At 43.2% G+C, this 288,358-nt stretch overlaps 6 protein-coding genes and 1 non-coding gene across 7 annotated transcripts; 4 read left to right on the top strand and 3 right to left on the bottom strand.

The window, feature by feature from the left end:
* The first annotated feature begins 816 nt into the window (after positions 1-816).
* Positions 817-31,507, top strand: PRPF39 (pre-mRNA processing factor 39). Its single transcript, XM_065403056.1, has 13 exons — positions 817-1,155; positions 2,725-2,850; positions 3,499-3,617; positions 4,123-4,290; positions 10,906-11,071; positions 11,780-11,887; positions 14,241-14,405; positions 14,724-14,850; positions 14,988-15,256; positions 15,904-16,088; positions 17,614-17,688; positions 25,040-25,160; positions 30,673-31,507. The coding sequence occupies exons 1-13, from the start codon at positions 832-834 to the stop codon at positions 30,727-30,729; spliced, it is 2,010 nt and encodes a 669-aa protein (XP_065259128.1). The 5' UTR covers positions 817-831; the 3' UTR covers positions 30,730-31,507.
* LOC135878817 (small nucleolar RNA SNORD127) lies at positions 15,335-15,421 on the top strand. The gene has a single exon (XR_010561423.1). It is a non-coding gene; the product is annotated as a small nucleolar RNA SNORD127 (small nucleolar RNA).
* Positions 31,508-35,619: 4,112 nt separating the features above from the next.
* On the bottom strand, positions 35,620-50,957 carry FKBP3 (FKBP prolyl isomerase 3). The gene is made up of 7 exons (XM_065403514.1): positions 50,834-50,957; positions 48,446-48,547; positions 46,230-46,337; positions 44,821-44,956; positions 43,568-43,635; positions 40,885-40,982; positions 35,620-35,853 (listed from the first exon to the last, which is right to left on the bottom strand). Exons 1-7 carry the CDS (start codon positions 50,936-50,938, stop codon positions 35,799-35,801), a joined length of 672 nt encoding a protein of 223 aa, XP_065259586.1. The 5' UTR covers positions 50,939-50,957; the 3' UTR covers positions 35,620-35,798.
* A 2,494-nt stretch (positions 50,958-53,451) lies between these two features.
* FANCM (FA complementation group M) lies at positions 53,452-207,984 on the top strand. Its single transcript, XM_065402508.1, has 23 exons — positions 53,452-53,995; positions 59,357-59,529; positions 61,742-61,819; positions 63,691-63,849; positions 121,648-121,779; positions 122,746-122,878; positions 130,283-130,414; positions 131,216-131,314; positions 141,832-142,016; positions 144,420-144,626; positions 147,265-147,499; positions 162,471-162,628; positions 163,781-163,933; positions 185,256-187,260; positions 193,563-193,645; positions 193,746-193,814; positions 195,523-195,657; positions 196,501-196,654; positions 201,281-201,387; positions 202,865-203,437; positions 204,296-204,680; positions 206,065-206,356; positions 207,849-207,984. Exons 1-23 carry the CDS (start codon positions 53,452-53,454, stop codon positions 207,982-207,984), a joined length of 6,327 nt encoding a protein of 2,108 aa, XP_065258580.1.
* Positions 74,056-102,024, bottom strand: LOC135878315 (heme-binding protein 2-like). Its single transcript, XM_065403944.1, has 5 exons — positions 101,802-102,024; positions 84,453-84,544; positions 76,550-76,691; positions 74,741-74,924; positions 74,056-74,227 (listed from the first exon to the last, which is right to left on the bottom strand). Exons 1-5 carry the CDS (start codon positions 102,022-102,024, stop codon positions 74,056-74,058), a joined length of 813 nt encoding a protein of 270 aa, XP_065260016.1.
* A 6,181-nt stretch (positions 207,985-214,165) lies between the features above and the next one.
* Positions 214,166-252,716, bottom strand: MIS18BP1 (MIS18 binding protein 1). Its single transcript, XM_065404400.1, has 16 exons — positions 252,050-252,716; positions 250,514-250,639; positions 248,516-249,030; positions 246,513-246,589; positions 243,116-243,246; positions 239,078-239,168; positions 238,384-238,532; positions 235,589-235,755; positions 232,806-232,917; positions 228,852-229,767; positions 227,389-227,558; positions 225,126-225,271; positions 219,433-219,578; positions 216,399-216,483; positions 214,488-214,548; positions 214,166-214,263 (listed from the first exon to the last, which is right to left on the bottom strand). The coding sequence occupies exons 1-16, from the start codon at positions 252,714-252,716 to the stop codon at positions 214,166-214,168; spliced, it is 3,657 nt and encodes a 1,218-aa protein (XP_065260472.1).
* A 5,886-nt stretch (positions 252,717-258,602) lies between these two features.
* On the top strand, positions 258,603-264,595 carry LOC135877157 (uncharacterized). The gene is made up of 4 exons (XM_065402509.1): positions 258,603-259,323; positions 260,508-260,642; positions 262,399-262,615; positions 264,400-264,595. The coding sequence occupies exons 1-4, from the start codon at positions 258,603-258,605 to the stop codon at positions 264,593-264,595; spliced, it is 1,269 nt and encodes a 422-aa protein (XP_065258581.1).
* The last annotated feature ends 23,763 nt before the right edge of the window (positions 264,596-288,358 follow it).

Raw genomic sequence — 288,358 nt, forward strand, 5'->3', positions numbered from 1 at the left:
AATGGTGCTAGTGAGTGTGGAAAGTCTAAGATTGTGACAAAGCAGATGAATGTGTGAGGCACTTAGGATGCTTTCTCAGATGGTTGAAAGTAAACTGTTCAAGTATAACTAGAGAGATAAGGTGGGTAAGGTAATATCTTTTATTGGACTAACTTCTGTTGGTGAGAAAAGTCTTTCGAGCTTACACAGAGCTCTTCTTCAGGTTAGCTCTGTGTAAGCTTGAAAACTTGTCTCTCTCACTAACAGAAGTTTGTCCAATAAAAGATAGGTGAGGTAGTACTGTGACCAACATCGCTACGACACTTCCTTCATTCAAGTATAATTATTTATCTAACTTGGATTAATCCATGGCCAGTCATGTTGCACAGCTAGAGATTATTTGATTGTTGGTTAAAATCCTTTTTGTCTCTGGCAGGCTTCTGTGAACTTTCTTCTTTGGTTTTACATAGCAGTACAGAAGATTCATATTAAATCCAGTTAATTTAAAAAATACTGGATGCACCTGAGAACACAGTTACCAGCTCTTTTACTTGCAGGGAGCTGCCGAGCAATCCTTTTCATTTCATCAGAGGCAACATGCCAGTTTATTGGTTATTTAATAATGTTTTACTTTTAAACGAGGATATGTTTTTACAATCAAATGGAATGGATTATACATCTTTTAAAATTACGTTCTTCCTGTAGTTCAGTTGAATTACCTGAAATGTTTTGCTACACCAAGTAGGACAATTTAAAAATTGACAGCTAAATTGTACTGGCATCTGGAAGATAGTAACCTTTAATCTGTATTTCCACAGGATATCATTCAACAGAACAACATTAACAGCAGCTATGCAGAACTCAGATCATACAGAGGATGACTGCAACCTAAGTAATGATAACACAGTCAACAGCACTGACGCAGCAGGAGAGCAGCTTACGGACTTTAGTACAGAGATTATGAGTGTCACAGAGATGGAGCAGTCCCCTGATAGCTCTCCTGATGTAAATGAGGAGACCACACAAGAGAGTGGAATACCAGATATTCAAAGTTTACACACGACTGATGTTGAGGCTCATTTCCCTCCTGAATATGAGAAGTTCTGGAAAGTAGTAGAGGAGAATTCCCAGGATTTCACAGGTTGGGTATATCTGCTGCAGTACGTAGAGCAGGAGGTGAGTACATCTTTTTCCCCAAAATGCATAGAAGGATGAATTAACGCATTGTCCTCTGATTCCAGTCTTGAATTTAAAGTTGTATCTCAGTCCCTAGCAGGTATTGTTTCAAGACAGTGCTTCTGGATTTCTACTGGGCCATGTTCGTTCTTAAGGGTACAAGCTCTGACTTCAGTTCTCAAATCTCTGTGCTTTATGCATGTAGAATTCTAGTCACTTAAAAAGGGGACATAAGAATGGCCATATTGGGTTAGACCAGTGGTCCATCTAGCACATCTCTTGACAGTGGGTAGGGCCAGATGCTTCAGAAGGAATGAACAGAACAGGGCAATTATTGAGTGATCCAGCCCTGACTTCTGCAGTCACAGGTTAGGGACAATCAGAGCATGGGGACACTGCAGCTCTGGCCAATTTTTGTGGCCAGTTGTGATTGTGCCATGTCATCAACTAGTTGAGAGGAAAAAATAAAGATGAGTAAGTCTTGAGAGCACTAATATTGTGAAACTTTCTAATTAGATTTTTAAAATAGTGTTGTTATATCTTGTAAAATCCTTTTAAAGAGCAGCGCTACCTAGCTACAAAGACACACTCCTCTTACTTGCATTACAATCAAGCTAGTAGATGAATATTGCTTGTCCAGCACTTAGCACTCAAATAATGATTTACACCTTCTAAGTGTTACTACTGACACAGCTTGTAATGCAGACATCAGATGCTAACAGATCATGGCTTTTTCTCAAAGTCTGTTTTTAAAAGTTCAAATGATAGCCTAGTTTTGTGTGAAATTTTTGTTTCCATGGCTTGCTGAGTTACATTGATGTCTATAGAATCACTGAAAACTCAGAGCCCTGCTGACAGCTAGTTGAGGTTTGGATAGGTTGATCAGACAGCAAATGTGAAAAATCGGGGTGGGGGGTAATAGGAACTTATATAAGAAAAAAGACCCAAAAATCAGGACTGTCTCTATAAAATGGGGACATCTGGTCACCCTAGGTTTGGAACATCTGTCTAAAGCAGGGGTTCTCAAACTGGGGGTCGGGACTCCTCAGGGGGTCGCAAGGTAATTACATGGGGGGTTGCAAGCTGTCAACCTCCACCCCAAACCCTGCTTGCTTCCAGCATTTATAATAGTGTTAAATATATTAAAAGGGTGTTTAATTTGTTAGGGGGGGGGGTCGCACTTAGAGGCTTGTGATGTGAAAGGGGTCACCAGTAAAAAAGTTTGAGACCCACTGGTCTAAAGAATCAAGTGCAGTGGCTGAGGTGGAAAGAAGCAGGTTCTGACTGAAGATGCTAGCAGAGTAGTGTGGGAATACTTAAGCTGTGTCTGCTTGCAACTTTGTAGACCTGTAACTTAAGTTAGCTTAGGTCTTAGTGTTGTAATTATTTGTGCTCACATATATTCAAAGTTATTTATAAAACTATGGAAAAGCACCTGATATTACGACGTGGCTTTCTGTGTTTGAATTGGAATGGTGCCCTCCATGTAAGAATTCATGCTCTTCTCTAGTTATTTGAAACTTTCTCTTAAGAACTGTAAGTTACAGTTCTGTTGTATGTTTCTTACAGAACCACTTGCTGGCTGCCAGGAAAGCATTTGACAGATTTTTCACACATTATCCATATTGCTATGGATATTGGAAAAAGTATGCAGACCTTGAAAAGCGACATGACAACATTAAACAGTCTGATGAGGTACGTTGGTAGCTGGATATAGCTATCGCCATTTGGTCCTGTAAGCCAAATGATGACTAAACCACTGCAAGTCATTTTGGCTGCCAGTACCTACCATATATGGTCAGATTTATAGGGATTTTGTTTGCATTTGTCACTTTTTTTGTGGCATTTGTAGCTAATATTTTCTCTCTTTGTTGGCAGGTGCGTTAAACCTCTACAGTTTGTCAAGCTTTGCAGTGCAAGCCTCTGTATTACACTGCAGCTTAACAAGTAGGGCAGGGCTTTTCTGTCACTTACATTTATTTCTCATTTTCAAAACAATATAGTTGGTTTGCTGGTCACAATTGCTACATCTTATTGCATTTTTGGTCAGACGCTGTCAATGATGCTCTAATGGGTCTGTGCCCTATGGTCTGTACCCCAAAGCCTGCCCACACAACCTGGTCAGAATGCAGGGACCGCTGCGCTTTGAAGATCAAGACTCTGCACGTGGAGATCAGAACATTGCCATGTTCTATCCAACCTCCACCCAAATGGTAATGGTAGATTATTTAAACAAAATTCCAGTAATTAGTATTTCTAAGGTTCACCGGATAACACAGTGTTGCCTCTCTCTTAGGACGCTATTAAATATTTGAAGTACAGTTTATGTTGTTCTCTTCATAGGTGTATCGGAGAGGGCTACAGGCAATACCTCTTAGTGTTGATCTTTGGATACATTATATAAACTTCTTAAAAGAGACACTGGATCCTGTTGACCCTGAAACTAATAATACCGTAAGAGGGTAAGTTGTTTGTGTTTTAAAAAAAAAAAGGGAAGAAACACATGAACACAGTTGTAAATGATATGTAGCTACATGAAAAAGTAAAATCTTTAGCCATGAGAGCAAAGCTGAAGTAGCATCTAGCTGTATTGATGTCTCTTTATTTTTGTCTGATAAATAGTTCCATTCACTCCTCAGAGCCTTGGGAATAGGCTCTTAGAGAGAAACTCCTCGTGGGTTTTAGTGGTTTGATTTCTTGTTTATGGCTTATTTTTATGTTCTTATTCCTTTTATTGTGAAAATATTAGGAAAAATCACTGTAGAGCTGCTTATTAAAAAGGTCTTGTATTTATCATATATCTAGAGAACATATTTGGTAACATGCATTGTTTGAATCCCCAAAAGAATGCAGTAAAAGCTAAATAGAACATTCAGAGGCTCTTACAAAAAAAATCCACCTCATTCTTCTTGCTCCTTGAATAGTTGAGGTACTACATTCAGAAATGGCTGTTAAACATTTTTTCAGAGCCTATGAACATGCAGTCTTAGCTGCAGGGACAGATTTCCGCTCTGACAGACTATGGGAAATGTATATAAATTGGGAAAATGAACAGGGCAACCTACGAGAAGTTACAGCTATATATGATCGTATCCTGGGGATTCCAACGCAGCTCTATAGCCATCACTTCCAGAGGTAAGGACAACTTAAAGCCTTAGTTAACTTCATGCTATTAACTGTGTTAAATAGGCATAAATATAATTAAATTTTTAATATTTTTGTAAAACTCAAAATTGTTCAATCCAAACAGGAACTTGGAAAGTTATTACACTTAAGCCAGTAATAAAAGTGATTGTCTCTCCAAAAAAACAAAGCTTCTGGGTAAACTTCACTTCTTAATTATAAGCAGATACATTTGTATAGTGTCTTACTCTACCATCTATATTTTAGTTCTTATGTTGATACTGTGAGTGCACTGTTTCACACGCTAGCATTTCTTTAAATAAATAAAACGAGGGCTAATAGAAAATTGGAGACTGAAAATGTTTTCACCTTCATTAAGAACGGGCACAGACTTCTCTTTAGGGAGCCATGGAAGTGATCTTTGGAGCAGCAAGACCTCAAACTGATGCAAAATGTACAACACAATAAAATGTATTTAAATCAGTATTGCCTGGAGCTGTGAACCAGCTGAGTGTTGTACAGACTTAGATCTTTTTATTCTTTTGAGCGCTGAAGCAAAGTTTAGGAACTGGTGTCCAGAGAAAAACTAAAAACATCAAAATTCACAAATTCGCCTATGACCAACTTCTTTGTAAAAAGGAAGTTGTGGGAATTGTTAGCAGGAAGAAAAATGGGGTGAACCCAGAAAAGGGTGCATCTTACCAGAAAGTTATGTTGTTCAGCTTCTAATTCCATATCCTGCTACAAGTCTCAGCTGAACTGTTTTTTACCATAAACTAATTTAAGAAAAATACTTTATTCAGTTTTAAATAATAAATATCTGTGTTAATTTGGATAGGGTAAACATTAAAAACCAGAAACTGTAGTTAAGAGGTACAGCAGTCTTCCTAGTAGTTTCTAAAGAAGGTTTTTGTTAGGAATTCCCAAGCAAGTGGTCATTCTCTGAGAATTAACATCCCATGCCATCCTATTCACTGAGTAGGTAGCCTTTTCCCACCAGTTTGCAAAGGTATTCACCGTTACAAGCCACTCCTTAATGTTTGCCCTTCATGGTACTTGAATCCTTTGAAACAGAAAGCTTTGCACACCTAGTAGATATTACCTATGTATTATGCGCACTGTGCGAAGTTGCATCTCCAGCAGAGTTCTAGGTTCTTAAACCATCCACTTGTGCTAATAATCAGTTCTTCGAGTGGTGTCCCCATGGGTGCTCCACTTTAGGTGTCGTTGCGCCCCTGTGCTCGTAGCCGGAGATTTATGGTAGCAGTGCCCCGGTTGGGCCGCACGTGCACAGTCCCCATCTCGCGCTGCTTCAGGCGGTTAACTGGCACTGTACGACCAACCCCCCCTTTCTCCCCCCAGTTCCTTCTCTCCCGACGTCGGAGCACTCAGAAGCGCCTCACAGCTAGAAATAATTCTTTTTCCTGTCCCTTTAGCAATAGTTCATAGTTCTTAGTTAGAATACAATAGACTTTTTTCCCCCTTCCTATCTTATCTCCGTCCTTTTAAAAAATAAAAAAAATAAAAAAAAAATTTTTTTCCTCTTAGGACCATAAATTTTCCAGTCTTCCTGATCACAGGGGCACTATACTTTTATATCTCTCTGCATCACTGAGAGAATAAGCTTCCTCAGGGTATGCCTGGCTCCCCAGGGTTTAAACGCTGCACTACCTGCCAGCTTTCAATACACCTCTCGGATGGACACTCTCAATGCATCTGCTGTCTCGGTGAGGGACGTACACCGTGAAAGTGCTCGCACTGTCTAAACTTGAAAGCCTGCACGAGAGAGGCAAGGGATTTACAGCTAAAGCTTTCTCCTTATGGAGAAATCTCTTCGCCCGGCGACTGAGCCTGAGGTACGAACTCCTCCCAGACAGAAATCGCCGACTGCCGCCTCGGACAAAGACCCTTCTTTCAGGGGAAAAGATCCTGAACAACCTGCCAAGAAGGCAGCAAAGAAACGGGGCACCATGTCCCCGACTCCGGAGTCGGCCAAGAAAAGGTGCTCCAATAGCGGCCAGATGCTCCCAGTACCGACCGCACCGGCCATATCAACTGCAGATAGACCACGTCCCAATGGTACTAAGAAACCCAGAGCTCCAAAGCAGTCACGCTCTGCCACAGGCGTTAAGGGGAAAGTGAAACCCCATGCCACCGCACCAACAACAGCAAGCAAGCCATCAGTACTGAGCATTCCTGCGCTAATGCTGCCACCTACTGCTGGTACTATGCACACCAGCCACACACCAGCACAGATAAGCTCATTCCAGCATACGGTACCGAGCTCCACCATCCCACCGAGATCAGACACGTCACAGCAGTTCCTGTGTCCCACAGACTTATCTGTCTCATTGGTACCATAGTCTCCTTGGCACCAAAGGTACCACGGTACACATGGTACTAAGCCAACCCAGTTCTCCAGAGTTTTCAATGCAATTCTCTAGTGGGGAGGACGATGGAGAGGAGGATATCGGGCACTTGCCAGAGGTTTCCTCTCCTGTGGCTACTCCTGCCACACAGACCCCACCAAGCATAGGCTTCCCTGTACACTTTACAAACCAACCCTGGTTGGGCCAACCATAATGCCCACCATGCCCTTCCAACCACAATGGCCATTCTGGCAGCCATGGACTCCATACCCACAGCAGCAGCAACAGGGAGTACCCAACACTCTGCCCTCAACCACCCATATTGGCATCAAAGGCACCTTCTACCGTCTCCGAACAAGGGGCCCAAGAAAAGGAGCAATTCTCGGACCCAGATGAACCAACTGACATTACGTTTTCATCTTCGTCACCGGATGACACAATTACGCCCCACCACAGCAGACGATTTCAAGCAGTTCCAGGATCTCTACAAGAGAGTGGCCACTTCCCTAGATATCTCCCTGGAAGAGGTCCAGGAATCTCGCCACAATCTAGTGAACATACTTCACATATCCACTTCATCCAGAGTTGCCCTCACCATGAATGATGCGATTATGGACCCAGTGAAGTTGCTCAGGCAAACCCCAGCATTGATTCTACCTACCTGTAAAAGGTCTGATAAGAAGTATTACATGCCAGCCAAGGGCACTGAATTCCTTTTCTCACATCCAACGCCAAATGCATTCGTTATCTACGCGGTGAATGAACAGGGTAAACAACAATACTATAGAAACACTCCGTATGATAAAGACTGGAAATGGCTCGACCTATTCGGTCGTAAAGCGTACTCTGCTGCGACATTACAATTGAGAATTGCCAACTATGAAGCCCTACTGACAGAATATAATCACAATAATTATGCAAGTCTCTCAGAATTTATAAACTTTATACCAGAAGACAAAAAGAATCAATACAAAGCACTCGTCACAGAGGGCCAACTTACCACCAGAACAGCGCTCCAACCTGCCCTTGACTCCGCTGATTCCGCAGCAAGATCTATAGCAACAGCAGTCACTATGAGGAGAGCCTCCTGGCTTCATCTGTCCGGTTTCCCAAAGCCAGCGTAGTCCACCATAGAAGACTTATCCTTTGAAGGCGCCAAACTCTTCGTGTACAAAACGGACAAGTGATTGCATACCCTGAAAGACTCGAGGCCCACCTTGCGGTCTCTGGGCATCCACACACCTAGGAACGAGAGACGGCAGACCACTAACTAAACTCCTCAACGGTTCCAACCCCCTCAGTATACTTAACGGAATAGGTATTACGACCAACAGGGGCGGAAACAGAAAACTTCGAGGAGAAGACAATCCATTTCCTGGACTACTACCTCTCAGCCATCAACCTCTAGGCAACAGATTTGAAGCCTTTGTCGAGGGCTCAAGAATCCCATCTACTGCGGAAAGAGGTGAACCATCTCATATCCCTGGGATCAGTAGAACCCGTATCGACCGAGTACAGAGGGAAGGGGTTCTATTCCCACTACTTTCTCAGACAGAAAAAAACAGGAGGTTGGGAACTTATGGAGATTTACAGCGACTAAACAAGTTTGTAAAAACACAAAGATTCAAAATGATCATACTAGGCACCATAATCCCAGCATTAGAGGGGGGGACTTGTTCTCAGCCTTCGACCTACAGGACGCATATTTTCATATATCGATCCATCCCTCACATCAGAAATTCCTGCGGTTCACAATAGCACAGGATCACTTTCAGTAGAAAGTTCTACCCTTCGGCCTTTCCACTGCACGGTGAGTATTTTCCAAAGTACTCGCCGTAGTAGCGGCCTATGTACACAGACAGGGAATAATGATATTCCCGTACTTGAATGACTGCCTGCTGAAAGCACCAGTACTGCAGACAGCCATATGTTCCGCCCACGTACAATACACCTCTTTATCTCCTTAGGATTTCAAATAAACTTACAAAAGTCCACCCTAACACCTGTCCAACGCCTGGAATTCATTGGAGCGGACCTCAACTCCCTCAAAGCAACTGCCTCTCTTCCAACAAAACACTTTCTGACTCTAACCGCCTTAAACTTAACAGCATGGAACAACCCGCAGGTGTCTGCCAGAACTTGCCTGCACTCCTAGGCTACACGCCACGACCTTCGTCGTCCAACATGCAAGGCTACACATGCGGTGCCTTCAAGCCTGGTTATGGACAAATTATGCTCCCCGCAAGCACAGCAAAAACAAACTCCTCTCTATGACGAATGCAGTCAAGGACTCCTATGGTGGACCAATCTGGTCAGTGTCTGCAGGGGCGTGCAGTTTCTGCAGAATCTGCCAGCGCTCACCATCACCACTGATGCATCCCTCCTAGGCTGGGGGGGGTGGAGGGGGACACATCTCCAGGCACATTCTATACAGTCCCACTGGTCTCCAGCGGAGTCCCAGGTTCATATCAACCTGCTGTAACTCCCAAGCGGTTCAAAATGCCTGTTCTCATTTCCTACCACTAATCCAAAACAAAACGGTACAGATCCTCACCGACAATGTAGCCACCATGTTCTACATAAACAGACAAGGAGGAGCACAGTCACACTCCCTATGTACGGAAGCCATGCGTCTTTGGCATGGTGCATCAAACACAATGTCCATGTTATAGCTTCTTACCTACCTGGTTTCCAGAACAACGCATCAGATACCCTGAGCAGGAAGTTTTATTAAGACGACGAATGGGAGCTGAACACATGGGTCATCCAAGATATTTTCTAGATGTGGGGGTTCCCAAAGATAGACCTCTTCACAACTGCACACAATTCCAAATGCCCCCAGTTCTCTTCCAGAGCAGAACTTGGTCAACACTCTCTGGGCAGTGCCTTCCTCATCAAGTGGAACGCCCCTCTCCTGTTCGCCTTTCCCTCCCATCCCTCTCCTAGCCCGTGTACTCACAAGATAAAGCAAGATAGATCCAGATTGATCCTATTAGCCCCCACGCACGCTCCTGCTTCTGCCTCGACTTCTGTCACAGGTTGCAGGGCGCATCCTCCATCCGGATCCCCAAAAACTTCATCTCAAAGCCTGGTTACTACATGGCTCCTGGGATCTGAAATGACACGTTCCACAGAAGTTCAGAAGATATTGTTAAACAGCCATAGGGAAACTAACCAACACACCTACGGACATAAGTGGAAACTATTCAAATCATGGTGCCAAGGCAAACAAGACGGCACCTGTGTCATCCTCCTTACCTCTTATTTTAGGCTATCTACTGGAACTTAAACGGGACTTTCCATGAGTTCCATCCATGTAAACCTTCTGGCCATCATGACATTTCATCATAAAGTCGACGGATTCTCTATTTTCACGCATCCCATCACTAAACTCTTCTTGAATGATCTTTCCAACTGCTATCTGGAAGTGAGAAAACCCACCCCTCCATGGGACCTCAACCTAGTCCTCCATGCCCTCACCGAGCCCCCTTTCGAGCCCATAGCTACAAGCTCCTTACTACACCTCTCTATGAAGGTTGCGTTTCTAGTGGTCATTACATCGGCCAGGTAGTCAGGAGAACTAGCTGCTCTCATGAGGGATCCACCCTGTATGATCTTTTTTAAAGATGAAGTATCTTCAGACCCCATCCTAAGCTTTTGCCTAAGGTGGATTCATCGTTTCACCTTAACCAGCCTATATACTTACCTACATTTTTTCCGAAACCACATACAGACACCGGAGGGCACTGCTCTGAAGTCACCTAAAGTAAAGCACCCACAGGGACACCACTTGAAGAAGGAGGAGAAGGAGAAGGAGAAGAAAGTTGTTACTCACCTTGTGCAGTAACAGGGGTTCTTCGAGATGTGTATCCCTGTGGGTGCTCCACTACCCTCCCTCCTCCCCTCTGCTTTGGAGTTCTTTGATATACACACTCTGCAGTAGAGAAGGAATGGGGGGGAAGGAAGGGGGTTGGTCGCACAGCACCAGTTAACTGCCTGAAGCAATGTGAGACAGGAACTGTACATGTGCGGCCCAACCAGGGCACTGCTATTCTAAATCTCTGGCTACGAGCGCAGGGGCGCAACGACACCTAAAGTGGAGCACCCACAGGGACACACATCTCGAAGAACCTCTGTTACTGCACAAGGTGAGTAACTTCCTCGCTTTTGTCATATAACTTAGAATAAGTGAGTATTTTTTAAAATATAACGTAAAAATTGTGCATTTGTTAGGTGAACAAATCCTGTTTCTTTGCAGGTTTAAAGAACACGTACAAAATAATTTGCCTCGAGACCTTCTAACTCCTGAGCAGTTTATTCAGCTACGCCGGGAATTGGCGTCTGTCAGTGGCCATAGTGGGGATGATGCACCACCAGGAGATGACCTTCCTTCTGGAATTGAGGACATAACTGACCCTGCAAAGGTAAATGTGCAGGCGAGGTTGCGGAACACCTTTGCATGTTTGTTCAATCTGCTGCTGCTGAGAGGAGAGTTTTCTTTTATTTGCAGGGACTGTACTATGTTTTTGGCTGAGCTGATCCCATAGTGTAGAGTGTCAACTCCTACATGTGAGCCAAAGAGCAGCAGTTAGTGTGTGATTGGCTGTATAGACAAGAAGAGATCTCACTTACACTACATAGGTTTGAAAGAAATGTAATTAACATTTTAATCTTAAAAGTGATCTACAAAATTTTAGCAGAATGTTGACTCTTTCAAATAAATGGGGTAAGTGTTATGGCGTGTTTTTTGAGTTTTTATTTATTTAGTACTGGCCTGTGCAGATATGTGCTCCTTGAAGGGCATGCAAAAGCATGAAACCAGCAAGAAAGAAGTGCCCATTTGGGGTTGTACCAAACTAAAGATGGAATCCTATTTGGATATGATGCATCTCAGATTTATATCACTTCAGAAATTAAGAGGCCGACCATTGGATCCAAGACCTCCTCAGGTCCATTACACTAAGAGCTAAGACAATGTGCACTTTTATCCCACTTGTTCAGGACAGCACCTGAAGTAGCGGTGTACCTTTCATATTTTAATTTATGCAGATCACGTCAATAATACAGTGCAGTTGTAAACTTGATATTTTACAGACCAGTATTAATCACTTGCTTTTATCATGTATCTTTAGCTAATCACTGAAATAGAAAACATGAGACACAGAATCCAAGAGATTCATCAAGAAATGTTCAATCACAATGAACATGAAGTCAGCAAGAGGTGGACCTTTGAAGAAGGAGTAAGTTTTCTTGTGTTAGCTTTTTTTGTATGAAAGGCAGCGTGGTCTAAAGGCATGAACATGGGACTGGGAACCAGAAACTCCTGGTGTTTCTAATTCTGATTAAACTACTGTAAAGCTTTTTGCAAATAAATGTTTTACCCTCTTTTCTATCTTCAAAAAGAGTACTTTAAAAAAATATACCAACATTAATAACTAATTCTCACAGCAGCTCTGTGAGGTAGGTACTAAGTTTTATTTTGAGAGAGGCAACGTGGGGAAAATACATTTTACTAAGTGTAAACTTTACATATAGTGTCTTTCATACCATGTATAAGAAAGGAGGGTACTACTTCATAAATGTGGTATTTTACAGAATTAAAACTAGTCAATAGAAAGAAAAGCTTCTTATAATATCTTAAAAATTAAGTTGTCACCAAGATAGAAACTGTAAAGAGTACAACTAGGTGCAAAAATCTGATACTGCTGTGTTAGAATTTCACAACTAAAATTCCAGTTGAGAATGGCAAAAACTAACTATTCATCCAATAACACCACGTTGTGCTGCACATGCTTTATAACAAACAGTATTAAACTAAGCAAGCATATGAAATTGTATATATTCAGTGAAGCCAAGTTACTTTTGCAACTTCAACTTCTGAATTCTCCATACATTTACCATGTAAACATAATAGGACATTATTCTTGCCTTCAATTTTCTTTGTTTTTAAAGAGGAAAAACTTGCTTATGTCTAGTGTTTATTGGGCTGTGACATTCATGTTTCATTGAAGGGAATGGGAGACATGGGGAGTTCCTGGTCTTGCTGCTGTTTGTCTGGCAGTAATTTTCTGTTGGTTTTAAACTAGCAGTTGTATTATTTCACATGGACATTGTGACATGGGCAGGGATGGTGTCCCTAGCCTCTATTTGCCAGAAGCTGGGAGTGGGCGACGGGATGGATCACTTGATGATTACCTGTTCTGTACATTCCCCCTGGGGCACACCTGCATTGGCCACTGTCAGAAGACAGCATACTGGGCTAGATGGACCTTTGGTCTAAACCAGTCTGGCTGCTCTTATGTTGTTATAGTCTTATGGGGAAAAAATTATTTTAAATGCAAGTTTATCATGAACAAAACAGTGGAGATGGTACTCCAGAGCAAGTAAGTGTAGGTCAGGCAGTGTGTAAAACTGCATTAAAGCTCTTACTTGCATTGCATGGATTCTAGTCCATGTTTTCGAGTTCTCTGTTCTGTGTTTGAGCAGTGCAAGGTCTGTACAACCTTACAGTGGTCTGTAGTAGCCATAAAGGCTCAAAAAACAGAGGGGAGGCCTGACCATGGGTCCCCCCCTTTCCTTGCCATGCCAGCAGCTTAGAGGGTGTATGGTATACAGGGCTCGCTATATACCAGTGCAGGATCACCCTTGCACCAGAGTGAATGCTTCCTTTTCGGACCATAATATGCTGGCAATACCATGCAAAGTGGCCATGCCTGATCTGAGGATCCTGATCAACATTTTTACATAAGAATGGCCATACAGGGTCAGATCAATGGTCCATTCTAGCCCAGTATCCTGTCTAGAGACAGGGGCTAATGCCAGGTCTTTGGAGGGAATGAACAGATCAGCAATCGTCAAGTGATCCATTCCCTGTCGTCCACTTCCAGCTTTTGGCATTCAAAGGCTAGGAACAGCCAGCGCATGGGGTTAATTCCCTGATCATGTTGGCTAATACATATTGATGGACCTATCCTCCATGAATGTATCTAGTTCTTTTTTGAACCCCGCTATAGTTTTGGCCTTCACAACATACCCTGGCAATGAGTCCCACAGGTTGACTGTGTTGTGTGAAGAAGTACTTGCTTTTGTTTGTTTTAAACCTGCTGCCTATTAATTTCATTGGGTGTTCCCTGGTTCTTGTGTTATGTGAAGGTGTAAATAACATTCCTTATTCGCTTTCTCCACACCAGTCTTGATTTTTATAGACCTCTGTCATATCCCCCCTTAGTCTCTTACAGGTTCTCAGTGCTGCTATGTTTGGTTTGCAGACAAGGCAGAGGATTGAGTAATTACTAACCGCATTACTGTTGTGGGTAATTTGTTTAAAAAAGATTATTTTGGGAAAGCTGTTTTTACAAGACCTAGATTTTGGCCCAAACTTGAATTGGCAATTATAGTATCCCTTTAAAATTAGTCATACCCTGAAGTCCATTCAGACCTGGATATTTGAATAGCCTACATAAGATGATTATTCTGAAAAGTCAAAGGGTGTGGTATAAATTCCAATATAAAGTAACATCCAAACAGTTTATCTTGCTCTGTATTTTTGACTAAGTTGTTGAATTTGACTCCAGTGTTACTCATCTGTTGCAGATAAAACGACCTTACTTCCATGTAAAACCTTTGGAGAAAGCCCAGTTGAAAAACTGGAAAGAATACTTAGAGTTTGAGATAGAAAATGGGACTCATGAGCGAGTTGTGGTCCTCTTTGAAAGATGTGTTATTTCATGTGCCCTCTATGAGGACTTCTGGATTAAGGTAAGGGAAGTGATTTACTAATGAATTCTTACTGATTGCAAACATTGATCTAGTGACTAACCTTTTGTACTCTTGTTGAATGTTGTTCATATATAACTATATCTGTTGCATTAGGAGATGGTCTGCTTGCAACCAGATTTGACTGCTGCATATGCCAACTTCGTTGCCTCTCTACGTCCTTCCTTACAGAAACTAGTCTAGTGGTTCAATAAAGGTGCTGAATGGGTTTAAACAAAAGAATTTTATCGTTCTGTCATGTATTTAAAGACCAAAAATAAGCTTTAAATTATTCAATCTATACTCTGTTTTCAAATGTAGTATGCCAAGTATATGGAGAATCACAGTATTGAAGGAGTGAGACATGTCTACAGCAGGGCCTGTACAATACACCTTCCTAAGAAACCAATGGTTCATATGCTATGGGCTGCCTTTGAAGAACAGCAGGGTAAGAGCCAAGTTAGTGAGGCTTTTCTAGTTAAATTAGCCTTTGGATTGTTGCTGGCAGTGATTTTTTTTTTTTTTTTTTTCCAAGAGTTGATGGATGCATGGTGTCTGCATTAAATACTTACCCAACATTTTTAGGGAACATCAATGAAGCAAGAAGAATTTTGAAAACATTTGAAGAGTGTGTTCTGGGACTTGCAATGGTTCGCTTGCGAAGAGTTAGCTTAGAACGCCGACATGGAAACATGGAAGAAGCTGAACACCTGCTTCAGGAAGCTGTTAAGAATGCTAAATCAAGCGGTGAATCATCATTTTATGCCATCAAACTAGCTCGACATCTTTTCAAAGTTCAGAAGAACCTTCCAAAAGCAAGAAAAGTGCTGTTGGAAGCCATTGAGAAAGACAAAGTATGTGTTTCCTAAAAGCTTTATAAATAGTCCTGTGATATTTAATTTCCTCCTCCTTTTAGTCAGTGCATTAAAACATGGCAACAATGATGACAGGTTTCCAGACTGTATGTAAAGCATTTTATTGCACATGGAGACACCAGTCCCTCTAAGCTGATGTTGCCAGATTTGCAGGTTATGAATCTTGCCTTTTTCACCCTTCAGATAGCATCCATGATTCCCCTAGTGTTCTGAGACATCGTTGTTTTTCTCTGTCCTGCTCCCTTTCATAAATCCCAAACAATGCAGGGATGCTGATATTGCATGGAAGTAATTTATTAAATACCATTGGTTGTGTTAGTGCGGGGATCACTTTATTTGGGCGCCAGAACTGCTTGGTCTTCGAGCCCTCATGCTAATCACAAGGATACACATACCCTCAGATGTACTGTAGACCATGTGCGTCTATTTATAAAATGACACAGGTCAAAGAGCACCTATGTTTACACTTTCGGACAGGAAACCTTTGTACTGACTACACTATAACATCTATTTACAATGTAGGACACTCTGGTGCGCATAGCTGTTGAACTTATTAGAAAGAAATGCTGGATATGTACTTGGGCAAACACTATTTTACAACAATCGCTGTAACTTTTTTTGCACAGGAGAACACTAAATTGTATCTCAACTTACTTGAAATGGAGTATAGTGGGGATCTTAAGCAAAATGAAGAAAACATCCTCACATGTTTTGACACAGCTGTCAATGGTGCATTGTCTATAAAAATGAGGATTACATTTTCTCAACGAAAAGTGGAATTTCTGGAAGATTTTGGTTCTGACGTCAACAAGTAAGATTTAACCTACACTATGGCTGTAATTGGGTCACCAAATGAGGTGCTGTTTATAACTTTGGGGGAAGAGTTTCATTTAGACATGCTCCTTAAACTATTATTTTAGCACTGCAATTATGACACTGTTAGAGTTGAAGACAGACAAATTCATACCAAGTTCCTATTTTCAAGTATTATCAACTTTCTGGAAAAGCTGCCATTTTGTCTCATGCTTGTTCTCAGCTCAAAAGAGTGTTGTCTTTTTGTTCGAAAGCTGTGTCTTGGCTTTATAGTGGGGGATATTCTTGAAAGAGGACACGAAGAAAAGTGTTTGTTTGTTTTTTTGTACTCTAACTTCACCCACAACCACACATCTTAAATTTTCAAACTTGCCCTAACGGCTTATCCTTGAGGACTAGTATCATTAATGTGTTCAGAAATCACAGGCTTTCTAATTGTGTGCTCTGCATTGAGCCTTCTCTGGGCATCGGACATTTACACAAATGCAACTTTTAATTAAATATTTTTTATTATCTTCATTCTCAATATTACCATAAAGTGTAATTTTCCTGTTTTTTGGCTTGGATTTTCCAAGCCATAAGTTAGCTTTTCTGCATTGCACGTTGCTAATAATAGCCTATGGTAAAATTCTGCCTTCTGATATGCACTGACTTTCATGGGAACTATGCATGTAACTTCCAGGAAGGAAATTGGCTAAGAGAAAGCAAGCTTTTAGGTTCTGATATGGTGCTGCAGGACAAAATATCTGAGATGTGCAGAACGAAAAGAACGGGGATGGAACTCCAGACCAACTTGTGTCAAAGGATATGGCTGATGGAAGAAGCAGTTTTGGTCTGTCACCTTTTGAACTGCAGTAGTAAGAGGAATCTGAACCAGCAGCTGCGCCTATATTAAATGAAATATCTAGGAAACATACAAATTGTTATTGCATCTATTGAAAGATGGGCTGCTTTATACACTGTTACTTGATAGCTATATGGCTCTTCATGTAGCACTGAATTCCTCTATTTTTCATACTACTTGTGAAAGGTCTTTAGATATTTATATGAATTATAGCAACACATGTAAAACACCATGTACATTTATGGTGCAGTATAAATGCTTAATATAAACACAACTGTAAGTAATGGTAGGTTGGTATTTTTGTGGGGGGAAAATGTCTTCACATGCCACTGAAAATGTTGTTCTTCACTGTATTAACACACACTTTTGAAAATCATTCAAACTAGCAAGCTTTTTGGTCTTCCTCACGTCATAGTGGATAGCTTTAATCTTTTGGTCTTAATTCAATTTAAAAAATTAGTTTACCTTTGCCTAGTTTCATAGTAATACAGAATTTTTACAGTCTGAAATAGACATACTTAATAATTGTCACTATACAACATCCTTTGACAATGGATGGAAGATGTACAGGTTGGTAGCCTAATTATTTACAGGCTGTACTGACTGTTTTGAAAATGTAACATGCATGCTAAACAAAGTTTGTGGGATGTTTGATTTTTTTTTTTTTTTTTTCACCCAGGCTTTTGGATGCCTATGATGAACATCAAACACTTCTAAAAGAGCAGGATTCTTTAAAAAGGAAAGCAGAAAATGGGTATGAACTGTATTCACCTCATGCTCCTAAGTCAATTAATAGTTCATGCAATAGTGGTATTGCTTTGAATTCCAGAGTAGCAAAGACAGGATCCTGGGGTATTGTAGAAGTCAGTGTATAGACTTCTACAACTGGAACAAAACATTTTGAAATGTTTCTAAAACATTTAGAGAACGTCACTGACTGCCCCATACTCATCATTAAGTACTTGGGGTTTTTCAAGTTCAGTTGTTTTTTAAAGCCCTTAAAACTATTTTGGGCTTTGTACTGTCTTCCCAGGAGACCTAAAAGAAAAGGGAGTGGTGCTAAATATCAACTAGAGTGTAGTGTATCTAGTTATAGCTCTAACTTGACTGTAATGTTTTTTGCCTTAATTTACAGCATTTGCATCCCAAAAGTACTTAAACTCAAATGCTTATGCTGAAAGCTGCTAGAATTCCTGGAGATGTGGCTTTTTTTTTTTTAAAACCTCCCCATAGAATCATAGAAACGTAGGGCTGGAAGGGACCTCAAGAAGTATCAAGTCCAGCCTCCTGCACTGAGGCAGGACCAAGTAAACCTAAGCCATCCCTTACAGGTGTTTGTCCGACCGGCTCTTAAAATCCTCCAATGATGGCTATTCCACAACCTCCTTTGGAAGCCTAGCCCAGAGCTTAACTACTCTTATAGTTAAGTTTTTCCTGCTACCCAACCTAAATCTCTCTTGCTGCAGATTAAACCCATTACTACTTGTCCTGCCCTCAGTGGACATGGAGAACAATTGATCACTGTCGTCTTCATAACATTCCTTAACATATTTGAAGATTGGTGTGAGAGGGTTGATAACAATCTTCTTTTCTCAGTTTTTTTAACCTGTCTTCTTAAGTCAGGTTTTCTAAACCTTTTATCATTTTTGTTGCTCTCCTCTGGACACTCTGTAATTTGTCCAGATCTTTCCTAAAGTGTGGCCCCAGAATTGGACACAGTACCTCACCCGTGCCTAGTAGAGCAGGACAGTTACTTCTTGTCTTACATATGACATTCCTGTTAATACATCCCAGAATATTAGCCTTTTTTGCAACTGCGCACATTGTTGATTCATATTCTATTTGTGATCCACTATAACCCCAGGTTCTTTTCAGTGGTACTAGCACCTAAGCCAGTTATTCACCATTTTGTAGTTGAGCATTTGATTTTTTTCCTTCCTAAGTGAAATATTTTGCATTTGTCTATATTGAATTTCATCTTGTTTCAGATCAATTCTCCAGTTTGTCAAGGTCATTTTTAATTCTAATCCTATCCTCCAAAGTGCTTGCAACATATTGTCGATTGGTATCATCTGCAAATTTTAAGTCAATAATGGGGTCTCACAGGGGTCCGGTGCTATTCAATATTTTCATTAGATACACCAGATAGCGAACCATTGATAACTCTTTGAGTACTGTCTTTCAACCAGTTGTGCACCCACCTTACAATAATTTCATCTAGACCACATCTCCCTAGTTTGTTTGAGAATGATATGTGGGACTGTCTCAGAAGGCTTATTTAAAATCAAGATATACCATGTCTAATGCTCCCTTCCCCACCCCCATCCACTACACCAGCAACCCTGTCAAAGAAGGTAATTAGGTTGGTTTGGCATAGTTTGTTCTTGACAAGTCCATGCTAACTATTCCTTATAACCCTATCATCCTCTAGGTACTTACAAATTGATTGTGTAATAATTTTGTTCCAGTATCTTTCCAGGTATCAAAGGTAGGCTGACTAGTCTGTAATTCCTTGGGTTCTTTTTGTTCCTCTTTGTACGTTTGCCCTTCTCCAGTTGTCTGGGACCTCTCCTCTCCTTCAGAAGTTCTCAAAGATAATTGCTAACCGTTCCGAGAGTGTTTGTTAGTTCCTTAAATACCCTAGGCTCTGCCCATTTGAATACACCCACTTCATCAATATATTCTTTAACTTGTATTTTCCCTACTTTGGCATGCATTCCTTCCCCCTTTTTGTTAATACTGTGTTGAATATCTGGTCACCATTAACCTTTTTAGTGAAGACTGAAGCAAAAAGGGGAGAGGGATAGCTCAGTGGTTTGAGCATTGGCCTGCTAAACCCAGGGTTGTGAGTTCGATTCTTGAGGGGGCCACTTAGGGATCTAGGGCAAAATCAGTACTTGGTCCTGCTAGTGAAGGCAGGGGGCTGGATTCAACCTTTCGGGGTCCCTTCCAGTTCTATGAGATAGGTTTATCTCCATCTATATCTATATATATAAAAAATAGGTACCTCAAAATAAAACACCCCAGCCTTCGGGATGTCATCAATTATTAGCTTTCCTTCCCCACTAAGGAGAGGACTTATACTTTTCTTCATCTTTCTCTTACTCCTGAATGTATTTAAATAATTTCTTCTTATTGCCTTTTGTGTTCCTTGCTAAGTGCAACTCATTTTGTGCCTAGCCTTTCTGATTTTGTCCCCACATGCTTGTGCTATTCTTTTGTTCTCCTGCTTAGCAATTGTCCATGCCTCCCCTTTTGTAGGGTTTCTTTTTGATGTTCATGTCCTTAAAAAGCACCTGATGGAGCCATATTGGTCTCTTACAAGTCTTCTATCTTTCCTTCATGTGGGGATAGTTTGCTGTTATGCCTTTAATATTGTCACTTGTAGAAACTGTCAGCTCTTCTAAACTCCTTTTTCCCTTAGATTTTCTTTGCATGGGAGCTTACCTACAAGCTCTCGGGAGTTTGTGAAAGTTTGCTTTTTTTGAAGTACATTGTCCTTATTGTGTTGCTCTCCCTCCTTCCTTTTTTTCACAATAATGAAATCTGTCATTTCATGATCACTTTCACCCAAATTGCCTTCCACCTTCAGGTTTGCAATCAATTCTTCCATGTGAGTCAGAATCAAATCTAAAATGGCTGCCCCCCCCCGGTTACTTCCTCTACTTTCTGAAGCAAAAAGTTGTCTCCAATACATTCCAAAAACTTACTGGAAATTTTGTTTTGCCATATTACTTTTCCAACAGATATCTGGGTAGGCAAAGTCCCCAGTTACTACTAGGTCTTATGTTCTGGATATGTATTGTTTTAGAAATGTCTCATCCACCTCCTCTTCCTGATTTGGTGGTCTGTAGGAGACCCCACCCTGATGTCACCCCTATTTTTTTTTATCCTTTTTATCTTCTCCCAGAGATTTTCAACTGGTCTGCCTCTGCTGTGCTTCTGGACCACAGAACATGTGTATATATTCTTGATGTATAATGCAACATTTGTATCCTGCCTATCCTTGAACAAGCTATATCCCTCTATACCCGTATTCCAGTCGTGGGACTTATCCCACCAGGTCTCTGTGATGCCGATTAAGTCATAATTTAGCTTATGGATTAATGCTTCCAGTTCTTCTGGCTTATTCCCAATATTCTTTGTATTTGTGTGTAGACATCTAAGATGTTGAACAGCTTCCCCCACTGGTTTGCCTCTTGTGGGTCCTGTGATCTTATTGTAAATTTCCATGTCTCCCCTTCCCAACATCTAGCGCTCTGTTAGGGTTGCCTTTTTTATGCTTACCTGGTGGGGTTTTATCACCTGCCCTCTTTGAACCTAGTTTAAAGCCCTCCTCCCTAGGTTGGGAAGTCAGTGTGCAAAGATGCTTTTCCTCTTGGTCAGGTGGGTCCCATCTCTTCCCAGAACAGCATCTCATGGTCAAGGAAGCCAAAGCCCTCCCGGTTACAAAAGAATGGCCATACTGGGTCAGACCAAAGGTCCATCTAGCCCAGTATCCTGTCTTCCGACAGTGGCCAATACCAAGTGCCCCAGAGGGAATGAACAGAACAGGTAATCAAGTGATCCATTCCCTGTTGCCCATTCCCAGCTCCTGGCAGACAGAGGCTAGGGACACTTCAGAGCATGGTTTTGCATCCCTGCACAATAGCCATTGATGAACCTATCCTCCATGAACTTACCTAGTTCTTTTTGAACCCTGTTTTAGTCTTGGCCTTCACAACGTCCCCTGGCAAGGAGTTCCACAGGTTGACTGTGCGTTGTGTGAAGAAACACTTCCTTTTGTTTGTTTTAAACCTTCTGCTGACACTAGCTGCGCAGCCATGCATTCATCTCCAGGATGCACATGTGCCTGCCCGGGCCCTTACCCTCAACCAGAAGGATGGACAAGAATATAACCTGAGCTCCTGACTCTCACCCTCGTTCCCAGAGCCTGGTAGTCGCTGCTGATCTGCTAGTGCACAAGTGGATGAGCGGCATGGGGTAGCGGTCAGATAAGCCTCGACGACCTTCGCGTAATATCTTGGATGCAGGCTTCAGGCAGGCAGCCCACCTCCCGGAACATTATATCAGGTTGGCAGATGAATGCCTTTGTTCCCCTCAGCAGTCCCTGACCACCAGTACCCTATACTGCCTCTTCTTGGGTGCCATGGCTGTGAGCCTCCCAGCCTTGGGGGCTTGTGGCTCCTTGTCCTTGGCTATTGAGATGTGCTGCTTGTCTCTCATTGCCAGTACAGTGTACCGTTTCTTCACCTTGATGGACGGGGGACTTGGGTGGAAGGTGGAAAACTGCTTACTGGCTGAGGTGGCCAGCAACCAGTCTCCTTCCCATACAGCAACTGGTTCTCCATCCTCCTCTGGTGCCACTGTAGTCAACTAGCATCCTCCATCCCAGATGTTTCCACGGGCATCCTATTGATGAAGCCCTTCTGCTTCGGGAGCCACCGCCTCCTGTGCATCTCTCACCTGCTTCCTGAGGGACGCCATCGACAGATTCCACTCACAAGGGGTGGTTCTCGCGGCCTGGCTTTCATCAGTGGGGAGATGCAGGCATCATTTCCAGCAAGTCAAGACCAGGAAGCCGCCAGGGTCAGGATGACTGTCTGAAGGCAGAGGAAGAGCTAGCAATGGTGTTGATGACACATTTCCCTCCCATTGCAAGTTCTTCCTTGTTGAGTACCAGCTGGCTGATTCCCTTAGTCCCCCAGCTGCTTCATCTCACCAGCCATGACACTTTCCAAGCGAGAACTTTCACAGTCAGACGGCTTTCATCCATAGATCTCAAAGGTGCTTTACAAAAGAGGTCAGTTTTGATTAAGGAAAATGTTGGCCCTAGTTAACAAGAATCTAAAGGAAGACTAAGTACAATTAAAAATGATTACATCTCCAAAGTGTCTCTCATTATTCCGAATGTTGGTTTTAGATATTCTGGCTGCATAGATCAAATAGCCAAAAACTTCAGTCTCAGGATTCCTTTGGAGTAATGAAAAGTCTAGGATGAAAACCTCTAACAGTTCACATGTCTAGAAAAACGGGGTGAAAATTATCAGCTAGAAGTGGCTTCCAAACATCATTTGATCTAGAACAGATTTGTGGGATGTGGTGAATGGATGAAGCTTCTGGATCCTTTCCAGTTTCGTTACATCCTTTCTCTACATTGGGAACCAAAATTGGACATAGTGCTCCAGCTGAGGCCTAACCTGTGCGGAACAGAGCAGTCCATGCCAATGAACAGGAACGTTACAAGCTGGCACTTAACTTGCATAAATTAAACCCCACTAATATGACATGCTTAAAATCTAGAATAAACTTCACATAATATTGAAAAGTCAATGAGTACAAAACGTGTATTCATTTTTGGAATCATTTGAAAGTTAATAGAAGTTCTTGAACTCTTGGGAGTAGAAAGGGGTTAATGTACCTGTCTTTAATCCTGCAAACAAAATTTATATCCGAATTCAGGACCAAAGTCTTGAGTATAACTAGTTGAAAAGCTGTAGGCTGGATTCAGTTGGCCTTGTCACAAATAACCAAAAGAATAATTAAAATGGTCTTAAATAATCTTCCAGAAGCTGCATCAAGCATCTTGTGCCAGTATCTGTGGCTGGTTAGATCATGAGGTTAAAGTGCCTCATACAAAATCATTTTTTGGAGCAAGAATTAAATAGAGTACGAGGAAAAATTGTGGAATAACCTGATACTTAAAACTCTAAGGTGAGGGATGCCAATCTTAAATTAACATGCCTCAAAGCAATTTTTACTTCTTTATAAGCCTTTTTAGATTGGAGCTCAGGGATTTTAATCTTTGCTGATGATGATGCCTGACAGCTATAGGAATCTCGGTAGTTGGTTTGGTACTGTTTGTAGGTGAAAGGATACCAGGAGAAAATATCCTTTCAACAAACTAGAGCATTTTAAAGTACGTCCTGTATTACCTCTGTGTATAATGGGAGCGACAATATCCATGACCTTACAAAAGAGATGTGTGTTCAGGATAAGATTAGATGCCAGGAAGGTATTAAACACTGCACAGACTGATTTCCACATTCAGTGTGTGAATGGACTCTGGCCCATGAGGCTGTTTCTTATGAGAGAACCAGAGGCAAAACCTGGACCCAGACTGCAAGGAGTAAGCCTAGACCTTGCAAAGGTGTGAATCTCATTTCAGTCCAATATGACTACAGCCAGGCCTGACTATCTGCAGAAATAGGCCTAGGAGGCAGGAAAATCCATTGATCAAGCACATGTATTCCCTTTGCTTTCAGACATGGGAGTACTGGGGACAGAGTGCTCCATAACTACTCCCTGGGCCCCTCCACCTCCCTTCTGCAGTGACTTTCTGACCTTGAAAGACACATCACAGCATTGCACACAAGTCTACTCCTGTGAGAGTTTCAGAGATTGCCCTTACAAGACTGGAACTGTTTCCAACAAAGGAAAGTGACAGTCCACTCCTCACCCTACAGTCCTAATCATGATTGCCAGGCATGGAGGGTTATTACGTGTAGTTAAAATAACATGGAGTGTGGCATCTCAGGAAGAATTCCTGGAACTTTGGCCTGGGCCACATTTAAACCTAAAAATGCATCCTATTTTGAAAGGTGGTGTTCAGTTTAGAACTGTACTTAGTTACCATCACCCATTATTCTTGTATTGGTGAAGAGTGTGCCCCAAATGTTTAGGAACGTTAGAATATTCCCTTCTTTAACATAAAGGACTTGTTGGCAGAGTCAGGAACTTACAAGTTACAGGGCAGAGACAGGCTAAAGAGCACTGCTGCCAAAAATAACTAAATCTTGGGGTCAAAACTTGATTACCTAAAAACTGAGTAGCTCCATCCTTATTTAGGCATCTGGATGAGTAGCCTCTAAGAATTAGGTGCTGCCATCTGCAACTCCTGTTGACTTCAGCGAAAGCAGCATGTGCCTGATCTCTCAAAATTGGATTCCATCTTTGGGTTCCCACCTCAGAAACCCGGGCTTGAAAACGTCACCTTGATTCTTATAAAGTATACAAATACGCATTCGTGTAGGAAGTAAAGCTTTTCTAGTGTTTTAAAGTGTTTTAAAGTTTGTTAAACAAAATAAGTTTGTTTCATTTTGCAGCTCGGAGGAACCAGATGAGAAGAAAGCACATACAGATGATGCGACGTTGGCATCTACCCAAATGATGGATGGAGACATGCAAGCTAATCAGGTTGCATATAATTATAATGCATGGTATCAGGTGGGTATGAGGTGATCACTTTCTGTGACTGTACGTTCTTAATGTATGTTTTACCTCCAAGGACCTTATTTATCTGCAGCTAGATACTTAATGTCTCAGATAAAACTGTAGTTCTGCTTCCTTTCCTTTTGCATCCGCACTGCCCCTTTACGTGAATTTGTTCCTCTGTAGTGGGCCAAGAGTGGCAAAGACTGGCTCTTCTGCGACTTGACTCTTTTTATACGGGCCTGCTTGCATAAAAAAGACCCCAAAAATACACAAACACTTGAGGGAAATCAGCCTCTCTTCATGCTGGAACCTTCTGCCCTGCAGTTGGAGGACTACACATTTCTGCAGAAAGGCCATCTCAGGGTTGCCATGTTAGTGAGTTTTTCTTAAAATGCCTCAACCTGAGGTCTGACTTGCTTTTTTTACAGTTATTCATCTGAGAGAAACACATTCCGTCATTGAGTGTGTCTGTGTGGATGCCAGTCTCGGTGTGTGTGTGCCTCCTGTGCTGTCTCATGCTCCTGTAGGGGCAGGGCAGCTGTGACCCTCCCTTAATTTCCTCTCTCCGCCCATGGTAGCAAGACAGAACCTAGCGAATGTCCAATCTGTTAGGCTTTAGCTCCCACTAAACTCTTCAGAACTTTCCAAAATACGCTCTACTTGCTGTAGAAACAACAGATAAACTACGACCCACATAGACTGATTCCTGACAGTTCGACATGCTCCCATATGGCATGGTTCAACCGCCTACCTAATGGTGAACTCTTAAATCTTCGGGCTTCAAGCCTTGCTCTTTCTGCAATGGGCTAATTCTGCTAATGGGTGGGCACAGCATATGCCTCTTCTGCTTGGGAGTGAATCATGCACTAGATCTATGTTTGGCGTATTCCGATCATTTTCTTTGAGGAGTTGCAGGATACTGAACTGAAGCTCCATTCACTGGAGCAGTCGATGAAGGGCCTCTCTGGATCCAGGAGTCAGGTATTGGATCCCAACAGGTACTGGATAAAACATCTACAAGCAACCCCTCCAGTAGACATAGGATGCCCAGTTTGGTGGCAAAGCAAATGCAGACATCAATGGTAGCAAAGTCTGGCGGCGAGAGGCCACTCCAAACATCAGGACAGAGACTCTAGGGCTTGGGGTCTTCCAGGGGAAAAACTGCATAAAGCCTTGAGGGGAGGCAGGGAGATCACTGAGCCCCACACTAAATCTAGAGCTAGAGATGGCTCCTTGTTAACCATCATGGCATCGCACACTTTGCAACCATCAGCATTGACCCCAGCAACAGTCACCGACGGCACTGATGCTTATATTTTTGGAGGATTCTGGTCCCATGTTGAAAAGGACCCTGGTTCAGAGACAACCACTGTCCTGGACCCTGATACAAAGAACGTCATATGCCTTGGCACCACTGCTAGAAGAAATCTATTCCTCCCCACTATCACAGGGACATGTCTTCTCACCTCCCTCAAACAGGGAATCTTCTTCCCTGAGGCTGACTTGTGAGACCATGGATAGAGCAGGTGGCTCTCCCTAAAGGGCCTGCAGCCACATGGGGATTATTATTGGACTGCCATCATCAGGCAAGCCAGCCATAGCCATATGGAATGCTACCATTGACTTCCTGGGTTTACTGGGGTCCTCCTTTGCATAATTTCAGGAGCAGAGCCCCATCCCATTCTAGGAAGAGGTTAAGATTGCACTCCTCAATGGCGTGGCTTGCTAGACCACAGACAGTGGGCCAGGAACAAAGCCAGGAATTCCTGAACATAGGATCAGAGGAGCAACACAATCTTACCTTGCCTTGTAAGGATGTTCCAGCTTAGTCACAAGACGAAGCAATGACCCCAGCACTGGCTGACGTTAGGACATTCCGCAGTCTGTTTAAGAGACTAGCAGAGACTCCTGAAATAGATGTCAGTTAACCAAGAGAAATCTCGTAAATTTGATATGCTGATGACACCAAGCCCATCCAGGATTGCCATTCAATAACTGAAGGGTGGTTTGACATCATGCCTTAGTGAGGTCAAACCTCTCTTCACCTGGCCAGGCTCGGTGTCAGCATACAGAGTTTGTATGACTGACATCTGTTTCAAGAGTGTCCGTCTGCTGTTCACTGCGTCAACCTGCCACTATCCTGGCCACAGCAAAAGGAGTGGAGAAGTGATACCAAGTTGTGCACAAGGCTATGAATATTTTTATGCCCACCCCATCCTGGGCTTGTTGGCAGTCTCAGTGGTGTGAGAAAAGTCTAACGAGCACCCTGAGTGATAAAGACCCAAAGAAACTGTTGGGTTGAGAGGAAAGCCTACTCTTCTGCCTTCCTCCATGTGTGAGTGGCAAACTACGAAGCCCTTGTGGCCAAATATAATTTTCTCACTTGGGACATAGTAACAGCCTTTGTTGTCCAACCTTCCATCAGAGAACAGGAGTGAGCTCAAGGAAGTCATCAAAGAGGTCCAGTTAAGAGCTAAGATGGCCCTACAAGCAGCCATGGATGCTTCGGACACGGCAGCCAGGTTCATGGCTGCAGTGGTGGTTATATGAAATGCCTCATGGCTCCAGATGTCAGTGATTCCCAACGAGGTACAGGCCATGATATAGGATCTACTCTTCGAGGGGATAGAATTGTGCAGCCAACACATAGACAATGCCCTGCATTCCTAAAAGGACCTGAAGGCCTGGTCTACACTGGGGGGGAGGGATCGATCTAAGTTACGCAACTTCAACTATGTGAATAACGTAGCCGAACTCGACGTACTTAGATCGACTTACCGCGGTGTCTTCACTGTGGTGAGTCGACTGCTGCCGCTCCCCCGTCGACTCCGCCTGCGCCTCTCGCTGAGCTGGAGTACAGGAGTCGACAGGAGAGCGCTCGGGGATCAATCGCTGCCCACCAATCCAGCCGGTAGTGAAGACCTACCCGAAGACTACCTTGTGCTGCTTGGGAATGTGTACTATAGCCCCTTAACACAAACTGTACCATTGCCAACCTCAGATGAGATAGAGGAACCAGTCATATCCCACCAAGCAGCCCGATCATACTCTGAAGATAAAGGCTAGATATGCCAGGAGACACGTCTTCCTCCTCTTCAGTGACACACTCGGCACTAGTGGCACATTAGTAAATTTGACAGGACTGTCAGGAGTTGGCTTAGGGCCTGTTCAGAACATGTAACCTTTGTAAGTTGCCTTACCCCATTCCACCAGGTGTGGTGTGCCATAATATCTGACTGGTGGGTGTTAGAGATCAGTGTCCATGGCTGCTCCATCCAATTTCATTCACTGGCTCTTTCTCACAAGAGCCTGCTGCAAACAGAAGTAGCTTTGTAGCTTCATCTAGGAGCCAAAGAGAAAGTACCGTCCAAGGCAAATGGCTGTCCAGCCTCCTTTTGAAAACCTCCAGTAAAGGAGCTTCAACAAACTTCCTAGGCTTCTGTTCCATTGTCCTACTGTTCTTACAGCTAGGAAGTTTTTCTTGAGATTTAATCTAAATCTGCTGTGCTGTAGTTTGAACCCACTGCCTCTTGTCCTACCCTGTGTGGCAAGAAAGAACCACTTTTCTCCCATCTTTTTGATGGCAGCCTTTCAAGTATTTGAAGACCGTATCTTGTCTTTCCCCTTAATCTCTTCTTTTCCAAACTAAACATACCTTCAGCCTTTGCTCATACGGTTTGCATTCTGTCCTTTTGATCATCTTTGTCACTTGCCTCTGGATCCTTTCCAGTTTCGCTACATCCTTTCTATATATTGGTGACCAAAATTGGACACAGTACTCCAGCTGAGGCCTAACCAAACTGAGAAGAGTGGTACTAGCACCTCCTGTGACTTGCATGTTATGCCTCTGTTAATGCAACTTAAAATTGCATTTGCTTTTTTTGCAAGAGCATTGCATTGCTGACTCATGTTGAGGTTGTGATCTACCACAACTCCCAGATAATTCTCAGCAGTGCTGCTTGCAAGGCAGTTATCCCCCATTCCGTATTCATACATTGTTTTTTTTCCCCCTAGGCGTAGCACCTCATGTTTGTCTTCGTTGAATTTCATTTTGTTGTCTATACCCAGGTCTCCAATTTATCAAGATCCCTCTGGATTTTAGCTCTATCCTCCAAAGTGTTGGCAACTCACCCCAGCTTTGTGTCACCTGCAAATTTGATCTCTATTACTACATGCAGGTTATTAATAAAGATGTTGTTAACACCAGACCCAGAACAGATCTCTGGGAATCCCACTTGAGACCTCTCTCCAATCTGACATCATTCCATTAATAGTTACGCTTTGTGTGCAGTTAACCAATTATATATCCACTTAATGGTAGTTCCAGGGAGCTCGCATTTCTCCAGCTTGCTTATTAGAATGTCACATGGGACTTTGTCAAAAGCCTTGCTGAAATCCAAGTATATTACATCCACCACATTCCTCCTATCCACCAAACCAGTTATTCTGTCAAAGAAGGAAATCAAGCTGGTTTGGCATGTTTTGTTCTTGGTAAATCCATTCTGGCTGCTAATGATCACCCCTTCATCCTCCATTTATTCACAAATTGAATGTTTTATACATAGCTCTAGTAGCTTCTCGGGTACCAAGGTCAGGCTGCCTGGTCTGTAGTTCCCTGGCGCCTCCTTTTTCCCCTTTTTAAAGATGAGCACTATGTTAGCCCTTCTCCAGTCTTCCAGGACTTCTCCGGTCATCCATGAGTTTGCAAATATTATTGTCAGTAGTTCCGAGGTTTCTTCAGCTAATTCCTTCAGCACCCTGTACAAAGAAGAAAGAGGGTCTTTGCTGAAGATGTTGATATGAGTTTCCTTAGGTCTAGGACAGGACAATGTGCCAATATCTGAGATCTGCCAGGCAGGAACCCACCAACCAAATGGTCAAACATTATGCCCATGACGGAACGATGCTTCAGTTTTTGACTAAAATAGTTTACAATTTCTCATTCCCGTTATCCAGTGAGGGGACTGCTTGCCAGTCACCTACGTTGGGATCCACACTGACACATACTCTGAGAGAATGGTACGTACTGTACAGTAACTGTGGGTCTTTGAGATATTGCAGTCTTTACAGATCCCATGATCTGCCTTCTAACCCCGCTTTCCAGAGTCCATACCAACCACAGGCTTTGATTTGCGAGGGAGCTGCTGGAAGGTTGTGGCCTCCCTGCCCTTAATGCTCTCGCATGAGGGCACAGGGTGCACATGCAGCTCTGATGACCACAGCAGTTCAAAAGATTCCAATCTTGTGGCGCATGTTTACCTACAATGAGATCCACACTGACCATACCACCTTGAAGAACCAGTCATAGAATCATAGAATATCAGGGTTGGAAGGGACCTCAGGAGGTATCTAGTCCAACCCCCTGCTCAAAGCAGGACCAACCCCAAGTAAATCATCCCAGTCAGTGCAGGGTAAGTGTTCTTTTCTATCGTGATGTGTGGAGGTAGTCTGTTGAAACTGCAAATTATCAAATATATTTGAAAAACGATTTCTGCTCATTTTCCCCATGATGTCTCTTTTCTAGTACAACTACCAGAATGCATGGAATTATGGACAGTATTATGCCCCCCCTCCAACCTGATCAGAAGAGAGACTGGAGTTCATTGTGGTGGTTCAGCAAAGATGGACGATGAAAATATATTTTTTTAAATTAGGGATGTGAACAAATGAACTATTGTAATATCTGCCGGTTTTTTCTTTTTGCATGTTTAACGAGCCCATATTCACAGGGTACGTGAAGCAAGATTTGTGTGTTGGTAGATGCATTGAGCTCTGTACACTGCTAGTTACCATAAATGCAACTTTATTTCCCACACTAACTTATGGAAAAATTATCTGGAGGCTTTTTTTGTTTTGTTGTTTTGAGTCAGCATTGCTTCAGTAGGTATTTTTAAATCCTTCAAGCTACAATCTTCTTTTAAGCAATGAGGAAATTCTGATGTCCAGTGTTTGTCACAGTAGCCAATACAGGAGATGAACAGTATGGAAAGGTCTATGAACATGAGCAGCCCCCTTTAATTTTTTTTCATCTTTACCTGCTCTCCTCTTCACCATCAAAAAACCTCATTTCCTACCCGACGACGCCTGTGAAGTTTTTCATGGTCCCAGTGAGCAGTGCCCTAATGAGTCTGTTTATTGCCATGATCATAATGCATACAGTAATGTCAACATTTGAAAGTTATAATGTGTATTTTTTGTTTTACATGGGGTCACAAATTACATGCAGTGCAAAATGGTTGCATCCCTTTTTTAAAAAGGCACTGAAACGATGGTGTTTGGGGTGGATGTTTGTAATTTAGAATTCTCATGTACAAGTTGTGAGTAAACTTTTTCATTTTGATCAAAGTGATCATTCTCTTTTGTAATAAAACCAAGGAATTATTCAGTAATTCTCTGAGCTTTGTTGGATTTTCTCTTTGCTATCCCATTAAAACTTTGTGACTGTCAAAACTCAGTGTTATGCAGTTGAAAAACTTGTGTGTATGTCTACACTGCAATTAAACACCCTCAGCTGACCTTTGTCAGCTGCCTCAGGCTCATCAGGCTATAAAATTGCTGTGTTGACAGTTGAGCTCAGGCCCAAGTCAGCTGACATGACAGCCATTTAATTGCAGTGTAGATGAACCTATGTCCTTAACGATGCAACTACTCGGACCACATTTTCTGTGGTTTAAAATCAACTAACTCTGGGCTAAAACCTCTTTTAAAAAATTGAAGTACTATTAACTGAGGTTCTACTTCGGGGTCGGCAACCTACGGCACGCGTGCCGATTTTGAGTGGCACGCAGCTCCCCTGACGCAGTCCCGGCCCTCAGCCTCCCCCGCCCCCCGCTCTCCCTTGCGGGGGCAGGAGGCAGAACCTTGGTTCTGCGGCAGCCAAGCTTCTCCCCTCTCCCCTTCTTCCCCCAACGTGGTGCTTTCCGGCCCTGCCTCCTCTCCGTCCCTGGCCAATCAGCTGATGGCCCTAGCGAGGGGGAAGAGCGGCAGCGTGCACACAGCTCCGTAGAGGAGGCAGAGAGAGGTAGGGACGGAGCCTGGGGGAAGGGGGTGGAACAGGGCATATCCCTTCCAGCCCCCTGCCCTGAACTCCCCACACCCCAACACACACCCAGCCTTCTGCCCTACACCCCCCCCAGCCCTCTGCCCTGACCCCTGAAACACCCACCCCCAGGTCTGGGGTCCCAGCCGCAGGCCCTACTCAGCCCGCTGCCGGCCTAGGTGAACAGAACCCCAGGCTGGCAGCGAACTGAGCAGGCTGGTGGTGTAAGATCAGCATTTTAATTTAATTTTAAATGACGCTTCTTAAACATTTTGAAAACCTTGTTTACTTTACATACAGTAGTTTAGTTATATAATATAGACTTATAGAAAGAGACCTTCTAAAAACATTAAAATGTATTACCGGCACATGAAACCTTAAATTAGAGTGAATAAATGAAGACTTGGCACACCACTTCTGAAAGGTTGCCGACCCCTGTTCTACTTTGACCTTTGCTCTCCTATAATGCAGATGGGTTTGAACACTAAAATTAAGCTAGCAAGTCACTGGTATTTTGAAGTTGAAGTGCACACGGAACTTCTGCAGCACAGAGGTTCTCCATTTGGTCTCGTCTACAGAGGCCACCTCCAGGGTTAAGCCTTGTAACACACTTTTGAGTATCATTCTTATAGCACCTATTGTGCTGAATTAAAAGTGGGGGGGGGGGAGAGGTGTCATCTAGATAGGTGAAGATATTTGAACTAAACCCCTATACAGTGGAGGTGCAAATGTACCTTTTAGGTTCCATCTACAGCTTAGGGGGGAGGAAGCATGGGAGGAGAGTGCTTTGGGCTTATCTAGCTTTTGATTTATGATTTGCCATGTGGGGCTGAACCACATTCAGGAAACTATTTACGTCTGTCCACATACGGCACCTAAACCTTCAAATTAGAAAAAGCTTTTCTAGGCTGAACTGGAAGGGACTTGTGTGCCTAAGCATGCTTTAAATTATGTACCAGTAATTACTGATGGCTCCTAATGAGTAAGTGTCTTTTATTCTGGTCTTTACTACTGTTGAAAAATTGTGTTTAGCCCCTGCAGCTAGGTATCAAATCATAAATTAATGTTTAGATATACTAGAAAAGGATTTGACCCACAAGCTAACAATTCCTTTGAAGTGTATGCCAGTGGTTGAAAGCTGGTGCTGTGTCACAACTCATGTGTGGCTGTTTTTATATATATATATATATAAAAAAAAAAAAGCCAAAACTGGCTGAGAACTTAAGTTGGATGATAACACACTGCAAGCCCCAGTGATGTTCTGAACAAGAGCCCTCAACTACAGTTGTAGCTGTTTCCATCACTTCATGCGGACAGCTATAGCCATCTACCATGGACTCCCATAAAGACACTGGATTTAAGGCTTACGAGAACCATCTGTGCCCACTAACTCTCCTTTGTCCTCTGATGGGGAGCTGTTAACTGCCTATTTCACCTTGAATGGTTTCTTGTAATGTGTTAATTCCTTTGCTTAACAATTTGTCTTACCTTGTATTTAGCTGTGACACTAAGTGCTTGTCTGCACTTACAGGGCTGCAGTTGTGCCCCTGGAGCACTTAGTGAAGGTGCTCCCTGTGCTGACAGGAGAGCATCTCCAGGGTAGGTACTCCACCTTATGGAGAGGCAGGAGCTATGTTGATGGGAGAAGCCCTCCTCTCACCATTGTGCTGTCTACACCAGGGCTTATGGTGGTATAACTGTTGCTCAAGGGTGTGTATTTCCCTGTGTGACTTCGGCTACATCTACATTGTACACCTTACAACAGGCAGTGTAGCCACTCTTTGTCGCCGTGAGAGCTCTCTCTCAAGGACAAAATAAAACCACCCCCGACAAGGGGCAGTAGCTTCGTTGCCAAGAGAGTGGCTCCTGACGATGAAGCTTTGTCCACACCAGCGCTTTGCATCATTAAAACTTGTTGTTCAGAGGGTTGTTTTTTTTCCACACCCGAGTGACAAAAGCTTTAACAAGGAAAGTGCTCGTGTAGACAAAGCCTGTTATGCTGACAAATCGGTATTTGTAGACCAGGGCTAAGTACCTTTCCTAAACCTAAAGAAGAGCTCTGTATAAGCTTGACTTTCACCAACAGACATTGCTCCAATATTACCTCACCCACCATGTCTTTCTGCCGATATAAGGTTCAGAGTGACACGCATAGTTAACAATCCTGGAATCTTATGGTGGAGATCTCCAGGAACTTGCCCATCCTCACCCAGACAACTTATATTAAACCTCCATGAGAGACTAGTATGGCAGTATTGAGTATGTAAAACTTGTATGGAATTGTCCACTGCTGGATCTGCCTCACATCCCCAGATGCCAGACAGTTCAGTTAGTTGAGAAGACCTAGGCCTAAATTCTGAAGCAGAGATGCAAGAGTCCTACAATGGAAGTCAAGGCTACAAAACATAGTTGGTGTTCTGCAGTGCTCAACCTACAGCAGCCAGAGCCATGAGATGGGACTGTGGGGCTTGCCTGACAACCACGTTGCAAACCTGCTCCCTGACTTCATTCACTGTAAACTCTGTATGTATAATACCACCTCCTGGACCTCTTACTCTTTCAATACTGCAACTCTTGGGATGCCACACTTCCGATGTATAAAAAACAAATGTAAATCAACTCTAGATGCCACCTTATATTGTGTATCTGAAAGTCTTAAAAATGAGGAGGTAAGCACATAATGCACTTCATAAATGGGAAACTTAGGCACAGAAAAGTTACGTACATACCTTACCCCAACTCACAAAACATCCGTTCTGGATTTTAAAATTGTCAGATGGAGAATTGTCAGCACCCCTTGGTCAATTGTTCCATTGGTTAATTAAAAAGGTCAAGAGGAACCAGATGCCATCACCTCCAGAGGGTTCTGCTAAATCTTGAGCAATGCCTGGAAGGTTACTATGAGGTTCTTACTCATTTCTTTCCTAGCGCTGTCTGTTTCTTTCCACCCTCCATCCTTTCCAAATAGAGTCCAGTTTAGCTGACCACTAAAAAAAAATCCACTCTTGTCACTGCTGTGATCAGAAAGCTAAACTAAAGACAACTTAGCCAACTGCAGTAAGAGGTTGGTAAGGCTGAAGAGTCTAATACATTGCTTGCTGAGCCTACAGTGTTTTCCATGAGCCAAACTACAAAAGTGGAAAGACAGACACAGCTTACATGGATCTGAACCAGGCACGGATATGGGGCTTAAAGGAAGGCAGAAGTACAACAGAATAGAAGGGAGCATTTAGCACCCAGGCCAACGTGGAAGGGAAAATGCTGACAATGTAAGTGTGTTTCCCTTCCCCCTCGTTGCAACAGATTGTATAAATCACACTTACAAATAAACCCAGTGTCTGCTTCCACTGCAGAAGAACAGATTTTCCAGATAAGTTTACTGAAGTATGGAAGCACAAGGGGAAAAAAAGTCAGTTAAACTACCTGCATGTATAATCTATTTTTTTTAATGATGTTTTACTGTACAGCGATTGGGGAAAAAACAATGATTTTCAATACAGAAAGGCCACGGTTGTAACTATTTCCTGAAGCTGTAAGAACAGAATTGCAGTTGGCAGATGTCTTCTCACTTATCGATGAATTCACAGCACTAAAGAAACAAGTTCTTCATATCAATCAATATCCACTAATTCAACTTCAAAAAAGAGCTTTGCATTTGGAGGAATCCTGTTTGCACAAGAGTTAAAGACATTTTAACACAATCCAGTTGGATGTATAAACTGGCTAGACATAACTTGTGATTTACCCCCCGCTGTTCAACCTGACACTTCAGTTTGACATTTCAGTAACCTCTGGCAAGAAAGTTTTCACCTCCACTAGTTTACATACTAAACCCAAGCTATTAAATCACTCACTATATCTGTAACATGGCAGTGATCGTATGAAACACTCAGTGTCAACTGTTTGGCAGGCAGGTTTCACAAGGTCTTAATGAAATGCTTGTGGCATGAGACTTTCCCCCTTGGAAAGCCCAGCTAGGGTAGTGAGGGAAGCAGGTCAGGTGGATAAAGCCATAAATCTTCCCCATTTTAGGGTACTATTAATGGTGCTGATTCAGCTTCTAGGAGGAAGAGGGGGGAAAGTAGCACAAGATTCTGGACAGAGCATCGACATGTCTCATTGGCAGGTCCAAAAAGAGCCAAAAAGCAGGAGCAAGGGGAGAACTGTAGCCTCCAAACAGTCATGTCAACCAGAGGGTGAGCACTGCTGGGAGTCTGGCCAAGCAGTTTTGCAGTGGGGTTCCTGTTTACTTTCCATTAGTTCTGGGAAAGGGGGACAAGGTGAGAGGCTGGAGACAAAGAGGGGGCATTTTCCCTTTCTCCCCCCCCTACCAGCAGCACAAAAATCTAGCAAGGAACAGAGCCAAGTAGGATGTAGGGAATGTTCAGCAGGTCAGCCCACTCCCATTTGCTCCTTGTGTCCTCTGTCCAGAAGCATTCTGGAACATAAGCACAGCTGAATCTCAATACTTCCTCTTCTCGTAACTGCTACTGAAACAATGGCAGCAGACTTCTCTCTTTCTCCCACCTCCTGACTGGTAAGAACATGAGAACGACCAGACTGGGTCAGACCAGTGGTCCATGTAGCCCAGTCTTCTGACGGTGGTCAGTGCCAGAGAGAATGAACAGAACAGGTAATTGAGTGATCCAGCCCGTCATCCACTCCCAACTTCTGGCAGTCAGAGGTTTAGGGACACCCAGAGCATGGGGTTGCATCTCTGACCATCTTTTAACTAGGGTGACCAGGTGTCCCATTTTTAAAGGGACAGTCCCATATTTAAGCACCCCCTGCAGGTGTCCCAACTTCTTAAAAACAGGCAAATTGTCCGGTATTTTCTGTCTCCCATCCCCATCAGTACTGGCGAGTCCTGCTACTGGCCAGTTCACTACTCACCAGCTGCCCACCCACCCGTGGCGAGTGGGGGGGTCCAGTGGCCAGCCATGAGGGTGGCTGTGCAAGGCTGGTGGTGGGGCAAAGATGCAGTGCACGGGGCCGGCCGCTCCCCCTGCTGCATGCTGGCTCTCGGCCAGCAGGGACCCACCCCCCATCCTGTTCCGGATGGCACGTGCTGCGGTAACTGGTGAGTGGGGGCAGATGCCAGGTAGCAGCCAGTTACATTACCTCTGCTGCCCACCCATTGGCCCTTTACATGCTCCCCCTCTCGCTGTCCTCTCCCTGCTTCCCCCATATCCTCCCCAGTGGGGCACATGCCGCTCCCAGAGCTGTGCGGAGAACCAACCCCTGGTCGGAGCACTCAGCTCACCAACAGCCTGGCCAGCAGGCGCCTTCCTTCCCCCACTGCCTCTGGCTGGGCCGGTGCCCGGGAAAGCCCAAGACCCTCTAGCCTAGGGCACTGGCCAGGAGCCGAGCCCTGCATGTGCCAAAGCCCCACACAGCACTGGCACAGGGCAGCCTCTCCACTCCTCAGCAAAGCCCTGGAGTGGGGGGACAAGCGATTTCCAGCCTGTTTGCAGCCTGAACTTGGCGGGGCTCCGCAGTAGCCCCGCCAAGCAGGGACTTCGCACCCTCTTCACCCACCCACCCCTGCCCTGGGTCCTGCCCCCAGGCAGCGCGGGGCTACTCCATCCCCTAGGCACCCTCCCCTGCTGAGCCAACTCTCTGGCTGGGTTCGCTGAAGCCCCTGCAGTCAGGTTCCCTGGGCCCTGGTGCACAATGCAGCCTTAGGGCTTAACCCCTTCCTGCCCGTGCTGTAGCCAGGGGATAGAGTGTGGCTGGGTTATGTTGGTGGCCAGCAGCAGCCTGGAAGTGTCAGGTGCCTTTCAACACTGTGCAGGCAGGAGAAGAGATGAGCTCTGTAAAGACTCAGGCCAGGTCATCCCTCGCCCACAGCCGGACGCAGATCCCATCCCTTCCCTCCCGCACAGTGCTGAAAGGCTGCTGCTGGCTACATTCTGGTGTCAACCTTGGCAGAAATGTGGGGGGAGGGGGAGGCATGTGACCCTGCGTGCCCCCCCAGTGTTCCAAGTACCCGGAGAGGCGGGTCTGTCCCGAGGGCCCAGCCAGGCATTGAGGGCGGAGAGGGCTGGGCAGGGAGGGTCAGGTCGGTTGGTCACCCCCCTCCCCGCCCCATGTGAGAGGGGGTGTACGGGAATGTGTGTGTGTGTCACCTCTCCCCATGTGAACCCTAAAGCTTTAAAGATAAGAAAGTAAATAAAAAGAATCCAACTCCGCAGTATTTCTTTTTAACAGGGGCTCAGTCAACTGGATGTTAATCTGAATGTTTGTACTGCATAATTCTGACTGATTGCCATTTAACTCGCTTGAATACGAGTTATTTTACCAGGTGTCCTGTATTCAGCATAGGGAAATATGGTCACCCTACTTAAACCAGTTACTGATCCATGAGAGAACCTTCCCTCTTGTACCATGACAGCTTATGAACCCGTGATGAGGAATCTTGTCAAAGGCTTTCTGAAAATCCAAGTACACTATGTCCACTGGATCCCCCTTGTCCACATTTGTTGACCCCTTCAAAGAACTCTAATAGATTAGTAAGATGTGATTTCCCTTTACAGAAACCAGGTTGACTTTTGTCCAACAATTTATGTTCTTCTATGTGTTTGACAATTTTATTCTTTATGATTGTTTCAACTAATTTGCCCAGTACTGACGTTAGACTTACCAGTCTGTAATTGCTGGGATCACCTCTAGAGCCCTTTTAAAATATTGGCGTTACATTAGCTATCTTCCAGTCATTGGGTACAGAAGCCGATTTAAAGAACAAGTTACAAACCACAGTTAACACTTCCGCAATTTCACATTTGAGTTCTTTCAAAACTCTTGGGTGAATGCCATCTGGTCCCGGTGACTTGTTACTGTTAAGTTTATCAATTAGTTCCAAAACCTCCTCTAGTGACACTTTAATCTGTGACAATTCCTCAGATTTGTCACTTACAAAAGACAGCTCAGGTTTGGGAATCTCCCTAACATCCTCAGCCATGAAGACTGAAGCAAAGAATTCATTTAGTTTCTCCGCAATGACTTTATCGTCTTTAAGCGCTCCTTTTGTATCTCAATCGTCCAGGGGCCCCACTGGTTGTTTAGCAGGCTTCCTGCTTCTGATATACTTAAAAAACATTTTGTTATTACCTTTGGAGTTTTTGGCTAGCTGTTCTTCAAACTCCTCTTTGGCTTTTCTTATTACATTTTTACACTTAATTTGGCAGGGTTTATGCTCCTTTCTATTTACCTCACTAGGATTTGACTTCTACATTTTAAAAGATACCTTTTTATCTCTCACTGCTTCTTTTACGTGGTTGTTAAGCCACGGTGGCTTTTTTAGTTCTTTTACTGTGTTTTTTAATTTGGGGTATACATTTAAATTGGGCCTCTATTATGGTGTCTTTGAAAAGCATCCATGCAGCTTGCAGGGATTTCTCTCTAGTCACTGTACCTTTTAATTTCTGTTTAACCTCCTCATTTTTGCATAGTTCCCCTTTCTGAAATTAAATGCCACACTGTTGGGCTGTTGAGATGTTCCTCCCACCACAGGAATGTTAAATGTTATTATATTATGGTTACTATTTCCAAGCGGTCCTGTTATAGTTACCTCTTGGACCAGATCCTGTGCTCCACTCAGGACTAAATCGAAAATTGCCTCTCCCCTTGTGGGTTCCTGTACCAGCTACTCTAAGAAGCAGTCATTTGAAGTATTGAGAAATTTTGTGTCTGCATTTCGTCCTGAGGTGACATGTACCCAGTCAATATGGGGATAATTGAAATCCCCCACTATTATTGAGTTCTTTATTTTGATAGCCTCTCTAATCTCCCTTAGCATTTCATCGTCACTATCACTGTCCTGGTCAGGTGGTTGATAATAGATCCCTACTGTTATATTCTTATTAGAGCATGGAATTACTATCCATAGAGATTCTATGGAACATATGGATGCATTTAAGATTTGTACTTCATTTGAGTCTACATTTTCTTTCACATATAGTACCACCCCCCACCCCCCCCAAATGACCTGTTCTGTCCTTCCGATATATTTTGTACCCCAGAATGATTGTGTCCCATTGATGGTCCTCAGTCTACCAGGTTTCTGTGATGCCTATTCTATCAATATCCTCCTTTAACACAAGGCACTCTAATTCACCCATCTTATTAGTTAGACTTCTAGCATTTGTGTACAAGCACTTTAAAAACTCGTCTCTGTTTATTTGTCTGCCCTTTTCTGATGTATCAGATTATTTTTTATGTGAATGTTTCTCGTCTGATCTGGCCCATACTTTATCCTCCTCCATCCTCACCTCCTGACTAAAACCTGGAGAATCTCTATCCGTAGACTCTCCTCTAAGAAGTCTCTGTCCGATCCACGTGTTCCTCTGCAGAAAATTGGCTTTCCCCCAGCTCTTAGTTTAAAAACTGCTCTACAGTCTTTTTAATGGTAAGTGCCAGCAGTCTGGATCCATTTTGGTTTAGGTGGAGCCCATCCTTCCTGTATAGACTCCCCCTATTCCAAAAGTTTCTCCAGTTCCTAATAAATCTAAACCCCCTCCTCTCTACACCATCATCTCAAGCACCATGTTGCCAATGTACACCCCGCCAGAAATCCATCTTGGCCTTGGTTATATGTTTCCAGAGGGAAAGATCCTACTGCAAAGAGACTTTAAGAATAACAAATATGTTCCCAAAAGGTACATTCAATCCTGTTCATATTTTCAAGTAAAAGGATACTTGGCATCAGGCTGCCCTTTCTTCCCATAAGCCCATTCAGGTTCAATTTCCAGATGAGCCTTCTCCCCTTTAGTCATCGTCAACAGAGCTTCATCCCACTAAAAAAAAAAAAGGATGTTGTAACATGAACTTCCAAAAAACGATATAATTTCCACATTTCCAACTCTATCCTTTTAAGTACCTGGGCTCTGAGCCAGAACACACACCAGTAAACGCTTCCCAGCTTGCAGCTTAACTAACTGCAGATGGCCTTCCAAGCAGTTGTGTTTGACAACTGGATTTTTCCTTTTAAAAAATGAAAATGTTCCCACAGTAACACCTGCTCAAGAGCTGTTCTAGGATTTACTGCCACTGATTTGCATTTATAGCCCAGGCACATACAGAACAGTGGAAACTAGTCTCTGAAGTGTATTATCCCCTGATGTGAAGATACTAGTCAGCCGAATCTTTCTTATTTCAATAAGAGTATGAAACTCAGTTTGTTTTCAGAGATTCCACTTATTTTGGGATGTACAGATAAGCTGTTATCCAGCCGGGCTTTATAAAGTTTGATAACTAATTTTATCTCAGTGCTTGTCCCGCCCCATGCCAAACCTCTTAGCTAGAGTTCAGAGTTTAGCACCGTATCAGCTTATCACAATGAACAGGTGGTGTTCAGATCTCAGCTGTTTGAGGTGTATGGCAGCAATCCAAGCATGGAAGTGTTACAGCAAGAGACTAAAGCTTATCACAAAAAACTGAAGCAAGTGTTTCCTTGCAGCAGTGGGCACAAGACCAATGACATTTTGGGGTCCGTCCCCCCCCCCATGAGTAGCTGTCACGGTACATCCACGCAGAGCCACAGCGGTCGTACACAGCACTGGTGAGGAACCTGATCCTGCACTGAGAAGCCACCAAGTTACTGCTGCCCAGGAGCAGATGGGAGGCAAAGAGTATGGCTGTAGCTAAGCACTTCATTGTAAGAGGATACACCCACATCTCCTCAGACACACCCACACTGCATCCACACCTGCCCCTATTCTCTAGGCTCTCCAGGATAAGTAGGCAGGCAGTCGTGTAAAAGGCTTGACACATCTGCTTTGCCCAGAGGACTATACCTAGTGCTTTACTTAGCTACCCATCGTTTTAAAAGCAGCCTTCACGTGCACTAGTGACCATCTGGAGCTCCATGCTGTGCCCTGTGCAAGGATCAAGCTTAAGTACAAAGAAGCATGATCAGCTCTTCAGAGTTCTGAAGTGAAATCCAGACACACAACTGTTCTTCTCACAACATGACACGCACCAGAGCGTGGGGACTTTCAGGATACTGTTTAGCTTGTCTGTTTAGCTTTGGCGTGAGGGGTGACTGAGTGGGTAGAAGAGGAGCTCTGGTGGGAGACAAGGATATGTCGACTGACTTGTCAGGTTACTGGAACCAGCACATACTGCATTGTGGTAGGGCTAGATGCACAAGGGACTTGGATGCCTAGATGCCTCTTTAGGCACAATTGACATTCACAAAACCACCACTCAGCTGCCACCAAATCCTCTAGGCGCCTAAATCACCACTACGTGCATAGGTTTCCACTGGTGGGCAAGCTGGTCGGAGCCCTGGCTCAGGCAAGCCTTATCGGATTCCTCCGCATCTCTCGCCTGCAGGGCGACTGGTATGTATGCTCTCAGCAGACCTAACCTGCATACGACAACCCAGGGCAAAGCTGGGAATTCTGGGGGCTGCCTATCTGTATCAGAATACCCAACAGCTCCGTGGTTAGGGCCCTGACCTGGCTAGTGTGACGGCCACTCAGCCTGATCTGGAGCAGGGATTTGGGCCCAGGGCCCCCACATCCCAGGAGAGTGCCCTAACCACTGAGCGCCTGACTAGTCTGTGGCAGGTCTATCTCTTCTGTTGGTGCTGGTCCACTATGTAAAAAAACCTGACTATTCACCGGAGCAGGGACCTGAACCTGACTCCCTAACCATTTGGGTATTGAGATACTCACTAACTCTCTCACTGGCCTAATGAATATTAATTATTTATAGAGATAAACCCCTCCCCCCCGGGCACTCAATTGGAACATGGGAGACCTGCTCCAAATCAGAGAGTGCAGGGATCTGAAAACAGGACCCTTGCATCCCACGTGAGTGCCCTGACCACTGGGCTATTGGCTATAGTGGGGTGGTGGCCTGTCTCTCTCCATATCACAAGGAAAGGCTGATCTCGCTTGGCCCTGACTCCAGGAGAGGTATCACAGTGGAGAATTCCAAGCAGAGAGAGGTGCCTCCCTTCAGCCTGTCAATCAGGTGCCTAAGGTCTGGACCCATGGGGATTAGGCACCTGCATACCACTGTGGATCTGGGCCCTAAGCCCCGGCCCAGATCGCAGCCTGTCGTACGCAGGGGCTCCAATCAAGGCTCACTGTGCTACGTGCAGTACAAATATCTAAAACACTGTCTCTGACCCAAAGATCATACACTCTAATACTGCTGTCCACAGGTTTAGTTATGGGGAGGGCCTAGACTGAGAAGTTAGATGAGGGCATTTATATAAAAACTGAAATATAACCTATTACTGGCATAAACTCACTCGCTTCCCCAGACAATCCAGAGAAGCACCCAACAGATGCACACCAAGGGGTAAGCCTACAGACTGAGGACTTCATCAGACTTTGACACACTGACAGACTTTATATGGTTTACTTACGCCTCTGATAACTTTTCCTACACCAACTTTGAAGCTTAAAGGTTTGGCTCCTTTTTTCTTCTTTGAACCTGAAAGACACTTGTATATACATTTATCTGGCCAGAGTTAAATCATTAACTAGCTCACACTAACATTTCTGATTAGAATTACCACTACAGTTATGCACCACAAATATCTACTGCACCAAGATATACATTATAGATGAGCTATAAATGGATTTCCCCATGTTTCATATAATGTAATCATTCAAAATAGCAGTTAAATAGAAAACAATGGGGCAAATTCAGTCTTGATGCAAGTGCCCATAGTTTCTTTAAACCAGTGAAGTTGCACCAGAGCTGATATTGATGTAACAAACAGGGAAGATCTATTTCTATGGAATGTCTGGAGCAGAAAAACAGATTGTAAAACAATGACCTGAACCTTGCATAGTATTGCACTATTGGGGGGGAGGGATAGCTCAGTGGTTTGAGCATTGGCCTGCTAAACCCAGGGTTGTGAGTTCAATCCTTGAGGGGGCCACTTGGGGATCTGGGGCAAAATCAGTACTTGGTCCTGCTAGTGAAGGCAGGGGGCTGGACTTGATGACCTTTCAAGGTCCCTTCCAGTTCTAGGAGATGGGATATCTCCATTAATTATTATTATAATTATTTATTATTACAACCTATTACTTTTAACAGTGCTATAAAACTGCTGCCAAATGTACATTTCTAGCACTTGTCTCCCGCATAAGCTGTGTGTTTTACACAATTATCCCCAAAGCACCTCTGCATTAAACTGATAAATATTATACAAGCTGTCTGCTTGGGCAGCTAAATAAGCTACCACCACTCAGGTTCTATAGCTAAACAGAGTTTTCTGAATTAAAAGTATTTATCTCTGCCCTTCTGCAGAGCCACAGGCCTGACTAAATCAGTCTCTCTCACATTATCCATGGCCTGGAAATACCACACTTAACCTATGGCAAGATGCAGGGATCATGTTATAAAAGTGAGTCCTCAGAGAATACCCTGTTTTCTCGCTTGGAAAGATTCACCCCAAGAACTGACAGCAAGAAGACCCTGATCTCAACAGGACACAGGGGCAGAAGCAGTTTCTGAGGACCCAGGCCATTCAAGCCTTTAAGAAGCATAAACATTGTCCAACAAGACAACGTGGTGACTAGCATTCCAGCTAATTTCTTCCACTCATATGTAGTGTAAACCATCTGAACTCTTTAAACCTGCAAGACCTTGTTATCCGTGTGACCTTACTTGTTTGAATATTGGTATCGAAGACAGTCCCATCCTGTAACTTTCCCGTATACCAGCAATGAACGACATCTCCTTTTTTGGGGAAGTTAGTTTTATCCCCCTTTTTCAGAATTGACTTTGTATATTTTGGTGGACCCTGAATTAAGATAGAAATAGAGAATTACCACAACCTTAATGACTCGTCCCAAGTTACCAACAAAGCACAAGATGCACCAACTGAAGTTAATTGAGTTTAAGCCACTGAATGAACCACATCCAGATACTAAGGTGAACAGCACCCATATATGCTTTTAAATTAATATAGTCTGTACCATACTTGAGCACCCTTTGGGAAGGAAAGGGTTATATACATGTAGTCTCTGCCAAACCAAGGTTGGTCCTGATGTCAAAGTTATTTAAAACTTTGGAGAGAAATCTGCATGAGAATGACTACTGGCTCAAAATATGCTGGGTAAGTGAGAAGTTGAATCAAGGTCCCGTTTTTTAATCAGATGAGGGTCTTCCAGAAAACTACCAATACAGACTTATGAAGAACAACAACTTATAAATAGACACTTCACAGCAGTCACTTCTGGTGAGAAAGCAAACCAAGAGCACTCAATTTCTCTTTACCAGTTTGTTAAGTTGATCAGCTCTCTTAACATCACTGAAAGTTTCTTCATTGGGGCTTTGGCCCTCAAATATACCCCAGTCCAGTTAGTGACTATTCCAACAAGAGAGAAAATGCTGAGGGGATACATTGTACCCATAAAAGAAACATTTTGCAGTAATATTAACACTTTCTGCTTGGATACTGCCATCCAACCAAAGTTACAACTAGTGAATGTTTGTCCGCCATATCACTTCACTTCCAAGAGCTGTTCTGTTCAGCTTAAACAATTTCAGAATCAATTTCTGGATCCATTCCAGGCTGCACACTCTATTAGCAATCCCCCTCAACCCAGCCCACTCAAATTCTCTACCTTGTATCATTCAAGGTTTCAAAAGCATTTGTTCTACTACATAGGCCAGTGGTTCTTAACCTTTACTGCAGCCTGCAGCCCTTTCGTTCTCAAAATATGTTCTCGCACCCCTTATCAAAAATCAAAATATGTTCTCGCACCCCTAAAACCTAGATATATTTTTGTTTGTATATTACAGTAATCGTTAAAAAATGTATAATGTTAATAAATACACAGGTTTGATGAAACAAAGTAGTTGTACTTACGTGCCTGTTCTTAATTGTAGTTGTACTTATGTGCCTGTGCTTAATTTGTGTTTTTGATGATTTACCATCTAAAAAAATCTGGCATGTCTTGCACCCCCAGAAAGGGCATCTCACACCCCCAGCAGGTGTGTGCACCCCAGGTTAAGAACCACTGACATAGGCAGTAGTCCTAATCTAAGAAAGAGTAGTTTTCTATACAAACCTCATCAACAGTCTCTTCAGGCTTAGTTTCTTTTGCCTTGTCTTCATCAATCTTGATATTCTTTACCTGTTCCGTCACTTTAGCTGCACTCTCTATGCCTTTAAAGCGCTGTAAGGAAAGCATTTATCATTACCTGCTACATAATAGGATAGGAAATCCTTCAGAAGGTTGTCAAAAATCTACTTTACAACTTTTATACACTAAAGGACCAATTCTGGAGGGGAAACAACCATGGATTCCAATAGTCAGCAGTATTAAGGCTCTACAATGTAATTGAAACACAAGAGAGACATGGGGAGTGAGGTAATATCTTTTATTGGACCAACTTCTGTTGGTGAAAAAGAAGCTTTCAAGTACACAGAGTTGTTCTTCTGATCTGGGAAAGGTACTTAGAGTGTCACAGCTAAATACAAGGTGGAACAGATTGTTTAGCATAAGTAGTTAACATACTCTAAAAGACCTTTCAAAGTGAAGTGGCCAGATAACACTGCTCCAGTCATAAGACAAAGAAGGGGGATTAGTGGGTTACAGAATGTTGTAATAAGCCTGGAATCCAGTGTCTTTATTAGGACCATGATTTTTTTAATGTCTAGCAAAATTATGAATTTAAGCTCCCAGGCTCGTCTTTTGAAGGTGTTGTACAGGTTTCCTTTGAGGATGAGGACTGAGGTCAGATATGGGGTGATCATGTCATGAAAAGTGTTTGCCCACAGGTGATCTTTTATCATTTTTCTGTGAGAGTTCATTCAAGAGAATAGCGACTGTCTGGTTTCACCCACATAGTTGTTATTGGGGCATTTAGTGTGCTGGATGAGGTACGCCGCCTGTTGTGATAGGCATGTGTAGGATTCAGGGATCTTGAGAGGTGTGTTGTGGGAGGTACTAAAGGGCCACTTCACCTTGAATGGTCTCTTAGATTAGAATATGTAACTACTTATGCTAAACAATCTGTTCTACTTTGTATTTAGTTGCAATGCTCTGAGTACCTTTCCCAAACCTGAAGAAGAGCCTATGTAGCTTGAAAGCTGGCCTCTTTCACCACTAGAAGTTGGTCCAATAAAAGATATTACCTCACCCACCCTATCTCTCTAATAACCTGGGATCAATGTGGCTAAAACACTGCAAACTGAAAGTTATTTAAATATGTATAATGATGCAGGATATTTATAAAGGATAAAAGATGTCACACTGTTTCTGACAACTGAAGATGCACAGGACATATTTGTATGACTGGTTATCTTAATTTGCTTCGAAGGGCATGCACAATCAAAATATGTTCCTCTAGATCAGGGGTTCTCAAACTGGGGGTCGGGACCCCTCAGGGGGTCGCGAGGTTATTACGTGGGGAGTCGCAAGCTGTCAACCTCCACCACAAACCCTGCTTTGCTTCCAGCATTTATAATGGTGTTAAATATATTAAAATGGGTTTTTAATTTATAAGGGGGACCGCACTCAGAGGCTTGCTATGTGAAAGGGGTCACCAGTACAAACGTTTGAGAACCACTGCTCTAGATTAAAAAAAATATATACCAAGTGTCAGCTATCAAACTTCATCCGTGTTTGTGTTATTCTGTGAATTGTGGTAATACCCTTTTAAAAAGTTCTATCAACTTGATTTTTTTTCAACTAAAGCGAGCAAGTAGTGTTTCTGATAGCACACCCTATAAATAACATGCACATAATTTTTAAGTTATTTTTATCAAATATCTGGGTGTTTCTGTTCCCTTAATGATGTTCAGAAGGCCCTTTGTTGAGATCTGAAAGCAGTATCAGACTCTTTCCCCTCTAGCCCCTTCCTCTGTGAGCACACACTATCTGTCTCTTCAGTTCCAATTTTGTGGCTGCTGTTATTAGCAAAAGTGTGCATGAGAGAGGAAGAACAAATGATCAACAAAAGATGGAATCTTTCAGTTACAAATGACTGCCTTAGGAATCACAACAGGCACACACTATTCCAATGCAAGTGTGATTGTGAAGTTGACAGCATCCCTTTAAATAGATGAATACTATTTTCCCACACAAATGAAAAGTAGCAAAAATTTTGCTCAAACTTTCAAAAACAAAAATATGCTTCAGCTACAGAACAATTCAGCCAAATGGTTTGGAGAACATGGAAATGAGGCTAGAGCGAAAACCATCTGTGTTCTCAGTCACAAGCAAGCACTATAAGGAGGGGCTCTTTGTCCCACACAGGCCCAGGAGAGGCAGGTACCCACCTGAGTTTCAAAGAGCTGGTTATAGGCCGTAACTAACTGGTCCTTGGTCGCAGTCTTGGCCACGTTTTTTATTTGCCCCAGTAACTTGTGTTCTGCAAGAAACTAGAGACAAGAGGGGGAAATTTAGCTGAGTTGCCAGGGCTTTCCGTGTCAAGCACGGCGCCTACAGTCTGCCCCGAAAGGGCCCTGGGGTGCTGGCATCGCTGGGAGTGGCAGGTTGCACTCGGGGAGTTGGGGGCTCTCACGGGATGGACCTGTCACACCCTTGGGGTGCCCGGGGGGGGTGTGCCCGGCCAGGGTGGAGTCAGAGGTGGGGGTGTCATGGGGTGGAGTGGAGAGACGGGGCAGCCTGGGGAGTGAGGGTGGATCATGGAATCTAGCCAAGGTAGAGATGGAGGTGGTCATGGGGTCCTGCTGGGGTGAGTTGGGGGGTGTGGGCTGGGGAGGATCATGGGGTCCAGGTGGGGTGAGGCGGGGGGGACGGGCTGGGGAGGATCGTAGGGTCCAACCGGGGTGAGGCAGCGGGGGGGGGGGGGGGGGACGGGCTGGGGAGGATCGTGGGGTCCTGCCCGGGTGAGGCGGGGGGGGGGGGGGGGGCGCGTTGGGGCAGACCATGGGGTCCGGCCGGGATGAGGCGGGCGCTGGGGCGGATCGTGGGGTCCGGCCAGGGTGAGGAAGCTGGGGTGGATCGTGGGGTCCTGCCGGGTGAGGCAGGGGGAGGGGGGACTGGGGCGGACCGTGGGGTCCGGCCGGGATGAGGCGGGGGGAGGGGGGACTGGGGCGGACCGTGGGGTCCGGCCGGGATGAGGCGGGGGGAGGGGGGACTGGGGCGGACCGTGGGGTCCGGCCGGGATGAGGCGGGGGGAGGGCGGGCGCTGGGGCGGATCGTGGGGTCCGGCCGGGATGAGGCGGGGGGAGGGCGGGCGCTGGGGCGGATCGTGGGGTCCGGCCGGGATGAGGCGGGGGGAGGGGGGAACTGGGGCGGATCGTGGGGTCCGGCCGGGGTGAAGCGGGGGGGGGGCGGGCTGGGGCGGATCGTGGGGTCCGGCCGGGGTGAGGCGGGGGGGGGGGGGGCGGGGCTGGGGCGGATCGTGGGGTCCGGCCGGGGTGAGGCGGGGGGGAAGCTGGGGGGGATCGTGGGGTCCGGCCGGGGTGAGGCGGGCTGGGGCGGATCGTGGGGTCCGGCCGGGGTGAGGCGGGGGGGAAGCTGGGGCGGATCGTGGGGTCCGGCCGGGGTGAGGCGGGGGGGAAGCTGGGGCGGATCGTGGGGTCCGGCCGGGGTGAGGCGGGGGGAGGGGGGGACTGGGGCGGATCGTGGGGTCCGGCCGGGGTGAGGCGGGGGAAGGGGGGGACTGGGGCGGATCGTGGGGTCCGGCCGGGGTGAGGCGGGGGGAGGGGGGAACTGGGGCGGATCGTGGGGTCTGGCCGGGGTGAGGCGGGGGGAGGGGGGGACTGGGGCGGATCGTGGGGTCCGGCCGGGGGGGGGCGGGCTGGGGCGGATCGTGGGGTCCGGCCGGGGTGAGGCGGGGGGAGGGGGGGACTGGGGCGGATCGTGGGGTCTGGCCGGGGTGAGGCGGGGGGAGGGGGGGACTGGGGCGGATTGTGGGGTCCGGCCGGGGTGAGGCGGGGGGAGGGGGGAACTGGGGCGGATCGTGGGGTCTGGCCGGGGTGAGGCGGGGGGAGGGGGGGACTGGGGCGGATCGTGGGGTCCGGCCGGGGGGGGGCGGGCTGGGGCGGATCGTGGGGTCCGGCCGGGGTGAGGCGGGGGGGAAGCTGGGGCGGATCGTGGGGTCCGGCCGGGGTGAGGCGGGGGGAGGGGGGGACTGGGGCGGATCGTGGGGTCTGGCCGGGGTGAGGCGGGGGAAGGGGGGGACTGGGGCGGATCGTGGGGTCCGGCCGGGGTGAGGCGGGGGGAGGGGGGAACTGGGGCGGATCGTGGGGTCTGGCCGGGGTGAGGCGGGGGGAGGGGGGGACTGGGGCGGATCGTGGGGTCCGGCCGGGGTGAGGCGGGGGGAGGGGGGAACTGGGGCGGATCGTGGGGTCTGGCCGGGGTGAGGCGGGGGGAGGGGGGAACTGGGGCGGATCGTGGGGTCTGGCCGGGGTGAGGCGGGGGGAGGGGGGGACTGGGGCGGATCGTGGGGTCCGGCCGGGGTGAGGCGGGGGGAGGGGGGAACTGGGGCGGATCGTGGGGTCTGGCCGGGGTGAGGCGGGGGGAGGGGGGGACTGGGGCGGATCGTGGGGTCCGGCCGGGGGGGGGCGGGCTGGGGCGGATCGTGGGGTCCGGCCAAGCTTTGCACAGCTGCCCTCTGGCGCGCGGGAGCGGCCCGCCGCGTGCCCCGCGCCCCTCCCCCCGTACCCCTGCGCCGCGAGCCCCTCCCCCTCCCGTACCGCCTGCGCCGCGTGCTCCTGCAGGAACTTGATCAGGTCCTTCTTGGGCAGCGCCTCGCTGCGCAGCTCTTCGGCGCTCCACTGCCGCGGCGGGGCCACCGCCATCTTGCTGCGCCGCGCCCCCCACTCCGCCGCAGGGGCTCCCGCGCAGCGCGTGGCCGGGTGCGTGAGGGGCGGGCAGGGGGCGCGGCTGCGCTTCGCTGACACAGCCTGGGCTTGGTGGGCGGGGCCGAAGGGTAAGGGAGGTGCCCGGGGTTTGTGGGAGGGACGGAAGGATGGGGGTGGGGCCTGGGGTTGGTGGGCGGGGCCTAAGGGGTAAGGGAGGTGCCTGGGCTTGGTGGGAGGGGCCAGTGGGATGGTCGGTAGAGTAAGCCCTTATCCATTTTGACTCTCTGGGTATAATTAAGGCAATACAACCCCCATTGTGTGGGTGAGGTTGTACCAGTCATGACAAAGGACTGTTTGAATATTATGAGACAAGGTGGGTGAGGTAATATATTTATTGGACCAACTTCTGTTCGTGAAAGAGACAAGCTTTCAAGCCACACAGAGCTCTTGAAGGTTGGCCGTTGGCTCCTCCTGGCTGAAGGGAAGAGCTGCTCTCAAGGCATCCACCTACAGGAATGAAGAAGCTATTAAATATGCAGGTACAATGAAAGAGAAGCAACATCTTGTGGTGACTTGCACTCTGCCGTGGAAACTTTATTGTGCTTCACTTTATTACTGTGACACTGTTCAAAGTGGTAGAAAGATAACAGGGCAAGTAAAGTAAGTAAATCATAGAATCACAGGCAGGGCGGTCCTTACCCATATGCAAAGTATACAGCCGCGTAGGGCACCAAATTTCCTCGTGCCCTGCGCAACTGTGTACTGCTCCAGCTCCTGCTCCGCCTCTTCCCCAGGCTTCCTGCCCCTGCTCTGATCCGCCCCCGCCTCTTCCGATCCCTGCTCCGCCCCAGGGTTAGAAGGGACTGAAAGGGTCATTTAGTTCAGTGTTTTTCAACCACTGTTCCGCGGCACACTAGTGTGCCGCGAGATGTTGCCTGGTGTGCCGTGGGAAAAAAATATTAAACCATGCTTGAATGTCGGAACTGGTTACTAAAATTTTTGAATCCCACCACTGATGTTAAGGACTATAAATAGCTCAGAATATCAGCTTTGTGTTCAGCCAAACAGGCCCAGGTTGCGCACTGAATAAAGTATTTTATAATTTTTCATATTTCTGTTTACTTACTATTTCATAATAAAGTAATTATAAAATACTTTCTTTGTGTTTATTTGATTCCTATTCAAGAGAATTACTTTATATATAGTCAATATAGGCACAGAGTTAAAATTTTTAACATTTTCTAATGGTGGTGTGCCTCGTGATTTTTTTCATGAAACAAGTGTGCCTTTGCCCAAAAAAAGGTTGAAAAACACTGATTTAGTTTAACCGCCTGCCAACATGCAGGATTTCTTGTCTACAATCTGCTTGTTTGTGAAGCACGGGTGGGTAACAGGAAGAATTTGTTGTCAGTGGGACTAGGAGGCAGGTCCCCACTGCAATTCTACTTTTCAAACTTCTCCAGAGTACCCAGTGCAGCATTAGTAATTATTTTCTAGACAGCCACATCTGCAGCAGTCCAGCTTCCAGGTGGGCTGTTCCCTAACTCTGAAGAGGATAAGGAAACGGATTTTAACTGTAAATAATGGAATTACATGAAAACACAACTATCCTAGAGCTGTCATTAGAAGACTTTATAACCTAAATATTGACAAAAAGTATGTAATGGTGCTTGTCATTGTGTACTGGTAGTCAATCTATTTTCTTATAATGTACTGAACCCTTGTACCTGACCAGCTGTTGGTCAGGGTGTGCGGTGTTTAAATTCCTTTACCGTGTTATTATCAGTGAAATTGGTTTAACAGACAGTCTGATAAAATGTCTGATTAAGGTTTAGCCATCGTTATAAGTTTCAGAGTAGCAGCCGTGTTAGTCTGTATCCGCAAAAATAACAGGAGTACTTGTGGCACCTTAGAGACTAACAAATTTATTAGAGCATAAGCTTTCGTGGGCTACAACCCACTTCTTCGGATGCATATAGCATCCCATCGTTATAAATGGGAGCATGACTGGTGCATTACAGGTCAGTGAAATAGGTGAATAACTTCTGCACAGTCCTGTTCCCAGTGGCCTAGTTAGTAAAGCGATGGCAATACTGTGGGCAGTCTTCCAGCACAGCCTCCCTGAACAAAATCCACAGAGACCGGAGCACGTGGGAAGGCGGGACGGGGTCCTGGTGGCTTTAGCAAGCGCTTGGGTTGCACTTGCCATCCCTTTAGGGGAGTTGGTCAGGCCCTTAGACCACGGCCTACATTTCCCAGCATGCCGCAGCGCCTGCTAGCAGTAAGCCCCCCCCCATGACTACATTTCCCAGCATACCGCTGCGCCTCTCGCCGCACAGAGCGGCCCTAAATGACTACATTTCCCAGGGTGCTGCGGGGGCTGGTGCTCTCGCGGCAGCCCTCGGAACGTGGCGGGGTTTTCAAGCGTTCCCGGAGAGCCGCCGGCCCCAAGATGGCGGCGGGGGCTCTGGTTGGCGCTGAGTGAGGGGCCCGGGCGTTCCGCACAGAGCATGAGCGGTGGCGGCGGCGGGCAGAGGACGCTGTTCCAGAGCTGGGGGTCCCGCGTTAGCCGCGCCCCGGGGCCACCCTCAGGACCTCGGCGGGAGGCGGCTCCCCGTCCCGCGCCTTGCCCCGGCGGAGGGGCGCGGCGCCAGCGACCCCGGCCCGGCCCTGAGGCGGAGGCGGCGGACGATGACTTGCTGCTGGCGGCGGCGGACGAGGCCGAGCGGGGCCCGGGCGAGGGCGCGGCGCCCCCCGCGGGCGGCGGGTTCTGCGCGGCGGCGGGCTCGCTGTGGATCTACCCCACCAACTGGCCGGAGCGCGGCTACCAGGTGCGCATGGCGCGGGCGGCGCTGCTGGCCAACACGCTGGTGTGCCTCCCCACCGGGCTGGGCAAGACTTTCATCGCCGCCGTGGTCATGTACAACTTCTACCGCTGGTTCCCCTCCGCCAAGGTGCTCTTCCTGGCGCCCACCAAGCCGCTGGTGGCGCAGCAGATGGAGGCCTGCGCCCGCGTCATGGGCATCCCTCAGCACCACATGGCCGAGATGACAGGTACGGAGGGTCCCCGGGCCCCCCACACCCACCCAGTGCCTCGCAGCTCGGGCACGGAAGCCAGGCGGCCCCACGCAGAGCCCGGGCCCCGTGCGCTGTGACAGCCCCGGCCCAGCGCTGCCCCTCATGTAGTTACTGGCAGAGGCAAGCCAGTTGTGAAGCGCTGTGGAGATAGTCCTTAGCGCAGCTGTGGCTGTGCTCTGGCTTTCTCCAGGTGCCATCCATTCAGGGATCTCATTCTCCCGCCTATTCCTTGAATAGTTTAAAAACATAACATAAGTACAGCCATACTGGGTCAGACCAAAGGTCCATCTAGCCCAGGATCCTGTCGACCGACAGTGGTCAATGCCAGGTGCCCCCGAGGGAAGGAACAGAACAGGTAACCATCAAATGATTATCCCATCGCCCATTCCAAGGTCCAGGGATGCCCCACAGAAGCTAGGGACTCCATCCCTATCCATCCTGGCTAATAGCCATTGATGGACCTATTTTCCGTGAACTTATCTAGTGCTTTTTTGACCCCTGTTATAGTCTTGGTGTTCAGAACATCCTCTGGCAAAGAGTTCCACAGGTTGACTGTGTGTTGTGTGAAAAAATACTTCCTTTTGTTTGATTTAAATCTGCTGCCTATTAATTTCATTTGGTGACCCCTAGTTCTTGCGTTTTGAGAAGGAGTAAATAACACTTTCTTATTTACTTTCTCCACGCCAATCATGATTTTATAGATCTCTATCATATTCCTCCTTAGTCGTCTCTTTTCCAAGCTGAAATGTCCCAGTCTTATTAATCTCTCCTCATATGGCAGCTGTTCCATACTCCTAATAATTTTTGTTGCTCTTTTCTGAACCTTTTCAAATTCCAGCATATCTTTTTTTGAGATGGGGCAACCACATCTGCATGCAGTATTCAAGATGTGGGCGTACCATGGATTTATATAGAGGCAATATGATATTTTCTGTCTTGTATATCCCTTTCTTAATGATTCCCAACATTCTGTTAGCCTTTTTTGACTGCTGCCTCATATTGAGTGAGAACTATTCACAATGACTCTGAGATCTTTCTTTAGCTAATTTAGACCCCATCATTTTATATGTATAGTTGGGATTATGTTTTCCGATGTGCATTACTTTGCATTTATCAACATTGAATTTCATCTGACATTTTGTTGCCCAGTCACTCAGTTTTGAGAGATCTTTTTGTAGCTCTTCGCAGTCTGCCTGGGACTTAACTATCTTGAGTAGTTTTGTATCATCTTCAAATTTTGCCACCTCACTGTTTACCCTTTTTTCCAGATCATTTATGAATATGTTGAATAGGACTTGCCGAGTACAGGCCCCTGGAGGACACCACTATTTACCTCTCTCCATTCTGAAAACTGACCATTTATTCTTACCCTCTGTTTCCTATCTTTTAACTAGTTACCAATCCATGAGAGGACTTTCCCTCTTAATCCATGACCGCTTACTTTGCTTAAGAGCCTTTGGTGAGGGACCTTGTTAAAGGCTTTCTGAAAATCTAAGTACACTATATCCACTGGATCCCCCTTGTCCACATGCTTGTTGACCCCCTCAAAGAATTCTAGTTGATTAGTGAGGCATGATTTCCCTTTACAAAAACCATGTTGACTCTTCCCCAACAAATTATGTTCATGTAGGTGTCTGACAATTTTGTTCTTTACTATAGTTTCAACCAGTTTGCCCGGTACTGAAGTCAGGCCGGGGTCACCTCTGGAGCCCTTTTTAAAAATTGGCGTCACGTTAGCTATATTCCAGTCATTTGGTACAGAAGCTGATTTAAATGATAGGTTACAGACTACAGTTAGTAGTCCTGCAATTTCACATTTGAGTTTCTTCAGAACTCTTGAGTGAATACCATCTGGCCCTGGTGACTTATTACTGTTTAGTTTATCAATTTGTTTCAAAACCTCCTCTAATGACACCTCAATCTGGGACAGTTCCTCAGATTTGTCACCTAAAAAGAATGCTCAGGTTTGGGAATCTCCCTCACATCCTCAACCGTGAAGACTGATGCAAAGAATTCATTTAGTTTCTCCGCAATGGCCTTATCGTCCTTGAGTGCTCCTTTAGCATCTCAATTGTCCAGTAGCCCCACTGGTTGTTCAGCAGGCTTCCTGCTTCTGATGTACTTACATTTTTTTTGCTATTACTTTTGGAGTCTTTGGCTAGCTGTTCTTCAAATTCTTTTTTGGCCTTCCTAATTATATTTTTATACTTCATTTGCCAGAGTTTATGCTCCTTTCTATTTTCCTCACTAGGATTTAACTTCCGCTTTTTAAAGGATGCCTTTTTGCCCCTCTCTGCTTCCTTTACTTTGTTGTTTAGACACGGTGGAACTTTTTTGGTTCTCTTATTATGTTTTTTAATTTGGGGTATACATTTAAGTTGAGCCTCTATTATGGTGTCTTTAAAAAGTTTCCATGCAGCTTGATCGTGATAGCCTTCTTAAAGTCAACTGTTCATTTATGCTGTTCTGGTAGTTTAGTATAGTAATATCAAACTCATTCAGAGGAGAGGGCTGAATTCTATTTATTATGTCCTATGGACTGAGATATAAATTCAGGACTGGTTACTCCTCACAATGGGATGCATACTGGTCTTGAGGCTTGTGCTCAAGGCCCAGGGGGTAATGTGGTCTCTATGTAGTAACTAAATATTTCAGTAGTTTTATTTGTTCAGTGCCTTATCACATTTGTCATCATGCAGTGAGGAAAATATGCTTTAGGCTTACCATTATTTTTTTTCTTTTCCTTTCCCATTCTCATCTTTCTCTCCTCCCTTCCCTGTGTTTGAGTCTTTTGTTCTTTTCTCTGCAGTTCCTTCTGTGCAGCAACTTCCATTTTCCAGATTTCATTACTACTCTGTACCCTCATTGCATCCGTTAAAGTGAATGCTTATCAGTAGTTAATATTGACACTAAAATGTCATCACAAAGATACTTTAATCAGATTAAGAGGAGACAGTGCAGTTCATACCTCCGAATCCCTGTATCAGGCTGCCTACACACTCAGACATTACTGCAACAATTAACCTTCCAAATGTGACTTGAGTGTATCTTTGTTGCCACATGGACTAAAAACTTAATTTAGAAAAAAATCAATTCTGAAGAAACTGAATGACATGGGCCTGGATCCAACTCTCAGGCTATATTTAGAACACCTCTGAAGGTAGCTGACAGAGGTATGGGTGATGAATAAGGCTAAGATTTAGTCACGGGTATTTTTAATAAAACTCATGAACGGGTCACGGGTAATAAGCAAAAAATCACAGCCTATTACCTGTTCATGACTTTTACTATAAATACCCCTGACTAAAATTTAGCTCCTGGGGCACTGGCAGCTGATGGCTGGCCCCTGCTCTTATCACGGGGGCTGACTGCCCCCCACCGCCTGTGGATTCGAGGCCCCTAGGGACCACTGCTCTGACAGCCTCCAGAGCGGCCTCTTGGACTGCTGCTGCTCCAGGACCGCTGCTGCTCCAGCGGCCCCCGGGGCCAGTGGCACTAGCCGCTGCTCAGGCAACCCAGGGGCCGCCAGAGTGGCCGGCCACCAGGGTCAGCAGCACCGGCAGCTGTGGAAGTCACGGAGGTCCCGGAAAGTCACGGAATCTGTGACTTCCGTGACCTCCATGACCGACTCGCAGCCTTAGTGATGAACTACTCTCAATTATAGTGTAGCAGTAGGGAGACCATAATTCAGGTTGTATCAGTTTTCAGCTCCGCAGGATGCTCACACCTCTTATCTAAACTGTAAGCCTGTGATGTTTACTGGCTTAATCAATACACAAAGTAATCTCTTCTCAACCGTATTATCCAAAAGGTGGACTAGATATTTCTAGAAAACTCTATTACCCATGTTTAAAAGTTTTCCTTCTTTCCTAAAGCTGAGAGTGGGCATGAAATTCAACTTGTAATACCTGTTTGTGTAGCTTGCCACTGATGAGGGGATCTTCAGGGTATATCTTCATGTCAACTTAGGGGTGTGATTCCCAGCTCATGTACGCACGCTCATGATAGATCAGTGAGCGCTATGGTAAGTATAAATAATAGTGTAGCCGTGGTAACCTGGGCATCGGTGACACAGCATGGGCGGTGGCAAGCTGTGCCAAGGAAGTACCCACCGGTTTCAGGCAGGTTTATGCTCAGGGTGGCTAGCCTGTGCCACTGCCCATGCTACCACAGCTACATTACTATTTATACCTGTGCTAGCTCGATGAGAGTGAGCATGAGTATGTGTATGTGACCTGGGAATCGCACCCCTAGCATGGAGTGTAGATGTAACCTTAGAGTAATGGTGTCTGTTCCCTATTCTCAAACTAATTTTCACTTTCTTCATTTCAAGCTGCCACTGACATAAACTTGAGCTTGATCTATGGCACCTGTATCATAGCAGATTGTACTCTCCATGGAACCTTTGGGGCATCCTATTGTTTTAAGTGAAGCATTTCATACTGATTACAATAAATTTAGGCCTTGAGTCACTCAGCAGGTGAAATGCCAGTAAAACTGTTCAGACTTAAAAAGGCACGTTCCCCTGTTGAACATAAGAATGGCCATACTGGGTTGGACCAAAGGTCCATCTAGCCCAGTATCCTGCCTTCCGACAGTGGCCAATGCCAGGTGCCCCAGAGGGAGTGAACCTAACAGGGAATCCCTGTCGCCCATTCCCAGCTTCTGGCAAACAGAGGTAGGGACACCATCCCTGTTCATCCTGGCTAATAGCCATTGATGGACCTATCCTCCATGAACTTATCTAGTTCTCTTTTGACCCCTGTTATAATCTTGGCCTTCACAACATCCTCTTGTAAGGAATTCCACAGGTTGACTGTGTGTTGTGTGAGAAAATACTTCCTTTTGTTTGTTTTAAATCTGCTGCCTATTAATTTTCATTTGGTGACCCCTAGTTCTTGTGTTATGAGAAGGAGTAAATAACACTTCCTTATTTACTTTCTCCACGCCAGTCATGATTTTATAGACCTCTGTCATATCCCCCCTTAGTCGTCTCTTTTCCAAGCTGAAATGTCCCAGTCTTATTAATCTCTTCTCATATGGCAGCCATTCCATACCCCTAATCATTTTTCTTGCCCTTTTCTGAACCTTTTCCAATTCTAATATATCTTTTTTGAGATGGGGCAACCATGGATTTATATAGAGGCAATATGATATTTTCTGTCTTATCTATCCCTTTCTTAATGATTCCCAACATTCTGTTCACTTTTTTGACTGCAGCTGCACATTGAGTGGATGTTTTCAGACAACTATCCACAATGACTCCAAGATTTCTCTCTTGAGTGGTAACAACTAATTGAAATCTGTAATAGTGCTTTTTTTCTTTTTTCTTTTCAGGGGGTACCCAGGTTCACAATCGGAAGGAAATCTGGCACAATAAGAGGGTCTTTTTTCTTACACCTCAAGTAATGGTAAATGATCTTTCTCGTGGAACCTGTCCTGCTACAGAAATAAAATGTCTGGTTATTGATGAAGCCCACAAAGCTCTTGGAAACTACGCCTACTGCCAGGTAATAATGGTGGACTAATGTGAACTGCACAATCTTATGAGCCATTCTTTGTGCAATCATGGATAATTTAAGCACAAATGTATTACTGTAGGCAGATTGCTCTGCAGTTTTTTAAACTGAGGTATTTGGTAAGAAATTAACAAAGACAAAACATTATTTTATGGCTTATAATACCTTGATACAAGTAATGGATAAATTGCATGCAACAAGAATGTACACAAGATGCTGAACATTCTAACTGTATTATGAAATCTTAAGTAGATGGGGTGATAAAAATTTTGTATAGTTGGGTATAGAACTGCATTTTCTGTTCAGAAATTAATTTTTAAACCCTAGATTGTAAGAAATTAAAAGTGCATTTGTAGGGTGGGGCTGTTTCTACAGGGCATGGGCATGTTTATGAGCACAATCTACTGCAGTCTGTGTGGCATGTATTGGCAAGGAATTAAAAATGTAAACAGGAGACCCCAGTGGCAGCAATCTTAGAGATTGCAAATTAAACCTCATTTCTGAAAAAAACGTTATTTAAATTGAACTAAATTCTGAGCCCAGTATGACCCACTGTTGTCTGTTCAGTTGTGGTCTTGTCTCATGCAGTGAAAAATGCATTGAAGTATCTTGGTTAAATCCCTCTCTATCAATACTTAGTTTTAAAGTTATGAAGCAAGTCATGTATTGAGACATTTGCAGTGAACTGATGTGGCACTAAGATGGTTTCCTATTAGACCTTTGCATAGGAAAACGGACAAGCAGCAGACTTGTATAATATGGCACATAAAGGAAAATGTTGAGGCTTCTATTTTTATTAGAATTAAAGCAGAGAACAGGCTTGTTCACCATAGCTGCACCTCCTCCTTCCTGCAGCCCTCCCCAATTTCAAACCCTTTAGTAACTTGTTTTCATTTTGTAATAATGTAAATGTACAGGTTGTGTTGCTTTCTGAGCATCTGACAAAGGATGAAATACTTTTTTATTCTATTAAAGTCCAAAGTAGCATTCTTTTCTTTTTTTTTTTTTTTAACCATTGTGGTGATCGTTTACCTGTGTTGTGCGGAAACGAGACTCACATTTCATTGAGAATTTTGTGAGCTTACTTAATGCAGAGTAGTGGTTCCCAGCTTCCTTTGTTAGTCACCTTTGCTGTGGAATTGGCATATAAAATGCTTCTCTAATGCATTTTTCCTTGTCCTGTCTTGCTATACTTGGGCATGGCTACCATCACTTTTTAATATGTATATTTAATTCCCTTGTCCTCTTCTATCTGTTGACTTTTATTTTCTGTATTTTTTTTAAATTTCTATTTGATATTTTTAGCACTTTTCTGTGGCCTTCCAGTGGTTCACATACTTTTCCCCACTCAGCAGAAGACTGCCTGTTGGTCACAGTATATCTAAGTGCTATAGGAGAATAGATGCTTGTGCTGCCAGGCTGCTGCTTGATCCTGCAGCCCTGTACATTAATTGTGTATTTGACGTTATGAGCTGATCTGGGTGAAGAACGGGAATATAGATGGCTTCAAAGGAACAGCCTGCCACTTTCCCAGTTGCCATAAAAACAAGTTTGCAATGAGAGACAGATGGGTGCATGTGGTTTTATGCAGCTCTTGCCCCCTAGTCCAGCTCCTTTGTCGTGCCATTTTCTTCATCATTTCAGACTAGTTTTGCACTCAGGTTGCAAATGCTGGCTTTCAGAGTGCCCCTCCAGATTTCCTTTTTGGCAGCTCATTTGGCTAATATGCTGTAAATCCACTTGCTGAATCCAGTAATAATCCTTTCAATGCTCATCCAAGTAGTTCTAGTACAGGGGTGGTCAATAGGCAAACAGCGGACCAAATCCAGACTGCCAGATGCTTTTCAATGGACCCAGCAATCTTTTTATTTACTTATTATCATTTTTTTATTATTTTCTCTTGAGTCTGGACATTGACTATACCTTGACTAATAAATTTGACCTTGACAAAAAAAAGACTATGCCTATTCTAGTATGCAGAGTTGGCTCTTAAAGCTAGTTCACATAATCTCAGTCTTTTTGGGGTGGGGTGGGAGGAGATTGACAATCATTTATTGTTGGGTTCTGTTTCTAGGCTAGATACTAACTTTGTGGAGAATACTTTTCGGAACATTTAAATTTTAATTTTTCACATATGTAAACCATTGAGAGTAAGAGCTTTTCCTCTTTAAGGGTATTAATGTAACTCTTGTTTTTTTGTCAGGTTGTGAAGGAACTGAGCAAATACACAAACCAATTTAGAATCTTGGCTCTAAGTGCCACACCAGGCAGTGACACAAAGGTGAGTCAAGTACTGCATTAGTGGACTGAGAATTAGAGTGGCTTCAATAGAAGCTATTTTTAGTACCAGTTTGCATACCATGGAAGGCAGTGAAATCTATTAAAATGCACCAAATAAAGATTATTCCACTATGCTATGCAGAAGCCTTTGAGTAATTGCATTCTTATTGTTATAACCTCTGCCTTTTCCTACATTTATCCCTTCATTATATCTTGTCTGAAATTTGATTGTAAACTCTCCAGAGCAAAGACCCTGTCTTCTTTGTACAGTGAAGTGCCTAGCATACTTTTGTGTGCTAAAAAATAATACATGATGATAAACTTGCAGTTGCTTGTACTGATTGAAAAGAATGTGCGTTCAAAGTAAAATAGATTTTACTCTATCCAGCACAATGTGTCTGGACAATTAAGGCTGGAATTTTCAGAGTTTAAGGTAATTGGGCACCTTACTCTTTAAAATAAAAGTAACGTGCTTTCCTTGTATGAAGTTTCCCAAATTATTTCTACTTAAAAATTAAGTACTGGACATGAAAGAAATGTATTTAGGAAATAAGTTGGTAGTATTCAATTTTTCTTTTTTCTATCCTGTATACGCTGTATCTGGAAATGGAAGAAAGTTCTGTGTTTCCATGCTGTCTCCTGATAGTTAGTTCATTTTGGGATTTAATAGAAACAAAGCAATCTGGCTTAGGTTGACAGTGCTTCACTAACCCCGTTGCAAGTAGGCATAGCATCCCACAGTTAATAACACTTACTGTCTTGATGCACTATCCTGTACATGGGGGCATTATATAAAAATGCCATAGTAGAAGGAGAAATTTCCACATGCAGTATACGATGCTTCCTACTTTGATTGTGTTAGCCTTCCCATTTTATGAATTATATTAGCTTTCTGATAGAAATCTTTGATTAAAATACTTCAGAGAAATTGCTTATTTGATCCAAGAAAAAAATTAACTGAGACTCATGGCAGTGCTTACCTAAGGCTTGGTATCGTAATGGCAGCTTTCATCTGTAGTGCAGCTCATTTGAGCAAAATGCTATTATCCTTTTGCTTACACCTTTTCCTCTGGATCTCCTTTCCACATTAGCATGCTTTCTATAGTGACCTCTTTGCATCCATAGTGTTTCATCCTCTTTTTTTTTTTTTTCCCCTCACCCATCTTCTTACAAAGAGCCCCCCAGAAGAGTGATTATCACTTGAGTGTTGCTCTCTTGGCAGCAGCAGTTTGCTGATTAGAACTGCATGATCCTAGTCAGGTACAAGTGGCTTCTGCGGCACTGTTAATGTTGCTGTACAGTACTAGTCTGAATATGTTATGCCACCTTCTCCCAAATAATATCAGAGGAAACAAGGAATTCCCAAACTCAGTGATCTAAACTCTTACCACATTTATAATGAATGTCACAAATTATCCCTCTCATATTAATGCACTTGTATGTGCTGCACTACTGGCCTGATGAGGTGGAGCAAGGGAGGGTTATGACAGCTGATAGACATAGTTTTTATAGCAAAACTTGACAAATGGTGCTAGAATAGTTCTAACTCAAGTATTTTTTCTTATTACTATTTTAATGATTGTTTTACTTGCTATGTATATGACGTGGTAGGGCATTTTCCTGACTACATTGTTTTGTCTTATGTTTAAAATGGCTGAAATGATAAGTCAGGGCCCCTAGTTGTAGTGGAGACTGCTGAAAAATGAATTGCTGTCTGCAGATCCCTCAATACAGGTAATGTTTCTTTGCTATTTCAAATAGTTTTACAGGCCCTGTGTTGATAACTTTCACATATCTTTGATTTACAGCAGTGAGATGACATTAAGAAAAATACACTATGTAAAACACTCTTTTCCTGTGACTTTTTCATAGGCTGTCCAGGAAGTTATTTCCAACCTATTGATAGCACAGATAGAGCTGTGTTCTGAAGATTCCCCAGATATTCAGCCTTACTCTCATGAGCGACAAGTTGAAAAATTTGTTGTTCCACTTGGTAAAGAACTAGCAGAAATTCAGAATGCTTACATCAGGGTGAGTTACTACTTTTTTTACTATTAAAGAGCTCATGTCACTATAAAAATAGTAATAAAATCCTTATCTGTATAGTTAATACCTCTTAAGTACTAAGACAAGTAGTCTGTTAAGCTAACTTACATTATTTATGCTGTTGGCTTTTTGCTTATATTTAGCTCAGATAGTAAAACAGAATGGCCAGTTTCACTTTTGTTACTACTGTATCACTTAATACTTCTGATACACTTGCTTTAAGTTTTTGTTTGGCTTCAGAACAGCATGAGGTAATGTTTAAAATTAAACTTTGATTAAAATAAAAAAAAAATCTAGTTATATGGTGTCTTACTCCATTAAGAAACTTGCAAAACCTACATTTGAGCCTAAACTAAATTGACAGCTTATTTTAAGTGGGTTGGTGTAAGAGTATTAATATGATGGGTACAATTCTCAAGCTATCCATTTCATTGCTATACGTACACAAAAGTTATTCCTATACTATGAGTACTGAATCAAATGCTTGTCTTCCTTCCTGTAAAAATGTAACTTTTGATTCTTAGCTGCTTTGTAAGTGTACTGCTAAATAGATTTTTCTTCTTTAAAAAGTATTGCCTAGCAAAAAAAAATATTGTAAACTGTGGTTGAGGAGCTGACTGAGAGGTGGTATTCTTCACCTATAAGTAATCTGTTCAAATACAGTCCAGGTTAGCAATGAACAGAAGTGGCTGCTAACTGATGGCTGTTCAGTGGCCTGTCTGTTCTCAGTCAGGTTCTATTAGACAGATGTCTGCATCACGGAAGTAATAATTTATAATTGGCATCTTGTTGGACTTCTTTAATAAGAAAAACAAAAGTAGTAGTATTGTTGTGTTTTATACAGAAGTTTTATCTTTGTGAAGAAAAGTTATACAGAGAATAATAGTTCTTATAGAATGAGTAAATAAGCAATCTGCTAGCTATGAATTTCAGATTCCTTAACTTAAAAATGGGGGTTCTTTCTAGAAAGCATCAGGAATTTATTAATGGATGAGGCTTATACATGTTCACAGTTGCTAGATTTAGGAACATGTTTTCTCCAAATGTTGTGTATTTTTAAGTTGGTCATCCGCCATGTTGTTGAAGGGGTAGTTTGCTTTCCATGTTAATGATCAGTTTTGTTAGGGTCTATGTGAAGAGTCCTATTAAGTGTCTGAAGAACACTTTCTTATTTGTACGTCTTTAGATTTAGGAGAGAGGTTTTTTTTTTAACCTGGAGCTATTTTCAGATCTTTAATCTTAGAGATTATCTCCATGAGACAGTCAAACTGGTTTAATTAAATTAAGTTTTAAACCTGTGCAAACCCTTAACTCATTTTGGCTTAAACATAGCTTATTTTGGTTTAATTTAAATCCATTTAGAGCAGATTTAAGCTAAACTGAAACAAGTGTCCACCATAAATTTGTATCAGTTTAATTAAATCAGTGTAGTTTCTATGTGTAGACCAAACTGTATTTTCTGTAATGGGTGCCAGTATGCATTCAGTCATGTGTTAATTTACTTTTTGGATTTGGCACTGAGAACTTGAGGTTTTGATTTGGAATGTAAGATGTCTTTTGTGCCTACACTAAGCATAGCTGCAGTGAAGGAGGTAGGAGAGTGAAAGAGTACTGCACCAGTTTCCTTTAGCATTCTACTTGTAGAATACACAGGCAGGCTAAAATGCCTCAGATGTCACAGGGCACTGGCTCAGGTAACTCCAACATGTCTTCAGGGATACAGTATGCACTCTCCTTGCATTTGTGCATCACCTGTTTCAAAAGAGAATGGAGCCATGACCCTGCTGGCTCTCAAGGTGTCTCATGCACTGGCACTTAGCCTTCCTGGGCCCTTGCACTCCCTGAGGACAGGTTTGTGGTTTCCCTGATAGGTGTACAGCTCCTTCTGACCTCCTCCAGGGCCAGTCACCATCGCAGCATTTTCAAGTGTACATGGTGATGGGGCAAGGGAGGGAAAACATTTTAATGTGCACACATGACAGTCTTTATTAAATGCCTCTTGTGGTGTGTGTTTTTTTCCGTTTTGTTTGGTTGGGGTTTTTTTTTTTACAATTTATTTCCAAAACATCCTACATTGTTTATTCTCACTCTTGGATCTTTGGCCTCCAATGGGAATCATGGGAAACTCACTCTTAAGATTTTGTGACCCTCTGCAGCTATTGTTATTAAAGACGACTATTGTAATAGTACTGAGATGCCCAACTAACATCAGGGCACCTCTGTGCTAGGCACTTTTCAGACCCCTAGTAGGAGACCTTCCCCACCCTGAAGAGCGTACTGCAGTCGGAGGTGTAATTCCATCTTGGATAGACGTTCGCACGCTAGCTTGGACTGTGCGAACATGCTAAAAATAGCAGCATAGCTGCAGTGGTGCAAGCGGCGGCATGGGCTAGCTGCCAGTGTGTGTGCCTAGGGGACTGGATGGGATTGTACTGAGGTGGCCGGGCTGTGCTGCCTCCCACGCCACTGCAACTATGTTTAGCAAGTTAGCTTAGTCAAAGCTAGCATGTCCACAGCTCCCGTAGCTGGGGATTACACCTCTAACTGCATGGTAAATAGAAGTTCCAGGCTGACCGCTTCTAGATAGCAAAGTCATGATAAGACTACTTGTACCTACTAGTTCCATATTTTCAAGCTGGGCAAGAAGTGTGTGGCTTGTTATTAGACAGCTAGTTTAAAAAGCCTTTTGGTTTTTAATATCTTTACCAGCTTGCCTTTTAGACTAACTAGTCCTTGTAGATGTAGAATTATACCTTTTCCTGATTTTGCTGTTTCATTGCTAGCTATGCTTTGGATTCAAGGTGATCTGCAAAGGTGCACAACTAGATTCTGAAGTAGAACAGAAAGTTCTGAAAAGCTTTTTTTGAAAAGTCAGCTTGTTTTATGTCATTTTCTGACTGTCATTAAGAAACTAGTAGTATTATGACATCACAGCAACAAGGAAATAACATCTGATTGACACTGTTTAATGCTTTTTAACAATTCTTGTCCTTCAAATAGTTTGGAGAAAAGTCTGAACTCCACCTTTCAATTAAGAGCTCCCAACAAGTTCTCAGCAAAACCTCACAAGGCCAGAGTAGACATATATGGGTTAAATAAGCTTTCTCAGCATCTGTAAGCATAGGTTAGATGTCTAGGTTTTTAAAAAAAATACTGGTATATGTGTGCTAAGCACATAATGTGCTTGAAAAGTTAGACCCATGTGCACTATGCACAATAAAATCTGAAGCTTTATTTATGACAATCTGTAACATTAAACAAGACACAAGTTTCAGAGAAAGTGAAGGACAGCGTAAAACAAGCTATAGCAGTAATGCAACAAAGCTGGAAAAATCCCACTGTAGTTCTGTAGTTAAACAGTTATTTTGTAAAAGTAAATAAGCAAGGCCCTGAGTTTCACAATAACTGGATTAAACTTTTTAGGCACTAACACTGGTTTGAAAAGTACAAAGTAGGCAGGGCAACAATGTTTCAGTATTAAGGCGGAAATATTTAAACTGCCAGGATGTGATCCGAGGAATGCAGTTTTGTTAGCTGCTTTTAACAATGTATTGTGTCCAAACTATTTAAACATATCTCATTAAAATTATGAATTACTTTAGTAATGGTTTGAGGAAGTACAGTAGAACCGCAGAGTTACGAACTGACCAGTCAACTACACACTTCATTTGGAACTGGAAGTATACAATCAGGCAGCAGCAGAGATGGGGGGGAGGGGGAAGCAACTACAGTACAGTTCTGTGTTAAACAAACTACTTTAAAAAAAGGGAAAGCAGCATTTTTTTTCTTCATAGTAAAGTTTCAAAGCTGTATTAAGTCAATGTTCAGTTGTAAACTTTTCATAGAACAACAGTAATGTTTGGTTCAGAGTTATGAACATTTCAGAGTAACAAACAACCTCCATTCCCAAGGTGTTCGTAACTCTGAGATTCTACTGTATAGCAATAGGAGCATAATAAAAAGGATAATGGGAAGCCACGGATAATGGGGTACCACAGCATGACAAATGTGAATGTTATGACTTGTTAAAAATTTATTCCCCAGCCTCCTCAAATGTTAGTATGTAAGAATAGCAAGATTTCAATAAGCTTAATCAATGTTCCTATAAAATGCTTTTTTATAGATTTGTTTATAAATGAGGAAACCATGTCTCCTAGCACCCACTAGTGTATTGGCCGTCTATAGAAATAATACACTGTATGGCTATGGAAAACTGTATCTTCAAACTTGAAATGTAATCGGTGCTTCTAGCAGCTTAAGCAATCTAACACAACTCATAATAAATACTAATGTTCTACATTAATCCATAGTTTTACATAAAATGCCACTGTACATTTTACTGCAGTTTTCAGGGTGCTGAAGAACACACATTCAGATACTGTGTGAAGATTTTTCTGTAGCTTATACATTAACAAGAATGTTTCTATGTGACCTTGCTTGACACTCACAAAAGTAGTTAAATAGTTCTGTAACTGAACTGAAAACTGCATAACTGAGACTTGTTTGAGGTTTTATTTGCTCTGTAGATTAAATACAAACTGATGCTTTCAGACTATAGGCATTAATTGTTTCCCATAGATTTTTTGAAGTTTGAATTGCCAAAAACATGTTTTGATAATATTACTATTGAGTAATCAAAATGCAAAAGTTTTCAGTGTCTGTCAGAAAATCTTGGTAAATTATTGTGAAACCACCTATTTTTCCCCTTTCCTGTATTTGCCATGTATGTGAATTGGTTGGACAGAAACTGAAATCTAACTAAAAAGAACAGGAGTACTTGTGGCACCTTAGAGATTAACAATTCTAAGTGAATCTCTGTATCCTGTATTGAAACTCATAGGTCTGTATAAGCTATATATTTACACTTAATATAACTTAAGATATCTTTGAGACACTGGGGAAAAGCTTATAATATATAGCTGTTTAAAGCAAAGCTGGTGTGAAATATTTTAATCAGTAAATAACTGTAAATCACTAAATGGGGAAACTGCCAGTTTTACAACTGGATGCAAAGTAAGACTAAATCTCTCTAAAAGCCACTAGCAGTACCCAGGACAAATTCAGGAAGTTATAGGACTTGAGACAGGCAGCTTCCCCATTCCCTTTTCTTTACTATTCATCCTCTTTCCTCACCTCTGCTCCCACTTCTTTCTTTTTCTCCTTTCTCTCCCTGTGTTCCCTAGGTATCTCTTGTAGGCAGCCGCCACAAGAGGGCAATTTGATCATACACTTGAGCAGATCTGCCATTAACATTTCATTGAGTCAGGGCAATTTTTGTGAGGACAAATTCAGGCAAACCAGTACACTTGTAATTTTCATGGTATTCTTTAAATATTTGGGTGAGAGGAGGGGTTAGCTTTTACAGTTGTGATATCAATCAAAATGTTTTAATATAATAAAACATATTTTGGAAAAACAGTTAGAAGATATTGAAAAGCAAAGTTTCAAAGTATATTGTTTCAACCCTAGTCTGTCAAATTAAGCTGTTCCTGGAAAGTACAATTCTGTAACATTCAGATACGTCCCACTGAGATGTAAACTGTGTTCACTGTGATTGGAGGTACTGAAACAATTATCAACAGAGTCCTGTGGCACCTTTAAGACTAACAGATGTATTGGAGCATAAGCTTTCGTGGGTGAATACCCACTTCATCAGACGCATGGGTATTCACCCACAAAAGCTTATGCTCCAATACATTTGTTAGTCTTAAAGGTGCCACAGGACTCTCTGTTGCTTTTTACAGATCCAGACTAACACGGCTACCCCTCTGATACTTGAAACAAATATGTCATCTAAAAACTACTTCGAAAAATTTTAATGTATCTAATAAATATTGTATACAGTTAACCACTGGACTTTTCCCGTGAATATACTTTTTCAGTTGTAATGTGATTAACTTCTTACTGGGTTTCAGAATAAGTCTGTATGCTAGCTATCATAGCAATGTAGAACTGGAAGGGCCTTTTGGAGGTCATCAAGTCCAATGCCCTGCGGTCAGGCAGGCCCAAATAAACCTAGACAATCTCTGACAGGTGGTTGTCCAACTTGTTGTTAAAAACCTCCAGTGATGGGGATTCTACAACCTCCCTTGGAAGCCTGTTCCAGAGCTTAACTACCATTATAGTTTTCCGAATATCTAACTTAAATCTCCCTTTCTGCAGATTAATACCATTACTATTTGACCTGCCTTCAGTGGTAATGGAGAACAATTTATCACCTTCCTCTATAATAGCCGTTAACCTATTTGATGACTGTTATCAGATCCCCCTTTAGTAGTCTTTTCTCAAGACTAACCATGCCCAGTTTTTGTTTTCCTCATAGATTAGGTTTTCTAAACCTTATATCATTTTTGTTGCTCTGTTCTGGATTTTCCAGTTTGTCCATACCTTTCCTGAAGGTATAGTACCCAGAATTGGACACACTACTCCAGCTGAGGCCTCACTAGTGCCTAGTACAGTGGGACAGTTACCTCCCATGTCTTAAATATGACAACCCTGTTAATGCATTCCAGAATATTAGCATTTTTTGCAACCGTATCCCATTGTTTACTTGTATTCAATTTGTGATCCACTATAACTCCCAGATCCTTCTCAACAGTAGTGCCACTTAGCCAGGTATTTTCCACGTTGTAGTTGTGCATTTGATTTTTCTTTCCTAAGTGAAGTATGTTGCACTTGTCTTCATTGAATTTCATTTTGTTGAATTCAGACCAGGTCTCCAATTTGTCAAGGTCATTTTGAATTTTAATCCTGTCCTCCAAAATGTTTGCAGCTCCTCCCAGCCAAGTGTCATCTGAAAATTTTATAAGCATTCTCTCCACTTCATCATTCAAGTCATTACTGAAAATATTAAATAGCACCAGACCCAGAACTGTAGCCTTTAGGACCCCACTAGATACCTTGCACCATCTGACAATGAACCATTGATAACTAAGGCTACGTTTTAGTCACTGGTATTTTTAGTAAAAGTCATGGACAGGTCATGGGCAGTAAACAAAAATTCATGGCCTGTGACCTGTCCATGACTTATACTATATAACCCCAACTCGTGGGGGGCGGCTTGGGGGTGCTGCACATGCTCGATGGGGTGAGGGGCACCACGGGTGCTCAGAGGGGCAGCCTGAGGGGCACTGCGGGTGCTCGGGGTGGGGGGTGGCCTGAGGGGGTGGGCTGGGGGGGGTGTGTGTGTGGGCAGCCTGGGACCCCCGCTGGTGCAGCGGGGAGGGGTTGGCGGGGCTGGCAGACTCCCTACCTGGTTCCACACTTCCCCGGAAGTGGCAACATCCCCCTCCCTCAGCTCCTAGGCAGAGGCATGGCCAGGCAGCTCTGTGCGCTGCCTCTTCCCCGAGCGCCGGCTCCACGGCTCCCATTGGCCGGGAACCGCGACCAATGGGAGCTGCAGGGACGATGCCTGCAGGCGGAGGCAGTGCGCAGAGCCCCCTGGCTGCGCTTCCCCCTAGAAGCCGAGGGAGGGGGATGTCACCGCTTCCGGGGAGCCCCTCCAAGGTAAACGCCACCCAGAGCCCTCATCCCCTTCTGCCCCCCACCCAAACTCCTGCTGCTGCTGGGAGAGGGGGGCGATGGCCCAAGACTGCCCCAGCAGCAGCTGGTGTGTCTGGCCACTGCAGAAGTCACCGAGGTCATGGAATCCATGATCTCTGTGACAAATTCGCAGCCTTATTGATGATTACTATGAGTATGGTCTTTCAACCAGTTGTGCACTCACCTTATAGTAGTTTAATTTAGACCACATTTTCTTAGTTTGCTTATGAGAATGTCATATGGAACTGTGTCAAAAGCCTTACTAAAATCAAGATATATCACATCTTTCCTCCTATAACCCTCCAATAACCCTGTCAAATAATGAAATTTGGTTGATTTGGCATGACAAATCTATGCTGGCTATTCTTTATAACCCTGATTGATTGATTGATAATTTGTTCCAGCATCTTTCACGTATCAATGTTAGGCTGAGTGGTCTAGAATTCCTCAGGTCCTCTTTGTTCCCTTTTTAAAGTTAGGTACTACATTGGCCCTTCTCCAGTCCTATGGGACCTCACCCATCCTCCAGAAGATCTCAAAGATAATTGCAAATTGCGCAAAGATTGCATCAGCTAGTTTAAGTACCCCAGGATGAATTTCATCAGCCTTGCCAACTTGAATACATCTAATTAGATAAATATTCTTTAACCTGTTCTTTTCTTGTTTTGGCTTGTGTTCCTTTCCTCTTGTCAATATTAATTGTGTTGAGTATTTAATGAATACTAAAGCAAAACAGGAATTAAACACATCAGTCTTGGTGATGTCATCAGTTATTAGCTTTCCTTCCCTGCTAAGTACAGAACCTATGCTTTCCTTCATCTTTCTCTTGCTTCTAATATATTTAACGAACATCTTCTTATTGCCTTTTTATATCCCTGGCTCAGTGTAACGGACTTTGTACTTTAGCCTTTCTGATTCTGTCCTTACATACTTGTGCTGTTCTTTTTGTACTGCTCCCTAGCAGTTTGTCCATGTTTCCACTTTTTGTAGGATTCCGTTTTGATGTTCATGTCCTTGAAGAGCTCCTGATGGAGCCATATTTGCCCCTCACTCTTCTTCCTATCTTTCCTTCACTTGGGGATAGATTGCTGTTCTGCCTATAATATTGTCTCCTTGAGAAACTGCTAGATTTCCTGAACTCCTTTATCACTTAGGTTTTTCTTCCCATGGAACTTTACCTACCAGTTCTGAGTTTGTTAAAGTCTGCTTTGAAGTGCAGTGTCCTTATTCTGCTGCTCTCCCTCCTTTTTTCCCTTAGAATCTATCATTTCTTGATCAGTTTATCCCAAATTGCCTTCGACCATCAGATTCCCTACCAATTCCTCCCAGTTGGTTGGAATCAGATCTAAAATGACTGTCCCCCAGTTACTTGCTCCACTTTCTGAAACACCAAGTTGTTCCCAGTACATTCTAAGAACTTGTGCTTTGCCATATTACTTTTCCAACAGATGTCTACGTAGTTATTCCCCTGTTACTATCCGGTCTTGTGTTTGATATTTCTGATGTCTGTTCTAGAGATTCCTCATCCGCTTCCTCTTCCTGGTGGTCTATATTTGACTCCTACCATGATGTCACACACATTTTCTCCCCCTTTTATCTTTACCCAGAGATTTTCAGCGGGTCTGCCTCCCATCTCCTTCTGGACCTCCTCAGTTTTTGCCCTTCCTGTCCTTACTGAACAAGCTGTACCCCTATATACCAATATTTCAGTCAGGAGATTTATCCCTTCAAGTTTCTGTGATGCCAATTAATCTGTCTTGATTACTATATTCTGAATATCTAGGCAAAGCTCTAGTTTTTAAAGTTCATGTCACTCAGTAAGTTGAACAGCTGAGCAGGAATGATGCCTATCCTCTGTCTCCTGAGTACCGTATTCAGTCATCTATGGGTGTGTGGTAGTGAGTTTTAAAAAAGGAAAAACTGAACTATTTACTAACAAAACTTGAATGAGCAATGCAACTGACTCTTCACATCCTGGACTCTGTATTTCGAAGGTGACAAATAATTTGGTTAAATATCTTTTTGAGAAGAGTGGGGAAAACCTGTACTCAAGGGTGGGATTTTTCAAAAGTGTTGACCAAACTCTGCTCCCAACTTTTATTATGGTCTTCCATTTGAGCAGAGTTGGGCCAACACTGAGCACTTTTGAAAATCTCATGCTAAATGTTTAGGGCACCCTAGAGATGCTGTAGTGGAAAAATATTTAATATGTTAATATTTAAAAAATCTAAAAACAGTTTAGTTTTTTAACATTAGAATTTATTAACTATACCTTTGTGACTTGAATTTACCTTGTTGACAAAGATTACATGAATCAATTTGAAAAGTACTATAAATCTCAAAGAAATATTATGGATAAACTGTAAAACTGAAGTATCTAGTAAAAAATTGTGTACAAGACTTTTTCAAAATTGGCAGTAAAATTTCAGATATTAACCCTGATGGCTCAATAACTAAATTGGATTGATTGTCATGCTAATTTGATTGACTGTAATATGTAGTTTAGGAAAATAGGATTAAAAATTGTGTATAGTTTATCACAAAGACTTATAAAGCTGTTGACTAGCCTGACATGATTCACTTGCAAATTTAAGTGTGCCATTGTGTACAAACTGAATTTGGATAATACTAGGCATCAGAAGTGGGAGGCTACGGTCTTTGCAGGAACCATATTTCATTGTGTCGATTTGCAGCAGCTGGATTGGTGTATCCTGCAACAATGAATATATTCTGCAAACATAGCTCAGGGCTCTCCAGAAGTTCTGCCAAGAAGTTTATTTCTCTCATTATAGAGTCTTCATTGGTGACCCCTCTGAAGCTCCTGCAACAACCAATTGTTAATTATATTCTATTCTTTTATTGTATTTCCTGGAGTCCCCTCTAAACCTGGAAGATTTTTTTTTTCTCTTCCCAGTGGTTCTATGGTGATTCTCAATGATACTGCTTAATGTATGCACCATATACGGTGATAACTGCTACAATGTTTCTTAACCCAAAATTTACAATTGTCAGGTGTAATGTTCCCTGTTGCACTCATCATTCAATTTTTTTAATAAAAAGGCCCCATACAAGTATCACCGTAACTAATTTACTTCAAAAAATTAAATACTTCTGTAATGTCAGTAAGGTCGGCGACAGTCTACAGAATGTAATAGTTACCTCCTGAGTTGACTTTGACTTTGGTCTCTGAAACAAGCGGTATTTAATAAAGATATAACACAAGCTTTGATTTTCAATGTTAGCTTTTAGTATTTGTCATATCCTATTTTAAATATATAGAAAGAGACCTATACTACTTAAGGCTTTACTATAATAGGATTAATATGTTTCTTACCTAGTATAAACAACAGTAGGAGGCCACTCTTCAATAATTATGTCAGAATCATAAGGCTGAGGTGGCTGCTCCTGCAGTAGTTCAGGCAGGTAGTATGCGACTGTCACTGAACGTGTTATCTCTGAGTGAGTTTCGTTAGTATGCACTAGAGTCACAATGGGTATAGTCATCCCCAAGTACAATCCTGAAGAAAAATACATGACCATCACTCTAGAGAATACAAAAGAGAACTTTTGCACTCAATATGTATGAAGTTTTAAAACTAATATTGAACATTCTTAAGCTAAGCATAGATAAAGTACTGTAGAGTGGAAAAGTTTTTTTCATAGCAGAATGGAATTCAGTAGTTTTAGAAATTGGTGGCTTTAGGTGCTGTTGGCTGGAGGCAACTGTTGATATTAACATTCCACTGTGCCTTGGAATTGCAGCACGTACAATATATTAAAATGAAGTGTTATGAGAGCTCTTCCCTGTCTAGATGTAGTTAGGTTTAGCAAAGACAGGGCTTGTCTACACAAGAAAGTTAATCGCGGAGTAATGTAGTTTGTGAATTTAAAGCAGATTAATTATTCCTGATTAACTCCACAAGTGGATGCTGCTGTTCTGGAATAAGAGTACCTTTATCTGAATTAACTTAATCCACTTGGATTTGGAATAGGAGCATTCTTATTGTAGAATAGGGGCCTCCAGACATGGAGTTACACAGGAATAACTCCCTGTGTAGAGAAGACCACACAAACTGCCTTAACTCTGACACTTGTCTTTCTAGGTTTATTAATCTAATGGGTTTGTATGTATATTTTACCCACACACACACCCACACACACCCACACACACACACCCAAATGCAGGGTTACACATCTAGTAGTGCAGGCCATATCTACAGAATGAGGGACTGTATCTTGGAAAGCACTGACTCTGAAAAAGGTTTAGGGCTCATGGTGGACAAGCAACTCAATGTGAGCTCCTAATATGATAACTGTGGCAAAAAGGACTAATGCAATCCTTGGATGGATAAAGAGGGGAATAGGAGTAGGGAGGTGATTTTTACCTCTGTATATGGGTATTGATGAGACTGATACTGGGATGCTTTGTCCATTTCTGGTGTCCACATTTTAGAAAGGAAGTTGAAAAACTGGAGGTGACTTGATTAGTGTATGTGTACTTCTGGGGGGAGAAGAGCCCTTTAGTACACAGGGTTTGTAACGTAGCAGAAAAGGGCACAAAAATTAATATATGGAAGCTGAAGCCAGACAAATTTATGTTAGAAATTAGGCACAAATTTTTAACAGAGAGGGTGATAATAATTGGAACAAATTTCCAAATCAAGACTGGATGCCTTTCAATACAAGGAAGATAGCTTGTGTTGGCTAAAGCATGTTTGCCTCAATACAGAGGTACTTGTGTGAAATTTAATGGCCTGTATTATACAAGGGATCAGATTAGAAGTAGATGATCTAATGGTCTTTTCTGGCCTTTAGCTGTGCAAACTGACTCTTAGTATTTTTCAGTAGTATTCTAACAGTTTAGAAATATTTGAACTACCAATATCCAGACAGCCTTTCAGGAAAAACTCATTTGTCTAGTGCTGATCGTGTACTCAGTGTGCAAGGAGGCACTTCCGTTTGGGTTTTTTTTGTTTGGTTTGTTTTCATTTCCAATACAAAGAAGCTGTCACAGGGAGCTGTTTGTACTCTAAAGGATTGTGTATTTGGAACTGGTTGGTGCAAATCAAACTAGAATTGATGAGAGGTGCTGGAGCATAAATAGCAGAAGATGTTCTAATTCAAAACTAGCATCTGTAGTTACCTGAAGAGTTCTGCTCACAAATATATTTCATAAGCTTCATGAATCCCAGACATATGCTCTGTTCATACTGTTCTTCTTGCATTTTAATACAAGCCCATTTAGCTTTTCCATACTGACGTTTTTCGTAAAGCACTTCCCCAAACTGCAAACAAAAAATCAGACGAGTTAGTATCTTAATTTGACGTTAAGCTTTGGTATGAGTAATTTAAAGAACTCCTCTGTGTTTTAAGATGACTAAGTCAGATCCTTTGCCTACTTTGAAAGGAAATAAGCTAACTGGTAGACGGGCAGGAGAATGAAAAGAATGACTAGTGATTTATACTAAAGTCTAGATGTTTCAATTAAAAAAAAATGGAAAGAATATTGCTTTTCAAGTCTTAAATATTTAGTTCACTTTTTTGTAGCTAGCTCAAATACTAAGGTTATCTAATGGGCATTGTCTTCTGAGATATAGCTGTGTGCTAGCTACTTGCCTCAAAAGACTATTACACTGGTAAGTAGCAGGATTTTTTAAGACTTAAAACTCTGGTAGTGGGACCATCTGCAGATTTTGATATATTCATTTTTTCCAAGTTTTCCATTAACTCTAATCAATATAAATGATTACCTTGACAAGGGCCATAATCAATGGTGCTGTAACTTGATCATAAAACAGATTTATGTGGAGGTTAGTGACAAGGTAATGTAACTTGCACTGATTTAGCATTCAATGAGTTTGCAGTACTACTGTAAATTACCAACTGTGTTCAAAGAACATTCAGGTTTCAAAGTGAAGCACTCAAAGATAAAGAAATACCAGGAATTAAAGTTGCTCATGCAACCTTAATTCAGCCCCCTTACACCTATGCATTATGGTACAGTCTCTAATTACATGATGACCTACTGTTTTTCCCTCCAGAACCGCTGCCTCATTCAGTGCACAGATGGACAGTGCTCACTTAATGAGCAGCTATTCAGTATTTTGTTTTATCCTCATTGTTGAATGTGTGGCTTTACATTTTATTAGCTCCACACTATTCAAACCCAGCTCTAAGGACCGTATTAATTTCCTCCTGGGCTTTTCTATAGAACTCACCATGCAGTGTCTGAGTGCTTCATGAACCTTAATTAATTAATCTTTGCAGCACTCATGTGTGATGAAGGGATATTACTATCCCCATTATACCAAAGGGGAGCTGAAGGCAGAGATACAGGTCAAAAGTATACACTGATTTTGGGTGCTTAATTTGAGAGGCCAATAACATGATTTTTTCCGTATACAGACGCTCCCCGCGTTATACAAACCCAACTTATGCAAATCCGCACTTACGGAAAAAATTCCGTAAGTTCTGTAAGCTTTTTTTTTTTTTTTGGTGCGTGTAATTGTCAGGTATACGTTCCCGACTTACGCAAAGCGTTATGGAACGGAATGCTTGCGTAAGTCAGGGAGTGTCTGTAATTAGCATTATGTAACACTTCATATGTTCAAAGCACAGCTCCGACTAACATAAGTTGCAGCTGTGAGTGCTCAGCATTTATTCAAATCATACCCTAGTGCAGGGGTCGGCAACCTATGGCACGCGAGTCGATTTTTAATGGCACGCTGCTGCCTGCCGGGGTCCCGGCAGGCGGCAGAGTGCCATTAAAAATCCTGCACAGCCTGGCCCGGCCTGCTCTTCTCTGCCCCCTCCTGCGGGGGCAGGGGGCAAGGGGCAGAAGCTTGGTCCTGCCGGCTCCCCTGCCTCTTCCTGCAGTGTGCTGGGTTCCTGCCCCTCCTCCTCCATCCCTTCCTCCCTGCCGGCCGATCAGCTGATGGCCCTTGCGAGGGAGGGGGTGGGGGAGGAGCGGAGTCAGCGTGCTCACTGCTCCCGGCGGAGGCAGAGAAGAAGCGGGGGCAGGGCCTTGGGGAAGGTGGGGGTGGAATCCGAGCATATCCCCTCCAGCCCCCTGCCGTGAGCATCCCACGACCCCAACCCACACGCCCAGCCCTCTGCCCTGAGCTCTGCTGCCCCGCACACCCCCAGGCCCCTGCCCTGAGCCCTGTACCCCCCTCACACACACCCAGCCCTCTGCTTGGCTCCTTAACCCCCCCCACGCCCCATGCCCTGACACCTGCACCCCCCTCATATGCCCCCAGCCCTCTGCCCTGACTCTTGCACCCCCCCACATACCCAGCCCCCCCCACCCCATGCACCCCCCACATCCTGACTCTTGCACCCCCCACATCCCCACCCCCACCCTGAGCACCAAACGGGAGCTCCTGCACCCCCCACACACACATTCCCACCTGCACCCCTCGCACCAAATGGGAGCTGCCCAGGTAAGCGCTCCACATCCAAACCTCCTGCCCCAACCCTGAGCCCCCTCCCTCATTCTAGCTCCTGGCCAGACCCTACACCCCAACCCCCAGCCTGCTCCTTCACCCCCAGCCCTGTGCTCAGTGCACTTCCACCCTCAGCTCAGTGCAGAGAGAGAGGAAGAGAATGGGCCAGAACCAAGGAGAAGGTAAGTACCCACTGTATGTGGGCAGGGCCGGGACCCCAGACCAGCAGCGGGCTGAGCGGGTCCGGCAGCCGGGATCCCGGCTGGCAGGCGCCGGCGGACGGAGCCCCTAAGCGGCAGCGGGCTGAGCCGCACAGCCCGCTGTCGGTCTGGGGTTCTGGCTGCCGGCCCCTTGCCAGCTGGGGTCCCAGCCGCAGGCCCCGCTCAACCCGCTGCCGGCCTAGGTGAACAGAACCCCAGACCAGCAGCGGGCTGAGCGGGCCGGCGGCGTAAGACCAACATTTTAATTTAATTTTAAATGAAGCTTCTTAAACATTTTGAAAACCTTGTTTATTTTACAATACAACAATAGTTTAGTTATATAATATATAGACTAATAGAGAGAGACCTTCTAAAAAACATTAAAATGTATTACCGGCACATGAAACATTAAATTAAAGTGAGTAAATGAAGACTCGGCACACCACTTCTGAAAGGTTGCCGACCCCTGCCCTAGTGTCTCAAGTTGGGCACCCAGAAAATGAGGAACACAATTAGTGAACACCCCTGAAAATTTTGGTTTTAAGTGACTTGCCCAGCATTACATAAGAACGTGGGGGCAGAGGCAGGGATAGAATCTGATTCTCCAGGGCAGCATTCAGCTGTGTTAACTGAGACGATCTTTCTCTTCTTGCAATCCCCTGCCTCATTCCTACACACCTTCTAAATTTCTGCAACAAATGAGACAGGGGTCTTATAGACAACAGCCTCCTGTACTACACAGCCTTGATTCATACCCAGAGCACCTTCCATCACATCCATTGAATGAGGCACAGATCCTGTAGAGGAAAATAGTATGTAATTGTCACAGTTTCAGGATAACTGCACCTGTAGTCCCCCTCTATGATCCCTTCAGGAACCTGCTTAAAGATTTCCAGGTTCCAGCCATCACCTCTCCTGGGTGGAAACTGTCTCACTCCCTCCTGCAGAGGTTTTAAGGCTGCAGCACTACCTGATCTACACTGTGGTATCCCCAGCAAGCCAGTCTGCTTAAAAGACCACTGTCTGCTCTTTATTTTTTTTCTGAGCACTATGACTAATGTATTGCCAGCAGTTAGAAGTTAGCACACAGCTCTTGAACAGTGCTTTTTGTTCATAAGGTTAAAAGCATTATAGAGACAACTTACAAAATAAAAAAAAGTACTTTCCTATATGCATACCAAAAGTTCACTAGAGGTTACCCATTAGTCTCAGCCCCTCCCCCCCTTAGAGAAAAAGTTCTGTTTGTTGGAACAGGAAAAAGAGCCTCAAGTCAGTTAAAACTCAGGTGGTTTATTCTAAAGTACTTTCCCTGTTTCTTGGTCTCTGGAGAATCCAGTCTGAATTAGTATATGTGAGCCTTTTCAGGAAGTTGTACTTGGGGGTGGGGAGAGGGAGGGAACAATCTGGGTGACTTGATGGGCAGGATCCCCTGGGAAGCTAATATGAGGGGGCAAGGAGTCCAGGAGAGCTGGCTGTATTTTAAAGAAGCCTTATTGATGGCGCAGGAACAAACCATCCCGAAGTGCAGAAAGAATAGCAAATATGGCAGGTGACCAGCTTGGCTTAACAGTGAAAACTTGGGTGAGCTTAAACTCAAAAAGGAATCTTACAAGAAGTGGAAATTTGGACAGATGACTGGGGGGGAGTATAAAAATATTGCTAGAGCATGCAGGGGTGTAATCAGGAAGGCCAAGGCATAATTGGAGTTGCAGCTAGCAAGGGATGTGAAGGGTAACAAGAAGGGTTTCTACAGGTACGTAAGCAACAAGAAGGTGGTCAGGGAAAGTGTGGGACCCTTACTGAATAAGGGAGGCAACATAGTGACAGATGATGTGGAAAAAGCTGAAGTACTCAATGGTTTTTTTGCCTCGGTCTTCACAGACACGGTCAGCTCCCAGACTGCGGCACTGGGCAACACAGTATGGGGAGGAGGTAAGAAGCCCTCAGTGGTGAAAGAACAGGTTAAGGACTATTTAGAAAAGCTGGACGTGCACAAGTCCATGGGTCCAGATCTAATGCATCCAAGGTGCAGAGGGAGTTGGCTAATGTGATTGCAGAGCCATTGGCCATTATCTTTGAAAATTTGTGGCGATCGGGGGAGGTCCCGGACAATTGCAAAAAGGCAACTATAATGCCCATATTTAATAAAGGGAAGAAAGAGAACCCGGGGAACTACAGATCGGTCAGCCTCACTTCAGTCCCCGGCAAAATCATTGAACAGATTCTCAAGGAATCCATTTTGAAGCACTTGGAGGAGAGGAAGGTGATCAGGAACAGTCAGCATGGATTCACCAAGGGCAAGTCATGCCTCACCAACCTGATTGCCTTCTATGATGAGATAACTGGCTCTGTGGATATGGGGAAAGCGGTGGATGTGCTATATCTTGACTTTAGCAAAGCTTTTGATATGGTCTCCCACGGCATTCTTTCCAGCAAGTTAAAAAAGTATGGATTGGATGAATGGACTATAAGGTGGATAGAAAGCTGGTTAGATTGTCAGACTCAACGGGTAGTGATCAACGGCTCGATGTCTAGTTGGCAGCCCTTATCAAGCAGAGTGCCCCAGGGGTCGGTCCTGGGGCCGGTTTTGTTCAACATCTTTCTTAATGATATGGATGATGGGATGAATTGCACCCTCAGCAAGTTCGCAGATGACACTAAGCTGCGGGGAGAGGTAGATACGCTGGAGAGTAGGGATAGGATACAGAGGGACCTAGACAAATTAGAGGATTGGGCCAAAAGAAATCTGATGAGGTTCAACAAGGACAAATGCAGAGTCCTGCACTTAGGAAGAAAGAATCCCATGTACTGCTACAGGCTAAGCAACAGTTCTGCAGAAAAGGACCTGGGGATTACAGTGGACGAGAAGCTGGATATGAGTCAGCAGTGTGCCCTCGTTACCAAGAAGGGGAACGCCATATTGGGCTGTATTAGTAGGAGCATTGCCAGCAGATTGAGGGAAGTGATTATTCCCCTCTATTTAACACTTGTGAGGCAACACCTGGAGTATTGCGTCCAGTTTTGGTTCCCCCACTACAGAAGGGATGACTTACGAGGAGAGGCTGAGGGAACTGGGGCTATTTAGTCTGCAGAAGAGAAGTTGAGGGGGGATTTGATAGCAGTCTTCAACTACCTGAAGGGGGGTTCAAAAGAGGATGGAGCTCGGCTGTTCTCAGTGGTGGCAGATGCCAGAACAAGAAGCAATGGTCTCAAGTTGCAGTGGGGGAGGTCTAGGTTGGATATTAGGAAACACTATTTCACTAGGAGGGTGGTGAAGCACTGGAATGGGTTACATAGGGAGGTGGTGGAATCTCCATCCTTAGAGGTTTTTAAGGTCAGGCTTGACAAAGCCTTGGCTGGGATGATTTAGTTGGTGTTGGTCCTGCTTTGAGCAGGGGATTGGACTAGATGACCTCCTGAGGTCTCTTCCAACCCTAATATTCTATGATCCTATGATTTGCCTTATCAACACCCACTGTTTTTGGTTCCTGGCAGAGGAGCTGTAGTAGCCTTCCCCCATGTAGGAGGTTATTAAATCACACCTTCTCTCTCTAATACCCTGGAACCAACACAGCTACAACACCACTATAATTTCCTAGGCTTTTAAAAAAGCAACTGAGAAAATTCCCTCATGTGGCATCATGGTGACACCAACATGGTTTATTAGTAGTTGTGGAAACTTTAGATCCTCTGCTACTTGAAGTAAAGGAGTAACTGATAGAGCAGGGGTCGGCAACCTTTCAGAAGTGGTGTGCCGAGTCTTCATTTATTCACTCTCATTTAAGGTTTCACGTGCCAGTAATACATTTTAACATTTTTAGAAGGTCTCTTTCTATAAGTCTATAATATATTTCTAAACTATTGTTGTATGTAAAGTAAATAAAGTTTTTAAAATGTTTAAGAAGCTTCATTTAAAATTAAATTAAAATGCAGAGCCCCCCGGACCGGTGGCCAGGACCCAGGCAGTGAGAGTGCCCCTGAAAATCAACTCGCATGTTGCCTTTGGCACGCGTGCCATACGTTGCCTACCCCTGTGACAGAGGATGATAATGTACTACTTCTGTGTGGACTTTCACTAGAGGGGGGTGAGATGCATACTTTGCTGGTGGGTTTCACAGTTGCTGGTAGCAGAGGAATGGCCAGGCTTAGGAATCGGGTTAGATTCCAGCTTCTGGGTGGGAGTATGCTCTACAGATTTCAGATTCTTCCGCCCATTTTCCTCCAACCCTGACCCCTTCTGCCTGACCATGCTGCTATTTGTAATGACTAGTGAACAGTGCATACAACTGGTGAAAAATCCCTGGTCTGAAATCTGTTTGCATTGAATGTTTGTTGTAGTTCCAATAACAACTAGTACTGTCTATTTTTAAACAGGGTGAAATTAATTGAATTAGCCATAGATAGATAATTCAACTCTGCTGGCTTCACCTTTTTGCTTTTAAATATCTGTCGAGAATTTTTTTTTTTACTCGCACTTTTGGTAACAGCCTTTGTGTTCTGATAAAATAATGGTTCTGATAAACAGAGAAGTTAACCCCACCACTTGATTAGCCAGCTTAGTGATATATTTTGAGAGTGGAAGTAGAAAACTAGAAATTAATTTCAAATAGTCTTAAGGAGAGGAAATGTTATCTTGGAGGCATTTTAAAGATAATATCTACATATGTATTCCTGAAATCTGCAAAGCAGAACTAGAGTGTAACTGACCCAGGCTCTGAGTAGAGAGAAGGTATTCTGTTCTCTGGATCAGAGCAAGCATGGATTGTACAAAATGGCAAATTCACAAATCAAAAGCACACTCGAGGGCAGTCTTTTTTTTTTTTTTGGACTCTTACTTTTGAAGTTAAAATATCTAAGTATTTAGCTTGCATTAAGCTTTCAGTAGCTATTATGCAGTGTTCATACAAATCTCATACTCTTTCTCACCTTAACTTTTTCTGTTTAATTTGGACTTAATCTAATTGCTTGGGAAAACATTGACTTTATTTTTTAAAATTACATTTGAAAATAGCATCTCTTGCATACCTGTCAAGACACACATTCTGGATTTTCATTTGGAAAGGAAATGTATTCAAAATTTTGAACTTTCCTTTTACAAGGTAAATAAAGGGAAAATATCCTTTAAACTCTTTTAAGTACACATTCAGATACTGATTTAGGATGTTCACATACTGAAGTGGTTTTGGGTCACCTAACTTTCATTCTAGGCATACTGATTTCAATCACTCGTGTGCACTGTTCTCCCCTTCTTCAATTATGGACTGTTAGACATTGGGGCCAGGTTTGTTTCCTCATGTTTTCAGTTACATCATCAGTCTTGCAACACTTAGAAAATTAAATTGCTTATCAAAGTGTATTCATTTCAAATACCAGAATAAATACTTTGCAGGAAAATAATTACCTTTTCTTTGCGGTGTATCAGTGTAAATGGGATACTTTCCCTCTCCTGATGTTGATTATTTCTGGTCAGTTGCTGGATTGGCTCTGCCATGTCTGCAATGACATCATATGTTTTTAATTCTAGAATTGAAACTACAGAAATAAGGAGTAAGCACATCTGGTTTTATTTTGGACCGCTTTGCTTTTGTTTTTTGTTAAAAATGAGCCTGACTTACCTCAGTGTAGAAAGGCATAGTCAGTTGACTTTCTTACCTTTGAACCTCTAAAATTATAACAAATTTTAGACTTTCTATTTATTCATATTGCAAAGTAACATACCATCTGAGTCCTCCTATACTCCCTGTTGATTGTTGACACTTCCACTGCCCCAGTAGAGAAGCCCAACATATACAGCTGCTCAGGAAGCAATGCCTAGATAAGAGTCTAGTCCAGTGGTTCTCAACGTGCGGCCCCAATCAGCATACAACTGCAGCCCATGTGACATCCTCAAGGCCATATGGTTTGAGATATATATATATATATGTGGGCCACATCCATACCCTCTCTATATAAGGGCTGAAAAGCGATTTAAAAAATTAATCGCGATTAATCGCTCGATTAAAAAAATTGATGTTTAACAATAATATAATACCATTTATTTAAATATTTTGGATGTTTTCTACATTTTCAAATATATTGATTTCAATTACAACACAGAATACGAAGTGTACAGTGCTCACTATATATTTTTTATTACAAATATTTGCACTGTAACAAACAAAAGAAATAGTATTTTTCAATTTACCTAATACAAGTACCGTAGTGCAATCTCTTTATCATGAAAGTTGAACTTACAAGTGTAGCATTATGTCCAAAAAAAACCCTGGCATTCAAAAATAAAACAATGCAAAACTTTAGAGCATAAAAGTCCACTCAGTCATACTTCTTGTTCAGCCAATCACTCAGACAAACAAGTCTGTTTAACATTTGCAGGAGATAATGCTTCTCATTCACAATGTCACCTGAAAGTGAGAACAGGTGTTCGCACGGCACTATTGTAGCTGGCATCACAAGATATTTACATGCCAGATGCGCTAAAGGTTCATATGTGCCTTCATGCTTCAACCACCATTTCAGAGGACATGCATCCATGCGGATGACAGGTTCTGCTTGATAACAATCCAAAGCAGTGCGGGCCAACACATGTTCATTTTCATCATCTAGTCAGATGCCACCAGCAAAAGGTTGATTTTCTTTTTTGGTGGTTCAGGTTCTGTAGTCTCTGCATTGGAGTGTTGCTCTTTTAAGACTTCTGAAAGCATGCTCCACACCTCGTCCCTCTCAGATTTTGAAGGCACTTCAGATTCTTAAACCTTGGGTCGAGTGCTGTAGCCATCTTTATAAATCTCAGATTGGTACCTTGTTTGTGTGTTGTCAAATCTAGAGCGAAAATGTTCTTAAAACAAACAATATGCGGAGTCCTCATCCAAAACTACTATAACATGAAATATATGGCAGAATGCGAGTAAAACAGAGCCGGAGACATACAATTCTCCCCCCAGGAGTTCATTCACAAATTTAATTAACACATTTTTTTAACAAGAGTCATCAGCATAGAAGCATGTCCTCTGGAAAGGGGCAATATCTGCCTCCTTACTCAAGCCTTCCCTAATAACAAGGAATTCAAAGTAGGAGAGGATTTTTAAAAAAACCCAAAGCCCTGAAGCAAAACAAGGGATTTCAGTCACAGAACTGATCAGGAGTTTGTGCATGCAACTTGTACAAAATTCAGTTTGACATTAATATGGTATCTAAATACCACAGATAGGCACTACAGCTTACTTGAAAAGAAGTTTGCTTTGTCTTGTTAACCTTAAAAACGACTGAGGTTTCTTGCAGGGGGGAATGACTGAATTAAGCTAAGAAGGAATAAAATGGCCAAACTTAAGAAACGTGCCAGCTATATGTTTCACTGAAGACCATGTCCTTTGAAAACTTGTTTTAAACAGCCACAGGTCCCTAACTCAATATTTAAATAACACGGGGAATTTTTTTACACGCTACTTTAAAACCTGCGATGTCAAAGGCTTTTTAAATTGCAATTGTTTCCATCGATTGCATAATATTTTATACATATTTGTCATATATTAATGATGTAATTAGATACATAACCTACTTTTGATAAGGGATTTTACTTTAGCTTTAAAGGTGCAGAAGATATTTAAAATGACAAAATGAATTGGTCAACTTTTGTAATAGTAAATATTGACTTTCTAGGAAAATGAAGCTGTAATGTACAAAAGCTTAAATCAGGACAAAATAGGTTTCATAACTTCAGATTTGTAAATTTTTCACATCCTAATGCAGAAAGAATTCACAGTGGATTAATATTTTAAGATTAGTCATAATGCCATAGCATAAGACACTGGCAAGTCTAAAATCAAAAAGCTACCAGTTTTGTTTGGGCTAAAAGGCACACTAGCATTTTGCATACGTCTTTGCTCTGTTTGTAAGCAAAGACGATATTGAATATAAAAAAAATGAGCCTCTTAAGTGTCATGTGTGTTGCTCGTGATCACAGTCCTGGCACCAAGGCAGCTGAATTAAGGTGGCATGAGGCCCCTAAGGAAATGCCAGAATTAACTTCTGAGTGCTTGGCTTTGCGACCTTAATAGTCTTTTAATATGTTTTTGTATGTAATTTCCTAGGTTTTTTTTAAAAGCAAACTGAATAACAAGAAATTCCCTCATATGGCATTATAGGGACACCAACATGAGTCCTCTGCAGGGTTGGAACCTTTTAGATCCACTGCACAGACCTCTGTCACTTGAGCTAATGGAGTAACTGATAGCAGTTGCAGGTTGTCATCCTGTATTTGGGTCAGCACTAGAGGGGGAGGAGAGACACTGTGTGTGGGTGTTTCAGAGATAGTTGCTAACAGTAGCGGAATGGTGAGACTCTGGAGGGGAGTGTGTTTTAGTGGGTACAGACCCTTCTGCCCTGTCCCACTCGTCTTTTCTCCACCCCAAGCTCCTTGTTCCAGTCTCATTCTTCTTGCCTACCCAGTTTCATGCCAGACCCAGTCTCCTTGCTCAGCCAGTCCTAGTGTCCCTCTCCAGGCTCCCCATCCAACTTCTCTTCTCTCCCAGGCCCAGTCCCCCAGATTCCAGCCCTAGTTTCCTTCCATTGAGCTCCTGATCGAATCTCAGTCTCTCCCCCGACCTTTTCCCTTCCCTGGCTCCTTGTCAGTCTCTCTGTTTAGCCAGTCCCTGTTCTCCCTGAACACCCAGCCCCTTGTCAGATCTGTGTCCCCTCCCCTGCACCCCTGTTCTTTCCCACACTGATTGTCCCAGGCTCCTCGTCCAGCCAGTCGCAGCTTCTTGTACAATCTCAGTGTTTGTGCCCCAAAGCCTACTGGCTCCCATCCCCCTAGTCTCCTTGCTCAGTGTATCCCAGTTTCTCTCCTCCCACAGTCCCAGTCTCACCAGACTTCTTGTCCTCTTCCCGAGCTACTTTCCTTTCCCCAGGTCTGGCTTTTGGCTACTCTGCACTTGAATCAGACAGCTTTCTCCTCCATGCTGCTTGGATGCCAGCAGGAAGGTCATTGAGAACATAAGAGACACAAGCTCTCTGCTCTGAGTCCCAATGCCCAGCCCAAGCCCCATCCCAGCCTGGATCAGCCATTTCATGGAAGGTCTGTCTTTGCCCCTGTTACCGTGGGCTGCAGCGTGTTCACAGATTCTGTGGGGATGGCTTATGTGCAGTATGGTGACATGTAGGAGCTGTTAGGGGATGACACATGCTCAGTTGCTCTGTGGGGATTCACATGTGCAGTCTGGCCAGTACAGTAGTAGGATATGTGAGAAGCTTAAGCATGCTCAGTTAGGACAGAATCTTCAGCAATTTTAGCTGTTATTCTCAAATAAGTCTCTACTAAGCATGTGCAAACTTGGTCTTTTCTAAGGCTTGTAGGTAAGGCTGTTTGGAAAATAAGAATTCCATCTCACAAAAAATATTTTTGGTTTCAAAGTTTTTTGTTCTGCACTGGAGAAAGCTAGCTTCATCTAAGGTTGTCTTGCCAAAGAGACAGCTCCTGTCAGCCCAGGCCCCTCTCTTGGCTCAACCTCAGTTCATGGAGGGAGAAGAAGAATACAGTGGAGGTGACCACTTCCTGAAGGTCACCTGCCTTTAGCCATCTCATCCTCCTCCCCAGATGAGGCAGTTAATCCTCAATCCACTGCTTCTATGGACAAGCTAATGGTCTTCTAGCACCCGTTAAAGAGAATAGTGGAGATGCTGGATATTTTGCTGTGAAGACTCATCCAAGAGAATCAACATAAGCTTCTGGATATCCTGCAGCCTTCCTCCTTGTGGCAAGTGGCCAGGCCCATTAATGATGGACTGCTCGAATCAGCCTAATTGATTGGGCATATGCTTGTCTTAGTCACAGCAACATCGAAAGCTCTCAACAGGAGACATCAGGTGCTAGCTAAAGGGTTTGAATATTTCTGTGAAAACCTACTGGTATTCTTGTATTACAGGTGGCTCATGCGAAGCCAAAGCAGGAGGGCTAACCAAAGCCTTCCTCTCAAGAGAAAGACCTGAAGAAATCAAACCTCTTTTGGAGGAAAGTGTATACCCAAGTGTGACATTGTCTAATTAAAATATGACCATGTAGATCATTATTGCTACCACTGTTACATATTTGCAACAAATCTTGTATAAAGTGTGAAGGTGTCAGTAGAAAAGTTATTTGCTGCATATGATTGTGTTGTTTGTATGCATGTATCATTTTTGTATTTGATATTAGGAGTATTGGCTCTATACCTGGATTTCAAATGTTTGCTCCTGGGTAGCACCCACAAGGTATTTAGCCTGCACATCTTGAAGGGACTATTCAAGTTAAAATGGCTCATCAAGGAACACTTAACTCACAGTGTACCATGGGAGACGCCTGTCTACACTTAATGGACTTTCTATGAACGTTCCATCTGCAGTATAGGTAATGGCTTCTGCTGTGACTAAGTGAAATTATGCATGGACATGTGATTTGCCCATGTGACCCCAAACACCATCTTGCTACCTGTAATTTTCCACAGTGAGAACAATGGGTTTCCCTTCACTTGAGATAACTTGATGGACCTGATGGACTTTCCTGAGGACGTTTCAGCCAGACTATGGGTAATGGCTGCTATAACTCATCGAAGCATGCAAGGGCATGTGACTAGCGCATGTGGTACTGAACTCCATCTTGTATGCCTGTACTTTTCCACAAACTGTGCTGAGGGCTTTGATTGGAACAATGAGTTTCCCTCCACATGGGAGAAGCTATAAAAGGCCCTGGAAACATCTCCATTTGGCCTCTTTCCTGCTTTAGCCTCTGGACTATGGACTTATACTAAGCATTCTAACCAAGGGACTGAGAACCTTCCAATGATTTGGAAGCAACCAATAAGCCAGCAATTTACTCCATCCATGCTACAAGCCTGATTCAAGAACTTCGCATTTATTGTATGTATTTGATTCCTTTAACCAATTTTAACTCTTGTCTGTCTGTCTTTTTATAAATAAACCTTTAGATTTTAAATACTAAAGGACCGGCAATAGCATGATTATTGGGTAAGATCTGAGTTATATATTGACCTGGGTGTGTGGCTGGTCCTTTGGGATCAGGAGAACCTTTTGTTTGATGAAACTGATTTTAAAGAACCACTCATCTTTAAGTCTAGTGTCTGGGTGTTGAATCCAGGACTGGAATACCTAAGGAGGCTGTATTTCTGACTTCTTGTTAGCCAGTGTGGTGAGACAGAAGTTTACTTTTGTTGCTGGTTTGGTATATCTCATGGAAGAATAACCACCAGTTTTGGGGTGTCTGCCCTTTTCCCCAGCAGCTTGTCCTGAATTTGGTATTCTCAGTTGTGACCCATGAAGGCATGGTGACACCAAGACTTTAGTTGGGAGTGGTGAATGTTCAAGTGCTGCTCTCCACATACAACTTTCCTTTATGGGACAGACTGTGGAAAGGACAGCTTGAGGAACTGGAAAGCTTTCAGCCCAAACAGTGCTCCAAGTGGCACTTGATGCATCAAATGCAGCCACCAGATCAATGGCCAGTGCCAGGGTGATGAGGTCTTTGTAGCATTAAGCAATGGAAATTAAACTGGAAGTCTAGGTCACCATGGAGGACCTTCCATTCAAAGACAGTGAGCTCTTTAACAATGATATGGATGAGGCTCTCCATGTCCTAAGAGTCCAAAACTACTTTGAGCTCTTTAGGCTTGTGCATCTCATCCCCAAAAAGGAAGCACCTGAGACAATAGCAACCGTATGACAGACCACAGTCACTATCCGCATTAACAGTCCTCCGAGCCTTGAGGAAGAGGCAGTGATTTCACCACATTCTTCCTTGGCTGCCCCACATTCCAGGACTCCTGACATAAACCAGTTTTCACATGTACATTGAGAGTCTGGCTAGACCATCTGCAGATCCTCCTCCTGTCACTCTTTTTGGCAACCACCTGTCCCACTTGCCACTATTCCCCAATCCCAAAGAAGAGAGGGGGTTGGAGGGGTTGAAGACCTATCCTCAGCCTTCACCATCTCAACACCTTTGTCCATTGCTTCAAATTCCATATTGTGACTCTTGCCTCTGTAAATCCCCTCCTTGGATCCCATGGACTGGCTTGCCAGCTCTCAACCTTCAAGATGCCTACCTTCACATCTAATGCATCCTGCTCACAGAAAATAACTGAGATTCCTGATACGTATTTCACTATCAGTAGAATCCTACCCTTTGGTTTCTCCACAGGCCCGCGTGTACTCCCCATGTCCTAGCTGAGGCCTGTCTGAGAAGACAAGGAGTCCAGGTGTATTCCTACTTAGGTGACTGGCTGATACAGGGAGAATCCTCCCAGCAAGTGACAGACTTATTTCAAAGGACACTAAGCCTCTTTGCTGTGCTGGAACTCAGGGTAAACAAGGAAAAATCCACACTGACCCTGTCTCTGAGCATAGTTTATTGGGGCACTTTTAGATTTCAGGTATATTAGAGCATACCTTTCTGAAACTGCAGACTGTGCTCACCCTCTTTGAGCAACTTGAAACACACTCTGAGTACGACCAGTCTCAGATTCTTGGGGTACATGTTGGAATGGACATATATCACAGGCAGCATGCCAGACTTCACCTGCAATCTTTGCAAGGGCGGTTAAGATTGGTAGATACACCAACCTCTACCAAAAGGCACAGCATGGACTGGTTGGTCCATTTCTTAAAGTTCTATCATTATTTGCAACCTGTCCCCATAAGTACCTGAGGTTCTGCTGCATGGGAAGCGCAGATGCTGTCTTTGATGTTTTCTCTTTCCTCTGGTGAGCTCCTGGTGTGATGTATGCCTTTCCATTAAGACACATGATGCCTGGGTCTCGAGGAAATTGAGGCAGGTTGCGTTATCATAATTCCAGCAAAGTCCAGACAGCTTTGGTACTCAAGCCTTGTGAACCTTTCACAATGACATCTCATCTCCTTACCAGATCTGGTCTTACAGAACAATGGCTGAATCCTGCATCTGATAGCCTGGATGCTGGCTGGCTAACATCTACAGAGAGGATCTGCTCTGCTGCATTTCAAGCCATCTTGCTCCAAAACAGGAAACCCTTGCCCAAACTGACTTATGGAAGAGGGTTTCTGTCTGGGCAATGCAGCATCAGCTCTTCCTTGGTAGCAGCCCCGATTTCAGCTATACTGAACTACTTACTTTCTCTAAAACAATAAAACCTGACCCGTAGTTTGATATGAGTACACCTGGCAGAGACATTGGTGAATCATCTTCCTGCACAAGGCTGTACCATTTTCTAGCACCTAACAAGGTTCTTCATTGGGTGCTCACATGCTTGCCCACTGGTCTGGCAGTGGGAACTCCCTCCTGCCTTGGTCCTCAACTTGGTGATGACTGGACTGATGGGTCCACCCTTGGAACCATTGGCTACCAGGTCTCTTTATCACATGTTGAGGAAGACAGCCTCTTTGGTGGCCATCACATCAGCCAGGGGAATAGGAGAGATTCAGGCCTTTGTGGTGGGGTGCCCCCAACATTCTTTCACGAGAGCATTGTCACTCTCAGATCTCACTTTAAGTTTCTGCCTAAGGTGGTTTCCAGCTTCTGCATCAGTCTTTTCACATTCCCTAAACTGCATTCCACTCTAGGTAAAATGAGACTTCACATGCTGGATAATCCTGAACATTGTCATTTTATTTAGATATGACCATGCCATTCAGGTGTACATCTAGACTGTGGCATTTGTGGAATGGGCTAAGGAGCAACCTATGTCATCAAAGACTGTCAAAGCAGGTCTCTGATTGTGTTATGACAAGTTTTGGCTAAGAAAGATCTACCTGGACAGATTAAAGCTCATTCACTGCTCAAGCAGCTTTGTTGACCTGCTTGGGTAATATCCCCATATCAGAGAGATGTAGGGCATCAACATGGAGTTCAATCCAGACCGTTACCACTCATTATTCTCTGATGCAAGCTACCAGGTTGGATGCTAGTTTTGGTAGAGTGAAGATTCTACAATTATTCTTCAGGTAAGCTTCTGTTTACTCTAGCTCTGGGCAACCATTTTAGTCACAGTAACTGTGGCTCTTCAAGATGTGTTGTTCACACAGATTTCAAAAAGCACCCTCCATCACCACTCAGAGGACTCCCGGTCCTACAGGATTCTTATTGGTGAAGTAACTGATTTTGGGTTCAAGTATCAGAGGGGTAGCCGTGTTAGTCTGAATCTGTAAAAAGCAACAGAGGGTCCTGTGGCACCTTTAAGACTAACAGAAGTATTGGGAGCATATTGGATGCATCTGAAGAAGTGAGGTTCTTACCCACGAAAGCTTATGCTCCCAATACTTCTGTTAGTCTTAAAGGTGCCACAGGACCCTCTATTGATTTTGGGTTGTGGCCACCCCACCCTTCATGTCCTCGACTGTAGGCACCTAGTGTGGTCTTAGCAGACATTGATGTTCAAAAGAATCCAATCTGATCCACATGGACACTGAGTGGAATGTGTGTAAAAAACCCATCTCTAAGAACTACAGTTACTGGAAGGTAAGTAACAATATTCGTTAGTAGGACTGAGTTTCATCTTGTACACCAGAAGCGTAGATGTCTATTGCGTGGAAAATTTAGTTACGTTTTTAGATCTTTACAGTAGTTCTCTTTATATTTTATTATTTTTTATCCAAGAGCATGCATGCCTCATGTTGTTTGTTTGTGTGACTTGAATGTCATCTTCTAATGAAGAGAACTCTGTTATTGAAAATGTTAATATTGGTTAATTTTGACCTGTGATTTAAACCTTAATTTTTTTGGTTAGTAATTAAAAGATCATATCCTGCTTTAAGATCTTCGGAAGCTGACTTACAATTTGATATGCAGTATAGTTGTAGCCATGTTGGTCCCAGGATATTAGAGAGACAAGGTGGGGTGAGGTAATATATTTTATTGGACCAAATTCTGTTGGGAGGAGAGAAGCTTTCGTGCTACACAGCTCTTCTTTGGGTCTGGGAAAGGTACTCCGTGTCACAGTTAAATACAAGTTCGAACAGGTAGTTTAATACATGTAGTTAGCACATGTTCTAAGGGGCCATTTGAAATCAGACAATTGCTATGCTCTCGACTGACCTCACAAAGGAAAATGATAAAAGACAAAAACACAATATCACCTGTGGATGAACACTTTTCACAAAGCGATCGGTCTATATCTGACCTATCAATCCTCATCCTCAAAGGAAATCTGAACAACACTTTCAAAAGACAAGCCTGGGAGCTGAAATTCATAACTTTGCTAGACCCTAAAAATCATGATCTAAAAAAGACACTGGATTTATGTCTTATTACAACGATCTGTAACCCACTAACCCCCCTTTTTGTCCTATGACTGCAGGAGTGTTAACAGGCCTCTTCACCTTGAGTAGTCCCTTAGAGTAGGTGCTAACTATTTGTGCTAAACTATCTGTTCGGCCTTCTATTTAGTTGTGACACTCTGGGCTTGTCTACACTACCACTTACTTCCCTGCAATTTACATTGCTCAGGGGTGTGAATAATCCACACCCCTGAGCAATGTAAATTACACTGACCTAAGCGCCAATGTAGATAACGCATTGTCGGCAGGACAACTTCTCCAGCTGACATAGCTACCGCCTATCATGGGGTGGAGTAAATAAGTCAATGGGAGAGCTCTCTTCTGTCAGTTTAGAGCAGGGGTTCTCAAACTGGGGGTCATGACCCCTCAGGGGGTTGCAAGGTAGTTACATGGGAGTTGCAAGCTGTCAGCTTCGTGGGGCTGACAGCCCCAAGTCCCCATTAAATTACATTACCTCCCCATTTTTAATTTATAAGGAGGGGGGTCACACTCAGAGGCTTGCTACGTGAGGGGGCTCACCAATACAAAAAGTTTGAAAAGCACTGGTTTAGAGCGTCTGCACCAGATGCGCTACAGCGGTGCAGCTGCATTAGCCCTCGGAGTACCTTTCCCAGATCTGAAGAAGAGTTCCGTATAAGCTCAAAAGCTTGTGTCTCTCCAATGGAAGTTGGTCCCATAAAATATATAACCTGAAACACATTGAGAGTTAGTAGGAAAACTTTGTACTAAAGCAAATTAATTTAAGCTAAATCACTGAATAACATTCCTGTCTATGCTGCTTATAGTAAAAGGATTTTTTACCTTTGTCTTAGGAGAGTAGTTGGAATAAGGTTTTTGATATATTGAAGTATCTCTGTAGCAAAGGGTGCATAAGGTATTCTTTATAAGCTCTATTTCATCCCTTCTAATGACCTTTTAAAAAAAATTCCATTAGAGGAAATTTTTCATGTTTAGCCTGAAGGTAAGCCTTTGGAATGTCAGCCAAACAACTTGTGTTGTGGAGCTGTGAAGTAAAATACGTATTGCTCTATTCAAACTGTTTTTTAAATCTGAACACTTTTTATGGATTTAGCATTCCATGAAAACTAGTATATCATATATATTTTTAAAATAGTGCCCACAGGTATGTTAGGTACTTGAGACATATGGTGCATGTCCTTAAAAGCTTAACATTCAGACCTGACATAAGATGTTAAATAACTTTGGGAGGGGACAGGCTGAAGAAGGATGAATTGCAGCCCTACAACTAGATGGTGATTCAGTACAAGTATGTGTACATCTTGAAGGTTCAATTATTTAAATTTTAAAATGGTAATTAGGATTGACACTATATCTGAGTGTTATGGAAGAAGCAAGTCTTTTTGGTGGGATTTCAGTGGGAAGAGGGTAGGAGTGGTCTGATATATTTGATGGGACTTGGTTTAGAAGTCCGTTAACATGAAGATTCGGTAACCTCTAATTGTGGTGGGTCTTATTAGCATGTACATTCACCAGATACTGAATGTCATACCAGGCACCTGATCTAAATTCATCATACCTGCTGTAGGCCTCACTTCAGAAAAGAGAGAAGGATTCTACTTGTCAGTCACTAACCTAAGTAGGTATATGGCACACGCAGTGCCTTTTATATTATGATGGCGTTAAATATCTTGGCTAATAACTTTAAAATTCAGCAACTGGATGCTTCAAGCAAGTAGAATAGGCTTGGTTTTGCCAGTTTTTTAAAGCTTTGTAAGGAGTCTCTTATTTAAGTTGGAATAAAGTAACCTGAAATACCTGCTATTACAGGTTTTCTGCTTCTGGTGATAATAGATAGTGAAGCAACTATGTTTATAACTAAAGGAAGATTTTTGTATTTGTTATGTTGAGGCATTTGCCATGGTCCAGTGGATAGGCATTGGTTTGAATCGGGCCTGCTGTTGCGACAGTAATAGTATCAGTCACTTTCTACAAACACTAAAAATAAATAACTTCATTAGAATAAACAGTATCCTTCTGAAAGCTACTTCTCTCACCTTGTTTCACAATAGAGATATTGCCAGGACATACTCCAGCTCATTCTGCCTGTCTTTCTAGAGATGTAAAGGAAATCTAAACAGGCCTGTGAGTATTTGTCATTCTGAGCCTCTGGAGAATCTGGGTGATCAAAAGGGTTCCTTGATAAGGTATCAACTACCACTGCAGACTTTCTTGGTGTGTATATTAAGTCAAGTTCAAATCTCAAATGCATGAGCAATCTCTGGCATCTAAGGCGGGACCTTATTTTGGTCTCCCATGTTCATTATGAATTTGATGGTGGTCTGTCACAAGCTTGAAAATAATCTAAGACCCTCAAAATATCTTGTGAACCTCTCTCATGCTCTCAAAGTATTCGCTTTATTTGGGGGTACCTGGTCTCAGTGCCTGAAAACTAGGACAATGCTATGGGCTTCCATTCATCTCTATGGAAATGGAGACCCTCCCACAGAGACCTAGCTAAAGATGGGATGGTCAACTGCTGTAGAATTGGGAACAGCAAAAAAAGACCATACTAGGGATGTAGACAACAAATTCTGTTAGCCAATGCTTCTGTGTTTTAATCTCCAATACGCAGAATCTATCTTGGTCTTCTGAGGACAGGCTAAGTCTGAATTTGTTCCAAAATTATATTATACTGAGGAGTTGCATCTTATAAGACACATTTTTTAGGGGGTGGCATCTCAATTAAAGCTTTGACTTTTTCTGGATCTGCCACCAACCCCCCCCCCCCCCCCCCTCTGTTTGAATGCCTTAAGAACTGTAATAGGGTTTGTCATAGCACTTTTCTCTAATTTTAGTCCAACAGCCTCACTTGCCTTCAGAATTTGATTTAATCTTCTGTGCCTATAGAAGACATGGCCCAAGGGTACACGCTTGCCCTCTGTGCCTTAGTTTCCCCAACTGTAAAATGGAAATGATATCTAACTTAAAGGGTTTTGAAATCCTCTGATAAAAATAGCTATAAAAGTGTTTTGTGGTATTTGTCATGGGGGAGCAGAACACAAACTTACTTGCCCAAGTAGGGAAGTCTACTTGGGTCATTTTTTCTTTCAGGAAAAATCTTACCTTAGTACAAAGGTATAGTTGTTAGTTCAATCAGGAATTTTCATTGATTCCGTTTTCAACCTTGACTCAGCCTTGCAAAATAGGTTATAGAAAGGTCTTATTTACAAAAGTGTGGGTGCTGCAAAATAATTTCCTTTCTGTTGTGTTTCCAAAATAGTATGTAATATTGTCTAGCAAATCTTAGTAAAAAAAAAAAAAAAAGTATAATCAAATAATATATATTAGGAAATTGACTTCTTTTGTGTGAAGGGGTTACCTTTCCCCACAATGGACATGCCTTCACCTTGGTCATATGAATCTCAAATGGGGAAGGACTCTGCTCCATTTTATCATGGAAAGTTTGAGTTCTTGGTTATTCTCCCTACTCCCTACAGAAGTAGATCCAGCACCACTACCTACTGGATTGAAAACCCCAGGAGGTCTGATGACTTCCTAGACACAGTATCTTCTAAGGAAGCCCCAAAAAGAAGGCAAAGTGTAGTGGGCTGTCATCATGTACAAAAACAATATCTGTCTTCACGAACAAGGTCATCTCCCAGACTGCTGCACTGGGCAGCACAGTATGGGGAGAAGGTGACCAGCCCTCTGTGGAGAAAGAAGTGGTTCGGGACTATTTAGAAAAACTGGACGTGCACAAGTCCATGGGGCCGGATGCACTGCATCCGAGGGTGCTAAAGGAGTTGGCGGATGAGATTGCAGAGCCATTAGCCGTTATTTTTGAAAACTCATGGTGATCGGGGGAGGTCCCCGATGACTGGAAAAAGGCTAATGTAGTTCCCATCTTTAAAAAAGGGAAGAAGGAGGATCCGAGGAACTACAGGCCAGTCAGCCTCACCTCAGTCCCTGGAAAAATCATGGAGCAGGTCCTCAAGGAATCAATTATGAAACACTTAGAGGAGAGGAAAGTGATCAGGAACAGTCAGCATGGATTCACCAAGGGGAAATCGTGCCTGACTAACCTAATTGCCTTCTATGATGAGATAACTGGCTCTGTGGATGAGGGGGAAAGCAGTGGATGTGTTATTCCTTGACTTTAGCAAAGCTTTTGATACGGTCTCCCACAGTATTCTTGCCGCCAAGTTAAAGTAGTATGGGCTGGATGAAAGGACTGTAAGGTGGATAGAAAGCTGGCTAGATCGTCGGGCTCAACGGGTAGTGATCAATGGCTCCATGTCTAGTTGGCAGCCGGTTTCAAGCGGAGTGCCCCAAGGGTCGGTCCTGGGGCCGGTTTTGTTTAATATCTTTATTAATGATCTGGAGGATGGTGTGGACTGCACTCTCAGCAAGTTTGCAGATGACACTAAACTGGGAGGCATGGTAGATACACTAGAGGGTAGGGATCGGATACAGTGGGACCTAGACAAATTAGAGGATTGGGCCAAAAAAAACCTGATGAGGTTCAACAAGGACAAGTGCAGAGTCCTGCACTTGGGACGGAAGAATCCTATGCACTGCTACAGACTAGGGACCGAATGGCTAGGTAGCAGTTCTGCAGAAAAGGACCTAGGGGTCACAGTGGACGAGAAGCTAGATATGAGTCAACAGTGTGCTCTTGTTGCCAAGAAGGCTAACGGCATTTTGGGCTGTATAAGTAGGGGCATTGCCAGCAGATCGAGGAACGTGATCGTTCCCCTTTATTCGACATTGGTGAGGCCTCATCTGGAGTACTGTGTCCAGTTTTGGGCCCCACACTACAAGAAGGATGTGGAAAAATTGGAAAGAGTCCAGCAGAGGGCAACAAAAATGATGAGGGGTCTGGAGCACATGACTTATAAGGAGAGGCTGAGTGAACTGGGATTGTTTAGTCTCCAGAAGAGAAGAATGAGGGGGGATTTGATAGCTGCTTTCAACTACCTGAGGGGGGGTTCCAAAGAGGATGGAGCTCAGCTGTTCTCAGTGGTGGCAGATGACAGAACAAGGAGCAATGGTCTCAAGTTGCAGTGGGGGAGGTCTAGGTTGGATATTAGGAAACACTGTTTCACTAGGAGGGTGGTGAAGCACTGGAATGCGTTACCTAGGGAGGTGGTGGATTCTCCTTCCTTAGAGGTTTTTAAGGCCCGGCTTGACAAAGCCCTGGCTGGGATGATTTAGTTGGGAATTGGTCCTGCTTTGAGCAGGGGGTTGGACTAGATGACCTCCTGAGGTCCCTTCCAACCCTGATATTCTATGATTCTATGCCTGAACCTCTTTATAATGCCTTTTCAGTTTTAAGGGAGGCGCAAGGGTTTGTCTGTTTGCCCAAACCAGTTTGCCCATCCCTAATTGTAATGCAGGAAGAAAGAGAATTAAGGTTAGGATGAGAAACGTAAATGTGTCCTGAAATGAAAAATAATTTGGGGTTTGTGACTTGTTGGTTGGTGTGTTATGTTTTAATCTTGGGAATATAAAGTCTAGTTTATTTTCTGCTGATTTTGTTGAAGTCCTGTTGATCTCAGATATGGACTGAACTTTCTCATACTTTAGCTGAAAGGTGGGGATGTTGGGGAAAATCCTCTCTCAAGTATTTCTCAGTTTGTTTAATGCCCACAAATGTTAAGTAGTCTGAATAAAAATCAGTCGGTTATCTTTGTTTCTCCTTGCATGTCATCCTACAAGTTCTCTGATAACTATAGTGGTTCAGGTTCCTGAACTTCTCAAAAATGGAAGTAAAACAAAAAATAAACGCGCACACACCTTTTAGGCTTGATCTATTATAAAGAAGCAAAAAGTCACTTTTTGCCTATTGTAGGTCACTAAACTGAATCGTCTTACCCTGTTCTGATTCTGTCTCTGTTCACTGTGTAAAAACAGTGAGCATCAAGGATGGTGACAAAGATGTTTACAAAAAACAAAAACAAAGAAAATTAAACTGTTTTAGAGATGAGCTGTCCAAATTTTTTACTTAGTGTTATGTCTTGTATTACAAATGAGTCAAGTTCCTAGGACCTGAAAAATTACTCCAATCTTTTTTAAAAATTCCAAAATTATCTTGAACAAAGATTTAGCTGTGACTTCGTTTATCCATGGTTTGATCCAGTTATCTCATATGCACACTGCGCTGTTCTTGATGGTTCAGGCCATACATCTCAGAATTGGAAGTGTAATTTCCCCAAAACCCCTGAAACTAGGTCTAATTTACATTCCCTTAACTATAGTCAAAAGGCAATATTTGTAACACAATAGCTAATACCAAACAAACTTTAATATAAGTTCTCCCTATCCACACCCTCACATTAAAATATTACTGTGGGAAATTTCATGATGGTAGTGACTAAATTTTTTGATATATATGACAATAAATATAAATTGGAAGGTGTAAAAGCTGGCTTGCAAATCAGATATTTAGCAGCAGCCTCGCTGAAGTCACTGTTTCAAAAATATTTGTGCAAGCTGTGAGATCAATTACAGTAGAACCACAGTCTAAACAGTGCTCCCTGCCCCTTTTCCTGTAGTCACAGGCATGTATCAGCTTTCTTCCAAGAAGAGTAAACTTTCATCTACACAAGCCTCATAACTGTACACAAATTGTTTTCAGTTTCACCAGTGTGGAAGCCAATTCCATTAAAGAGTCACAGTGATGACACAAGTTGTAATCTCTTCCCTTCTCACTGGTTGGAAGGATCATTGCTCCTCTTCCCTTTCTTTTGAATCTCACTCTACAGCCAAAGCATTTGAAAACACTGCATAGTGCATAAAACAAAAGTAAAATTGTTAATGGTAGGACAGTAATGTGAGATTCCTAAAAGAATTAGAAAGGTATTTTGGTAAACATGGAATATCATGTTCCTAATAAATATGCTCCTTCCTTCTCAATTCCTTCTGCGTAATCTCGCTAAATCCTAAACGGTTTATTTTTATTGTTAAGAGGTTTAACCCAGCTCGACACTGTTTCAGCATTTACAGGCATATTCGTTCACTGTATAAAAATGAATTAAATACACTTGTACAGAAAGGCTCAGATTTAGATTTGTATTTTGTTGTGAGGTGGTGCCCAGTCTTCTGAGGGATGGCCTTTCAATTACCTTAAAAAGGGTGCGAGAGCACCACCCTCCTCCAATGTCACCCGGCGTTGTTGGGCTAGCCTTGGATACTGGCTCCCGTTTTACACGTCTATGGTGGCAGACTGAAAAACTAGCTGAGGTTGGAGATGAAGATGAGAAGTGGGGCTGTAGCACAAAATACAACCCGTTTAATAATGCATTGCCTCTTCCCCATGCTCGCCATTTCGTCTGGTCTCTTTAGCCCTGGCTCGGACATAGCCACCCCCCTCTGACTCTGGGACCTGGGGGAGCCCAGGGGACTCCTCGGCCGCTTAGCGTGACCCTGTGGCGCTGCCGTGCGGCGAGCGGGGCGCAGCTCGCCTCGCCTCGCCTCGCGGCCGGGCTCTTACCCCTGGGCACGTCCACCTGGTGCCCCCTGCCCACGCTCTGCCAGTAGCTGAGCAGGCGCTCCTGCTCGGCGTCGTCGTCCTGGCTGCAGCCGTTGCTGTGATAAGCCGAGTCGGGGCTCTGCTCCTCGGCCATGCTGTCCAGGTCCTCCAGGGTGATCGCCCCCGGGGCGCCGGGCTCCCCGGCCGCGCCGCTCATGCGGCAGCTGACCGCTTCCTGCTGCATGGCGGGGTCGCTGTCCTGCCGCGCCCGGCCCAGGGACGATGTGCTCTGCGCCCTGCGGCAGGGACCTCAGTGGCGGCGGCGGCTGTCAAGGCGGCGCTTTTGTTCGCCCTGCCGAGGGATTTCGGCGGGGCGGGGGCAGCCCGGGGCAGCCTTGGAGACTGCTCCGCCGGCACAATCCGCCGATCGTAGCGCTTCCTGACAGCTGCTAGTCCCCGTCACCGTTCGCTGCCTTTGCCTTTCCCAGCCCTCTGGCCCGGGGGTCGCCACTTGCGTGGCGGTGCCCCCATCCCTCCGTTTGGTAGGGAGTAGGGTGACCAGATAGCAAGTGTGAAAAATCGGGACAGGGTGGGGGGGTAATAGGAGCCTATATAAGAAAAAGACCCCAAAATCGGGACTGTCCCTATAAAACCGGGACATCTGGTCACCCTAGTCGGGAGAGGTGTTCTTCTCATTTGGAAAATGTGACCATTGTAGAAAAAGGAGTGGCTTGCTTTACATTGCATTCTTGCCAAAACAAGCATCTGAGTGTGGTTTTAGAAACAATATATTTTTATTCAAACGGACATTAAAATTGAACTGCTCTAAATATTACTCATTTGTATTTCAACTGTATAATTGCAAGAAAACCAAAATATTTATCTTCACAAATAATTATACAATGTAAGTGTTTTGTAAACAGCTATACATGCTTTGTGCAGCTGTATTCTTTCCTATTGCTTAGGATGTCTTTATTGGTTCTCTTCCCACCTCTTGCAGGAGTCCCATTCTACCTTTGAAAAACAGCAGATGAAAAAAATGATACAATTAATTATGCAAAATATAATTTAAATTAACTAGTAAGATTATAAAATAATATTCCGTGAACTTCTGCTGTATTTTTTAACTTTACAGCTACATATAATCATTAGTGAAGATATGACTATTGGTTGCAGCTGAAACATTTACTAACATTATCACAGTTTGATCCTTATCCAGGTTATTCCATTGAGTCTATATGCAATTGTCTGGATTCTGGGCTGTAACTTTTGTTCTTGTACTATGAACACCTTCAGAAGAGGAGCCTGGGAGCTTAAATTCATAACTTTTCTAGACTCTAAAAATCATTCACTAGAGACACTGGATTTACAGTTTATTATAACAATCATAGAAGATTAGGGTTGGAGGAGACCTCAGGAGGCCATCTAGTCCAAACCTCTGCTCAAAGCAGGGCCAATCCCCAACTAAATCATCCCAATCTATATAACCCACTAACATCCCGCCTCCCCAGGCTGCTTTTTCCCCCTCCTTTACTTTCCCCTCCATGTTTGTTGCGGGTTGTCTATGTTACCTGCTGGATTGACGGGCAGCGATCAATCCAGCGAGGGTCAATTTATCGCGTCTAGTCTAGATGCGATAAATCGACTGCTGAGCGCTCTCCCATCGACTCCGGTACTCCACCGGGGCGAGATGCACAGGCCGAGTCGACGGGAGAGCGTCAGCCGTCGACTTACCGCAGTGAAGACACCGCAGTAAGTAGATCTAAGTACGTCGACTTCAACAGTATAAGCTCAAAAGCTAGTCTCTCTGACCAAGTGAAGTTGGTCCAATAAAAGATATTACATTGTCTCTCTAATGTGTTTGTAAGTCACGTTTTCCTGGGAGCATGTTGTTAGTGAAAAAAAGGCTTATATTATGTTTGGCTAATGACAAGATGTGTTTTTTTACCATGAGGTACTTAGCATGCATTACCCGACCTGCTATAAAAACATAGCAGAGACCATGCACTTCAGTTTTACTGGAGAGTAAACTAGATGAGGTCAGCACTATGCCCCCGTGCCTGACCAATGCAAAGGAGTAACGTGACGGATTCATTCTTAAAAATCTTTTCACTGTTTGCAAGATGGCGGAATTACTTACGGAAATAGGGATTTTTAATTAATTTTAAATTGGAGTGGAGGGAGTCCAAAATAGCATTAAATGTTATAGGACTGTCTAGCTGTTTTAGGTATATGGATTCTTTGGAAGAGATAACAAAAGTATGAGTCTACACCCAGATCCACAAAGCTATTTAGCCTCTTAACTTCCATTGAAATCCGTGGATGTTATTGTTAGGAGCTGAAATACCGTTGTGGATCTGGGCCTACTGCACCTGAAGGCTCAGGAACAAAAAGGCAAATGGAAATAATCCATTTTTTTTAATGTCATGACTTTTTTGAGTCCTAAAGAATAAAATTACTATAAAAATTAGAATTAAAAATCGCAAATTACAAATTCACAATAAAAAACATAGAAAATGTTATACTAAAACTACTTAGATGTGATTGCTAAAACTACTAGCAACTATTAATATTTTTAATTAGAGCTGTCATTTAATCGCAGTTAACTCACGCAATTAACTAAAAAAAAATTAATCGCAATTAATCGCGCTGTTAAACAATAGAATACCAATTGAAATTTATTAAATATTTTTGGATGTTTTTCTATGTTTTCAAATATATTGATTTATATTACAACATAGAATACAGTGTACAGTGCTGACTTAATATTATTATTTTTATTACAAATATTTGCACTGTAAAAATGATAAAAGAAATAGTATTTTTCAATTCACCTCATACAAGTACTGTAGTGCAATCTCTTTATCATGAGTCAAATTCAGGTTATCAGAACAGCTGATCAGACAAATTTATGTACTGCTGTGTGGTTTTATGCAGACATATAAACTAATAAGGAATTCTTTTCAATTCTAAAAACATGTATGACAATTCTGATTTTTTTAGGAGTGTGTGTAGGTGTGTAAAATATTTCAGTGAATCAAGTCCCTTTTAGTAGCTCAGTACATCATTTCAGATGGAGAAGAGCTGCCTTGTCTAGGTATTGGGATGCACTGTGCCTTTAAGAACACAGCCCTGGAAAGTGGGTGCTGAGATGTTCCATCCTGTGAAAGGGAGGGGGAAGAAGCCCTTCTGTCACTTACACCTATTTCTGCAACCACTGTGGGTGGCTCACTCTATCTGTGGTAACTTTATCCCCTCTACCTCTTCCTGTCCCAGTGTTTTCTCCTTTTCCCAATATCTGGCAGTGCCTCTATCCCATTCTTACCCCCAACTCCTACTCCCTGCCTGTGATTTTGCCCTTCCCCTTCCTCTAGCTCTAGCTGTTTGACCATCCTGTGCATTCATTCATTCCTCCTCCCCCCCCCACGCACAAATTCTGCCCCCCCCCCCCCCCCGTGCACCCTTGAACCTCCATAAACAGCAGGGAACACATTGGAGTCCCAGATAAGGGCAGAGTGAGGGTGGTGGCTTCAGCAAATATTACTGTAACCGCAAAGCAGCAGATTGTGACATTACACCCGCATTGCATCGCTCACATGGCCTGGCCTGGGTGGAGTTCCAGAGCCCCAGGGCAGCCTATGCTGCCTCCATGTTGTCCCACACAGTGTCCCACACAGTGTCCCCCAGCCCTGGAGCACCCACAAAAAAAATGGTGGGTGCTTAGCATCCACCGGCCGCCCCCTTATCAGAATCTCCCCCTCCCTTGAGCGCCTCCCACCTGCTGGCAGCCCCGCCGGTCAGTGCCTCCCCCTCCGCCCCAGCGCTTCTTGCCCACCGCAGATCAACTGTTCCGTGGCATGCAGGAGGTGCTGGGGGGGAGGAGAGGGGGAGCGAGGGCTGGGCACGCATGGGGGAGGATGTGGAATGGGGCAGGAAGAGGCAGGGTCGGGTGGGGCCTTGGGGGAAGGGGTGCAGTGGGGGCGGGGCTTGGGGCGGAGCTGGGGGACCACCCCCTGGCATATTAGAAACTCGGCGCATATGAAGGGGTTCCATCAGAATCAGTCTAGGAATGGGCAGAAAGGAACTTTTTTGTGATCTGGTCTATATGTGGCATTGTTGTTTGGAATTAGGAAAGCAGAGGTACAACCCAAGATGTAGTCTTGTCTGCAAGAATTCCAGGCACGTTGTGCAGAATCTTCAAATAGATTTGGCCACCATATGTATTTTTCTTATAACATCACCCAGCATTGTCGTATCCAAGCACCTGATAAAGAATCAAATCCAAATCTTAAAAAGGCCCATTGCATTATTTCCTCTCTACTCACCTCAAGGCAGTAGATTTGCATGTCCTTTTGGGGTTTTTAATTAGTTTTTAGTTCCTCTCTCTTCTCTTTTCTATCCCTTTATTCCTTCTTGACATCACTTCCTTTTGGTCTGTCCTCTTTTTTGCTACTTTTCTGTTTTTAACTGAGACTGCAGGAAAGCCAAGTCAAATAAGTGAGTCTTGCATGTGGTTCTGAAGGCCACAACATCATTCTAAACAGCTGTAGTCACAGGTACCAAAAGCATGGCCCTGTTGCCAAGTGATCTCTCATTTTCACAGGCTCCACTCTTCAGGTTGACAAATTCCTAACTTGTGAGGAAATGTACTTGAAAGAGAATTATTGCACTGTGAGAGGTGTCCTATTGAGACAGTTACAGAGATTTTGAAAATTAAGACCAGACTCTGAATTTGATTTAGTAATGTGATAGCATCAGGGTGATCTGCTGTATTCCACTGTTTGTGTTCTGGGGGCAGGCTGCATTCTGGACTGCGGTTTTTTAAAGATCTGCATACTCATACCTAGGCATAGTGAATTGTAGTAGACCTCCAGCCTGGAGGTCACACAGGTATGCATTGCTGTGTTCAAGTCATCATCTGACAGAATGGGGCACAGGCTTTTAGCCATTTTCAGGTGGAAAAAGTCATCTTTCACTGCTGTAGCTATTTGAGACTCGAGCAGGAGCAAAGACTCCAAAAGGACCCCAGGGCTACAGATCAATGTGATGCTCTTTTGATACATAGTGATATCACATGCATACATACAATCAAATGCATTGCGTTTCTGATGTATCTAATAGTGGCTAAGATTGTAGGGATAAACTGACTCTTAAGCAATATGTTTGCAATACTCCTAAATAACCCATGCTGTTTGTGCCCAGATACCAGGGTGATGGGCTCAACATGAATACATTGCTTAGCCATCATCCTTTCCAGCAGTATCGATTGGAGTTTAACGAGACTCTGTGCTGGCTAAGAAACACAGCTGTTTGGAGAGAATTGTGCTGCAGTTGGAGTGCTTTTTGTTGTTCTCAAGGCAATTAGACACAACAGAGAAGCAATTATTCAATTTTACAAACTGAGATTACAGTGTGTCATTACTAGCATTTTTCATGCCATCATATGATAAAAGGACAATGCATACTCTTGATTCTTCTGATTGCAGGATGTGTAGTATTTCAAAGCAGTCAAGCTGCACATACGGACAGATGTAGAAATGTTGCATGAGGTGCATCCAGACAGCTGAAGCTTTGCTGACCATTTAACTGTAATCTCTTTGGGATATCTACACTGCTATAAAAAACCCGCAGCATGGCTGAGGTTGGCCCACGTCAGCTGACTCGCAGGCTGCAGGGCTACGAATTCCAGGGTAGACATTCAGGCTCTGAAATCCCATGACGGGGGTGGGCCTCAGAGCCTGGGCTCCAGCCTGAGCCCAAATGTCTACACTATTTTTCGCCTTGCAAGCCCGAGTCAAATGACCTGGGCTCTGAGACTTGGGGCCTGGGTTTGGGACCGCAGGCGTAGATCCCCATCTCTGCGGCCTAGGACCCCAGCACCGCACTCTCGGTCTTTGGTCAGAAGGCCCAGGTGCCCAGTGCCGCGCTCTCTCCCTACAAGGCATGGGACACCAGAGTTGAGGCACCGATCCCTGTATCCCTGGTACTGGCGAGTTTCCAGCCAAAGATTGCCATGGCGCAGGTCACCTTTACCTAGACGGTCTCCTAGACGGCGGTTCCCACCAGGGCGGGATTGCTTCCTATCACGGCACCGATCTCCACCTCCCTGATATCGCTTGTCGGGAAGGCACCGATCCTTGCCCTCATCTCACTGGTCGCCAACCAGGGTCAGTTGGCAGACTCAGGCCTCCACGGCTCCACCCTGGTCGCCGGAAGGGCAATGGTCCGAGTCATGCTGGGAGTTCAGCCCCTTGCCAAGGAGGGGTGATTCACTGCCGACTCGCGAGACCAGTGTGGCATCTGCACCAGCGGCATGGCAGCAGCGACAGTGGCCCACTCAATGACCATACTGGAATCCATGGGCCGTACTGATGATCTGGTCCCATATTCCCACCAGTCCTCCCTTGCTGCCTCTGACAAACTGCCTCCGGCATCGCTGGCACCGCAGTTGGAACACGGTACTGAATTTGACGTGGAGGCAGCGCAGGAAACTCCAACACGTAAGGAGCCATCCCCGGAGAGGAAAGGGGAACCTGCGCCTCCCCCGGCGGTGCAATCGCCATTGTCGTTTCTGGATGAAGCGGTGGCAGGTCCCTTCCAAACGGGCAGTCCTCCTGATGACTTCAAGGAGCACTAGGTCCTCCTTAAAAGGGTGGCTGCCAATTTGAACTTAAGAATTAAGGAGTTCGCGGAGAAGTCTGACCTCTTAATATTATATCCTCTTCCACCCAGCCAGGGTCGCACTGCCTATCCACCCGGGGTCCTTAAGATTTGCAACTCGCAAACTGTGGCAGCCCCCCTCTTCCATTCCGCCTACTTCTAAGAGGTAGAAAAGAAGTACTACTTCCCTGCAAAAGGGTTCAAATATTTGTACACTCATCCTCCAGCAACGTCACTGGTCATGTCCGCTGTGAATGAAAGGGACAGGCAGGGCCAAATCAGTGGCACTCCAAAAAACAAAGACGCCAAGAGACTAGAAAAGTTTATTCGACAGCTAGCCTGCAGTTTCAGGTGTCTAACCATCAGGCTCTGTTAGGAGGTACAATTTTAATCTGTGGGACTCCCTTAGCAAATTGGAAGAAGTGGAAGTCCTGGCACAATCAAGGAACTATGACGTCATTGGAATAACAGAAACTTGGTGGGGCAGTTCACAGGACTGGAGCACTGTCATGGATGGGTATAAACTGTTCAGGAAGGATAGGTACGGGAGGAAAGGTGGAGGAGTTGAACTGTATGTAAGGGAGCAGTATGATTGCTCAGAGCTCCAGTTTGACACTGGAGAAAAGCCTGTTGAGAGTCTTTGGGTTAAGTTTAGAGGCGAGAGCAACAAGGGCGATGTCATGGTGGGTGTGTGCTATAGAACAACGGATCAGAAGGATGAGGTAGACAAGGCTTTCTTCGGACAACTAACTGAAGTTTCCAGATCACAGGGCCTGGTTCTAATGGGGGACTTCAATCACCCTGACATCTGCTGGGAGAGCAATACAGCAATACATCGACAAACCTGGAACTTTTTGGAGAGTGTTGGGGACAACTTCCTGGTACAAGTTCTGGAGGAACCAACTAGGGGCCGTGCTTCTCTTGACCTGCTGCTTACAAACAGGGAAGAATTGGTAGGGGAAGTAAAAGTGGGTGGCAACTTAGGCAGCAGTGGCCATGAGATGGTTGAGTTCAGGATCCTGACATAAGGAAGAAAGGAGAGTAGCAAAATACGGACCCTGGACTTCAGAAAAGCAGACTTGGACTCCCTTAGAGAACTGATGGGCAGGTTCCCCTGGGAAGCTAATATGAGGGGGCACGGAGTCCAGGGGATCTGGCTGTATTTTAAAGAAGCCTTATTGAGGGCGCAGGAACAAACCATCCCAAAGTGCAGAAAGAATAGCAAATATGGCAGGTGACCAGCTTGGCTTAACAATGAAATCTTCTGTGAGCTTAAACTCAAAAAGGAAGCTTACAAGAAGTGGAAATTTGGACAGATGACTAGGGGGGAGTATAAAAATATTGCTAGAGCATGCAGGGGTATAATCAGGAAGGGCAAGGCACAGTTGGAGTTGCAGTTAGCAAGAGATATGAAGGGTAACAAGAAGGGTTTCTACAGGTATGTAAGCAACAAGAAGAAGGTCAGGGAAAGTGTGGGACCCTTACTGAATGAGGGAGGCAACCTAGTGACAGATGATGTGGAAAAAGCTGAAGTACTCAATGCTTTTTTTGCCTCGGTCTTCACAGACAAGGTCAGCTCCCAGACTGCGGCACTGGGCAACACAGAATGAGGCGGAGGTAAGCAGCCCTCAGTAGTGAAAGAACTGGTTAAGAACTATTTAGAAAAGCTGGATGTGCACAAGTCCATGGGTCCAGATCTAAGGCATCCAAGGGCGCTGAGGGACTTGGCTGATGTGATTGCAGAACCATTATCTTTGAAAATTTGTGGTGATCGGGGGAGGTCCCAGACAATTGGAAAAAGGCAAATATAGTGCCCATATTTAAAAAAGGGAAGAAAGAGAACCAGGGGAACTACAGACTGGTATCCTCACTTTAATCCCTGACAAAGTCATTGAACAGATTCTCAAGGAATCCATTTTGAAGCACTTGGAGGAGAGGAAGGTGATCAGGAACAGTCAGCATAGATTCACCAAGGGCAAGTCATGCCTGACCAACCTGATTGCCTTCTATGATGAGATAACTGGTGCTGTGGATATGGGGAAAGCGGTGGATGTGCTATATCTGGACTTTAGCAAAGCTTTTGATATGGTCTCCCACAGTATTCTTGCCAGCAAGTTAAAAAAGTATGAATTGGATGAATGGACTATAAGGTGGATAGAAAGCTGGCTAGATTGTCGGGCTCAACGGGTAGTGATCAACGGCTCGATGTCTAGTTGGCAGCCCGTATCAAGCGGAGTGCCACAAGGGTCGGTCCTGGGGCCGGTTTTGTTCAACATCTTTCTTAATGATCTGGATGATGGGATGAATTGCACCCTCAGCAAGTTCGCAGATGACATTAAGCTGCGGGGAGAGGTAGATATGCTGGAGGGTAGTGATAGGGTCCAGAGTGACCTAGACAAATTGGAGGATTGGGCCAAAAGAAATCCTATGAGGTTCAACAAGGACAAGTGCAGAGTCCTGCACTTAGGAAGGAAGAATCTCATGCACCGCTACAGGCTGGGGACCGATTGGCTAAGCAGCAGTTCTGCAGAAAAGGACCTGGGGATTACAGTGGACGAGAAGCTGGATATGAGTCAGCAGTGTGCCCTCGTTGCCAAGAAGGCCAATGACATATGGGCTGTATTAGTAGGAGCATTGCCAGCAGATCGAGGGAAGTGATTATTCCTCTATATTCGGCATTGATGAGGCCTCATCTGTAGTACTGTGTCCAGTTTTGGGCCCCACACTACAAGAAGGATGTGGAAAAATTGGAAAGAGTCCAGTGGAGGGCAACAAAAATGATTGGGGGCTGGAGCACATGATTTATGAGGGAACTGGGATTGTTTAGTCTGCAGAAGAGAAGAATGAGGGGGGATTTGATAGCTGCTTTCAACTACCTGAAAGGGGGTTCTAAAGAGGATGAATGTAGACTGTTCTCAGTAGTAGCAGGTGACAGAACAAGGAGTAGCGGTCTCAAGTTGCAGGAGATCTCAGGAGGTCATCTAGTCCAATCCCCTGCTCAAAGCAGGACCAACACCAACTAACTCATCCCAGCCAACGCTTTGTCAAGCTGGGCCTTAAAAACCTCTAAGGATGGAGATTCCACCACCTCCCTGGGCAACCCATTCCAGTGCTTCACCACCCTCCTAGTGAAATAGTGTTTCCTAATATCCAACCTAGACCTCCCCCACGGCAACTTGAGACCATTGCTTCTTGTTCTTTCCTCTGCCACCACTGAGAACAGCCTAGCTCCATCCTCTTTGGAACCCCCCTTCAGATAGTTGAAGGCTGCTATCGAATCCCCCCTACTCTTCTCTTCTGCAGACTAAATAACCCCAGTTCCCTCAGCCTCTCCTCATAAGTCATGTGCTCTAGCCCCCTAATCATTTTTGTTGCCCTCCGCTGGACTCTCTCCAATTTGTTCACAACTCTCTGTAGTGGGGGGACCAAAACTGGATGCAGTAGTCCAGATGTGGCCTCACCAGTGTCGAATATAGAGGAATAATCACTTCCCTCGATCTGCTGGCAAACTTGCTGAGGGTGCAATCCACGCCATCCTCCAGATTATTAATGAAGATATTGAACAAAACCAACCCTTGGGGCACTCTGCTTGATACCGGCTGCCAACTAGACATGGAGCCATTGATCACTACCCGATGATCTAGCCAGCTTTCGATCCACCTTATAGTCCATTAATCCAGGCCATACTACTTTAACTTGCCGGCGAGTTTATTTAGCTTTGCATGTCGACTTAGTTTTGAAGAATTTAAAAAAGGATTTCAGGGTAGTATAGCAGTGTATCATTTGTCTCTTAATATTTGGTAGTTCTATGGATAAAATGTTCCAGATTTTCTTGAATTCAAAGCATTTAGGAGAAAACAGATCTTAAAACAATAAACAGCCTCTGTGTGCCTAACTTTCCTTAAGGTCTACCACTCACTGGAAGTGGGGAAGTATGTTTTTCTAAAAGATATGCTGTAGAAATTATTTTGGGGAAGCTCCATGGCCTGTGTTATGACAGGAGGTCAGACTTTGAACTTCCTGTGATTATGGGAGGCCAGGTGTGGATTAAATCTTCACATCTTTACTTTTAAGAGGATACAATCAATCGCATAACAGAAGAACCAGGAGTCACCCAATAAAATTAATAGGCAGCAGGTTTAAAACAAACAAAAGGAAGTATTTCTTCATACACCGCACAGTCAACCTATGGAACTCGTTGCCAGGGGATGTTGTGAAGGCCAAATCTATAAGAGGGTTTAAAAAAGAATTAGATAAATTCATGGAGGATATTAGCCAAGATAGTCGGGGACGCAACTCCACGCTCTCGGCATCCCTAGCCTCTGACTTCCAGAAACTGGGAGTTGACATCACGGGATGGATCACTTGATGACTGCCTGTTCTGTTCATTCCCTCTGAAGCACCTGGTATTGACGATTTTGGGAAGACAGGATACGGGGCTAGAAGGATCATTGGTCTGACCCAGCATGGCCGTTCTTATGTTATGTTCTTAAGATGATATCTTAAGATCATCTTCTACTGTTAAAGATAAATTTAACTGCGGGAAACTTGGTAGTGTGGAGTTAAATGACCAGTCTAATGACAGGGTTTATTTCCTGCCTAAATCTGCTGTCTCTAGAAATAATCCTACAGCCTTTATTTTTATTTAGGCCGAAAAAGAACAAATTAATGTCATGACCTAGTGAGAGATCACAGGGGTTCTTAAAAAAATCTTATCAGATTTGACTGAATGTGCATATTCTTAAATATATTTAAACATCCATATTGCAGTCTATGCTAGATTTGAGTTCAGGTCTCAAATGATTCCATGTGTACTTGAGGATATTAGTGGGCCGTGGGAAACTTTTTTGTGGTTTAGTACCTTAGGTGGTGTGGGGACGAAATTGATCAGTTTTTAAGTGGTGAAAGTTATGTTGATTTTGTTCAGTAAGGGAAAATATTTTATTTAATTTGCTATCATATGCCACTGCATTCTTGGCTACTTTCCCACTTGACAGAGTGAGATAATTATGTATGCATGTCTTGTTATATACTGTTGGTATTATATTCAACTGCTTTTTTAACTGATCTCATTGAGGTATAAAAATTCTCAGGCACGATTGAGAATTCCATATTTAAATTTAAAAGAAAATTTACTTGTTCTACAGTTCTGTTTTAAAAAATATTTTTATACTATTATGTATAACTAAAATGTCCTGGAAAGATTGAAATGATTTTCAGTTACTCTGCTTTTTAATTATAGCTGATTTAAATCAAATACTGGGAGATTAGTTAAATGTTATGATTCACTTGTATCTGAGTGATGCATGTTGCTGTATCTTTTCTAAGTAGGTTATGTTTACTGTCCTTATCTGCTTCAGTTTTGAAGCTCCAGGTGACTGAATCCTGCTGTCTTTCATAATAGTCATTCTTGGTTTGTTTTGTAGAAGATGATTGGATCAGATAGTGCTTGTACACTGTGTATGTCGTGGCGATATCATTTTCTTCCATACTCCAAATTAGGTCAGGGAGATGAAACACAAGCACACATAATGAAAAATTAAAAAGATGAATCTAATTACAAGAAATAATAGTGTAAAAAAACTATTACATAAAACCATAGCTATGATGTTATCAAAATTTAGCCCAGGCATTGGCTCCCTTTAAAGGAAAAATGTTTGCCTTTATATTTTGTATATGCTATTTTTTAGTTAGAAGTCTGGTTTATGTTTATTAGCTTATATTCAAATACTAATGTACACTATACAGGTCTTTGGGTGTAATGTACACTACATTTTTGTCTTCAGGTCTTTCATGTTCTCATCTTGAAGTATTTCTTTGATCTAATAGTAGTACTGCATTATAGAAGTTATTGCTTCTCTTAGAATATAGTAGTTTACGGCACTTCATTCCAGTAAATGTCTCCCCTGGCCTGCTCAAATCATGTTGGTTATTTAAATATTTTATTCTAATGTGTAATGCAGATCTCATTCAAGTCCCATCATGTTGTTAATTGTAGTGGTTAGTGGCTATCATTTACAGGTTACACTGATATATGCCATAGAATATGTATTTCTTCAGCTCTGTAAGGTCCCTACAAATTCTACAATAGGTCTTTTGGGGAAGAACTGACTTATTGGCTCATGGGCTATAACTGTTCTGCTGAAGAGCATGCCACTTTTATTCTGCCTCCACAGATACAGGCAAAGTGAACAAGAACTCCTTGCTGCAAGAGATTTAGGATGTTCTGATTTTTTTTCTAAGTTAAAATAAACGTTAATGTTTTAAATTTCTGATGCAGAAATCTGGGCAAGTGTTTTTCACTGGCATTGGGGACAGACATTGGATTCATGGCTTCCCTTTCTTCCAGAAGTACTACAGCAGCATATGCCCCTGTAGCCTAGCAATCAAGCAGAAAAAAGCCTAGAGGGAAAACTTGATATTCATGCACTTATTGCCCAACAGTGCATAGACAATAAGCTCGGCTCATTTTGTGGCCAGCTCAGGAAGGGGTCACCCTAATTGCCTTCTCCTGAGCCAGAAAAGAGTCAGGAAGCCCCAACAGTGAAGCAGCAAGCAATCCCCTTGATCTTTCCTACTTTGCTTCATTTCCTCCCAGGAGGGAGCAAGTGACACAATGATATGAAGGCAGTTCTCCCAAGGTAGAAATTGCTACTGACAAGCTGCATGAACCTGCTACATTAGCCTCAGCATTTTATCATGGTCTTATCAGTGGATCATTTCTGTCCCCCAATACAAAGCCACGGAAGGAGGCAAGAGAAGCAGACCCAGATCCACCCAACAGAGCATTACGTTGGTAGTTGGAGCCCCAGACTCATTTTCCAATAAACAGCCCAGAGCTCACATCGTAATGGGCTGCTTAGTCTGCTTACCTTATGGTCACCTAGTTAGGTTTTTCACATCCATAATCACTTAGGCCTGGTCTACACTAGGAGTTTATGTCGAATTTAGCGCCGTTAAATCGAATTAACCCTGCACCCGTCCACACCACGAAGCTATTTAGTTCGACATAGAGCTCTCTTAAATTCGACTTCTGTACTCCTCCAAAACGAGAGGAGTAGCGCTAAATTCGAAATGGCCATATCGAATTAGGCTAGGTGTGGATGGAAATCGACGGTAATAGCTCCGGGAGCTATCCCACAGTGCACCACTCTGTTGATGCTCTGGACAGCAGTCCGAGCTCGGATGCTCTGATCAGCCACACAGGAAAAGCCCCGGGAAAATTTGAATTCCTTTTCCTGTCTGGGCAGTTTGAATCTCATTCCCTGTTTGGACAGCGTGGCGAGCTCAGCAGCACTGGCAACGATGCAGAGCTCTCCAGCAGAGATGGCCGTGCAATCTAATAGAAGGAGGGCCCCAGCATGGACTGATCGGGAAGTCTTGGATCTCATCGCTGTGTGGGGCGATGAGTCCGTGCTTTCAGAGCTGCGCTCCAAAAGACGGAATGCAAAGATCTACGAGAAGATCTCTAAAGCCATGGCAGAGAGAGGATACAGCCGGGATGCAACGCAGTGCCGCGTGAAAATCAAGGAGCTGAGACAAGGCTACCAAAAAACCAAAGAGGCAAACGGACGCTCCGGATCCCATCCCCACACATCCCGTTTCTACGAGGCACTGCATTCCATCCTAGGTGCGTCCGCCACCACTACCCCACCACTGACCGTGGACTCTGAGGATGGGATATTGTCCGCGGCAGGTTCCTCGTCGGACATGTTAGCGGACGGGGAAGATGAAGAAGGAGATGAGGAGGACGAGGCAGTCGACAGCGCTGGCACCGCTGATTTCCCCGACAGCCAGGATCTCTTCATCACCCTTACCGAGATCCCCTACCAACCGTCCCCATCCCTTACCCCGGAGACAGAATCAGGGGAAGGATCAAGCAGTAAGTGCTTTAAATATCTAAACATTTATTTTTACAAGAACTGAAATATTTATAATATTAACAATGGCTGTTTATTAAAGTGCTTAAACATGTAAACAATTATCTGCAAAAAAACTGGAATATTTACAATAGTAACAAAGGGTTTTTCATGATTTGTCTGCCTTAGGCTCTTCACAATTTAGTCCCAAGTATTTAAAAATTTTTTTACAATGTCCGGTAAGTCATGATTATGCTGCCCAAGACGCTCCACTCTTTAGTCCCAGTGCACCTACGCGAAAATCCGGTCAATATGGCCGGGGATGGAGGCGAAATCCTCATAGGAGAACTCCTCGTAGGTCTCATGAAGGTACATTTCCAGCCTGTTCATCAGGTTCCTGGGTAGGGCGATCTTAGTGGGCCCTCCGTGGTAGGACACGTTACCGCGCCACGACACCATCAGATAGTCTGGTATCATTGCCCTGCAGAGCATAGCGGCAAACGGCCCTGGTTTCTGAAGGCTTTCTCGAAACATCCTTTCCCTCTGGGACTCCGAGATCCTCAGCAGGGTGATGTCGCTCATTACGCCCTGCTTTGAATTAGGGAGGGGAATGTTAGTATTGGGACTGCTTTACAGCCACGCGGTGGAGGGAGAGGGGCAGCATACAGGGATCTTTCCCTGGAACAGCCGCGAGGGGGTGGGACAGGGGCATAGTTCATGCTGTCCTGATTGCTGGCAGCAGAGACTGGCATTGCTTTCAATGTGAAAGGAGGCCAGTGCTACTAGTACAGTTTTAAGCAGCCAGAAGTCTACGGCTTACCATGATTGCACGCTACAGAAGTTCAGGTGTCCTGCCACGCTTCTCAGATAACTGCAAGACCACTGCAGGACCCCAGGCACTGAAGGCGATGGCCGAAAATTCGACCTTGTCCTGAGTGCGCATGTGAGAGGTGCAGTGCATGGTCTTGTTCACAGAGAAAGACTAGGTTCTTTGTACACAACTTCATTTATCTGTCTCAGGAATTCACTCCATTTTTCCCATTCACACAGACACATCTGCGACTGTCTCCCAACCCAGCCTGTCAGCACACTCCCAGAGGCTAGCGCAGATTAGGAGGAGGAAGAAGAAGACGCGGGAGGACATGTTCTCAGAACTAATGAGCTGCTCCCGAGCCCAGGCAGCCCAGCAGACACAGTGGAGGGAGAACTTGTCCCAAATGCACCGAGCAGTCATGGAACGGGAGGAGAGGTGGCGTCAGGAGGACCAGCAGGCTACTGAAAAGCTGCTTGGACTTCTGAGGGAGCAAACGGACACGCTCCGGCGCCTTGTGGATGTTCTGCAAGACCGGAGGCAGGAGGACAGAGCCCCGCTGCAGTCTATCTCTAACCGCCCTCCCCCGCCACCAAGTCCCACACCCCCCTCACCCAAAGTACAAAGAAGGAGGGGCGGCAAGGGCCGTTAAAACTTTCAGTCAACCCCTGCAGACTGCTCTAGCACTAGAAGGCTCTCATTCCCCAAAATTTTAAAAGTCCTTTCCTACACACCTCACAGAAGCCCCCGTGCAAGTTTCAACCCCCACGTTTCATGTCTGGTTCATAATAAAATATTCGTTTCTGTTAATTACTGTTTCCATGATTTTATTTTGGAGGAGAGTCTGTCTGAACGAGGGGAAGGGGCATGGTAATTGGACAGGACAGTCACCTTTACCAGGGTACAGAGGCGGGGTCAGGTCCAGGATCAGGACACATACCCAGTGCAGTGACTAGTGACCCTGTTCAATCTGGGAGGTGGTTTTCATGTTCTGTGAGGGGGGGGGGTTGCTCTGTGACTTTGTGGCTGGGGAGGGCAGTTACAGATCTAATGCATCACAGAGCCCCGCAGCAGGGGAGCTGTAACCCTCCTCCCCCTGCCAGACAGTCACATAGCCGACACATACACGCTGTCCCGCCCAGGAGGGCTGGCAGGCTCTGTTGAAACAACCAGTCCACCACTGCGGAACCCGTCATTCCTGGAGTTTAGAAGCATCATTTGCATCACAACACTAAACCCGCACCCCGCCACAGTCTGCGTCCCAGGTTTAAAACATTCCCGCGAAAACAGTAATAAAGACAACGGTGTTCATTAACAAAACAGAACAGATTTTATTTTTTGGGAAGGGGGTGAAGGGGGTATGTAACTGGAGAGGATAGTCAACGGTAACTGGGTAAAGAAACGGTGGCAAGTTCAGGTTCTGAGTCCACAAACTTAAAATTCACTGGTGACCCTGCTCAGTCTGGAAACTGTCTTTCAAAGCCTCCCGGATGCACAGTGCGTCCCGCTGGGCTCTTCTAATCTCCCGGCTGTCTGGCTGGGAGTAATCAGCAGCCAGGCGATTTGCCTCAACCTCCCACCCCACCATAAAGGTCTCCCCCTTGCTCTCACAGAGATTGTGGAGCACACAGCAAGCTGCAATAACAATGGGGATATTGGTTTCGCTGAGATCACAGCGAGTCAGTAAGCTTCTCCATCTCCCCTTGAGACGGCCAAAAGCACACTCCACCACCATTCTGCACTTGCTGAGCCGGTAGTTGAACAGTTCTTTTTCTGTGTCCAGGGCGCCAGTATAGGGCTTCATGAGCCAGGGCATTAGCGGGTATGCTGGGTCCCCGAGGATCACTGTAGGCATCTCCACATCCCCAAGAGTTATTTTGTGGTCCGGGAAGTAAATACCTTCCTGCAGCCTTCTAAACAGACCAGAGTTCCTGAACACGCGAGCGTCATGAACCTTGCCCGGCCATCCAACGTTGATGTTAGTAAAACGTCCCTTATGGTCCACCAGTGCTTGCAGCACCATTGAAAAGTAGCCCTTTCGGTTGATGTACTGGCTGGCCTGGTGGTCCGGTCCCAGGATAGGGATGTGAGTCCCATCTATAGCCCCACCGCAGTTCGGGAATCCCATCGCGGCGAAGCCATCTATGATGGCCTGCGCGTTTCCCAGGGTCACTACCTTTGACAGCAGTACCTTCACGATTGCCTTGGCTACTTGCATGACAACAACCCCCACGGTAGACTTGCCCACGCCAAACTGGTTCGCGACTGACCGGTAGCTGTCCGGCGTTGCAAGCTTCCAGAGGGCTATGGCCACTCGCTTCTGGACAGTCAGGGCTGCTCGCATCCGGGTGTCCTTGCGCTTCAGGGCAGGGGACAGCAACTCACAAAGTTCGAGGAAAGTCCCCTTCCGCATGCGAAAGTTTCGCAGCCACTGGGATTCATCCCAGACCTGAAGCACTATGCGGTCCCACCAGTCCGTGCTTGTTTCACGGGCCCAGAATCGCCGTTCCACAGTATCCACAAGACCCATTGCCACCGTGATGTCCTCGGCACTGGGTGTCGTGGTTTCAGACAGGCGTGTGCTACTCTCGGAGTTCAGGTCCTCACCGCGGTGCCGTAGCCTCCTCGCCTGATTTCTCTCTATCTGCCTCAGTGAAAGGTCGATGATGAGCTGCGATGCGTTGACAACGGCCACAACTGCAGCGATGGTCACAGCGGGATCCATGCTCGCAGTGCTGTGGCGTCCGCGCTGTCACTGACCAGAAAAGTGCGCGAACTGATTTCCCGCCGGCGCTTTCAGGGAGGGAGGGCGGGAGTGACGGTTGGATGACGACAGTTACCCAAAACCACCCTCGACACATTTTTTTACCCAGAAGGCAATGGCGGCTCGACCCAGAATTCCAATGGGCAGCGGGGACTGCGGGAACTGTGGGATAGCTGCCCACAGTGCACCGCTTCCAATGTCGACGCTTGCCCCGTTAGTGTGGACTGACAAAGTCGAATTACTGTCCTTAGTGTGGACACACACGTTCGACTTTGTAATATCGATTCCACATATTCGATTTAACTAAAATCGAACTACTCTCGTAGTGTAGACATACCCTTAGGTTTTCCACATCCAGCAGGTCTGTCACATGCAGGGATGGAGATATGTTCCCTTACTGAAGCTCCATTCCCTCCTCTCCCACTCCCTTTCCTTTCCCATTGGTGATTCTTTGGGATGTGTGGGGGGAAATGTCTGTAGATGAGCCGAGGCAGTTTATCACTTTCCCCTCCCCCAGGACTTGCCTTCAAGTGCCCTAGTACATCTAACCTAGCAAATACAAAATAAGGAGCCAGAACAATACAACTTGCAGAATAAGTTGAAGCAAGTGGGCAAAAAGAGCTATGCTAAGTTGTCATCGTAGTGGGTACATGTAGATGAATTGTAGACTTGATAATTACCATAGTTAAAGAGATCAGAATATTGTAGGTGTGTGCAAAGTAAAACTGGAATAGTTGACATCTGGAATAAACATGTTGTTCTACTTCTAAAACTGTGATTTATCTGACATTGATTTCCTGCTGTTAGTACATTTCACTCTAGACACAGGGGAAACTTTCCCAAACCATTTCCCTCTGGTTTAGCCTTAACCAGTGTTAAAATTGGTGGGAGCTGTTGGTACCCAAGATTCCAACAAGCAGACCTGTACTTACTACTGCAGTTAGCCTAGTTTTTCATCATGTTTAACAAAAATGGTTATAAACAGGTTTGCCATCCAGAGCTTTCTGAATGTTACAGCTTTCACTGGCTTTTACACCAATTCAACTGAACTCATCCTACAACCTCTGGGAAATTTTGTAAACATAGTTAGTATAGACACTACCTCAGTCTGATTACTAGTGCATACAGCTAGCATGAATTCAGAGTTAATGGTCTCTTGTCAAATTAAGATGGTGTTACAGAGTGCCAAGACACTTTTGATACTGCTACCCAAATGGACCAACAAATTGAAAAAGCCATTTGTCTAGAGTAAATCTGATTACTCTAATAATAAAACTGTAGAGTTAGCGTTCATGCAAAACTAAGTATATGGAAAAAAATCCTAACCACCTTTGGCAAAGGAACAAAGGAGAAAAACAATATTAAGTTGACTTGGAGCAGGTCATTTCCCTTGCTCCACTGAAGTGGAAAACAGGCTTGCATAATGTGTATGAACAGAATTAAATTAAAAAAAAAAAATACTTACAGCCTGGAAGACACAAGAAACTTACACTGACAGTGGAGAACACTGTAATGGGATGTAACATGGGCAATAGCCATCTGCTATACTATAAACTATCCTGAAGTGAATTTAATCATAGAATAGTCTCGACAAAATTACCATTTAGCCTACAAACTAAGCAAGTCAGTTAAATTCTGATTATTTTATCTCTGTTTGGCAGATAACTATGCATTAAAGCTGACTGATGATTATAGACATACAAACAAAATTTTGAAAAAGCATAATTATTTCTTATCTTTGCATTACATATGTGCTTTTTCTTTTACCTGCAGGTTTTGGAAACGTTTGCTGGCTGCCTGATTAAAATTCGAGTTTTGGCACAGCGTGATATTCCCAGCCTTACAAAGTACCAGATAATTCTAGCAAGAGATCAATTTCGGAAAAACCCTTCTTCACACAATGCGGTAAATGTTATTTAGTAATGTAATTGGCTAAATGAGTTTATATTATACAGTATTCAATAAATAGTAGTAATACTCCTACATTTACATAGTACATAAAATACCAATGGATCTCAAAATGCTTGACAAACTATAAATAGAAATTACCACAGATATGCAGCCCTGGGATGGAATGTGCCAAACTGTTTAACCACTCTCAGCACCACTGCAGGACCATTTAGGAAAAGAGGGAAGAATACTGTATCCATCTGAAACTATATAGGGAACTAGACATGTAAAATATAACTGCCCAGATTACATTGAGGTCTGAAAATTCAGCTAATGCACCTCCTTGTCTAAATTGCCACAGGGTTTTTACTAATCACAAATAGTCTGCCCTTCGTTTATTTAATAAGCCAGGTGACAGCTATACAGAGAAACTCAGTTCATTTGTGGTTTTCCGAAAGTCCTGAGTGTCTTAAGCATAACAGAGAATGTAATTTATAACAACCAGTACAACTTTATCAACTCAAGATGCTTAGGTTGGGTATGTGTAAAGGAAATTCCACCCTGCCAAATACAACAAGCAGTACAACAAAAACAGCAGTACAAGCAGTAAAACAAAATGGTATTCCCTTGATAAGGCAGATGGTTAATTCATTCCAGAGGACAAGCAAAACAGCACTGGTGTATTTTGAAAATATTTTTGCCGATGTCCATAATTTTCAAGTGATTCCTTTATCAAAATTCTTCCATGTCTCCTTTGAGAAAAAAGGTTACTTTTATTAATTATTAGGAAACTTTGCCAAACCATTTCCAGCGTGGTTCATAAGGTTTTTGGGAGACAAACCACCAATTCAGTATTGTTTTCTTTTGCAGTTTTGTTTTTCAAATGTTAAACTGATTTTTGGCATCAAAAATTGCAGTATGATTCCTGTTGCTTATTGACCTCTTTAATTTAATCCAGTGTGTCATCATTTTTTTTATTAGGGGATACAACAGGGCATAATTGAAGGAGATTTTGCTCTTTGCATTAGTTTGTATCATGGTTATGAACTACTGCTGCAGATGGGAACACGATCATTATTTATCTTCCTGTGTGGAATTATGGATGGATCAAAAGGTAAAATGCATTCACAAACAAACTATCTCTGCTCCTTATTTGGTCCTACAATTTAATTTTCGGGAGATAAAAACATATTATGTTGAGTACCAGGTGTATATGAGTATTTTAAATTATTTAGAACAAAAACGGCTTTAACAAATGGGTTGCACATGAAATTTGTATATTTTCTTTTTGCAGCTTACGTTTTGATGAAAATATCATGCTCAACGTAAACCTTTAGAAATAATCTGTAGATGAGATAGTGTAGTTAGATTGGGATAGCAATGATGTGTGTGTGGCGATAGATCAGTGAAGTATGAGGAAGATGCAATCAGAGTTCAGCGCACGATACAGCAATAGACCGGAAAAGAGACATAACCAGCCAGTAAAAGGTTTATGCAGAAAAGGATTAGGTCTTTAAGGCAGTCACTATGCTGGCAAAAAAAAAACAAAAAAAACCTGTAATTCCCCAACAATTCAGCTCTATTGGTAATAGCAGCCATGGAAGACACAGTATGGGCAATACTCTGTTTTTACCATCATGTCCCCTGGCCCTGCAGGGTTAGGTACGTGATGGTAAAATGCCTGAACACTGTCTGCATTACATCTTCTCTTGCCATCACCAGTGAAGTATAGCGTGTTCCATTTTTGATGGTGTAGAAAAGATCTTACTGTGGTATAAAACCTGGATTCTTCTTTGACTGGCCTCTGCTTATTCCTATGTGTGGGATTAGTACCTCCCGGCATCAAGCTGTGAGATCTTCTAGAGAGCAGTGTCTGGGGCCACTTGCCCCTCCCTAATGCGCATGCGCACACATATATATACATATGGTGATGGGTCCTGAGAGTATAAAATGGGAATGGTCCCAACTGCTTCTCAGTTCCTTCTTTACTGCCAAAGGTGCAGTTATTGCACACGGGATCCTCGATGCTTTCCTCATCTAGCGTCAGCTTTGGTGATGTACTAGCCTAAGTGCAATACAGCATATTCACAAGCAGTGAGCCTCTGTCTAGCATAAGTTGCTCAGAGGAAGGGTCCCCAGACCTATCTGGATTGGCTAGGTCTGGTGTTGAGAACCTGGCATGGTTAACTTTGCTTTTATAGGGAGCACCATAGTCCCGTGATCCTTTGGGGTCTACTATGTTGGCACCCTTATACCCAGATCTCCTGTCCTGGAGTCCTTCCAGTATCAGAAACTTAATCTCAGATAAACACTACACAAAGGTGATGATTACAGATGGTTGCCTTTCAGTGCCTGCGGAGATAGCTGACTCAGGGTCTAGAAGTTCCTTTTGTGGGAGTCCTCCAGATGAAATCAGTAGAAATGTTCAAGTTTCCAGGTTGAGGTTCTGATTAGTATCTGGCATGGCCTTTATCAGCTCCACTATTCTTTAGATGGTTTCCTTAGCCAAGTGCAAGGTGTCCTTAAGTGCAAGACACCCTCTGCACCAAAACCTTTGAAAACCATTCCCAGGCTCAATATGAGGTGGCTCTTGTTCCTACTGGTTCTCATCAGTGCCTCACCATTTACTGGCTGTGAAAGTGACCAAGACTTATTATCTGGTGCCAGTGCCCTGACTTTGAAACCATCCAAAACCATTAGTGCCCAGAGACACTTAGGTTCCAAATATTGGTGTCAATGCTTTGTTTCTGAAGCGAGGTCATAAAGAGCTTTCCTGGAGTGTGCTCCACTATCATCAGCCAATGCTGCATCACTACTGGCATGCTTTTTTCTATTCATGTCTAATGAACTGCTCATTGAACCCCCTGAGTTTCTAAGGTGCTATACTTTAATAAATTAAAAAGAAAAGTTGGCAGCCATTACAGGGACCTTGCTGCCTGGGCACCAAATCCTTCTGTTCCAATTGGAGTGAGTCTTCTGGTACGTTTTCTCCAGTGCTCTAGCCCTGGAACCTATTCTTCTGCAGTGCCATTAAGACTTTCATCCTGTTTTAGGTACTTACATATTACTGTAGTATCTGAGCACGTCACAATCTTTCATGTATTTTTCCTCACAACTCACCTGTGAGGTAGGGAAGTTCTGTAGGTCCATTTTACAGATGGGACCTGAGGCACAGAGAGGATAAATGACTTGCCCACGGTCATACAAGAAGTCTGTGTCAGAACAGGGACTTGAACCTAGGTCTCTTAAGTCATAGGCTAGTGCTCTAACTTCTGGAACATCCTTCCTCAACCTGTCTTCCATCTGAGCACAGCAGGCAGTCTATATCAGGCACAGGTGCCTGCCTCAGAAGAGTTCTTGCTGTTTAAACTTTCCTGAGCCTGCACACTCAAGTACTGACAGTGCCCAGTGGAAAGCACTTAACTTGTGAAGTTGTCATTCTCAACTGTGATTAAGAACATTAATTGCTTGCAATTGTTGGTGTGCTGTTCCTAGGCAACACAGTCGCTGAAAATTACAACCTATAAATCAACACTGGCATTTATATCGCCTCTTTTCACAGGACAATCTCCAGCCCTGTTATATCAGTACAACTAACCACAGGTCTCCAGGAGATGCTTTGCTTTAAATGGCACCTTTAAAAAATAAAGAAAACCCGGCTATTCTGACCTCCTCTCCAATGTCAGGTCATTTTTTCATTAATTTCCGCATCTGGACCTTGGCCCACAGACAGGCTCCTTAACGGTGTAATTGGGTGATATTGCACCCAGGCTACATCTGTGGTCTTCACAACACTGATTTACAAAAGCTCTACTTTTTCTTGACCCTACTTACAACTGAGCCACTTAAGTCTCAGATCATTCAAGATGGAAAAGGTGAAGGTAACGCATGCATATAAGGGAATTCCCTTCTCACCTCCCTTACTATCTCTAAAGGAATATTTCCAGATAGTGGACTGGGATATTTATCTTGCCACCCCACCCCCACCATTTCAAGGTTTGTGGATCTGGTCCCAGATGAAAGCTTCATGCCAGTGTTCTGGAGTTGAGAGCTGTTTTGTTTAGCTTGCAAGGCTTTCTCTCTTTGGCCAATACCAAATACTCATGTAGTGTAGGATGGAGAGCTATGTCCAGGCGGATACTTTGAAGAGAGTTTTCATACAATGACACAGGTGTCTGTCTTAGATCTTGTTCGGGTATTGTGTAGTACAAGGAGAGTAGTCCTGACTAGGCAAGGAGACCACTCATTGTCTCCAGTTCTGATATATGGTCAAACAAGACCTAATGTCCTTGACAGAAGCCCCTTCTCTTGGGCTGGAATCAGGAATTCAGGAGATCTGTCTGCAGATCAGTTGGCATGGAACCAAGATGTTGTTAGCAATCCTTACCAGGGTTTGTCTTTGAATATGATACGTTTTCTCAATTCACTGGATCTTTGATTTCAGATTGAGTAAGAAAATCTGTTAGAGCCTGAGTCTCCTTTGGTTGACACACTCTGACTTCTGGATTGTTCAGATCCTCTCCAAAAGTCTAGTGGATCCTATCAAAAAGCAGGAACTTTGGACCAAACAAACCTCTTGCTTTTAACACTGCCATCACTTACGTTTTGAACATTCAGAACTGTTTTGAGTTCATTTAGGCTACATGGGTTGTGATTTCAGTTTTTACCCGCGCAATCTAGGGGAAACAGCCCTTGCTCACCTTACTATGACATATATTATGGATGGGTTGATCCGAGGCTCATCAGGTTGCTTGAGGTAATTGCTTTGCTTTGATGGCTACACCAAAGGAAACTTGATTTGTTCCTAGCAACACATGTGGTTGTGCTGTGGGCATCATGTGGATGTAGCTGTCTTGGGATATTTCCTCTGCTTCATGTAACTCTTTTTTTGCTTTTGGGATTGGAGTCTTGTTTCACAAAGCTCTTGGGACCTCTGGTTTGTCAGAGTATCATCTGTACCATACAGCAGATATCTGTGAAGAAGGCATTCCTCATAGTCATAGTTTCAGCCCACAGACTTAGTTAGATAGAGGCTAGATGGCAAATACTCCCTAAACTGTAGAGCATATGAGAAATGTGATTTGGTCAGTGTCCTCATGCCCATTTTCAGTCTCAAGCCATCTGTTTCCATCTTGTACAGGCCACTAACCTGTCTGTATTTTTCCAAGTCTCATTTATGCCCTTGTTATGACTTGCCCATGTACAATTACCTGGCTATATCAAAAGGTATTAACTAATCTGAACACAGCACCCATATTACAGGCCTTCTTCCTAGTGTTTTTTTTTTTTTTAATAGAAATTGCAAAACCGTTACTTGAAAAACTGTACGCTCTTAAAGCAAAAAAATTGTTGTGATTCAATGAGGTCTGATCTGGGAGAGCAAGATTGTGGGCACTTCTAATACTCTCTTGATCTGTCATCCAAAGGTGATGTTCATTTTTAAGTCCTTGTTCACCTGGAACTGCTCATCTCATTTTCTGAGAGGTACTGTTCACTAATCTCCCACAAATGGGACAATGCAGAGCCACTTGAAAAGAGATTATTTACCAGTAACAGTTCTTCAAGCATGTCGCCTCTGCATATTCCCACTCCTCACCAACTCTCCTCCACTTCTTTTGAGTCTCAGGTCAATAATTCCAAAATTAGGCAAGGAACTGAGGGGTGGTTGGAACCTTTAGAATTCTCCTCAAGGGGCAAAATGGCTCTCAAGACGATTGTGCAGCTCCATGCCAGAAGATGTCAGCCACAGAAGTGTGAGTGTGTAGGGGTGTCACTCTCAAGCAATAACAGTTACTGGCGAGTAACCTCTTTCTCAACCATGGGTCACTGCCACCCACCCTTTCTTTGTGGCTAGATGGAAAGGAATGTTGGTCCATAAACTTTCTTTTGTAACATGGGGCCATGGTATGGAAAAGGCTGAGAACCACTTATCTAGAAAGGGATCAAGGAACAAACAGATGCATAGAGTAAGATACACAATATATTTTAACCACTTAGGATATGTCTACACTGTGTTGTAAACCCTGGTCTGTGGGACCTGCGCTTGTGGAGTTGGTATTTCCAAGCCCATGCTTGAGCGTCCATGTTGTATTGTAAACCTGCGTCTACAGTTGTGGCACCCGGGTCTCTCAACTATGCTAGCGTGTCCATACTGCACTATGCAGACCTTCTGACTTGAGTTTGTGACTTGAACTGCATCCACACTGCAAAATGACAGGGCTTGGGCCCAAGTCACAGTGGGACTAGGGCTTGGATCCCTCTACACGCTCCCCAGATGGATCCAAGAAACCAGGTCCTGAGTGCTTGCTGACCCAAGTCAGAAAGATTTGTGTGTGGATGGTAGCGGGTTTGGGCTCACATCTGAGTCTGCCCCTGGATTTCCAATGCAATATACACGTACCCTTATTAATTTAGAGAGAAACTAATATGAATCTGGCCAGGTTTACACTACACACTTACTTCGGAATAACTACATCAGACTGGGGTGTGAATAATGTCGTTATACCGATCTTAACTCTCTGTGTAGACAGCTCTATGTCAGCAGGAGAGCTTCTCCCATTGATATAGCTACCGCTTCTCGCAGATGTGGAGTTGTTAAGCCGACAGGAGCTCTATCCTGTTGGCTTACAGTGTCTTCACCAGAAGTGCAGCTGTGCCGATGCAAGTTTGTAGGGTAGACCAAGCATCTCGATTCTTACCATTTTATTGCTCAAGTCTTGATGAATTGATGAATCTTGTATTCATGATCCCATTAGCGCTTCTGGATGGTTGAATGCAAGCTACAAAATTACTAAATGAGTTATTGGTGAGTGCTATTACTGCTGTCTGAGAGTGAAGTTTGATACCAATTAAAAAAAAAAAACCTTACAGAATGCCTCAGATCACAGAAACAATTAGCAAATAGTAATGTGTATGCTAGTGTCTTGTGACATTCATGCGTTGGTATTTTTACAATGTACTGCTTTCATACATGCTTACTTTGACATTTTTTGATAGTACTGTTGTATTAGTAGATGCATGCACTGGAGTATGCATTCATTATTTTTAATAAATAAAAAGAGTTCTTCAGTTTCACTGCTCCCTTAAGCCCTTTCTACAATGGGAAGTTGATTACAGACAACATCCTCAGTCACAACGGATTCCCTTGAACCAGTGCTGGCAATAGTTCAGCTGTTAGGGTAACCAGGACAAACCTTTTTTCTGCACTGTCATAACTATACAGGGAAGGGTGACAGCTCTCCTGTGTACAGTGCTATGGAATCCCTCCTAGCCAGAGACTCCAAATCCTTTTACCTGTAAAGGGTTAAGAAGCTCGGGTAACCTGGCTGACACCTGACCCCAAGGACCAATAAGGGGACAAGATACTTTCAAATCTTGGGGGGGGAAAGGCTTTTGTGTGTGTCCTTTGTTTAAGGGGTTGTTCGCTCTTGGGACTGAGAGGGACCAGACATCAATCCAGGTTCTCCCCATCTTTCTAAACAAGTCTCTCTTATTTCAAAATTGTAAGTAAAAGCCAGGCAAGGCGTCTTAGATTTACTTTGTTTTCTCAACTTGTAAATGTACCTTTTACCAGAGTGCTTATCTTGTTTGCTATACTTTGAACCTAAGACAGAGGGGATTCCTCTGAGCTCTTTAAGTTTGATTACCCTGTAAAGTTATTTTCCATACTGATTTTGCAGAGATGATTTTTACCTTTTGCTTTAATTAAAAGCCTTCTTTTTAAGAACCTGATTGATTTCTCCTTGTTTTAAGATCCAAAGGGGGTTTGGATCTGTATTCACCAGGAGTTGGTGAAAGGAAGGAGGGGGGAAGGGTCAATTTCTCCTTGTTTAAGATCCAAGCAGTTTGGATCTGTATTCACCAGGGAATTGGTGAAAGGTTTCTCAAGGCTTCCCAGGGAGGGAATTCTTAAGATGGTGGCAGCGGACCAGAGCTAAGCTGGTAGATAAGCTTAGCAGTTTTCATGCAGGCCCCTACATTTGTACCCTAAAGTTCAAAGTGGGGATACAGCCTTGACATGCACTGTTACAGAAACATTCAAGAAGACACGTAACACTGTCCTGCTTACACTAGTAGCTCAACTGTTTTCAGCTGTGGGTCCCTCTGAGTGCAGAAAGCATCTTCAACAGCTGTCCAGTTTCCTAATATAAACTGGATGATATTAAAGAGACAAGGTGAGTGAGGTATATCTTTTGTTGGACCAACTTCCGTTGGTGAAAAGGACAAGCTTAAGACTTCTTTAATAATAATTTTTAATTTGCCTGAGCAGGATGTAGACTTCTGTTATGTGCATTTAATCCTCGTATGTTCACGCTAACACTCCCTGAAATAATATTGACTCCCAATTACATAAGCCTTTCCATAATAACTTTAGCTTCTTCAGAAAATTCTATTTGTATTTCAGTTAAGGAAATGTGGAATTGATTCTAAATTAAATTCAAGTTATATGTAGCAAAACACAAAATCTTTAAGATTACTCAAGAGATTGAATATTAAACTATCTTATCTTTTTATAAAGGCTTGACTCGTGCCAGGAATGAACTTAGCCGGAATGAGGACTTCATGAAATTGTATCGGCAACTTGAAACCATGTTTTCAGACACGTCTGTGACTTCAGCAAATGGAAATCTTCTTTACAACAATAGAACAGGTCAGTGTTTACCTTTTGAAGTCAGCATATTTGCTTCCTGACTTTTTTCTAGAAGATCATTTTCTCCCCTCAAAATTTAAACCTGGCAAACGCTCTGTTCAACATAAAGCCTAGCTGCTGACGATTCTTGATGCAAAATAAGTCTGATATTCAGTGTAATGCCTCTCTTTCATAGTGCACTTTAAGGTTAAGGTAGCACAAAACTCGATGGTACACCTCTACTCCGATATAACGCTACCCGATATAACACGAATTCTGATATAACGTGGTAAAGCAGTGCTCCGGGGGGAGGGGCTGCGCACTCCGGTGGATCAAAGCAAGTTCAATATAACGTGGATTCACCTATAATGCGGTAAGATTTTTTGGCTCCCGAGGACAGCATTATATCGAGGTAGAGGTGTAGTTACATTGCAGCTTTTATGTGTTCTATATAAGCAATTTCATCTGCCTTGAAATCAGTTTTGTAGGTCTGAAGCGTTGAAGTTCAGTTAGAATTAACTATAAATTATTATAATCTCTTAACTAGCCTTGTGCAATACTTTTTTAATTTGACCAGAATAAAAGTAATGTGCAGGTCTTGAAAAACTGGGTTTAACAAACATGCGTTGCAGTAATGAGTTTCCTGAGGTTCATGTCTTAGATAGTTATTGTAATTAGATTGGAAATGTTGGGAATTGGTGCTTGTCAGACTTGGAAGAGAGAAGTAGAATAAGAAAACAAGGTTCACAGAACCTCTTCTGTACTTACTCCAGATAAAGACACACAGGTATATTTTTAAAAATGACCTTATTTGATTTACAGGACCTACAAATAAAAATAAAATCATCTACAGTCATCCAAAATTAAAGAAATTAGAAGAAGTCGTAGTAGAACACTTCAAATCCTGGAAGGGATATACAGGTAAATGTTAGTCTCCAAAATGTAATCTAATCGCACTATCTGGGTATGAATCCATAATCTTCTTCTTTAATTGTTTCATTTAATTGAAGTGTCCCTAGCCTCTTTTTGCCAGAAGCTGGGAATGAGCAACAGGGGATGGATCACTTGATGATTACCTGTTCTGTTCATTCCCTCTGAAGTACCTGGCATTGGCCTCTGTCAGAAGACAGGATACTGGGCTAGATGGACCATTGGTCTGACCCAGTATGGCCATTCTTATGTTCTTATTCTTTAATTGATTGAAACTCTTGCATATTTTGCTAGGTATTTTTATTTTATCCACTTGAAAAAATATCCCTGTGATGGGGCAGCTGCCCCTCACTAGAATAAAAGGGGTTAAAAGCATCCCTAGGGAGGCTGCGCCAGAGGCAGCCAATCAGGGCCAAGCAGGCCCATATAAAAAGAGAGCTGGAAGGCAGTTCTCTGCTGGGAGCCCAGGGAGGAAGGACTGTGTCCATGAAGGGCCAAGAGAACTGCCAGCACCCTGGACAGAGCAGTGCTGAAAACAGGGGCTGAGGAAGCCAGAGACCGCTCCTGGCTGGCTGCCGGGGAGTTACAGACTGAGGCCCTGATACAACGGTAAAGAGGGTGCCGGAGCCACGTGGGAAGTGGCTAGACTGTGGACTGCAGTTTGCCACTGGCGGGAAGTGGCTGAACAGCAGACTGCAGGTCCCCTGGCAGGGGGGAGCGCACTGTGTGGCACAGCTGGAGGGCTTTATCACTGAAGAGGACGCTGCGGTCCTTGGAGATACGTGGGTCCAAGAGTGGGAGTGACGGCGGCAATGCACCACCCGAAGAGGGTGCACTCAACCACAGAGCTAATTTCCAAGACATGCTGAGGCGGCGCCAGAGTGGTGAGTGGAGCACATTGCACATGGTGGAAAATGCGTGCACACAGTCACCCCTGATACAAGGGGAGGATAGAGGACTGTGGGGACGATTGCCCAGGTACAAGGGGGTTTGAGAGACTAAAGGACAGATATTGAAGGTGGGGACGATGGATCCGGAGTATGCAGAGGGCTTCTTTGTGGAGGGTTCTTGCACCATCCCAGGCTGGACCCTAGGGTCAGTACCCAGGCAGAAAGGGATTGACAGCAGGGAAGGCTCGAGACCCTGCTACAGGAAATCCTGGAGAATCAACAGAAGCAATGGAAGGCCCAAGTGCTACCTCCAGACTTATCTGGGGCGGCTGGTTAAAGAACAGCAGGCCCCGTAAAGCTCCTGTGGAGAGAGTTTAATAGAAGCCGCAGAGAGCGTGAGGAGAAGCTAGGCACCAGGGCCAGGAGGCCGGTGGCTGGGCTAACTGATTGTCATGCCTGTGAGTGTCAAGGACACTGGAAAAGAGATTGCCCTTACTGGGATGGGGACTGAAGCCTCAACCAGAGAGCGGGAAGGAGCGAGAGCCCAAGAGAATCTCCTCTGTGAGGAGAACAAGGAGGGGATGGGCATTTTGGGCCTGTGGGGCACCTACAGAGGGAATGTCATTACATAAGTTGCAGGGTCAAGGCTAGCCTAAGGGAAGGGGCTGAACAAGGGAAGGACTATGGGGGGCCCGTAGTCAAGAAGAGGCAAGGAATTTGCTTTTGGTGCCATGAGGGCGGCCATATAAAAAAGCACTGCCCCCTTAGGAGGAAACGGGATAGGAAAGGGGTTCCCAGAGCCAGGTTGGGTCAGAGACTGTCAGGGAGGATGCAGCAGTGATGGCCGTAGACCTGCCAGGGATTCATCTCCCACTGCAGGTCCCCTGGCAGGGGGGAGCACACTGTGTGGCACAGCTGGAGGGCTGTATCACTGAAGAGGACGCTGTGGTCCGTGGAGAGACGTGGGTCCAAGAGCAGGAGTTCCGGCGGCAATGCACCACCCGAAGGGGGCGCACTCAACCACAGAGCTAATTCCCAAGACAGGCTGAGGAGGTGCCAGAGTAGTGAGTGGACTCCGTTGCAATCACTGAAAAAACAAGTTGCCATCATACAGTTAATTAAGTGAAATGTCCTTATAGGTTTCATTAACCTTATTTTACTATAAATTCTTGCACAACTCTAACCAAATGTTTTATTACTGGGGTCTCATTTGTTCCAGGATTTCATAGCCACAGAACAGGCTGTGGAATCCAACTCCCTCTGCAGAATTATGCCCCTGAAGTTATGCTTTCATTAAAAAAAAATCTTGTTAGTATGGTTGTGCAGGGAACATTTAAAGTGTAAACAAGAACTGATGCAATGTCATCTTCCTGAGTGGCAGAGAACTTGGAACAAAGCTCTTGACTTCTACATAACTAAAGGCAAAATGTGAAATTTCAAGAATGAGTTGGATTAAAAATAAACAAAATCCTCATATACTTGATATGTTATTAATGTGTTTGAGTTTTCTGTTTCTTTGTAGTATTTTTACTTGATTCACTTTAGTGTGATTTATAGGGTTTATTTTGTGTGCTGTTAAAATTTTTTAGAAAATTAAAATTCATATTTTAATTATGCAAAAGTTCCTTCCTTGGGAAGAAGAATTGGAAGAGCTCTTCCACTGAAAACTTCAGTTAATAGGGAGGAAAAGGTGTATCACTCTTCATTATGGAGTTCAAGGATACAACGCTTGACATTTCTAACTTGGGATTCTGTGAAAAGCCATAAAAGTCACCTCAGATAATCAGTGCATATATTTGTGCTTTAAATAATGCAAATGTTTATTTTGTTATAATAGTTTAATTGATGCTAAAGAGAAAAGAGCACTTTCAGATAAGGTTAAATGATTCAACCGTATCAAGTTAATTAGGCTTTAAAAGTCTGACTTTTAAAAAGTGATTCCAGTCTTAATTTCAGAATTTCTCAGACTTCTTTTTGTAGCGCAATCAGTGCTTGCAGCATTGAGAATTTGACACCAAAAACAGCCTCTCTTCCCCCTCAGTCCTACTCCATATATTTTATATGCACTGGCATCAGGAAGCATAAGTTAAATGTTTGAAAATAAAACAGTTTTTAGTGCCTAAACCATTGATTTGAAAAGAACAATTGGAGGAATCCTAAAATTAGGGAATGCGAGAAGAAACAAATTTAAGGTAGGCCAGCTTGGCAAGTTGATCTCATCTCTCTGGTCATATGGAATCATGTCATATTACATGAATGTGATATACTAGGGTAGAATCCTGCCACACATACTTTATCAGACAATACTGACCAGCAAATTAAGTTTTCAAATGATGCCTTGCAAGTTATTCTTTGTGAAAATATTATTACAATAGTGTGGTAGGGGTATATTCGGTCACAATGAGTATGTATACATGTCATTTATATATGGAGGTACTGGCCATGGCTTCACAGTAAGGTTAAACTAAATTTTATACTTAAAGCAGGAATTTAACCTCTTATTCTATATAGAATCATAGAATATCAGGGTTGGAAGGGACCTCAGGAGGTCATCTAGTCCACCCCCCTGCTCAAAGCAGAACCAATCCCCAGACACATTTTTGCCCTAGATCCCTAAATGGCCCCCACAAGGATTGAACTCATAACCCTGGGTTTAGCAGGCCAATGCTCAAACCACTGAGCTATCCATATAGAAGTATTTCCTTGATCCATATAGAAGTATAGAAGAGTACAGTGTATTCTTTTCAAATTTATATCACTTATTCTTTAAGTACAGAATGGATATATATAGAGCGATCTATATTATGTAATATGCATGTACTTATGAGTGTGATGGACGATGTATGGTAAATAGTTCCAGAAGAACAGTGCTCTCTCCAAATTGACTGGTTCTTCTTCGAGTGATTGCTCATGTCCATTCAACTTAGGTGTATGTGCTCACCACATGCACCGGTGCCAGAAGTTTTTCCCTCAGCAGAATCCATAGGGGACCAGCTCTGGCACCCCCTGGAGTGGCGTGCCCATGCCGCGGTATATAGGGCACTGCCGATTCCCCCCACCCTCAGTTTCTTCTTGCCGGATATGCATTCATTGATTTATAGATCTTTCTACTGTCACGGCATTGAATTTTTGCCAAAAGCACAAAAATAATTTTGTCAGTAAAACACTAATTTTCCCATTTTAGATAAAAAAGCTTGATGCTTTTGGTTTATGCTTAGCACAATAATACATAAAATAATTTGTCCAAATAACCATAGAAGTAAGAGGCTTGTGTTGACAGTTGAGGTTTCAGAGACTGCAGAAATTTTACTGGAGCTATGTTGCTACTTATTATTATTTATTCAGTTATAAAGATCTTATTGTTCATTTTATATGTCTAGGTCTGGAAAACATTTTATTGAAACTTCCTACAAAGTAAAAAATTGTGGATTTGTTTTTTTCCATGTAACCAAATGGAAAAAGAGAAGCAAATTTTTTTTACAATTGAGTGTGCAACATTAGCCACCTTCCAGTTTTCTGCAATAGTAGCTGTTTGTAGTGCTAAATAATCTTTCCTTTTTTATAAACATAAAAAGTGCCTGGCTATGTGCTCTGAGTACCGTGTCAATTATGTTAAATTTCCAAATCCAGTAAAGTTTAATCAGCTCAGCTCATCTACCAAGCAGCAGCTCATAATTAATGTTAACACAGCCATTCATTTTCTCATCTCCTACTTGTCTGAGCTAAGAGGATGAACAAAATCTTCAGATGCTTAAGCCAGGGAATATCAAGTAGGAGAAGGGGAGATTATTAGTTCTGCATACCTACTGGAATACTGTGTTCAGTTCTGGTTTCCATGCTTCAAAGGGGAAGTTGAAAAATTAGAAAGACTTCAGAAGAGAGCTACAGAAATTATTTGAGGTCTGGAAAACTAGGGAGAGACTAAAGAAGCTCCAATACGTTTAATTTATCCAAGAAAAAGGTTAAGAGCTGACTGATCATGGTCTACAAGTACCTACACTGGGAAAAGATTTCTGATAGTAGGCAGTTATTTAATTTAGCAGAAAAAGGCATAATGAGAGCCAATGGCTAAAACTAGACAAAATCAGATTAGAAATAAGGCGCACACTTTTCACAGTGAGAGTAATTCATTGTAATAACTTACCTAAGGATGCAGTAGATTCTTCATTAGTTAAGATCTTTAATTAACACTGGACATCTTTCTAAGGGAGATGTTTTAGCTCAGACAGAACTTATTAGATGATCATATTAGATGATCATAATATGGTCCTTTCTGGCCTTTCACTTGACCTTTGAAGATTCATAGGTTGTAACATGTTGGCCCTGCAATGTGTCCTGAAATCAGTAAATCCTGGCTACTTCGGATCACGAGCAGGAAGGCTTGCCAGAACTCTTAAAAGCAATTGAGAGTTCTGTGGCACCTTTAAGACTAACAGATGTATTGGAGCATAAGCTTTCGTGGGTGAATACCCACTGCATCTGACGAAGTGGGTATTCACCTATGAAAGCTTATGCTCCAATACATCTGTTAGTCTTAAAGGTGCCACAGGACTCTCTGTTGCTTTTTACTGATCCAGACTAACACGGCTACCCCTCTGATACTTAAAAGCAATTAATATTCAATTCAGTTCAAATGTTTGAGATTTCTAATATTTAAGTATGGACCAAGATTTCTGAACCTTGTGGGTGAATAGTGTGTTCTGGGCATCAATTCTAAGCAAGAGATTAACAATTTTACAGTTACAATGCAAAATTAAAATGTACACATAAATTATTAAGCAGCCTTTTGTAACACAGAGGGTAAGTTACTGAACCATGTTTGCCATTCATATGCTGGCTATCTTAGGCATCATCAGTATCATTGATCCATCACAACATACATCCACCACTTCTCCTCAGTCCAAGTCTTTCCTGGAAGGAACAGCCACAGGAAGTGTAAACCAGCATCCAGAAAGCAGTTCAGGAGGCACTTGTCAAATTAAAATATGGAACAGCAGCTTTGCACATGCTTATAACAAAGGCAAACACCATAGCGTAGTTCTCCTGTTGATCAACGCAAGGTCAGAGATCAGGAAGCCCTTTATTATTCACAGTGTCGTCATCAGAAAATCAACACAGGGCACCAGCCTACTCCGTGAATCTAGCAACATGGGCATCCTGCTAATCTATAGATTTTTGAAAAGGAGTCGACTGAGATACTGTGTGAAATAGTGATGCTGTTTCCAAGGTTTGTTGTCCACATATATTTAAACACTGTGTTGACACTGCAATGGCCCAAAACCACCACTTTTACCCTTTGTACCCTTGATTTCTTCCAAGTAATCTCTGGATCTACACACATGCAGCCAGTCACACTCTGCACTAGATTTTCAGACTCTAATTAAATACAGGTAATACAAGAAACACCTTCTGGTGATCTCCCTCCTGCAGACAAGAAGCAATTGCACTAGTCCACCCCCAGAAGCTCCCGGATCCAGTAAAATTCCAAAGCATCATTGCATGTAACTCTGCATCACCAAAAACTAAGTGAGTCACTGGGAATATTCCATAACCACAGTGATTGACACTGACACCAAAGTGACATCCTTCCCAACAGATCTCCCCGGTTTTCTGCAATCTGTGACAGGAGTCAGAGGAAGAGAATTTGTACATCAGCAGTGTAAAATATAGGCAGGCGCAGACCTCATCCAACATAAGGAATTTTTGTAAGCCTATGCCCTCTCTGTGGAAGAAATAAAGAAAACCCGTCTTTCCACCTTTGCATCTGTTAAATCAGTACTAAACTATAACTTGTGGCTCCCTTGGAGAGCCATAAATGGTTCATAGGGGAGCCACGATTGTTGGGAAAAGGTTTTTAATTGACATCTCAATTTTTTGTTTGCTTTTAATTAAGAGACTATTAAACTGGGCTTAAAAATCACCTGTGTCTTATCTGTGGGTCTGTGTCTGATGCTCCTGTTGCTGCAGGGGTTGGGTGCCTCTGCTTGTCGAGGTGGCCTTTCACAGAGAGACTCCCTGCTAGAGGAAGCATTGAGCAGGAAGCCTGTCAGCTGAAAGACCCCTGCTGGAGCAGAGGCAAAGAGAGCCTCCCAGTGCTAGCCATGTTGCAGCAGCAGCACTCGCAGTTAGGGGAAAGGGGCTGAGGGAGAGACAGGGTCTCCTCCTTATACTGACTGGAACAACTTTTAACACGTGCTAAACCTACATGTAGCAAACGTTTGGCTGAAGATGATGATTTTAATAACGTTAAATAGAAAAGGAAGAAAAGCAGACAATCCAATTATAGTTACATTATGCTTGGATTTTTGTGTCTCACTATTACTGCATAAAGTCCACAGCCCGAATGTGTCATTTGTTTTAAAATGTTAGTAAATGAAAGTATGAGGCCAAGGAAACTACACAGACATTTAGAAACCAGACATCTGGAATTTGTAAAAAAGAGCCCAACAATATTTTCCTTCAGAAACATGAAGAATTAAACAGCAAAAAAGTAATGTCTAAAGAAGCAGCTGTTACCCAAAAAGCCTTACGAGCATCTTATGTTGTGGCTAGACAAATTGAAAAATGCAAACATGCACACACCATTGGTGAGACGCTTTTACTTCCAGCAGCAATAGACATGTGTAGAATTATAACTGGGGAACGAGCAGGCACGGCCCTGAAACCATTCCTATGTCAAACAATGCCATTCATCGATATACTGATGACCTTGCAGAAAATGTCACTGCACACAAACACACCTGACACACACAACTAAAAGAAAAATAAATAAAATGCAGTTTCTGTTGGTTGAAGTGAGGAGTGAAAGTGAGAGAGAGAGAGAGAGAGACCTTTGTGAAATATATCTATATTAAATTCTAACTTCAGGAGGCACTCAGATACTAGAGTAACAGGCACAGCATGGAAACCTAGGTGGATCTCGGCAGCTCTCCAACAAATGAGTGTTATGCCTATTCACAAGAAACCATCTCTTCATACAGTCAGTCTTGCCAGTTATTTACATGTTTATGTCTATCTTTTTTTTTCTTTTGGAGGGGGGAAGATGTTAGAAGTTTGTGATAAAGGAGCTGTGACGAACTGGGACTGTTCCTAATGTGGTCTCTGAATGCTGAGTGGGGAGTGTTGGCCTGGGAAGGCAGGGGAGTGTGGCTAGGATAGTCTGCATTGGGGGATGGGAGACTGGCCTTGAGGGAAGATACCTGAGCATGTAACGTGACAACCCAGGAAGGGGTTAGAGGCCAGGTGACACCTTTGCCGGGAAACTGAACAAAGGCGGGGGGAGGAGACGCTGGGGGAGAGTTTTCAGGAGCTGGCTGGTAATGGAGGGAGCCCAGACGGGGCTCTGCCCCCCCCAATGGGGCTGTGGTGCCCCTAGGACCCCAAGATGGACCTAACCGAGGGGGTCCTGTTGTCTGTGCCTGCAAGACCTGTCTTGGACTGTGTTCCTGTCGTCTAAATAAACCTTCTGCTTTACTGGCTGGCTGAGAGTCATGGTGAATCGCAGGAAGCCGGGGGTGCAGGGCCTTGTGTCCCCCACACTCCGTGACAGGAGCTCTTAAATTACCTATAGTCCTACAATTGCCATATTCCATTTCAGACAGCGGTTAGGCCTGGGTATTGCCGTGAGGCAGTGTTAGTTTCAGTAATTCATGATCTCCTTCTAGAGCTAGACAAAGATCAAGTGTGCATGCTGATTTTTTCTAAGACCTCTCAGGCTTTTGTGTCACCTGGTGGTAACGTATTTGCAGTACTTGGAAGGAGTACACAGAATTGCATAATCATACTGCTTATAGCTCAGATAATTACCCATCAAATGATCAACAAACCATGCTTTAATCCCATTTTAATCCCAGTTTTAACCCCAGAATGATGCTGTGAAAATACGTAATAAAATTCAGCTACAGTTTTTCATTGGGGCCTATGGGCATTCCTGCAGTACAAATGCTAAATAACTGATCTACTGAATAAAACACTGTGTGCTTTATAACATCTGACTTTCAAAGTGTTTATCTCTTCTCTATAGCTCACTACCCCTTATGATTTTCTCTCCTTGGCTCCTGCAATCTCAAAATACACCTCTACCCCGATATAACGCTGTCCTCGGGAGCCAAAAAATCTTACCGCGTTATAGGTGAAACTTGAACTTGCTTTGATCCGCTGGAGTGTGCAGCCCCGCCCCCCCAGAGCGCTGCTTTACCGCGTTATATGCGAATTCATGTTATATCGGGTCGCGTTATATCGGGGTAGAGGTGTATTATCAAATTATTAAAAACAAAATTTATACTTTCTACAAAAGAACAGCTTACCTGCAGCATTAAAATAAATAAACAAAAAACAATACAGACAACACAATCTTTTAGGTGATGTGACTGTATGAAGATAGATGGGACAGGATATAACCCTATGGTAGGTAAAGCAGAGCCTTTTAGATAGTGGCAGGACAACTGCCTCTTAGGGGCTTGTCTACATGGCAAACCAGGGTGTGAATCTACAACACTCAGTAACTTGCAGTCTGGACGCTGCCACAGCATAATGGAAGTCCTGGTATGCAGCTTAGCTTATTGCTCTCTTAGGCCTTGGCTACACTGGCAATTCACAGCGCTGCACTTGCTGTGCTCAGGGGTGTGAAAAAACACCCCCCCTGAGTGCAGCGCTGTAAAGCGCCAGTGTAATCAGCGCCTCCAGCGCTGCACGCTCCCTCGCAGCGCTGCAAGCTATTCCCCTCGGAGAGGTGGAGTACTTGCAGCGCTGCGAGACAGCTCTGCCAGCGCTGGCGGCGCGACTACACTCGCGCTTCACAGCGCTGCCGCAGCAACGCTGCCGCGGCAGCGCTGTGAATCTGCGAGTGTAGCCAAGGCCTTACTCATTGAGCTGAGAGCTCACACAGGAAGCCGAAGTTGCAGACTTCTAGTAGTATTTGATAAAGGCTATCAGTACCTAAATTTGTTCATCAACTAAGATCTTTATCCTGATTTATAACTTAAACCCCATGTTTCTGCTCTACCTTGCTGTGCACAAGCCTTTCCTGAGTATGCTAGTAAGTCATCCTTACTTCACCTGTCCCTCCTGACTTTTGTTATCTCTTTTGTTTGGTCATTATATCTTTGGGTCTGAAATTAGATTGCAGATTCTTTGTTGCACAACCATGTCTTAATTTTATTTTGAGGCATCTACTGAGTGCACTTTTGGGCTTTATAAAGCAATACATTATAATAAATTGTGACTTGGGAACAAGGTATTCTCAATGCAGGGCCCTCTGTTGGATCAAATTCCAGAGCAGAGCCAGTGTTAGTTCTGCCTGGTATGTTCCAGGGAGTGACTGTATCCTTTCTGTAGTGAATGAGGAGAGTTTTCTTTTTTAATAGGTTGGGAAGTTTGTAATTGTCATGTTTCTTAACATTATGTTAATTTGGATGGCTTTGTGCTCCTAGCACAAATGGGATGGGCACACTGTGTAAATCAAAAAATGAAATGGAATCCATTTGGGCACAGTCTTATCCTATGGAAGTGATGGGAGTTACGCATGCCCAATGCAGGAGTTATCTGGCCCTGTGTTTTTTATTTATTGTGTATATAAAATCCTTTTCTAGCTCATAGACTTATTTTTGTCTTAAACAGATCCAAGCACATCTGAAAGCAAACCCAGTGATACCAGAGTTATGATCTTCTCCTCGTTTCGAGACAGCGTCCAAGAAATTGCTGAAATGCTTTCCCAGCACCATCCAATTGTCAGAGTAATGACCTTCGTTGGCCACGCCACAGGAAAGAGCATGAAGGGCTTTACACAAAAAGAGCAGCTTGAGGTAAAGATGTAATCAGTCTTGTTTGAGAAGATGGATGTAGAGAATGTGATGTGCTAATATATATTGTATAGAAATGACTGTGTAGTTTTAAGTTTCATTAGTAAATTGCTGTACTAAGTAAACCACTGTACTAAGTAAACAACTGTAATCTCGAGACCTCTTGATGCCAACTGGAGAGGGTCCAAGGGGTGCATAGGATTTTACAAAAACAACAAGGAGTCTGGTGGCACCTTAAAGACTAACAGATTTATTTGGGCATAAGCTTTCGTGGGTAAAAACCTCACTTCTTCGGATGCATAGAGTGAAAGTTACAGATGCAGGCATTATATACTGACACATGGAGAGCAGGGAGTTACTTCGCAAGTGGAGAACCAGTGTTGACAGGGCCAATTCAATCAGGGTGGATGTAGTCCACTCCCAATAATAGAGGAGGAAGTGTCAATTCCAGGAGAGGAAAAGCTGCTTCTGTAATGAGCCAGCCACTCCCAGTCCCTATTCAAGCCCAGATTAATGGTGTTAAATTTGCAAATGACACCATTAATCTGGGCTTGAATAGGGACTGGGAGTGGCTGGCTCATTACAGAAGCAGCTTTTCCTCTCCTGGAATTGACACCTCCTCCTCTATTATTGGGAGTGGATCACATCCACCCTGATTGAATTGACCCTGTCAACACTGATTCTCCACTTGCGAAGTAACTCCCTCCTCTCCATGTGTCAGTATATAATGCCTGCATCTGTAACTTTCACTCTATGCATCCGAAGAAGTGAGGTTTTTACCCACGAAAGTTTATGCCCAAATAAATCTGTTAGTCTTTAAGGTGCCACCAGACTCCTTGTTGTTTTTGTAGATACAGACTAACACGGCTACCCCCTGATACTTGACACCATGCTAGGATTTTACAGGGATCCTCTGGATCAGATATCTACATAACAGTTCACCAAAAGGTGGCATGTGCGGTCTCTACTGAGAGCCAAGGGCCCACCGGTCATCATAATCATTGTGAAATGTAGGCATGCATAATATTTGAGGAGTTATGTATCTATACTAAAAACTATGTTCTTAAGGCCTGGGAGCTGAGGCAAGTCACCAAGAAGTGACAGACCTCGCACATTTTCCTTTCAGGCAGGAGGTAACAGATGCTTTTCTCTTATCTGGCCATAAGTATTGTGTGTCTCACAATTAATGCCTATTTGCATAATCAGCGAAGGGGTATCCTGTTTATGACTAAGACCAAAGGACTAGTCTGTTATATAGGGATGCAAAGAAACACACAGGATCCTTCACTGAGGAGACAAGCTAACAGTATGTTTTATGAAAGGAGGGTCACAGCCAGCCTGGCTGTAAAATGCTGAAAGGACTTTGGGTGAGCAATAGTCTATAACACATGAGAGTAGTTAGTTAAGTTTAGGCTCTAGAATGCGTGTTATGATTTTATTTTATATGTAACAATTTGTTTCCAATACTTCTCCTAGCTATTACTTAAATCTCTGTGCTATGTTAAATAAACTTATACTTGACTTCTCTATAAACCTATCTAAGTTCTGTGTGTTAAGTGGAGCAGTGACTTGAGGTGAAAGTGGTAAGTAGGGATGTATTGTTCTTTGAAAGTAGCAAATCTGTGAATACTACAGACGTCTCGTGGATCAGGAGCTGGACGCTCCAGGGAGATGGTTGGAGCTAACCTGTATAGAGAGAGTGGGGCCTGCGTAGACCTAGAAGAGGGAGTGCTTGTATTGCCCGTGGCCAGTGGGGCTGGGGAGCTTACCCCCCAGCATACACAGACATGGCTTCCTCAGGCTAAAGTCAGATAGTGAGGTGCCTCTCAGCTCTGGGAAGCATGACATCCACTTGCAAAGTATTTTTCTTTCAGATCATCTGACCAGAAAGAAATGTATAAAAGAGAAAATATTTGCATTTAATAATTTTGTTGTGTGATTTCTTTTAATAAAAAATATGCAATATTTGAAAAGAATGGAAATGTACGTGGAATGAATTGAGCACAGTGCTTTTTTCCCTAGTTTTTTTAGAATTCTAAAAGTTAAGATTTTAGACTATGTCTCGACTTAGTGGAGTAGCAGAAATATATATTTGTAAAATTGAACAATTGATTAGTAGGAGTAGGTTGGTCTTGTGTATGTGGTAGTTTGAGGCTGGATAAGGTGTGAAACGTCTTGATTCTGTATTCATGGGTAGAATAACATTGATAATACTGACACGCAGCATTTGTTAGTCAGCAGTTTAAAATGGAATACTTAACTGTTTTGGAAGGAGGTAGATTGTGCTTCTACAATTTTTAAACAAGCTGAAAAAATTTTAATCACAAGGCTGGAATGTAAAAAGATGGTGAGGATTTATTTAGGACAGTAGAGGAGATTTATGATATGTGTTTTAATCCATTTTAGGTGGTAAAATGCTTTCGTGAAGGTGGCTATAATACACTGGTCTCTACATGTGTAGGAGAAGAAGGTTTAGATATTGGAGAAGTTGACCTCATAATCTGTTTTGATGCTCAGAAAAGTCCAATTCGTCTTGTGCAGCGAATGGGTCGAACTGGGCGCAAGCGGAAAGGCAGAATTGTTGTCATACTTGCAGAAGGACGGGAACAACGGGTGAGTTAAGAAATCTCTCGTTGTATTTTCTAACTTTTCAGTCTCATCACTTAGTCTCACAAAACAATTGCGTGCAGATTGATTAAAATCCTGGGGAGCTTGATGATGGTGGTGAACTCTTTGCATTAATAGTTCAAATGTCCCATGCTGGATTTGCAAATACACTTTGATAATCCTCCTTTTGTATAGCCACATTCCAGAAATGTTGGAAATGTGGAACTTTAGTACTTCAAGCTTTCATCTGTGTTTGGGTTTTTTTTTCCAGTCTTAAGTCTTTCAAAGCCTTTGAGGCAGGTAAGTAATGATACCTATTATACAGATGGGTAAACTGAAGCATATAAGGTTGTGACTTGCTCAAGGTCACAAAATAATTAGTGGCAGAGCTGGCATTAGAGTGAGGGCTTGGAGCTCCATGGTCCCCCTCTGCTGGTGGCCCCAAGCTGCCGGGGTCCCTGCCGCTCCCGGCAACAGCAAGGAGCAGCAGGGGTCCTCTGCCACTCACGGTGGCAGCAAGGCGCAGCAGCGGTCCTCTGGCACTCGCGGCGGCAGGGAGTGCAGTAGGAGTACCTCACAGCTCCCTGCCTCCGGAGGCAGCAGGGGACCCTGCAGCTCCCATCCAGCGCTGCCTAAAGTCACAGAGGTCTTTGGAAGTCATGGATTCCGTGTCCTCCGTGACTAAATCGCAGCCTTAGTGATAAGCACCTTGGAACAGCAGTGCTGAGTGTGAGGTGAGGTCTTGAGGAGACCTACGTAAATGGAAATCTCCTGTGACTGTTAAAGAGCTGAACATGCCATCTCAGCTTAACATTCTCACTCAATACTATTCCAGTCCAAGATGTGATGTTTGTATCTGGCTTAGATTTTGAGATGAGAGATTTGATTCTCAGACAAGGTATCCTAAGTCACTCCTGTCTGTTAAAGAGGAACCTCTCAGAAGGGCATATTGTATTTGAAAAGAAAAAGGTGGGAAATATGTTGTTTAAATGTCATAAGTAGATATATTCAGTTCCCACCTACAAAATCTGCCTGATTATTGTACGTGTTTAAAAGCTCCCTATGTCATGGGATACTAATGTGATCCTTTGCTGAAGCTTCCTTTTGAAGCAGTTGGATTCCTGTGACCTTCAGGTTATTGTATGGAAACCTTTGAGGCAGACTGTTCTGATCATACATTTGTAAGCTTTAGATTCCACTTTAGCACAGGCTGGTCAGAGGAACTCAAACACCAATTTGGAAGGAAGCTAGGAATGGTGGGAGTGGAGAATCAGGTCTCAGGTTTACATCCAAAGATTTTGGAGTAACAAGTGTAAGAAGAGGCATTTGAAAGCTCAGCCCCATAGGTTCTAAAGAGAAAAATTATTCAGGATGGTTGTCAGACAACTCCATACAGATTTTTCAAGGAATATGCTGGCCTTACTAGCACGTTTGTTTCCCTACATAGATTTTCTTCCTTAAAAAGTATCGTCTAACAAAAACTTCTTGCAAACTGATTGAGAGCTGGCATTCTTCACTTGTAAGTAATCTTTTCAAATACAGTCCAAGTTAGCAGTGACCAGAAGTGGTTGCCAACTGATGGCCTCTCATCTCAGTATGGTCCTACTAGACAGATGTCTGCATCACAGAAGCAATCGCTTATAATTGGCATCTTATTGGACTTCTCCTTTCATGCTTTTAATAAGAAAAACAAAAGAAATAGTATTGTTGTGTTTTATACAGAAGTTTCATCTTGGTGAAGAAAGGGTATACAGACTATTATAGTTTTAAACCCCATAATTTTGCACAACTGGGAAAATTTAAATAGCTAAAAATCTAAAAGAAAAATACTTTAAAACATAGCTGTTAATCGAAATTTGAAAAATAAAAATCAAATTTGGCCAAGCCTAGTCACATTGTATCTAACCTGGATTACTCTAAACTCCTACAGGCAAGGGTGTTCTCTCTCTCTCTCCCTCTCTCTCTCCCTTCCAAGGGACATGCCCACTTTTGATACTATGTACAAAAAAATTAAATTCTGTATAATACTATTGTTGTTGTAGTTATGCCTTACTTGTGGGTTTCTTATTCAGATGACATGTTCTCAGACATCTCTGTGTTTTCTTCAGTGCTATGTATTATGGTCTGAATGGTTTTCATAAATGAATTTGTCAGGCCATCTCTTCACCTCATTTTACTTGCCTACGGTAAGTGAGTGGGACGGCAAGAATGGGGTGGGAAGAAAGGGAGTGGCAATCTTTTTTGCTCTGTGTTTTGGGTTTTTTTTCCCCATTGGAACTTTTAAGATGTGGACATGTTTTTCTGTGTAACCAGATGACCTGATTATTGTCATCCATATCTTTCTCTCCTTTTCCTCTGTTCGTCCTGAGATGGGGTCAGATTGTGAACCCCTTACTGACACCTCTGTGAACCCCTTACTCACACAAGTAGTTCCATTGACTCCATTGTGGCGATTCATTTGAGTAAAGGGGTCACAATCTGGCTTTGATGTATTTGGCCTGTATTCTTTTGTTTTTGTAACACGTGTTTGGGGACTCAAAAATATAATACGTAACAAAAGTATGAATGTTCAAGTGCCCTTTTAATTCTCTTAGTTATAAGGTGAAACTCTCCAGTAACAAGTGGCTTATCCTCTGTTTTACAGACTTACAATCAAAGCCAGTCCAACAAAAAGAGCATTTACAAAGCAATTTCAGAAAACAAAATGCTTCACTTTTACCAGCAAAGCCCTCGTCTGATTCCTGAAGGAATAAACCCAAAGTTGCACAAAATGTTTATCACTCCTGCAGTATATGAACCAAATAATTCAAGATCACTTTCCAAAGAGAGAAGATCCAGCTCACTCCAGCATAAATCCGCTCTCTTTTCCATGGGCGCAAGTAAGATTATGATGATTTATTTATATGTATTGTGTAACCAGTGGTTCTCAACCTAGTTACCATTGTGGGCCATATCCAATACTACCTGTATGGCCCTGAGGATGTCACATGGACCGCAGCTGTGTGCTGATTGGGTCGCGGGTTGAGAACCATTGGTGTAAGCTGATGTCTTGACTGCATTGTGGTACTGAAACAGGCACAAAACTGTTCATAAATGTTATGGGTCGTTAGTAAAAATATAATTTATCTTACTCATAACTTTTCAGTTCCAATATTATGATGAGACCACTTGTTTATATACAAGTTCCAATTCTTTCAGCATCCTTGAATCAGTTATTCCCTTAATATGTATAGTGTGAATCAGCTACTTGTTTCACTTCTCCTTAATGCAACTCCCAAGTGTTTGCTGGGTCTTAAACAAGTAGTATTGCATCAAAATGTTTTTTGCATCTTTATCAGGCTCTGTAATTTAGGCTGAAATTGTTTTCTTGACTAATTTTAATAATGTTAGAAAAACAGCTGAAAATTCACCACATATTTTAGCAGATAACTATAGATGCAATGCTCCCTGTTTGCAGAGCTCTTGTTTCAGTCTGAAAAATGGCAGGGTCTTAGAGTTAATTATAATTATCCATTGGAACCATAGATTCCTAGGTCAGAAGGGACCATTGTGATAATCTAATCTGACCTCATGCATTACACGGGTCATAGAACTTCCCCATAATAATTCCTAGAGCAGATCTTTTTAAGAAAAACATCCAGTCTTGATTAAAAAAAATGTATTGATGGAGAATCCACTGTGGTAAATTGTTCAAATGGTTAATTACCCTGTACACTCTCTGCTAAAAAATTATGCCTCATTTCCAGTCAAGCACCAGCTAATAGCCATTGGGTCATGTTATACCTTTCTCCGCTTAAACTGAAGAACCCATTATTATATGTTTGTTCCCCATGTAGATACTGTTGGCCATTTCTCATTCTCCTGTTTGGTAAGAAGAGGGGACCCTCAGAACAGTTAGGAATAACCAAAGACTCTTCTAATATAGTAGAAAAGGTAAAGGTGTGATCAGCACCACAGCTTGTGTCCGGGGAACTGCTTGTTCTACCACTTGAGATTAGGTTCCTCCTACAAGTTTTTGTAGTAGACATAATCTAGCCCCTTCTCTTCTTCTCTCCTGCTCCCAAGAGTTGATAATTCATCTCTGAAAACACCTTGGGTCATTCCAGTGGTGTACAACCTAAAGGAAAATGTCAATGAATTCTAGTACTTCATTACAGGACTACTGAAAACTTACATAAACAGAATACATCTTTAAATCCATCCTAATCCCTTTTCTCAAAGAAAGATGGAGCTTTGTAAGATTTTACTTGGGGAGGTGGGGGGGAAGAGAGACTGAGATCAAAGACAGGATACTGGGCTAGATGGACCTTTGGTCTGACCCAGTATGGCCATTCTTATGGCTATGGTGCCAAACTAATATTTCTAGATGTTGTAGACAACAATCTAAATTATAAGACCAACAGTAAAATGTTTATTTATTTCCATTAATTTAATCACTATTGTATTTTGAAATGCCTTTTCAAATTTTTTTTACTTAGAACTTTGCTTGTAATTTCAAATACTCTACTCTTCTGCATTCATATACTGAACTTGAGTAAGCCTCTGATCTGTGGTTTTGTATTAAAGTAATATACTTATGTCACATGTCTTTTTACAGTTATTGTTTAGCTCTAAAGTTCCCTACTTATTACCAATATATGGTGGTTTCAGTAGACGACAATTTGTCTGAATTTTTTTTTTAATTGCATCATATTTAAGAGTGCTGATGCATTTTTCATATTGATGCCTTTAACTTGGGGTTTTAAAAAGGTGAAAATGTATCCGCTGTGCCAGCTTTGCCTTTGGCCAACAATCATGACATCAGAACACACTAGACTTTTAGTTTATAAAGTGGTGGTAATAGTCCCAACTCTCCTCTATGGCTGTGACTCTAGGTGACCTATCGAAAACACCTGAAAAACCTGGAACGCCAGCACCAGCACTTTCTTTGGAAGATCCTCAACATAAAGTGGGAGGATCATCACACTAATGTCAGTGTCCTCACAGAGGCCAACATCGTCAGGGTTGAGTTCCTTATTATCCAACACCAGCTGAGGTGGAGCGGGCACTGTGCACTCACGCCTGATGTATGCTTACCAAAACAACTGCTGTATGCCCAGCTCACCAAAGGAGAAAGGAAACTGGGAGGCCAAAAGAAACACTTTAAAAACATCCTCAAGATAAACATCAAGAGATGCGGCATCGATACCACACACTGGGAGACAGCAGTCCAGTATAGGGATAACTGGTGAAGACTTGTCAAAAAAGGGACGTCCACTTTTGAGGAAAATCACCTCAAGAGATGCGGCATTGACACCACACACTGGGAGACAGCAGTCCAGGATAGGGATAACTGGTGAAGACTTGTCAAAAAAGGGACGTCCACTTTTGAGGAAAATCACCTTGTCCTGATCGCAGGAAAACACCAGAAAAGAAAGGACAGACGACTGTCACACTACAATTTTGGCCCAAGCCTGACTTCCAACACCACCTGCAATGCCTGCCAATGAGTTTGCGGCTCAAGGATTAGATTCCTCACTCGCCAAAGGACCCATAAAAATAAAACCTGTGAAAGAGATCATCCTTGGCCTCGAGGGATCGCTGACGATGATGGATTCAAAGCCATATTTTACAAATAAATTTGTATGTGAACTTGTGCCAACGTGCCTCCCCATTCCTCTCTATTTTAGTCCAACGCTGCTCATTGGTGTGAAATCGCACTGTGTCCTCTGATTGCTTAGCACATTTCTTTTCCTATGAGATAAGTGTACTTGCTGGTGAGTGGAACAGTATCTATTATTGTTTTAAACCAGAGATCCTAATTATTTGAGTAATCTGTTTGAGAGGCTATTTTTTAGATATAGTGTTTGCTGTAATAGCCCACTCATCATGTGGAATAGTGAGCTGTTTGACCATTGCCACCAACCAAAGTGCATGCAATCATACTTCTGAAGTTCTGGCAACCCCATCTTAACTCCAGCCCTCACCTCCCTTCAGTAGCCTGAGTACTACCTAACAGCTGGTTCAGATGGTCAGGACTGTACTCAAGAATAATGCTTACTCTCAAGGGTCAGGGGAAGGAATTAGGTGCCCAGCCTGTAGTACAGTCATTATGCCATTTTCTGCTGGCCCTTACTGCACCTCCTCTCATCTTGATACATTCTCTTTCTCCCCTGGGAGGATGAAGATCCACTGAGTTTGAGTCCTGGTTAGGTACTTGAGAGGTACCTGGTCTAAATGGATCCTAAAATTGCTGCTGTCCTGCTTCAGAAGTAAGTATCTGAAGAAAAAGGCCTGCAGCCTCTTCAACTCAGTAGGATGAATTCCTCTGTGGCTTGGTTTCTTAACGAGCTTTTGAGAAGATCTGGAAGGAAGGAAACTTGGTAAAACTTCCAGACTCTCTTGCAGACTCTGCTCCCTCCAGCTCCATCTTGTTTCCATCCTGTTGCTCATGCCAGACTCAGGTGTCACTTGGTAGAGCATGTTCAATTAGCCACTTTCCTCTCCTTGAGCAGCAGCTGCCTGCAAGTTCGATTCTTGCTGAAAGCTCTCCTCTCAGAAGCTTATCTCTCTGAGGCCTTGTCTACATTGGGAATTTGCCAGGCTTCCAGCAGCTGATGGTCAGCCACTGTGGTGCTGCACTGTTGAAGCTGTTGCCTGCTTGAGAAAGCACGAGGGCTTGGGGTAGGAGAGATTCTTTGTTTCCAGCTGGTTCCTTCCAGCAGTTAGAAATATCAGGACTCCGAAGGAAGGGTTAGAGTTATTCAGCACACCATAGGAAGAGGAAGGTTGTATTCCTGGTAAGACCAGACAATTCCAAACCAAGGATTTTGAGCTTGATTCCTTTGTATTGGAACTTTCGCATCAAGGAATTCTACTCTCACATAAGAATGTGTCTGCTTTCCCTCTTGACCTGGATATTGAGAAGATTAAGAGCTCATGGAAAGCTTTAGACTTTAAAACTGAGCTACACAAATTGCAGGTGCTCCCCAGGGACTTCTGTGACTCATAAGCTACTCTCCAGAAGATTGATTCAGCCATTTTATTTAATCAGAGTATTTACACTGCCTCCATCCCTGTGCTATCTCACCAGCATGGTCATTGCAATGGGCTTCCTTTTTCTAAAATTCCTTTTTTTTTTTTTTTTTTTTAAAACACTTTTAAAATATTACTAAACTGCTGATTCCCTAATCTGGCTTTTTAATGTCAAGTGTGTTGGATCAGAGAGTGCTGCTTTTGAACCTGCTCTGGGATCCAGAGGTATAACTGGTAAAGGCCCCTCAGATTTCCATTGAAATAAAATGGAAAATGCTGATGCAGTAAAACCTTTCTATACTTGTCACTGTAGGGTTTTATGTGACTGAAGCGTATGGAGTAAACTAAAATGTCTAAATACCATATTTATAGGCTGGTTATGGCTGTACTGAAAAACTTATTTATTGTATGCTGAATAATTTGTCATGGAGGGATGAAAATACTAGTCAAATAACATATGACTGCTTGGCCTTGCTGCAGATACCACTCTCCACACCATGTCTTCTAACCCTCTGATCAGAGCACATCTGGTTGGTACAGTGTCATCAGCCAGTGCTCTCACGTGGGATCCTGATGTTGCTAACAGTGATACAGCAGAACTGATGTTAATAATGGGAAATATTTCAAAAATGAGCCTGATGTAGACAGGACTGTAATTTCTGATTGTTTAATTTTCTACATGAACTTGGTGGCCACATTGCTGGGTGTTGCAGACCAAATGACTCAGCCACCTTGACTGTCGTCCTGGTCTGCCCCCACTCTTCTACAGCTGCTAGTTTTGATTTTAAATTTGGCAGGATTAGTCTTCACTGATGCTCATAAAAAATTCATACTGGTGTAAGAAGCTATTTCTATGATATAATTATGAAGAGCCAAAAAATTAGCTATTGAGATATTAAGTGGATTTAGTAGGGAGCTCATTGAAACACCGCTTAGCTGCTCGGCTGCATCACATGACCTCCCTACACATTCAGTTTGAAGGCAAAACCATGCTGACGTGATATTACACTGTTGTTCAAGGGGGCTTACAAAAACTCAGTAAAACTTGACTTCAGGAATCCTACATGAATGTTTTGCTTTAAAGACAAATTAAAAAGGGCTCCAGGAGTCCTTCTGAATGTTATGTTACTTTCTGACAACATACATGAAGGGTTTGGGGATTTTGCAGTACGGTCCAAACATAATAGTGTGGTGCGCTGGACATCGTGGATTCATTTTGGTTAACAGGAAAATCTTTCATATAGCTTTCTAAGTATTAACCATTCTAATCTGTTCGAAGGAACAAGTTTAGAATCAGGGGATGCTATAGCACATTCCATCTCAAGTGATACACTTTGTACTTCAGAACAAACAGATTATATTCACTTCATTAAGTAATGATGAAGTTTTTAACTGAGCTCAGAAAGCCTGTATCTTAATATCTGTTAGATTTGTCCCCTTCGTGCTACAGCAATGGAAAAAGTCTTTTTAAAAAGTTACTAGAGAAGTTTCAGAGTAGCAGCCGTGTTAGTCTGTATCCGCAAAAAGAACAGAAGTACTTGTGGCACCTTAGAGACTAAATTTGTTAGTCTCTAAGGTGCCACAAGTACTCCTGTTCTTTTTACTAGAGAAGATTATTCCTGTTGAAAAATAGTTCACAAAAGGCAGATCAAGGAATCATAGAATATTAGGGTTGGAAGAGACCTCAGGAGGTCATCTAGTCCAATCCCCTGCTCAAAGCAGGGCCAACACCTACTAAATCGTCCCAGCTGGGCTTTGTCAAGCCGGGCCTTAAAAACCTCTAAGGATGGAGATTCCACCACCTCCCTAGGTAACCCATTCCAGTGCTTCACCACCTTCCTAGTGAAATAGTGTTTCCTAATATCCAACCTAGACCTCCCCCACTGCAACTTTGTTATTTTTATATATATATATACACACATACACACACACACCCCTATCTCATAGAACTGGAAGGGACCCCGAAAGGTCATCGAGTCCAGCCCCCTGCCTTCACTAGCAGGACCAAGTACTGATTTTGCCCCAGATCCCTAGGTGGCCCCCTCAAGGATTGAACTCACAACCCTGAGTTTAGCAGGCCAATGCTCAAACCACTGAGCTATCCCCCCTCCCCCCACCTTGAGACCATTGCTTCTTGTTCTGTCATCTGCCACCACTGAGAACAGCTGAGTTCCATCCTCTTTGGAATCCCCCTTCAGGTAGTTGAAGGCTGCTATCAAATCCCCCCTCACTCTTCTCTTCTGCAGACTAAATAATCCCAGTTCCCTCAGCCTCTCCTCATAAGTCATTTGCCCCAGCCCCCTGATCATTTTAGTTGCCCTCTGCTGGACTCACTCCAATTTGTCCACATCCCTTCTGTAGTGGGGGGGGGGAGGGGCCAAAACTGGACGCAATACTCCAGGTGTGGCCTCACCAGTGCCGAATAGAGGGGAATAATCACTTCCCTCGATCTGCTGGCAATGCTCCTACTAATACAGCCCAATATGCCGTCAGCCTTCTTGGCAACAATGGCACACTGCTGACTCATGTCTAGCTTCTCGTCCACTGTAATCCCCAGGTCCTTTTCTGCAGAACTGCTGCTTAGCCCCCAGCCTGTAGCGGTGCATGGGATTCTTCCGTCCTAAGTGCAGGACTCTGCACTTGTCCTTGTTGAACCTCATCAGGTTTCTTTTGGCCCAATCCTCCAATTTATCTAGGTCACTCTGGACCTATCCCTACCCTCCAGTGTATCTACCTCTCCTCCGAGCTTAGTGTCATCTGCAAATTTGCTGAGGGTGCAATTAATACCATCATCCAGATCATTAAGAAAGATGTTGAACAAAACCGGCCCCAGGACCGACCCCTGGGGCACTCTGCTTGATACCAGCTGCCAACTAGACATTGAGCAGTTAGTCACTACCCGTTGAGTCCGACAGTCTAGCCAGTTTTCTATCCACCTTATAGTCCATTCATCCAATCCATTCTTTTTTAACTTGCTGGCACGAATACTGTGGGAGACCGTATCAAAAGCTTTGCTAAAGTCAAGATATATCACATCCACCGCTTTTCCCATATCCCAGATCCTTCAAGAAAGGGTAAACATCACAGGAAAATAACATGGTATTAAATTGTAAACACTCTCTTAGTTCAGGACCAAGACCTTATTCGCTCTGATATTCACTTCACTGTTTGTGTTACCTTTGCAAGTTTGTACCCTACAGAAAAATGAAGTACCTTACCCAGTGGGTGTTAAAGTGGATCATGTGTGACAAACTCAAAGGTGACGCAAAAGTATGAGTACCAACCTCAGGGCAGACTGTTAAAAACCAGGGCACAAACCCCAAACTAATTGCGAGTTCCAAGCTTAGATTCACCAACCATCTGCACTAAGTGCCAACTCTTCAGAGACTTTAACAGCCTCAACACAGAGTCACAGACAGTCCCCTTGGGTACTCCAGTCTGTCTTGCCACCCAAGTGAGTGTATCTTTATGATCGATGGCCCCTTACACCAAAAATCACAGCAATAGTCAAGTTACTCCTAATCCCAGAGGACCAGTCACTTACTTCACGTCAGTTGCACTTTAGGTCTCAAACCAAAGACAGTGCTTGTAGCCAACCCCATAGTAACCTATGTTAAGATTTATTAAAGAAGAGAAGGAAATTAGATTGTTATTGACAAGGTTAAATCAAGTAAACATAGACACACAAATGAGTTACAGTAATATAGGCTTCTATCATCAGCAAGCTCTATTTGTCCTTTAGGGCTAACCCAGGCTAGGCAGCTGGGGATCTCTTGCTTATTCCTAGAAACACCTTCCTCCCCCGTGGTCAGGGCCGGCTCTAGGCACCAGCAAAGCAAGCAGTTGCTTGGGGCGGCAAATTTGCAGGGGCACAAGAATCCAGCATGGGAGCTGAGAACCAACCCTGGGAGCTGTAGTTCCTGGTTAGCTCCCTGCCTATAGAGCAGGGGTCGGCAACCTTTCAGAAGTGGTGTGCCGAGTCTTCATTTATTCACTCTAATTTAAGGTTTCGCGTGCCAGTAATACATTTTAACGTTTTTAGAAGGTCTCTTTCTATAAGTCTATAATATATAACTAAACTATTGTAACTAAAGTAAATAAGGTTTTTAAAATGTTTAAGAAGCTTCATTTAAAATTAAATTAAAATGCAGAACCCCCCCAGACCAGTGGCCAGGACCTGGGCAGCGGGAGTGCCACTGAAAATCAGCTTGTGTGCCGCCTTCGGCACGTGTGCCATAGGTTGCCTATCCCTGCTATAGAGCCAGCCCTGGAGCAGAGAAAGAACTACATTTCCCAGCATTCCCTCGGCCGCAATTAACAGGAAAGGGAGGGGGAAGGAGTGTGGAACTGAAACCTCATGCTGCAGCTTGCTGTGAATGGTAGGGACAGCCAGCTCTAGGTTTTTTGCCGCCCCCCACCCCAGCCCTGGGCTCCCCCCGCACCCCCGTGTTGCCCCAGCCCTGGACTCTCCCCCGCCCACACCCCCTGCCGCCCCAGCTCTGGCCCCCACCTGCACTCCCCTGCCGCCCCAGCCATGGGTTCTTCTCTCTCCTCCCCCCCCCCCCCCCCCCCGTATCTCCTGCCGCCCCAGCCCTGGGCTCTCCCTCAAAGAAAGAATTGGGTGGACTAAATGGACAGTGCATCTCTCTATCTGAAGCCTAGCAAGGGAGGTACGTGGATCCCACTAGAATTTAAAATGAAAAGTAGGGGAGGGGAGGCTCTACTAGGACCTGGGCAGCTTTAGATACAGTACAAGGAACGTAGGAGGATTTACACTTCTGAGCCATGGAAGCAGAAATTGACACTTCTTTTCCAGATTTAGCTAATATTCAGAAAGGGAATCTAGCACCTGCCTTCCAGATTTGAACACCCTCAAAATTCAGGAGTGCTCAAGCTCAATTTGGGCAGCTGTTACTTCATTTCTCCCAAATCAAATATACTGATCCACTGTAACTTGCTGTAGAAAAAGTAGAATAAATTGAGCAAGAAATGGTTATTAGGACTGGAATTGCTATTTTCAACAGCCATTGCCTTTTGTTTTTGTTTTTTTTAGTTTTATTTGTTTAAAAGGAAGATAGTGATATTGCATTGGCAAATTCCCCATAGAAACAAAGAGTGGAACAAAAGAATAATAAAGGCACCTCAACTTTTCCTCATTTATGTAGGACAGTCTTATAATATGCATCCAGATATCCTCCAATCACAGAAGCTGAAAATTGTTCCACTTTACTGCAGTTCTGTAACCATATGGGAACCAATCCTGTCTGTGTTCTGCGCACATCCAAAATTCCTGCTGAATGACCCGCCCTGGGAGCGAGTTACCAGTGACCCAGGGCTGGGGCGGCAGGAGGGTGCAGTTGATGGGGGGTGGGGGGGGGAGAGAGAGAGAGAGCCCAGGGCTGGCGGGGGGGGGGGGCAGCCAAAATTTTTTTTGCTTGGGGCAGCAAAAAACCTAGAGCTGGCCCTGCCCATGGTGACAGGTTTCAGAGGGGCAGCCGTGTTGGTCTGTATCAGCAAAAAGAACGAGGTGTCCTTGTGGCACCTTAGAGACTAACACATTTGTTACTCCTCTTTCTTCCTCCTCCCCCAGAATCCAAGCAGCATAGAGATAGCTAGTTCCTTTTGTTTGGGTCTTTATTCCCCTGCTGCCCTGTGCTCTGAGCTGCAAACTCAGCTGCTGGGAGGAGTCCGCTTGCATGACTCCTCTTCATGGGGAGGAGAGCAGAAAAACAATCATAGAACCATAGGGTTAGAAGGGACCACAAGGATCATCTAGTCCAGTGGTTCTCAAACTTTTTTTTTCATGGACCACTTGAAAATTGCTGAAAATTGCTTGGCGGACCACTTAATGATCTTTCCAAATGTTGTTTGTGCCATTCCGAGCTGGGGCTGGGAAGAAGGGGGGTCTCTCCCTTTCTCCCCTACCACAGCAGCCCCCGAGCGGGGGCTGGGAAGGAGGAGGGTCTCTCCCCTGCCACAGCAGCCCTGGAGCTGGGGAGGGTCACCTCTTTCTCTGGCTACCGCAGCCCTGCACGTCCCAAATTCCCCCCACCCCCTCTTCTCACCCCACTGCCCCCTCCCACCTACCCACTTTTTCCCCCAAGGCCACCGCCTCGCCTTACATGTGCATCTTTTCCAGGGTCCAGGCACCTAATTAGTGGAGCCATGCCTGTGCGCCTCCACCAATTAGGTGGGTGGCCCGTGATTCTCTCATGTGCAGCCGCCCAGGCTTGCACCTTAGAGGGAACTATCCACGGACCACCTGAATGGAGCTCGTCGACCACTGGCGGTCCACAGACCACAGTTTGAGAACCTCTGATCTAGTCTAACCCCTTGCCAAGATGCAGGATTTGTTTTGTCTATACCATCCAAGACAGTTGGCTATCCAGCCTCCTTTTGAAAATCTCCAGTGAAGGATCTTCCACGACTTCCCTAGGCATCTGTTCCATTGTCCTACTGTTCTTACAGCTAGGAAGTTTTCCTGAGATTTAATCTAAATCTGTATGCTGTCGTTTGAACCCATTGCCTCTTGTCCTGTCTTTAGTCTTTTTGTTGATGGGTTCTCAATTCATATGTAGGCCATTTCCAGTTACAAGATCCAACTGTAGGCCATCTGATATCGACGAGTCTCCTTTTTTGGGAGAGGTGTAACAATTTCTGTAGAAGAGCAGCTCTTCACACTAATGTCGCCATATGGTCACAGAGCCTCACAGTACAACTGCTCAAATATTGCAGTACAGCGTGGAACACAGATATTAGAAATAAGATTAATGCATGTGGCAACTGACAAGCATTCAATAGAATCCAAACATTAAAGTCTTTCTTGTATATAAGCACTCAATAGATGTATAAAAGTGGAGAAAATAGGACAGGGGAATCTTGGGAGTTCTGAGTTTTAAGTGGATCCTGAAGGAAGCGAGGAATTAATGTGCGTGTTTAACCTATACTGTTGCATTTTTGTTTTTAGGGTGGTGGCTTCTGCTTAATATCTTAAAGTAATGCTTACACATATTCTGGATATCAAATAGCAAGACCAGTAAACAGCAAGTAGAGACCTGATTTCAGTTTTATTTCCTTAATTTTTGTGGAAAATTAAAACACTTAGGAGTACAGAGACTGTATTTGCCCATAGCTTTAGATATTGAGATGCATTCTAAACAATTGAATTCTTCCTTAACAGAAGGCAGGAGTCAGAAATACGAGGTACACCTTCAGTTTGAGTGGAGCAGTCATTTTCAAGGTAGTGATGCCACTGTGAAAAGCACAAACAGTATTGTATGTTCCAGAGATGGTCTGGAGACTTCCTTATTCCCATGTGTGTATACATGTATAGCTATATGTAATGCACCCATTGGTAGGTGATCACGTTTCTGCCATGAGTGAGATTTTATTATTGCAAACAAAAAAGCAGGAACATCATCTGTGTACCGGTTACTGAGACTCAAATCTTGTCCATCATTGCATTATTGTTTCAAAGCCAGTCCATAGGAGATCCTCCACATGCTCTCACTGTTCTTTAAAGTTAGTGACAACTTGAAGGTAGCACACTTGCAATATTTTTTCTTTCCTGAGCTCTGTCTCATCTGTTTGGCTTCAGCAGCTGAGCAGGGAGGCTTAACTCTTCTAAGGGAGTAAATAGTTCATTTTGGGCCTAATTTTTGTTCTTTATGTATCTGAGTAGCTATTAGAATCTTTAGGGCATCTGGTCATTGGCAGGAAGTGAAGGGGAACCGTGACAGATGTTGCTCTCCAGACTGACCATAGACCCAAGCCACCACTACAGGTGGCTGAAAGCTCCTTGGAATAGGTGCTCCTGTTGCATATGTATATGACAATTTCTTAGGAAAAGAAATACCTGTAGTATTGTGGTGTCTCTTAAATGGAACCAGAAGCTTATTTTTAAGGTACACCTCTACCTTGTTATAACGCTGTCCTCGGGAGCCAAAAAATCATACCGTGTTATAGGTGAAACCGTGTTATATTGAACTTGCTTTGATCCACCGGAGTGCGCAGCCCTGTCCCCCTGGAGCACTGCTTTACCGTGTTATATCCGAATTTGTGTTATATCGGGTGGCGTTATATCAAGGTAGCGGTGTATGTCATTTTTGAGGTGGTCAACCTTGAGCCCTCTTCGTTTACAAAGTGTCTCTCTTACTCCCTGTCTCCATCTCCCCCAAAATTGCTAAATATTTAGCTTGTCCATTTAGTCTCTTGAAACTGAAATTGTAACAGCATTTAATGACACTGGAGTTTGCTTTCTAAATCCTTTGTTTACAACTACAAACAATTTCCCTTTCTGTGGATTTTTGGAAACATAAAGATACTACAAAAGAGGCAAATCTGATTCCTAACACTTAAACAAAGCTGAACTGTTTCTCTCTGCTATTTAGGTCATGCCTATTTTAAAGCCAGTCTTTGGTTGTGCTACTTAGTGCTTCTGTTTCTCTCCTCCTAACATTGAACCTTGGTGCATTGTACTATTATGTAATGGATTGTAACGTAGCAAAGTAATAAACCGCTTTCTTCTGGCACTAAGTTAGTGTCTTTAAGGAACGTTGATCTTTATTAATCTTAAGCAGTTTAGAGGTGAAGTAAGGTTAGTGTCAGGCAATGGGATGAATGGTTGAGTATTTTAAAAGCATAAAATGCTGAGAAACTTCAACTCCTACCGAATCTACCTGTTTGCAGGGAACATATTTAATCTTTGCTCCAAAGACTGCACTGGCTCCTATTAAGTTTATGGGTGAAATTGGATGGATTTTTTTTTTAATCTGTTAAAACAAGTAGGTTTTGGCCCTGGATATTGCAGATCTTTATGCTGTCCCTTTAAATTTGATTCCAATTGGGTCTCTTGCGTGGATGATTCCTAGTACTATATGATTGGAAGCAGGGTGGTGGTGTTGGAAAACACTCCACCCTGGAATTTGCTTTCTGTGTTTGGTCCAGTTTCCTTTTTCCAAGTCTGATGCCACTATAAGACCCATTTTCTCTCGCAGGTGAGGTGGGAGGGGTTGGTTTGTTCTTGGGGTGTGGGAGTTTTTTAGTGTCTCAGCATAAAGTTATATTTGAATAATAATTCTGTGCTTTTATTAATACTGTGATGTGTGTTGTGTGGTTGTGCACTTAAAGCAGTTTAGGTAGATGTCATGTATAATCTGAAAAACTGCATGTGTTTATACTGTAATGTACTGAGGACAAATATGCCTTTCATATAAGTATAAAAGTTACATGAAACCAGTTTCCTTCTACAGTTTATTTTTGCTGTGATCATATATCATGAACCAGCCTTTGAATTGATATATGAAAGTCATGTATTTTTAGGACATCTGAGTGAGGCACCTGGAAAGGACAGTTACGAACAGTAGGTGGGCCCCTTGTGAATTGAGGACTCACTCCATTGTTCTGATGCCCCAATGCCAGAGTGTTCATTTCAGGAGTTTGGTGTTGGCTACATAAGGTGTCAACTGAGGACAAGAATTAGCACTCTGGGTACTCTGCTTCCTTTCTCTTCCTCCTCCCCAAAGATTGCTCTAGTTCTTTCCTGTGTACTCTCTTCCCCATCCACATGCCCTTGATAGGGAAAATGGGGACCAAAATAGTCAAAGGATTAATTAGTTGTTTGGTTTTAACAGATTTTCATTGTTTAGACAGTGCAATAACAGGGCTTTTTCAATAATTCCATCTGATATCTTCAATTTTCTCCTTGGTCTTTTGGCAACATATGATTAACTGAGGAACTATGTTTGCCCTGTGTGATAATTATCATCACCTGCAGGGCTTGCCAGTGTTTGTTTACAAGTATACACACACCTCTGTCCACTACTCCGCCATAAAACAGAACATTTGAATTTTTTTCGCTTCTAACAACTGATTCTTCCGCCTATCCATTTGTTTGTGTTGCTGCATGTTTGAAGTCGTTGGCAATTAGAGATTATCAAATAACAGGCTGAAATAGAATTATTCAATCAAAGATTAACAATCAGTGTTTAGTATAGCACTATCCAGAATACAGAAAGAAGACATACTTTACCACTTGATGTAGGTGAAGAAAAGGTAGTTTGGTCCCTTTCTCTGTACTTGGTGGAATGCTGACTGTTAATTCCCAATCTAACTCCCAAAACCTCTGAGACAGAGAAATTCCTTTTTGGAAGGAAAATACTTCCCATGATTAATTTTACTATGACCTGTTTTGACTTTTTTTTACCTAACTATTGATGGAATTTCCTTATGATATCTTTAGGGTGCATGATTGATAAACTAAAGAGGATTCTAATCTGGTCGTTATTACTGACAGCTGTGACAACTGCCAGTTCTTACTGAGTTAACATAAACATCTTTCAGTGGATCCTTATTTTATCCATTACAGAAGACATCTGCAATAACAAGTACCTCTTATCAATCAAACAACATAACTAAATCTTAGGCACCCCTCATCAACCACCCACTCTTGTTTATACATATTTCCGTACTTTGGTCTTTTTCCTAGACATGTATTTCCCCACATATTTGGAGGTGCCAGCCATAATAAAGTATAGCCCAATATTGGGTCACGTGAATACGGTCACTCACAGGTTAAAAACCGGCACTCTGGCCTTCAAATTCAAACTCACTCTTTGCTGATATCATAAAGATTCTGGGAGAAAAGTTAATATGCAAATAAATTTAATATACAAGAAAAATAGGACTGAAAAGGTTAATATTTACTACCAATGTGGCAATGGGAATTTGTTTTCCTGTGGCTGGTATCATATGAGGTCCTAATTAATCACTGTGTCTTTTTCTTTGTTACATAGATTTATTTTTTCTAAGATGTTTTTCATTTTTACCCATTTGCAGGCACAAAGCAAACAGACTCTCGTGAAAATTGGTTCCTAACGTCAGAGGAATTTGAAGTATGGAACAGCTTATACAAACTAAAAGAAAGTGATGGAGTCAAAGAACCAATATTGTCTCAAAGTCACTTTGAAACTTTAGAAAATATGGAGGAAATAGCAGTAAGTTCAACCTTAATGTAATGTCACTAGAAGACCCAGAAGAAATTACAGAAGTGAATCTCTGCCATTGATTTTTGGACGTGTTTTTCCTTAATATTATAATTGATCTGATAATTTTACAGTGTAGAAATTATTGTAATATTATAGAGAAATCTGAACTACTTCTGCTGTGGTGATGCCAGATGCTGACAGAATATTACCTAATGAGTTTCCCAGACCAAGATTCTTCTTCATATATTTGAGAACAATTAAAAGAAATCCTTTGACAGGGAAAATAACCCCAAAGACTTCTGGGTAGTGAATAAAATTAATTACAAAGATTCTAAGAAAGCCTATCTAAAAATACAATTTAAGGACCTTCTGATATCTATATATGAGAGAACCGGGGAATTGTAATCCAGGATTGTTCCGCATGTGAGATTTTTCTAATATCTGAAACCCACTTCCTGTAAATTAAAATATTTGTAGAATATTGTCATGTCTCCTGCTGCTATTATAGGCATAGGAAACTTATTTCTGTTGGATACAAACAACTTGTGTTAACACTTCCAAAAGTTATATACACTCCTTTGTAAAAAGGAGACTATATCCTCAGTGATGATGATCAGTAATTATGGGTATTTTGAAACCCCCTCTGTTAACTTAGAGAAGGCAAGACTCCCACTCAGTGGGCTCTTTCTTGATGCAAAAGAATAAATAGGGATCCCCATCTGTCACTTCACATTTTAGATCCGCATGCTTTGTGCATGACAAATGGCAATAGTTACGGGTTTCTTTTGGTTACTTGGAAAGTAGTACAGAATACATACAGACTAAAAGCAGAGAATATTTCCTTTTATTAAAACAGACATATCTCCCTTATAACAATAAGTTTATTGGCCTTCTCTTTTGTTCAGGTCATTTGAGGGTGGTTTCCATAGAGAACTGGGACTCTATTTGTTTTAGAGTGGTAGCCGTGTTAGTCTGTATCAGCAAAAACAACGAGGAGTCCTCTGATTCATCTGATGAAGTGGGTTTTAGCCCACGAAAGCTTATGCCCATATAAATTTGTTAGTCTCTAAGGTGCCACAAGGACTCCTCATTGTTTCTGTTTGTTTTGTGAACCAATTGCATGATTGAAATCTTCATGTTAATATTTATTTGAAACTGCAGGCATCTCGAGTGGAAGGAACTCGTGAACTTTCCCTATCTGAGTGGAGACTTTGGCAGAATCGTCCCTTTCCTACCTATCTGGTTGACCACTCGGATCGTTGCTACCATTTTATTAGTGTTATGGAAATGATAGAACTGATGAGACATGAAGAGGTAGGCTCTTTGAGTTACTATGTTTGACTATGTATGCAAGCATAGATATGCATCAACTGCATAATAATAATAAAAAAAGCAAATTCTAATATGTTTAAGGGCTTATCCACATTAAAATTCATGGAGATGAGCATGAAATAGCTAGGGTGTAAATTGAATGCGCAATTAGCTGTTCCACACTAATTCCTTGTGTGGGCACTCTTATTCCACATTGAGTACCTTTTTGCAATTTAGATTAAGAAGTGGGTTAATCTAAACCGCAATAGCAGTTTAGGTTAATACTGAGTGATAGCTATACTGCATTAGCTTTTCACAGCCTTTTCCGCGCGTAGACAAGCCCAAATAGTGCTTTAGTCTCTCTATCTTTGTCAGTCAAGATGAAAGGAGGAAAAAATGTATGTAGTTTTTAAAGACGGCATAATGGCCAAGCAAATATTCACAAAACTGAACATCTTAAAATATCCCTCACTTGCAGTCTTTTATTTTCAAATGTTTATATTGAGTTATTGAACTGTTGTTTAAAAGGTGTTTGTTTTTTTCTGCAGAATGTTATGACATAAGTTTATTCTAGTTTTAATAACTATTTTTATCCAGGTATCACTTTTCAGAAAATCCACAATAAGAGAACTGAACACATACCAAGGGACCAACATAATAACAAAATCACAAAAAGGGACACTACCAATCTTCCAAGAACATTAAAATTTTAGAAGTACTTGCATATTACTTGCATGTATTAAATGCACGTATGTGACGATGAATTTGTGTATCACATACAAGCACTGAAAATATACTTCAGGAATATCTCTCAAAAAGTGCTCTAATTATCACAGTATAAAATACTAAAAGAAAGCCAGAACCTTCTCCGTTGGGTTTTAAATGGTAAGAGCTAGGTCAAGAGTACACCAATCAAATATACAGGGATGAAAATTAATTTGGGAATATTATTGATTTCCTTAGATTGTCATTGATTGGTGGCATTTAGGTGTTTATAGTAAAATGCATCTGTAGGTGAGAATTATGTACAGATAGATGTATCAACAAAGTTTGAAGATTTTAATTGGACATTATTCTGCATTTTCCTCCAGTTTAGCTTCAGCATAATCCATAAATGTTGCTCTTCGGTGTGCTGAAGTTTTCTAGGTCATCAGAATCTGTTGCTTAGCTGCCAAAGTTTCTTGAACAGCCACAGTTAATCATTGGGAGAGAATAGAGACATTGCAGTTGCATTTCTTGCCAGGAAAGTGAGTTAATGGTAAATTATAAATAGACATTTTAGGGCCAGCTTAATCTTTTCCATTTCAGCCTAGAACACTAGAAGTCTAAAGCCCTTCTAGAGCATGGGTTCTCAATCTGGAGTCATGAACATATTGTTAAGTGGGAGAAGGCTCATAAGGTAGTCGTGGTATAGGGAAGGATGGGGGTCATGGTGTAGAAGATTTTATAAATGCTGTTCTACTGTATAATCATGACTGTACATTTTGATTATGGCATTTTGAGGATTAATTTCCTATTTATTTTATATAAATACAAAATATGCTTATGCAGTGCTGTAGGTGCCCTAATTTATGAGTATTGCAACAAAAACCCAGCAGAAATAAAATAATTCAAATAGGAACTCTGCCAGACATCATCTAAGAAGCATATCCACAGCCCTCTCCAAAAACCCTGTCAAATTGATTTCAGAGTGGTAGCCGTGTTAGTCTGCATGCATCTGATGAAGTGGGTTTTAGCCCACGAAAGCTTATGCCCAAATAAATTTGTTAGTCTCTAAGGTGCCACAAGTACTCCTCGTTCTTTTTATCAAATAGATGTTTTTTGCGACATGCCTGGAAGGTCACTGGATGCAGGCCATTTCAGATGAAGCAAGTCCCAGAATCTTGGGGTCTTCACAGAGAGCGGTCTTCCAGCAGCCCCCTCTTTTGACCAGGGTGGCTCAGGGAGAGAGTCAATCCCTCAGGTAGGCTGGACCTAGGCCAGTTAGGAATTCATAGATAGAGCCTCTTGTTTTTCGCAAATAAGAGAAAACATGAAATAATACTTTTTTTAAAAAAGTATAAAATGAAATAGAATAAAATGCTGCTCAGGTTTCATAGAATATCAGGGTTGGAAGGGACCATCTAGTCCAACCTCCTGCTCAAAGCAGGACCAATCCCCAACTAAATCATCCCAGCCAGGGCTTTGTCAAGCTTGACCTTAAAAACCTCTAAGGAAGGAGATTCCACCACCTCTCTTGGTAACCCATTCCAGTGCTTCACCACCCTCCTAGTGAAAAAGTTTTTCCTAATATCCAACCTAGACCCCACTGCAACTTGAGACCATTACTCCTTGTTCTGTCATCTGCTACCACTGAGTACAGTCTAGATCCATCCTCTTTGGAACCCCTTTCAGGTAGTTGAAAGCAGCTATCAAATCCCCCATCATTCTTCTCTTCTGCAGACTAAATAATCCCAGTTCCCTCAGCCTCTCCTCATAAGTCATGTTCTCCAGCCCCCTAATCATTTTTGTTGCCCTCCACTGGACTCTTTCCAATTTTTCCACATCCTTCTTGTAGTGTGGGGCCCAAAACTGGACACAGTACTCCAGATGAGGCCTCACCAATGCCGAATAGAGGGGAATGATCACGTCCCTCGATCTGCTGGCAATGCTCCTACTAATACAGCCCCAAATGCCCAAGGTTTGCCTGGGCTGCCTCTCCAGCCTGGCGGGGGTGGCTGAACTTTAGTGATTGGCATTGCAATCTGATGCAAAGGGTTGCAGCACTGCTCAGGTTTGACTTGGCCGCTCCTCCGTCATCCCAGCGGGATAAAATGAAATTTCCTAAAAATAAAATGAAAGATTATAATAGAAAAATAATTTCATGGGGTTGTATTTAAAGGTTGTAGCCAACACCTTAAAATTCACCTAGAGACCTATAGGCAGCCATTACAGAGCCTGGAGCGCTGGTGTCACATGGTGACAGTGAGATGCCCACTCAATAACCATGCCACTATGTTCTGCACCAGCTTTAATCTCTAGTTTGACTTTAAGGAGTAGCCCCATGTACAGTACATTGCAGTAGTCCCATCTTGAGGTAACAAAGGCATGGATAACGATGGCATGGTTTGTATCTGAAAGGAAGGCTTGCAACCTTTCACCAGACATAGATGGTTAAAAGCTGATGAGGTCACAGCTATAATTTGATTGTTTAACAGCAGCAAGAGGCCTGGAATCACCCTAAGTTGCAAAACCTGGTAACAAATGGTAGATTCACTCACTCATCACAGGAGTTGATATTGCCTATACCATTTCCTGAGGCTGGTTCCCCCCATCCCCCCATCATCACCTCAGTTGTGAACAGGTGGAGTTACAGAATGACATCCTGCAGCACCCTCCATCTGAGCTCTTCAGGAAGAGGAGCAATCACAACTACCCATCGAGAACTCTGAGAGAAAAAAATGAAGCCAATTAAAGGCAGCCCAGTCTGTTCCTGCCAAGGTCCACAAGCAAGTCAGCAACGTCTTACAATAAACGGTATTGAAAATAGCTGATTAATCTAATACTGACATGGACACCTAGTCTTCATCCACTGTCAGGAGGAGATTGTTGACCAGTGCAGTCTTTGTGCCAAAGCCAGGTCTGTATCTTGATTAATGAGGGTCAAGAAGATCAAAGGCATCTCCCTACAACCTTCTCCACAGTCTTACTGTGATGCTCTGTACCTCGGGGGAACACCCAGGACCCCCATGTTCATCCTTGTAAAATGATTGTGTGGCATCCAATGCAAAGTTTGTCATGTCAGGTGTCTTCGGAAGGCTCATGATGCACTGAGCATTGTTGTTAAAGTAATGTTATAGTAATTGTTGTTATAGTAATGTTATAGGTTGTAATTTCATGTATATAGTTATGAGGCTGAAAATGTGTCCTCGTGGCTTAAAGCAAGCCCAGAAGAAAACTCTCCAAGAGCAGAGAGACAGTTCACACCTCATCAGGGCATGTATGGGACAAACCCAGCCCAGCCTCACAGGAACAAAGGACTCTGGCCTAGACAACAAAGGATCTGCTGGATTCTCGAGTGAAAACCCCCCACCCCCTTCCTTTGGTCAGTTTGAGACTGCGATAAGGTAATGCTCACCTGACTCTGAAGGGGGGGGCAAAGCCAAGAGGGGAAAAAGGACATGATAAAAGGGAGAGACATTTGTCATGCTCTTCCTCTCTCTTCCACCTCCATCTACAGACATCATCACCAAGCGACTGAAGCGCTGAGCAAAAGGGAGAACCTGGCTGAAGGGCAACCAGCCAGCCTGTGGTGAGAAGTATCTAAGTTTGAAAGGGCACTGAAAGTGTTAAGATCAGCTTAGAATGCGTTTTGCTTTTATTTCATTTGACTAAATCTGACTTCTTGTGCTTTGACTTATAATCACTTAAAATCGATCTTTGTAGTTAATAAATCTGTTTGTTTATTCTACCTAAAGCAGTGTGTTTGGTTTGAAGCGTGTGAGAGATTCCCCTTGGGATAACAAGTCTGGTACATATCAATTTCTTTGTTAAATTGACGAACTCATATAAGCTTGCAGCATCCAGCAGGCATAACTGGACACTTCAAGACGGAGGTTCCTAGGGTTGTGTCTGGGACTGGAGATATTGGCTGGTGTCATAGAATCATAGAATATCAGGGTTGGAAGGGACCTCAGCAGGTCATCTAGTCCAACCCCCTGCTCAAAGCAGGACCAATCCCCAACTAAATCATTTGGTTGCACAATCCAAGGAGCAGCTTACATGACAGAGGCTGTGCGTGAACAGCCCAGGATTGGGGGTTCTCACAGCAGAGCAGGGTAAAGCTGGCTCCCAGAGTCAAGGATTGGAGTGACCTAGCAGATCACCGGTCCGGATAACACCAGGGGAATGTCACACTTACTCAAGAAGGGAAGATGCGATGCTGGCTGAAATTTAACTAAACAATCAGTATCAAGTGATGATTTTTTTGAGCAAAAACCAGACTAATGTTTCTTTCAAAGCAATAGGCAACCTGCCCTTTCTGAGAACCATTGACAGTCTTCTCAAGCCAGGGATCCAGTACTTCCTAACTGGCCTTCCCCAGCCAAGAAGTATATGGATCCCATGCACAGATTTTGGAATGAAGTTCTCTCAGCACCTCCATTACCCTGGTGATCATCGCTGATTGAAACTAGCAGGAAAGATGAGGCCCTGGTCCCTGAGGCCTTGCCCTGTCTCACCATAGAAGCAGACAGCCCATTCCTAAACTGATCAGTCTTCTCTGCAAAATAACACATTTTCTTGCAGTGGGGTGGGCTCTGATCAGCTACTGAGCTCAGGCAGTCTGGATTTACCGGGCTCTACCACCCAAAACAAATCTGCTTTGTAAGATTTTGTGGATGCTATGGTGGAGGAAAACGACTTTTTTTGCTTCCTCCCTGGCCGCACAGCATAAGAATTTTCAAAGCTTTCTGCTGCAACTAGTCAGCCTTGACAGTTAGACCAGCAGCATGAGACTTATGCCACTGCTGGTCTAACTGTCTTCCCTCCTGTCTCATTTGCTGCAGATCATCAGTAAGTCAGGGTGACCTGTGAGAATAAAGCTAGCAAACAGGCACATCTTGTATAATTATGTAGTGCGGGGTAGCTGCAGAGTGAAGATCCTTTGTGTATAAAACGTTTTAAAGAAAAAGCCATGTATAAAACCACCTGTGGTGGTGAGAATACCACTTCCCTTAGCTCTGTAAGCCAACTCCATCATGAATCTGGAATGTGTGACAGATAACATTTCACTAAGAGATTTCAAAATTTATGGTGAAGCCTGCCCTCTAGCAACCTCAGTTTCTCAGAGGTGCACCCACCCTGATTGCTAATGATCTGTGCTGGCCGTTCATTCTTTTGTCTGTCGTTCTTTTTCTTTTTTTCTTGAGTGATCTTGAAGGGATAATGACAGATAAACAGAATTAGAACTAGGTGCTGAGCTTGGAGACACAGAGTTCCATGTTCTCAGGTCAAAGCAAGCTTAGTCATACTAGCCATGATAGCTGCGCCGCTCCTTGCTTCTGGGGAGGTGGAGTACTAATGCTAACTCTTCTGATTTTATTTTAGGAGAGAAGATTGTTATAATCTTAATCATCAGTAAGAATCTTTCCCTTAATCTTCATTGTAGCTGCATCTACGTCTTAAGGCTTGGTTGGCTGTGGCAATAGCAGAGACATATTTATACATGGGATTCAGGCAGCACTTTGAGAACTAAACTGTTCATCCAAGCAGCAACGGCAGGGATGGGGAGTTCAGAGCCGATAATAGGTCAGCATTAGGGGGAGTATAGACAGGAGATCTGGAATTAGTGTAGCTCTCCCACATTTTAATGGATAAATCAACTACCCTCTTACAAAAACAAAAGCCCTCCCCACAAGGAACAGTTGTCAGCAATGGATTTGGGTACCTCAGAAAGATGGCAGCTGAAACAACTATTTAACTTTTAAATAATCTGTAAGTAAAATAAGTATTTTTAAAAAATTTCTGGTTTTAAAGAGGGGGGGGCTTTTAAAAATGTTATATACATGCGCTGATTGATGATTTCCTTTATCCTTTAAATTTAAAAAAAAATCTAAATGTATAAATTGAATATCACACTCAAGAATCTGTCCATTATTGTATACCCACCTCTGGTAGTTTGAGAGAGAGCACAATTCCAATGTAATCGCCTCATTACATTGGTGCTTATTTGATGAACAACTGGAATCACCTCCTCAGTATGTATACTGAGTTGAGGTAAAATGTTAAATATATAGCTATTCTAATTGTATAAAATTTAAAAAAATAGAATTTGCTAAAATGTTATATTGGCATCAACTTGAATAATAGAGTGTGGTTTCAAATTCATAGATTGAACCCAAATCTAGGGGACATTACCTTTCAAATTATGTGGCATTACTTCACCTCCTAAAAGTCTAGGAGTCAGTCATGCCTGGCCAGTCATACATTCAGAATTCCTTCATGAAATAGGAGATAATGGGAAACAGTAGTAGTATTGCGTGCAACATTAGTCAAGTCAGGAAATTCCAAAACTTCAGCATGCTTTGACAAAACTAACTTGGCGATGTTGCACATGCTGTTAACAAGAGAAAGATGAACAGAAAGTACTGTGGATGAGTTGATTGTACTGGAATAATCTTAGTTCTAAGATTTTACTAGTTAAGGAGTTCTTAATCTTTCAAGACTAACATTTTGTTATGAAATTACATGCAAAAAATTAATGCAGAATCTAAAAGGAAAATAAGAATATCTGGAAGCAATTGTCTTGAAGATTTTGGCTTAGCCAGTAAAGCGTGTAAATTTCTTTGAACCAACAAGTGCAGACTTGGCTAAGCAATGTATTTATGAGCTGTTTCTGATCCTGGTAACATTTACACGCATGTAACTTTAAGCACCATGAGAAATCCCATTGACTTGAAGCATATGCTTAGGTGTTTGCAGGATCAAGGCATCAACATATAGGCACTGTGGCACACATGACAATATCCTGGGCAAACCTTATGGAAATAAGTTAAACCTTATTGAATTACATTTAATATCTTTGTTGGGGGGGGAGGGAATTGTATGGGACTTCTGTAGGAGAAAGAAGGATTAATGCAATCTCTGGGAGATAAGGTGAATTTCAAATGCCTATGCTGAACAGTATAGCAGATGTGATTTCTCTTTGGGACAATAAGTATGAAGTGGAATTTCTAGGAAGTACTGGGGAGGACGGTATTGCAAAACCCCACCTACAGACTCTGTCTTTGAAGCGTTGCGGAGGGGAGGATCTTTTTGTTTGCTGATCACCTGTGACATAAGGACAGTTCAAAGAACCAATCTGGATTCACCAGAGACCATCAGACAAAGGAAAGAACTTTTGAATATATAGCCCCAGTTGAAACTGATTCAGGGCCTTTGTTCTGATCCAGCAAATGGGCAGGACCTCTGGTTCATGGAAGGCCCCAATCCTTAGGGAAGAGTTGGAAGGACTTGACTTACTGACGCCCCATAAGACCTGAGAGCTAGTTCTGAGCCCAGGCTGTTATGAACTTGTGACCACAAAAGAGATCTCTTGGGGGGAGGGGGCGGGGAGAAGTGGGAGTGAAGGACTCACCTGCTGGAACCCTCATTGGAAAAAAGATGGGGGGGGGGTGAGGGAATCTCTGGTAAGATTATTAGCATGCATGTCGGTTCTTGTATTGGTTTTAATGTTTTCAATGTAGAGCTTTTTCCTTAAGAATAAAATATGCTTGTTTAGAAAGAACTGTGTGGTACCATATAACTGGGACAATTTCACTTTGTACAGTCTCTGAGGGGAGAAGTGAAGCAGGCCTGCTGAAGCAAATTGTCTTTTGCTGGGAATAACAGTGAATTCAGGGAACTGTTCGGCTTGGAAATGCCCTGGTCAGCAGTAAGAGAGACGTGTGTCATCACCCGAGAGGCAACAGCTCGGGGGCTGGAAGCCTAAGAGTGCGTGTGCCCTTGCTGGACTACTAATGGGGAATAAAGGTGACCCTGAATTGTGACAGGCATAGTGCATCTAGGTATGCACCTGTAAACTTTGTATTATATGTGGTCAGGATGCAATTTTCAAATTATTACCACTTCCTTTAATCAAGACCACTGTTCTTCAAATGAAGTTAAGGCACTAGTCCTCAGTGAGGACTCCAGCCATGTCAAGTTTCAGATGTTTTGATATACCTTAATGTGGTTATATTTATTTACCCATCCTCACTGATCTCAACAATGGATGAAGGGGTTTTACTGTAACTTCCTGAGAATTAACCTTTAGGCAGAGACCAAGCCTGCAACCTAAAAAGTCTGTGTTCTAAGAAAGTGAGTTTGCGAAAACAGCAATGTTGGTGTGGTTATAAGTGAAATCACTTTGCAGTCTCAGGTATTATGGGGTACTACCAGGTACCTACTATAAATATAGATAGCCAAATGTACTGCTACTAATCCTTCTCCTCTAACGTTAATGTACAGCCCTTAATAATAGAAATATTAAGGCAAATGCAAGTCAGAGCCACCACTTTAAATAACCAAGGCGTTGCACTTCAAACGACAATGGTTTGTATAAGCAAATCAGTAGACAGTATTTGGTCCTGCCATGAGGGCGGGGGACTGGACTCGATGACCTCTCGAGGTCCCTCCCAGTCCTAGAATCTATGAATCTATGAATCACCACTGTTTTGTTCAAAACCAGCAAATAAACTAGAAGTACATGGTGAGACTATTAAGCACTTACTTGGAACAGTGTAATTTAAAATACTTGATTCTAATATAAATGTTTTAAGACTTACCTGCTCTGTAGATGTTTTGTATATTCTCTATAGGCTTGTTGCAAAGAGGAAAACAAACTATCATTCTCCTGTCATTGTGCCCTTTTAATCTGATTTTGACAAAACCTCAAATTTACCCTGCAGCTGTTTTCATACTATAAAGACTAAACAAATACAATTAAAACATTTAAAGTTTTTTTGTTTTTGTTTTTTGGAAAAACCCCTAGAAACTAAAAATAGATTCTGTTGTATTTTAATTTTGCATTTAATAGAGTTTTGAGTTTATTTTGTTTTATGGCAATTGAGAACCTAGTAAGTGTTATCCATTTTAGCCTGCTTGTCATGTATTCAAAGAACAAATTGGAACATTAAAAATATATATTTATATCTGACCCTTTGTAACAAACACATGTACTGCAGGAAGCTTTTAATGCCTGCGTGGCTTTATTACTAAGGCAACGAGAACTGGGCAGATGGAGTGGATTTTCTACTATTAGCAAGGATTTCTGTGTAACATGGTAACAAACCAAGTTGATCCTTAAACTCCAAAACAGTTTAATAGCTTTTAAACATCTTGAAGATTAAATTATCCAAGGTCTGGACAGACTAATAATTAGAATACATTTGTGTAAATTTAAGTATTTCTGTACAAATAAAGGAAAATAATTAAAGTAATATGTTTTCCAACTGGAATAAACAAGACAGATTTATGTGCTCTTTCAAAATTGGAAATTCTGCTGAATGCGGGACAGGATCATGAGCAGATATACACAGTGCTTAATTGAATACTTTTGGTATGGCTAATACTTTGCCTACAATAGTATTTACTTGCATTGCCCTTCTTTGGCTCGATGAATTTTTAAAAAATTGCTTTCTGGCTAAAGTGTGTACCGTAGAGTGCTTTAGCATTATTGTAAATATTACAATTACGGATCTTGAAAATTGCAGTGGAAGAGAAGTTGAGCTATAGACAAAGGAGAAAAACTACACTGCAGCCTTTTGATTATGATAGTTCCCTTTTGCAATATTGCCAACATTCTGATCCTGTTGACAGATAGTTAAAATAGTTTGAGACTGTGCCATATTTTAACTAGGCACGTATTAAAACTGCTACTGGCCTTAAATGCAGGCGGTTCTTATTTTTATTAACACTCCAGATTTTTTGTGTTTAAGGTAAGGAAAAGTAAAGACATTGGGGAGATGAGCAGCCAGGTGTAGGGGCAAAGGGAGTTAGCAAGCTATGTGGTTTCAGGGAAAGAGGGTTTTAGTTGTGGGGACCTGGGGGCTGTGCGCTCACTGTTGTGAGGGGGAACCCAGTGCCTCTATACTGAGGCATTAATGTGTTAAGTGCTGGCACTGCTGCCTCAGCTTCCGGCACACCCCACAACCACCACTGCATCACATTTCAAGAAAGAGGTGAACAAATTATAAAAGGTCCAGAGAAGAGAGAGAAAAATGATTAAAGGTCTAGAAAACATGACATATGAGGGAAGATTGAAAAAATTGGGTTTGTTTAGTCTGGAGAAGAGAAGACTGAGGGGGAACATGATACGTTTTCAAGTACATAAAAGGTTGTTACAAGGAGGAGGGAGAAAAATTGTTCTTGTTAACCTCTGAGGATAGGACAAGAAGCAATGGACTTAAATTGCAGCAAGGGAGGTTTAGGTTGGACATTAGGAATAACTTCCTAACTTGCAGGGTGTTTAAGCACTGGAATAAATTGCCTAGGGAGGTGGTGGAATCTCAGTCATTGGATTTTTAAGAGCAGATTAGACAAACTGTCAGGGATGGTCTAGATAATACTTAGTCCTGCTTTGAATGCAGGGGATTGGACTACAAGACCTCTCGAGGTCCCTTCCAGGCCTATGATTCTATGATATTTCCAGTATACTCTTCGCTAACTAACTGGATGTATTGTACCACACAGCAGTATTCACAATCTATACCACCCTTCATTGTCACCAATATCAACTGAGCAACATTATCTAATCTAGAAGCACTTGTTGATTTATGTTCTGGCCACTGTAGGTTTTTTTCTGTTTCTTACTGGTACTCCATGACCACCACATTATTTATTGAATCCCATAATCATAAGACTTATATAAATTAATTGTGGCTTTCCTTTTGTGTATGTATTATTTTCTATATAAGTGACTTGTTCTTTGTATGTAGTTTTTTTAATTGCCTAAAACTCAAGTTATTAAAAATAGGTGTAATTTTCAATTTCCTAAATTTTAAAAATATCCCTGCACAAGAATAGTGTTTTGCTCCCTGAAATCTTATAGATGAAATGATGATTAGTGAAACCCTGAATTATAAATGTAAACAGGTTACCGGTTTGTATACATCTAATAACAAGTCTTCAGGGCTCCTACAGGGATTACCATACATGTAAGCGATTGAAGTCTTTTACTTACTTATTTGGGGAGAGGGTGAAGTCTTTTACTTACTTATTTTAGGGCCTTGCTACTGTAGGTATAAAAATAAACCTTCCACTGGGATAATTTAATATTGTACATTGTAATTTATTTAGACTGTTTAAATTAGCAAACTGCTTTTGTATATATTTGCTTTGTAGGCTTCAGTAGAATGGATAACAGATGGCTATGTCTGTAGTAGTACCATACAAAGAAGCATTAAGGTTTAGGAACATTTGAAACAGTTTGGGATCCAACAATGTGTCTTTGTTATTCATATTTTATTAGGTTTAGTTCATCTATATGTTTAATCATACCTGAACAGTTTTAAAATACGTGATGATATCACTCTAACAGTGGTGAATTGTGGACTATTGGGAACTCCAACATGCGAGCTACAGGGGACTTTCTCAGGTGCTCGTTAGGCCTGTCTTCCATACAGGAGAAAATCATTGCAGCAACACCATTTCAGGCATCTGTAATACAAACTAGCTATCATTTGTATCCAGAATGGTCTACAATTCTACAATATAACCACTCCAACTCATATTAATCTATTAGGCCTGGTCTACACTACGTGTCTAGGTCGACTTTAGCAGCGTTAATTCGAATTAAGCCTGGACACGTTCACACGACAAAGCCCTTTCTTTCGACTTAAAGGGCCCTTTAAACCGGTTTCTTTACTCCACCTCCGACGAGGGGATTAGCGATAAAATCGGCCTTAGGGGGTCGGAATTGGGTTAGTGTGGACGGAATTCGACGTTATTGGCCTCCGGGAACTATCCCACAGTGCTTCATTGTGACCGCTCTGGACAGCACTCTCAACTCAGATGCACTGGCCATGCAAAAGCCCCGCGAACGTTTGAATTTCATTTCCTGTTTGCTCAGCGTGGAGAGCACAGGTGACCACGCAGAGCTCATCAGCACAGGTAACCGTGATGGAGTCCCAGGATCGCAAAAGAGCTCCATCATGGACAGAACGGGAGGTACGGGATCTGCTCGCCATATGGGGAGATGAATCAGTGCTAGCTGAACTCCGAAGCAGTAAACGAAATGGCAAAATATTAGAAAAGGTCTCCAAGGCCATGAAGGACCGAGGCCATAACAGGGACGCACAGCAGTGCCGCGTGAAAATTAAGGAGCTACGGCAAGCCTACCACAAAGCCAGAGAAGCAAACGGAAGGTCCGGGGCAGAGCTGCAAACATGCCGCTTCTACGCGGAGCTGCATGCCATTCTAGGGGGTGCAGCCACCACTACCCCAACCGTGTGCTATGACTCCCTCACTGGAGAAACACACAGGGAAGCGGGTTCGGGGTACGAGGAAGATGAGGATGGAGATAATGTAGATAGCTCACAGCAGCAAGGAAGCGGAGAAACCGGTTTCCCCAACAGCCAGGATATGTTTATCACCCTGGACCTGGAACCAGTAACCCCCGAACTCACCCAAGGCGTGCTCCCATCCCCTGAAGGCACACAGGGGACCTCTGGTGAGTGTACCTTTGTAAATATTACACATGGTTTAAAAGCAAGCGTGTTTAATGATTAATGATTAATTTGCCCTGGCAATCACGGCCAGTACAGCTACTGGAAAAGTCTGTTAACGTGTATGGGGATGGAGCGGAAATCCTCCAGGGACATCTCCAGAAAACTCTCCTGGATGTACTCCCAAAGCCTTTGCAAAAGGTTTCTGGGGAGGGCTGCCTTATCCCATCCGCCATGGTAGGACACTTTACCACGCCAGGCCAGTAGCACATAGTCTGGAATCATTGCATAACAAAGCATGGCAGCGTATGGTCCCGGTGTTTGCTGGCATGCAGACAACATCCATTCCTTATCGCTCTTTGTTATCCTCAGGAGAGTGATATCATTCACGGTCACCTGGTTGAAATGGGGCAATTTTATTAAGGGGACATTCAGAGGTGCCCGTTCCTGCTCTGCTGAACAGAAATATTCCCCGCTGTTAGCCACGTGGTGGGGGGGAGGGGTGAAGTGATCATCCCAGAGAATTGGGTGTGGGGGGGAGGGGAGTTAGTTGGGTTTGTGCTGCATGTTAACCCTGAAACCGCAGCCCCTCCTTTTACATTGCAAACCCATTTCAAATGGCCAACCCAACGGGTGCTTGGTATGGGAAATGAGAGTGCTGCTGTTTGAAACCATTCCCACATGTTAAGAAGGTTAAAAAAGCCAAAAGACTGTGTCTTACCATGGCTGCCTGCAAGCCGAAATCTGTGGCCTGGCACTGCATGAGTGATCTCTCACACCAAACCAGCAGGCCCTCAATATAAGAGGAAAAATGCGACCTTGTACGAAAGCACATGTGCTCTGTAATGTGAACAGCAAAATTTAACGTGAAAGAGTTTACCCATTGTTCTCTAAAATGTGTCTTTTTTAACCACCTCTCCCTTCTCCTCCACCAGCAGCAAATGTTTCTCCTTCACAGAGGCTAGTGAAGATTAGAAAGAGAAAAAGGAGGACGCGGGATGACACGTTCACAGAGCTCCAGATGTCCTCCCATGCTGACAGAGCACAGCAGAATGCGTGGAGGCAGTCAATGACTGATTACAGAAAAGCACAATATGAACGAGAGGAGAGGTGGCGTGCTGAATCGCGGGATGAACAGAGCAAGTTGCGGGCTGAAGATGATAGGTGGCGTCAGCTTGAAGACAGAAGGCAAGAGTCGATGCTCCAGCTGCTGGAGCATCAAACTGATATGCTCCAGCGTATGGTTGAGCTGCAGGAAAGGCAGCAGGAGCAGAGACTGCCGCTACAGCCCCTGTGTAACCAACAGCCCTCCTCCCCAAGTTCCATAGCCTCCTCACCCAGACGCCCAAGAACATGGTGGGGGGGCCTCCGGCCACCCAGTCACTCCACCCCAGATGGTTGCCCTAGCATCAGAAGGCTGGCCTTCAATAAGAGTTAAAGTTTTAAACTGCAGTGTGTCCTTTTCCTTCCCTCCTCCCCCACCCATCCCGGGCTACCTTGGCAATTATCCCCCTAGTTGTGTGATGAATTAATAAAGAATGCATGAATGTGAAGTAACAATGACTTTATTGCCTCTGCAAGCGGTGCTCGAAGGGGGGAGGGGAGGTTGGGGTGGTTGGCTTACAGGGAAGTAGAGTGAACCGGGTGGGTGGGGGGGCGGAGGGTTCATCAAGGAGAAACAAACAGAAGTTTCACACCGTAGCCTGGCCAGTCACAAAACTCGTTTTCAAAGCTTCTCTGATGCGCACCGTGCCCTGCTGTGCTCCTCTAACCGCCCTGGTGTCTGGCTGCGCGTAATCAGCGGCCAGGCGATTTGCCTCAACCTCCCACCCCGCCATAAATGTCTCCCCCTTACTCTCACAGATATTGTGGAGCGCACAGCAAGCAGCAATAACAATGGGGATATTCTTTTCGCTAAGGTCTGAGCGAGTCAGTAAGCTGCGCCAGCGCGCTTTTAAACGTCCAAATGCACATTCCACCACCATTCGGCACTTGCTCAGCCTGTAGTTGAACAGGTCCTGACTCCTGTCCAGGCTGCCTGTGTACGGCTTCATGAGCCATGGCATTAAGGGGTAGGCTGGGTCCCCAAGGATCACGATAGGCATTTCAACATCCCCAACGGTTATTTTCTGGTCCGGGAAGAAAGTCCCTTCCTCCAGCTTTCGAAACAGAGCAGAGTGCCTGAAGACGCAAGCATCATGTACCTTTCCCGGCCATCCCACGTTGATGTTGGTGAAACGTCCCTTGTGATCCACCAGGGCTTGCAGCAGCATTGAAAAGTACCCCTTGCGGTTTATGTACTCGGTGGCTTGGTGCTCCAGTGACAAGATAGGGATATGGGTTCCGTCTATCGCCCCACCACAGTTTGGGAATCCCATTGCAGCAAAGCCATCCACTATGGCCTGCACGTTTCCCAGAGTCACTACCCTTGATATCACCAGGTCTTTCATTGCCCTGGCAACTTGGATCACAGCAACCCCCACAGTAGATTTGCCCACTCCAAATTGATTCCCGACTGACCGGTAGCTGTCTGGCGTTGCAAGCTTCCACAGGGCTATCGCCACTCGCTTCTCAACTGTGAGGGCTGCTCTCATCCTGGTATTCTGGCGCTTCAGGGCAGGGGAAAGCAAGTCACAAAGTTCCATGAAAGTGCCCTTACGCATGCAAAAGTTTCGCAGCCACTGGGAATCGTCCCACACCTGCAGCACGATGCGGTCCCACCAGTCTGTGCTTGTTTCCCGGGCCCAGAATCGGCGTTCCACGGCATGAACCTGCCCCAGGAACACCATGATTTCCACATTGCTGGGGCCTGTGCCTTGTGAGAGGTCTATGTCCATGTCAATTTCCTCATCACTCTCGTCGCCGCGCTGCAATTGCCTCCTCGGCTGGTCCTGGTTTTGCTTTGGCATGTCCTGGCTCTGCATATACTCCAGGACAATGCGCGTGGTGTTCATAGTGCTCATAATTGCCGCGGTGATCTGAGCGGGCTCCATGATCCCAGTGCTAGCTATGGCGTCTGGTCTGAAAAAAGGCGCGAAACTAGTATCTGACGGAGGGAGGGAGGGGCGAGTGACGACATGGCGTACAGGTACAGGGAATTAAAATCAAGAAAGGTGGCTGTGCATCAGGGAGAAACACAAACAACTGTCACACAGAATGGCCCCCCCCAAAGATTGAACTCAAAACCCTGGGTTTAGCAGGCCGTTGATTTCACGGCGGGAGGGGGAAGCTAATGAATACAGAACAAATCTATTTTTTACATCTTAAGACGACGGTGCAGCATGACTGATAGCCCTCGGCATCTTCTGGGTGCTTGGCAGTTAGTGTACTAAGACTGATAGCCACTGCAGTATGACGACGATGGATACCAGTCGTCATATACTATCTACTGCCAAAAGGCAAGGGGCTGCTGCTGTGTAGCAATGTAGCCCCACGTCTGCCAGCCCCACGTCTGCCAGCACCCAGATCGCCCTCGGCCTCTTCTGGGTGCTTAGCAGAAAATACTGGGCGCTTGGCAGAAAATAGCATACTACGACTGATAGCCATCATTGTCAAGACAGTTCGATAGGACTGAGCATGTCTGCCCAGGTGCCCATGATTGACAGCCACTGCAGTACGATGATGACGGTTACCAGTCGTAATAAACCATCTACTGCCAAAAGGCAAAAGGCAAGGGCTGGTGCAATGCAGCCCTACGGCTGCCAGCCCCACGGCTGCCAGCACCCAGATCGCCGATGAAGGCTACCAGTCATGCTGCACCGTCTACCGCCAAAAGGCAGTTAGCTGCTGATGCTGTGTAGCAATGCAGTCCCACATCTGCCGGCACCCAGATGACATATGGTGATGGTGAGCTGAGCTGAGCGGGCTCCATGCTTGCCATGGTATGTTGTCTGCACCGGTAACCCAGGTAAAAAGGCACAAATCTATTGTCTGCCGTTGCTCTGACGGAGGGGGAGGGGCCTGATGACATGTACCCAGAACCCTCCGCGACACTGTTTTGCATCATTCAGGCATTGGGATCTCAACCCAGAATTCCAATGGGCGGCGGAGACTGCGGGAACTGTGGGATAGCTACCCATAGTGCAATGCTCCGGAAGTCGACGCTAGCCTCGGTACTGTGGACGCGGTCCGCCGACTAGAGCACTTAGAGCATTTTATGTGGGGACACACACAATCGGCTGTATACAACCGATTTCTATAAAACCGGCTTCTATAAATTCGACCTAATTTCATAGTGTAGACATACCCTTAGTCTAATATTTCATTTGTTCTTTGAGATCTTCTTAACCTCCATAGAACCACATTGATGATACTGGCTACTTTAGCTGCTACCATGACTGTCATATTTTGCTGCTATGAATCCTCCTCTCTGAGGGATCGTTTGACTTTACCTTTTTATTGTTATAGCTTATTAGTAAGGTCCATTTTGTTGTTTACTGGAAGTAATGATCAAAGAAATACTGGAAAGTGCAACAACTTCCACTGAAACAAGCTTAGTTATTTCTTTTTTAAAGAGGACTATTGTATTTTCTTCTGAACAATGCAGTACAGGGCATTGTCCTCTGTATCCAAATCCACCAGGTGTGTATTAGGAAAAACGGAACTCAATAATTCTAGACAAGGTTGTTGGTTTAATACAACAATGTGAGAGAGAGGGTTGTTTTTCTCTTTCTCATGACCTACTTTACTGAGCAGCTGATGCACTATTGAAACTTGCTAGATTGTGGAGTAGTTTATCAGATGACATTTTAAGTCTTTAGAAATTGTATGTATTCAGGCTAAAATGTGACTTTTGTAACTGTCTTTGCACCCATCAGTAAGTAGTAAGCAGTCTTGTTTGGAGAAACCATTTTGTATGATTTAGCGTTGCACTATAACAAACTAGAACATTTATGTAACTCCTTGTAAGCCTGAAATTAGGACAGATGTTAGAAGATTTTTGAGCACTGGCCACGTAGACATGACACACAGTTCTGTATGCCTGTTTTAAGTAGCTCATATATAAATTGGCTGTACATTATACATGTTCTACTGGATATTGGGAAATCTACACTTATATCTTTAGATATTAATTTGTCAAATTACCTTTTGATTCTTAAATTGGTTTTCCAGTGTATATAGTTATACTTAATGCACAGAGAACTAAGAATGAAGCCTGCTGAATTCTCTATATCTTAGATTCCTTTAAAGTCTATCAAGCATTGATGAAAATGGATCCCAGAGTTGAAAGTGTATTACAAACTAATAGCTTTTGTTAACTGTCATTGATTCTTCAAAGTTTCTAAAAAGCTATGATAAAACTTCGTCTTTCCTTTTTCCTTCATGATATTGCCTCAGCAGACACTATAGAAATTGCATACCCTGTCACAGAAGAGACAGAACTCTTTTCAGAGTAATAAGTAGTTTTTGGGGGGCGGGAGTTATAAATGCGCATACATGCTGTTTTGGATACAGTTTTCTTTAAATCCACAGTATAGAAGCCCCCTCCATAATCCCTTCCCTGTCTTTCATTACTACTTTCTGCTTGCTGGTGGTTACAGAAAATAACCTTCTTGTGGTTTCCCTAAACGAGAGTGGAGTTTAGGTTCAAATTTTGATCACTTTCTCTTATTTAAATGAGAGTGTGAGAGAGAGAACATTTAAACTGGATTTTTTATATATAGTTTGGTGTTAAGTTGTTTCTAGTATGCAGTAGTTACTGAAGTTTTTCAGGGAAGGATCCAAGATTCTCTGGATCCAGGACTGAGGGCTAGTCTACATTGGCAATGTTAAAGCGCTGCCGCGGCAGCGCTGTAACATGGCATGTGTAGCCACGGCAGAGTGCTGGGAGCGCTCTAAAAAACCCACCTCCACCAGGGGCGTAGCTACCAGTGCTTGTGCACTGTCTACACTGGCACTTTACAGCGCTGAAACTTGCTGCGCTCGGGGGGGTGTTTTTTCACACCCGAGCGAGAAAGTTGCAGCACACCCGAGCGAGAAAGTTGTAAAGTGCCAGTGTAGACAAGCCCTAAGTCTGAAGATATGAGGTAGTTTAACAGAAGATCAAAGTATCTAGTCTGAGAGGCTCTGAATGCTTCTCAGTTTCCCTCACAATCTTCTTCAGAGAGAAAACCCCTACCAGTCATTTGTGTTCCACATTTGGTAAGGAGTTGGAGCTACAGGTTGGTTCCTGTTGTGTTTCTAGGGTTTTCAGGGGTTGACACAGCCTCCTCCAATCCAAGCAATGGATCCTTTGAGCTGGTGGGGTCTTTGTAACCAGCTTTTCCTTCAGAGATTGTTTTAAGGCCTTTGTTTGCCTTACAAAGGGAACCCTTGTTGGGCTTGTCAGATCAGAGCCTGACTTATTCACTGTTCAAGTCTCTACACAGACTTCAGATTTGCAGAGGAAAGCTGCAGGCTGTTGGGCCACAATATATTACTGCAGCTTCTGGGTTTTCTTTCTCGGCATTGTCTGTTTCCTGGAGTTGTGCTTCCTGGGCAGTTTCTTCTCTCTGGACTTTTCATCTCAGAAGGGATTTGGCCTAGAGCTCTACCTTTGCAGTTTGTCAGCTTTGTGAAAGAAGATCCTTCTTCTATGGATAAGGAGAGTGTGCACTCTTGAGTTCTGGGATTCCATCCCCTTAGAGGCAAGCCCTGCACAGGCTGACTAAGGAGGAATAGGCAGGGCCAGCATTGGAGCTTCCACCCCCTTAATTATTAGCCACAGATGATTCTGCCTTGATCTCTTCCTCTTCTATGGATGGCAACAGCCTTTCACTATCTAATGAGCAGAATGCTTGGAATTTTCAGTTACAGCCAACTTACACAGAGTTTGGCATACTACAGCTATTGAGAGGGAGAGCTTGCATTCCCGGTGAATGAAGAGCGTCTAGATCCTGCTAGGGAGATGTTGAACCACCCATGTGCATAAAATAAGAGGCAAAGATCTTCAAAAGTCTCTAGTGATTTGGGGTGACTGATCTGAGACAGCTTCAGGAGGACCAATTTTCTGAAAATGCTGCTCTCTGCAAAAATCAGAGCCTCTTTAAAGTGTCTTAAGTGGGCCACCAAAAAACTTGAGGCACCCAAAATCTCTTGGCACTTCTAGAAAACTTGGCTAGTCTCTTTGTCAAGTCTGCAGGGAGGGTTTGAAACTGTAATTCCAGCAGATCTGATTTTGTCAGTAGTTTACAAGACGTCACACTTTAGAGGAAAGGCTTTTTAATCTGTGCTGGTGGACAGCTTGCGCAGTTTGGGAGGAAGGCATATTCCTCAGAGAGTCCTATTTCAAGAATGACAAAATATTGAGGCATTATAGCTATTCCCACTGGACAAACTATACACTGGACACTTGGCTTGGGTGTATCCAAAAGGAGAGTAGATATCCTGGCCATTAAGGAAGGATGGAAAGTAGCTAGATATTCCTTAAAGATACCATCACTACAAGATTTTCACCGCTGGATCTCAAGTTCCCAGCACAAGATGGAGCAGAACTCCTATAGCTCTAAGAATTTTTGACTTTCTGATACAGTAATAATTCCAGCAACTCATGGGACCTACTCCAGTACTTAGTTATGGTGATTTGATCTTTGGTCATGCCTCTTTCCATTCTAGCACTCTTGACTCTGAAATTCAGATCTTTGGATTGAGATGCAAGCACAGATGGTGAAAGGGGCTTATTCTCCCACTGGTGGAGCTGAACTGGCTGCAGCAGCAATGGGTATTTTAAGAAAAAAAATCCAAATGTAGATAATGTCATGAAGGAGAAAAGTTAACTATTATTCTACGAATTATACTTTTAGTTAACTGCTAGTATTAAGTCAGCAGAGGAAACAGAATATCATGCATTGTAGATTCTGTTAAAACACTACCTTTTAATTTTTGGTGGGTTTTGTTTGTTTGTTTTTAAAAAGACTTAGGCCATAATTTTCAACCCTGGATACCTAAATATGTATGTAAGAACTGAACTTCAGGCAAATTTCATTGGAAAAATTTGGCCTTAGAATCCAAAGGAATTTTCTCTATCCCATTTTCAAGGGTAGTTAAACCTTGGGCCTAGAATCTTGGCATTTATTTTAAATGGCTTTATGAAAATGTCTGTAAACCTAAATCTATTTGTTTTTATCTGATTTTAAATGTTCCATTTGTTTGTTTCTCACCAGGGAGACTGCAGCTATGAACTGGAAATTCAGCCTTATTTAAATCTGGACGATGTTAAAACTTCAAATGCTCAAAGGAGTAAATGTCTTCCCACCTGCAACTCCGAGGCTCAGAAGGCATTTTTATCCAGAAAAAACATGGCACGAGGATCAAAAGTAAAACTTGGTTCATATTCCTTAAGCGAACTTGATACAGAATGTATTTCACTGTTTAAAACAACCAACTTCAAGACCACAAAAAGAACATCTGCATTAAATTTGAAAGTGCCTGCACCATGTACAGAAGTTAACATTTTAGATTCTTTTTCAACTGCAGAGGACCCCGTTTCTGAATGTACTGTACATAAAAGTCTACCAGATGATAACAGAGAAAATGTGACATTTCACTTAAATGAATTTACTGCCCCAAGTGATCTCAGTGGAAATGTCACTAGCTGTGCAAATAAAATAGTAAAGGAATGTAAATCTGTAAATCAAGCCTGTAGTTCACTGGACAGAAACTGTGCAGATTCTGGTTACAGCAGCTTCACAGAGGAGAAATCACTGGTTTCATGTAGCTTGTTTTACCTACCTGAAGCAGAGTTGGATTCATTTGCACTCACAACTCCAGCTGAGGATCCTTCATTGATAAAAATAATATTAACAAATGTAAAAAGGCTTTTGTCACAGTCTCCTCCACCTTTGAATAAACTCCATGATTGTGAAGGATTGGAGAGAACCAGAGAAAATGAAATCCAGCAGCCTGTTCCTTTTCAAAAAGTTATTTCCAACACATTCACAGAGGGATTGCAGGGCAAAACCTCTGTCTCTTTCACAAAGTTCCAAAATCCATCACTTCCCCCTCAGAAATGCTCAGAATTAAATGTCTCCAGTAAACTGTGTTCCTCTATAAGTAATTGTCCTTCAGAATCAAGCTTCCTTTATGAGGCTTTTGTTGGCAAGACAAATAATGGTCTTAGCTGGGACGACATCTTCGACTGTGAAAATGGAAAGCACACAGAAATTCAAAAGGACAATCTAACAATGGTAGATCATGCTCTGACAAATAGCCCTTCAGACCTTAATTCAGTTGACGGGTATAAAGAGGATTCTGAAAAGTTCCAGGAAAATATGGCCACTGACCAAGATGAGAGCATAAATTTATTTGAAGATGAACATTTTTCTGATGCTAACAATGCAAGCCTTTCTAAGTACAATTGCAACAAACTTTTAATGTCATCAGATTTGTGTGATGAAGATGCACCAAGTGCTGGACAAATTTCTGAAGGGCATATTTCAGATGAGTGCTTTCTAGACAGTGATGCAAACCCCAAAGAATCATTAATAAGCTGTAGAACCAGAACTTTGAAAATATCTGAAAATATGGATATTGTAAGCAAACAATTTCCGGATAATGAAGATCTTTATGACTGTTCTCAGGAATTGTTCCCTGTTAACTTTGATCTAGGGTTTTCTATTCAAGAGTCTGAGGATGAACAAACAGACATGAATAGTAGTAGTATTCAAAACTCAGATGGTATCTTTGGCACTCATGTAGATGTTAAACCTACTAGCGGTGAAAATGAGTCATCAAATGATAACTTGAGACATCCATCTACACCAAAATTGAAAGATGAAAGCATTGCAAGAACAAACTTTTCTACACCATTGTCCTCACAAAATCAGAGAACTAATCGAGTAAAACTGACTGAAAACTGTATCCCAATCATTTCTCCTATGAAGCTAACAGAAGAAAAGGAACATGGATCATATGATTCTTTAGCTTCTGCATTTTCCACACCGAAAGGTAGAAAGGTTATGAATGTTAAAGTCCTCAAAAGAATTTCTATGAATGCTTTTTCTGGAGTCAGACAGGAAATTCCCCAGATGCTGCCTACAAATAAAGTAAATACCAACACTGTTAAAGTCGTGCTAAGTTCAGCTTTTGATACACCAGATCTCCCCTCAGGAAAGACTGAAAACCTGGACCATAGACAGCTGCATGTTTCCCAGAAGTTTCCTATTGAAGGTAAGGTGTCCGCTGTAGTTAATTAAAAGGTTGCTCATGCTTCCATTAAAAAAAAAAAAAAAATCTTCCTGTAGAATTTAATAATTCATGGGTCCTCAACCTTTAGGTTGTGACATCAGGAGTGTGGGGAAGAAGCACAACCCCTAGATTTCCGGGGGGGGGGGGGAAGCAACCTTTATGGCTCTGTGGGGATGGTTCCCCAAACTCTCTTGGATGGTTAACACAGTATGGATAATGTTGTACGCAGATTGCCAGAGCATCAGCTAATAACTCCTACCAGTCTTACTGATAGGAATAAATTATTTTCTCATCACCCTTGAGCTATCATAAATGAAAGAATTATTCTTTGTTCAATAAGGGTTCCTTTGGATTACAGCTGAGAATGTTTTTTTATTGGCAGCATTCAGACTCAGCAGTGGGTTATACAATCTGATTTTTGAGGGGAGAAGGAAGAGAAATGTTTTGAGCATAATCCTAAGGAACTTTAGTTTCTATAAAGCTTGCCTCACATTTCACTTGCCTTTTCTTGGTTAACATGCAGAATACATATTTAAACGTGTTTGTTTCAGGCTGAATGACTATGAGTACTGCAGCAATTGGGTCTAGGTTAAACCCCTAAAATCTGTGCACAAGTACTGTTAGTGTGAACATGTGAGATGCAATTATGTGAACTGTAGCTGCCTTTAAAGCCTCTTTTTAATCCTCTCAGTGTCTTATTTGTAATCATCCTGATCTGTTACTCTGTAACCCCTAAATCCATGCTTTCACATTTCTGTATCATTGTTCTAAATGGGACAGAAATTGTATTGACAGATCTGTTTAATTTTAATTGCTCGGTGACTGACTTGCATGGTAAATATTTCCTGACAATAACGTCTGCTGGAACGTGGATTGCCTTTATAAATGTCAGTTTATAAAGGTCTCTCTCTCTCTCTCTCTCTCTCTCTCTCTCTCTCTCTCTCTCTCTCTCTCTCTCTCTCTCTCTCTCTCCGTGTGTGTGTATGTGTGTGATCTTCTATTTCTCTCCCTTGTTCTAGGTGCATCTATACCACAAAATTCATAAATTCCATAATCCTGTCCTTAAAAGCCCAAACCTTCCCATCTGAGCAGGGCCACCAGTCTTCTCTTCCCTCCTCTGTCCCTCCAGCCTACTTATCTCCAAATAACCTTGAACTACTTTTGACAATAATCAAGATCTAATGTTACTGAACTTGATTCTTAGGGCATACTGAGGTTTGCTTCATGGTTTCATTATTACTCTTAAATGTTGAAAATAACCCACTGCTGAGCAGTCCTTTCCTGCAGCTGAAGAGTTTTCTCTTCTCCCCCTCCGCCCGCCCTGCACCTTCTCAGTCTCTCCAGTTATTGGATTCTCTAAAGTCTCTTGTTTGTTTGTTTTTTGTTTGTTTTTGCCAGAAACCTAGGTTCCTTCTAGAATCTGTGTGAGGCACATTTCTGGGACTCGCACTTCTCACTGTGCTATGTCTATATCTGGTCAGTCTTCAGGATGTTTGAGCAAGCAACTTCAGTAAACACTTAAATTCACTAAATTTAAAAAACAAATTAAACCTAGTTAAAAAAACTAGAATTAGTGAATTAGGTCAGTTATTTCCAACTAGAACAAGATGTAGTGAATAATCATAATCAGGTAAGTGGGGAACATGGAGACCTGGGAGATGGGTCGGAAACGAGAGGGAGTGTGGGCTATATTGGCAGAGAGAAAGGAGGGTCAGGACAAAACTGGGAGGAAAGATCAAACCAGTATCTTAGATGCCTATATACAAATGCGAGAAGTATGGGTAATAAGCAGGAAGAACTGGAAGTGCTAATAAATAAATACAACTATGACATTGTTGGCATCACTGAAACTTGGTGGGATAATACACATGATTGGAATGTTGGTGTGGATGGATACAGCTTGCTCAGGAAGGATAGACAGGGGGAAAAAGGGAGGAGGTGTTGCCTTATATATTAAAAATGTACACACTTGGACTGAGGTAGAGATGGACATAGGAGATGGAAGTGTTGAGAGTCTCTGGGTTAGGCTAAAAGGGGTAAAAAACAAGGGTGATGTCATGCTAGGAGTCTACTACAGGCCACCTAACCAGGTGGAAGAGGTGGATGAGGCTTTTTTTAAACAACTAACAAAATCATCCAAAGCCCAAGATTTGGTGGTGATGGGGGACTTCAACTATCCGGATATATGTTGGGAAAATAACACAGCGGGGCACAGACTATCCAACAAATTCTTGGACTGCATTGCAGACAACTTTTTATTTCAGAAGGTTGAAAAAGCTACTAGGGGGGAAGCTGTTCTAGACTTGATTTTAACAAATAGGGAGGAACTCGTTGAGAATTTGAAAGTAGAAGGCAGCTTGGGTGAAAGTGATCATGAAATCATAGAATTTGCAATTCTAAGGAAGGGTAGAAGGGAGAACAGCAAAATAGAGACAATGGATTTCAGGAAGGCGGATTTTGGTAAGCTCAGAGAGCTGATAGGTAAGGTCCCATGGGAATCAAGACTGAGGGGAAAAACAACTGAGGAGAGTTGGCAGTTTTTTAAAGGGACACTATTAAGGGCCCAAAAGCAAGCTATTCCGCTGGTTAGGAAAGATAGAAAATGTGGCAAAAGACCACCTTGGCTTAACCACGAGATCTTGCATGATCTAAAAAATAAAAAGGAGTCATACAAAAAATGGAAACTAGGACAGATTACAAAGGATGAATATAGGCAAACAACACAGGAATGCAGGGGCAAGATTAGAAAGGCAAAGGCACAAAATGAGCTCAAACTAGCTACGGGAATAAAGGGGAACAAGAAGACTTTTTATCAATACATTAGAAGCAAGAGGAAGACCAAAGACAGGGTAGGCCCACTGCTTAGTGAAGAGGGAGAAACAGTAACAGGAAACTTGGAAATGGCGGAGATGCTTAATGACTTCTTTGTTTCGGTCTTCACCGGGAAGTCTGAAGGAATGCCTAACATAGTGAATGCTAATGGGAAGGGGGTAGGTTTAGCAGATAAAATAAAAAAAGAACAAGTTAAAAATCACTTGGCCTGCAAGTCACCAGGGCCTGATGAAATGCATCCTAGAATACTCAAGGAGCTAATAGAGGAGGTATCTGAGCCTCTAGCTATTATCTTTGGAAAATCATGGGAGACGGGAGAGATTCCAGAAGACTGGAAAAGGGCAAATATAGTGCCCATCTATAAAAAGGGAAATAAAAACAACCCAGGAAACTACAGGCCAGTTAGTTTAACTTCTGTGCCAGGGAAGATAATGGAGCAAGTAATTAAGGAAATCATCTGCAAACACTTGGAAGGTGGTAAGGTGATAGGGAACAGCCAGCATGGATTTGTAAAGAACAAATCATGTCAAACCAATCTGATAGCTTTCTTTGATAGGATAACGAGTCTTGTGGATAAGGGAGAAGCTGTGGATGTGGTATACCTAGACTTTAGTAAGGCATTTGATACGGTCTTGCATGATATTCTTATCGACAAACTAGGCAAATACAATTTAGATGGGGCTACTATAAGGTGGGTGCATAACTGGCTGGATAACCGTACTCAGAGAGTTGTTATTAATGGTTCCCAATCCTGCTGGAAAGGCATAACGAGTGGGGTTCCGCAGGGGTCTGTTTTGGGACCGGCTCTGTTCAATATCTTCATTAACGACTTAGATATTGGCATAGAAAGTACGCTTATTAAGTTTGCGGATGATACCAAACTGGGAGGGATTGCAACTGCTTTGGAGGACAGGGTCATAATTCAAAATGATCTGGACAAATTGGAGAAATGGTCTGAGTTAAACAGGATGAAGTTTAACAAAGACAAATGCAAAGTGCTCCACTTAGGAAGAAAAAATCAGTTTCACACATACAGAATGGGAAGAGACTGTCTAGGAAGGAGTACGGCAGAAAGGGATCTAGGGGTTATAGTGGACCACAAGCTAAATATGAGTCAACAGTGTGATGCTGTTGCAAAAAAAGCAAACATGATTCTGGGATGTATTAACAGGTGTGTTGTGAGCAAGACACGAGAAGTCATTCTTCCGCTCTACTCTGCTCTGGTTAGGCCTCAGCTGGAGTATTGTGTCCAGTTCTGGGCACCGCATTTCAAGAAAGATGTGGAGAAATTGGAAAGGGTCCAGAGAAGAGCAACAAGAATGATTAAAGGTCTTGAGAACATGACCTATGAAGGAAGGCTGAAAGAATTGGGTTTGTTTAGTTTGGAAAAGAGAAGACTGAGAGGGGACATGATAGCAGTTTTCAGGTATCTAAAAGGGTGTCATAAGGAGGAGGGAGAAAACTTGTTCACCTTAGCCTCTGAGGATAGAACAAGAAGCAATGGGCTTAAACTGCAGCAAGGGAGGTCTAGGTTGGACATTAGGAAAAAGTTCCTAACTGTCAGGGTGGTTAAACACTGGAATAAATTGCCTAGGGAGGTTGTGGAATCTCCATCTCTGGAGATATTTAAGAGTAGGTTAGATAAATGTCTATCAGGGATGGTCTAGACAGTATTTGGTCCTGCCATGCGGGCAGGGGACTGGACTCGATGACCTCTCGAGGTCCCTTCCAGTCCTAGAATCTATGAATCATAGAAACATAGAATATCAGGGTTGGAAGGGACCTCAGGAGGTCATCTAGTCCAACCCCCTGCTCAAAGCAGGACCAATCCCCAACTAAATCATCCCAGCCAGGGCTTTGTCAAGCCTGACCTTAAAAACCTCCAAAGAAGGAGATTCCACCACCTCCCTAGGTAACCCATTCCAGTGCTTCACTACCCTCCTAGTGAAAAACATTTTCCTAAAATCCAACCGAAACCTCCCCCACTGCAACTTGAGACCATTACTCTTTGTTCACTAGGAGGGTGGTGAAGCACTGGAATGGGTTACCTAGGGAGGTGGTGGGAATCTCCTTCCTTAGAGGTTTTTAAGGTCAGGCTTGACAAAGCCCTGGCTGGGATGATTTAGTTGGGAATTGATTCTGCTTTGAGCAGGGGTCTGGACTAGATGATCTCCTGAGGTCCCTTCCAACCCTGATAGTCTATGATTCTAGCCATTCGGTCCCTAGTCTGTAGAAGTGCATGGGATTTTCCGTCCTAAGTGCAGGACTCTGCACTTGTCCTTGTTGAACCTCATCAGATTTCTTTTGGCCCAATCCTCTAATTTGTCTAGGTCCCTCTGCATCCTATCCCTACCCTCCAGCGTATCTACCGCTCCTCCCAGTTTCATGTCATCTGCAAACTTGCTGAGGGTGTAGTCCACGCCTCCTCCAGATCATTAATGAAGATATTGAACAAAACCGGCCCCATGACTGACCCTTGGGGCACTCTGCTTGATACCGGCTGCCAACTAGACATGGAGCCATTGATCACTACCCGTTGAGCCCGACGATCTAGCCAGCTTTCTATCCACCTCATAGTCCATTCATCCAGCCCATACTTCTTTAACTTGCTGGCAAGAATAAGGAGCATTACAATTTAATGTTTGAAGACCTTGCTATAGAAGTGCTAGGTATTATGACTTATTAGTGCTTCTCCCTAAAGTAGTAAAACCAATGTTCACCTCACCTTCATTCCGTTGCAAGCACCAAAATTAAAAATAAATAAATAAAGAACCTTGCCAATTGTGGCTATAGCAAGTCTCAGGCACACCTTGGAGAAAGAAATTAGAGAAGGTGAAAGGACTGCTAAAATAGCCTTTTGATGGCTCTTACTGGCAAACTAGAAAACTCATCAGAGAACATCCCTCTGTCAAGGAACTCCATGTAAGAGTCACAATGGACAGCTATATCTTGGGCAATGTAGGGAATATGGTATCTTTCAGAATACATCAAACAGGGTATAATTCTTTGTAGTTCACTAGAAAATTAATACACAGACTGTTGCAGATTTGGTAAAAAGAGTTTTCAGTCAGTTCCACTTCTCTTCAGGGTGTGCTGGAACAAAACAAGAATGTGGTGACTAAAAAGAAAATAAATACTTAACTTGTTCACTACTAATATGGGGTTTTACCCTCTTACTTTATTCCCTCCACTCTTCATCTTCTGTGCTGCATGGGTAATTACTTCAATGCAAAGAAATACACTGTAAACCTCACTTTCCTTGTATCTCAGTAGGAAAATACTTGTTTTGGTTACCAGGGCTAACAGGAACAATACTTACTACATACATCAATAAATAATTATTTTTTTTAGTCATCTTCAAAGCCAGATAGATTTTGATTGTTTGGTTAGAGCTATATTGTGTGGTGGAGAATACATTTTCTTATGTTTGTTATCTGTTTACCACTCCTCAGTAGGAAGTAGCAGCGAAAGTGAAGAAGAGATTATTTTCCAAAGGAAAAATAAGAAAAAAGGAAATGTTTTGAAGTCTCCTGATGTGAGTCATTCAAAAAAAAAAAGAAAGTTTCATTAAACGCCAAAGCAAAACTCCTATCTGGAATCCGTAATTACATTTTAATTTATTTCTCTTTACCAAGGTTAAGAATAACAGTGATTTTGAATCACCAGTTCATGCTGTCAAGAAGCGTAGGCATCCACTTAACACAGTAAGTAAATGCTTGAACAAGACATAAAGAAAATGTGTAAAAAAAACCAATTTCACTCAGCTTATTTTAAAATGGCAAACACTTTCCCAATCACTATAGAATCTTTCCTACTTAAAGAAAAAAAAAACTGCTTTGGTGTACTATAAGGGACGCTGACTCACTAACAGAAAGCATGCAAAATACAGCAAAGTAAAGCTTACAGTGCATTTTAAAATGTGCTGAGGGACAGCATCTCTTGCAAAATGGCCTCCTCTTCATTCTAATTCTAATTCTAATCTTTAATTTCTCAAATTTTGGCTCTTAGTCACATTTTTGGATGCAAACTTAATTTCTGAAATACTCCCTTCACAGGGTGAAAATCAAGCTTTTCTAAAGGTCTTAGAGGATATCTGAAACTTTTAGAAAAACAGCATTTGGAAAATAAAATTGGGGGAGCCAGTCTTAGGGTATGTATGGTAGATTATTTCGCGGACTAGCTATGCTAGTGTCTTCCTTTCCCCCTCACTCCCCTCTTCCTGCCTCCAAAGCTGTCTAGTCCAGTTGCTAGTTGGATAGATCTCTTCCACATCACTCAAGCCACCATTGCAAATGACATTAACTGGCAACTTTGGCATTCTCTGGAGTGAAGCCCAGCAAGTCAGCTGCTGTCACCCCTGCCCTTCTGGAAACAACAAAGACAATACAATTCTGGGAAATGTTGGATTTCAGTTCCACGGCTCGTCTGTATGTTGTCCTTTAATTAAAAAGTAAAACTAGAACGAATTTCCCGTTTCAGGTAGGCAAATAGCAGCAGACTCTGCAGTAGCTTGAATGATTTAAACTAAGGCTTGTGTACACAGTTTTTTGCACTGATTTTACAAAATTGTTGTAAAAACTAATTTAATTAAATTTGTACGTACTCCTAGTGTGGACACACTCACATTGGTTTAAGCCAATTTATATCAGTTTAGCTATTTTAATTTAAATACCATTTATACTTAGCAGTATATTTAAAAAATATCAAATGGTTAAATAAAACTGATTTGGGGTTTTAAGACTTTATGTTTAAAAAGTTAATTGGACAATGAATTAATAGATGTTTTGGCTTGCCTTTTGCAAAACCTAATCAAATGGAATATTATCCAGAACTGGAAACAAAGATTCACTTGTTTAAGTTGTTTATAAAGCTAAATCATTTATGTTGAGCTTTTAGAACTAGCTCATCAGGGGCCTGATCCAGGACCAAAAGCATCTGACCCAAACTCACTAGAATGTTTCTTTCTTCTTTCCCTTTGTCCCCTAAATATCTTATTTAAGATGCATATGGAGGTGTATGTGGCAATGAAGTATACATTCACAGGTTTAAGAACAGAGCCGCTCTCCTTATAAGGATTAGTAAAATAAGAGTCGTGCTACCAATAAGCCCACAAAGCTTTCATATCATATTTGACTTGATCTCTTTTCCAAATGACATAAGCTTCCTTCTCCCTTCCTCAGAAATGGATGCCTTCCTTATTTCATTGAAAGATTACTACTAATGTTCTTTATGTGGGAGTATAATAATCAACATATCAGACTCACAGATTACTTAGGTCAGAGATTCTCAAACTGGGGCTGTGCCCCACTTTCTTAGATAATAGTTGATATTGAAGAATAGCAACTGAATAATTATGAATGGTTACATGACAGTCTTTTTCCTATTCACTGAAGTGTTTGTAACATACTCTAGTCAGACTTATCTAGTGATGAGGGCATGGATTTTCACAAGAAATCAAACAGGACTGTGGATTGCGACATGAGCCATAACAAGAAACAACTAAAAGGTGTCAAAAGGCAAAAGAGTAATGACAACTTTATGTTCAAGGTAAGAGCTTTACATGTTGCTGTTGATATGCTTTTTGTATGGATCTTAAAGGCTTGGAATAGTTAGCATTTAAATTATAATATAGTTAACTATTAGGTTTTGCAATATTATATACACATATGTCAAGGCTGATTTCCCCACTCTGGCACTTCGAGTGCAGAAGGAGGGGGCCCGCAAGGATTTAAAAAATTAATACTGGCCACTCCAGGCTTGTATTAAATTCCCAAGGTTACAGCTTCTCTCTGACCTTGGATGGGTAGATGCTGCCACCACCCAAGTGCAAAAAACCTTGTGAAACCAGAAAGGCGAGGTTGGGAATTCCTTCCTGTGGGGTACCCTCAAGCCGTTTCACCCCCCATCCTCCAGGGAAGAGCTGAGAAAGAAAAACAAAGGAAATCATCTGTTGCCACCTGCTAATTAAACAACATGTGCACAAACCTCTTAGACACACAAATCCAATCCTGTTCTTAAAAAGGGGTAAATTTTATTAAAAACCAAAAGAAAATATATTTGGATCTTAGGCTTTTACTAGATTTAAAAATCCCATTTACAAAAATTAAGCATCAAGAATATTCTAACAACTCAGGGACTATATGCTCTCTGCTTTCAGCATTTGACTCAGCCCCCATTTTGTCTTTGGCTACTCCTTTCTAACCTAAGTTGCAGGACTTTGTACTCTTTCATGGCTTTCTCTTCCTTTGATTTCAAAGTCTGACATATAAAATCTGTGGTCATCGGAGAGCCCTGTGTCTCCTGATTTCATTAATTGATTTTACTTATCTACAGTATGAGTTCCTCTGAAGTATGCTACTGTAAATTACTCACTTGTTTGCATTTTCGTAGAGTGAAGCCAGACAATTTTTAGATGAAGAAGCTGAGCTTTCCCTACGAGAGGCAGAGGATATTTCATCTGATGAGAGTGATTCAGAGAATGAACCAAACTCCTCACTCAATCAATTCCTTAATGATGAGACACAGTTCACAGAGGTTTTAAATGGTAAATGAAGAAAATCACTTTCCCTTCTATTAAAACAGTGTTTGAGATTTTTATTTGTTTTTTCTCTTGAAGGTCTGATCTCACAGATAACCATTAGACACATTTTATCGAGGAACATACTGCATAAAAGGCCAAATATTTCCATGCGGTGAAAGCCACATGTGTAAAAAGGGGGAGATACACAATGTCCAATTGTTGTATGTGAGATCTGAGAAAGAAAGGAGAAGGATGGGAAGGAGGGTGTGTTGGAGAGGAAAAGGGGAAGATTTTCTAGTGGAAGTGAGAGGTGTGTGTGTGTGGACAAGGAATTTTAGCTGAGGCAATGTTCCACATGCCCCCTTTTACTTCCTTTCTCTCTCCCCCATTTGCTTTCATCATGTGGGGGCAGCTGCTTCTCCTCTTTCCCCCCCACCCCCCACTTTCCTTCCTTACGCTGCAGGGCATGTGGACTCTGAAAGGCTTGGAATCACATACTGCATCTGACCCCAGGCACGGGGACCTGTCCTGCTGCTGGAGCTGGATGATTGGCTCCTGTTGGTGGTGGAGTGTGGAGGATTGATACAGTTTTCTTCTTAGGCGGGGGGTAGCCCTGGTGGGCTCCTTGTTTCATTCTCACCTTTAATCTAGTTGCTGGATCTCTTGTGATTCTGGGAGGTAGGCAGATCACCAGCTTTGGGGTCTGGAAGGGATTTTTCCCATATGGCAAAACTGACCAATTGCTATGTGGGTTTTCACTTTCTCTCCTATATCCTGGTTTTGAGGGGTTCCAATGACAATTGTCACAACTTGGGCAGGTTCCAGTGTGGGTGGAGGGGTAGAAAGGGTTGATGTGAGGTCCCTGTAACCCATGCAGCTGCTGGGCATTGGTATTGGGCACAGCCTTGCATTGAGAGAGGGTCACCTTTGTGTGACATGGCATATGGGTCCCTTCCTCTCATCTCTCCTACCTATGACATCAAGGAAGGGAGCAAGTCGGCAATTTGCCTTCCAGTCTGGGTAGGTTTGAGGCTGCAGAAGGGGGCATGGCTTTCACATCCACCCTCAAGTTCATAATCCACCAGGGCTATCTGTGCCAGGTAAGGTGCATTGGAACAGGTGCATTAGAACAACCCTGCGGGGTAGTTTGGAGTGGTCACTCCAGTTGGATAATAGTTTTAAATAAAGCAATAGCCACTGCATTTAACCCTGCTATGGTGTCTGTTTCTCATGGTGTTCACATCCACATCGATTTACAATGCACTTTATTCCTCACTGGGGGCTTCTGAGGTCTGACAGTGTCGTGCAAGGTTGAAGAAGCTCTTCAAGGATTGACGGATTATAACCAGGTTGTCTTTCCTTAAGTAATTTTTTCCCCCCCATTATGAATGTAGAGAACCCTCAATTTTCCATTCCAGTTGGACGCTGTCCGGATCTTTCTGGTCTCCTAGGACGATGCTTTTATATAAAGTGAGGATTATGACCAAGTGCTTTTTAAGATAAAATGGTGTGAACTTACTGATAAAGTTGAGGCAGCAAAGTTTTTCTGCTGGGATGATTCATTGTTTAGTACTTTTGTGGAAATGGTTGGCCGTGTGGGGGATGAGGCAGGACCAAGGAATTAGTAATCATAGAATCATAGAATATCAGGGTTGGAAGGGACCTCAGAAGGTCATCTAGTCCAACCCCCTGCTCAAAGCAGGACCAATCCCCAACTAAATCATACCAAAGCCTCTAAGATTCCACCACCTCGCTAGGTAACCCATTCCAATGCTTCACCACCCTCCTAGTGAAAAAGTTTTTCCTAATATCCAACCTACACCTCCCCCACTGCAACTTGAGACCATTACTCCTTGTTCTGTCATCTGCTACCACTGAGAACAGTCTAGATCCATCCTCTTTGGAACCCCCTTTCAGGTAGTTGAAAGCAGCTATCAAATCCCCCCTCATTCTTCTCTTCTGCAGACTAAATAATCCCAGTTCCCTCATCCTCTCCTCATAAGTCATGTGCTCCAGCCCCCTAATTATTTTTGTTGCCCTACACTGCACTTTTTTTCCCACATCCTTCTTGTAGTGTGAGGCCCAAAACTGGACACACTACTCCAGATGAGGCCTCACCAATGCCGAATAGAGGGGAATGATCACTTCCCTCAATCTGCTGGTAATGCTCCTTCTTGTACAGCCCAAAATGCCGTTAGCCTTCTTGGCAACAAGGGCACACAGTCGACTCATATCCAGCTTCCCGTCCACCGTAACCCCTAGGTCCTTTTCTGCAGAACTGCTGCCTAGCCACTCGGTCCCTAGTCTGTAGCAGTGCATGGGATTCTTCCATCCTAAGTGCAGGACTCTGCACTTGTCCTTGTTGAACCTCATCAGATTTCTTTTGGCCCAATCCTCTAATTCGTCTAGCTCCCTCTGTATCCTATCCCTACCTTCCAGCGTATCTACCACTCCTCCCAGTTTAGTGTCATCTGCAAACTTGCTGAGGGTGCAATCCACGCCATCCTCCAGAAAGTTAATGAAGATATTGAACAGAACTGGCCCCACGACCGACCCTTGGGGCACTCCGCTTGAAACCGCCTGCCAGCTAGACATGGAGCCATTGAGCACTACCCGTTGAGCCCAATGATCTAGCCAGCTTTCTCTCCACCTTATAGTCCATTCATCCAGCCCATACTTCTTTAACTTGCTGGCAAGAATACCGTGGGGGACCGTATCAGAAGCTTTGCTAAAGTCAAGGAATAACACGTCCACTGCTTTCCCCTCATCCACAGAGCCATTTATCTCATCATAGAAGGCAATTAGGTTAGTCAGGCATGACTTGCCCTTGGTGAATCCATGCTGACTGATCCTGATCACTTTCCTCTCCTCTAAGTGCTTCAGAATTGATTCTTTGAGAACCTGCTCCATGATTTTTCCAGGGACTGAGGTGAGGCTGACTGGCCTGTAGTTCCCCGGATCTTCCTCCTTCCCTTTTTTAAAGATGGGCACTACATTAGCCTTTTTTCAATCATACGGACCTCTCCCGATCGCCATGAGTTTTCAAAGATAATAGCCAATGGCTCTGCAATCACATCCGCCAACTCCTTTAGCACCCTCGGATGCAGCGCATCCAGTCCCATGGACTTGTGCTCGTCCAGCTTTTCTAAATAGTCCTGAACCACTTCTTTCTCCACAGAGGGCTGGTCACCTCCTCCCCATGCTGTGCTGCCCAGTGCAGTAGTCTGGGAGCTGACCATGTAATCGCAAGTGAAGTGAGTGGTTACTCCAGTAGATTGCTGTCTGAGGTTTGTTCCCCCGAGGAATAGATCTGGCAGATGGCCTATAAAATCTATTCTGCTTTCTATTCTGAATTATTCTTTTAGCAACAAGGATGCATTTTATACACTATGCCAGACTTATATCTGTTTCATTCCCCACTTTCTGCTCCCCAGTTCTGTATGGTCCTATATAAGGGGATGAGGGAGGAAGTAAGTATGACATTTGCAGAATACCGGCCAGGAAAATGTTGGAAATCACCAGCTTTGGAAACAAACATTTCATGTAGGGAGGTGGGAAGAAATTGATGCTAATGGAGGGTGTCATGTTCAGGTAGGTGCTCTGAGTCTGGAAGGCTAATTTTGTCTTTGAGGGAAGGATGTAGGAAAATGGATTCATCTTCACTTTGGTTTGATAGATTCTTAAAGGCGGTTACTGAGGAGTTTTTTCCTGCAGCTCAGGTCTCAGTTCTTCCCTGTTTATATTGGATTTCGATAACGCCGTCCCTGTTTTCCGAGTGACCCATGAAGAGAAGAGAAATAAATCTCTTAGTCTCTAAGGTGCCACAAGGGCTGCTTGTTGTTTTTGCTGATACAGACTAACACGGCTACCACTCTGAAACCTGTCACCATGAAGAGATTGTGGTTAGATCCATTTTCAGGGATGGTTTGGATGTTACAGATGCATGATGTCAGCCTTCTCTCTATTGGGAGCTATAATGAGCTTTCTGAGGTCTGCCAATTGGGAGAAATCTTATGGGACAAAGGAACGCGCCATACGGGGTCGGACCAATGGTCCATCTAGCCCAGTAGCCTGTCTTCCCACAATGGCAAATGGCAGGTTCTTTAGAGGGAATGAACAGAACAGGCAATCACTGAGTGATCCATTCCCAGTCGTCCACTCCCAGCTTCTGGCAAACACAGGCTAGGAACACCCGGAGCATAGGGTTGTATCCCTGACCATTCTGGCTAATAACCATTGATGGACCTGTCCTCCATGAACGTATCTAGTTCTTTTTTGGATCCTTTTATAGTTTTGGCCTTCACAACATCCCCTGGCAACGAGTTCCACAGGTAGACTGCGTTGTGTGAGGAAGTACTTCCTTTTGTTTTAAACCTGCTGCCTATTCATTTCATTGTGTGACTCCTAGTTCAGTGTTGATAGAAGACTGGGTAGGTCCAGTCCCCTATTTTGCCTAGAGCATGTGGGGATTTTGTGGGAGAATCTTGAGTCTTTATCAAGTCAGGAAAAATTTGAAGAGCTTGTTTTGGTATGGAATGTTACTTTGGGAGATACCTTTATGGAAATGTTTATTTTGTTGGTTGAAAACCATTGTGGAATTAAACCCTTAATAAAATGTTGTGTCTCTCTGTTTTCATAATTTTTATTCAGATTCTGAGATGGAAGGAGTTTATCTAAAATCTGTGCGTAGCCCAGCTCTCGGCAACAGGTATAAAATGGTGCACAAAGGATTCAATAGTGTTGCAGTTTTCTCACAGGTATGAAGTAAAATGACTCTGCTTTCCTCATGAAATGTAACATATTTAAGACTGTGTTTCTATTTAATTTTTCATTGAGGGGGGAGGGATAGCTCAGTGGTTTGAGCATTGGCCTGCTAAACCTAGGGTTGTGAGTTCAATCCTTGAGGGGGCCATTTAGGGATCTGGGGCAAAAATCTGTCTGGGGATTGGTCCTGCTCTCAGCAGGGGGTTGGACTAGATGACCTCCTGAGGTCCCTTTCAACCCTGATATTCTATGATTAAGGTTTGTTTGCAACCCATTGTTCCTAAATAGTGAGTTCTAGCAAAATCCCAGTTATGATTTTCTTATTCATTATAAAAGAGACCAGAATGCATACACTGATAGATGTGCATGCATCTATAAGTTTATACTACTCTCTTTTCTATCAGAGAAAGGTCATTACCTAATTTGAAGTTAAATGGCTTGGTTTTCAATATTTAGTCTTCTTTCATTTATTGAACAATGCAAAATGGACAATTGCATTAATTATTGCCGGTGGCCTCTTTATAGTCAATATAGTATCTTATATTGCCCTCATCACTGCTGTAACTGAGCATCTATATTAGATGACAAAGCTGATTTTATAGGTGGAAATCTTAACTTTTTTGCTATTTACAAATGAAAAATCAAATTAGCATGGTAATTAAGCTGGTCTCCTATACTTGCATGCAGATAAATTCCACAACGCATACACAACACATACATAGACGGCACAATCTGTGCAGAAGCGACTTTTTTCTGAATCTGAAAATGTTGTGGAGTATATGTAAACTGTGAAGCTTATTTTCCGAACTTGGCTGCATTCTGGAATTTAATTTTGCATTTCCCAAATCTTTATGCATTGAGATGTGTTGTGCAGAGTACATAGTTTGTTTTGAAAACACGTCTAGCAACATGCCTATCTCATTGTAAAATCTGTTGTATAGGCCTAGGGGAAGCTATTTTGCAGATATTGTAGAATTTGCATTGTATACATAGTAGAATGTGGGTTGTGTGTCATCAGCATTGTTTCATGTAAAAAATTGTAGAATTTTGTCTTTTGGGTACAAGTTTGAGGTTCTAGAATGAATGAAATTACAAATATTTATCTTTTAATAATCTGAAATATTTAGCTATAACACATACTGAAAACTGAAATTAGGATTGCCTGTTTAAAATGCAGTCTTAGAACTATTAACCAGTAAATCTCATTTAATTTCTCCCGTTATGTTACAGTCATATTCACTATAAATATTTTCTAGCGACAAATGATGGGCCTCAGCCTGCAGTACTTGCACGTTTCCCACTTACTCCCGGGGGAGTCACACACGTGGGGGCTGTAGGATTGGGCACTGGAAGTAGCTCAAATATTAGGTACCTGTTTTGCGTTCAGCATTTTGTATAAAACAGGGATAAATGAGCACACCGCTTACGTATAGTGCAAGGCCAAAGTGATCATGTTCTAATTCCTTCCAGATTCCTGAGCAAGATGAGGCTTACTTAGCAGATAGTTTCTGTGTTGAAGAGGAGGAAGAGGAAAGTCTCAGGAAAAGTGACTCTAGTGAAGAAGAGGAAGTGTGTGTCAATTTTGACTTCATAATGGATGAGCACTCTGCTAGTGGAAGAAAACAATACTTCACTCGCCGCAGAGTAAAACTAAACCAGGCCAAGACGGAACAAAATTGTGCAGTTCCATTGACAAAGAAAAGGTCCCGAATTATTGTTCTTGATGATTCTAGTGGGGATGAAACAAATGTCAGTAATCAGAGGCCAGTAAAAACATCTTCTCCCAGGACAGACTACAGCCAGGCTCACTTACCCAAGTCATTGCTTTCAGACTCTCCTGGACAGCATAAAGCTCCTGCTAGAAAGAACCCTATTCATCAGCCCCAGGAGAACAAGGGTCAGAGACTAATTAACCTGAAGGCTTCAGTGTCAGAAGTGCTGGACTTTCAGCCAGAAAGTAGGGGCAGAGGCAGGCCGCCTTCGCTGGCTATTGCCAGCAATGATTCCCTGAGAGGGGATGCGGATTTTCAGGCAAAAGTCAAGGTTCGTATTATTTCAAAGGCATAAGACCACCACTTCACTTCACATGTATTTATAGAGTGCCTTGCAAACTGGGGCCCTGACCCCGATCGATTAGTTACTTGTGCTATTGTAAATACAGGTAATAATGGCTGTGAATCTGGTGCCATTCGGGAGAACGTTGAAGGGGCAGTGCAGTGTAGTACTAGGGAAGTGGCCATATCTCCTTATCACTCACTAAGTGGAGCTTTACTGCATACGGTCTGCATTTGATGGTCAATGTCAAGATGTTGGGAACTGACAGAATTTTCAGTTAACAGTCGTTGAGGGACATGATCACATTTCCGATAATGGGGAGCTTCAGATAGTTTGGGGTCAAATAATCAGGGTTCTGTTATAATTTTGGTATTTATAATTCCTGTAATAGATTTGTACATTTGATCCAAAATCACACCGTAAAATCTGGCTCCTAAATCCTTATGTAGGCATCCAAATAAAAGCGGCCTGATTGTCAAAGGTGCTGAGCACGTGCAGCGCTGATGACGTCACTGGTATTGGTGAGTGCTGATTACTTTTAAAGTTCAGGCCACTCATCTGGTACCTAATACAGATTTGGGAGCCTAGCTTTAGGCAGGCAGATTTGAAATGTTGACCTTGAAGCTTAAGTCTCTGCAGTACAGAAAAGTTACAAACGAGATCAAAGTGAATTTCTCATTAAAAGATGCAACTGAATGATTTCTGAGAGAAAGCCAGGATGAGCGTGAAACAAAACTTGATGCTGCTAAGTTTTTATATTTAAATCCACATTCTTAGGGAGTGCCATCCTTTTGCTCCATATTGCTATTACAAACATGGTGTAGTATGTGCTTTTTATGTTTGCAGGTGGAAGGTTCTTCAAAAAACCACCGTGCAAACACTTCAGATACCTGGTGTTCTGCTTCTAAGGGAAATTCTGCTGCTGCAACACCTATTTCAGCTGCTCTTCTGGAGAGAAAAGCCTCCCTTTGTATTCTGGTTGACAGTCGTGAGATCGCCTCTGGATCGGAAATAATTTCCTCCCTAAAAGCAGTTCATGGAGTAAAGGTGCAGGTTTGCTCTCTCGGTGGCTGTGATTACATTGTGAGCAATCGAATGGCAGTGGAAAGGAGAACTCAGTCAGAACTGCTGAACAGTCTGAACAGGAACAAAGTTACACAACGGATTCAGCATTTGCAGAGCATGTTCGAGAGGATATGTGTGATTGTGGAAAAGGACAGGATTAAAACAGGTTAGCTAGTATTCACACTGCTGCTGTGACTGGCAAAATTAATAATGACTGCATTGGCTTTATATACTACTGGAACCAGTGAAATTTTAAGAACATTTGTTTTAGTACCTATGTAAGCCAGAAACCCATCTCTACAAGCTGAGCAATATAATTTGCTGTATATTGAAAGGTTTTATAAATGGATGTAAAGTTATTTGCAAAATCAAACATAGCGATCCCTATTTTATTTATTCATAGCAATGCTAGTCCCTGAAGCAGCCAAAAGCCCACTTTGCCCAGTGAGATTAAAGGCAATTTACCTTCTCTTATTTGTTTAGCTGAAAATATTTTTTTAAGTAGTGCTATAAAGGTAAAGGCCAATATTCCTACAAAACCGCATACTGTATATTTTTTAACTGAAGTGTACGTAGCATTAAGAAGACAACTTGTTCCATCAAATTGCCATGTTGCTGCCAATAGACATTTAGTATCTAACAGACTATGTAGTCAATGGCCTTGCTTTGAAATCAGTGAGAGAAGTAGGAGACTCTGTACAGCAGTTGTAGGTATTAAATTATTGAAACCAAACAGTTTTGTAAATGTAGCTTTGTTTTATGTGAAGTATAAATGCTTAAATCTGTAACGCCCAGTGCTCCTGATCCCTGCCCCATGTAACAAACTGGCAGAAGACTGTGGGATTGATGCAAGCTTTGAACATGGATGCTGAGGGTGAAGTGCTTAAATTCTATATAGTCACAAAAATAAGTGGCTTGACTTATGTAAAGGTGCCTCACTATCCCACTGCTGATGCTGTTGCACACATTGTTCATTCCTGTAACATCCTGTCCACTTTCCTTCATTCCCTTGTTTCCAAAATGCTGCTGCTCTCCTCCTTTTCCTTCCCCATTACTTCATCCATGTTACTTATCTGCTCAAGTTTCTTCACTGGCTTCTCATCTCTTACCACTTCATGTTAAAGCACCGAGTCCCTACCTTCATGGCCCTATATAATCTCTCCTCATCTTTGGCTCTTCCTTCTCCTCCACTGCTTGCCCCTGTGCTCCTCATGTTAACTGCTCTTCATCTACTTTGCATTTTCAACCTAGCATTTTGTCATCTAGCCCTTGTATTTGGTACAGCTTCCTACTTCCTTTCTGCCACATTTTCTCTTTCCCTCTTCCAAGAAACCAGCCTTCTCCCCAATAATCTCTTTTTATGTGAGTAGTTTTCCCTCCTCTCATTTTATATAGTGAGTTTTCTAAAACAGTCTTATTGTTTGTAAAGTAGCCTACAAAGTTCTGATCATGATTATTGATGTATATTCCTTTTTAACAATCCCAGATTTAAAAAGAATTCAGTCTCTCTGAAAACTCTGATTCTCAACTCTTCTATTCTAAATATGCAGGAGAGACTTCAAGATTATTTCAAAGGACCAAGTACTATGATGCCATGCTCTCAGCCTTAATCCGGGCTGGAATCCGAATCCTTTTCAGCTCTTGCCAAGAGGAATCTGCCCATTTGCTGAAAGATCTGGCTCTGGTAGAACAGAGAAAGAATGTTGCTATTCATGTGCCAACAGAAGTGAAAGGGGCCAAAGAAGAAGCTCTCCGGTTCTATCTGAGTATTCCCAACATCAGCTACTTAGCTGCACTGAACATGTGCCATGGCTTTGATTCTGTGAAGAAGATGATTAACAGGTAATGGCAGGTTGGATTGCTTTGTAAATACCTCAGGATTCAGGAAAGTGAATTTGGCGGGTGATCCTTTCACCTCCCTCTGTGCCCTTGCTTTTCATGCCACTTCCTTGACCCTCTCACACAAGATCTCTTGCCAGGGCAGGGATCATCTAGAGTGGCTTGGGGTAGCAATCTCTGCCACGGCACTGCTCATAATAAAGTTACTCTAACACAGCGTTTCTCAGATGCACCAGGGGCTTTTCTTGCGGCCACAGCCTCCTGGGCAGTGATTGGGGGGACGGGGCGGGGGGGAGAAGCAGTGGCTCTTCCCCTAGGCCGCCAGCAGAGGTTGGGCCCTGCCCCTCTGGAGCCAGAAATGCTGGAGGAGCAGGCAGTTGGTGTGAGTTCCCCATCTTCCTAGGGCTGGTGGGGCTCAGGCTTCCGGCTTCAGCCCTGGGATGGGAGGCAGCAGGCTCTGGCCATGGGACAGCAGACTCTGGTCCCTGGCCGCAGGGCTTCGGCCCAGACCTGGGCTTCGGGCGCTGGCCCCGGGCTCCCTACCCCCTATTGCCCCTAGCCTCCGCTGCCTCTCTACCCACCTCCCCATCCAGGGCTTAATTTGTCCCCCAGCATGCCAGGTCTGAGTTAATTTGCTTTGAAAAGTGATATTTGTATGTTAGTATAAATTTTCACTGCCTCTCAGCTAGCTAGCAAGACTGCTTCTGTGAAAAATGCTATTAACAGACATACAAATATCACTTTTCATAGCAGCAGACTTACTAACTAGCAAGTCTAGAACAAAAAAGGAAACAAAAAAGCAAAAGAAACAACAATAAAAGACAAGAACATGCAAAGCACCTTATTTTTGTTTCTATTCTGTTTAGGTCCAGTAAAGAATAGTACATTATTTTGATTGTTTGGAAAAAAAACAAAAAAAAAACCTTACATAAATAAATTACGATGATTTGGGTGTGTATCTATGCATATTGATTTGTTTTTCCTAAAGTTAATTAAGTATTTTAGGAAAAAATTGTCAGAGCAGCCACCAATAAGTGTCGGTGGCCGCACTTTGATGCTACCAAAAAATGTGTTGAGAACCCCCTGCCCTAACATGTGCTTTCCTTCCTTCACTGCTTCCAAGTGTCACGCCCCAGCACTTCTCTCTAGGCTCCCTGCTCATCTTCCCTTCCTTTCTAACTAGTCAGCCTAACTCTGGAATGTGACATAAGCCCCCTTCCTCAGCCCGGCCTTTGCTCTCACCTCATTGGGTCCCAAGTTGTTCTCTGCTTTGGGCTTGCCTCATCTGATATGGGGGAGTTCCCTCAAGTCCCAATGAGAGAATACTATGAAAAGTTCCCTGGCATCTCTGGTCCCTTACTTACCTGTATCAGATACATGTAGCAGATTGAACAAGCACCTGCTTCGTTTGTCCCACTTGGCATTTCCCCTAGTGTGTGCTGGAACCCAAAGAGCAGCAACTGAAATACCCTCTTTTGTGTAATGTCTTTTACAGCTCCCCGAAGGACATAGCCACCTGTGCCCAAGTGAGTCAGCAGAAGGCTGAGGAGATCTACTGCTATATCCATTCTGGCTTTGACTTGCAAATGCTGCCTGAAAAACTTCACACCAAAGGGAAGAGTAACACGTAACAGCAACACACTGAGACAGACACAAGTCTGGACTCTGGAACTTGAGGCAATTTATTTTTAAACAATGCACTTTATTATTGTTACATATGATTCACTGTAAAATATGTAAATAAATCCTTGCACAAAAAGTATATTTCTTTATAGGGGGAGAGGGGATGTTGAGTTGTGCTGCTGTGACAGAATGAGACATAAGTATCTACGATGTTGGTTCTTGGGGGAAGCATTTGCTGGACCAGGCCCACTCTGGCCATCCCTCTTACAACAGTGTTTGGAAGAGTGGATAGGTTACCATGCAAGACAGATGTGGCTCTGTCCTCTAGTGGCTGGTCCATACACAGGAATGTATGAGTCTACTTCTGCCTCTGAGCTACGGAAGGCTTCTTTAACTTGGGCAGTAAAACTTCTTGTGTTTTGCAAGGGGCATCATATTACATCTCTGCCCCTTCACTACAGTAATGAGGTGGTACTTTTTTATCCTTTTTATAGCTAGATGTTACTTGCAAGGTATGTATGTATGCCAAATATGGGCAGGACTCATGTCATTAAAACTTTCTCTGGCAGATGTCTATCATGTGGGCAAGCTTATCATTGTGTAAAGATGCCAAAATGATTTCCAGAGCCATCTGAATTCTCCCTGTCTCTTGCTAATAATATATACAGCTTATTACTACATCAGGGTTACAGCTGAACTGGTTAATAGTGGAGGCCTAAATGAAGCAAGGTTGTCAGCTGAGTGGTACACATGGCTCCTCTTGCCCAAAGCATGTCGGATTAACATGCTGTTGATGAATTCTAGATACTTGTCCACATAGAATGGTCTGGCACCAAAGCTGGACAGTGGTATTCCACAGGTAGACTAAAGCTGGGGTCTTTGCTGAGTTATGGAAAGATATTAAGCTCCACACCAAACTGATCCTTCCACATCTAGTACACCTTCAAACTGAGATCTCACGTCAGGAGTAAAAACTGAGGTAGCTCATTGTACCCAATGGCTTTCTGCTCTTGAAACATTCAAATGCAGAAACGTGATGTAAAAAGTTTCAATATCCCAGTGCTGAGCCATTTGTCATTTTGTTCTTTGGCAATGTGTATCTAGGAACCATTCGATGCAATGATACACACCAGCAGGGCCAGTGTTTTCTGCCAATGAAAACAGTAATTTTGGATATGTATTATGTTAATACAAAAAAAATGCTAGAGGCAGCTATGCTGGAGAGGTGGGGGACAGATGCGGGGCACGGGTACAGCCCAGGGCAGAGGGGTGAGGTGCTGTGGGCGCTGCCCAGAGCAGGTGCGAGCACCATCCACTGCGCAGCATCGTGAGAGAGCTCAGCATCCTGCTTCCAAGTGCCCTACCCACCCGGGGGAAGCTCCATGGGTCAGGTGTTTCTGGGCAAAAATCCAGAGGAGGGTAGGAGGGAACGTGACGCTGCATGCCCCACCCACTCTGACTTGCAATTCTGGAAATGAAAAATCATTTTGGAAAAAAACATAGCAATAGCTGCAATTTCTGGAAAACACTAGCCCTACCACCAGGGAACCACGCTCCGTACGCTGCTGCCACCTTGTGGAAATTGGGGGGGAAATCTATTAGTAGATGTCTTCCCTTGCTTAATATTAGGAAGATGGGTGAAGATAAAGATTTTTAAGAAAGATACTACTAACTATATCTTAGTGAAAGCCTTCCTGTTTCTTTTCCACAGCAACCATAGTTAGCTTTCAGAAAGACAATTGTATGGATTTTAAGGTAAGCAACAAAAGTAGAAATCCTTGCTGATAAGTGATTATTGAAGACTTGGTTGGCCTATCTACCACCCATTTGTTCATCCCAGGCCCTGCTAGGCTGCAGAACAAGTTATAGTGAAGTGTGATTAACAGTGGAGGTCTCCATAAGCACTGTGGTTTGAATCTAGTTCTCATATCCTAGATCTGATGTTTAGTTACACTGCTTCATGTTTAAATGTTAGAAAATGGCTCTACCCCATTACAGTAAAGTTTCATGGTAGGTTTTTTTAAGTGGCATAGCTTATTATTGGGGACCTACCAAATTCATACTTCAATTTGGTCAATTTCATGATCATAGGATTTTAAAATTGATAAATGTCATGGTGGTGTAACTGTAGGGGTCCTAACCCACAGGGTTTGCAGGGGAGGGGAGGCACAAGGTGATTGGAAGAGGGACAGGGTATTGCCAACCTTACTTTTGCGCTGCTGCTGGCAGCTGGGCGGCCAGAGAGCAGCAGCTGCTGCTCGCTGGCAGCTGGGCGGCCAGAGAGCAGCAGCTGCTGGATGGGAGCTCAGCTCTGAGGGCAGTGCCACCACCAGCAGCAGCACCAAAGGAAGGATGGCCTGGTCTGGTATTGCTAGTAGGGCTGGCAAGTGATTAAAAAAATTAATCGTGATTAATCACACTGTTAAATAAATTGTATTCTATTATTGTTTAAATATTTTTGGATGTTTTCTTTTTTCAAATATATTGTCATCAATTACAAGACAGAATACAAAGTGTACAGTGTTCACTTTGTATTCTGTGTTGTAACTGACATCAATATATTTGAAAATGTAGAAAAACATCCAAAAATATTTAATCCTAGAATATCAGGGTTGGAAGGGACCTCAGGAGGTATCTAGTCCAAACCCCTGCTCAAAGTAGGACCAATTCCCAGGACTGATATTTGCCCCAGTTCCCTAAATGGCCCCCTCAAGGATTGAACTCACAACCCTGGGTTTAGCAGGCCAATGCTCAAACCACTGGGCTATCCCTCCCCTGAGAGGAGCCAATACCACTCAGCTGACAACCTTGCTTCATTTAGGCCTCCACTATTAACCAGTTCAGCTGTAACAATGCTGTAACCCTCATGTAGTAATAAGCTATATATACTATTTCTATTGGTATTCTATTGTTTAACAGTGCCATTAATAACAATTTTTTTAAATCACAATTTTTTTGAGTTAATTGCATGTTAACTGCAATTATTCAACAGCCCTAATTGCTACCCCTACTTCTGTGCTGCTGCCTGCAGAGCTGAGCCCTCTCCGGCCACCCAGCTCTGAAGGCAGCAGCCCAGAAGTAAGGTGGTATGGCATGGCAGGGTATTGCCACCCTTACTGCTGCACTGCTGCTGTCGGGGCGCTGCCTTCAGAGCTGGGCGCCTGGCCAGCAGCTGCTGCTCTCCGCCACCCAGCTCTGAAGGCAGGTCAGAAGGTTAGCAATACCATGACCCCCCTGCAAACCCCTTTTGGGTAGGGCCCCCCAGTTCATGAAACGCTGGTCCTCTCCGTGAAATCAGTATAGTATAGGGCAGGGGTAGGCAACCTATGGCACACCTGCCAAAGGCAGCATACAAGCTGATTTTCAGTGGCACTCACACTTCTTAAACATTTTAAAAACCTTATTTACTTTACATACAACAATAGTTTAGTTATATATTATAGACTTATAGAAAGAGACCTTCTAAAAACGTTAAAATGTATTACTGGCACGCAAAACCTTAAATTAGAGTGAATAAACGAAGACTCGACACACCACTTCTGAAAGGTTGCCAACCCCTGGTATAGGGTAAAAGTACACAAAAGACCAGCTTTCAGTCTGTGATGTGTTTTTCACGACCCTACTTATTTTGCTCCTAAGCCCTTTACCTTCCATGGTAGCAGTTAAAGCTTTGTTCCTTTTTGAAGGGAGAGTGAAGTATATATGATTATGTAATTCTTTCCCATAGAGCTTGTGTAGAAAACTAGAAAGTAAGTTTGAACAGCTTTTTAGGTGGGCAGGGGAGAAGAGTATGCTAAATCAAGAGGAAATAGTAGAATTAAAATTCAAAATGATCTGGAGAAATGGTCTGAAGTAAATAGGATGAAAATCAGTAAGGCCAACTGCCAAGTACTCCACTTAGGAAAGAACAATCAGTTGCACACATGGGAAATGACTGCCTAGGAAGTAGTACTACAGAAAGGGATCTGGAGGTCATAGTGGATCACAAGCTAAATGTGAGTGAATAGTGTAACAAGCAAACATCATTCTGGGATGTATTAGCAGGAGTATTGTAAGCAAGATACGGGAAGGAATTCTTCCGTTCTACTGTGCTCTGATTAGGCCTCAACCCTAAATTACCAAAGCAATGGACAAGCTTCCTTACAGCAAACTCTTTCCTGCAGCAGACACAGCTCCCTCCTCAATTTGTTCCACTGTTAACTAAAACCTCTCCCTGTCCCAGCACCTGCCTGACTTTTCTGTTCCTATTGGTATCTTTCACCCTATGCCTCATCATGAGCATGCTCTCTAGTTAATCAGGCAATAGTTCAGGAAGTAAGTTAACGTAGCTCAAAACTCTTTACTTTACTCAAGTACTTCACAAAATTTTAAATTTAAGATGTTTGTTTTAACTCTACCATTTCCATTCCTAGTCTGTGAATTCCTAATGAACTTGCTCCATCAGTTACCTAAAGTGAAATATTTTTTTCCAAACTGATTTAAATTCCATCCTACCTAACAGCTTTCTAAAAAGGTCTGCTGCTGTTGTGGGCACAAATACAGGAGGTTTAGGCAAGATCTCACTAATGGTGAAATTGGTTGATTCCACTCCCCAGTATACAGACAGAACTAGCCACGCTTACCCACTTCCCTCAGCCAAGATACCACAACCAAAACTAGACATCTGAACCTCATTGCTGAGATTAAAACAAGTTGAATTGCCTTTAGTTTGCCCTTCACTGGGGTATGTGGAAGCATCCCTCAGCCTATCAGAGTGTAGTGTAGAACAGACTTGCAGTCTGAGATCTGTGTCAGCTGTTGTATGAACTTGTGGGGCTTTAATCCCTGCTCTGTACCAGGGAGTCTGGCAAAGTCTGCCTACATCTCAGGAGGCAGAACAGAACTGGCTGATGCTGCCTCCTCAGGTGGGAACAGGCCAAAGCCCTGCTGTAAAGGGTTTGAGGAGATTTCTGCACCAAATAACCCTTCTCAAACAGGCATGGGAATAGTCCCTTACCCAAAGCCATGTGAGTCCAGCTAAACTCTTCAGTGTGTTTTACAAACAATAACTGATCCTCACCCCAGCACAGCAAGCTACATAAACCGAGTCTAGCTTTATACAAAGCTAGGGGCATTAATTAAGGGTCTGAGCATGCTCCCAAACTCCACCTATGGAAATAGCAGATCCCATGGAGGTGATAGCAGGGTTACACTATCACCTCCATGGGTAGGTACGAGAAGTGACGGGGCAAGTCCTATAGCTTATTGGGGAAGAGGGGGACAGCTGCTAAGCAGGGAGGCATGCCCAACCTTCCTCTGGCCTGAGAAACATTAAGGTGGGAACCTTTCCCAATTCACCCTGCACTATTGAAGACAGACCGAGAGGAAAGTAACAGCTACGCTCAGCTTGTGGCCGTTAGGGACACATTAAAGCTCACTAGGGTGAAAGCCTCCCTCAATGCTTCTAAGGCTATAGCAACTCAGCAGAGAGATGCACCTGGTGTCAGGCCCTAGGTGCTGAAAAGTGGGACTTGTCTTTTCTTTAAGAAGCCTCTCATACAGATCCTACATGGCCAGAGATCCCCACTCTCTCCTCCCCCCAATTTAAAAAGGCTTTATAAAAAAAATTCCTACATACTATCTAAAGGGTACAGGTTTGCAACATTAAGCAGCTGGTAATTAACTGATTTTATATTTACACCTTTACATCATTTACTATAACAATGACATGATTATGAAACCGTTGAGACATTTGAAAAGCATTGAGAAGAGTTATTTAATAAAAATACAGCGGTTTTCAATATAGGAAATTAAAAGGCCATTTCATTACAAACCCTACTGTAGGTTTATTACACTACCATTTTTAAAACATTATTTTTAACCTTAAAAGGAAAAAAACTTTTGACACTAATTGGTATTTTATAAATTTTCCCCCCAAGAGGAAGTGAAGTGAGAGGTACACCCTGAACTGGGACAGAGTTTTAATTTACACAAAAGATCAAGTATTATTAATCGCATCAATAGGTATGACTGAAACAAGACTCGAACATAATTGGACACCTTAAAACACTACAGGCCAAATTTCAGTGTGAGACGACCAAGTCTGGGAGCACACGTTGAAAGGGCCAGCTCAAGCCCCTTGGAATATTTTGCCCTTTAATTCAGTAAAGGTTACAGTAAGTGTTAAACTATTTACAACCATGGACTTGGTTAAGTAGAAAAATAGGAATCTTCTTGCTCTTCTTCATCAGACCGCTCTGCTGCTTCACCTACGAACAGCTTCCCTATAACAGAGTCATTCACTGCACCTGCAACAAGGAAAGCATGGGGGGGAAAGTTGACTGGAGTAGCAAAGCACTTAGAGACAGCAAGTGCAAGCAGGAAGTGAATTGCTGCTGATTTTGCTCCAACAGAACAGCTTTAGGGAGCATACTACTGCACTCCTAGCTTGAAGGCAGCAATCACCTTCAACTCAGTATCTCAAAGGATTAGGCCTGAAATGAGGAAAAGCAGCAAGGATAACAAAGCTCACCTTGATCGAAGGCAAATGTGGTGGTTCTTCCCGAGGTTGGAGTGGTAAACACAGTTCGAGCCTGATTTAAATGACAGGGGAACAAGTTTACACAACTTTGTCCATTGTTGCATCAACTATAATGAAGATACTAGTTCACTATTATAATGCAATTATGTGTGGTGTAGGGCCCCATTCAGTAGCTGGCCTCAGACACCATCCACCAGATTGGGTCCTCCAGGTGAGACAGATTTTGTGAATCCCACCAGGGCTTTGGCGTGACCTAGGTACCAGGAAGCAGTCGATTTTGCACATGCCCACCGGTGGGAATTTAGTACCTATGGGGTGAGGCAGCAGCTGAGCTTGGGTTTGGAGGAAGTTAGGCACGTGGGGTAGATTCACAAAGAAACCTAGGCATCGTGACCGGGAGCATCGCCACGCTTAACTGGGTAGGTGCCTAGAAAATCATGGATTCACAAAGCCTGGCTTTTGCACTCGGGCTCCTACGTGATGAATGGAGGAAGCAGCACCTGAGAATGGGATTCACAGAAATCAGCAGGCTAGGTGGCTCCTTGCCCAAGCCAGGCCATGGCAGGTGCCAACATGAGGGAGGTATTAGGTGCCTATCGCCAAGAGAGGGGCAGGGCTTAAGTCCAGGCTACAAGGAGGCACTTCCCTCAGCTTCAAACACTCTGAGGGCATTAGGCACTTTATTTTTAAATAGTAAGAGGAGCTCCCTCAACTTTTATCCCAGTGGTTAGGGGACTCACCTGGGTGGTGGGAGACCTCTGGTTCAAATTTCTCCCACTCCCTGCACAACAGGGAGCAGGATTTGAACTGAGATTACCACCTCTCAGGTGAGTGCCCTAATCACTGGGCTATGGGAGACTGTGATGGGGGAATCCGGCAGGCCGCCTGTTGAAGCTGTTCCATTGTGGATAACTAATGTTTAAAAACATGATTAGACTGGGGGACTGGACCTTCCCAGGTGAGTGCTCCAACCACAAGACTACCCCATTACTAATGCTTTCTCTCTGGCCCCATGACTCTTTCATTATTTAAACCATGGTGCAACAGCATCAACAGGAGAGACTGAGGGAGCCCAACATCAGAATAGCTCAACAGTGAGAGCTGGCAGATCCCAGCTCAAAACCCTCCTACATCCCAGGTGAGAATCGTGACCACTGGGCTAAGAGTTTTGAAGGAGGCTTTCTCCTCTTGTGTAAGTTGCCTAGAGGGGTCTGATTCAGTAAGGGAGCTTATCAGACAGGGCCCTGGAGGCTAGTCAGGTGTTTATCTGCCTATCTTTTCCTAGATTGTGCATCGCTCCGAGCCTTAGGCAGCTGGATGCCTGACCTGGCTGCCCGCAGTTCTCAGTGGCCATGGTTCGCCGTTCCCAGCCAATGGGAGCTGCGGGAAGCAGCAGCCTGCACGTCCCTGCAGCCCACACCGCTTCCCGCAGCTCCCATTGGCCGGGAATGGCAAGCCACGGCCACTGGGAACTGCAGACGGTCAATGTAACCTGTCTCGCGGCCCGCCAGCGGATTACCCCGACGGGCCGCAGGTTGCCCACCCCTGACCTACAGGGCTAGGCAGCAGCTGATCACATGTTCTGAGGAGCTACATTTTGGACTTTGGCACCTAAAGTGCTAGTTAGGTTCCTAGATCCCTTTGTGGATCTAGCTCCTAGTGTTTCTGCATTTAGTCGTGACCGAGAATTGCCATTTTCTGGCTAGAAGTTGTTTTCTCCAACATACAGTTTTGAAGACTGGGAGCTTTTACTATAACAAGTAGGTCCACAATTACATCTTTGCAATTGTGGGATTTTTCTGATTCCATTCAGCAGGAGGAACAGCGCACAGGAACTCCTGGCTACATACTCCATACTAGCATCACTAGTTTTCAGTTCAAATTACAGGAAAAAATCATTACCGATTTCTTCTTGATGTTGCCCCAGGTACCCTTCTTGCCTTGTGTGTTCTTTTGCATTCTAAACACATACTTATCGTAATCATGCCTGTAAATACAAACAATTCAGTCAGTATTACTGGTGTATCTACTATGTAGATTCTAGTTGGTACAATTACAGCCATTATAAATTAGTTACCCCTTAAGGCAGAAAGGTAACTGAACCATTTTAAAGAAAAATGGATAACATATTTAGTCTTATTTTTAAAAAATCCAGCACTATACTTCTGTGCATGAATTGTATGAAACTTTATAGTAACACTGTAGGCAGAATGTGCAACAGCTCTCTTAAGTGAGATACCAGTGAAACAGTCAGCATCCTCCTCTAAAAATATAGTGCTTATCCCTTCCATTCAGAAGTTAGCATTCGCTAAGCTTAGCACCCAAGAAGCTGCTGCTTCTTCCTCAATCAACCCCTGAAGTGAAGCCTTTTGTATTAGCCACAGTAGTTAGGAATTCTACTTCAGGACTTCTAGGAGCTACTGAGGGTTTGGCCAGGTCTACACTACAAACTTTTGCTGGTATAATAATGTTGGTTAGGGATGCAGTTCTTTAAGACATTTTTATACCAGCAAAAAGCCCTGCTGTAAACTGTGTAGATGCAGTTATACTCCCAAAAATGTCTCTTTCATAGATCATAAGACCAGAACTGTGACCTTCTCAACTGGTCTCTGTGCATAACACAAGCCATAGAATTTCCCTGCAATAATTCCTGTTTGAACTAAAGCAGAGCTTTTAGAAACACATCCAATCTTGATTTAAAAATTGCCAGTGATGGAGACTCCACCACAACCCTGAATAAGTTGTTCCAGTGGCTACTTATCCTCACTGTTTTAAAAAAAAAGTCTGAATTTGTTTAGTTTTAACTTCCAGACCATGGGACTTTTCCCAGTATAAGCTGCATCTCCCACTACAGGGGTTTGCCAGTAGAGCCATCCCAGCTACCCTTTTCCTAGAGTGCTCTGGGGTGGCAGATACTGTGCTCCCATCTAAGCCTTATCCACTGGTTCTCATGATTACCTTATATATGTAATGGAGAAAGAGGAAACATCAAACAGCTGGTGGCAACTCAAACCCAATTTTTACCTTAAAAAGAAAAAACCACACACTACTGAACTCCACGCATGAATGAAGTGAAAGGCGCTCAGATACACTGGCAGTGGACAACTAACAAAAAACCCCAAGAAAGATACAACAAACCCTACACTGCTTCACATTTTCCACACTTAGGGCATGGCTACACTTGCAGATGTAGAGCGCTGTGAGTTAAACCCGCCTTCGGAGAGCGCAATAGGGAAAGCACTGCAGTCTGTCCACACTGACAGCTGCTTGCGCACTGGCGTGGCCACATTTGCGGCACTTGCAGCGGCATTGGGAGTGGTGCATTATGGGCAGCTATCCCAGCATGCAAGTGACTGCAATGTGCTTTTCAAATGGGGAGGTGGGGGTGGAGTGTGACAGGGAGTGTGTTGTGTGTATGTGGGAGGAGAGAGTGGATTTTGGGGGGCTGAGAGCATGTCAGCATGCTGTCTTGTAAGTTCAGACAGCAGCAGACCCCCCCGCCTCTCTCTCTCTCACACAGCATTCCACACTAATGGCTTGCATGCCGGCAGTCAGAAGCGGAGCTTTGAAAGGGCATTTCCGCATTCCTACAGGAGTTCAAAACAATGACAAGAGTGGCCACGTGACTTAAGGGGATTATGGGACGTTTCCGGAGGCCGATCAGAGCGCAGTAATGCAACACCCCGTTCACACTGGTGCTGCAGCGCTCCAGCGGGGGCGCAGCAAACGTTATTCCTCTCGCCGAGGTGGAGTACCAGCAGCGCTGTAGCCACAGAGTCAGAGCGCTCTATGTGCCTTGCCAGTGTGGACGGGGAGTGAGCCAGGGCGCCCGGGGCTGCTTTATTGCGCTGTAACTCGCAAGTATAGCCAAGCCCTCAAGATGCTTTTTTTTTGCACTTTTTAATTTCCCATTTGGTATGAAGGAATCTGGTTTGGAACTAAAGCTAAAAATACTTGAAGGGATACAAGTGAAGTGCTGTATTTGGCCCTTAAATCATCTTTAAATGCTAACATTCTGTCCCGGCTTTTCCTTTTTGCAAATTGCCTAAAACACAACACTCCTGGCTCCCCCTTCCAAACATTCAGTTGCAAGTAATCGAAAATGACAAGTTCACTTCTGAACCAAATTTCTTCAGATTTTTTTTGAAGAAATACCACCGCCAGCACCAAGACCCTGCTAAATATGAAGCTCAATCACTAGTCATAAGAGTGAAAAAGGGCAATTAATTCAGTAAATTTCTTAGATGTTTATTTTCAAGTTCACATAGTTCAAACAGCATGAGCAATTTTGTTAAACATCTCTCTCTGTCCAACCAAAAATTCACAGGAATGCAGGATTTCCTATGCAGGAGACTAGCCTGCATTAATATCCCAACTCAACAACTGCCCGTTACTGATGTTTCAGAGGAAGGCAAAAAAAACAAAAACAAAAAAACCCCATAAAACCAATGAGAGAAATATAAATGTACCTGAACAACTTCTAACTGCAATTAAACACAACAGGAACTTTCTGTTGTGTCCTTACAGAATCTTTCAAATGCTGGGTTTTTATTTAAGATATAAACTCTTGGTATTCACCTCTAACACTTCCTAGACCTCAGCTCTGAAGCATGGAGACCGTTTTGCTAAGTTTTAATTAAACGTCGTAATTCTGCATTTTCATAAAGCTGACACGTTCTGAATCCCAGGGTGCCATCCAAGCCAGCTTCAAAATATTAAATTTCTTAAAAGTTTACTCGTTGGTTGTAAAGTTTAAACACCTGTACAACAATAACTGCAATTTATATGAAAAAGGTAGAGCCTGAACAGTGCAGATAATGCCCATCAGAACCTCCTGTACAACTAAGGAAGCAAAATGGATTCCTTTTAAGTAGAAAGACACAACTGAGAAACGCTTTGTGGCATTACACAATGAACAGCTGTTTGTAGCTCTTACCTGTTGATAGATCCCAGCATGCCAGGGCTAATATGATCACACTGAGGGGTTTTTACCAAGGGGAAGACAGCTGAGGAAGGTGTGATTGGATTGCTGTCCATAAGCTGGAAGACATCATCATCTTGGCTTTCCCGGAATGTTGGGAGCTACAAGAAAATCACATAATTGTCCTCATCAATGAACTAGCACTTTTAGAAACCTATTCATTTATGACAGTGAATTAAAGATGCACCTTACTTATTCTGCTTTCCCCTCTTTGGCCTCTGGTTAAGGAGCACAGACTGGAAATAGCCTGCAGCCAAATCCTTCTTCATTTGGACAGCAAAAGCCACAGCACTTGTTTTTTGTTTTAGCAGACACTAAGAATATTGGACTGGGTTTCAATTCAGCCTCCTTTTATACATGCACAATTTTACATGTGCACTTTTTAAAAACGAATGGCTCCTGTCAGGTTTATGCTTGTAAAGTCTGTCTGTACACACGAGACAAGGCTTGAAAAGCATGCATGCAGGTGTATGGACACGCAAAGAGAACACCCACCTTTAAAAAAATAATCAGACCACACAACTGTGGAATTTTTCCATCACCAACTGCTAGTCACACAGAAACTTAGCCATCACTTGGATCTCACTTGCAGAATAAAAATTCTAACTAACTACACAAATCTGACATCAGGAATCATAATACTCAAAAACCAGTGGGAGAACACTTTAACCTGTCTCGCCATTCTATGACAGACCTGCGGGTGGCTATCTTAAAACAGAAAAACTTCAAAAACAGACTCCAATGAGAGACTGCTGAGCTGGAATTGATATGCAAACTAGACACAATCAACACAGGATTAAATAAAGACTGGGAATGGCTGAGCCATTACAAACATTGAATCTATCTCCCCTTGTAAGTATTTTCACACTTGCTTCTTATCAAACTGTCTGTACTGAGCCATCTTGATTATCACTTCAAAAGTTTTTTTTCTCTTACTTAATTGGCCTCTCAGAGTTGGTAAGACAACTCCCACCTGTTCATGCTCTCTGTATGGGTGTGTATATATATCTCCTCAATATATGGTTCACTCTATATGCATCCGAAGAAGTGGGTTGTAGCCCACGAAAGCTTATGCTCTAATAAATTTGTTAGTCTCTAAGGTGCCACAAGTACTCCTGTTCTTTTTGCGGATACAGACTAACACGGCTGCTACTCTACACCTCCAGACAGTTTTATTACCTGCCTCATTTTAGATTTATAAAAGAAACTTCCCTTCATATTCAACCTGTCTTCAAACAAGCGCTAAAACAACATCTCTCAGAACAGTCTCTGAGCCATAGCCAGGTCTGGAAGAGAATTGAAAGGGACCTAACGTCCTGAAAGGGAAAGTATTGCTAGATTTCATGTCACCTCCTCTTCAAATTTCCCCAAGAAAGTCAGATTAGAGTAGTTGCTGGGAAAATCGTTACCATCGAGGTTCTTGAAGACAGTGCACCAGGATTTATTTGAGGGTCTATGTGACAAGAGGAGGCTGGGGAAATGAACCTGGTGACATCGCTATCCGTAGCTTCAAGGAGCCTATTCTAGCTATTTCTTAGACACTTCTTTGGAAGTTCAAGTCTCTGCAGTACTTTCGATTGAAGGCCAGACGCTTGCAGCCCAGCATGTCTAGGAGCACCTATCCCAGGGGCAGCCGATTTTACTGCTGCATTATGGGTGTCAAAGGCAGACCTTATGCGATGCTTAGTAAAGATAGTCTTTAAAATTTCTTACATCTCTCTTTAGGAAGAGAACTGAAGCCGTGGTGAACCTTCAGTTGGAGTGAGGTAAAGGCAGTAGAGCCTTGGGGACCAATATATTCTCAGCTCAGAGTCTAGAATTATAGCCTGGTGGCAAACTGCAATGCTATCAGTAAGACTTTCACTAGCCGGGTGCGTGAAGGAAAGACTCCATTTTTAGAGCGCTTCCCTGCAATTCCTATTCTTAGAAAGCAAATGGTTAATTTGGCTGTCAGTCCTGCAGGACAAGAAACCAGCTAGTATACTAGAGATTTAGAATGCATGCCAAGGACACAGCAACGTCACCTCTTCTGAGGAGTCTAGATCTTCTGCTTGCACTTCAGCTTCCAAAGTTTAAGGCCCATTAAGGGACTGTTATAAATAAGATCTTACCAAATCTTATCAGTTTCGCACTGTACTAACCTGTGAATCATAGAATATCAGGGTTGGAAGGGACCTCAGGAGGTCATCCAGTCCAACCCCCTGCTCAAAGCAGGACCAATCCCCAACTAAATCATCCCAGCCAGGGCTTTGTCAAGCCTGACCTTAAAAACATCTAAGGAAGGAGATTCCACCACCTCCCTAGGTAACCCATTCCAGTGCTTCACCACCCTCCTAGTGAAAAAGTTTTTCCTAATATCCAACCTAAACCTCCCCCACTGCAACTTGAGACCATTACTCCTTGTTCTGTCATCTGCTACCACTGAGAACAGTCTAGATCCATCCTCTTTAGAACCCCCTTTCAGGTGGTTGAAAGCAGCTATCAAATCCCCCCTCATTCTTCTCTTCTGGAGACTAAACAATCCCAGTTCCCTCAGCCTCTCCTCATAAGTCATGTGCTCCAGCCCCCTAATCATTTTTGTTGCCCTCCGCTGGACTCTCTCCAATTTTTCCACATCCTTCTTGTAGTGTGGGGCCCAAAACTGGACACACTACTCCAGATGAGGCCTCAACAATGTCGAATAGAGGGGAATGATCACGTCCCTCGATCTGCTGGCAATGCCCCTACTTATACAGCCCAAAATGCCATTAGCCTTCTTGGCAACAAGGGCACACTGCATGGGATTCTTCCATCCTAAGTGCAGGACTCTGCACTTGTCCTTGTTGAACCTCTTCAGGTTTCTTTTGGCCCCAATCCTCTAATCTGTCTAGGTACTCTGTATCCTATCCCTACCCTCCAGCGTATCTACCACTCCTCCCAGTTTAGTGTCATCTGCTAACTTGCTGAGGGTGCAGTCCACACCATCCTCCAGATCATTAATGAAGATATTGAACAAAACCGGCCCCAGGATCGACCCTTGGGGAACTCCGCTTGATACCGGCTGCCAACTAGACATGGAGCCATTGATCACTACCCGTTGAGCCCGATGATCTAGCCAGCTTTCTGTCCACCTTACAGTCCTTTCAACCAGCCGATATTTCTTTAACTTGCCGGCAAGAATACTGTGGGAGACCGTATCAAAAGCTTTGCTAAAGTCAAGGAATAACACATCCACTGCTTTCCCCTCATCCACAGAGCCAGTTATCTCGTCATAGAAGACAATTAGGTTAGTCAGGCATGACTTGCCCTTGGTGCATCCATGCTGACTGTTCCTGATCACTTTCCTCTCCTCTAAGTGCTTCAGAATTGATGCTTTGAGGACCTGCTCCATGATTTTTCCAGGGACTGAGGTGAGGCTGACTGTCCTGTAGTTCCCCAGATCCTCCTCCTTCCCCTTTTTAAAGATAGGCATACATTAGCCTTTTTCCAGTCATCCGGGACCTCTCCCGATCGCCATGAGTTTTCAAAGATAATAGCCAATGGCTCTGCAATCACATCCGCCAACTCCTTTAGCACCCTCGGATGCAGTGCATCCAGCCCCATGGACTTGTGCTCATCCAGCTTTTCTAAATAGTCCTGAACCACCGCTTTCTCCACAGAGGGCTGGTCACCTCCTCCCCATGCTGTGCTGCCCAGTGCAGCAGTCTGGGAGCTGACCTTGTTCGTGAAGACAGAGGCAAAAAAAGCATTGAGTACATTAGCTTTTTCCACATCCTCTGTCACTAGGTTGCCTCCCTCATTCCGTTAGGGGCCCACACTTTCCTTGACTTTCTTCTTGTTGCTAACATACCTGAAGAAACCCTTCTTGTTAATCTTAACATCCCTTGCTAGCTGCAACTCCAAGTGTGATTTGGCTTTCCTGATTTCACTCCTGCATGCCTGAGCAATATTTTTATATTCCTCCCTGGTCATTTGTCCAATCTTCCACTTCTTGTAAGCTTCTTTTTTGTGTTTAAGATTAGCAAGGATTTCACTGTTAAGCCAAGCTGGTCACCTGCCATATTTACTATTCTTTCTGCACATCGGGATGGTTTTTTCCTGCAACCTCAATAAGGATTCTTTAAAATACAGCCAGCTCTCCTGGACTCCTTTCCCCCTCATGTTATTCTCCCAGGGGATCCTGCCCATCAGTTCCCTGAGGGAGTCAAAGTCTGATTTTCTGAAGTCCAGGGTCCATATTCTTCTGCTCTCCTCCTTCCTTGCGTCAGGATCCTGACCTTGACCATCTCAGAGTATCAGGATTGGAAGGGACCTCAGGAGGTCATCTAGTCCAACCCCCTGCTCAAAACAGGACCAAACCCCCAACTATTTTTTTTTTGCCCCAGATCCCTACATGGCCCCCTCAAGGATTGAACTCACAACCGTGGGTTTAGGAGGCCAATGCTCAAACCACTGTGCTATCCCTCATGGTCACTGCCTCTCAGGTTCCCATCCACTTTTGCTTCCCCTACTAATTCTTCACGGTTTGTAAGCAGCAGGTCAAGAAGAGCTCTGCCCCTAGTTGGTTCCTCCAGCACTTGCACCAGGAAATTGTTCCCTACACTTTTCAAAAACTTCTTGGATTGTCTGTGCACCGCTGTATTGCTCTCCCAGCAGATATCAGGGTGATTGAAGTCTCTTCACTTACTTGAAGGAAAGGTAGACGGTTTCCATCATGCCTAGCAGCAAGTGGTTTTAATTCCAATCCTTTTTTGGGTTCTACTACAAAGTCAGGCATGCAAGTACACAAAACACATTACCACAAACAATATAAACACCCAGCAGTGTACCTGGAAAGAAGATATTAGGTAGGGGGGCTTTCTCCCTATTCTCAAGCAAATTTTCATATAAGATGAACAAAGCAGGATTTAAAAAAACATGTGTGGGGGCAGAGGAAGGTAGCTTGTTTTTTTAAATAAAGAGATTAGAAATTCAGGTCGTGTCATAAACAATAATTCTCTAGTCTTCCAAGAAGACCAAGGTAGACAAGGAGGCGAAAACTGATTGAAAGGATATTTATTGGGCTGAAAGCTCTTTGGCCTACACAATGAAATGGAATCGCTACGGACAACAGCTGCAACTGAAGCTGAGCTAAACCTGATTTAGATGCAGGTGTGGGCAAGAAAAAATTCTGTCTCTGGTTCTGTTTTACACAGTGGATAACACCTTTGAATTGTTGACATCTATTTACTCAAATGTATAAGAAACACTTGGGAGAAAAGGTATTTGTTAAAATACTCAGTATGCCCCTGAATGTCTAGTGTGAGAACTGTGAGCTTTTAAGAGTTCTCCAGCAAAACCAGGAAGGACCACATTCAATATCCCCAATTTTCAAAGTTACCAGAAACAGTTTTTTGTGAGAGACAGACAAAGCGAGCATGCACGCATATTTCAGAATCTCTTTACACATCATAAAGCAACAAAAATTGGACACAGTTTCTTTCCTTTGCCGGTCTCCTTTAATCCATTTACACTGGAGGTCCAAATTGCCAACACTCAGCCATAAGTGGTCAAAGATATAAGCCCCTTCTCCCAACACAAAGTCACTGACCTATGATCCAAGAAATTGAACAGGCAGATTTCTAAAATAGAAGATTCAATTTAATATATTTTTTAAATTACAGATTTACCTTTACTCTTCTATTCTGTAGGGGTGTTGCACTGAAAATATCATCGTGGTCATCCTTTGGCAAATGCTCCAGGAAGTCTCTCATCTGTTGTTTCCTTTTAAATGTTCCCACCTTAGCAGTTATTACCGGCTGTTTCTTATCTGAATCTGCCAACATATTACATTTGTTCAGAGCTATTGGCTACGCTATTTGGTCTTGCAGATTATTAGTTATAGACAATACTGTTGTGATGCAAAATCCTCAGTCTTACAATCTTTGAAGTTTTCCTGCTCCCTGTACTTCTAGTTTCTATAGAATTTATACTTTATTAAAAAAAAATGGCAGCATTGTAAACATCAATTTTTTAGCTATTTTATTGGTCATTTAAGCAGAAATATTCTGTGTGTTTACATATCAGATATGAAAGACATTAGGTTTCTGTTGTACAATCTGTGAGCTCAGGTGCCTTTGGCTTCATTGTGCCTCAGATCTGTGCAACACACTGATCAGACCTGAGATAGATTCAGCAGCTTCTGAAGTGAGCATTCCAGAACTAACTTTGTACAATTCAATGAGGCTTCCACCCTCTGCGGAACTGAAGCCACTTAGTTCTCACAGTTGATAAATTACAGTTTGAGTATTTAACATTAAAGCTTCAGAACAGACATGGGGACTAGCAAATGGGAGATGGTGTAATAGGTTGTGAAAGTATGTATGGAACACCACGCTACCACCTGGCAGATGCCTGCCAGGAGACGTCCGTTAGGGAGGCAGATGTGGTTGCTTGTGCCCACACTGAGTGTGCCATAATGCCGTCAGGTGGCAGGGTGCTGGATGCCTATAGCATTCACAGATGCTGCCTGAAACCCATTTTGAAATTCATTGGGGGGAGAGGGCTTGGCCCTTGGAGCAGTCAGCAACAGCCACAAACAGTCTGGGAGAGGCATGAAGGAAGCGAGTTCTGAGCAGATAGAAAGCCAGTGCACGGCGGACGTCAAGGGAGTGAACGCGGCTCAGGATGGAAAACTGGAAGGTGAACAGATTGGTTGAGGTAGAACAATTCTGACATCACATTTGGGAAGAACTTGGGATGCAGTCATAAGGAAACCTTGTCCCTATGAAGTAAGTGTGTGTGTGGGGGGGGGGGGTCAGCCATCATGGCTGCCAGTTTGATAACTCTCCTGGCCAAAGTGATAGCCCTGAGGAAGGTTACCTTCTTGGAGAGATGTGAGAGGGAGCACGTGGCCAGAGGTTTTGAAGGGAGGTTTGGGGAAGGTGGAGAGGGAAAGATTAAGATCTCATAGATGCACAACTTTTAGTACCTGAGGGAAGCTGTTGGGAAGGCCTCTCATGAAGTAAACAGTGATGGGGTGAGTGTAAACAGACTGTACGTCCACAGGGGGAAGGAAGGCATTTAGCGCCTCCAGAGGGACCCTGACAGCTGAGGGCAAAGCCTGACATTTTGAGCTCTAAGAGGTAATCCAGGAGGGCAAGGATGGATGTGGCTGGGACTTGGGGGTATGTGGGCCACAGGTGTACCGGTACCCAGCCAGCAGCACCGGGTCACATGCTAGGGGTGAGATGCGTGGGCACAGGAGTCTGAGGTTCTCCTGGAAGCAGGGGAGAATGTCGGGTCCAGCTCAGAGAAACTGTTGGAGTCCGATGAAGCCTCCAGGAATGGTGGAGTCGTTGGTACAGGGGGTCCGCAACACACAGCCTGGAAATGCTGCTTTTGGAGCAGGGACGGGTCATCCACCAGAGTGGGAGGTTTGATTGTAACAAGCAGCAGAGAATGGAGGTCAGACATTTGAGATGCACCCATGGGAGAAAGGGCTCACAATGTCCTGAAGTACGAGGAATGTCCCTGTGAGCACCCGAGGCGGGTGTCTGGGGTACCGAGTTGGCTGACAGGTGTGGAGATGCTGGCGGCATGGATGGTGCGCACCCTGGAGAGCGGTCCAGACGGGCAGCCTTACCTTCAGAGTGAGGAAGTTTAGGCTGCTGCAAATGTTGTGCACCACTTCAATTCTCACTGGGCTAACAACATTACAGGATTTATAGGCAGCTGTTATTAGATTCTATTCAGCAGGGGCTGTACTGGTTTAAATCCAATGTGTATGCTGAAAATGCATCAATATCAACTTACATACGACACATGCAATAATACCACTTCTGTGTAAGTCCACCTGCTTAGTGTGGACTGAATTAAAAAACAACTGCTTGAAAAATCAGAAAAATGAAGAAATAGAAGGCACATACATGATTTGTGCAGAAAGGCCAGTACCTTTTTGTCCTTTTTTATCTAACGCAGTCTTTGTGACATGCTTTTTGGAACCTTTTGTCTGATGCTCTTCCATATATTTCTGCTGGCATTCTTCCGCAGATCGAGTACCCAAAGCCATTGCTACATCCAACCAAAAGCCATTCTTGTGTTTTGGAAAAGAAGCAACAGCCCTGTAAAGAGAGCAAAAAATGTAATAATCTATAGCCAGAAGAAATGGGTTGAACTACATGTTCATTCAAAAGTCAAACCTCTGATCTACACGTCATAAGACGGACTGAATCTAACATTTAAATTGTTAGGTTTAAAAAAAATGAAATCAAATTTTAAAAAAGGAACTCCACAGCAGGCAGTGCCAGACATTTTGGAGGAAGGTGTAAAACCTTCGTAACAGACAATCATGCAGTGACCTGCACATGGGCGGAGTTTCTTCCTAATCTCAGGCAGAGTAGTTTTTTACACCCTGAAACATGAATTCATTTCTGTTTTAAGGTTTTTTTTAATCCTAAAATAACTCTAGTCATTCTTATTATTCACAGAAGTGTCAAACCCTACTCAGCTCTTGGCCTCATCAATGCCTTGTGGCGATGAGTACCACAAGTTAATTTCCCTGTACATTTTAAGTGTTAGTTTTTATTTTTTTAACATCCCCTTCCTTTTTTGGATTAGGAAAGAGCAAGTGGGTAGTTCCCACTTAGCTTTCTCTATCCCATTCATTAGTTTGTTTGCGTCTATCATGTCACCTCTTATTCACCTGCTCCTTCAACTAAACAGTCCTGATCTCTCTCCATTTCTTCATGTGAAAAATCTTTCACACTTAGAAACATCAGCACCTTCAACTGAAGAATTTAAAAACCTAATTTCCGTGGGATTTTTGTACAACATATATCGTTTACTTTTTGCATATCTTAACTCCCACAACAAAAAGTGAGTTTTTATTTTGTTTCTAGTCATTTTAAATTTCTAGCTTTCCTGCACTGGCACAATGCTGTAATACGTTTGAGCTGTAAACCCTGTAAGGGAATATTTTAAAAAAAACAGGAGACTCATGTTAAAGAAAAATTTGTTGTAATCTAAATTTAATAGTTTTGCATAACTTATTTTACCAAAACCTACATTGTCTGTGTCTTTCATTTCAATCTTTTTTTTTTTTTTTTAAAAGGTGTATAGGATTGTATTGTCTGGAGAAATACTCAAAGTTCATGGTCTTTTTAAAAAAAAAAAAGTCTGAAAAAGAGTTCCAAATTTAAGAAAGAGATAAGGACTGAAAATGAAACATGAAAAACTTAAACAGAATAGTCTAAGCGAATGCTAAACACACAGTAGTGTAATTGGTACATCTTACTCTACCTTGACTGAAAAGTAATCAAAGTGATGCTAAGCAAATCTAAATGATCAAGTCTAATACATTGCTTAAAAGTCCAGGTAAATTGCTCTGTTTTTTGTTACCAAGCATAACCGCTTGCCTGTGTAGCTTCTGTAGTTCTTTCTCAGTCCAGTCTTCAGTTGCACCTGGAAAAGACTCCAAGAAATTCTGCTCCTCTGTCTTGTCAGATTCCTTTGACTTCACCGCTGAAGACTTTGTACTGTTGATAATCTTGCAATCAGGTTTTTTGGCAGACACTTTTGATTTCTTTTCTTTTCTTTGAAATTCTCTATCACAGTCTTCTGTCTCAATTTCTGACTCAAACACATACGTCGGAGGGTTGATGCTCGCTTTTCTTGTGTTTACTCTCCTGTCAATCAAAGGGGCACTGCTGGACCCACCAGCAGGAGCCTTCCCTTTAGGTTCCACTTCTGATTGTTTCTTCTGATCAGACAGATCTATCCTTAACTGTCTGTTGTGGGAGGAAGTGGCTACAGAATTTTCTATTTTTCTTTGCTCCGATGATTTCTTCTTTGTATCGCTCTGTGAGCTCTTAGCATCGGAGGAAGATTTATAATTATGAATCTCTCTTTCCAAAGAGGGTTTTGTTTTCCTTTTGATAGACAGAGGGATATCTTCATTGGAGTCTTCCTCATCCTTGCTTGAGGATTCTTCCGTAGACAGTTTGTCTTGACAAAACTGTTTCAGTGACCTTAGAGAATACTTGCAAGTCTTTAGCTCTCTCCTTGAGTTTGTTTTGCAATTTCTGGTCTCAGTTCCATATTTTGAAATACTTTGCTCTGCACTTTTTTCTGCAGTCTGGCTATTATATGTTAGGTTATTTTGATATAGCTTTTTATGCTTCAAGGGTGTCAATACAACAGTTCTTTTATCAATATTTTTAAGTTCAGCTTCAGAGTCACTTTCATCAGGATCTGAAATAAAACGTCTAGAGTCTCTTTTGTCACTGGACCCAATTTCTTTTTTGAAATTTGCTCTCTTCTCATAGATTTTTCCTAAAAGAAAAAATATTAGATACAGATTGTTTTCACATACACCAAGACAGGTTTTACTTGTGATGTAGCATTGCATGCTGTTAAACAACTATACCTTACGCCCCCTACAGCAGCTACATTGAACCCCTTGTACAATTGTTAAAGCTGGAGGCTCCCTTCCACTTTTACTGGCAGAAGCTAGTGGAACAGAATAGAGGCAAGCAGCAACTCCCCAGTGTGCAAATCCCCTGACTCCACAGAAGCCTCTCCATCAGACTAACAGGAGACTAGGGTTCCACACGTCAGGAGGGTGTCCAGCAGTTCATGCTGGGCTAGGAAGCAGCTGCCTTCAGATGCCAGCTTTCCTCCCAAACATACAGAAATAATATTGTAAAACCAGTGGGAATTAGTGCCGCTAAGCAGCATTTACTCCGACTCTGTACTATCCTGTCCCATACAGGAGAAAGATATGGGATAGGCAAGCTGCAGTCACCTTGCATGGACATCCCCTTCCAGGTGGTGGGGGAGTTAATTGCCCAGCATTTGAAGGCTATGGTGCTACCTCATACTCAACATGAGCATTAGTTGAAAATTCCACCAGGTGAATATGGCAAACTTTTCTGAGCTCTCTGGTCCATCTCGGGGGTTATGCCTCGGGAGGGTACAATATAACCCTCTGGGCCCAATTATGCACTCTTGCATATACTTCCATTTACTGAGACTCCACTGAGGAGGCTTATATTTTCAAAACCCTTCTGGAAAGTCTGATGCTACCTAGTATATGTGTGAGGCAGTATGGTCCAGCAGTCAGGGCACTTGAATGAGGAGGCAGGAGACCTAGGCTCTTTTTCTGGCTCTGCTACTGACCTGCTGCAGAACCCTGGTCAAGATACTTAACTTTTCTGTACTTAAATATCATCCCCATTTTAAAGGGGGAAATTGATTTTCCTTTGTGAAATACTTTGAGATCTATGGATGAAAAGCACTAGATAAGAGTTAAATATATCAGTTGTGTTCCAAGACATTTTCATGCTAATAACTTATAGTGTATTGCACAGATCAAAGAGAAACATGGAATTTTTTCCCCACAATCTACACCATAAACACATTTTTCCATCTTTATACTTTTGAGTTAGGTACAGTAAGAAATCTATAGAACAGCCTCACTGCACATTTCATGCTCACGGACGTGAGCAGTAAAAATATATTTCAGGTTTAATTTAAAGAACCCAATTATCAGAAAATAGATAGTTCAATTATTATGATTTTATGGCTAAGAGGCTTGGGAAGAGGTGTTAATAAGTAAGGCTTGAGTGGAACCATGCTCAGACTATCAAAGAACGTGGAAGTTCCTTTTTTTCTTGGAAGAAAATGTAACTTCATGCTCAACCAAGAAATTGAAAAAAATATAAATTTCCAGCAATCACAGTAAATGTAGAAAAAGTCACAGGTTCATTTTTTTATTTTAAAGAAGACTGACAAATGAGGAGGAGAGGCCTGGAGCAGGGGGTGTGCCTGAGATTGAGCCCACACCGCACTCACCCTGGGCAGTGGTGGCTCCTGTTCCCCGCAGAGCTGGACCCAACTCCCCACTCCAGGTAGTGCAGCCTAGCGCACAGGTCGATAGCACTGCTCAGGTTTTGTAGGGACACAGGAGCCACCACTCCCAGGGTTGAATATGGGGAGAACTCACTCTCTCCCCACCAGGCCTTCCCCTCTTCATGGGTGCTTTATTAAAATCACAGACAGACAGAGAGAAATCACAGTGCGTGTGACTTTTCCACTGCTGTGACAAACAGGCAGCTCTAGTCATAAACAAGTGCAAGATTGTATGTCATCCTGATCCCCGAAAGCCCTTTCAAATCCACCTTGCTTGCACAAGTCAACCTACTTGTAACAAGTAAGGCAAGGAGGATCCGATCCCCAAAAATCTCTGCCACCAAGTAAGCTGACAGCCTGTTCTAGGTCATGGAGGACGTGTTGCACTCATTACATCTGTCTCTTCAAGTTCTTATATCAGGACATGATATTTCAATTGATAAGAATCCTACTCCCTCAACTGCTTAGGGACATGTTCTGCTCCCTGAAGTCAATGGGAGCCCTCACGTCATAACAGAAGCAGAATTGGTCCATTAGGAAGTAGTTCCATTTAAAAATGCAAACACCCTTCTGCTCACAAGAACGAGGCAGGCAGGCCTGGCCAGGGACAGAGCTCCTTGTACAAAACAAATCTGCTAGGTTTCAGTTAATGGCTCCCAATTGATAGAATCCATCCGAACTGCTGAGTAAATTAAGACTATCAAAACCACAAAGGGAATCTTGAAGAGTTGATTCCAACATGAAAGAACTGAATAAATACGGAACATAAGAAAGTCAATAGAAAATGCTACTGTTTTACTCAGTCTAAATCATTCAGCTACATGAGTTATTTTGGATAAGATCCAGCCAAAATAAAATATTCCCTTCACACAATAAAGAATTCTATAGGAGAGGCTCTAGTTGCTTCAAAAAGGACACTAACTTTTGTTTTTAAACTTAGTTTTATGGGTTTACTGGATATTTCCCAAAAGACTTAAAAGTTGATGATCGAATGTACTTTTTCATATTTACACAGGCCGCTTACTTTCTGTACTTCACTCAGTTTGCAAAGTGAAGCTAGATTGGTGAACTTTTGTTTATTCTTTCCTTTTTCGGTGTCACACACTGACAACACCAAGTCTGATGTGTTCAGATTCTCAGCATAGCAGCAGAAATTTTAATCAACCTGTTTCCATTTCAATTTATGACAGGTAGCAAATCTGTCTATTCATGAAGTTTGTATCCCCTCTCTATTTTCACATCAACTATCATTCTTTTTGGCATAAAACTAGTGGACAGTATTGCTTTAATTATTAAAAAAATCAACTGGCAATCAAGAGAGATTTTAAAAGTTCTTAATATCAACACCATCATAGTGGTTTTGTTATAGGCCCACATTTAATAGACTATCTTCCTCATTTACAATTACTTCAGGGGGCGAAAATGCACTTAGTAGCTTGCAAACACATGGCCATTCTTACCTTTAGATTGGCTTTTAGTTTTTCCTTCACTTGTCTCTGTTGTATCCTCTCTGTTGTTCTTTGGAGAGCTGGAAATGGTTTTCTTTTTGGCTTGTTTACTACTACTACATACCTTGAAAAATAAGAAAATAAATGTGTCTGCCAGAGATTATACACATCAGCTATAGTAAAACCAGTACGGAACAACAAGCCATAAATTCTTGGTTTTGCACTCTTGAGATGGAGGGCTGGAGGTGTTAGTAATAAACTATATGGCACAATATTTTGCTATACTGCATCAGTAGTATTTTGTAAATGTTGATGCTCATACAAATTCCACAAGGGACACCACAGTGAGACCAAAATAGTAGATCGGGTTTCCTTTAATTTATAGGACCACTTTAACTAAGAAAGTGAGTCTCAAACGGAGGTCTATGGAGCCGTTTATATCACAATGGTAAAGCAGCAATGCATCTTCAAGCAATGGCACCAGCTAGCTATTACAGCAAAGTCCAGTCCTCTTAAGGTTTCCAGAGGCTTTTTAGATCAATTAAGCTTAAAAAAAAACCCCAACATAACAGCAGCCCCATTTAAGCCCATGCACAACTAAGAAACAACAACAGTATCTTCCTTTCACTTAAATTCAACCACGATCAAATTTGTCTAGTGTGTTAGAATTAGCCAGCAGTTCCAAACACAAAAGACTGACCCAAACTGCAAAGTGACCAGAAAGAGCTACAGGAGAAGAGGGAACATTTGGTCCTAATGAATGAGAAGTCCTCCACCCACTAAGAGGAAATTAAATTAAACAGCACAGATAAAAAATGTTGATGCTACTGCACTGGCATGAGTTTATTTTCATCTTCTCTCTTTAGTGCTGTCCTAATGTTACATTTTTAATATAATCAATATAGTTGTGGAATGAGCATTTTGAGGTTGCAAAGGAATCTCTCTCAGGTGCTTATATGGCCCCCATTACCATAGTATGAGAGCGCCTCACAATCTGATGTATTTGTGATGGGTTCCCCCCAGGGTGCCACGTAGAACTGAGGTACCACTGAGCCCTCTGATCCACCAGCCTGGGCTCCCTCTCACACTGAGCTGCTGTGACAAGTGCCAAAGCCAGCCTGCACTTTCACCAGGCTTCACACAGGTAGGGACACACCCAACTGCAGTTACATGCAGGCTCTCTAACAGCCAGCTTCCCAGCCTAGAACCCCAGAGCAGTACTGTCCTGCCCTGCTCTAATCTGGCTAGTATATGGGTTTAATACCCGGTCCGCCTCTCCCTCAATGTAAAGAGAACAATGCACACTTGTGATAATCAAGCAGAGATTTTCCCCCAAGCACTCCAGTGAAAGCTCACTGGTTTGGATTAAAATATAAAATAAATTTATTTAAACTACAAAAAGCTAGGTTTTAAGTGATTATAAGCGATAGCAAACAGATCAAAGCAGATTACCTAGCAAATAAACAAAAAATGCAAAGTAAGCTTAATATACTAGATAGATTGGCTATGAATAGCAGATTCTCACCCTAACCGATGGTACATGCAGACTTGTAGGTTCTTAAGGCACAAGCTACACTTGCTTTGCAGCTTGGAGTCCCCGGATGTTTTATACACAGGCTAGAAATCTCTTTAGCCTGGGTCCAGCATTTCCCCCAGTTCAGTCTTTTTTCTTCAAGTGTTTCCAGGGGTGGTCTTGTGTGGAACGTGAAGAACCCCAGATGTCACTCCCTGCCTTATATAGCTCTAGCATATGGCAGGTACCCTTTGTTGCAAAGCTTGGCTCCCAGACCGATTTGTGGAAAAATACTGATATCCCAAGATGGAGTCCAGCATCACATGGCCTGGTCACATGTCCTTGTAGAGTCATAGCAGCCATTACTTACATGCTGTCTGGAGAGTTCTCAGGAAGGCTCATCCAGTGGGGGATAAGCTTCTCCTAAGGCCTATTCGTCTTTCTAATGGCCCATTACCCTGAATAGGCCCTTTACAACCAGCTATTTAGACTAGTGGGTATTACCCAGGTATAACTACATTTGAATCATAGAATTGGAAGGGACCTCAGGAGGTCATATAGTCCAACCCCCTGCTCAAAGTAGGACCAATCCCCAGACAGATTTTTACCCCAGTTCCCTAAATGGCCCCTTCAAGGATTGAACTCACAACCCTGGGTTTAGCAGGCCAATGCTCAAACCACTGAGCTATCTTTAGATACAAAAATGATACATGCATGCAAATAGGATAATCATATTCAGCAAATCATACCTTTTCCAATGACACCTCACATGATTTATCTTGTACAAAATGCATCTTAATTATGCCATAATCATATCATAATTGAACTATGAAGAATATGGGGTGCAGTGTCACAGTATTTATCCTCACAACACCCTTGTGAGATAGCACAGCCCTTTTATCCCCATTTTACAGATGGGGAACTGAGGCACAGAGAAACCAAAGGCCAGATTTTCAAAAGGGATTTCAGATGCCTACAGAGGCAGATATCTGGCTCTTTAGGCACTTGAAAATCCAGCCCTAAATAACTTGTCCAGGTAATACAAGGGAGTCTGTGGCAGATCAGAGAATTGAACCCACATCTCCCAAGTACCAAGCTAGAATGCGCACCACTGAACCATCCTTATCCTCAAGAAGTGATCCTTACAAAGTAGTCCACAATAGAAAAAAGCTCAAAAACTACTGAATTAAGGGGCTGTGGCATACAAAAGTCATCTTAACTTCGATACTTTTTAAACAATTATAGAACAATGATAAGGTAATAACATGCAGAAAAGTCTTACAATACTCAAGTAGTTTTTTCCACCCTCTTCTATAGTAACATTTAGTTTACGATCAACAAACTCTCGTTGTCCACACCAGTAATGCAATGGTGGTTTAATGCGCCGACCACTACGGCTGTAACTTGCATCTGGATCTTTTTGCACAGAATTGCGTTTGGGTGTCATATCTACACACACACACACACACACACAGAAAAAAAAACCTCGTTAGCAGCAGGATAGTTTTGTTTTTTTTAAAACATCAAAATACTGTATTTTAAAAGTAATCTTGAGTACGATCTTACAGGCATAAACCAACGTTTGCAAGTTCAGAATACTACATTTACATAAGAACATAAAAACAATTTAAAACATAAAAACGTGATTGGTCCTGCTTTGAGCAGGGGTTGGACTAGATGCCCTTCTAAGGTCCCTTCCAACCCTGATATTCTATGATTCTATGATAAGAACGACCATACTGGGTCAGACCAAAGGTCCATCTAGCCCAGTATCCTGTCTTCCAACAGTGGCCAATGCCAGGTGCCCCAGAGGAAATGAACAGAACAGGCAATTATCAAATGATTCATCCCGTCTCCCATTCCCTGCTTCTGGCAAACAGAGGCTAGGGACACAATCCCTGCCCATCCTGGCTAATAGCCATTGATGGACCTATCCTCCATGAATGTATCTAGTTCTTTTTTGAACCCTGTTATAGTCTTGGCCTTCCCAACATCCTCTTGCAAAGAATTCCACAGTTTGACTGTGTGTTGTGTGAAAAAATACTTCCGTTTGTTTTAAACCTGCTCCCTATTAATTTCATTGGGTGACCCCTAGTTCTTGTGTCATGAGGGGTAAATAACACTTCCTTATGTACTTTCACCACACCAGTCATGATTTTGTAGACCTCTATCATATCCCCCCGTAGTCGTCTCTTTTCCAAGCTGAAAAGTCACAGTCTTATTAGTCTCTCCTCATATAGAAGCTGTTCCATACCCCTAATCATTTTTGTTGGCCTTTTTTGAACCTTTTCCAATTCCAATACATCTTTTCTGAGATTGGGCAACCATATCTGCACGCAGTACTCAAGATGAGTGTACGAGGAATTTATATAGAGGCAATATGATATTTTCTGTCTTATTATCTATCCCTTTCTTAATGATTCTCAACTTTCTGTTTGCTTTTTTGACTGCCGCTGCACACTAAGTGGATGTTTTCAGAGAACTATCCACACTGATTCCAAGATCTTTCTTGAGTTGTTACAGCTAACTTAGACCCCATCATTTTATATGTATAGTTGGGATTACGTTTTCCAATGTGCATTTGCATTTATCAACATTGAATTTCATCTGCCATTTTGTAGCCCAGTCACCCAGTTTTGTATTGATTTACATGAAAATGATGCTCACACAAAACAAAAGTGAATATCTAAATCAAGAAATTACCATTCTTAGTTTTAAAAGCAGACAAGTCAAAAACCCATGCAACTTAGTGTGATTAAAGTATTATAGTAATTTTTCCCCCCACAGCAACCAAATTTATGCTCTGAAGTCTTTTGACTTTGTGACCTAGTTCAGAGAGTAATGATACACAAAGATCATTTAGGAAGGTGGTGGTAAGTGGAATTAGCCAAAGAAAAGTTTAGACTCTGAGTCTATTCCCAAGTATACAATCAATTGTACGGAAGCACATTGGAAAAAGTACAAATGTGCAGATGATACAAAAATGAAGAAGTCTGGATAAAGAGATAATGAATCATTAAATCTGATCAAAGACGTTTTGGAACATCATATCATAAGAAGGCTATTCAGGAACTGACAGAGGTGCAAAGACCAATTAAGATACGGTGCCCCTGGAGTTGGGAAAACTAGGCTTGTACTAAGAAAGAGAGGTGGATAAGGGGAAACAATATGTAGGGTTATAAAAATGTCAACATTTCAGAGAAAACCTAACTGCCATAACTGTTCATACAGTAAAAAGCAACAGAGGGTCCTGTGGCACCTTTAAGACTAACAGAAGTATTGGAGCATAAGCTTTCGTGGGTGAATGCCCACTTCATCAGACGCAAGTGTGATGAAGTGGGCATTCACCCACGAAAGCTTATGCTCCAATACTTCTGTTAGTCTTAAAGGTGCCACAAGACCCTCTGTTGCTTTTTACAGATTCAGACTAACACGGCTACCCCTCTGATACTTGTTCATACAGTGTAGTTGTAGCCATGCCAGTCCCAGGTTATTCGGAGACTCAAAGTGGGTGAGGTAATATCGTTTACTGGACCAACTAAAAGATATTACCTCACCCACCTCATGTGTCTAATAACGGTTCATAACAATTAACAGGTTCAGAAAGAAGTCAGCACAAAATGGAGGCTGTGCGAGAGGTCTATGCATTAAGGGAGATTAGGAGAAATATTTTAAAGGAGAGAATTTGGAATGGCTGCGAGCAACAGGAATTGCAATTGTGAATGTACTCATTTTATAAAAGGGAGTAAAATAAAGACTTACAAGGAAGTTACCCTCTAGCAATCTTTCATTCCCTGTATGTGGATGCATCACATAGCCTAAGTTATTCAACACAAACCAATGTTGATGGTTCATTCCCCACAAACTGTGGGTTAAATTTGTCCCTTCATATTCAAATATTTTAATAGAACATTGAGCTTTATTGTGAGAAAGAAATGCCACTACAATTGGGAAAAAAACAACCTCGTGCTGTGACAATTCTAAAAATGAGAAATATTAAGAAAAAGTCAGTCATTTAACCACTTAAATTACTATCAATTTAGAACAAAAAAAAGGGGGGTGGGAGGAAGTACTCACATCTGTTATCATTCAATGCTACTTCATAAGTGGTGTTTTGTGTTCTAGATTGTTTTTTTAAGTCTCCTGTTACCCCCTCTTCTTCCAACATATCCATTTCCACAGAACTGATTTTTTCATTGCCAGCCTCATCGGTATCTTGTTCTTTCCTAATTTTTTGAAGTTTAAGAAAAAGAATAGGAAACCAAAATCTGTCACTGCTTAATATTGCTTAGTTGTTATTAAAGAACTTCAGCTGAAATCCTATTTTACACCATTCAAACAAAAAAAATCACAAATGAAAAGCCTTGTAGACTGTTCTTCCCATCCCCACAACCCCACGCCACTGTATTAATGCAGCTGCACTGATTCAAACCCCTAGTGTAAATAAACTACACCAGAAGCCAAGCCAGTGCAAGTCCTCCTGCATTAGTGCAATGGGTATACGTGGCGCACCACTGTAGCTAAATCAGTGTAGCTGGACTGGTTTCTCTTTCACTTACACTCTTGCGCACGCGCGCACACACAGAGTAGACAAAGCCTGCTAAACTTTATTTTCCATCTAACACATTGGTTACTAAGAATTTACTTAGAACTTAGTCTAAATACACATCTACTGAACCTCAGTTGTATTATTACGTATTTTTAAAAAACAAATATTCACTCTACACTATTAAATTAGCACTGAGCAAAATAAAGGCCTACCAAAAGTTACCTCTTTAGTTCCTCAAGAAAATTCTCAACATATTGTTTCCATTGTTCTGGAAATCCAAATGTAAACTTCTTGATGAATTTGTATGGAAATCCTGTTTGAAACAAAGGAGTGTGTTAATAATGGCTAAAATTTTAACAGCATACTGTACTTTCTACTGCGTTTCCCCCCCTGTCAAAGTAAGAAAGAATGATATTTGAATACTGAATTTGGTTCACTGATAGCAGTACATAAGTTGTAGTACATTACATGTGACAGTAGAACCTCAAAGATACAAACACTAGAGTTATGGACTTTCCGGTCAACCGGACATCTGTGAAACTGCAAGTCCTCAATCAGGCAGCAGCACAGAATAAAAAACAAAACAAAACATTCCCCGCAAATACTGTATTGCCTTGGGGCTTTATTCACTGGGAGGTTGGGGCTGCAGCCATGTGGAGGGGGAGTGAGGAGGGGTTCAGGGCTCTGGGTGGACTTGGGGTTTCTGACCCTCAGGAGCACCAGGGCTCGAGGCTTCAACCCTGCGGCTCTGTTCCCAGCTTCAGCCCCACAGGGAGTGCTGGGGCTCTAGCTACGAGGGAAGCGATGGTTTCAGCCCCAGCGCTCGCACAGTAGCTAAAGCCCCGATCCCTGGCGCATACCCCCGGAGCCCTGGTGCCCCCTTTCCCCACCCTGCAGCTGCAGCCCCCAATGCCCCCCCACTGCCCAGAGCCCTGGCGCCCCCCCCCCCCTGGCTGCAGCCCCGAGCTGCTCCCCCCCCCCCACTGCAGAGCCCTTGCACTCCCATTTCAGAGTTACAGACAATCTCCATTCCCAAGGTGTCCATAACTTTGAGGTTCTACTGTATATAGAAAAAAGAACAGTAGTCAATTCCCCCACGAAAACAGAAATAGACATAGTCAATTATTTCAGTGGCTTTTAATTAATTCACTGAAGGGCAAACTGCTAGGCTGAATACTGAAAATACTGCCATAGGAATGGGTGTAAGTCAATTTAATTTAAAGCTACTCTGCATGCAGCTGGCGGCACTCTGGATGTAGTGTTTGGAAATGGGTTGGAGGTTAGGGACGTAATCACTGCACCCATGACATAGGATAACCATTACACTTTTGCAGTTGTCCATGACTGTTTATGCAGTGACTAGTAAATGCTGTCTTCCCTCGAGTCACCCAGCAGGTCATTTAGCATACAGAAGACTTGTGATGAAGTGAGCGGAAGAATGACTAGAGCACTGCGGCAGAGATCCCCACCTGAGTTCAATCAATTGGAATATAAAGACAATTGTTGGGGCTCTTTCATAGCATTTGCATAGCAATATATAGTTGAACCATTTCGGATAGTGTGGCTAATCTGAGCTGTCTCCATTTGGACATGGAATAGAGCGTCTCTCACTGCACTTCCAAAGAGTGTCAGATTTTTAAGGCCAGAAGGGGCCATAAGATCTCCTAGTATGGCCTACTATATATATCACAGGCCAAAGAATTTCACCCAGTTACCCCTTTATGGAGCCTGATAACTTCTGTCTGACTGAAGCTTATCTTCCAGAAAGGCATCCAGTCTTGATTTGAAGACATCATTATGGTCAATTCCACTGATGCTCTAGAAGTTACCAGTGTCAATAAGAGACTGGGTTTGAATTGGGGTTAGCTGGCTGAGGTTGAACGTGGACAAGGCAGAGATTACACCGTTGGGTAGGAGTAGCATTAGCTAAAATGATGTATGCTCCACTAATTGAAAGTGTATGGCCACTATTTGTGATACAGGTTTACAATTCAGGGGGTTTATTAGGCCATGGCTGCTATTAGATTCTCAGGAAGAATCTGTAGATCAAAGAGTGCATTTTTCCCCATCTGTACTTAGTGAGGGAAACTTATATATATATATATATATATATATAAAGGATTTGGACCTTTTCATGCTTATCTGAGCGCCTTTGTCACCTCTGTAATATTCTCTGCTTGGGGCCTCAAGAACATTCTGAGAAGCTGAAGCTAGTACAGAATATGGCAACTTGCTTATTAAGTGGAGCTTTATTCTACTGAAACACACTGCAGTTGTGTGCTTCTGAGTGGAATTCAAAGTGCTGGCATAGACTTTTAAAGCTCTAAATGGTTTAGGTCCAGGTTACCTAACAGGCGATGTTTCTCCCCAGCCATACTGCCATCTTGATATAAGAAGGGGTTTCTGGCAAGACACTCACAATGAGGTGTCTAACTTCAGAATTCACTCCTCACCCAAGCCTGCCACAGCCCACATTTCTTAGCCTCATGGACATGCTGAAAAACTCATTCATCCTCAGAAGATAGAATGCAGGTATTTAAATGTTGGGGCTGAATCGGATTAGGATTGGATAGGCAGAGGACTGGACTTAACCTGCTTAAATGTTATTTTCTTCCCACCCATGGGCTATTATCAATTTTAAGTCTTGTAAGTAGTCCTAGAACTCAGAACAGGTATCTGTATTATCTCAGATTTATAAATCAAAATAAGTTACAAATACAGACAGTATATTCTCTCTCAGCTGCTTGGCTAGCTGGTTCTTGCTCCCATGCTCAGGATCTAACTGATCACCATATCTGGGGTCAGGAACGAATTTTCCCCCAGGTCAGATTGGCAGTAACCTTGGGGGGTTTCGCATCCTCTGCACCATATGGGTGCAGGTCACTTGCCAGAATTATCTGGGACTCTTTCATTTAATCATTCCCCTGCCATTGCAGGGATCTTGATCACTGGTGCACCTGGGTCTAGTCTCCTGTTGGTCTCATTTACTTTGGTCTCATTTCCAGTGCTGGGTGGTTTTGGCAACCTGTGATATATAGCTCAGACTAGATGATCAGACTAGATAATCTAGAAGTTCCTTCTGGTCTTAAACTGAAGGACTATGTGTATTTGTTTTGACATATGAAGCCCCAAATGAGCTGGGGTTCTATCATAGATACTGCCTCTCATCCCTGCGATATCTTGGCAGCTGTGATCATCAGAGGCACTTGGACTAATAATTGTCTGGTATAACTGACAGAGGGCTGGCAGCAGGATGTTTTGGGAGTTCACTTCACACTTGGTTAACCCAAGCCTGGATCTGATGACTTTTAGGACATGCTGTAAGATTAACCTATTGTCCCGGACTTTTTTGTGTGTGTGTACATATTTTAAGAAGGGTTGAGTGAGGATTTTGAGAAGGAGGGGGACTATAAGATAGGACATCATGGCTGGTTGGAAAGGTTTGCTGGAGAGTCATTACCTATTCATTTTGAAAGAATGGGTATTACTCTCAGAGAAAAAGAAAACATTTTAAGTTACTTAACTTGTGTATGCTGTGAATGAATTTCCTTAAAAATCCCATGTTTGGGGGGGAAAAAAAGAATCTGAAAAGGAAAATTCTATGCAATTGATCATATTCCCACTGATATGAAAGATAAACATTTACTAAATCAAACTATAAAGGTACATTCGTGAAAGTTATTGGGTCTACTATAGGATGGTATTCAAAGTAATGTTTCATGTTATGTTACTAATCTAGTAATTAATCATTTAAAGATGAACTGCAAATAATATAGTTTTCATATTTTATCTTCAACAATATGCATACAATTCTTTTATGATTAAGGCCCTATGATCCATTTAACACACAAAACCGCCAAAAAAACCCAACACACTTCCAAATTATAAAAAGGGAAATTTTGCAAAATCAGGCAATTTAAACAAAAAAATCTGTCTGACATACCTATTGGCTAGTTCCATGCTCCAAGCTGGGTTTCCTAGTGGCTGCAATATCACAATGGAGCAGATGCCAGAAGGAATGAACAACAAAGGATTTAAAAAGCTGAGGACAGAAGTCAGTTTTACAGTATGTTCTGAATATCCCACTAAGTCCAACTGGCAGGGATATGCAGCATATATTGCTGAAGTTAATGTAGTCAATTTATTTGCTGATTACCTTTAACCTAGCCTTTGTTTGTATTTTACAGAAGAACGGTCACTCTGCCTTTATTTCTCTCACACACACACCAGACATTTTAAATTTCAAATGAGTTTCCTTACCATCTTTTCTCATGGAAACAGAGTTTACATTTCCTTGTAACACATAGATGCTGCCAGATATTGTTTTAACTTGGTTGGATGCCATGCGTTCCACAACTGCATTACTATGCCAGCACAGTTCTTTCATATCTCTGAAGAGACAGAATAAATAGAAATAAGTTGTTCATTTTTGTTAGGGAAAATGATTAACAATGGGGTTTCAAGTTCCAACAATGAGAATACCAAGATTCTGTATCAGACTGGTGTTTAAATATTTTCATTAATGATCTGGAAAAGGGAATGAACAGAGAAGCATCAAGATCATCAGTGATACAAAATTATGGCCCAATCCAACTCTCACTGAAGTCAACAGAAGCCTTTCCATTGACTTGAATGGGTACTGGATTCAGGCCCTTATTTAGCACAGTCAAGATTTTGAAAGATTGAGGAACTCCAGAGGGATCTAACAAAGTTAAGCAAATTGGGAGTGCAACGGAAGAAGAAATTTAATACTGACAAATGCAAAGTGATGAACAGGGGAATGAATAAGGTAAGCTACTCAAATACATTATTGTTCTAAATTAACTGTAACCACTCAGGAGAAGAAGAATTCAAATGCCATTCTGAACAGCGAAAACAGCTGCTCTATTCACAAAAAAAGCAAACCAACTACTACAACGTATAAAGAATGGAGTTTGAAAATACTGTAAATCTATGCCAAGATTTAAGTTAATGGTATGCCCTCCCATGGAATACTGTACTTGGTCCTGGTCACCACATTTCAAAAAGTTACAGCAGACTAAAAAGGGTCTCAAGACAGGAAACAAAGTGAGTAGAAACACTGAAATTCTTTTGTATAAGAAGAAATTCAAAAAATTAGGACAGGTGACATTGTACCAACAGGTACAGAGAAGTTAAATAAGGTGCTCTTATTTACCCTCTCAGAATTCAAGAATAAGGCAACATACAATGAAATTACAAGGCATCATATTTCAGACTGACAAAAACCTTTCGTAAGTTGCTTGAGGTGGTTAAAAAAAAATTCACAATCTGTGGAATTCACTGCTACAAGATATCACTGAATACAAGAGCACAATTAACAGGAGTAAAAAATAGATTATGTGTTTACCTGTTATGGATAATGAGGACATCCACAGTTATGTAAGACAGGATAAAAGATAAGGAACATAAACCCTCACACATAGAACCAGATCCTGGACAGGTTGTAGGTATTAAGGACACAGGAGAGGGCTGCTGGTTATTGTTTTCATAGTCACCCCAGAATCAAGATATTGATGCACAGTCAAGCTGGAAGAGCATATCAAGTGGGGTCCTGCATGGATCAGTTCAGGGTCCAGTTCTGCTCAATCTCTTCATCAATGATTTAGTTAATGGCAAAGAGAGTACACTTATAAAGTTCGCAGACCATACCAAGCTGGGAGGGGTTGCAAGTGCTTTGGAGAATAGAATTAAAATTCAAAATGATCTGGAAAAACTGGAGAAATGGTCTGAAGTAAATAGGATGAAATTCAATAAGGACAAATGCAAAGTACTCCACTTAGGAAAGAACAATCAGTTGTACATATACAAAATGGGAAATGACTCCCTAGGAAGGAGTACTGCGGAAAGGGATATGGGGGTCATAGTGGATCACAAGCTAAATGAGTCAACAGTGTAACACTGTTGCAAAACAAGCAAACGTCATTCTGGGACGTATTACCAGGAGTGTTGTAAGCAAGATACAAGTAGTAATTCTTCTGCTCTACTCCACGCTGATATGGCCTCAACTGGAGCATTGTGTGCAGTTCTGGGCGCCACATTCAGGAAAGATGTGGACAAATTGGAGAAAGTCCAGAGCAAAAAAATGACTAAAGGTCTAGAAAACATGACTAATGAGGGAAGATTGAAAAAAAAAAGGGGGGGGGGGGGGAGTTGTTTAGTCTGGAGAAGAGAAGACAGAGGGGACATAATTTTCAAGTACATAATAAGTTGTTACAAGGAGAAAATTGTTCTCCTTAACCTCTGAGGATAGGACAAGAAGCAATGTGCTTAAGTTGCAGCAAGGGAGGTTTAGGTTGGACATTAGGAAAAACTTCCTAACAGTCAGGGTTGTTAAGCACTGGAATAAATTGCCTAGAGAGGTTGTGGAATCTCCATCACTGTCTAATCTGCTTTTAAAAAAAACCCTCCAAGCACACGTCAGGGATGGTCTAGATCAGAGGTGGGCAAACTACGGGCCAGGGGCCACATCCGGCCCTGCAGACATTTTAATCCAGCCCTCGAGCTCCCTCCAGGGAGCGGGGTCTGGGGCTTGCACCACTCCGGCACTCTAGCCAGGGAGCGGGGTCAGGGGCTTGCCCCACTCCGCACGGCTCCCAGAAGCAGCAGCATGTCCCCCCTCCAGCTCCTATGCATAGGGGCAGCCAGGGGGCTCCACACACTGCCCCTACCCCAAGCGCTGCCCCTGCAGCTCCCATTGGCCAGGAACCACGGCCAATGGGAACTGCGGGACGACGCCTGCAGACAGGGCAGCACAAAAGAGCCACCTGGCCACGCCTCCGCGTAGGAGCCAGAGGGGGGACATGCTGCTGCTTCCGGGAGCTGCATGAGGTAAGCGCCGCCCAGAGCCTCCACACCTGACCCCCTCCCATGCCCCAACCCCCTGCCTCAGCCCAGATCCCCCTCCCACCTGACCCAGCCCTGATCCACCTCCCACCTGCCGAACCCCTCAGTCCCAACCCGGAGCACCCTCCTGCACTCCCAACCCCTCATCCGCAGCCCCACCCCAGAGCCAGCGCCCCCAGCCCTCACCCCAACCCCCATTTTGTGAGCATTCATGGCCTGCCATACAATTTCCATACCCAGATGTGGCCCTTGGACCAAAAAGTTTGCCCACCCCGGTCTAAATAATACTTAGTCCTGCCTTGAGTGCAGGGGACTGGACTAGAAGGTCCTCTTGAGGACCCTTCCAGTCCTACGATTCTATAACAGACTGGATAGCTAGTCCTTGAGATCTTTAAGTTATGTTGCTGAAGTGCTCCCTTCCCTCAACACAGCAGAACAGGAGAGTGTACTTGGTATTTGCTGAATGAAGCTCTAGGCTATCTTCTCACCAGCTGTGCACGTGGCTTTCTTAGACTTAAGAACACTGGGTCCACCCCCCAAACTCTCTCTGGTAAGTGGAGGCAGGCACAAGTTGGTGGGGGGGCATTGTCAGCGGCAGTGGCAGCCCTATGTAATGGGGTTAAACTGAGACAGACTAGTCTTTGGTGCACGTGATCCTTTCCAGATCCACTTAGTAGTGGAGATGCCAGGATGGTGCATATTTGTGAAATTGAGATACAGAAATGAGAATAAAAAACTATGTTTTATGCCACAGAAATGTGCAACTTTGATGAAGGAACAAAACATCACTTACCTCCGTTTTCCTTCTACACACACAGCAGTATTGTTGTTGATAACCTTAATCCTCCACTCACTTAGGCAGATTTTTGACTAAGTTAAAGAAAAACAGCATGCATTATAGGTACACTTAATATGCCAATTATACAGCCATTAAAATAAGAAGCAAACTAAATATCCTTTAACCAGTAACATTTAAGAAAATAAATGCTTTATAATGTTTGTTTAAAACCAAGAATTCCTACATATATTAACAGTGAATTGACAAACTGAATACTCTCAGGAGATGAAAAAGTGACAAAATAACACATTACTTTGCTATTTCCAGTGTGGGTAGAGGTAAAGTTGAAAACAGATGCCTCAAAATATTAAACAGCTAAAAAATATGAACACATTTGACAGTAATTTAAAAATGAAAGTTAAAAAACCCAAATATTTAAAAAAGTTAGGGGAGTTAGATTCCAAAACTTCTAGACAGTTAAAATCTGGAAACTCTTAAAGGTTCCAACACCAACTCTTCCCCCACACCTTTAATCCCTTATTGTTTGGAGAAATCCAATAATTGACACATCGAAGAAAGAGTTAAAGTGATTCCAGTTGTATTTACTGATTATATTATAGTAAAAATGCACAGCACAGGGAGTATCAGTAAACTCTCAGTGCATGCCTCAGGTGCAGACAATGAACCTAACAGCCTACTAAAGGCAGACCTTCAAGGGCCTTATCGCTTTTGGAAACTGGCTAGTAATTTTATATTGAACATCACACATACACGCGTGCACACAGGATTTGGAGAGTTTTATGGAATGTATCATTCCATTATGAAAACTGTATTTATTAAAAATTCCTCTAACACGTAAATTAACTAACTACATCCCTTTTCTTTATTATTTCTTTTCCTCCCTGCCTGATGTAATGAAATTAGGGGTTTTTGCCTTTTAAAATGTTAGACTTTGACCATAATCCTAGAATCTGATGCACTAATGCAGACCTCTGGGCTCAGAGTCCCACACAGGATTGATTCCTTTGGCTGCAAAAGCAGTAAAAAAGTATAGTGATGTCTGCCCCAGATCCCTTGCCTGTAGTGTCTATCTCCCATCTCTCCCTTTCAAGGTTTTTCTCTACATCCAATCAGAATGTTCTAATGTTTAATATTAAATAGATATTAAAATAACGAAAGTTGGGAATAAATACCAATTTTGTGTTTAGAGTTTTGTTTAATTAAACAAAAAAGTGTAGTGTTATTTCTGTTTCTTTCTCATAGACTCATAGACTTTAAGGTCAGAAGGGACCATTGTGGTCATCTAGTCTGACCTCCTGCATGATGCAGGCCACAAAAGCTAACCCACCCACTTTCCCTTAACTCAGCTGTTGAAGTCTCCAGATCGTGATTTAAAGACTTCAAGTCGCAGAGAATCCTCCAGCTTGCGACCCCTGCCCTATGCTGTGGAGGAAGGCGAAAAACCTCCAGGGCCTCTGCCAATCTACCCTGGAGGAAAATTCCTTTCCGACCCCAAATATGGCGATCAGTAGAACCCCGAGCATACAGGCAAGAATCTCCAGCCGGACCCTCATTTTACCAGCGATGGCATGTTATTGCCTAATTGACTAAAATCACGTTATCCCATCAAACCATTCCCTCCATGAACTTATCTAGCCTAATCTTGAAGCCAGGGAGGTCTTTCGCCCCCACCGTTTCCCTCGGAAGGCTGTTCCAAAATTTCACCCCTCTGACGGTTAGAAACCTTCGTCTAATTTCAAGCCTAAACTTGATGACCTCCTGAGGTCCCTTCCAACTCTGATATTCTATGAAGTCTCTAATCAAGGAGTTACAGGATTAACAGCCTGCAAATTTTCCAAAGGACACACATGAAGCTTATGAATTCCACAGGATAGAAACGTATTTATACTTATTTATTGCTATATATGACAAAAAACTAAACAAATACCACTAGTTGTAGCAAATCTGAAGGAATTTTTCAATACAAAATCCTTCCACAAAGGAACAAACTTTCCCACCTGTTTATTTGCATTGCCATCATTTTCATCTATGTGAGATGTGCTTGAGGAGGCCTTACAATCTCCTTCTTTTGTTTTTTGTTTTCTTGGTATGTGGACCTTTGGAGAAGAAAACATAATACTACAGAAGCACTGTGTGGGCCTCTGAGGGTCAGTCTCTGATTTCTTCTCTACTCCTTGAGCTGTTTTCCAGGTGCTCTCTTGTAATAGTCTTCCTTCTCGATGAGGACTGGCATATATTGTTTCTCCACTTCCATACCTTTCTGCTAACTGAGCCCCAGTTTTAGAAGGGTCGGAATTTGCGTTCACAGTATCAATCACAGTATTTTGAGACATTTCATCATCAGCATCAATTGGCTCCACAAGAAAAACATCATCCTGACTGTTGCTGGTATTGTTAACTGTACATTCTCCATTAAAGTTACTGACTTGTTTGGCAAAATCAGATTTGATTAAGGGCTTGTTCACGATTGTTGAAGAAATGCTTTGCTTGATTTGGTTTGACAATGCAGGATCTGGCCAATAAAAAAAAAAAAATTTCAGGCAAAGCAACTCATGTTATTTCAAGAAAAGCAAACCTGCATTCATAAAACCAGAAATCTGATTCTATTACAATGAACCTTGAGTAGAAACTACAGCTTCCCTCCCCACCCCTCTGCCTCCAATCAGCTGGCACAATGATTTCCACATACCCCAAGACCAGCAACTCAGCTGCTGCTACTAGGTGCAAGCAGCCTTTCAATCTCAGACATTGCCTGGTGGAGTTGGCCCATGCAGGAGCTCCAAGTAAGACTTCTGCTGCTAAAGGCCACTTCAACCTTCCTCACCTGCTGTCCTTACCAAACTGCTCCTAAGCTGGTAGTGATAAAGTGACGAACGCAGAAGTCTGAAATTTGTATGCAGAAGTATAGAGAGGCTCCAAGAACTTTTCTATCTGCCCACATAGACCTGAAGAAGAGCTCTGTGGGGCTCAAAAACTTGTCTCTCTCACCAACCGACGCTGGTACTATAAGAGAGATTACCTCACCCATTTGCCCACACAGAGGCAGAATGTGGAGAGACAACATAGATGGGAATTTACATAGTACTGCTAGTAGGGAGAAGTTGATATAGTAGGGAGAAGATAATAGAAGATAATACCAAGCTCCACAATTGGAATCAGATGTCATAAGAAGTAATTTTTATAAAAGAAACAAGATAAATGATACACCCACCCATCTCAAAATGAAGGATTGGTACAAATCTAGAAAAAGTGTCCAGTGCAGGGGTTCTCAACCTTTTTCTTTTGAGCCCTTCCGCCAAAAAAATTCCATGGCCTGCCTGTTTTTCTGCATATCCAGTAGATTAAAAATTGGGGACAGCATTAGGGGGTACCAAGCAGAGCAATTGCCTGGGGCCCCACAATGTTAAGTTGCTCGTCTTCAGCTTGAGCCCTGGGTGGTGGGGCAATGATGGGGAAGGGAAGAGAAGATACTGTAACTACCGCACACCCTCGCTATAATGCCCTTGATAATAACTTACCTTCTGCTATAATGAACCCAGTCCCTGGATCCCACCTCCAGGCACCGGCGTAGGAAGCAGGTGCTTGGGGCGGCCAATGGAAAGGGGCGGCACGTCCGGGTCTTCAGCGGCAAGTCCCTCGGTCCCTCTTGGAGGGAAGGACCGGCCGCCGAGGAATGAAGCGGTGCGGTAGAGCTGCCGCCGATTGCGGCTTTATCTTTTTTTTTTCTTCGCCACTTGGGGCAGCAAAAAAGCTGGAGCTGGCCCTGCCCACCTCGATTCCCATGGCTGCCCGGTCCTCCAGCCCCTGCAGCTATCGCAGTCAGCTGCCTTCCCTCCCCCCGCCACAGGACTCTTTCGCTAAAATGAACAAATGGTTTGATCCCGATGGGTTTGTTATGGCAAGGGTGTATTGTATCTAAAATACCCACTAACATAGAAACATAAGAAACCAGTCACTGTTTTAAGAACCACTACCAGCACTGCCAAGAAAAGTACCTTTTTGCTGCTTCTGCACTTTCTGTTTTATGCGCAAGAAGAACTTTTGAGGAGATTCTGAAACCAGAGTGTCCACAGCGAGGGAATCCACATTTTTGTTTCGCACTATCTTGGTGCAATGCAGGGCTAAAAGAAAAATGTTCTCTTAAATTCAGGAAGTGAGTAACAGCATAACAGAAATTGTTAGTAATTCATTTAAAAATTAGTAGACTAAATATAAATTTCATAGAACATTCGCTTCACAAATGAAAAAATAAACAATTCTCTTATTTCTTGTATTTCAAACTTAAAAAAAAAAAACCACACACACACACACACCAGGATTTATATTAGCCATTTGTTCTAAGTGTGAAACTGTTTGATTAAAAGTTTATTTATTTATTTTTTAAATAAAGGTCATGCCCCACTTCTCAACAGACCCGATTTGGCTCACTCCTAATATTCCCTCTACTTGCCAATATCAGAGTTGTCTTTTGGAGTAGGAAACGGCAGTGCTTCTTATCTATGGCTAGGAACAGGCACAGTCTGATGAGATACAGTTTCTCTCTTTTCTTGTTTTTACCTCCCGTCTTCTTCCTCTTTTGTCTTAGATCTCTTCTCTACATGAGCAGTTCAGCTTTTAAAAATCTTTTAGAAGTACCAGCGTGAAATCCTGCCCCACTGATGTCAATGGGAGCTTTGTTATTGACTGCAGTGGGATCAGGCTTTCACCCCTAATAAGTAGTGCTGTTACTAACCCCCAATGGAACAGCAGATTCCAGCTAACAACCAAAACTGTTATTACTTTAGTTTCAAAAAATTCCACACCTTTAAAGCAAACAAAAAAACCCAAAACATTAAGATGTCTGCAAATGAACATTTAAGGGAGCCAGCCAGTTCCTCTCACTCCTTTGTCACGGTGTACAAATGGAAAACTTCTGTACAGGCAAATTCAGTCATTTAAGTTTTCTATGCTTTTTTCCTTCTGAGGCTAGAGCTCTCCCATGGACTTAATTACTCCAGCCCCAGCGAGCAATGGTAGCAACATCCATGGGAGAAGCTCTCTCACCAACAGAACTTAGGTCAATGTAGCTTACATCACTCAGAGGGGTGGCTTATTCACACCCCTGCGTGATGCAACTTATACCGAGTTAAGCTGTAGCCTGTACACAGCCTGAATACATACATAAAAAGGCTCAAAACTACTAGAACATTGTATGACTACAGTGGTCTCATATTGTTCATAAGACATTAAGATACTACAAACCATGTCATTCCCCCTAAGATATCACAGCACAGGGACAGTGTGGGTATGTGAAGTACCCTCCACAGCAGCATACTCCCAGTTCTAAAACCCTACAAAAGCATAGCACACCTGATGGAATAGAAATCCATGACTGTGTGTACTGGTTGCTCCCTGAAGCTTGATCCATCCCTCCATTCAGACACACAATCACTATATTACAGTGATACAGATCAGACAGATACCACCATCATCCTTGCATTTTACTGGAGATGTAATATAACCAGGCATCTTGGAAATATAATGCAACAAACCTTTCCCTGGCTGGATCTGTCTATCAGGTACCTTGCCAGCTCTTTGCTGGTTTTCTTCATCACTGGATTTTTTATCCTGTGTTCCCTGATGGACAAGTTTCGTAGCAGGAGTCAGGATCAAATCGCTGTTGTAATTTGTCCCTAACAATGTTCCCTTAGATGGCATTTGATGCTGCTTTTCATGGGATGCCTTGGCTTTCATTCTTTGGAAGATTTTTGCTGGAGATTCATGAGTTAAAGGATCACAAGCTTTGCGTTTCAGTAAATTTTTGTCTTTTAGTGGCAAGATCTGTTGCTGCTGGCAAGATGCAGCTTGTACTGCTACAGTGTCAGAATCTGGCCTTATTTCACTGAGGTCAAGAAATTCTTTAACATAAGTGCCATCTGTTATTAATGTGGACTGAAAAATACCTTCCATTTTCTTGGAAGTTCCTGCCCCTCGTGCATGGTTTTCCTTGAAGTCACGTAAAACTGAAGGGAGCACAGCTTCTTTTGTTGCAGAAGTAGTCAGACCAGCATCTTGAAATTTCACCAAATCTTTTAAAGGAGTAATAGTACCTGACGGTATGTTGCTCATTAAGATTGCCTGCAAAGGCATATCTCCTCTTCTGCTAGAAGAAATGTGAGATTTTGAAATCCTTGTGTTTTTTAAAGGTGTAGCAATCATCTTGCCAATGTTGACAACTATGTGTTGTGCTCCTACTGCAAAGTCATTAAAATGTGCATGTTTAGGTATAGTTTTTTAACTAAAAGAAGGAGGAACATGAATTCCATGGATTGTCGACTTTATTTCTTCAAATGTCAGCTAGAAAGAGAAACGTGGTGAAAAGAAGTTGGTCTTTACGTTTTCATTGTTAGTGCCACATTTTAAAGTAAACTTCTGTTGTACATCAATCAAGCTGAAGTGCTAGGTACAGACTGGCAGCCTGCTTGTTTCACAGCCAATTATTTAGTTTCAGAAAAGGGACACACAAACATAGCACTCGCAGTACAGTGTACTGCAGCAAGTGTGTTTTCATGGATTGCTCGGTTGACTAGATTAAGAATGTCTCCCCCTTGACGTCAATAGGAGACTTCCCAGCTGATTTCAAGGGGAAGAGGATCAAGTCCCTTGGCTGTTTTCTGAAACTACAAGGCTCCAGCCTCTTCCCGGCTTCAGGAAACTGATGGGGAAAGATCAGCTTTGGGCTTAGGAGTTCCCCACCCCCATAGTCAATACCCAGGGCATCTGTGCAACGAGAGCTGGGGTTTCACGGGCGACACAGAGCTCGTGTGCAGCGCCGAGCACAGGCCACGAGAGAGACAAAGCCCGGGAGGGAACAGCCGCCGCTGCTGACAGCAGGTGCCTCCCACCAGCTCCAGGCGCCCGGTACAAGCGGCCACCCACCGCGGCTCTCCCCTAGCCCAGACAGCAGCGCGGGTCTAGCCCTGGGCGGGCCACGCCGGCTGGGTCCGCGCTCTGCCCTGTCACACCGCCACCCCTCCCCCAAGCGCCCGGCCCGCCACACTCACCCCGCCGCCTCGCTCGCGCCGCCGCCGCCGCTTCTCTCTCCCCTGCGCCGCGCGCGCGCGGCCGTTACAAGTTTTGAGTCCCGCCGCCTCGCACGCTGATTGGCAGGGAGGGGAGTGACGTTGGCGGAGGCGGGGCTGCGGCAGGAGAGGGCAGAGACGCCGGCCGGCCCGCGGGGCGTGGTTCGCTCGCAGTGACGTAAGGCGCGGTGGGCGGGAAGCGGGTGTGGCGGGGGCGGGGGGTAGCTGGGTCCAGCCTGTCAGCCGCGGTCGCTGATGACCCCGACGCTGGGAGGGAGGGAACGCGCCCCCCCAGCGCTGCCCGCACCCGGGCTGGGGGCGGTCACCGCTGGCTGCTGGGGTAGCGCCTGCTGACTACGCGAGGGGGTCCCACCGGCAGGAGTAGGGCGGGGCTGGCTGCTCGCTGCAGGGAGAACAGGGGCCAGCCCCAGCCAGCCGCCTCGCGTGTTTGTTTCCTCTTCAGCGTTTTGCTTGTGGAAGCTCAGTGGCAGTTCGGCGCAAGCTGCTCGAAGCTTAACCCCCGCCCCGAGTCTGTCAACATCCGCACTCCGCCGGAGCCCGGCCCCTACACCTGAGAGCAGGGCTAAGGGGTCGTCTGCGAACTCCGCAAACAGGAACCGGATTTTACTTTCAGTGTCTCCTCGGAGGTGGAGTAAAGAAACCGGTTTAAAGGGCCCTTTAAGTCGAAAGAAAGGGCTTCGTCGTGTGGACGTGTCCAGGCTTAATTCGATTTAACGCTGCTAAAGTCGACCTAAACTCGTAGTGTAGACCAGGCCTAAGAAAAGGGACTTTGGCTCCCCCTCAAAGACCTTATGCACCTGAGCAATTTTGCCTCACCTGAGTAAAGTTACTCCTGTGCAGGTGTTTGCATGATCCAAGTGTTGTTTATTAACAAGAGGGGCATCTCTGCTTTGTTCTTTACATTTCCTAAGAGTTTTTAAAGAAATGTTCTTGCTCAGTTTGATTTGCATTTTGTCAAGAAAGGCAAAGTCCTCCTTCAATTTACAAAATATTTCCCCTCTGAGAGGGTTATTTATCTCACTGATACTTGAGTGTAAGATTTTATATCCATCAGATGATGAGGCAGCCCTTTTGCTGCTAATGACTTCAGTAGGTTTGTAGGTATTATTAATACGGGGGGGGAGGAATAGCTCAGTGGTTTGCGCATTGGCCTGCTTAAACCCAGGGTTGTGAGTTCAATCCTTGAGGGGGCCACTTAGGGAGCTGGGGCAAAAATCAGTACTTGGACCTGCTAGTGAAGGCAGGGGGCTAGACTTGATGACCTTTCAGGGTCCCTTCCAGTTCTATGAGATAGGTGTATATCTCCATATATATTATTTTTTTTATTTATTATTCCAAATAGTGAGTTCTACCACCATGTTACAAAAGGACAAAGACAAGTGAATGGTGACACTAACAAAACTTTTTTCCAGATGTGCTAGCTCACTGAGATAACAAGAAAATAAAAAGGGAGTTAAATCAGGAGATAGCCAAGGCATCTAATAGAGCAGACCTCATGGATTTAGATTGGCTCCACTAGAGCTTTAAAATTCAGAATTGCAGGCAAAAGGCCATGTAACTATTCAACAGTGCAACTGACTGGATAATTACACTAGTTAAGCACAGTGCACATATATACAATCTAAATCAAGGAAAAGGAAAATACACAATTACTGGCACTCAGAGTCCAAGCTTGGTGTCTTCAGAGAGGAAACTGGTGACAGCTTGTTGAGTTTTTCAGGAGAACATCCAGTTTGATGAAAAACCTCTTTCACAAGCTCAAGGCATCTGGGCAGGAGTGGCTGTCTGGACCCCATTCTTTGCTAAGACCATCAGATATGGATTTCCTAAGTGTCTGTGCTGCTTCCCCTCTCCTCCTCTAATCTGTAGAGAGAGAGCAACCTGTGTGAGTAGTGAGAGGATATTGTGTGGGCAGGGGAATGAGAGGCAACATGCAATATGTGCATGTGGTGAAGGAGAGAGGATTGGTTGTGAAAAACTGAAAGGGAAGTGCTCACCAGTCCCATGCACTGTTTTCTTCAGCAAGCTGATAACTTTGCATTATGCTATTGGTTTCACCTACCTGTGCTGCTAACTGTGTGTCAATCACTTAAACTGGGAACATCTGGTAAGGTAATTTAAAAGAAACCCAACATTAGCTGGTAAAATTAAAAGGGAGATAGAATTAGAGACAGAGAGAAAACACCAGAGGAAGTTGGTAAAAAATCAAAACAGGAGCTGCAAGGGAAGGGGCACTTTTATATTTTGTGTCTGGTTGTTTAGATCGTAATTGTGGCCTAGGTATAATGATAACAGATCTTGGGGCTGTAGCGGGGCAATAGAAATAAAGTATATTGGCTGTATTATACGTACAAACGTACGTGTGTGGTGTCATTGATGAGTGGTTCCATCCTATAGCAGGGGTTATTGCTATTTTCTAGCATCCAGTCTTTTACATACTGTTTTGCCTTGGGAAATCTCCTAAAACTTAATATATCATTGCCCATTTTATCCCATCTGCACTAGATTATCTATAATATCAAGGAAGAATGCCAGTTCCTTGCACTCTTGAAATAAGGTACCATGAGGAGGGCTTGGGCTAGGCTGGGGGAGCCTTTTAATATTAAGAGAAACTCAGTGCATCTCATTCAACCAGAATAGATTATTCTTTGAAATTAAAAAAAAAAAAAATTCATGTTTTGAGGATTTGCATTCTGATTCCTACAGAGATTTATAGCAACTATGAAGAACCTTGGAAATCAGTCATTAATTGTCACTCTCCCTTTTGGAGCTATTTTCTTGGCAGTGGTGTAATTAGATTTGTCCTTTCTACATATCTACCTAGTTAACCACTTTATAATCTATTGACATTACCATGTTTATTTGCTCCATTTTTATAAAAAGTGCATGCTGTTGCTTCAGAAGCAGTACTAATTTTTATCATGCTCTGCAGTACTCTTTTTGACTTTCTGAGATCTCATTTCAGGTACATTTAGATCTCTGAATAAATCTGATCCTTCTTTTGCCTTTGGGGAAGAAGTCAAATTTTGTTTATAATTATTTAATGACCCATACTTTGGCTTTAAAACTCCAGAAATGCCATTAAATCCACTTAAATCTTTAATTTCCTCTTTGATTCATGCTGCAAATTAATTAGATACATTAAGTCCCTAATCTCTCACTTGCTTTTTGTCTTCCCATTTCTTCCTTGGCAGGGTCTGTATTTTATTTGTTGCAGTTGAATGAATCTTGGCTGTTGGCTGTAGGACTTCTGGCTTTGTTTTCAGAAACTGGAAGGTCTGCCATGAATGAAGCAGAGGGCTACAGGAAGAGAAAAGACGATCTTGTGGTTCAGGCAGTTGAATGCTACCTGGAAGAACTCTGTTCTATCCTTGCCTCAGACAGAGTTTGTGTGATGCAAGGCACATTACTGAAACCAAAACTCTCACAGGTGGCCACTAACTGTGTGTTCCTCATTTTCTGAGCACCAGACTTGAGACACTTGGGGCCTGACTTCTAGACCTGCTGAGCACCCACAACTGCAGCTATGGCTGCTTAGCTTTAAGAGGACAATGCTGTCTGGAGGAATAAGCACAGGACTGGGTGTTTATGTGGGACTAGTTCTAATCCTGACTCTGCTGCTGATTCGTTTGCGGCCTTGAGCAAGTCACTTTGCCCCAGATTTTTAAAGGTATTTAAGGGTACGTCTACACTTACTTCCTGGTTCGGCGGCAGGCAATCGATCTTCTGGGATCGATTTATCGCGTCTTGTCTAGACGCGATAAATCGATCCTGGATCGATCCCGGAAGTGCTCACCGTCGACGCCGGTACTCCAGCTCGGCGAGAGGAGTACGCGGCATCGACGGGGGAGCCTGCCTTCCGCGTCTGGACCCGCGGTAAGTTCGGACTAAGGTACTTCGAATTCAGCTACGTTATTAACGTAGCTGAATTTGCGTACCTTAGTCCGAAGTGGGGGGTTAGTGTGGACCAGGCCTTAGTGTTGTTCTGTTCAGCATTGCAAGGCCTAAGTGTCATTTTCAAAAGTGGCCTAGGCACTTAGACTCCGACTCACATTTTAAAATGAGACATGCTCCTAAATCAGTTGAGCATTGCAACGCAGAGCAATGCCTAAATACCTTTAAATATCTGGGCCTTTGCCTTTGTTCATTTGTAAAATGCGGAGTTGTGAAGATAAAATCATTAATATTTTTAGGCTCAGATAGTACAGTGAGTGCATAGAAGACAACCTGAAATTAATAATTCTGGGTTTGGATGGTGTGTAATAAATAAGGCCTGTGAACATTGTTCATCATGCGTGGTGAATGATGCAGAGGTTCTATGGAAAAAATACTGTGTGATCATGTAATTAAAGACTATTTGTTCATAGCATACAAACAGCAAAGTTGGATAAAAGTATAAAATATTCTCTCTGGAAGGTGGCAGTGTAACACACTACTTTATTTCTTAGACTCCAGAACCCTAACACACAAGAATCAAAATCAGAGCAAGACAAAGCAGGTTGCTCCCCAAGGTAGAGAAGCACAACTTAATCCACTTTGCTCTAGGCTGACACTTCACAGACTGACTGCTGAAAATCCAGGTCACACGCTTCTGTACAGAACCCCCAAGCCTGCAAGCAAAACCAGAAAACCCTTATACTTCAAGTGACAGCTTGAATTTTTAACACAGTATTCAATGCCCTACTGTAGCATTATGCACAGACAACCTTAATTCTGCCACTTCCTAACTTTCCTGTACTTGACCTTGCAACCTTAACATTCTTTTATTGTAACACGTGTATGGTATCTACAGTATCTCTACAAAACACCCTGTAGTTCATGCACACCTTTATGTACTTCATGGTACATGTTAATATGTGGTATAAATGTAGATGGCAGTCATGCTACCTCATTCAGTCAACTCCCTTCTCTTGTAGGCTTTGGGCCACAGGGCTTACATTTACATAATACTTTTCTTGGCTATGTAACTAATTATTGTCTTTTTTTTAAAGAGAGTGGAAGAATGCAGGAGAAAAGTATGCCAGCCAGTAATACAGGGATAATGAGAGCCACTCACTTGCTGCAGTTACCGCAAGAAATGCTGACTGAGATAATCATGTACCTTCCTCCTGCGGAAAAATCCAAAGTCCGTGCTACGTGCAGTCTCTTCAAGGATCTGGTTGATCAGCCTGTTGTGTGGCAAAAGAGTACCATTGTCCTCCGACGCATAAGCGCTTTCAATGCCGAGTTCTGGGACGTGCTTCGGAAAAGAAAGATCACTTCTATAGAAGTGAAAGAAATTGGGCTTAAGCAATGGCAAAAGCTGCTGAGGTTCATGCCTGGGCTGCTAGATGTAACTGTGGATTCCCTCTGGAGCGAGGAAATCCTGCAAGGGTTACAGCTGCTCACAGATCTACAGAAACTTCACTTGAAAACATGCTCTAGGTTATCTGAGAGAAGTGTAATCAGGGAAGTTGTGAACTTTCAACACCTTACCCACTTGTTGTTGTGCGGCATAACCTTCTTAAGTGGCAGTGAATTGATCAGAATTGCTTGCTTACAAAACCTACATATGCTCTCATTGCATACTGTGCAAAAGGCTCTTCCTGAGAAAGCACTAGAGTATGTTTTATTCCATTTACCAAAACTCAGAGAACTGTCACTTTCTTATATCCTGAGTAAGGAGCATTTTTTGTTATGCCTCAGTTTGCCAGATAGACATCCCATCCCTTATTCATCAGAAGGTGAGTGTTGTTTCTATAGGCTATATTTATATACACTATATTCAGAATTATGGCACCAGTCCTGCCAGCTCTGATGCACGTGTTTAACTTTGCTACCATGAGAAATCAATAGGACAACTCAGGGTGAAACAAGTATGTGCATTAGAACTGGCAGGATTGGGGCCTAAGTGTCCATTGTTGCTCAAAGGATTACATGCTGGGTATATCAGAGTGTGTTGGTAGTGAAGATTTATTCTTAACTGTATCCCCTTGCTTTAGTGGACTAGGTTCAGATTTCCATTGCATTACTGTTTTGATATGTCGTAAACATGTTTCCTAAAGCTTGTGGAGTATTTTAAACTGAATATATAAATAGCTAAAAGGAGGATATAGTTCTTGGCCAAGACTTTCAAAAGTGACTTGATTTTAAGTGCATCTGTTTTCCGATGTCCAAATGGAGACAAATTTAATGGGTCCTGATTTTCCAAAAGAGCTGAGCACTTGCCCTCAAAATCAAGCACCATTAAAAGTGACCCCCAAAAAATTACCCTGCCCACCTTGTCTCTCCCAAATCACTAGTAATTTTTTTAAAATCTTGACGCACACATTTAAGTATTGTAGCATTTTTATAATATACTTCAGTTTTACACTTAAAGCAGAGATTCAACCTCTTTGTTTTGTATGAAAAATCCTGTGTATCTTAACCAACCTTACAGCACATAATCGGAGAGCACAGAGAAAGTTCTCTGGGGATCGTCAGCTGAATTTGTTCCTTAGTTTAGGAATTTTAAAATAATTTTAGATGGACCCTTTATGAAACTTCCATATCTGACCTTTTTTCAGACCCCTTCTACTAGCCAATGATTGGTTTGTTTATTGTTCAAACTTTCTAGATAACTCATTGTCCGATACCTTCCAGTTTGGTTAATAATTTGGCTTAACTGCAACCTAATTTCTTCAAAGTGTGGGGATTTCCCCCCTGTCTTTCCTGTTATATTCACTATGTGCTACCATAAGTATGAACCTAATGTAAAGACTTATACATAACTTGTGCTTTAATATTGGAAAACAAATATCTCTGGGATGTCAAATAAGTACTTCCCCCCACCTTTTCAATCATCCACTATGTTTAGAGTCGCCTCCTGTTCCAAAACTTCAGCTTCACACTCTGGCCTTGAGGCAAACTGGTTATAACCTTCTTTCAGAGTGTTTCCTGGATCAGCTCTCCACCATCCACACTCTGACTGTTTGTTACATCAAGGACTTTTTGTTACACTCAGTGGATGCCTTTGGACAAGTGCTGAAGAACCTACCAAACTTGACAGAATTAAATCTTCTATGTAAGTTGTTTTTAAGGTTGAAGTGTTTGTGGGTTTTGTTCTGTGCAGGCTTAGGAAGGTTTGTGGTAGTTTCATCTTCTGTTAAATGGTGACTGGCAAGACAGCAGAGAGCTTATTTTTATGGATGTTTCTATTGGCTGATATATCTTAATATTGTCTCTGAAAAAATCAGTTCCCCAATTCAGAATCTGATTGGCTTGACTGTGTTCATTCAAACCCGACTGAAAAATCGGTCTAGATATCTACTATTTAATGAAGCTGCTGCCTTATGGCTCTTAATGTCCTCCTTGTTTCCTTCCCAGTCCAGTTTCCAGATCCCCACTACTGCTTATCTACACTTGGGATTTGTCCCCATTTCAGCCATGGAACCAACCACTGATGCAGCTGCACCTGTGATAACCCCTATGAAGTCCTAATCCTCTCTATAAGGGCTGGCCTATACTGAAAACTCAGGGGTGTGAAAAATCCATACCCCTGAGAGATGTAGCTATGCCAACCTAACCCTGGTGTAGACAGCACTAGGTCAATGGGAGGAATTCTTCCATGGACCTAACTACTGACTCGGGGAGGTGGGTTAACTACAGCGATGGAAGAATCCCTCCTGCCACTATAGTTAGTGTCTACACTGAAGTGCTACAGCTGCACAGTTGTGTTGCTGTAGCCATAGGCGCCGGCTTCCTCTGGGCCCCATGGGTGCTCAACCCCCCCAGCCCCACCTCCACCCACCCCCTTCTCCCAAGCCCCCACCTCCACCCCGCCTCTTCCCGCCCCCACTCTGCCCCAGGGCTGGAACACCCACAGAGTCGGCGCCTATGGTTGTAGCATATGAAGTTTAGACAAGTCCTAAGTCACAGGACTGGAAGTTTTTATTTTTATTAGGGGAGCAAAAGATACTATGTTATTAAGCTAAGTACTTGAAAATGCAGGTTTTGAAAATGTAGTCTTCCTAGAGAGCCTTTGTAGTTAAGGCACTAGATGGTACTCAGGAGATCCAAATTCAGCTCCTGGCTCTGCCATGGATTTCCTCTGTGACCTTGGGAAAGTCACTTACTCTCCCCAGGCTTTACTTCCACCTCTATGAAATGGGGATGGTGATACTTCCGTTGTCTGTCTTGTCTATTTAGATTGTAAGCTGTTTGGGCAGGGACAATATGTCACTAAGGCTATATCTACACTACAGCTGGGATCGACGCTCTGAGATCGATCCACCAGCGGTCGATTTAGCAGGTCTAGTGAAGACCCGCCAAATCGACAGCAGATCGTTCTCCAGTTGACCCCTGAACTCTACCCCCGACGAGAAGAATAAGGTAAGTCGATGGGAGAGTTTCTCCCGTCGACCCCCTGCAGTGTAGACCCCGCGGTAACTCCATCTAAGGTATGTCGACTCCAGCTACATTATTCACGTAGCTGGAGTTGCATAGCATAAGTCGACTTACCGCGGTAGTGTAGACATAGTCTATATGTGTGTACTGCACCTAGCACGATGGAGCCATGATTTCAGTTGGGTCTCTAGGTGCTAATATAACACAAACATTGGTTTTATTTGTACCTTTCATGCTTTTGCACTGTCTCATTCTTGCTGAATAGTGGATGAAAAACAGAACTTTGGTATCTATTAAAAAAAGTAAAGACAAAGTTTACTTTAAAAAAAAAAACAAAAAACAACAAAAAAAAACCCCTGATACTTACTTTGAAAAATATTGTCAAGAAAAGAGTCATAAATGTCATATTTTGTCCTCTCTGTCTGCTTTTAAAGGGATCTCCAATTTGGATATGTTTGTTGATAACATTCCTTCCAGCCTTGTTAAACTAAGTGTGATTGGAACCAAGCTCTCAAACTCTGCGCTCAGCTGTTTGTCTGACAAATCCTGGAAGCTAAGAGAAATGGATCTAACCCTGTCATATGGATTTGATGAAAAGACTCTGAAACAATTTCCCCACCTCTTTCCACTGCTGACTAGACTCTGCCTTAGGTATGACCAAACAATGTGCTACCGATGTTGAAGAATGAAAGAAACTTACTACATTAGGACTTGTATGTTAAAAGCTGCACTGGTTTAACTAAAAGTGTGAGGTTTTTAAACCAATTTTTAGATAAACTGGTGCAAGTCTGTGTGTAGACATGGCTGTAGTTAACACCCCTTTAAAGCTAAATAAAGAGGCAGCACAAAACAATTAAGAAGGTGGGGGTTCTTTATTTACCCTGTTTTGTGTCTCCTGGGAGTTCCAGTTAATGGAAGTGAAATAACTAAATCGGTTGTAATTCACACCTCTGGCTATTTCAGTTCAAGTCTGTGTGTGAATAAATGCCCTATTTTGAAATAATTCAGTAAAAAAGAAATCAAGTTATTCAGAAATAAGAGTATCAATACACAGGCTTGAACTGCAATAATTACAGATGTGAAATGTAGCCGCAATCAGTATTTTGGTTCCATTTACCATGTGAACAAGCCCTTGCTTCCAGACCATCAGATTCAGCCCAGTGTATTCAGGGGAGGGGAAGGGAAGGGCAGGGCAGGGGAGATATCTCCCTTACCATGCCGGTAAAGCTAATAGGCAATTGGGTAGTCAGTAGCAGGAGCAAGTGTTTCTGCTCTCACAAGTGCTGAAGAATTGTGGGCATGGGAAACTTGCCCTCATTTCCTTATCCTCTGAATATACAGATAGACATGAGCAGGAGATGAGTTGACCTTGTTGACCCCCACGTGAGATGGCTAGTGAGCTCATTAGTTGACTCCCAAAGAGCATAGGAGGATGCCAGACTTGAAGACATGGTGATGGTTGTACAATGCCAGCACTTGCAACTGTGCAATGACGCTGGGTAGCCAAAAACTGAAGAACCCAGCAGGGAAGTGAGGAGCTGTAGTAAGGGCAGAGCCATAGACTAGTACATCTGGTCCCTCAATATTCCTTCCCCCAGGGAAGTCTTTTTAACTCACTAGTTTCCAAATAGTGACATCCTGGCCTGGTAGGCTGCCATTTTCACTCCTCCATCCGGCGCAGGCAGGGAGTTTTTCCTTTCTCCCAAGTTGGGGGGCCTGGTAGCTCATCCAGCAATTGGGGAGGATCTGATCTTTGAGTAGCAGTGAGCTGGCCAAAACGCCCTGATCATGCTCTGGAGAAGACATATAATTCCCTTTGCCCATCCGTACTCCATAGGGCAGCCCTCTGGGATAAAAAGTTCTTTACAATTAGTTACATTACTAATCCTTTGTCCCTGGCAATGCTCATTGCTGGCATGCTTGTGCATTGACAGGGATGTGGAAGAGACCTGTTAGGCCACCCAGACCACCTCTAATCTCTCTGAGGCTTTGTCTTCACTACCCGCCGATCCGGCGGGTAGCAATCGGTCTATCGGGGATCGACTTACCGCGTCTAGTGAAGACGTGGTAAAATCTATCCCTGATCGCTCTGCCGTCGACTCCGGAAATCCACCTCGGCAAGAGGCGGCAGCGGAGTCGGCGGCAGCGCGGCAGCGGTCGACTTTCCCGCGTCCTCACTGCCAGGTAAGCCGACCTAAAATACGCAACTTCAGCTACGGTATTCACGTAGCTGAAGTTGCGTATCTTAGGTCGGACCCCCGCTGCAGTGTAGACCTAGCTTGATTCTATGAACACACATCTCTGCCATCACTAGTGGGAGATTCTGGATCTTTAAGTCGCCAATATAGAAACTGTTCTTTTGCTCTGTATTTCAGATGTCTCTCTGTTTGTGACTCCCTCTGAAACCCTAAGTACAATCTGTTTTTCATCCCCAGTGGTTTTGTTTTGACTGACAATATCTTGTTGAGCTTGGCTAAAATGGAGAGTTTGCGAGAACTTGATGTCACTGGTGGCACAAATCTGACAAAAGAAGCAATCCAGAATTTTCGCATCACAACGGACTGCAGGGTACATCTCCTTGTAGAGCGGCATTCAGTGTCTTCTAAATGTGACTGCTTATGGAGCACGTAGTACACTGCCTTTCTTTTAACCCACCACTGTTTACAGAGCTTTGATTGCTAAATGTACTGCTATCAGGAAACCAAGAATGTTCTGTAAAGTTCTGCTGAAATTCCATGTGAGGAAGAGAGGTAGTGGAAACAAACCTTCAACATTCTCAATAACTGTATAGCTCTTCACTACAGCCAATGGCTTATGAATATGAAAAACAGAAATGTCTTCTTTGAGCCTGTAACACTGACAAGCCAGAACTGTAAACAAATACTGGCATTCTATATTAAAATTTCTGAGCAAGTTTCCAATGGCCATTGATAAAACTCTGCACTTCTATTAATATGATGTTTGACTACATGTAAACGATATTCTTGTTTTACTCTGTCATTTCTGCCTGGTAAATTTTCCTGACATTCTTAGCCAGCAGCTCAGGCGTGGGAGAAGGGACAGAGGAAATAAGAGAAGCTGTGGCTCAGGGATACTGGAAAATAATTAAGGGAAACACAAGAGGGGGGGGACTTGTCAGCATGTAAGTCTCAGCGAAGTGCCAGCAAAAAGGAGGTGTCTGGGTGGATAAAGATGAGTTACCAAAAAAGGTCAGGATTCCAGCAAATTGCACCAGTCACAGCATGGAACCATAGGGCCCTTCTAGTTAACCTTTGGCCATCATGAAAATTGATTATTCTCCCCCCCCCCCCCCCCTTTTTTTTTTTTTTTTTTTTTTTTTTTTTTTTGGGAGTCTTAGCCCGTTTTTAATCCATAGTGGCTCTTTACCTCCCAACCGATGATCACTTAGGGTACGTCTATACTTACCCGCTGGTTTGGCGGCAAGCAATCTATCTTCTGGGATCGATTTATCGTGTCTTGTCTAGACGCGATAAATCGATCCCGGAAGTGCTTGCCGTCGCCACCGGTAATCCTGCTCTGCGAGAGGAGTAGGCAGAGTCGACGGGGGAGCCTGCCTGCCGCGTGTGGACCCACGGTAAGTACCTTTAAGTTCGAACTAAGATACTTCGACTTCAGCTACGTTAGTCACGTAGCTGAAGTTGTGTATCTTAGTTCGAACTGGGGGCATAGTGTGGACCAGCCCTTAGATTTTTTATTGTCCTTTTATGGAGCTTTTGCCAAGAGCTTTTTGAAAGTCCAATAAACGATCAACCAGTTATCCTTTATAGATTCATAGATTCTAGGACTGGAAGGGACCTCGAGAGGTCATCGAGTCCAGTCCCCTGCCCGCATGGCAGGACCAAATACTGTCTAGACCATCCCTGATAGACATTTATCTAACCTACTCTTAAATATCTCCAGAGATGGAGATTCCACAACCTCCCTAGGCAGTTTATTCCAGTGTTTAACCACCCTGACAGTTAGGAACTTTTTCCTAATGTCCAACCTAGACCTCCCTTGCTGCAGTTTAAGCCCATTGCTTCTTGTTCTATCCTTAGAGGCTAAGGTGAACAAGTTTTCTCCCTCCTCCTTATGACACCCTTTTAGATATACCTGAAAACTGCTATCATGTCCCCTCTCAGTCTTCTCTTTTCCAAACTAAACAAACCCAATTCTTTCAGCCTTCCTTCATAGGTCATGTTCTCAAGACCTTTAATCATTCTTGTTGCTCTTCTCTGGACCCTCCAATTTCTCCACATCTTTCTTGAAATGCAGTGCCCAGAACTGGACACAATACTCCAGCTGAGGCCTAACCAGAGCAGAGTAGAGCGGAAGAATGACTTCTTGTGTCTTGCTCACAACACACCTGTTAATACATCCCAGAATCACATTTTCTTTTTTTGCAACAGCATCACACTGTTGACTCATATTTAGCTTGTGGTCCACTATAACCCCTAGATCCCTTTCTGCCGTACTCCTTCCTAGACAGTCTCTTCCCATTCTGTATGTGTGAAACTGATTTTTTTCTTCCTAAGTGGAGCACTTTGCATTTGTCTTTGTTAAACTTCATCTTGTTTAACTCAGACCATTTCTCCAATTTGTCCAGATCATTTTGAATTATGACCCTGTCCTCCAAAGCAGTTGCAATCCCTCCCAGTTTGGTATCATCCGCAAACTTAATAAGCGTACTTTCTATGCCAATATCTAAGTTGTTAATGAAGATATTGAACAGAGCTGGTCCCAAAACAGACCCCTGCGGAACCCCACTTGTTATCCCTTTCCAGCAGGATTGGGAACCATTAATAACAACTCTCTGAGTACGGTTATCCAGCCAGTTATGCACCCACCTTATAGTAGCCCCATCTAAATTGTATTTGCCTAGTTTATCGATAAGAATATCATGCGAGACCGTATCAAATGCCTTACTAAAGTCTAGGTATACCACACCCACAGCTTCTCCCTTATCCATAAGACTCGTTATGCTATCAAAGAAAGCTATCAGATTGGTTTGACATGATTTGTTCTTTACAAATCCATGCTGGCTATTCCCTATCACCTTACCACCTTCCAAGTGTTTGCGGATGATTTCCTTAATTACTTGCTCCATTATCTTCCCTGGCACAGAAGTTAAACTAACTGGTCTGTAGTTTCCTGGGTTGTTTTTATTTCCCTTTTTATAGATGGGCACTATGTTTGCCCTTTTCCAGTCTTCTGGAATCTCTCCCATCTCCCATGATTTTCCATAATTATGACCTATTATTTTATTGGCCCATTCTAAGAGATTCATGAAACATGATTTTCCTTTGCAGCAACCATGCTGGTTATTCCCTGGGATACTCAAGTGGCTTATATCTCTAGTTTAACCATTTTACCTCATGCCTGAGTGAGGCTTATTGGTCTGTAATTCCCAGGATCATCTCTAGCACCTTCTTTAAACACAGATGAAAAATTTGTTACCTTCCACCAGGTATGAATCGCACTCGTCTGAACTGGTGTGGAAAAGAGTTTGGTTTGTACTAGTACTTAAACCATTTTTAACAGGGCTTTGGAGCAGAGCCTGGAGCTGGAGCGCGGAGCAGCTCCGGAGCAGTGGAGCTGCAGGTTTTTGCCTGGAGCTGGAGCGGAGCCAGAGCACAGCTCCAAAGCCCTGATTTTTAAAACCGGTATAGGTACACTCCATGGTTTACAAGTGTAGGTAAGGCCCATATGAAGCTAGACCAATAAAGGGGGTTTCATGCCTAGTGTTTCAGGCTCTCTGTCTAAAAAAGGCTTCGTGCAGCATTTGGTTCATGATTGGAAGGTTTGTTTCAACAACTCTAAGGGCTATAAACTCAGTTTTTTAATTAAAGCTTAAATTTTGAGGGCTCTGATAAAGCTCATAGCATTCCCCAGATCTGTATTGCACGTTGCTAGGTTCTACTACGTTTCACTGTAACTGCTCCAGAACCAGAGAGAGGCAGTATGGTTCAGTGAATAGGACACAGGAGTAGGTGTCAGAGCAGCTGCATTCTATTCCTGGCTTTGCTGAGGGCTGGTCTACACTGAGGGGGGGGATCGATCTAAGATACGCAACTTCAGCTACGTGAATAGCGTAGCTGAAGTTGACGTATCTTAGATCAATTTACCTCTGGTCCTCACGGTGCGTGATCGACGGCCGCAGCTCCCCCGTCGACTCCGCTACCGCCTCTTGCTCTGGTGGAGTTCTGGAGTCGACAGGGAGTGCGTTCAGGGATCAATTTATCGTGTCTAGACGAGATGTGATAAATCGATCCCTGATAGATCGATTACTACCCGCCGGATCGTACCCTGAGTCACTTTGCCTGTGTTTTCACCCCTCCTCTTTGTCTGTTTTTGTCTATTTATATTATAAGCTCTTTGAGGCAGGGACTGTCTTTTACTGGGGCCAGGTCTACACCATGTTTTGCTGGCATAGGCGATAGGCGTGTGGAAGAAATCACCTGTAACCATAGAATCATAGAAGACTAGAGTTGTAAGAGACCTCAGGAGGGCATCTAGTCCAACCCCCTGCTCAAAGCAGGACCAACCCCAACTAAATTATCCCAGCCAGGGCTTTGTCAAGCCGGGCCTTAAAAACCTCTAAGGATAGAAATTTCACCACCTCCCTAGGTAACCCATTCCAGTGCTTCACCACCATCCTAGTGAAATAGTGTTTCCTAATATCCTCCCACACTCCCAGACCTCCCACACTGCAACTTGAGACCATTCCTTCTTGTTCTGTCATCTGCCGCCACTGAGAACAGCCTAGTTCCATCTCTTTGGAACCCCCCTTCAGGTAATTGAAGGCTGCTATCAAATCCCCCCTCACTCTTCTCTTCTGCAGACTAAATAACCCCAGTTCCCTCAGCCTCTCGTCATAAGTCATGTGCTCCAGCCCCCTGATCATTTTTGTTGCCCTCTGCTGGACTCTTTCTAATTTGTCCACAACCTTTCTGTAGTGGGGGGCCCAAAACTGTATGCAATACTTCAGATGTGGCTTCTCCAGTGCCGAATAGAGGGGAATAATTACTCCCCTCGATCTGCTGGCAGTGCTCCTACTAATGCAGCCCAATATGCCATTAGCCTTCTTGGCAACAAGGGCACACTGCTGACTCATATCCAGCTTCTCATACACTCTAATCCCCAGGTCCTTTTCTGCCGAAATGCCACTTAGCCAGTTGGTCCCCAGCAATGCTTGGGATTCTTCCATCCTAAGGGATTCTTCCATCCTAAGTGCAGGACTCTGCACTTGTCCTTGTTGAACCTCATCAGATTTCTTCTGGACCAATCCTCCAATTTGTCTAAGTCACTCTGAACCCGATCCTTACCCTCCAGTGTATCTACCTCTCCCCCCATCTTAGTGTCATCCATGAACTTGCTGAGGGTGCGATCCATCCCATCATCCAGATCATTAATGAAGATGTTGAACAAAACCAGCGCCAGGACCGACCCCTGGGGCACTCTGCTTGATACCGGCTGCCAACTAGACATCGAGCTGTTGATCACTACCCGTTGAGCCCGATGATCTAGCCAGCTTTCTATCCACCTATAGTCCATCCATCCAATCCATACTTCTTTAACTTGCTGGCAAGAATACCGTGGGAGACTGTATCAAAAGCTTTGCTAAAGTCAAGGTATATCACATCCACTGCTTTCCCCATATCTACAGAGCCAGTTATCTCATCATAGAAGGCAATTAGGTTGGTCAGGAATGACTTGCTCTTGGTGAATCCATGATGACTGTTCCTGATCACCTTCCTCTCCTCCAAGTGCTTCAAAATGGATTCCTTGAAGATCTGCTCCATGATTTTTCCAGGAACTGAGGTGAGGCTGACCGGTCTGTAATTCCCCGGATTCTCCTTTTTCCCTTTTTTAAAGATGGGCACTATATTTGCCTTTTTCCAATCGTCCAGGACCTCCCCCGATCGCCATGAGTTGTCAAAGATAATGGCCAGTGGCTCTGCAATCACATCAGCCAACTCCTTCAGCACCCTTGGATGCATTGCATCCCGCCCCATGGACTTGTGCATGTCCAGCTTTTCTAAATAGTCCTTAACCAGTGTAGCTATGCTGGCAACACCCCCCTCCCACTGTGCAGAAACAGATTATACTTTTTGCTCGCATAATTTATGTCATTTGGGGAGGTGATTTAACTATAGCAACAAAATAACTCATTTTGCTCCTATAACCTCTGTCTCCACTAGAAGGCTTTGCCATTATAGCTATACTGGCAAAGCCTTTGTGTAGTGTAGACTAGCCGTGTGTTTATGCTGTGCCAGCACAACATCTTTATGACTCCAGGTCTCTACCAGAATAGAAATAACTAGTAATAGTGGTAAAAAGACTTGTACAGATAAGTGAAACTCTCTGCTCAATGTGCAGTGCCAGTCAAAAATGGAAAGCCAGTATTGGAACACGACTTTCAAGGTGAAAGAAAGGTGGTGACTCAGGGCATACATGCATTTGAACTCCCTGGTGGCCAGCCCTTCTCCACTACACTTTTATATAAAATGTGTAATATATTAAAGCTATTCCTTGCTGATGGTGCAGCTGATGGGCTCTTCAGCATTTGAAAAGGGCAGATTAATCATGCTGAGGCTTGCAGTTAAGAGGCTGTGTCACTAGCTTGTAATTTCCTGTAATCAATGTACTTTCTCTTCTGTGATTCTGAACAAACAGGTGCAGAGATAATTGTACCCTCTGGGCTCAAGAAGTGCCATGTCCTGTGCCTTTTAAGTAAGGCTCCGGAAAGTATAATAGAGACTCTCCCCTAAGCCGCTACTTGCTCCTTCAGCTGGAGGCCAGAGCAGTTGTTTGGGAAGTGGCAATCCCTGATGTTGCTTCCTGCAGTGATTTCTCCATAGCTAATCTACTGCGTGCATTCTACAATTTATTGGGGGGGGGGGGGAGGGTTCTATTTGGGAAAGGGAAAAGAGACTAGTCTCGTTCAAGAACACAGAGAAGATGTAGTATATAGCCCATCTAGATCTCTCCCTTCACCTTTTTGGCTACATGCATCTCTTTCCCCTAAAGCCTTGTCTAGATGGGAATCTTTTAATAATAAAATTCCTGCCATTGTTAACACTGGTTCAGCTGCACTGGTGGGAGCCCTAGTGCAGACAGCTCTCTGGCTCAGGCAACCATTTTCATTCCTCTATCGAGTGAACATTTTCAGAGCAAGTCTAACTGACAATGTGCTGAAAGCAGGTGCTAGAGCGCTGCCTTTGCTGTAGGTCCCACCATCGCTAACACTGCTGCAGCTGAACTGGTGTTGGCAACACAGGGTGTGGATAAGAATAAAATGCTTGTGTTATTGCTTTTGAGTATGTTTGCAGTTGCAGCTCCTATTGCACAAGTAGTTTTACAAGCTCTTAGGGGTGTCTGTGCTTGCACACACCTACCTTTTATGGATCTCTCCACTGCATTTTAAGTAGCCAAGTGATCAGTGCTTTCCTGTGGCTGGTCCTGGGGTGTAGAACGAGTTCACCCTTGATATGACAGTATTGCCAAACCCAAACTTTCAAATATCACGAGTCAGGCCCCAAAAAAAATCATGATTCGTTTAAAAATTGAGATTTAAAAAAAATAATATATTTTGTGTCTTTTCAGTTTTAGCGTTAACATTTTTTGGCTTTTCTCTATAACCACCAGAGCTAGAAATTTACCTTTAAAAGAAAAGAAACAGAGCTAGTTATGGAATCACATGACTCCAGGAGCATAGGCTTTAAGACAAGTCCAGAGGAGAGCAATTAAAATAATTAAAGATCTAGAAAACATTACCTATGAGGAAAGATTGAAAAAATTGGATTTGTTCAGTCTGGAGAAGAGACGACTGAGGGGGAATATAATAACAGTCTTCAAGTAAATAAAAGGTTGTTATAAAGAGGAGGGTGATAAATTGTTCTCCTTAACCCCTGAGGACAGGATGAGAAGCAAAGGACTTAAATTGCAGTAAGGGCAATTTAAATTAGACATTAGGAAAAACTTTCCTAACTTTCCACTTGTAAGAGTGGGCTGATAAAGTTTGCGGATGACACAAAGTTGGGAGGTATTGCCAATTCGGAGAAGGATCGGGATATCCTGCAGGGAGACTTGGATGACCTTGTAAATTGGAGTAATAGTAATAGGATGAAATTTAATAGTGAGAGGTGTAAGGTGATGCATTTAGGGATGACTAACAAGAATTTTAGTTATAAGCTGGGGACGCATCAGTTGGAAGTAACGGAGGAGGAGAAGGACCTCGGAGTCCTGGTTGACCGCAGGACGACTATGAGTCGGCATTGTGACGTGGCTGTGAAAAAAGCTAATGCGATCTTGGGATGCATTAGGCGAGGTATTTCTAGTAGGGACAAGGAGGTGCTGCTTCCGTTATACAAGGCACTGGTGAGACCTCATTTGGAGTACTGTGTGCAGTTCTGGTCTCCTATGTTTAAAAAGGATGAACTCAAACTGGAACGGGTACAGAGAAGGGCCACTAGGATGATCCGAGGAATGGAAAACCTTTCATATGAAAGGAGACTCGAGGAGCTCGGTTTGTTTAGCCTAACCAAAAGAAGGCTGAGGGGAGATATGATTGCTCTCTTTAAATATATCAGAGGGATAAATACCAGGGAGGGAGAGGAATTATTTCAGCTCAGTACTAATGTGGACATGAGAACAAATGGATATAAACTGGCCGTGGGGAAGTTTAGGCTTGAAATTAGACGAAGGTTTCTAACCATCAGAGGGGTGAAATTTTGGAACAGCCTTCCAAGGGAAACGGTGGGGGCAAAAGACCTCTCTGGCTTCAAGATTAGGCTAGATAAGTTTATGGAGGGAATGGTTTGATGGGATAATGTGATTTTAGTCAATTAGGCAATAACGTGCCATCGCTGGTAAAATGAGGGTCCGGCTGGAGAATCTTGCCTGTATGCTCGGGGTTCTACTGATCGCCATATTTGGGGTCGGGAAGGAATTTTCCTCCAGGGTAGATTGGCAGAGGCCCTGGAGGTTTTTTGCCTTCCTCCGCAGCATGGGGCAGGGGTCGCAAGCTGGAGGATTCTCTGCGACTTGAAGTCTTTAAATCACGATCTGGAGACTTCAACAGCTGAGTCAAGGGAAAGTGGGTGGGTCAGCTTTTGTGGCCTGCATCATGCGGGAGGTCAGACTAGATGATCATAATGGTCCCTTCTGACCTTAAAGTCTATGAGTCTATGAGTCAGTGTAGTCAAACACTGGAACAAATTACCTAGGCAGGTTGTGGAATCTCTGTCATTGGAGGATTTTAATAACAGGTTAGATAAACACCTGTCAGGGACGGTCTAGATAATATTTAGTCCTGCCTTGATGTAGGGGATTGGACTAGATGACCTATCAAGGTCCTTTGCAGTTCTACATTTCTATAATTCTAAACACGAAATATCACAAGTCTTGCAATAAAATCATGAGAGTTGGCAACACTTCATTCCACATCTACCATACTTAAGAAACTCAACCTTTTCTCCAGGCAGTAGCCATTCATGGGTGTGACCATTTTTGTCCCCTCTTTTTTCCCTCTTATCACACGTTCCTGGTTTTGGACATCTTGATTATTTTTTGTATGTACTGAAGCAGACTGTTTTTTTAAATTATTATTTTAGAGTGTTCTAATGTTATATGGTGCCCAGAGCCAGTGTAGGACCTTATGGGAAAACATATTCTTCTTATTCTGTACTTTTCTTCAACAAAAGTGTTGCTCATTTTGATCACATGATATGGTAAATGCATCAGCATGATCACTGTGTGATCCTTTTCTCTTTAATATCTACCAGTGCTGTACCTGGTTGGTAATTCCTATATCATAGAAGTGTAAGGGGCCTCAGTAGGTCCTCTAGTCCAGTGCCCTGCATTCAAGGCAGGACTAAGAAATAACTAGACCATCCCTGATAGGTGTTTGTCCAATTTGTTCCAGTGCTTAACAACCCTGACTGTTAGGAAGTTTTTCCTAATGTCCAACCTAAACCTCCCTTGCTGCAACTTAAGCACATTGCTTCTTGTCCTATCCTCAGAGGTTAAAGAGAACAATTTTTCACTCTCCTCCTTGTCACAACCTTTTATGTACTTGAAAACTGTTATCATGTCCCCTCTCAGTCTTCTCTTCTCCAGACTAAACAAACCCAATTTTTTCAATCTTTCCTCATAAGTCATGTTTTCTAGACCTTTCATCATTTTTGTTGCTTTGCTCTGGACTTTCTCCAATTTGCCCACATCTTTCCTGAAATGTGGCACCAAGAACTGGACACAGTACTCTAGCTGATGCCTTATCAGATGTGGAGTAGAGTGGAAGAATTAATTCTCGTGTCTTGCTTACAACACTCCTGCTGATACATACCAGAATGACGTTTGCTTTTTTTGCAACTGTGTTACACTGTTGATTCATATTTAGCTTGTGACCCACTATGACCCCCAGATCCCTTTCCACAGTACTCCTTCTTAGGCAGTCATTTCCCATTTTGTATGTGTGCAACTGATTGTTCATTCCCAAGTGGAGTACTTTGCATTTGTCGTTACTGAATTTCATCCTATTTACTTCAGACCATTTCTCCAGTTTGTCCAGATCATTTTGAATTTTAATCCTATTCTCCAAAGCACTTGCAACCCCTCCCAGTTTGATATCATCTACAAGCTTTATAAGTGTACTCTCTATGCCATTATTTAAATCACTTATGAAAATATTGAACAGAACCAGACCCAAGACCAATCCCTGTGGGATCTCACTCGATATGCCGTTCCAGCTTGACTTTGAACCATTGATAACTACTCTCTGGGAATGGTTTTCCAACCAGTTATGCACCCACCTTAGGTGCTGGAACTAGAGGTGCAGCAGGATCTCCTGGTTTGAAGTGGTTTCCATCATATACAGGATTTACAGTTTTGTTCAATGGCTTTCAGCACCCACACTATACAAATTGTTCCAGCACCTATGGCACCCACCTTATAGTAGCTCCATCTAGGTTGTATTTCACTAGTTTATTTATGAGAAGATCATGCGAGACAGTATCAAAAGCCTTACTAACGTCAAGCTATACCACATCTACTGCTTTCCCCCTATCCACAAGTCTTGTTATCATGGGTAAGAAAGCTATTGGGTTGGTTTGACACAATTTGTTCTTGACAAATACATGTTGACTGTTACTTATCATCTTGTTAGCTTCTAAGTTTTTTCAAATGATTGATTATTTATTTGCTCCATTATCTTTCTGGGTACTGAAGTTAAGCTGAGTGGTCTGTTATTCCCTGGGTAGTTCTTATTCCCCATGTTATAGATTGGCACTATATTTGCTATCTTCCAGTTCTCTGGAATCTCTCCCATCTTCCATAATTTTTCAAATATAATCACTAATGGCTCAGATATCTCCTTAGTCAACAGCTTGAGTATTCTAGGATGTATTTCATCAGGCCCTGCCGACTTGAAGACATCTAACTTGTCATCTTGCCATCTTGTAAGTTGCCAGAAGCTTTGCATCTTAAGGATGGAAAATGACAAAACAGCAGGAATATGAATGGCATCTAGCATATGATCTCCAATGTCAGCTGCCTCCAAATCTTTGTAACGAAGGGTAATATTTCACTCTTCTTTAGCTTCCATACATAATTTATATCTTGTGTATTTAATTCCCATTGAGTTTTACATCATCATGCTTCAGGTATGTCTATCATGACATAATTCCCTGCCTATATATATTGTCTTTCTATTTTTTTATATAAATAATTTCTTGCATTTACACGCTGACCCTGTGGCAATCTTCCATACTGATGCATTCCTTTCCCCTATTTTTATTTGCTATATCCTGAACATTTGGTCAAAATCGTTCTTATTTCTCTGCTTTATCTATTTTGTTACTTAACTTCTTGAGAGCCCTGTAGCTGTACGAGTCCAATAAAGCACCATCTAGGTGGCCTCACTGTCTACCAGAAAGGTGCCCAATACTAATCAGTGCCCTCTTATAGCAATACAACCTATCCAATCACAAAATCTTTTCTACCCTATCCCTCTGTCTGCCTACTTTAGATGTGTAAGCCACTGGGTTCTTATTCATGCCAGCTCTGAAAATTATCCCCTTCCCCTTATGCCTGCCTCTTTTTACCAACTCACTGCTTTTCACTTTCCCTGTAGCTTTGTCTGTCTTCAGACCCAATATACGAGAGTTTCTTCTATTCAGAGAGAAGTCACATCACTGTTATAGGCCATGTTACTTTAGATAATATGTACAAATGGTCATTTGTGTGTCCAGGTCCCTATTCATCACCATGCTTGCTTTGTGTGAGAACTGTCCTTGACGTCCTGTTCTTCATCTTACTGTTGTTTTGTCATTTCCATCATTGAGATGCAAAGCTTTTGACAACTTCTGCCAATTTCTACAAATTTCCCTTATGTCATTGCAGTCTGACTGTGGTACACTCTTGTAATGGGAGTGATGTACAGTTTACAATGATTCCACAGATGTGGAATGCAGGATCAGCCACTGAAATTAGGTTTTAACCTATGACACTTGCAAATTGTAGAAAACCAATTTTACATGTATAATAGCACAGCTGCTAAAATTATTAACTGAATCACACTTAACAACTGGCATTTCTCCAAAATCTGTCTATACATTCAGTTAAACAGAACATGCTCTCTGTAATAGCACCATCTGGTAACTTGCAGTAAAATTAAAGGACTGGGGAGCAGGGCCGGCTCCAGGCACCAGCATTCCAAGCAGGTGCTTGGGGCGGCAATGTGCAAGGGGCGGCAGTCCGTGTGTTTTTGCCGCCCCAAGCAGTGTGCCGAATTGCTGCCACGGACGGCGGGGGCCGTCCGTGTGCCGTTAGGGCGGCACGTGCATTTCTGCGGCTGCGGCAATTCGGCGGCAGCTTCTATGTTCAGCTGCCCGTGGTGGCAATTCTGCGGCTTCTGTCTTCCGGCTGAAGACAGAAGCTGCCGCTGAATTGCCGCCGCCGCGGAAACGTGCGTGCCGCCCTAACGGCGCACGGACTGCCCCCGCCGTCCGCGGCGGCAATTCGGTGTGTTGCTTGGGGCGGCAAAAACAGTAGAGCTGGCCCTGCTGGGGAGGGTAGCAAAATGGGAGGAGAATTTTTGTGCCTCTTTACCCTTTGTATTAGCATGGGTGGGGGTAAAAAAAGTAAAGGATCTTTAGTTTTGACTCTATTTTTAAAGCAAAGTGCCAAGCTGACTCCCAGTCTTATCTTAAAGAAAACTTGAATATCCCTGACTAAAATCAGACATCGTACAGTTAGGTGGTACTATGAAATGTGGGGCTTGAGTTGGAACCCATTGAAGTATATAGGAGTCTACTGAAAAAGATCTGGCAGTTATAGTGGATCACAAATTGAATATGAGTCAACAATGTGATGCAGTTGTGAAAAAAGGGAATATCATTCTGAGGTGTATGAACGGGAGCGTCCTGCGTAAGACATGGTAGGTAATAATCCAGCTCTATACGGCACTAGTGAGACTTCAGTTGGAGTACTGTGTCGAATTCTGGGTGCCTCAGTTTGGGAAAGATGTGGATAAGTTGGAGAGAGTCCAGAGAAGAGCAACAAAAATGATAAAAGATTTAGAAAACCTGAGCTATGAGGAAAGGTTAAAAATACTGGGCATGTTTAGTTTTGAGAAAAGAAGACTGATGGGGGGACCTGATAATGTCTTCAAATATGTCAAGGGCTGTTATAAGGAAGATAGGACAAGAAGTAATGGGCTTAATCTGCAGGAAGGGAGATGTAGGTTTGATATTAGCAAAAGCTATCTAACTGTAAGGGTAATTAAGTTCTGGGATAGCTTACCAAGGAAGGTTGTGGAGGTTTTTAAGAACAGGTTGGGCAAACACCTGTCAGGGATGGTCTAGGTTTACTTGGTTCTGTCTCAGTGCAGGGAGCTAGACTTGATGACTTCTCAATGTCCCTTCCAGTCTTACATTTCTGTGAAAGATCTATAAAGGATATGAACTCAGGATATCAGCAACCAAAGTGAGGTTAGGAAGACACTTCTCCCTAGTGAATGTTAATGCATAATTGTTCATTCTTATTTTATATTTTGAAAACACACTAAGGCTTGGTCTACACTTACCCCCCAATTCGAACTAAGGTACGCAACTTCAGCTACGTGAATAATGTAGCTGAAGTTCGAAGTACCTTAGTTCGAACTTACCTCGGTCCACACGCAGCAGGCAGGCTCCCCCGTCGACGCCGCGGTTCCCCCGTCGACGCCGCGGTACTCCTCTCGTCTAGCTGGAGTACCGCAGTCGACGGCGATCACTTCCTGGTTCGACTTATCGCATCCAGACAAGACGCGATAAGTCAAACCCAGAACTTCGATTCCCAGCCGCCGAACTAGCGGCTGGGTGTAGACATACCCTAAGAATCTGATCATGTTTATTATCGTCATATCCAGCTACGGTATTAAGCTGCCAATATGTTAATATGTACAGGCATATTTTAAAAAGCTTTAAAGAACTACTGTCAATGTTCGAACCTTAACAAATCATCTTTTATACAGCACATTATTTGCCGTAAGTACCAAAAGATAAATATAGATTAAGGACCAGCTACCTTTAATTTGTTTTACAAAGTTAAGTTTGGAAAAGTGTGCAGTAAAAGTCCATCATTTTCATTGGCCTGTCCATAACTTTTAGCAAATGGAAACTATTTAAAAAAATCTTTTAAATATTTTGTTGTTTAGGGTTTAGCTACATTAGGGAGCGTGCAAAATAGGATTTAGTTAGAAACACTCCTCAGTCTTAGGTGCAGTGACATAAATCGCTTAGTTACAAGGATCAAACAGAAATTTCAAAGTATTACCTTTCAAGCCTCACTGGGCCATGTTAAGTCTCTTACAAGTTAATTTTTTAAATCAGATACTGTAGTTTTCAAATGATATCCCATTTGGTATGGTTTTTGCCTAATAAAAAGGAAAGATTTTCTCAGACACCTGCAGGTAGCAAAGGCCCTGCAGAAAACAATTCCACACATAATATCTTTGAAGAAAGAAGAAAAACACTGGATTTTGGTCTCTGCAAAATCCAATTTTGTTTGCACTGAAAAGAGCTCATGGAAATACTGTAGAGTAGGTCATGCTTCCACTAGATGGCAAGCATTCCCCTTCTTATTTGTATTCTCAGCAACCTTAAGCTCAAAGGCTGCCCAGATTTCACCTTCCATGTAAAGCTACGGGTGGCTGCACTTCTGTTGAAAATACAGTATAGCTATATTTATTAATAATAATAACACTTTTATATAGACTGTCTCATCTATAGATCTCAAAGCATAAGGATGAGCAAGAGTTCAGATAAAATAAGAACTGACCTAAACCTTGGTACAAACTGAACTTTTTGTTGAGGTTTGAAAAGCTGTGGTTATATCCTCCCCATTTTATTGCTTTGCTGTCTCTGCATATCCTGGTATAGATTGTAAGACCAGAAGGAACCATTATGTAGTCTGACCTCAATAACACAGGCCATAGAAGCTCACCCAGTAACTTCTGTATCAAGCCCATAACTTCTAAGAGATATGCTATTGCTCTACCAGAATGATAGCCAGTCTTGATTTAAGAACTTAAGTAACAGTGAATCTACCACATCCCTAGGCAAGCTGTTCCAATGGTTAATTACCCTCATTAAAAATGTGTACCTTATTTCTAGCCTGAATTTGTCTAGATTCAGCTTCCAGCCATTGCATCTTCATGTATCTTTGTCTGCTAGATAAAAGAGCTGTATACTCTCAGAAATCTAGGTACTGTAGGTACTTGCAGAGCATGATCAAGTCACCTCTTAACCTTCTCTTTGTTAAACTAGCTTTTTTAGTCTTTCACTAGACGGTAAGTTTTCCAGATCTGAAATCATTCTGGTAGCCCTTTTCTGAACCCTTTTCTGAACCTTTTGCAGTGTAGACACCAGAACTCTGCATTGCTATTCCAGTACTGGTCTCTCAAATGCCACATACAGTGGTAGTACTCTACCTCCCTATTTCTAGTCAATGTTCCCTGGCTTATCCATCCAAGGTTCATGTCGAATCTCTTAGCCACTGCATCACACTGGCAGCTCATGTTTACTGGGTCTCCACCATGACCCTTTCAGAGCTGCTGCTTTCCAAACACTCTCCTGTTTTTTCTGACCTGAAAAAGAGCTTGGTGTAGCTTGAAAGCTTCTCTTTCACCAACAGAAGTTGGTCCAATAAAAGATATTCCCTCACTCACTTTATCCCCCTAATTTTTTCTGTCATTTGCAAACTTTACCAGCAACTACTTTATATTTTTTCCCAGATTGTTGTTTAAATATATTGAATAGCAAGATCTCTGTGGGACCCCCTGGAAATACCTCCATTGGATGACTCCCAAATTATTTGGGGGGGATCTATCAGTTAACCAATTTTAATCCATTTAGTATAGGCTACATTTTTCTCTGAATGGTCATGTGCCCAAACTTGTAATCTCATCAAACAAGTTTGATAAAAACCTATTTTTCATAAAATCATATTGATTGGCATTAACTGTGCTAACATCCTTTACATCTTCATCATCTGGACCCATGGGAAGGAGACCCTGGAAGAATTCCACCATGATTTCAACAGCTTCCACCCCACCATCAACCTCAGCCTGGACCAGTCTACACGGGAGGTCCACTTCCTGGACACCACAGTACAAATAAGCAATGGCCACGTTAACACCACCCTATACCGAAAACCCACCGACCGCTATGCCTACCTTCATGCCTCCAGCTTCCACCCCGGACACACCACACGATCCATCGTCTACAGCCAAGCACTGAGGTACAACCGCAGCTGCTCCAACCCCTCAGACAGAGACCAACACCTACAAGATCTTCACCAAGCATTCTCAAAACTACGATGCCCACACAAGGAAATAAAGGAACAAATCAACAGAGCCAGACGTGTACCCAGAAGCCTCCTGCTACAAGACAGGCCCAAAAAAGAAACCAACAGAACTCCACTGGCCATCACCTACAGCCCTCAGCTTAAACCTCTCCAACGCATCATCAGTGATCTACAACCCATCCTGGACAATGATCCCTCACTTTCACAGACCTTGGGAGGCAGGCCAGTCCTCGCCCACAGACAACCCGCCAACCTTAAGCATATTCTCACCAGCAACCACGCACCGCACCATAACAACTCTAACTCAGGAACCAACCCATGCAACAAACCTCGATGCCAACTCTGCCCACATATCTACACCAGCAGCACTATCACAGGACCTAACCAGATCAGCTACAACATCACCGGCTCATTCACCTGCACGTCCACCAATGTTATATATGCCATCATGTGCCAGCAATGCCCCTATGTACATTGGCCAAACTGGACAGTCACTACGCAAGAGGATAAATGGACACAAGTCAGATATCAGGAATGGCAATATACAAAAACCTGTAGGAGAACACTTCAACCTCCCTGGCCACACAATAGCAGATGTTAAGGTAGCCATCTTACAGCAAAAAAACTTCAGGACCAGACTCCAAAGAGAAACTGCTGAGCTCCAGTTGATTTGCAAATTTGACACCATCAGATCAGGATTAAACAAAGACTGTGAATGGCTATCCAACTACAGAAGCAGTTTCTCCTCCCTTGGTGTTCATACCTCTACTGCTAGCAGAGCACCTCACCCTCCCTGATTGAACTAACCTCGTTATCTCCATACTGATTTATACCTGCCTCTGGAGATTTCCATTACTTGCATCTGAAGAAGTGAGGTTCTTACCCACGAAAGCTTATGCTCCCAATACTTCTGTTACTCTTAAAGGTGCCACAGGACCCTCTGTTGCTTTTTACAGATTCAGACTAACACGGCTACCCCTCTGACCCTTTACTGATTGCATCCTGATTCAGCCGTTCCATGATTTTCCCTGGATTTGATGTCAAGTTAACCACCCTGCAGCAGGGGTGCTGGAAATACATTTTCACAGTGTTTCCATCCCAGCAAAGACTAGGATGTAATCTGGTGGCCGTCTCACTAGAAAGAGACAAGTTTTGTGCAGTTTTTTTTTAGACAAGTTTCTAGACCAAATGGTATCAAATAAGCATCTGAAGTTTGGGATCTTTACCCCATATTGAACCATTCTGAGGTTTCTCCCACTAACTGTTCCCCTTCTCTTACACTTGACCAGTTTCTGTCTCACAGGTGTCAGATTTCCAGCCCTGTATTCATATACCCACGTCACCTTGTGCTTGCTTTGCTGTGGGCCCAGGGCCAGTGGCAGTAAATACAAAAGAATCTTGGTACACACATAACCATCTGCTAAGGGAGAGTGATTGGGATATGACCCTCTCTATTAAATCCATTTGTAAAGAGCTTCAGTGCTCAGGATGACATTCATGCCACCCTCATGAAACCAGAACAAAATCCCACGTCCAGGAACAGTGCAGTCACCATTGCAGTCTAGAGGTGGGAATAGCTGCTGCAGCCTCTTTGTGCCATTTGCACAAAGCCGTAGGGCCAACAGAGTCGCATCATTCTGGGTCCCACGGTATAACAATTATCTATTTGTATTATCATAGACTCCATTTTGCTAGGCACTGTACAAACACAGAATGAAAAGATGGTGCCCAACCCTCTGTCGTCTCTGTGCTGGTGTATGTGGGGCTGGTGCTGAGATCCCCCTTCTGATTAGCCGAAAGCTTCAAAAGTCCCTAGTGCAGCACCCCACTGCAGGGTGTAAATGATGCAGAAAACCATGTGTGAGCTCTTTCCCATAGGGCAAGTCTGAGAAATTGGCTAGAATCAGCATTCATTATTTGTCCCTGGAAAGGGACCCATGTAGGTTCACAGACGTCATCAGTTTTCCTCTTTAGTAGGCTCCCTGCTTTCCCAAGTAGAGACGCTCTCCAGCCAGGTAGACTGCTAAGGAAAATTGGCCTGAGTGCTACTCGTGTGTAAATTGCTTATAGTGGCCATCAGAGACAAGGAACTAAAGGGTCATGGCCAAAGGCTGGGAGGAGGCAGGTGCAGAGAATTAGGTTGCAAAGAGTGTCAGGAGCCAGAAATCGGGAGTAAGGAGGGCAAAGAGGGAGCAAATGGAAAAGGAAAGAGATCAAAAAGGGGATACAGAAAATAAAACGAAAAATGTGGAGTGAAAGAGGGACAAAAGCTCATAGATTTTAAGGCCAGGCGGGACAATTGCGCTCATCTAGCCTGCATCACACAGGCCTTAGGACGGTGACAGATTTGGAGCTGCTCTGTCATAAGTTATGAATCCGAGATGTTCTGTGGGGTGTAGGAATGTCTGCTGGATACAGAGTTAATTCAGTAAGCAGGTGTGGTGTTTTGGGGTTCCCCCAGGCCAGTCAGGGATTCAGTCAATGTCTGCTTTGTAACCCTGGGGCTCATACGGCTGCACAGCCTTGGTCCAGAGCTCTGACCTCAGCAGCCCAGAAGCCTCACCCCGGCTTTGCCCAGCCTCATTACCCCTGGCAGGCCAAACTCAGTACCCTGAATTCACGCCCAAATCGTTCTTCCGCTGGGACCAGTCCCTCTCACGGGGACTGTGTTAAATTCACTGCCTCTACAGAGAGAGTAAAAGACTCCGACCTGTCAGCTTTCTAGAAGCCAACATTTCCTTGAATTTACCCAGCACCGACGATTTATAATGAAAGCAGAATGAGTGTATTAACAAAAGAGCCTGGAGTAAGTGATCCCAAGTAACAGGGATAAAGGTAGAAATGGTTACAAACAAATAAAAGTAAAAATACGCATCTAAAAGACTAAAACTTAATCTAGCAAGATACAGTCATTGTTCATGATGGTTTGTCTCACCCATAGTCTCCTTTCCAGCTTTAATAGGCCAGCCTGGCCAGGATCCATCACAGAAATCAAATAGCTCAGTTCCTCCTAACATAGAGGATAAAGATGGAGTCTCTCTCTGTTCCATGTATCCCCAATGGGATTGTCTTTGTTTTACAAGCCAGGAAGGACTCCTGGGGATTCAGTTGCCTGTGTCTCTCTGGGGTGCAGGAGCCATGTTAATTTTCTGTCTCTGGGTTGCAGGCTCAGGATAACCACCTCTGGTTTAGCTCAATAGCTTTGTTTACTACTAATATAAACTGAGGTAAAGTCACATTCCTTTGCTTAGGGCAGATCTGTTTATTGCCTTTACCTAGGCTAGGCCGTCTGGTCTTATACAGAGGGAATTCATAACTTCACATATAACGCTGACACAGGCATTTTACAATGATATTAAGACCAGTGTGGTTATCAGCTTTCATATGATATTTTACACAATGCCTTGTGGATAAATACCATGATAACAGAGTGTTGGGTGTAGTGAGTTGGTTGAGTCTGAGGCTGTTAGGGTCAAAGCAGTGTTGTCAACACTTGCACCCAGGGAAGGGGGGAGGTGGATTCTGATAGACGGGTCCCTGCAAACCCTTCTGCGATGAGGCAAAAGCCACTCACTTTGATCCTCTGACTCTGCCCTCCCACAGAGCCCACCAAACTTAGACTCTGGCAACATTTAAAAGCACACACTCTCCCTTTTTGGGGACAGAGACTGTTGGTCGACAGACTGACCCCCTGATCCACGTCTTTTTTGGAGTCACTGCTTCCCAGGGTAGAGTTTCCACATCCTGTAAGCATGGCCTACACTCTTTGTTCCTAGATTTAAGACCTTAAATTCTGCTGTTTACCAAGCAACCCAGATTGCTATGAATCAGTGACCTGCCCTCTTCATTATTTACCACTCCCCCCATCTTTGTGTCATCTGCAGACTTTATCAGTCATGAATTTGTTTTCTTCTGGGTCATCAATAAATATGTTAAATGGCATAGAGTCAGGAGTCAATCCCTTGGGACTCCACTAGAAACACACTCTCAGTGACGATTCTCTACTTACAATTACATTTTGAGACCTACCTAACAAGTTGCCAGTTTTTAATCCATTTAATGTGTGCCATGTTAATTTTGTATCGTTCTAGTTTCTTAATCAAAATGTCTTGTGGTATCAAGTTAAATGCCTCACAGAAATCTATTACATCAACACTATTATCTTTATCAATCAAATTTGTAATCTCATAAAAAAAATCAAGCTTGACAGGATCTATTTTCCATAAACCCATGTTGTTTGGCATTAATAAAGAATTAAAAAAGAATAATTAATCGAGTCCCACATCAGCCACTCCATTACTTTGTCCAGGATTGATGTCAGGCTGTCAAGCTTGTGATTATTTGAGCCATCCAAATTGGCATAACATTTAGCTTTTTTCCAGTCTTCTGGAATTTTTCCAGTGTTCCAAAGCTTATTAAAAATCAACATTAATGGTTCAAAGAGCTCCTCAGTCAGCTCTTTTAAAAACTCTTGGATGCAAGATATCTAGACCTGTTGATTTAAAAAATATCTAGCTTTAGTTGCTGCTATTTAACACTCTCCTTAGTTACTAATGGAATGGAAAGAATTTCATCATAAGATATGAATACATCATCTGGCTCTTTCTCAAATACAGAACAGAAATATTTATTGAACACTTTTGCTTTTCTGCACTTTTATTGACAATTCTATCATTCCCATCTAGGAATGAACCAATATCATTGTTCCCAATATACAGTACTTTAAAAAAGTCTCGTTATTAACCTAAATGCTTCTGGTCATAGATTTCTCCTGGTGACCTTTTGCTTCCTTATCAATTTCTAGTTTCTAATTTATTTTAATTGCTAACAATTGCCCCTTTTTCCCAGTTGTTATATATTGCTGTTTATTTTTTATTGCTGCCTTCATTTCCTCTCTTAGCCAGGATGGTCTTAACCAGCATAGCCTTCTTTCTTGACTGTGGGTTTTGGGACAACTAGTAAAATGTTCTTAAGCAGTTTCCAATTACTATTTACATTTTTTCTGTTTAAATTCTTTCTCCCAGTTGATTTGGCTCATAATTGTTTTCAGCTTTATGAAACTGGCCTCTTAAAGCACCAAGTATATTAATTGTATATATATTACTATACTGCTGAGACGTTATAATGTTTGCATATAAATGGATCGAGTCACGATCACTTGTACCTAAGCTACCACTCAGTTTTTCTGTGATCAGTTCTTCATCTGTCAAGCTGCGGTCTAATATATAATTTCCCCACGTTGGATGCAATGTTTCCTGAGTTAGGAAATTGTCATCTACAACTTTTAGAAATTCCAAGGATGTTTTAGTATTGGCATCATGACACCTCCAGCAGTGGTTGCTCAGATTGAAGTCCCACATGATCAGGGCCGGCTCCCGGCACCAGCGAAGGAAGCAGGTGCCTGGGGCGGCCAATAGAAAGGAGCGGCACTCCGTCCGTTGGTGGGGGGCTGGCGGCGGCACTTTGGCGGCAGCTCAACCGGCCCATCTCAGTCTTCGGTGGCAATTCGGCGCGGGGTCCTTCACTCCCTGTCTTCCTCCTCGGCGGCACTTCGGCGGCAGCTCAATCGGGTTTCTCTTTTTCTTTTTTCACCGCTTGGGGTGGCAAAAAAGCTGGAGCCAGCCCTGCCCATGATCACAGATTTTTCCTTACACATTATAGATCGGTGTATAATGAGACAGTTTTCCTGTTCTCATGTGTAATTTGGTGGACTATCTGTGCTCGATCTGTGATGACATTGATCCATTAGCTTTCCAGATAATTTGCTTCCAGATTGCCAGTGACTCAGAAACAGGATATGCCATTTTTGATATGGAGTGCCACTCCCTCTCCCCTTTTGCCCACTCACTCCTGCCTTGGAGTCTTCATTAATTTTGTTCTTGACATCTTGATTTTGTGCTAAATGAGGGATCATTTGTTCTCTCTTTTCACCCTCCTCTTGTTAGTTTACCACCCTCTTGACTACTCTAGCCAGCCTGTCCTAGAGCAGACTGGTTACCTTTTTCCTGAGATGGAAGCCAGCCACACTGTACAGCCCTCTCTCACCACAGAAGGTGGGCCAAAGTTCACCCTCTACCTTACACCACTTACCTAGTCAGCAGTTCTCTTCCAGAATCTTTGCATTCTGTCTTCCATTGCTCTAGGACAGGAAGGAGCTCCATGAAGATCACTTGGATAGTTCTCTCCTTCAGCACTGTGAAAAAGTGGAGGATTTTCTTAATGTTTTGTATGAATATTGTATGTGTGCCTCAGTTTCCCCTATGTGTTGTATGATTAACCAGGTGGTGGGACAAGCGTGTTGATCTTTGCAGAGATTCCCTAGAGGATCAGGTGTGACTGCCATCTAGCTAGCTGGGCCCAGATAATGGCCGGACATTTCAAAACTTAACAACTGATGGCTGGGGGAGGGGCATCACCCTCTGCAAGAAGCCAACTCACTACAGTGAGTTGGAGAACAAAGAGTCGAGGTGGAGGCCAGGTGACCAGTTTTGCCTGGGAAAGACAGCAAAGGACAGAGGAGAGGCAACTGGACATGACTGAGGGTGGGCTGTTGGAAGCAGGACACTCCAGTTTGGGTCTCTGGGGGAGAACTAGGGCTCTGGGTCTGACGAAGATGGATTTAGCTATAACTTTCTGGTTTCTGTGGTAACAAAGACCCTACCTATGCTTTGTTCCAGACAACTAATAAACCCTTCTGTTTTACACCGCTGGCTGAGAGTCACTGCTGACTGCAGAAGTTGGGGGTGCATGACTCCCCTTTGGGAGTGTGTGTAAGGCTTCCCTCGGGTGTCCTATTCAGGTGGACTCGCTGCAGGAAGCTCACGGTGTGGAACGGGGGTGCTGAAGGCTCTGAGGTCTGTCCCAGGAGGCACTGAAGCCAAGGAGGCTTACCCTAGTGAGAGTGTGCCCTGAGGGGTGTCACACTGAAGTGGGTCCTGCCTGAGATTGATTCAGAGCTGTTCCAGAGCCCCAAGCCTGGAGCAGACTATAATCTCACCCTTCCGAGTTGCCTGGAGTAGACTATCATCTGTGATATCATCTGTGACCGCACACCATCCTTTTGCTTGCCTGTCCCTTGCTTCAATTCTTCAATGCCTCTTAGCATAGACTTCCCAGCAAAAATGATCTGTCATCTTTGTCTGGCTGGAGACCGCTGTGAACATTATTGTGTCTTGCCGGCTAGGCGGAGCAGCCATCCACACATGCATCCTATACACCTCTCCATTCCATTCGATCAGCTAGATCTTCAGAGAAATCTGCTTTCGTTTCCATGCTGAGAATTTGGTAACAATTGGGTACTTCTAGCTGTGTGGAATTCCTCCTGGTCCTCTTCTCACTGGTGGTCACATCCTGTCCATCCTTGTCTGCTTCCAGCTATGAAGAATGCCAGTTGGTCCTTTTGTTTCTGGGGATTATAAAGTGTCAGCCTCCTTCTCTGATTTCCACTCTGTCTGGTTCCCTGGGCACCCATTCCTTTCTTTCTTGGATCTCTGTGGTGATGCTTTCTGACTCTGGTTGACCAAGTACTCCTCATGCTCTCTGATGCTT

This window comes from Emys orbicularis, chromosome 4, assembly GCF_028017835.1.
Source record: "Emys orbicularis isolate rEmyOrb1 chromosome 4, rEmyOrb1.hap1, whole genome shotgun sequence".
In the NCBI taxonomy this organism is placed as follows: Eukaryota; Metazoa; Chordata; order Testudines; family Emydidae; genus Emys; species Emys orbicularis.

Coding starts and splice junctions, on each gene's coding strand:
- LOC135878315 (XM_065403944.1), bottom strand. CDS start 102,024: ATGCAGCAGGAAGCGGTCAGCTGCCGCATGAGCGGCGCGGCCGGGGAG. Junction 74,925..76,549: donor TTGTGAGCAGAACTCTTCAG/GTAACTACAGAT, acceptor ATTTTTCTTCAG/GATTGTACTTGGGGATGACT. Junction 74,228..74,740: donor CCTACTGTTGTTTATACTAG/GTAAGAAACATA, acceptor TGGTTGTTGCAG/GAGCTTCAGAGGGGTCACCA.
- MIS18BP1 (XM_065404400.1), bottom strand. CDS start 252,716: ATGATTGCTACACCTTTAAAAAACACAAGGATTTCAAAATCTCACATT. Junction 243,247..246,512: donor TGTGTAGAAGGAAAACGGAG/GTAAGTGATGTT, acceptor CTGTCTCTTCAG/AGATATGAAAGAACTGTGCT. Junction 235,756..238,383: donor AGCATTGAATGATAACAGAT/GTGAGTACTTCC, acceptor GTGTGTGTGTAG/ATATGACACCCAAACGCAAT.
- PRPF39 (XM_065403056.1), top strand. CDS start 832: ATGCAGAACTCAGATCATACAGAGGATGACTGCAACCTAAGTAATGAT. Junction 3,618..4,122: donor ACTAATAATACCGTAAGAGG/GTAAGTTGTTTG, acceptor ACATTTTTTCAG/AGCCTATGAACATGCAGTCT. Junction 11,888..14,240: donor GGTGGACCTTTGAAGAAGGA/GTAAGTTTTCTT, acceptor CATCTGTTGCAG/ATAAAACGACCTTACTTCCA.
- LOC135877157 (XM_065402509.1), top strand. CDS start 258,603: ATGCAGGAGAAAAGTATGCCAGCCAGTAATACAGGGATAATGAGAGCC. Junction 259,324..260,507: donor CATCCCTTATTCATCAGAAG/GTGAGTGTTGTT, acceptor ACCTTCTTTCAG/AGTGTTTCCTGGATCAGCTC. Junction 260,643..262,398: donor GACAGAATTAAATCTTCTAT/GTAAGTTGTTTT, acceptor CTGCTTTTAAAG/GGATCTCCAATTTGGATATG.
- FKBP3 (XM_065403514.1), bottom strand. CDS start 50,938: ATGGCGGTGGCCCCGCCGCGGCAGTGGAGCGCCGAAGAGCTGCGCAGC. Junction 48,548..50,833: donor AGGAGCACGCGGCGCAGGCG/GTACGGGAGGGG, acceptor TCTTGTCTCTAG/TTTCTTGCAGAACACAAGTT. Junction 35,854..40,884: donor AAAGGGCAGCCTGATGCCAA/GTATCCTTTTAC, acceptor TTGTGCAAACAG/GATTCCTCCAAATGCAAAGC.
- FANCM (XM_065402508.1), top strand. CDS start 53,452: ATGAGCGGTGGCGGCGGCGGGCAGAGGACGCTGTTCCAGAGCTGGGGG. Junction 63,850..121,647: donor TTCAGAATGCTTACATCAGG/GTGAGTTACTAC, acceptor TTTTACCTGCAG/GTTTTGGAAACGTTTGCTGG. Junction 187,261..193,562: donor CCAGAAGTTTCCTATTGAAG/GTAAGGTGTCCG, acceptor ACCACTCCTCAG/TAGGAAGTAGCAGCGAAAGT.